This window comes from Zonotrichia leucophrys, chromosome 4, assembly GCF_028769735.1.
Source record: "Zonotrichia leucophrys gambelii isolate GWCS_2022_RI chromosome 4, RI_Zleu_2.0, whole genome shotgun sequence".
NCBI classification, from domain to species: domain Eukaryota; kingdom Metazoa; phylum Chordata; class Aves; order Passeriformes; family Passerellidae; genus Zonotrichia; species Zonotrichia leucophrys.
In genome coordinates, this window is record NC_088173.1 from 38,704,027 (window position 1) to 38,916,900 (window position 212,874).

General features: G+C 42.4%; 4 protein-coding genes and 1 long non-coding RNA gene across 14 annotated transcripts; 3 read left to right on the plus strand and 2 right to left on the minus strand.

The window, feature by feature from the left end:
• Positions 1 to 13,537: 13,537 nt before the first annotated feature.
• LOC135447500 (uncharacterized) lies at positions 13,538 to 16,635 on the plus strand. Its single transcript, XR_010440173.1, has 3 exons — positions 13,538 to 13,731; positions 13,983 to 14,060; positions 16,396 to 16,635. It is a non-coding gene; the product is annotated as an uncharacterized LOC135447500 (long non-coding RNA).
• Positions 16,636 to 17,426: 791 nt separating this feature from the next.
• ZNF827 (zinc finger protein 827) lies at positions 17,427 to 171,098 on the minus strand. 9 transcript variants are annotated; one of them, XM_064711227.1, is made up of 19 exons: positions 171,068 to 171,098; positions 165,899 to 165,993; positions 151,156 to 151,234; positions 138,157 to 138,251; positions 133,854 to 134,055; positions 132,102 to 132,203; positions 93,689 to 94,699; positions 89,645 to 89,817; positions 79,404 to 79,887; positions 67,783 to 68,016; positions 54,926 to 55,150; positions 54,185 to 54,242; positions 49,577 to 49,680; positions 31,078 to 31,215; positions 29,381 to 29,552; positions 27,736 to 27,902; positions 24,588 to 24,779; positions 24,316 to 24,493; positions 17,427 to 21,525 (listed from the first exon to the last, which is right to left on the minus strand). In XM_064711227.1, the coding sequence occupies exons 6-19, from the start codon at positions 132,157 to 132,159 to the stop codon at positions 20,718 to 20,720; spliced, it is 4,002 nt and encodes a 1,333-aa protein (XP_064567297.1). In that variant the 5' UTR covers positions 132,160 to 132,203; positions 133,854 to 134,055; positions 138,157 to 138,251; positions 151,156 to 151,234; positions 165,899 to 165,993; positions 171,068 to 171,098; the 3' UTR covers positions 17,427 to 20,717. The 9 variants fall into 9 exon arrangements, 7 of the variants coding, with proteins under 7 accessions (XP_064567297.1, XP_064567295.1, XP_064567294.1 ...); XM_064711225.1 differs by having other exon boundaries at positions 133,848 to 134,055; XM_064711224.1 differs by lacking the exon at positions 133,854 to 134,055.
• A 3,494-nt stretch (positions 171,099 to 174,592) lies between these two features.
• LSM6 (LSM6 homolog, U6 small nuclear RNA and mRNA degradation associated) lies at positions 174,593 to 180,373 on the plus strand. 2 transcript variants are annotated; one of them, XM_064712330.1, is made up of 4 exons: positions 174,593 to 174,652; positions 175,542 to 175,654; positions 178,500 to 178,613; positions 180,106 to 180,373. In XM_064712330.1, exons 2-4 carry the CDS (start codon positions 175,561 to 175,563, stop codon positions 180,138 to 180,140), a joined length of 243 nt encoding a protein of 80 aa, XP_064568400.1. In that variant the 5' UTR covers positions 174,593 to 174,652; positions 175,542 to 175,560; the 3' UTR covers positions 180,141 to 180,373. The 2 variants fall into 2 exon arrangements, with proteins under 2 accessions (XP_064568400.1, XP_064568399.1); XM_064712329.1 differs by having other exon boundaries at positions 174,598 to 174,698.
• A 6,899-nt stretch (positions 180,374 to 187,272) lies between these two features.
• On the plus strand, positions 187,273 to 195,924 carry REELD1 (reeler domain containing 1). Its single transcript, XM_064712308.1, has 7 exons — positions 187,273 to 187,294; positions 188,480 to 188,700; positions 189,473 to 189,695; positions 191,319 to 191,470; positions 192,255 to 192,528; positions 193,193 to 193,250; positions 195,273 to 195,924. The coding sequence occupies exons 2-7, from the start codon at positions 188,481 to 188,483 to the stop codon at positions 195,864 to 195,866; spliced, it is 1,521 nt and encodes a 506-aa protein (XP_064568378.1). The 5' UTR covers positions 187,273 to 187,294; position 188,480; the 3' UTR covers positions 195,867 to 195,924.
• A 6,287-nt stretch (positions 195,925 to 202,211) lies between these two features.
• Positions 202,212 to 204,732, minus strand: LOC135447398 (acrosin-like). Its single transcript, XM_064712331.1, has 4 exons — positions 204,532 to 204,732; positions 203,912 to 204,177; positions 203,533 to 203,678; positions 202,212 to 203,071 (listed from the first exon to the last, which is right to left on the minus strand). The coding sequence occupies exons 2-4, from the start codon at positions 204,162 to 204,164 to the stop codon at positions 202,406 to 202,408; spliced, it is 1,065 nt and encodes a 354-aa protein (XP_064568401.1). The 5' UTR covers positions 204,165 to 204,177; positions 204,532 to 204,732; the 3' UTR covers positions 202,212 to 202,405.
• Positions 204,733 to 212,874: the final 8,142 nt, after the last annotated feature.

A 212,874-nucleotide genomic window follows, 5' to 3' on the forward strand; every position in this document is an offset into this window, starting at 1 on the left:
TGTCAAGCTGCTCTCATGTTAACACTTAAACCTACAGCTATTGCAGAATAGTATGGGAAAATAATATAACTTCATGAGAAGCCAATAGCAAGAGGGAGTTTGTAGCTGGAGGTATGACAAACTGAGACAACTGAGAGACAAATGAATAGACAAATGAGTTAGAGAGGGAAGGAATAAACTGTTTACATACACAAAGTAATTTTCTACAAAGTCTTGCATTTGTCTGCAAGTGTGAAACTTTTCCCCAGGTGCCTGTGTAATAGATGTTGCTGGTGTTTCACAGCTGGCAAAAACAAGTGTGGTGAGATCAAGTGATTTACCCAGGACTCTGAAACAGGTCAGAGAGTGTAAGGGTTACAGTTCAATAGTCTTTACTCTGAGCCCCACGTAATATTTACAGCCACGTTACTTAAGGTTGAAAAAATGCTCTTAGCAAGTTCATGCTCTTAGTGTGACTTATTCCTTTCATATCTAATCTCTCTGTTTTCAGTGACAGGACCCAGTGACCCCTTCTTGACTACTCTTCTGTTGTAATGTCCTGCTTTAAGTAATAAAAAACTTTCCTTTGATATCTAATCTGCCCTTGCCTTCTGCAAATGCATTACTTCCTGTTGTGCATGCTGCTTCGGCCTTTGTGTTCTCCTCATATATATTGCTTATTTGTGAAATCTGCAGTGTGTTGGCTGTGTGAGATTTTGGGGCATGGGAGTTGAGTAAAGCTAAAGAATACAAAGGAACTTTTTTTTTTTAACTGTACGCAGTTCCCTTCCTAAAGTTTTCTTTTGTAATGTGGCAAGATTCAATTACTGATTAGCTCTGTACTGGTACAAACATTCTTATTTCCCTTTTATTTTCCTTTCTCAGAGGGCTCTGTTGCTCCCCCTTGGATGCACAGTCAATAAGTAACATAGTCCATGAGTTAAAATGAGAAAAACATTTTTACAGAGTTTAGTGCTTCTGTAACTATTCCTGCTGGACTGTTCTAAAACTTTTATAATTTGATGAAAGATTGAACAAATGTTGGTAAAGAATGTATTTAAGGAAACATTAGTGTGTTTCCCTGAAGAGTTGGACAGTCAGCAGTGCACAGACTGACTAGCAACAGGATTCCTCTTCCAAATACCAGTTCAGCTACTCCACAGTCATATTCTTACTGTTTATTTAAAAGTAGCCACCCCCCTCATAATGGAGCATTTGTAAATTGAGAATAAAAATTTCAAAATTAAAAACTCAGAAGCAATTAGAGTACATACTTAGAATGGAAGGATGACAGACATACTCTGTTCCCTCCTGTCATACTAAGGTATGGTTCAGCTGATGAACAAGGAAGGAGAAGAGGGCTGACATTCATGACATTGTATGGAGAAGGTACATTAGGGAGCAGCAAAAGGAATGTATCTTTTTCTCTATTTTTCCTCCCATGGGAGCATAAGAATTATCTTGGATAATTCACTGTGAAGCCACAGAAACTGATGTGACAGTGTTTGCTGTGTGAGGCTTACAAAAATTATAACTTCAATGCCTGTTCCTGTCTTTTGGATTTGTGTGTTGCATGGGACCGTGTGATGCTTGTCCTTTGACACTAGGTGGGTTTATTTGTAATTGTGCTCCAAGTGGGGAATAGTTAAAAGTTCTTGTAGTTTGAGTAAAAGATTGTTTACTTGTCACAACTTAAAAGCTTCACCTTTCAGAATGCATAAGATTGCTGTATTCTTCCTTAAAATACTGTGGCAAAGTGAGTTCCTGCTCTGTGTCACTATGTCATTTCCTCTTACATCTCTTCCACTGTTAGAGTAGCCTGTAAAAGCTTTAGTTATGCACCTTTTAACATGACTCAAATATTCCTGAAGTTAATCAGGGGCTGACAACACTTCTGCTTTGTTTCTTCAACTGGAAGTGCCCACTACAACCTGAAGATGACAGTTGTGAGGAGCCAAAGGCTGTTACAGCTTCAGAGGCCTGGGCTGACCTGCCCTGTGCAGGCTGCAATGGCTGGGGATGCTGGTGTGTGTCTAATGAGAAGTTGCTGCACGGGCTGTGTGGCTGGGAGCAGTGCACACTCACACTGCTAAAGGTTTTCTCCTGGCCCTGAATCTGTGATCCTGTTTGTAGTTCTCTAATTGCAACCAGCAGAAGACAAGGGTGATGTTGGTTTTTATGACTTGTTGCTTAGCAGCGTTGATCAACAGAAGTCCAACCTTTTCTTTTGCTGTGACCTCAGTGAACCCGGGCTTGGCCGGAGCTCACCAGCGGGGAACAAGGGTTTCTGAAGCTGTGTGAAACTCCTGTGCTGTGCCTTGTTAGCAGTGGCTGAGGGAAAGCATCTCTTCTTGACCTCCTGGTTACCTTTGCCCTTTACTCTCTTTCTCTCTCTCCTCACATCTTAGAAGAAAGCAGGCACCGTCCTAGGAAGAGTTGGAGGATGGGAAATACAGGGACAAGTCAACTATACTAAAGATGTATCCTGCCTCTTTTCAGGAAAAGGAGCTAAGCTGGTTCCCAGACTGTGATGTCAGACCCTCCTCTCATGGAAGGAGAAGGACTTCAGCCATCACAGTAAGGTCTATTCTTATTTAGAGAAGCTTTCCTAGTATTTCAAAGTAGACATAATAATCCATAGAGGAAAGGGAAATAAGGGTGCTAAGAATTTCTTGGTTTATGTCTTTTAGAAGGGATTTCACAAACTGAACCAGAAGTGGCATTGAAGTTGAAAATGATTGAAGGTCTGCCCTGAATGTGTGCCTTTATCTGATCACATCTGGCAAAGCCTGTAAAATAAGAGCAAGGAGTAAGTTGCTTGTTTCACCTTAATTCTAAACTGTAAATTGTTAGTCTGACTGGACAAAGGCTCTTTAGTGACACCAGAAGCTGCAACATTTAATGTGCCTTACCCCATCAGAAGATTTTACTGTTGCTCAGATGCTTGTCTTTTACACCTAGATCTGAGTAAGAGACAGCTGAGTATTTGTATACTTTTTCTGCCAGAAATGTTGTTATCCTGAGCCACCTTTATGCTCATGGACACTAGGTCACTGTACCTTGTCAGTGTGGTGGCTTTCTCCTTTCCACCCTGTCACCTCCAGCACTGGCTTCTCCCCTCTATCCATTGGTGCTTTTCAGAGCACTACAGGTGGATGTGTTAAAAGGTCAGCATGTGTTGCACAAGCCTGTTATGCTCTGGTGTCCCTCCTCTCCTGAAGTTTAAAGAGAAGCTCTGCTGTTCAGTTATCCCAATCTTGTAAAATTTGTGGAGAGGGCTAATATTGCTGTAACTGCAAAACTGAGATCAGATAGATCAGGTGTTCATGCCAGAACAGGCAGCTACATAAGAAACTGGCTTCTGCCCTACATGCCATGTCAAAAGCATGGTAAGTGCATGGTATCTGGCAGAGCTCAATCTAATAAAATAATCAGCAAATGGGAATTATGTTCCAAATATTCTTCTTTTTTTTAATATTGCATGAATCTTAACAAAGTTGTCTACTTGGAGATCCTGACTGCTAGCTGAGGCTGAGAGGAGTGACTTTTCATGCCCTTGCTTGATGAACAGAGCAAATTGTGTTCACCCAAACAGGATTTCTTTATTTTGAGCTGTGAATATGATTTGTCTGTCTTCACTGAACAACAGCTGCTAATATCTGATATCTGCAGGACTCAAAACGAGAGGGTGAAGTAATGTTCTTAACTTCTGATTACAGGAGAAGTGGGGAACTGTGGTTAAGATCAATAAGCTTTTAGAAACAGTTTCAGGAAAAGTAAAAAATCCCTTTTTTGTTGTTTATGAGTGGTACGATGTAGCACTTACAACCTGACTGGTTCTTTCTGTGTGCAGTGGCAATAGAAACTGATTAGATTTGAAAATTAATGTTTCAGCCTTCAAATGTTGTTGTCCTTCACTTTTCCTTTTCATTATCCATTAGAATGTGACATTCTCAGAAATGAAGGAGTCTTTAATGTGGGCCTCTTTAGTAATGTCATTTCCACAGCTGCTGCAATGGAGCAGAGCATGGCTGCTGTACAGCCCTAGTATGACTAAAAGCCACTGAATGCTTTATTTCTGCACTGACATTAAAGAGTTAGTTTGAATTATGATGTGTTGAAAGTCCCAGTTTTGTGTCTTGCACGTTGCATGTGGCTTTCAGTTTAGCTGAGACGCTGCTCCAGACACTCATTTTCACCGCTCACAATTCCTTCCATGTTAGAAATGCTGCTGCTCCTCCACACCCTGAGGTCGGGAGAGGTCAGCAGAGGAGCATGTGCCTACACGTGATGGAATAAGGTCCTGGAATAAAGGCTGCCTGAGGTCTGTCCTGCTAGACAGGTCACTTTTCCTTTTTTGGGGTGGTAAACTTCATGTGCAATGAGACAGGAAATTTCAGGGGGAAACTGGGATAATTAAAATAATCTTGTTTGGCCCATTGCCAATTCTTTCATCTCAGAAAACATAGTTGTGGAGACAGGCACAGATCTTGTAAACTAGTCCAGTCTGAATAGCTCTCACTGAACATTTTTGAACACTGAACCTTAGTGAACACCTAACATGCAAAGGCATTTCTGTGGGACAGTTTGAGTACTTTTACTTTCATAGGGCTTTTTTTTCTTTATTGGGTGTTCCTTGAGATTAGGGCTGGACTAAGTGGATCTTCAGGTTAGTGTGGTATTTCCTTATGTAGATTGCATCACAAACCACTCCAGAAGAAGATATTTTTATGAGCAAGACTTGTATAAATTATAAAGAAAAAAAGATTGCCTGGAAATAGAAATTAGCTGAAATGGAGATTTAAATACTGCACAAGCTGGATAGAATTAAAGCTACTCTTGTTTTTCAGTTTCTAAATCTTGAAGCCATATTATTTTCTCCTCCTGTGCTTAATCTAGAGTGTTTGTAACAAACCACCTTGTCTGCATGCCAAGAGATTGCCACAGAGAGAAGCAAACTGCTGCTGATGACAGAGGCAAATCTTGTTATTCTGAAAATTATTCTTTGGGCAGCTTCTCGGTAACTTCCTTTTCCCAATGATTCCTGATGAATCAGAGAGGAAGCAGTTGCTCAGAGAGTTGTGCTGTGTTGCCACTGGTGCGTGCTGGGAGCCTGGCAGCTGGCTGGGAGCACCCAGGAGCCGATCCATAGGTGGCATTTCATACATCCCCTCCGCAGTACTTATGGAGAGCCCTTAGATGGTGCTGTACGGCTGGGAGCACCCAGGAGCCCATCCATAGGTGGCATTCCATACATCCCCTCCGCAGTACTGATGGAGAGCCCTTAGATGGTGCTGTACGGCAGCGCTCGGCACCGCTGCTGCCTTAGGGATGCCCGTGCCCACCTCAGGGCTGACATTTGGCCACAGCCCAGTCTGAGGAAGGTGAAACAGCAGTCTGTGGGCACTGTTAATTAGGATGAGTAAATGAAATCTGTCAGTAGAGACGTATTAAATATTAAATTCAAGCATGGATTTCAATAGCTGCTGTAATTTAATCCTTATAAACTTGAATCATGTCGTGCTTAAACTTCCATGCCAAATGTATTGCTCTCTGTCTGTAAAACAAAGGGCTTTTAAATAATAGTTAAGGAGTTTTTAAAGGGCATTTGAGGATCATCCTGATGGAAGAGTAGTGCTCACCCTGGGAACTTCCTAATGTAAATATGGGTGTGGTGGTGTGGCTTTCAGGTTAAATCTTCCAGGCTGTGAAAGTCTCTTCATTTCTGAAGAACTAGGGATGCAGATTTAGGAATTTGAGTTGTGATGTCAATTACAATGGAATTGAAATGGAATTTCCTCTAGCAGGATGGGTTTCAAGCCACAAAGTAAATTTTATTTGGAAACTCTTGGTTAAATTATTAAAAAGAGTTATTAGACAGCTCTAAAATACTGATGGTATCTTTTGTAACAACACAGGAGAGAAGTGAGGGGTGGAAAATGAATTGATCTCTGCCCCTTGGAAAGGAATAATGTGACTGGTTTTTTTCCAAATTGGGAATGTAGCCTTCCTATAGTTTCCCTGCATGCTTAGGCATGTTCCATTATTTTGGTAGTGCTTTCCACCTGTTCCTGCAGCTTGAGGGGGTTAAGCCTGGGAATATTCTGCCAAAGCAAATGAAATATGAAATAATTTATGTTTTCAGAATGACTTCATTTAGTCATGACTTTTATTTATTTAGAGTGAGAGAGAAAGAGCTGGTGTTGTTACAGTCTCCACTCTCTCTCTGCTCTATTTTTTCAATCTCTGGAACTTCCTATAACCCAGCTTTTTTTTTTTTTTTTGACATTTGAAATGTCCCAGGCTGCATAAACTGAGTATCTGCTGTGTGTTCCTCTCATCCCAGTAATCCCAGTAATTCTCATCCTGTGGTCCCTGTGTGCTGTTGTTTTAGGTGTATCCTTTACCATCATGTGGGTTGTTAACATTACCCTGAACCTGCTGCCATGTAGGCAGGACCAAGCATTGAGATTTTCTTTCCTGTGAGTTGAGAAAGAAACTCTGGCTTGAGAACACTGACAAGTTACTGGGTGGTGATTTGTAGCCTAAAGCTGGTGGCTATAAATTCTCACCTGTGAAAAGAGAACCTTGTAGCTCTGCACAATATGTTCTTCCAGCTGCAGCTGAATTTCTGCACTGTTAATATCCTTAAGCAGCTGCAGCAATGTGTCACACTGATCTGGCATTTTGCATCCCCAAAGCTCTGCTCAAATATTTGAACTTAGTAAGGCACTCCACTGAGCTGAGAGGGAGGCCAGTGTCACTGCAGCTTTAGAGAAAAAGAAACAGCACCTGGGAGGTTAAAGCAGCTTTCCCTCACCATGCAGCAAGTCAATGGTAGAGCTGGAATTACAGCTCAGGAGGTTCCTGGCTCGTGCTACACCAGGCTGTGGAGAAAGGTCATTTCCCAAAATAGTGCAGGAGGTTTGTTATTGATAATAGGGCAACAAAGGGCTCTAGATGTATTAATAGGTGACTGTGTGCCACTCTTGGTAATACATAATTTAACAACCTTGCAAAATGGGCTACATCATGTTCTTCTGCAGCAGTATCACTTTCACAGTTAGTTTTTTCTGCTTTACTCTGGACAGGTATTTTTGTTTTGACTCTTCTAACACAGTTTTATTTAAAATAAATAGGGACATTTACTAAGTAGGCATAGAAACCCTCCTGATTAGCAGCCACATTAAACTGCAATACCCAGCTCACCTTTCAGGTCAGCTCAGCTCCTCTGCCCTTGGGAGCCATGAGCACAGCTCTGTCTGCCTGAGGAGGGCAGAGGTGACAGAGGATTTAGTGGCAGTCATTCCTGGCCCTGCAGGAGCTGGGCTACAAGGATGGGAGCCCACAGGGCTGCCACGTTTGGGGATGGCCTTAGGGAGGCAGGCAAAGCCCATCCCCACCCAGTGGGACAGGGTAGAGGGTGCTGATCCTTGTGAAGGGGTTTTCATTGAGATTTGGTCCCAGCTGTTCCTCAAAAGACCTTGGGGATGGGATATTTGGTAGCTGTTGTTGGTTCTTGTAGATTTTTATTTCAATTTGCCTTTTCTAAAATGCTGTTGATCCCCTTTGAACTCTTCTACTTCAGCAGTGTACTTACTGAAGGATTTTGTTTCTTCTCAAAATGAATTATTTGACCTGCTAGGTTATTCAGCAAATTCAAAAGTACTATGTAGGAAACAAGTTTATTTTTTCACCAAGCACCTGGATCTGTGCATCTGCAATTGAAAGAATAAGAAAATGGTATTTTGCCTTAGCCAAGTCTGAGGAATTGCAGTGAATAATGGTGGGAGGAATGACAAAGCAAATAGGTATTGAATCAATTTATTCAGTCTCATTATGGTTTGAGTTTGGGTGAAGAGTCTCCAAACAGGGAAACACCAGGGAAAGGAATGGGGAAGGCAAAATGTGTAAGGAAAGTTAAGCAGAGCACAGCAGCATCCAGAGATGGCAAGGGTGCTGTTCTCTCCTCTTTGTGTCTGTGGATCCATGTATTGGAATTACCAGAGCAATGTGAGCTGCATGTGCTGCATGTGCCTTTTAATGCTTGTTGGTTGGAGTAATTGGATCCATTGTTGTGGGCATTGGGAATGCCAGCCTGGCTCTAAGGTCACTGATTTGGGAACATGACCTGCTGGAGGCCAAAGCCCTGGAGAGTTTGCTCTGTTTCATCCTCAGAGGTACCAGCCATGATAGTCCCTGCTTTGATAAAGCAGTGCCAGTGTTCCCTGCCCTCATCTAGTTTGCTGTTTGTGCTGAATTGTGGTGTGTTTTGTTTTGCTCTTGTTTTAGTAATTCATCTCTTAAACTATCTTCTGGTGCATTCAGAGTTTTTGAAGTTTGGTTGACTTTTTATTTTTCCCCTGTGTGTGTTTTGGTTTGGTTTTTTGGAACTACAATTGAGTTTTCACAACTGAAACTGGTTGATCAGAGATTGAATTGTAAATGTTAGTGGTTTTGTTTGGTACTTGATTGGGCATCCTGCTTTCATTCTTGCAGATGATGAAGTCAGCCAGATGTAGCCAAGCAGTGCCACACAGGAAAACCAGTGCACTTTCTGGGAGAGACAAAAAACTCTTCTTGTGATAGAGCCAAATGATTCATGGCAAATGCTAAAGGATACATAGTTTCAGCCTTGACTACATCTGCCTTCCCTACTAGGGAACTCAGAGAGGCCCAGTAAAACCTCCTGTACAAAAAGAGACAAATGATCTCTCTGGAGTGTCTCAGTTCAGGCTCCTGGTCTGGAGCATGCCTGAGCTCTTGTGGCAGAAAGGGAGGCTTCAGGGTCTGTGTGGTTTGTATTTTCTGGCATCAAAAGGTATTGTGGTTCTTCACAGTGTGAGTCCTTTCCAGGAGCTCGGGGAGTTGCTGTCAGTCCTCAGCTTTCCCTGTACAAACCTGTCACAACATCCAGGCTTGAAGCACCAAGCATGGCATGGAACAACCCATGGATTTTCTGGCCCATCTGGATTGGCTGGACTTGGAGCAAAGCAATCATGCTGCTGGTGATTAGATTGCCCACCATAAATTCCTGGATGGTTCTCATGGGGACATTTGTGCTTCCTCAGAGCCTCTTTAATTCTCCCTAAAACCTCACCAGGATATAACTATCATGTTGCCCCTATCAAAAACTCTGTTTTAGCTGATTTGAATATGTTTTTTCCTACTGCTCCTTAAAAATGCTCACATACCCAGCTGAAATTTGCATCTGCTGTAGGAATTCTCTTTGGGACTGTGGGTGGGCCTACTCTGTCTAGGTAGTGCTGTGGTTTTTCTGGAGTTAAGAGAGTTCAGACCTCCTTAAAACTGAACTCCAGCTTACAATGGATTTGAGTATTTTTATGTCTTGCTAGAGAGCCTTAATTTCTTTGTGCTGCTCTGTGGCGCGATCAGGGCAAGCAGCACGTTGTATATCTGCCTGCACTTGTTTGGAATTGATGCTGTGCCCTGGGTGTTGTGCACAGATTTACAGCTGAGGTAAAAAGCACAACCACTTGTTACCATCTTTTCTTTTCCCCCTCCTCAATGTGTCAAACTGCTCCATGGTCCTTTGGAAGCCTATTGGGCTACCCAGAACCAGGGGAAAAAATGGTGAGCAGAGTCCTGAATCAGTTGTCTCAGGTCTCATTTCCTTCGGGGTTCTGCATTTCTGACTCTTTTTGGCAAGGGTTTTTCACTGCTTTGAAATGGGCAGGAGCTACTGAGGATATAAAATGTTTTGATGCTGGAGCAGAAGCAGGGCTGGGAAAGTTAGGAGTCACAACTGTTGTGTAAATAGCTTTAAGGGCATAACTTCTTTGAAGAGGCCTGTTTTTGGTTAAGTAGTTCAAGGCATTCTCTTAGTCAGGAAACCTGTTTTCTGTAGCCCAAACAGAATAAAATCCACTTGGATCATCTCACAAACACCTTTTTTTTTTTTTTTCCTTTTTTTTTTTTTTCTGGATATCTTTGTTTATGTGGTATGGCCTTGCTAAAACTATCCATATCTCAAAGCATCCTTCTGCTCATACTTTTAGATTCCTATGAAGGTGTATTGTATAATTTAGACAATACGTTGTATTGTGTATTGTTCTCCTTTTCCTTGTTTCTCCCTGTAGATGGAAAGCTACTAGAGCTGGGGTGAAATCCATGCTACCTTTAATTACTAAGGGCAAAGTCCCACTTTTGCAAAGCACTTCTCTTTCATTTCTTTCCAATCCGTATCTTTGCATCTCTGTCTTGTGAGTTGTTTGGCATTTCTAGCCTGACAGGGCAATGCTGGCAGGGCACCTCACAGGTGCAGCCCTCTTCACCACTGTTAGATGAGGGAAAATGCATTTTTCATCTGGAGTTAGAAAATGACACTATAGTCCCCTGCTCAAAATCCAGGCTGTTTCTCTTCAAGAGATGCTGAAGTTATATCATGCATCTGACTGGCTGCTGCCACAGTATGGAGCCTTTATTTATAGATGTGTATAAATAAAATCAATCTTCCTCTACAAACTGTCAAATTGTATTGCCCAAAAGCTGAGGAATCTGCAGTTCATTAAATCTGGCGATAATGAATGACCCCAACTCTCTAGAAAGAGCACCTTCTGTTCAGAAAGACTGGTTTGTTTTAATCTGGCTGCTGGCATGAGTTGTCTACAGTTTTTTCCTGCAAAAAATGAAAATATTATTTTTGATGTGTTAATAAAGTTACTGCACGATGGTATTTAGCGTAATTATGTTAATTCATGTTATGAATTAAAGAGATCCTGAACAGTTGAAGATGTGTGTGTGATATGAGCACAGACAAACCAAGATGTGCAGGCTGGGGGTGAGGAAGGGGGATTACTTAAAGGTGTTCATCTTCTGACATTATTTGTTCAAGCAGAGGGCAGATCATTGGCAGCAGGTGCCCTGAGCACACGGTATGGCTGGCTGCTGTTCACCTTTTTGGGATGTGGGTTTGAATTACAGTGTTCTGTTTCATCATTATCAGGAAAAAAGAGCCACATTTTGAACTGAAGTACCTCAAGGTTAACTCCCATGCCTTATAAATTAAGAAAAAAACCAATTGCTTGTCTTCATGGCCAGCCTATGAGACATGGAGGATGTGTTACCCATTTCCTAGTTAAGCTGCATTAATCTGTTTTCTGACTCCTCTCACACCCAAAACAAGCTGCAGGCCCTGTCAGGGCACAGCCATAGTGAGGTGGCTGGTGAGAAAGGGTTGGTTTCAGGCCCCTCCAACAGGTCTTTAATTAGAGGCTGCAATTCCTGCCTCTCCATTCCTGGAGAGTGTTATTGCCCGTGTCAGATCCTCCCTGTAAGGAGCTGAAATTGGATGGGCTTTGGCACATGCTTGATTGTCCATTAGCAGCAGAACCTGTGCTAATTGCCAAGAACCCCCCAAGATCCACAGGGCTGGGCAGATGGATGGTGAGGACAGGCTGCTGTCTCCTCTTGCCTCTGCCCAGGCTCCCAGATTGCCTGCTGGGCTCAAAGAGGGTGAGACTTTGCCTGCCCTTAGCTGCAGTCTCTGTGGCTGGGAGGTTCCCTGTGCTCTCTCACCTTGCTGGGAGACCTGCCAAAGATCTTTGCAAGAGGTGGGAGGGTATCTTTCCTTGAGGGTGGCTTTCTTTGCTGGCTGTCCTCTTTATAGCCAGGAGGGAAAGGGTAAACAAGGATACATGAGAATTCAAGCTGAGTACATCCTTGGGATGGTGTAAGATGTCAGATTTCACTTGGCTTGACTGACAATATTAGTTGTGTTCTTATTAAGTGCTTTTTCCTTTTTTGCTTACAGGAAAAGTCTTCAGAAAGTCCCTTTCAGAAAGCTTGTGATGAGATGATGAGTCTTACATTGGAAGCAAGATAATTGATTTGAGTTTTTTCTGCCACTGCAGCTGGTTACAACAAGCAGCCTGCCCTCTGCCAGAGCAGAGCAAGAGGAGGGCAGGTCTGAGCGCTTCTGCTGGGGTGAAGTTCTCTGGCTTTCAGTGTTTGCACAGTGAATTCAATGTCAACATGCACACAGACAGCAGATCTCAGAGGAGTCAGAGGTAAATAGCCTGGCTTTTTGAGCTTTCTAGAAAGAGCTGCAGAGCTGAGGGATTTCTTCTGAGCTTTTGGCCTGTCATGAACTGGCAGACGACATGGGAGGAGGAAGTCCCTGGTCATTTGGCAGTGCCAAGAGCAAGCTTTGAACCATGCAAGCTTCTGGCGGGTTAGGAGACATTCCCACTGGACATTTCAGAGTCCTGGCCTCTTGGCTGCCAGTGACAGTTTTGGGTGATCTTTTTATTTATAAATGGTTGCTACTATTGAGTTGGCTCAGTTCCTCTCTTAGACTAGCCCAAGAAGCTGGAAAAGTTCAATGGGAAGCAGGTTTTCTGAACAGTGCAAAACCACACTCCATGCATTTTCTTGTGGCTCTCTAAATGTGGAGGATTCTAGAAGTCTCTACCACCAAATAAGAGCCTGGATCTTGACAAACTATTGATTAGGTGACAGGAAAAACTAATGACAACACTCATGTGACTTGGGCTGAATGGCAAATACAAAAGTTGAGTGCAGTTATTAGTTTTAATAGACTAGCCAGAGGAGAGTAACAGTGTGAAGATGGGGAAGAAGACTGGCCTGGCTGAACAGGGATCTTTTGGTGAACTCGGGGAAGGAAAATAATTTCTGACCTTTAGAAGAAGAGGCAGACAACTCAGGAAAAGTACAAGGATGTCGTTAGGTCATGTAGAGAGAAAATCAGAAAGGTGAAAGCTCAGCTGCAACTCAATCTGGCCTTCCCTGTGAACGCTAATAAAGAAGTGTCTTAATAAATTCATTAATAACAAAAGGAGGCCCTTGGAGGTCTTTTCCCACCTTAATGATTATAGGACTCTGTGAAATGCATTTATCCTTGAAAGATGATACCCTACTTGTTGTGAAGTACTTAAATTCATCCTCAGTTATATTTTCCTGGTTGGAGTTGCTGGAGGACTGAATTTCCTGGCTCTGACTTTGAGAAATCTGTCACTTTGAGTAGGAATGAAACTTGACTGATGCAATCTTATCAAAGTATCACCATATAAATGGATCTTATTTATTTTTAATTGAAATGTCAACTGAAAAGATGCAGTGCATATATTTAAATCACACTGACATTATTTTTAGATATTTTCATTAAGTTCTGGGTATGCAGTCCCATTAAAAATAGGGAGCTAAGTATAAAAACATGAAGTCTTAATGCTTGCTTACTAAATATTCAAGTGCAAGTGGGCATTGCTCTGGTAACACCTGTGAATAGAGCTATTCTGGTAGATTTAAAAAGTGTCACTGCCATGAGTGACAGCACCAATGTATTCATAGTACCTCAGAACCCTGCTGATGGAAGGAGCTTTCCTGCAGCCATTTATCTTCACTTACATTCCCATCCCATTTTAAATCTTTTTCTCTGTTTCAGGAAAGAAAGCTCCAGTGATTTTTTATTGTTGAAACAAGCACTGCTTCTAACTCTGCTGGAATGCAGCTGCACACTGTGTACTGGAAGCCTGGATGCCAGGGAAGTGTTAATCCCTGCAGTCAAGGAATACCAGACATGGATACTTTAGTTTGTCTTCATTTGTTCAGCTGGTCCTTGCCCCAGGCGGGGCCTAGACCAGGCTCATGTGCTCATTTGTGGCAACTTGAGGCAGTGAGAGCAAACTGGGAGAAAATCCCTACTCCTGTTCATGGATGCAGCCCAGCACCTGTGGCTCCAAAGTCCTGCTCACCCATGTGTGAGCACCTCAGGTAGGGCTTTGACCCTCCCACCTGGCTTCCTGGTAAATCTCTTAAAAAGCAAATTCTTCAGCCTGGTGTGTGAATGAACATTCCAGGCTTAAATAGCAGGGAAAGGATCAAGAAAGTATTTGATGCTTTGTTGACCAGCCAGGAAGCAAGGCCTATTTTTGGGTTTGGTCACTTTAGGCTGTGCTGCAAGCATTGGCATGAAGGTCTAGGGGCTCAGGGAGAGAACATTTTTCTCTTCTTTATTTAAACAGGCACATTCCCAGAAGAGTAACAATCCAAAGTTTACACTTCCAGTGAAATGTTGTCTGAGAAGTGCTGGAAAAAGAAAGGTATGTGATAGAAAGTAGAGGTCTGAAAAGTAAAGTGGAGCAGAGCTAAATGCAAACAGAAGAGGAACTTATACTACAGAAACTTGAAGTTTTTTTTTTAAATTAACTATAGCCTAAACTGGAAAAAAATGGGGTGGGGTAAAGCTTTTTTTAGAGTTGTGCCATATGTTGATTTTAATCATGATTAAGGTGGCAGGAAATGAAACAATTACAAAGAAAACCAAAACAAAGCAAAGCCAAGCAGGGAAAGCCCTTCCCCATTTTAAATAGGGAAATTGGCTGCCACAGGCTGCAAAAATAGTGCCATGCTATCCCTTGATTCTCTGCTCTTCTCCTGTACAGTTGTTGGGATTTTTTGGGGTGATGCTTTCTTTTTCTCTTTTTCTTTTTCTTTTTCTTTTTCTTTTTCTTTTTCTTTTTCTTTTTCTTTTTCTTTTTCTTTCTTTTTCTTTCTCTTTTTCTTTTCTTTCTTTTTCTTTTTCTTTTTCTTTTTCTTTTTCTTTTTCTTTTTCTTTTTCTTTTTCTTTTTCTTTCTTTTTCTTTCTCTTTTTCTTTCTTTTTCTTTCTTTCTCTTTTTCTTTTTCTTTTTTCTTTCTTTCTTTTTCTTTCTTTTTCTTTTCTTTTTTTGACTTAATGAAACATTTCCAGTCAGTGTGTTCCCCTATCCCTGCTACTGCTCAGTTCCAGCCCTAAGTTTCCTTCCTTTCCCTTTCCCATATGTGTAAATCAAGCCAGGTTGGTCAAAGGCAGATGTTGTGGAAGCCCAACAGCTGCATTCCTTATGTAATGCCTGGCATCCACCTGGATGGCTTTCTAGGATATGTTCCCAAGAGCTCTGCAAGGAGCTCAGCAGCCAGGAAAAATCCCAGTATTTGGTCAAATGGAACCTGTGAATTAAGTCAAGGTGTGTCCCCGTCCCTTTTCCAAGGGCTGTGCTGGACACTGAGGCATTGGCTGCCCCACGGTCAAGGTTAGCTGTTGGTTCAGGGATTTTTTAATTGCATCCCAGGGAGTTTTTCAAAGTTGGGTGCAGGAGAAGATGCCTTTTCCCTTTGCAGCTCCTGGAGTGCTCTGCACTGGGGAGATGATGTTCCATTTGCTGCAGCTCCACAGAGCCCGTGGTGGCTGGCAGACTCCAGGCAGGAGTGATTTCCCTGGTGTTTTATTAGCTCCCAGAAAATATATAGCAGGGAAAAAGGCCACGCAGGCTCCAGCACAGTCTGCCTGAGCTCTGACCCCTCGGGCAAGAGGCTACATTCCTTTTACAGCCAGCACTTAACCTTGCTGCTAAGACTTGTCAACAAGGAGGCCAATTAGCAGCCGATAAGATGGTGGATGATATAATGCAGATGTCTGTCTGGTAGGAGCATAACTGATGTATTTTTAACACAACAAGGATCTTAAAACGTGGCTCTGCATAAATGATGCCATCCCCTCCACTGTAGAGAAGCCCTCTCAACAGTGGAGAGCTACAGAAAATTGCAGATTTGTTGTTTTAGTTTGGTTTGGCTTGTTTTCCCTTCCCACAAATTCTCTCTTAAAGCCTTGTTCTGCTAGGCTCATGATGACTATGGCATGTGTAGGATTGTAAGAAATAACTATGAAAAGATGGCAATTTTAAGCCATTTTTTAAAAACATAGATTAAAAATGTACATAGATTCAGAATGAAAACAAGGCACTTCTTGTTTTCCTGAAAGAGTCAGTACACAACTGGAGCTGTTTTCTGTAATCACACATGGATATTGGAATATTATCAGAAAATACAGACTAGGGGAATCTGAGCTCATTGATTAAAATCATGCAGGTCTACAAGGCTGTTCCAGCCCCTGCTGCAAAGGGCAGGGGCTCCTTATCCCATCTCAGCGTGTCCCACTGACACCCCTGTTTGGGTGAACACAGGGGTTTCCTGGCAGACTAAAACTGCAGGGGCTGATTGCAGGCAGGTTATGTTTTGGTTGAGACTGGCAGCCAGGATAATTCAGTGAGATAATTCAGGCCCCTCCCAGCTTATTTTAAGGAATTCTTCAGTCTGGTTTTAGTGGTTTAGAACTTATTTAAACAATTAAGCCACTTCTTCATAGAACCACAGAATGGTTTGCACTGGAAGGGACCTTAAAGCCACCCAGTCCCAACCCTCCTGCCATGGACAGGGACACCTTCTGCTGGACCAGATTGCTCAGAGTCCCCTCCAGGCTGGCCTGGAACATTTATAGGGATGGGGCATCCACAGCTGCTCTAGGCATGATTTGCATGATTGCCTTTTCATTGCTAGGATAACTATTTATGTCTAGTGCAAAAACTCCACAGAGTCTCACTGTATATTTTCCATTGCAGTGTGGGCAGGAAGAGAGGGAGACACCACATCTTCTTGAGGGACACCATGGCTTACCAACTTTGTGTCAGAGCTTTTCTTTCAGCTAAGGAGTCAGAAGAGGAGCAGTGAATTCCAACACCCAGCAACATGTACAAGGTACTGATAAAGGCCCTGAAAATCAGTATTCACACCTCAGGAGAGTAGAAATAACTGAAAGGAGTTTTTTCAGTTGAGTAGACATTAACACTGCCCTAAGTGCAGGAAACAGGCAATCCAGATATATTTAATGTTAACATTAATATATCTGAGGGTGATTCTTATCTAATGAACACCCAGATCATTTTCTTTCCTTGGTCAGTGTTTAAGTAGTTCTAACTTCCTTTTAGGATGTTGGGTATCTTTTCTTGTTCAGCGGAGTCAATTGTGTACCTTTGCTTCTTGGAAATTTGTCTGCTCTTAGGGTTTCCTTCTTTAGTGTGCTCTGTGCATTTTAATTGTTCCAATAATCTCTGCTAAAAAAACCCAGTTTTTCTAAAATGCTGATGAAATGAGTACACAATATTTTTATAATTAAAAAGAAATTATTTTCGTGACAATGTTTTATTGCACTGTGTTCTTTCATTCACTGCTTAGTTCATCTTCAAGGAAATTTCCTTGACATAATTTGGTTTACTTCCAAGCAAGAGCAAGTGCACCAAACTACTGCTTAAGGATCTGATTTGTTTGAAATGCTTGACTGAGCAGAGTGTGCAGAAGAGTAATTATCCCCCTTGCAGAACTGACCTGGAAGGTTGCTACAAGCACAGAGCCCACAGAGTGAAGAAGTCCTGGAGCTGTCCTCAGATTATTTGCTGTATTTTCTCATCAGGAGTGAGAGACAGAGCTTTCCTTTTCAATTTCAAAATTGAAGATTAATGTCATTGATAAGAAGAAAAAAAGTGAAGACATTATCTTCTTGTCTTGTAGGAGAATCCTTTACCCCTTCCTCCAAATCAACTCTAAATATATTTAAGGTGAAAAAAAAAAGAGAGAAAGGAAAACCAAAAGAAACCAGAATATAGCCAACCTTTTTAATTAGAGTATATTGTACTTCCAAACTGGATACACTAGAAATTGGCAATGCAACATAAGATGCAAAGAAATATACCAGTTACTGTCAAAATGACCCTGTACAGCCTTATAATGCAAAAAGCTTTATACAATACAAATTTTTATTAATGTACACAAACCTTGACAGAATGATATTTGAACATAATACAACAAGTAAAAAAAAAAAAAAAGAAGAAAGAAAAAAGTGCTGAGAACTTTAACTGAATTACTGAATGGAAAAACACGCCAGCTTTCATTAAAGAATGCATAGTGAAAACCAGTATGAAATTACCTTTATGGTGGGGGGAATTTCTCAGAACTGTTGGTCATTAATCAGTAGGGGGGACCTCTGGAGAACATTCCTGTCTTTAGTCTTGAACTGCAAACAAATTATTTTAATATGCAAGAGCTCTGATAAATAGGGTATTTTTTTTTTCTTAAAAAAATAAAAACCTCCTAACACACTTTTCCTTACAGAGAAAACTTCTATAACTTGCCAGAAAGGATGAATTTATCCTTTCCAAAGTGCTAAACAAATTTCCCAGGTACACTAAACATTGCCAGATCAGATACTGGTGCAGTGGAACGTGGTCAAAACACGTGGCGGTCGCATGCGGGCAGCTCGTTCTTGGAAGCTCCAGCCCCATTTAAACTGCCATTTGGATTAGGTACAGCGGCCTATAATTATAAAATTCCTCTTTCTTCTCCTTCCTGGACAGCTGTACCTTACCTGGAGTTGGTGTGAGAAACAAGCGTTTTGATTTGGGAGTGTTTGGTTTTCTGTGGTGTGGTCAGAGATGCGCGTGTGGAGCGTGTTTTACAGAACTGGTAGAGCTGCTGGATACAGATTGCAGATTTCATGCTGTCAAGATAGCAACTATTTTATGCTCTGAGTACTTCCCAAGACAGTATTTTGTATCTAGTCTGTGCTCCCAGGGAGGTGTGGTAGGAGCTCTGATGGAGTAAAGCATGGTGAGCAGGGCCCTGAGTTTGGTACGTTGTTTACAGAGGTTTACTCGCAGTTTGGAGCAGCTGGGTTCTCTGCACTGCATAGACAGACCTGCCAAGTGCTCATCAGAACCAGAACTGTCTGCTGGAATGTAAACAAATGGTGAGACTTCTCTGTCCTGTAAAAAAAAAATGCCAAAGGATAACCTGCTATGGTTTTGGATATTTCCCCCTTGTAACTAGCTTCCAGTATGGTAACAGGAGCGCGCAGATTAGGATGGGATGTCCTCCATATACAGGAAGAATTTGGTCATGACAGTGGAGAATGTTTGGCCATCTCAGTACAAAACAAATGTAGGAATCTTGCAAATAGGTTAAAGTGATGCAAGTTTTGCATCCAGAAAGTCTTTCTACACAAGCTTCATTTGAGAACTAATGAAGACTGAGTTACATTTCTACTTGTCCATATGGCCAAGAGCCCTTGTGGACAAGAAATGCCTTCCTGCACCGGGTCGTTGCTTTCCTGCTGGGGTGGTTGGATCCCCCCATCCCACAACAACCTGTAGAGGAAGTTTCTTCAGGACAGCACAGGGGTGGGCAGATAGCATGTGAAAGATGTGACTCAGGGCACCTCCTACAGTGGCTTGGCCAAGGGACAGGGAGGGGACTGTGGCAAAAGCTAGGTCAGACACTTCTAATAGCTGTAAAAGACAGCCAGATCCAAATCCAAGAGACACCATGGAAAACAGTAATTCAGTATGAAGGCATTCCTGTACATCACATGATCATTTTGAAAGGCTTCACATTTTATACTTCCAATTGTAAAACAGAGTGCTTTTAATCCCAGTCTTTCTTCCCACATATTAAGTTGTCTAAGGAACAGAAATCAATTAACGATCAGTTAGTTTCTCTTGCATTAAGATCGCTCTTGGCATTTTGAGATTAACAAAGGTTATACAACCAATCTGCATTTGCTTCTTCCTGCAATAAAGTGCTACATATAACATGTCATTTTAATGACCACAAGTAGGAGCATTAAATAAGTACAAAGTTAGCTTCCTAGCAGGACACACACTATCGGCCATCAACAGAAAGGAATAAAGTATTACTGATGACATGGAGGGGAGCGAGAGGACTGTCAAATTTGCAAGTACAATTGAAATACTGAGGGTATAAAAGAGAACTTTATGGTTCCAAAAGCATCTTTTTATAGCTTTATATTTCAAAGAAGTTACTGGTACCTTTTCAAATAAACAGTCTTATTAACTTCAGCCCACAATTTGTTTTTTTTCTTTTTTTTTTTTTTGCAAGTGAGAAACAAACTAGTGCAAGACTAAAGCACTGTGCAAAACTGCCTTTTTTTTTTTAGTCTGAGTATTTATACCCAGAATTTATCCATACCCTTTTTTAAATCCCCTTGTTGGATTTTTTTTTTCCACCATAGAATTCTAGTTATACAAGTTGTTCCTGCAAAGTAAAAGGTAACCACTGCATAATACAGTATATATATAATATTTATATGCCCTTTTAAAACAAAAGATGTATGCTGTGGCCCAGAGGCAGGTGTTTGACACACCTGTGTAAGAGCTGAGAGTTGGGCCTGCTGTGTGGGTGTGTAGGCTGCACACACTGCATGTGTGTGGACATACACACTCTTTTCATTGTCATGCTCTCATCCTGCAGTGCTGAAAGCAACTTTTTTCCTCACCAGTTCTACCCCAAATCCTCAAACTTTGACGACTGAATACAAGGCATCAAACAACTGAAGGAAGCTGCAACAGCACAGAAATAATACACCAGTTCTCCCCTGCCCCGCCCCAAACATTGCTCCTGAGCAGCTCCACGGTTCGGGGGGAGGCAGGGAGCGAGTGTGGAAAGGGGAAAAGAAGGATGATTGAAGAAGCCAATCCAAGGGATGTGCAAAAGCAATGTCATGGCACACTACAGGCAGCCTCTCTTCCACGCACCCGCACGCACACAAAGCCCAAAAATAAAATGCATCAATATGTCATCTTACAAGTGCTGATTGCCAATAAGGACACTCTTTTTTTTTTTTTTCAGCTTAACAAGACAAAATAGTTTCTTAGATAAAGAGTACTGGGAACATGCCTCTGAAGGTAGAAGTATGCAGTAGGTCACCTCTTGGAGATTTAATAAAGCAGCTTTCATGTCAATGCAATAAGTATACACACAGAGCCATTTGCTAAACCTTACTAATGATATAGTACAAGTGTTCGTTACCTTTGCAGCAATGTATAACCTGCTGGGTTCCTTGGGGGATTTTTGGTACAGAATGCAACTGCCCTCAGACAGTTTCTGCCCTTTCTGTTAGTCCAAGGTAGGCAAGGAAAGAGTGTTTAGGTGAAGAGGCACCTCCTGGCGCAGTCTGAGGTCTGGGTGGATGGAATGTGAGATCGTAGTGGTTTTTGGGGAAAAACATTGTTAAAGGGATAAGGTGGGCAAACTCTGAGTTCCAGTATTTATCAAAGCACAGGGAAGTGCCATTGATGGCCAAGGCTTTCACTGCCAGGTTTGGCTCTGCCCCGCTGCCATGTGCAGCCGACATCGCTACTGTTTGCAGAGCCTGGGAGGCAGACATGACTGAGAGGGGTGACAGAAGGTTCCTGGAGCCGATCGCTGGTAGGAGCGGACTGGCTTCCTTGGAGGTTGAATACTGGCCCTTCTTCTCCTCTTCAGAGCAGTCCCCGTTCTGGTGCTTCTTCACGTGGCGGCTGAAGACAAAAGGGTGGGTAGTCTTGAACAGGCACTCGTCACAGCTGAAGGTCTGGCGTGGAGCGTGCTTCAGTTTCTTGTGCAAGTTGAGATTGTCTTTGCGTTTGCAGCTGTAGCTGCACTGGTCACAGTGAAAAGGGCGCTCGCCGGTGTGGACACGCACGTGCTCGATCAGCTTGTTGGCCGTCTTGGACAGGTAGCCACACTGGTCACACTTGTAATGGTTGCCAAGGCGGTGCTCTCGGATGTGCATCTCCAGCTCCAGCTGGTTGGCTTTCACTGTCTGGCAGATCCGGCACTTGTACTCCATCTTGTAGTGAGTCTTCAGGTGGCACTCCATGGCTGCGGGGCGGTTCGTGGAGTAGATGCAGAACGGGCACCTGGCAACACAGCAAGCAAGGGCGGGGACAAAGAAAAGAGGAGTCACTCAGCTGGCAGACCTGCCTTCCTTCCTGCTTCAGCCCTGGCACTCAGCCCCTTTCTGACCTACTAAGGAGGAGAAAAAGGCACTCAGTTCTCCCTGTGAAGCCTCTTTCCGATATCTGGTTCACCTTGACATATCTCTACTTAAAGGAGGTTTGCCCATTTAATGGCATTCCTAGGAAAGCATTGATTCACTCTGAAGGAGCATCCCTTTAACCTTCTGGCTTACCTTGATGGGGTCTTCCCCCAAAGCAGGCCGGGGAGTGCAGGGTGGGTGACTGATGCACGGGTACTTTGTGTAACCATTCCTAGTGTTTGCACGGAGTCACTTGGGCCATTTTTTTCCATTAAGAAGTGGTTTAAAGTGAGTGTTTACAGATGAGTATGAAAACAGCTGTTTAAGTAAAGATGGAATAAACTTGTAATACCACACGTACAGCAAAAGCTTAGGATTTCCCTTTTATGTGACCATGAACAATAAGCTTGCTGGGTATCCTGCTAGGAGCAGCTGAAAGCCAGGCTGTTGGGATGATTTGTAGGGACTCCCATTTCTGGGAGATGAGCTAGCCATGCTGAAAGGGGTGTGTGCTTGGCAGTGTGTGCCTACAGCCGCCTCTGCCATGGTGGAAATTGCTCCTGTGTGGGAACAGGATGTGGCTTCTTACTCACAGCAGCAAGCGTCCGGCCTGGGGTGGACATGGCAAAGGGCCTCACCCCAGTTCCTGAGCCAGGAGAGGCCAAGAAGGGTAGAGGAGGGAATCATGGAAGTTTGGAAAGAAGCCTGAGCTGCATGCTGAACAAGCCTGGACACCCACCAAACCCCAAACAAACCCAAAACAGTTGCTTGGAGCAGCTGGGAGGAAGTTGGTGGGGACAGCTCCCTGCCAGGGGTCTCTGCTGTAGTGAACCAAGCACGCACCTTCCACATGGAGCTGGTGAGCTCAGAGAGCCAGGCTGGGTAAAAACTTACAGCTAAGGCAGCTGGCTCCTGTCTTCCAGCATCCCTAGCTGCCACACATCTGCATTCACTGTCTAGCAGGTCTGCTAATTGTGTTCTGGCATTTTGGATAATTTCTAAGCTGAGATTCTCTCTCTTTCCCTATGTGTGTTTTCCTTGCTACATCTGGTTGCACATACAGGTATAATAATGATCTACAAGTTAATCAGGAGATTTTTGAGGAAGGTGAGTAATAACAGGAGGACAAAGAGATACAAAAACACCTGGACTCATTTCCTGATGCACATCAAGTACTCTGATCCAGAGAGGGACCTGTCACTGAGGCTTCTAATGTGATTATCTCTTTCACCAGAGGACTTGGCTGTCAATGCACACATACCTCTCCTGGGCTGGGTGCTCTCTGGATCAGAATCTCAGATTTTGACCTGGAGCTGGAAGAATCATGTTTTTTTTCTCTTCCCCCACAGCAAACAGGAGACAGAAAAATACAATTTACTTAGATCTCTTCAGGCTCTTCTGGATGCCTTAAAAAAAAATAAATCAGAGCTTTTTCTTAGATGCAGCTTTCAAGGTACCTAATTATTACTCGAACTGGGCAGGAATATAGACTGAGAAACCCATTCTGTTGGGAAGACTTGAGTCATATTATGGTCATGGTTTTTCCTTGGTAAATAGAACAGATTTTACGCAGCTTAAACCAAATGTGCATTAGACAACTGGTCTGTATTCCAAGGCAGACATCCCGTCGTTCTGACACAGTGCTTGTTTCTCAATCTGGTCTTCTTTCCACATTCAGTCATCTCATCTCAAGTGACCACAGATCCCAGTCTGTGGAACTATTGAGCTGCAGACCAGAGGCTGCCTGGCAAACAGGACCAGTTTTCCAAAGCTGCACGCGGTAACGTTGGACACGGTGTGCTCCTCATGTCCCAGCCACAGCACACGGACACCAGCCTGAGCAGCAGGAGCTGGGAGCCCTGTGCTGAACCCCAGCTGGGCTCCCAGTGCTTCCAGCCTTTTTTCCTGCAGCAGCTGGACCAGACAGAGGCCAGGGATGTGCCTCTTCCATAACATCACACTGCCTGCCCAGAGACAAGCGTTTAGCCCCAGCAGCCCCTCCTTCCCTCACGGCTCAGACTTTGACATAAGGGCACACTCATTCTCTAGAAACACTGCTCTGCACCAAAACACCCTAAAGATACCACCACAGCCAAAACCAAAGGGCTTTTCTCTTAAAATACTCTATTACTTGTTACATGTTAATTTATACAATAGTGATTGTTGTGGGGCATGCAAACAAAGCAGGAAGCATCCAAGTTATTCATTCTTGGAGAGAAAAATGAATTTGGATTTGAGTATACAAAGGCTATAACCTTTAAGGTTGTAACTTCATACCTAGAGGCTGTACAGGATTTGGTTTCTTTGAGCCAGGTGCAGAATAGAGCCTGTGCTGGGAGCTTCTTTTTGCTCTGATGCCTTGGAAAAAACTCTTATTTTGCCAAAAGCTCTTTGCAGTACTGCCTCATTCTCTGCAGGACCATCACATACTGTCACCTCTTTGACTTGAATGGGGAAAGAGCACAGTTTGTTAGAGCTCCTCTGCTGCTAGGTTACCAATCTGCTGTAATGATGCAAGCCTGAAGGACAGGCCTGGGGTCATCTAAACACAAGGAAGCCCCAAATCTGGATTATTAGTTAACCAACCCCTTTCTGACTGACTTCTTTTGTCCTATCCCCACAGTATTAAAGTGCTTAACACAGTAAAAGTTTGTGTACTTGCTTTCCTTACTTGAGCCCACCGGTGGGGACAGTGTGGCATTTCTTGTGCTCCAGTAATTGCTCAGGTGTCTTCATGAACTTGTGGCACACGTCACACTCGAACATCCGTGTGATCAGGTGGATTTGCAGGTGACGCTCAAACATGTTTTTTGTTTTGCAGACAAAGTTACAGAAAACACATTCAAAGCCTGAAAAATAGAACAGCAGAACTTAGTCCTTACCCTGTGGCCAGATTGACTGCATGGAGAGTGGGAGTTTGTATTTGTTAAACAAATTTTTTACCTTTCTCTGACTTCTCTTCAGTGTTCACTGAGGTCTGACTACCAGGCACTACAGAAATGACCAGTAGGTTGTTTGACCCCTTGGATTTTGGGGCTATATCTGCATCTTCTTTGCTGTTGGCAGAGTCACTCAGCGCTGACAGCGAAGATGAAGATGGACTGTTAGACTCACTGGGTGTCTTCCTCTCTTCAGCTGAAAAACAAAAAACAATAACTAGTTCAGCAGATTAGATGGAGTCTCTACAATTCTGTTTTAAACTTCAGGAAGTACTTATATTCAGAGTTAATTCAAAACAAGTCTGAAATTAATTGAGCTGATTAAAAAAATCATTTTTGGGCCTCTTTCCTTTTTATTAGTGTTTAACCACAGTACATCTCTCAGGTTATCCTGCAACTGAGTGCTTCTGTGATGGTAGAGGGAAGGGATCATACAATTCTACCTCATTACTGGACTGAAAAGAATCCCAAGAAAACACTGTGATTACTCTGAGTTCAAAAGCTTGTCACTCAGAAAGGGAACAGAATTTCTGTGGGTTTGAGAGGCAGAAACCAAAAGTACTTACTGGTCCAAGCTAAACCTCCCCCACCTTTCCATTTATGTGGGTCCAGTGAGTAAATTTGGGATGAAGGGCAAACAAGAATAATCTCCCTCACTGTACTGAAGAGCATCCTCAGTAATCATTGCAGAGGTAACAGTGTCGTCTCAAGATTTATATGTTTTTATTAGAATCTCCTTCAAAGATAATTGAAAAGCATGTTATTTCACTGGACCTAGAGATAGAGCTTCTTTATGGAAGAAAGAAAGAAAGCATCAGAACTTCCTTATGTGTGCAATAAATGTATGAAGTCCAAATCCCAAGTCCTATCACACACTAGAACTGAATAAGAGAGAGAGTTCCCATATGAGAACTGCCATGAGCCAATGAGGGAAGGATGGGCAAATTATTCCCTCCCACCCATGTCCTGGTGGGAGGGAATTATTTGCCCATCCATGAGAGCTGTGTTAAGAGGAGACTTCACTAAAACTTAAATTCTCCATGTGATACAATCCCCTGATCAAGGCCTCTGCAAACAGCAGCACCTGTGTACTTAACTTTAAACTGAGTGGCACCTTTAAGATAAAAACATAGGAATGCACTAATGAAATCTGATGACCTGAGCTGCCAAAAGGGAGGATGACTGGATATCATACAGAAAGATTCACTGACCTTGGGGACAAGAGTAATACAAATGGAATGAAATTTAATAGCACAGAGAACAAGGTTATGACCTGAAAGGCCAGTAACAAGAATTTTTGCTACAAATGAGAAGTGCTTAGGTTGGAAACAGTCAAGGAAAACAAAAGCAGAACTGGAGCAGAACAAGGGATGAATATGAGCAATCAGTGTTGGGGAGCCTTCAAGGAAGGTAAATGTGATCACAGAATGTTATTGTGTCACCTATTCCCAGTAGCTGCTGCTGGTTTGTACTGCCACCACTGCTTATTTCATTTCAGCATGTACAGCTGTGATTGCATATGTCCAGAACAGGGGTTCCAACAAAAACACGTGCAGTGAGGGATTGGTACAGCAGGAAAACTGTGTTCCATATAGGAAAAGGCTCAGTGTACATTTAGAGGGCAGAGTGTTGTTCTCCAGAAATGTACTAAGGGAATAAATACTGTGGAAGGAGGGATGAAAGGTAGAGGGACAAAAAGGAGGACCCTGTTTCAGATTGAGGGCAGTTCTGGACAAGAACAATGTATGTGTACTCTGATTATCACTATTACACACACTGGAAATTTTGAAAAGGTCCCTAATCTTTAATGCAAGAAGCTGCCTGTCTCTCAAAATAGTTCATTTAAAACAATGCTACTTCTTTGAAGGCATATGCCATATCCTCACAAACAGCCCCTTTATGACCTGGCAACATCACAGGATAAGGAACTGGAGTCAAGTGACCCAGAAAATCCATTCTATTTTTTACTCTGTATTTGCCATATGTGTGAACATTTGGCTGAATCACCAGCTGAGGGGCTCACTTGGGCAGGGTGAAGGAAGAACAAGGCGGTTTTGCCTATCATCAAAAAACAAGTGGCAGTTTCAATCTTTTAGCCACAATAGGAAAATACAGCAGAGCACAGCTCACTTTTGAGCTCTGAGGCTTTTCACATAGCTATGGGTGGTGCTTCTCATTTGCCTTGAACTCCTCTTTATGAAGTGAAGTAGTGCTGAGAGCTATGCTGGCATAAAATCCCTTGAGAGCTTTCCAGTAGTTCATATTTCTGTGGTTCCATTTAACTTATGTATCTGTGAACACAACCAATTGTATTCCTCTCTCCCCTCTTCTTCACCCCTCCTGTTTTCCCAATTTTATTCCTGGTAGGACAAGAAAAGCAATTTAGTGATGGAAAAGTTGTGCTGGATGCAATCAAGTTCCGTATTGTAAATACAACTGTGAGTAGTTCGTGGCAGCAAAAATGCTTCTGCCTGGTCTTATAAAAGAAATTAATTAAGAAGATTCCAATTTTCTTCTCCTTAAATTATGCCAGACTTCATTAGCTGGACTAAGCATATGGAGCTTGTTTGAAAACTGCTATTGCTCTTATCCTTGGCTATTAAGTGAGCAGGACCAGAGAGCGAGCACAACTAGTTCTGCTACTCAATATAAAGTACATTTATGGTATTGCTGAATCACAGTGTCAACTAAACATCAGCATCATATTCCAAACTGATGGACTGGGGGGGGGGCAAACACAGAGAGGAGCAAAGCTCAACAAAATGTTTATTTCAGACTTAGAACCAGGTATGCACAATTAGCCCTCAAAGTCACCTTATCATCGCTGAAGTCAAAGCAGGATTTTGATGAAATAGTAAACCAGAAAAACAAATGAAATATTTGACTGACTCCAGCAGGAGAGGGGATTTGGGGGATAAGGGGAATAGGAAGAAGGGCTAAGTAGTCCTTCATTTATTTCACTAAGCTTGAAAATTGATTTGTACTACCAGATTATTTGCCTGGCTGGAGTCCAATTCACTTCAACTTTGAGAGATCAGGCCTTAATTAGCAAGCATTTCAGTGAAAGCAGAGTGCTAATGGGAGGTGTGAAGGTTGCACCTAAAAAGCAAGGAAGAGAGAGATCACTGCAGCTGGGAGAGAGGGATCATCACCTGTGTGCTTGCTGTTGACATGAGCCTTCATATCTGCCTCTTCCATAGTGACAAAATCGCATGCTGTGCAGCAAATGGAGAACATCCACTGCTCCTTATCCACGTGGAGGGACATATGACTGACAAACTGGACATTCATCTCTGTCTCAAACCCACACACATGGCAGCTGCAGGCAGAAGAGAGTTCAAGAGTAAAAGAAACATTAAAAACCAAATCACAAACAGAAGCCTATTGCCTTTCCCCAAATTTGTAAGAGGAAACTCACACCACCGTTTTCTGCTCTTCCTCGCTGCTCAGTGTTCACTGCAACACTCTTTTGTCTGCTGAACTGCCTTTGAACTGATGGCCATGCCAATGTGATTAAGGGCAGGCACAATGCAACAATCCTGTACATGCTATAATGATGCTAAATAATCATAAAGTTAATTAAAAACTACAGATTCCAGATGCTGTGCATCACCTAACCGATTCCTTTGGGCAATAAGAGGCACTGCAGCTTTGCCAAGATGTTTAGTACAGCTGATACACTGACAAACAGAGAGCTTGCTGCACACTCCAGGAGTGATTTTCAAGCCCTGGAATGGTTCCCATGCCAAACTGGGATCTTGTGCAAAACTGCCTGGCAGTTTCAGTGCAAGCAAGTAAAAATGGGTTCAAACATTTCTTATGCTTGACTGGAAAACAGCAGTCTTCAGCTATGCAAATAATTAGCAGGGATACAGATTTTGCAGCCAGCACATAAACAGGGTGATACTGAGAGGCTGTGCAAAGGACCCTTTAATTTAACTTTCTTTGCAGAGTCCTCCTCTAGCTTTGATTAGGCCATTAACATTTAAAACAAGCCAGAAAGATTGGAAAAGGCATATACTCCAGGGCACTATTTTGCTTTCCCAAGGGGAAGCACTAGATAATCTAATCCAGCAGGTTTCATTTATTTCTTACTTCTATGATTTTGTAATTAAATCTGCTCTTGGCACTTTGACTAAAAGTAAGAGTGATTTGGTAATCTGCTTGGCCACTAGAGTGCACATCACAGTTTGCAGAGTGCACAACAGTGCATATAATAAGAAGAATGTCTAAATATCCATTTTATCTGGGCAGTTCCTTTCAATTTTTCAGGCAAATTCTCCTGAAGGTTTTCTTTCTTTCACCATGTTGGTCACAGAATGTATATACCTCTAGCAAACAGAGGAAATGTGTAGATTGATAAACAATTCTTGATAACACTTTAAAGCTATTTGATTTCATGGATTTGGCTGAAGACAAGGGAACAATCAGAGGTGACTGGAAGCACCGGGCTTTAGATTCTCTGTGCATCCATGTACACAATGGGATGTTTCCAAACACAAAAATTAAAGGAACACTGCTTAAAAAGTTAGAGGGGCTTCTAAGAGCCCAGCTCCCTCACAAAGCCACTTAAAAAACCAACTCCACAGCAAACCCCCGAGCCCTTCCCAACAGCCAGCCAAGTCCAACAGCACGAAGCAGCCAGCCGGGGTTCCCTGCTCATCCCAAGCCAGATCCGGGCAGGACCAATGCTGCAGCCACGGCTCCAAGCCCGCAGCCCCGGAAGGGTGGCCCTGTCCCAGCCCTCAGCAGGCACACAGGGCAGTGCCTGGTGCCCAGCCCTGGCTGGGGGCTCACCTGTAGTAGTAGGGGTGCTTCTTTCCATCGCTGCCCTCGGCCGTGACGGCGCTGACGATGTCCTCGGTGTCGGTGCTCACCAGCTTCACCGAGTGCACTGTCAGGTGCTGGTTCAGGTTAGCACGGCACTTTGCAGCATAGGGGCACAAGTGGCATTTGTATTTTCTCTCCTCTGAAAAAAGGAGCAGAGAGATGTGAGTGTCTACCTCAGCCTGAAGGCAGCTGCTTTGAAAGCTGCCAGTAACCAAGCGTGCATTCCTTTGGGTTTCTCCAAGCGGCTTTCAGGATGAGGCACTTTGGAAGCTCAATTTTTAGAAGTTTATAGGAGTCCACAGCAATTACTCAGAAAAAAACCTCAACTAATTTGAAAGTAGTTTAGGGCAAGCTTTTTTAATTTGCTCTACCATTTGTAGTCGGATAATATAAAACTTTATAAACTGGAAAACTGGGGCAACTGCTGTTCTGGGAGCTGCAGCAAAGCCAGTGGAGAAACAGGTCAATAGTCTACAACCACTTCCTTTACCCAGCATCTTTTATTTGATTTTTGGACTTATTGTGGAGGTTGCCCATGCAATTGCTTGCAGAAAGCTGATAGTTGATGATTTTTTATTAAAATCCGATGGTAGGAGGAAGGGGAACACTGTATATCATCAGTCCAGCTCTAAAAATGAGCTAATGAAAAAGCTCACTCAAAGAACAGTGGAAAAAATAATTCATCGTGAGTTTCTGATGCTTCACAATTTTAAATATTCCTCTTTCTTATTTTTAATTAATAATTTCTAGATCCTGGCAGTACAGGTTTCGTGCATGCGCCAGGCTGCATTGTGTGAAGGGTTGATTAAAATTACCAAACATTATGGTTATGTCTGCTTTTACAACCTTTTCCTTTGAGGGTTTGCTCCTCTAAAACTGAAATATAATGCTAGAAGTGTGAGGGGAAAGGCATTCCATAAAGCAGCTTAGGACTAAGGAAACCCCACTAGACCATGGAGCTTCTGAGCCTTTTCAGGATGGATCTGCTGGATGGCTCAACATACACTGGCATTACACCAACAAGATTTCTCAGCACTACATGGGAAATTGCTTCCAAGTGTTATTTTATGCAGTGCACCTCAGCAGGCTGGCAGAGTGCATCTTCCTTATAAAAACTCTGTTTGTCTCAGCTGATTTGAAGCAGATGCTTCAAGAAAGTTGATTTGGGGTAGAACAGCCCCTGTTCCTCTCAGAACTGTATGATGACAGCATAGATGAATGAGTTATTAAATTCTTTCAGTTTCACAGATCTAAAACACCAAAGCCAAATCTTTTGTTGTTCAGTGACACTTGAAAAGTTCATCAGGTGAATGATATTTCTGTCAAAAAAAAAACCCCAAATCCATCCCAAAAAAAAAAAAAGACTGTGCCTTCTCTTTAGAACTCCACTACCAAGCTTGGTTATCAGTTGGTGTCTAGAGTCTGATCTGCTGGAACCTGGACAAACTTGAATCAACAGGAGAAATTTCATGTAGGCTGCAAAGAAATAAAATGTTCACTCCCTCAGCCCGCTCCGACATTGTGTCCTGCTCCTGTGCTTGGCTCTGCCCCAGATGAGCCGAGGATGGCTCACACACTCCTCTCCTTACCATCTTTCTCCTCCCTAAAACAAACCCCAGGGAATTCCCAAGTGCTGTGACCAGCACAGGCAAGCCCTGCCTTACCTGTGTGCAGCGAGAGGTGCCGGGACAGAGTCTGCTGGCGCCCAAACACTTTTCCACACACGTCACAGGGAAACAGCTGGTCGTTAAATTTCCAAGATGGCAATCCATTTCCCACCTCCAGCCCCAGCTTTTCTGTTTCTGTGCCAAAAAACACAAAGGCATCTTCAGAACTCTGAAGACTTGCAGATTTCATTCAGTAGAGCCCTGTAGGCGTCATATAAAACGCAGCCCTTTGGTGGCGTGCTGTGTGATCTGGCACATGAGTTCATTTAGAAAGGAAACTCCCATTGCTGGAAAGGAAATGAATCTTTCGTACAGCAGCTTTCATACACACTCCAAAGCAGAATGCTGAGCCAAAGTGTTCTGAACATAGGCACAGGCAAGGAGTTGAACCAGGTAATGTACAGAGAGAAAGTCAAGATTGAGCAGGGCAAGCATTAACCCCTAATTATGGTTTTGTGGAACAGCCACTCCTTTGGCTTTTTCAGTCACCCACCTTTGCCTGGTGCATGAAGAAGCCTGGTCTGAGATGGTTTCTCTTACACTGGATTATTATTCAAAGCTGAATAAAGATTTTCAGATAATTTCATTTCTCCTGAGGCAGGAATTCTTGCTACACAGAATGACAGAATCATTTAGGTAGGAAAAGACCTCTAAGATCAAGTCCACCCATTAACCTAGCACTGCCAGGTTCATCACTAAAGCCATGCTCTAAAGTGCCACATCACACACACACGAGCAGTGTGACTCTGAAGAGCAGAGGATTGCCCAGACAAACATTAAAACAAAAGGACACAGCACCCCAGTAAATGGCTGACATCCAGGGTAAGCTCTACCCAGCACCGCTGTCCTCTGGCACCAAAATCCCCAGCAGTTTGGAGGGCCATTGAAAAACTGTGACCTAGAGTGAGCTATTATCTTTTAATAAGTGGTTTTAATTGTTTCAGGAACAGACAGAGTCTGCAATACAGAAAAAAAGAAACCCCACAGAGCATAGAGCATAGATATGAAATCACTTTGTAAGGAAGTCGAGAGAAAGGGACTGGGAATGAAGAAGAGGGAAAAAGGTTAAACAATGCTTCAAGAAGTTGAAAGCATGGCCAGTTGTGATTTGGACAGAATGGAGCAAAAAGCAGGTAGAGGCTGGGGAAAGCAGTGTACTACTTGAAACAATAAGAGAAAGAGCATCAGCAAGTCTTGAGTGAAAAAACACCCTGTGCAAGGATCCTGTTCCCTGAGGAGAAGGGACTCTGTAAGGGGTGCACCGACCTACAAGGGCACTTTTTGAACACAGCAGCCAGTAGTGAGGAGCTTGCTGTAATTGTTCTAGTTCCACTGGAAGGAAGGATGGCACTGGCAGAGCACCTTTCCCCAAACCAGCACCACCTCTGGGATCACTGCCCAGAACAAGCTCCACCAGCACGTGTGAACATGAGCACGCCCTGATGGAGGAAAACCACTTGGCTGGCATTTCCAGCTAAATGGGGGGAGAGGAGCTGGGGACAGGGTTCAAAAACATTATAGTGGGCATAAGTGAACATGGTGGAGTTTGGCACAAACAGCAAAATCTCCACCCCATGAAACACTGAGGAATAAACACCCCCCTGCACTGGCAGCCCCTCACTGACAGTCAGCTACCATGCAGATGTGACTACCATGGCTGAGAGAGTCTGTCCTTCAGAGAGAGATTTTCACACAACTCCATTGTGGTTTAGGCAAAGAGCTGTCAAATACTGTATTTAATTTAAGCAGTAATAAAAACAATGCCTCATTTGGGGCAGAGAGTCCACACAGCAATCTCAGCAAATTTAGGGATGGCCATACTTGCCAGCCCCTTCTCCACTGCTGTTTCATTCTCATGTGACCCTGTAATATGTACAATATTCACAGCAGAGGAATTCTGAGCCACCTCTGAGTGCTGCATCCAACAAAACATTTTTCTTAAAAACATTTCCAGTTAGAAAACAAGTTCTGCCTATTCAAAATACCCCTTTTGTGAAATTAAAAAGGAAGACATCCCCCCTCCCCTAAGGGCTGTAAGTGACCCATAACCTCTAAGAACTTCAATAAAGAAGGATTCTTTTTCTTGCTACCCTTGAGTTCCAAACAATGGAAAAATCTGACTCTGTGGTAGCACTACAGATGTTTCAGCAGAGCTTTTGGAGTACATAATCAAAACAGTGCTTCAAATGAGGAAAATAGTAATAATTATAAGAGAAGGTCACAAGGGTGTAGGTTGCTTTAATATGGTCACAACAAAAAATGAATTAATTGGGACATGTACCAAACAAGCAGGCTCAATTAAGTAAATAAGTCTCTTAACAATTCATTTCAGTATTAGTCATCAGCCCTCTTTTATCTCTTAAGGAAAAGAAATATATCTTCTTCCCTATGAGAGATTGTCCTGAGAAGCTCATGGGAAGCCGGGAAAATAGCAGCTTTCTGATTATGTCAAACTGGTGACAGCCAGTCCCTTGCAAAGCAGCTGCATAGTTTTCATTGATGCAAAGGAGGACACTGAGGTGTTTTTAAAGTCCTTCTGTTTACTTAAAGATGCATCTGTGGAGTCACAACTACAGTGCTTCTTCCTTCTGACTGAATCTTCTCTCTGCAGCAAAGTGCTTTATCTATTCAGCAGCTTCTTAGCTTTCTCATGGCAAACCAGAGCTGGTCTCTTGCAACAGGAGCCTCAGCACTTTGTGAAAGATTTCCCAGCTCCAAGGAAAACCACCCATTTCCACCCATCCTACCCTCTGGGCAAGCTTTGACTGCATACTGGAAACTGGAGCTCTGTGTCCATGCACTGGTCCAGAAATCTTCCCAGAACATGCCTGGCACCTGGCCTCACCAGGGAGGTCAGGTGAATCAACTTCTACATTCATTCCTTGGGCTGTGGCTCTAATTAATTAATTAACTAATGCCAGGGAATGGTGTTTTCTGGGGAGTGAGCACAGGCCCAGTGACTGCAGGACCACAACACTGGGCTGTGCTCTCTGTGCATGCCCTGCTCCCAGGCAGTCACTATTGTCAGCCCTAAAGAACACCTTACACAGGGCCAGGAAGAAGATGGACTGAGACCAGCTAATGTTAAATAATAAATCACCATTGTGAAAGGTGTCTCACAGAAATCCATTGTTCACCATGACATCCCCTATACTAAAATGAAAACCTAAACAAAAAGAGAGGAAAAAAAAAGGGCTTGATACAAGATTTCTGCTTTAAATATCCAGAGCAAATTCCAAAACTCTATGTTAGAAAGTCACACAAGACAAAGTTATATTGAAATTATTAAGCAATAGATTGCATTTCTGCTTGAGTTTTGGGGTTTAAAACAAAATATGTTCAGTAAAATGAAAGGCCTCCTACTTCTCCAGTACAACATTAAAAAGAAACAGAAGGATTAAAGCTCAAGATATAACAAGGCTAGTGATAAAATTATTTTGAAATAACTTTGCATAGAACACTTAAGAGCTAAGAATCTTATGTAAAGGTAAGACTTAATAAATATAGTGAAATACATCTGTGTGGACACCTTTCCTGCCCTCCTGCATGACCTGGCATCACTCCCCTTTAGCCACAAGTCAGCTTCATGATGAGTAGCTGTGCAGAGCTGATCATCCAAGGAGGTTAGGAACTGCCACCATTTGTATTTGCTCTGAGATGAGGACATCAACTGCAGAAACATTGATCTGTGCCTCCTCTTCCCTTTCCAAACAGATTTAATTTCTGGCAAACAAAGCATTGCAGCTTAAAAGTCACCATTTACCCCTTTCCTGAGGTGTTGGGCATACTTCTGAACACATGTGTATTTTCAGTTCTCACATTTAGTAAGTAACCTTTTCCTCTCCAACCAGTGATATCAATACAGAGGGTGTGTTAACCACCCCTGCTAAGAAATCTTTATCCTGCTTTCTGTCAGGATATGCTTGGAGAGAGGACACCACAGCTGGTGGAAGCTGTAACTGAAGAAGAGGACAAGGCATGACCTGAGTAGAAAAGTGACTGTCTGGAGTCACGCAATCAGCCTTGTGACTGCTGGTGGCTGTCAGGCTCAAGAACTCCCCAGGGACTGCCTTTGGGCTCTCATGTTTTGATTATTTATTTTCTTTTACTTTGATGTACTTGTCAATTACTTGTGTTTTATGCTACATTATGTTTTAATATGCTGCCCAGTGCCCTGCCCAACTTCATCTCTTTATTCAAACAATGGAAAAAATGAAACCACTATTTGGGAGAGAAAGACAAGCCTAAGAAGACAAACAAAAAGTGTGGTGAGCTATCATTCAAAGATAAATTCATGTTTATAGTCTTTGCTGGTTACTGTCTGCTCTCACATCCTGTAACTCACTTAGAACAGCTGCTTCTCTGTTTTATCCTCACACCTCCACAGACCTTGGGAGCAACCAAATCCACAAGGGTAGATCCTTATGGTCAGATGCATGGATCCCATGGATACAAATGGAATAGATTGTTCTCTGCAGTACGTACTCCATGTAGAGATGGGATTGAGAGGTGCTGATAAGCCTCAACATGGAAGGTCAAAATTCCTTTTCTGTCCATTCTTCTGGAAATGTATGTCAGGGTTATTTTGGGTAATTCAGACAGTTTGACACCACACAAATGGTCAAGGAGAAATCAGGCCAGTAATTTTGAAAATTAAATGAGCAGAAATCCTGTGAAAATAGAGTGGTTAGAGTGTGTTCAATAAATGCTGTTTGCAGGCCACCAAACCAAAATTAATAAACTGACTAAGAAACAGTGGACAAAGTAATCAGGGATCTGTGAGCTCATGGCAAGAGGATGAACACTGCTGTGCAATGTCCAACAGCAAGGCATCTTCCTTTGCTCAGAAGGGTTTGGGACACCAAACAATCATCTGGTGACTTTTGGCTGCTCCCAGCCCAAGGTGAATTTCTGCTTTTTCCTTTGGGATCTGACAAGTACCCCACATTTACCCAAGAGGTAAATCCACTGCATGCAGCTCTACAGGAATGTCAGCCAAGCTTGCTCCATTAGTAAGGTTATTTCTGTTTGGTTATGTCTAAAAGACACAAGCTTCAAGAAATTATTTATTCAGAAACAAGGTATTAAGGTCAGATAATCGTGCAAACATTGCTTTAAAAACATTTATTTGCTCAAAGAAATTTTCTTTCCTTCTTCTGTCTGCATTTATCTATCTTATTATAGAGTCTTCCTATTTCTGCAGTGTTCCCATCATCAAAGATGCATTTTATTGCTTTGGAGTCTTCCCCTAACATGTTCATCCATCACCTCTGGCAAGTACACTGTATTTAAAAATTGAGAACTCCTTTTATGAAATATGTAATTATGGCTCTGTTGCAAGCTTGTTTGCCAAAAGCCTGTGAAAGGTTCCCAAGCTCAAAAATATATTGACTATCCAGAATTGCAGTGCTCCAAATATTATATATCTTACTCCCTTTCCAACTTGCTTCCACAAAGGTTTTATTTGTAGGGCCAGAATCCTTATTTCTAGTAAGTCAGTTAAAATAAACAGTGGAATCCTTCCAGGTACTGCAGTTCCCAAGTAAGATATCTCTCAATTTATCTAAGGTATCAGAGATCCTGATTGGCCCTGCAGTCTTAATTTGTCCTCCCCTGCATCATTGCATCCTGTCTGCTCTTGGCTCAGGGTTATCTTTTACTGTGAGCAGACTCATCCACTATTACCTGAGAGAAGCAGCTGCTTTCTAGGCATAGCATTTTCCTATATTCCCCACAAAAATACAAAGAAGACAGAAAACTCTAGTTCTACATGAGGGAGTCATGTCCTTTTTGTTTCATAAGCCCCAAAAATCTGCACATGATCAATGTGAGTGACAGAACAAATGCACAGAAGAAGCAGAACAAGTCTACTTCCTAATACAAAAACTTTACCAATTAATGCTCTTATTATTTTCCCCTCAAAAGCTTTGCAAATGTGTAATGTTACTATGGAGCTTGATAAAAAGCAGGAATGTTATGATAATTTAAAATCCTTGATATAGAAGAAAGTAGAACCCAAGTGATTTTATCTATCAGTAGCACAGTGCTTAAGCTGCTCTTTCTGAAAACAGCAACCATCAAAGTTGGAAATACTTCAGTGAAGTGCTTGCACAGCCCACCAAAAGAAACATTAATATTGTGCACAGAAGTAGTCCAAGTGCACAACAGACAGCAGCACTTGAAAAGGCTGCTGAGAAACAATAAAAATGCCAGGGTTTGGGAAAAGAATAAAAACAGGTAAAAGATGAACTTTAAAGACGACTCCATAGAGAAACTTGGAAAAAAAAGTGAAGCCCTTTCACTGCTAAGACTGAGCCCATTGCTCAAACATGGACAATCAGAAGCAGAGGAGAAAGTCATGGCAAAGAAAAGATTGGGATGATATCTGATTTTAAAACACAAAGCCACTCCCACATTCTACCTTTGCATCAAATCTCACACCTATTTTCACTTCTCTTTTACTTCTGAGCAAACCATGAGACACCTTGTGATAACCTTCATCTGCATTACAAAGCTCTGGGATTTGCTTTTATTTCCCGCAATAAACTCAAAACCTAACAACCAAGAAGAGAGAAAAAAATCCAGTAAATTCTGTGCAAGGTGGCTGAAGTTGCAGATTTTTAAGGAACCTTAAAGCTACAATAATGTTGCAGTCATTACTTGAAAACTACTTTTACAACATGCACATCATGGCATCAATTTGAGGATAATGCTGGGCAACAACCTCTGTTTCCCCCAGCATGTATCACCACTGCCTTGCTGTAGCATGAAGCACAAACAGGACTGGCTTGTGGTGATTGCATCCCTCACACAACAAGTCAGAATAGAACAATGTAAAATCCACAACAGGTGCAAAGCCAGGCCCTCCCCAAGCTGTGAATTTGCTGGTGAGAAGCAGCAGTCCTGGGAGAACCCCTTTATCTCCCTGCATGGCTCCAAGGGCTCCTCCATCGTTCTGTCACAGGGAACATCAGCTGGGTTTTGTGGCTGCAGATGAAGTAATGCAATATGGCCCAGAGGAAAAATGAAAAATGGCATATTTTTTTCACCGAGGGTGCTGAGACATTCCAAGAAAGGCAAAGGAAGCACCAACAAATCTGCTCCCCAAAAATTGTTTTTCAAAGCTTTACCTGATCATTGTTGGCCAAGAACAACTGAGTCTTCAAGTAGCAAAAGGCTCTATCACCATTACTATTCTTTTTTTCTTGTTTAGAAATAACAGCTGAAGTTAAATTCTGCATCTATTGTCAGAGAAAATGTGGTAGTATGCTCTCTTATCTTTGCATAATACATTTAATTTCATATCCTCCCAAAAATATATTCATGACAACAGTTAGATGTACATAATAAACTTACATTCCTCTAACTCACTCCCAAGCACGTGGCCCTCACATCCATCTCAAGCATTTACACTGCTTGCAACACTTCTTGTGGATGCTCCAACACTGAGTTCCTATGGACTTGTGAAAGTATAATTTGCTCCTATTGCTATTTTTAAATCAAAATTAATTCATTTCCATAATGCCAACAGGTTTCTACCTTTTTAATTTTTTCCTTGCAATTCTGCTTAAGACACACTTCCAAGAAGCACTTTTAAAAATCACTCAAACATTTGTGCACATTAGGACCATTAATGAGCAAATTTTCCTTTTTTGCTTTTGTTTTTGTCAATGTGACAATTTCTGCTTGCAAGCCCACAGGAAATATGGGTGTTTCTTTTCTATAGAGAAGATAATGGACACACCTAGGGCACTTTGCAGAGCCTAACACTAGCAGTTCCCCATCCAGCATTCAGATACAAATAAAGACAAATTGGTCTTTAGATTGTATTTTTCTTTTCAGCTTTCTGCCTCTTTTGGGGTGAAGCAAAATATTCTGTACTTGGAAGGAGCTGATAAGCAGAAACCTCAGTGGGGGATAAAAATAAAATAAATAAAAAAATAAAGCCAAATGCAGGTTGAGTTCCTGAGCTGAGTGAATTAACACAAAATAACCAACACTGGAAGAACAAGTAACTACAAACATTTGGCCAGAGCCACCTTTCCCAAGGTGCTTGTGATTGCTGCTGTGAAAGAAAACGTTTCTGCTGCTTTTATTGCAGATTTCCCAAGTGATAAACACTGAATCATTTTGCCATCACACTGCCATTTCCTTGAGGCCTTTAAGTCACTCTTTTTAAGATACTAACATCTCTCCTTGCTCTCTCTCCCATCACCAGCTCATACCTGTAAACCATCTCCTCCTTCTGCATAATTCTCCCATCTGCCCTCTGCTTTTGCAGGGCACCAGTGAACACCACAACTGCCCCAAACTCAATTAAACACACAGTAAAAAATTAGAGTAAATTTGTACTCAGATGGAAATCATGTTGTAGAAGAAAAAAACTCCAAACCTGTCTTCAGCTTTGCTTAGATTACTTTTAAACAATACTCCTAATGCCTATCTACCCATCTGTCCAAACAGCTGATGAATTTTGCATTTAATTTACTCTTAGCAGACAAATGGTATAGAAGACAAACTTGTACAAGGTAAGATAGGTGAGGACTGAAGAGTCTCAAGCTAACTCTAAAAAGAAATGTCAGGAATGATGTGTTCCAATTCCTTTTGCAGAGCTGAAAAGTAATTTTAAAATCTGTCTTTCTATTTCAAGTTGAGCTCGTATTTGGAAAAGTTTCATCTTTGGGAAACAATTTGACTCAGTGCTGATGCTCACATTTACAAAAGATTCTGATATTAGGAAAGACAAAAGAGGATATGAAACCAGAGATAGGTTTGAATGAGATGCAAATTCTAAACCACAGCATGCTGAGTATCAAATGCCTCATCTATCAAATCTTTTTCAGGCTGTTGTTCAATCACCACTGCAGCTTTGTTACTGAATTTATATCCCAGAATTAGAGCAGGAAGGGACTCCCAGAGGCCAGCTTGTCTCTCCCACACCCAGAGGCACATCAGTCACTCACCAAACTTACCCATCAGTCCCAACAGATGCTTTTCTCACTAATTTTTTAAAAAACCCTCCTGTGACAGGGGCTCCAGAGGCTCCTCTGACAGTTGTGCCAGTGCAAAAACACCCTGCTGCTAGGAAGTTTCACTTGGTGTTTTGTTGCAATCTCCTCTGCTGTCATTTAAGCTGGTTATTCCTTATTTTCCTCACATGAACACAGGCAAGGTTTATTATTTTCCTCTCAGAGCTGTCATTTTACATATCTGAATGCCATTATCATATCTCCCCTCTTTCTTCTCCAGACTAAATAAATTGGTAAAATTCTTCAACCTTCATGCACAGCTCATGTGTTATAAACCTCTGACCACTGCTGTCTCCTCCACATTGTTCTTGGATTAGAGCCCAAAATGGAACTCTGGGCTCCAGCTGCAGAGCAGAATTACCACATGTGCCTTACAGACAACATTCCCAACACCTCAGCCAGATGTTTGCCCTTTCTGCAATGCCACCTCTAAACACAGTGTCTGACCAACACTCATCCCTGCCTTGAGCTGCACTGCCTGGCATTCATCCACCCCTTCCTTCACAGCACTCACCATTCCCCCAGGCACAGAACTCTGATCTCACTGCACTGGCTGCTGTTTTCCATGGTTTCTTCAGTTCCTCAAGGTAAGTTTGAACTCTAGTTCTGCCCTCTGAAGTGCCTATAACATCTCCTTGCAAGGTGTGCTGCAGACATTCAATAAACATCCTTTCTCCTCCATCATCCACAGCATTAATGAAATTAATGAATGCCAGAGCAAGCAGAGCCTCCTGCAGACCCCATGTGCTCCCTGGGCTGTGACAGCCACACCTCAGCCTTAATCAGAGCTGCACCTACCCTGGCTTTCCCTGCTCACCATGGAAATTTTGTGGGAGGGCACAGCAGAAGCTTCACTCAAGCCCAGAGGTCATGAACTATTGTTAGGCTTTTTCCATATGCATCTCCAAGTTGGTTCCAGTTGTCCTTCCTGAAGCCAACAGGCTTTATTTTGCTGGTTTCCCTTCTTCCTTTCTCAAAACCAATTCTACAACTTTGTGTCATTCTTTCTCAAGCTGTCTTCTATCACCTGCATCAGAAGACAGCTCCCAAGAACTTGCTGTCTCAAATTCACTTCCTAGAATAATACATGGTAGACAAAGTCCCACATTCCTCACTAAATACTTCCAATGATTTTAGCTGCTCAAAAAAGCCTTCTCAGATTCGACCTCCACTTGTGTTACCTGGTTAAGAATATTTATGGCAACAATGGTTTTACTTTTTCAGAAATCACTTGCTATTGAGTAACTATTACTCAGCAAACTTATTATGGTAAGTTAAATAACAGGAGTTGCCAAAATAATAAGATTATATTCATGTCAAATACTCATGTCAATAAGTATTTTTGCCTGTATGAGAACATGGTACAGTATTGGAAAACAAATGTACCCTGCATAAAGGCAGCCCATAGTAAAACAAGAAACACAAGTTTTCAGATAGATGTCAAGTGCCTTTCAAGACAGCCATTAGACATGAACTCTCCTGCTTGTTTTAATTTACACCTTTCATCTTGTAGGTCCTGTAAACAACTGGCAAAGTAATCAGTGCAATGACTTCACAGGGGAAAAAAGTGGAATCTATGTGGCCACATCAATTTGTGCAGAGCCCTGCTGTTTAGCCTGAGAGCTGGCCAATCCACCAGGAGTTTCATGGGATGCTCAGAAGGATATGATCACATTCCCTGTCCAGTAAATACTGATGGTTAAGAAAAACTAAGACATGTACAACAATGCATGTGCTGCAAATTTTACTTGTCCTGCTTTAGCCAGAAAACACACCATACACATGCTTGAGCATGTTTTTTTTTTTCAGATTTGCTGATTTGAAACTTGTTTGCTCTGCATAATAAATGATATTTTCAGCTCTGAAAGGGACTCTGCTACTAATGAAAGCCATGCGGCTGCTCAGGAGACAGCCTCTACTGCTGCACCACAGATCTGCACCACACGTGCAGGAGATGCAAACCTGCCTGGGAGCAGATCCAGAAAACTGCAATCAGTTGAAGCCACCCTGGCTACAATCCCATGGAAGGAACCAGAAATGTGGAAGGCTCTGCTCAATGGCTGGGTGCAAAGTGGTTGTCAAGGCAGCTGAGAGCACAGGGAGAAGGCTGCAGGGGGATCTAAGGCAGGATGCGATGGATGGAAAACGTGCCAGAGCCGCTATCAGGCACTTTAGCACTGAATGATGGAGAACAAATTCTGCAAAACCTGTCTTGCTTTGGAAAACTATGCGAAGTGCAGCCCACTGCTATAGCAGTCCAGCTACCACACCTTCCTAGAATGACTTCCACAAGTGGCCAGCTATCTGTCTCCTGCTACCAGAGTGCAGGGAGCCACCCCAGTGGCTGACAGTCCCTGGCCTTCCAGAGAGCTCACACCAGGCACTTGTACCCACAAGACACTCTTTGGGGAAGAATTAGCATGTTGGTGATAAGGAACTCAAACCAGTTACTAAAATCAATCTGTCACTCTGTCCCTAAAAAAAACTTTCCTACCATCTATGAAGCTGTCACACAGGTTGGATTTGTCAGAGGGACATCTCTCCTGGATCCTTGTGCATGCACCTGCATGGATTTTTGCACAGCCATACACATGCACAGCCCTGTGTACACACACACACATACACAGAAGAGTATTTGGTTGAATCTTACTCCCAGACAAGTACCAGAAGAAAAATCAAATTAAAAGGGTGCTTTTGAGGACTGAGAGAGGCAGACTTTGCACGGCTTAGGGAGTACCTACAATTGTGCCCTGCAGGCAGCAATGACTGTGGGGCATCTGCTTCCAGCACCACTTTCCCCAAGCACATTTCACAGAAATTCTAAGACAGAAATGAACAGCAGGACCAAGTGCCTGATGGAACATGCCTTGGTAGTGAATTAAGTGCCACTCTCACTTTTCTACCCTGACAGAAGCCAACAGGGGTCAGGGACTCCCATCATCAGGAAACTGAAGGAGGTATCCAATGTCTTGGATGGGCAGAGCTCATAACTCAGACCAAAACTGAAAGCAGATAAAATGATGATAAGCACTGATAATGGGATAAAGCAAGGTGGGGAAAAGGCACTGTGGAAGTTAATTCACATGCACGTGCACTCCCCCCCTGCAATTACAATGGCCATAAAAATTGCTGTTCCGTCACGGGGACAGACACAGCTGCCAGGGGCTTGAAATATTCCTTTAGGCTTTCAAAAGAGTCTGAAGTCCAGCAAACATGATTAAGGGAATGGAGCAGCTGTCATACAAGGAGAGCCTGAGAGAACTAGGGCTGCTCAGTGTGGAAAAAAGGTGATTTGGTGGGATCTTTCCAACCTGGATAAATACCTGATGGGGTGAAATAAGATGAAGTCAGGCTCTTCTTAGTGATGCCAGTGGAGAGGAGGCAAAGGCACAAATTGAAACACAGGAAAATTCATTTAAACATAAGAAAACAATTTTTCTTATGGTGAGCAAGGGCAAACATTGGCACAGCTGGCTCAGAGATTGTCCTGAGTCTCCATTCCTGGAGATATTCAGAACCTGATTGGACATAGCCTTGAGAGCAAGATGACTCTGCTCTGAGAAAGGGACTGCAACTAGACTTCATACATCAGTCATTCTGTGATTCTCTCAAAAATAATAATCCATGGGTTCTGCTGTCCTGAGTAAATTCAAATCAATTGCTTGTAATCATGCTCTTAAGCCCCGGCTTTCATTTACAAATTCTAAAATTTGAACATTTGAAGACAGTCTTCCTTCAGTAAATAGGATTACCCACAATGTGGAGTTAGAGGCTTTTTGGCAGATGTAAGCAAACAACAGTAAGAAGGTGTGAATCATTCTAATTAACTCCATGGGTACATAGCAGGGAAGCTACACAAGGGCAATTTAAATGCCAACATTTCACTGCTGGTCACTTCAGTGGAAATTCATAGGGTTTGTGTATTTCACAGTCCCCTAAGGCCATTTTCCAGGGTGACAGAAGCAGCAGTGATCCCACACAAAGAAATCAAAACTTCAAGGTGTCCCTTCATTTCTCAGCGTGCTTACAATGGTCTCATGGTGATGACCCAAAATTCAGAGATGGTTGCTGTAGAAGGTTGCAGTAGTTTGGTTTCCTGCAGAGCACAGGAAATCAGAGCAGAGCACAAATACTGCCAGAAAATAGTGGATATGAGCACCTCTGCTGGTCGGACCAAAAGAGCTCTTGCTGTCTACTTTCTAGATCCTTGGAGTCAGAAAATCACAACATCAAGAGCTATATTGGCCTTCAAGCATCTTTAAAAAGGAATTAGGCAGGAAGATACATGCAAACTCATACTAAAGAATGTGGTATCTGCACAACACCACCACCATGATTATTTCTCATATTCAAGCTAAAATTCTAAACCCTCAGGAGGTATTTTCCAGCTACAGTAACAGAAGAAAATAAACAAGATGAAGCTGGGCGTGCCAGTCTCACCCAAATGCTGAAATTTCACATGGTGCAGGATACAGTTCCCTTCCCCCTGCTCACGTCCCACCATTCCCACAAACTACCAGTGAGAAAAGGAGATTAGCTCACTGCTTGCCCGGCTGTGGCCACACAGGGGTTGGTTAGTGCTGTTGTGGGCAGAGTGTGCAGAGGTGAGGCACACTCAGGTGTGGGAGCAGGCTGGTTTTCACCTTTCCATTTCACTGAAGTTACAGTGGAATTACTGCTCTAGAGAACAGGCCAGAGTGAGTATGAACAGGAACAGGAGAAACCTGTACATTTGCAGAATAGCCCTGCAGTTCCAAACATACTGGAATCTTTGTTCCACATACTTCCTTAGATCCATAAACATAAAAATGGGCTGATCCCATTAATTACATTATCAATAAAAGAACAACTGACACTGCCAAAACGCAAAATTTTTGCACTATGATTCCAAATTTATACCATGCTACTGATTCTGGACAATCCTGAAGAGGAAGCACATCCTGTCTGTCATCCTACAGGTCAGTGCAGAGTGTGGACACACATGGCAGAGGAGGCTCTGATGCATTTCAAAAGGGGACTGGAGCTTTACTGCCTTTATCTCACTGAAACAAACCAACAACCAGTAAATTAAACTGTGGCAAAATTTAAAAACAGAGGACTATTCCTGGACTACAACTCTCTAAGACCTACATCCTCCAGTTCCAAAAGTTTATTTTAGCCATGTGATTTACCACCATCAAAATTACAGTGTTGCAAGTAGTACTAAATTCTCACCAAAAAAAAGGGAATAATAAAAAAATTAATCCACTACAGATGGGATTATTTCAACGTCAATGGAAATTAAGGAGAATACCAGGTCCTTGATAAACAGGAGAGAAAATAATGAAATATTACTACACTATACACAGATAGATATACATGGAGAAAAAAAATCCCAAAAAGTCATGGCTGAGGTTTTCACCAATATTAATGAACCATCCAGAAAAGGAATAATGAATATCACTCATCTGGCTTCCATGAAGGCAGGTTTGATTTACAGAATGAGTCAATGAGATGGTGAAAAACTATTAAAGTACATTAAAGACTGACTAAGGGTCAGGAAAAGCAGCATAAGATCAAGTTTTTAATTTATCCAGTGATCTGAACTGAACTCTATAGTCTGACATAAAGCTATTCTGTCAAAAGAAGAATCTTATAAAACAGAAGATGAAAATGTCCTTTTTTAAAGTGACTGTTTGACATAAAAATTTTAATTTCTTATCCCTACCTTTTGCTAGATTAAAAGAGGCCACATTCTTATAGGGAGCAGCTGAAATTATTGAACTGGTTTGGATATGACTTTGTAATAGATATTACTTTGATACATGGTAACTTTTGAGCAAAGCACGTTTGGTTGATGTAGATATCAAACAACTATTTTATTTCCATTTTTGAGTAAAAATGAAGTCATTTGGACAGTAAAACTAATACAGAAAAGTGCAATGTAATAATATGGTTATTAACATAGAAAATACCTTAAAAAGTGAGAGAATCAATTCCCCAAATCTAACCAGTAAATTTGAACTATATACCCTAGAAAACTCTGTCTTCCCTTCTCACAGTATTAGGAATTCACCATTGATTATCAGGGAGATACCATGACTTCTGTGAGTCTGATGAGTCCCCTTCTGACAGCTGGTGGAGATTTCATTGTTGGTTCCTTGAATATCTGAATTAAAATCAACTCTCATGCCTGTGATACTGCTGCTGATTAGGAATCCTCCACCCTTTTTCAGGCCAAATTCATCACAATATCATTATTTATTTAGGATTTTTTCCCCTCCACTAAATGCCCTGATCAGTGCATTGCATTCACACATCTTTTAATATTCTTTCCTAATTATTTCCTACTCCTTGGGGGATCTTATCTACTCAATGCCCTACAAAGAGTGCTCTGCCACTTAAAGACCCGAATTTGCAATTTTCTTATAAACTGGCAATAAAGTGAAGTGGTTTGTGCTGAGGGGGCCACTAAGCTTAAGTCTCAAGGACTGAACTTTGGACCCATTGTACTTAAAAATCCTCTTTAATAGCTTCAACACACACACTTACACAAAACCCCCAAACAAACCAGAACTGCATTAATGGAAGCAATATCAATATGCAGAAATTTCAGAGTACTAAAGAAATCATCTTGAGAGCTAGAATAACAAGTGAAACAATTCAAATTACAAGGTCATACACCTAAGAGTGTAGGAACAAGAATTTCTGTTGCATGCTGAAATCATCAGCTGAAATTATAAAGGGAAAGAAAAACATGTTACTATTTGACCAGCAAGAGAGACACCAGCATGTTCTAGTTACAAAGCTGTGATTAATCAAGAGAGGCATTTCCAATATGCACTCAGAAGATTGCAGGCTGCTGAAAAAGTCAGGGATAAAACCTCCTATGAAAGAGCACATATAGCTCTGACTACTCATATTTGCAGAAATTAATGCCCCTAAACAGAGGCAGAAATAGGCTAGGAAATGGAAACCCTGTCGTTTCTAAAACCCAAAAGACTGGCTGGCTCACTTTCCCAAAATGAAGGCAGGATTAGAGGAATATAAGGAATGGCACATCAGATGGTGAACATCTCAAGGAGCAAGAATTATCAAAGTTGAAGGATAGCACTGGTGAGATAACAAAAGTAGCACTTGCTGTGAATAAATTCAGGCTGGAAAGAGAGTGGTCCCAGTTCTTCAAAGGGGTGAGCTTCTGAAACAGCATCCTCATAAAAATAATAAGGATGATGGGGTTTAAGATGGAGCTTGGTAATGAATAAGACTGCATAATGTTACCTAGTAGAGAAAAGAATTGAATTTGACACATGAAATATCTTAGTGTCCTATGTTCCTGTCACTTTTCCCAATTCCTCTGCAGCCAGGGTGCCACAAAGGCTTCAGACAGAAAGTTGGCAGGAGTCTGGGGACACGGGGACCATTTGGGTGCTCACCTGAGCAGCAGCAACCACGTACGGGGGTCCCACCAGGGCCCCTGGCCTGGGAATTGCCTATCACTTTATTGTGCTGCTCTTTCCTACTTCTCACTGTCCTGTTTCAGGGATGGAGTAACCACAAAGCAAATCTCAAGCAAAAGCATTTTTATGTGGGAGACCACATACACACTTCCACAGCATTTTCTGTAACGCTTTCTGTATGCCTTGCACAATGGTTTGTTTCTGTTCCTTAATGCTGCTCTTTGAAGGGATAAAATGTTTCCAGAGCTATCCATAGCAGTACAGAGGCTATTTCTTCTTGCAAGACTGAAACTAGATAGGAAATTTACCTGTGGGTATTCTGCTGCTCTTTTACATGAATAAAATATTTGTAATTGATCACAAATTTAAATCACATTCTTGGTGCTACTGTGAAGTTGTACTTCAGGCCCAAGAATTTGTTGGGAAGCTGAGAAAAAGACCCATAATTGGAATTATAAGAGTTGTTAAAAAAAAAAGGTAGCAGAAACTGGCATCTAAAATTTTTCAGTATACTTGCTACTATTATATATCAATCTTATAACCACAGAGCAGTATGTATTATAATAAACAGGCCTACCAAGGTTCCACAAAACAGATTATGGAGCAGCACAAACATATGGAAATCCAGTTCCTCAGAAGCCTTTCGAACACTCCAGGATGATCTAACCAACAAGATACTTTACATCATTTAAGCAGAAGATCAAACATGTCACCAAAACCCACTCATACTTCTGTGGCCTCACTGAAAGTGAAGTCTTAGAGAGAATTGAAATTCTTCTGCATTTATCTGGGTATGATGTCAGACTCTTGCTGCTAGAGGCTGTGTCCTCTGAGGTATTGAGCCCTGCCTGAGGAGTCTGTGAATTCTCATCTTTCATCTGGGCATATGAATATTCCATGTTATGCCAAGGTCAAAAGCCAGGATTGAAAGTGCTAACCTGGTTTACATTTTAATACTTAAAAGCACCACACCTGATCTGGTTCTCCTCATCTGGAGGTACAGAATCCACTTCTTCCTTGCAGAAGTATGTCTGTGCACAGCCTGGAGACTCTTGTCCTTATCCTACAATTTTTGTCTTCTTGCTTTGCATATTTACCCTTAGACTGCATCTAGCTCTTACCCTCATCTGCCACTTTGCAAGCTGTCAAATGACTATTCAAGCATTAAAAAAAATGAAGGGTCTGTTAAGTTGTAAATTAAATGACAGTCTATAGCTGAAAATTAGCAGTAACGTGCCCAAAAGTTTATTGATTGCTAAGAAAAGGTGAATAACCCCCCCTACAGCTGACTGTGTAATTACTGACCTTTAGAACCCCAGAGCTATTAATTTAAGAACAGATAGCAGTGAACTAGCAAACGAGTTATTTTGTAGCAGGATAGTGAAGGCACATATCAAGTTGTTGCATGTGTTCAGTGCGACCTTGAATAGTATTATTACATGCCTGTATTTTCCATTTTAATGCAGAATATAACCCAAGCTGTATCTGGGCATAAAATGCCTGTCAACTAGTCCAGAAAATCAGTGGGAAGGCACCCACAGACACTGTGGCCTTTCAGTACATTTGAAGAACTCCACATCCTTCCAGAAAGGTTCTAAATTACTGCTAAAGGCAGGAAAATTGTATTGCCAAGCTCAGTACATGTCCTGCAAATGTTTCACCTGTACTCCAGAGATGGAGATGGAAATGGCCAGGAACAGGAGAACAGCACACAGTAATTCAGCATCAGTACAGCAGCAGACACACACAAAAAACCCTCAACTCTCTTGATATTGCCAAATTTAATCTGCTATAGACTATTGCATGATTCATAGAAACAGCAGCCTAAAGACTATTAACACAAATGCTCCAGCAATATTTAACCTTCCTCTTTTTCTTCTAAATAATCAGCACTTATAATGGAGAAATAGCTACGTTTTGACAAAGCAAACCATATTTTAAGAGCATTGGTCAGGTGGTGGAGTTCACAGTAAGAAAACGTAAAAAATATCTGTTAACTGGAAGCAAGGAAAGGAAAAGGTATCTGACCTGGTGCAGATGTCCTTCCATGAAGAGCAGTCTCGTTGGGCAGGAGATCTTTTGAGTTGGAAGTGAATGGTGATTGTCTAAATGTGTCTTCAGAAAAGAAAGGGCTATAGGAAAAAACAAGATGCCTTTTTAAAAAGAAAACAGCAGTTAACAGAAGAAGAAGTAAACATGAAGTTTGACCTTAACATCTAAATATTTTAAGAAATACCATCTTGTTAAAGAAACAGTTTTACTTACAGAATTCACACTGAAAAATAGGCAGACAATGAGGCAACATGCTTTGGTAAAATTGCATTTCAGAGTGAAAAGTGAAGACCTCACAAAAGGCTTTTAGCTACATTTCAACATCTCACATTTGCTATAGCACAATACAACATGGATCATTAAAATTAACAATTCAAAAATTTGCATTCCATTGTCATATCCGGAGAAGGCAATCAGAAAAGGTAAAAAATATTATTATTTAATAATCTGAAGCATAAAGTAGTCATCTTTAAAACAAAACTTTTCAAATATTAGGTTAAGATGCTGAATAGTTCTATTCTGACATGGCCTTCCATTAATGAAACTGCCTCCATGAACTTAATTTTTAAAGCAGGAAACAATTCATAAATTGAACAGGTGTATCCCAAAGAGCACAAAGCACAAAAATTACCAGCTACATGATTCCAAAAAGAATATTTTGCTTTTGTTTTAATTAACAGGCAAAGTCAAAAAGCTAATTTCAACAGTGAAATGATATCTCTCTCAAAGTATTTGATTTCTGCTCAATTAAAGGTCATAACAGAAATAAGAATTCCTTGTCTGCAGTACAGATAGACATCAGCAAGAGGTACATAAAAACATTCAAAATTGAAAACTGCAGTCTTTCATGGAAAAATGCTTTCTACGGGAATGTATTCCACCTGCATGCAAACTATCAATTTCTTCCAAGCAAAGAGGGAATCACTTTAAATCTCATCTCTCCCAGACTGAGAATCCTTAACAGGCTGGAGTACAGCGGGTATTTTAAAGGTGCAGAACAGGAGGCCAGGCCATTTCTGCAGCTTTTTCTTACTCAGGAATAAAATCCAAGAATCTTTTCAGGATAAAGGACCTACTATGAGGCCTTACAAGGTGTTGCACAGCAGGTAGTCCAGACTCAAAGTACGTGCCAGCTGCACCAAGCTGACCTCACCAGTCCAGGTACCCAAAGTTTCTGTCCAAAAGGCATCACCTGCCTGCTGTGCTTTCCCTCATGCAGTTTTTCTGCAGAGAGTGAACAAGGTGTCTCCACCAAGTCACTTGTATTCTTCGTCAGATCTCTTCTGCCTCAGGGAAACTTGGTAATTAGTTGACTTGATTGTGAAACACTTTTGGCAACCACATTGTTTTACTTTCCTATTAAGTTTTTTGGACACTGTTCATTTTGTGCTGTTCCATATTTGACAGTTAATGGGATATTTTGGTATTTCTACAAAAATCTGAACACATCCATAAGCAGTCAGCATTAGGCTGTACTGAAGGGGAAGGAGTGAAGTTGCCCCGAACCTGAAGAGTTTGGTGAATGCCAATATCTGAACAATGCAGGATACTCCAGAAAACAAGTGACCAGGATAAACCAAAACAGCTCCAACACACATGTGGCAAAACTTAACTTCTTCCAAGACTCACACTCCCACTCAGTTGTGACATAATACAAAACAGACTGACACTGTATAAAAATACACCATGATTTATTACAACATTCCTCTCACTGGTTTAATAATGATCTCAAAGAAAAACAGCGATAAAAAAATGTTTTATTACTATTGTAACTCTTCAAAATCTTGTAATCCACTTGGGTTTCCATGTTGGCCTTCCTGGTTGTGTCTTAGATTCAGTCACTGGGACACTGCTCCCTGCTGGCTCCAAGCAAAATGGATGGTGCAGGGTTTATCTATTTCAGGTCAGGCCATAGATCGTGAGTAGGTGCTGTTGAAGGCCACATCATGTCATATCCCAAGGATTTCCCTCTCCTTCACTGGACTCTGGTGAATTACAGAACCATTCTTGGATACCTCTTCTCTGCCTTCCTCTAGAATGGCAGCAGTCTCTTCAGAGGAGGCCCTATTGTTATTTCCATTCCAGCAGATCTGTCCTCAGATTCCCAGTGCAAAGTGTGGAGGGAGGAGCTCCTGCTTCTTAGCAAGAAATTACACATTGTCCTCAATCACTGGGCAAAGTCCTTTCTGATGAAGGTTAAACTTTAGGATATTTTTTATTTTTCCTCTGGCTGCACTTTTCCAGTTTCATGGCTACACAGTTCTCTAGATGAAAGAAACTTATCTTGGCATCTTATGCTGGCGTACTCGCTTCCAGATCACTTGCTTCTCCACTTTCTGTCTTCTCATCACAGATGGCAGGCTCTACCATCTCACTCAGCCACTGAACTGTGAGGAATCCTTGCCAGTTCCAGTTGCTTAAGCAAAGTCATATGGAAGTATAAGCTGGCAAAGTCCAGGAATACTCACAGGAGGAACAGCAACAGATAGGGGACAGTTAGAAATGCTAATAAGGAATAAGGCAGCAAGAAGTGCTTGTGTACCCATCTTGCTGGGGTTTGCTGATTTAAGCCTCAGCAGTGACACAGCTAAATCTTTGTGCTTCCCAGCTACTCACAGGTGGACAAGACTGACCTCACCTTGGCTCTCTGCAGCTATCAGCACATTTCACACAGCAATTGTGATCCAAATGCCTTTCTGTCATTACTCCAGATGTGGGCTGGTGAGCCAAACTGCAACGCCACATGTTTTCTTAGTGCAGTCCAAGTGCCTCTATCCTCCACTGGCTGCTCCATCACATTCTATTTTTGAGAAGGCGTCATACCCTCACCAGTAAAGACTTGCAGCTGTTTATTTGGTTTGGGGTGGGTTGGTTTGGTTTTTTTTGGCAAGGTCTTTCAAGTCAATCTGTTTGAACTCACAGGATTTAGTAGACTGACTCACTTCCCCTCTTTAAGAAGATCTCCTCATTCATGTCTTCTTCTGCTGATAAATAGGCAAGATAAGAAAAGCACCCAGAGAAACTGAACCAGGCACTCAGCATTTCATGCCCTGATGGGTAGCAGGCACTGTAAGGACGTCTCTGTAAAGCTCAACACAAGTCTGACAACAGCCAACTGTGCTATCCTCTTAAAAGTTGGCAGCCAAAAGAAGGGCTAGTTATCTTTGAACTGTCCTCAACCTTTCCAATTGGGATTATCTTTGATAGATCCAAAAGTAGCTCTGGATTCTCACACCAGTCCTGCTGGTAACATCATGAGACACTGAAATCTATTTTCAACTATTTGTCAGCCCGTCCCTGCAGTGCACCCTGGATGGTTAACGAGTAGTTGGACAATATGTGCATTTCTCTCTGTTGGTGTCTCAGGCTTCTGCTTTTTAAGCAGCACAGAAAGGCTGAGCAGGCTGCATACCTGACAAATTCCCACACTAGCAAATATGGGAACCATTCACTGTAACTAGAAGCCAAAAGCTCAATTGAATTATCTTTCAACTTGTCGCATCAAAAAGTCCCTAATGTACATTTACTGAGCTGGTCAGTTTATTAAAAACAACTTATTTATTGCAGCTACCATGAATGAATTGGATAGGCGTAGAAATTTAAGTACAATATATTTCAGAGACCTTTTCTTTGCAACTGAAATGCTTTTCCATTCTGTCTGGGCAAAGTTGTTATATGTTAGCACTGAGAAGTTCTGTAAAGGGGCTGCAGAGGCAAGAAGTTCTTACTCCATCTTTGAATGAACTCATCACTTCAGTGTGCTCAGTCTCCAACTCATCCACAACAATCAGGGAACTTTCAGGTAGGAAATATATCCTTGTCAATTCCTGCCTACTCCTCCTACCCTACCAAGGGCTCCTAAGTCTTTACCAATTGCAGATACCACTTACTGCACAAGAGCTTTAAATCTTCCCACAGGGACACTTCACCTTGCTGCTCCATGGACACATAAACACCTTGTGGGCTTGTTCCCAGCCACAGTGCTGTAAAATGCACATTTCTTTAACAGCACAGGCCACAACAGGATCATGTATTTAACTCCTGCTTAATTTAAATTAATGTAATACTGTAACTGTATTCTTTAACACATCTTGTTAGCACTGTCTTACAGTCTAACTTTTAAAAATTCATCTCTAGAATGTATTGAGATTACAGAAATACTAAATTGAATTTTTTCTAAAGAAATCTAGCTAAAACAATCTAGATAAAACAATCACAATCACCTTTTCTTACATTGGTCCATGTCTTAAAATCCAGTTGCCAGCCTGGTCTTCCCTCCAAGCACTGCATATACCATGCAGTTTCTTGTAAGTTTCAGTTTTTGTTGAAAAAAATAGAATAAATAATTCTTAAAATGATGTGTTGATCAGAGGAGAACAGACAAAAGTCCCTGGGTCTTTTTGACTTATAAGCCCTAAGCAATCAGATCTATAGTTGTAGCTTTTCAGATAGGGGTTCCATTACTCATGGAAATATCTTACATTTGTACTATCAGGTCATGTTTGCAGGAGACAGGCTTGAGTTCACAAGGCAAAAGGAGGCAATGCTATTTACAGTGCAGCTGTAACCATGGGCTGTACTCACCTGGCTGTAGTTCTGATGGTGTTATCTTTATTGTGGTTGTGCTCTTTGCTCACCTTTTCTGCAGAGGAACACACATGAGTTTTGTGATTAGCATATGCCATATGTTCTCTATCAAATTTTATTAAGCAGAACTATTTTAATGCTTTCACGTAACAGCATAACCCACAGTAATTTAGGGTAAATGGTTCCAGCAATATTAGAGAATGGGCATGACTTTATTTAAATTAACACCCAACAAGTTTTTTCGGCTCCCCATGTCAGTGTTAGAGCTCCATGCAGAGAGTGCAATGCAAGTGTTCATTGGTCCCACTGCCTTTGTGTGACAGATGAGCTTCACCTTCTTTGCCAAGGGAAGTGGGCAGTGCAGCCCCAGGAGTGCTGAATCCTGCAGCCATGGCCACTTAGGCCAGAACTGCCATCTGCAGATTCCCCTCTACAGGGATCAAAGCAGTCGTCACAAATTATTTAATTAGCTTTCAAAAATACAGGAGCTGAACTCTGGCTTTTCCAACTCAGCTGAAATACTGTGAGCCTGACCTGGCTGCCACAGTGCTTTAAAGCATATGCAGACTATGGGGGACATTTGGCAAGGCCTCTGTGCTTCAAGTGTGAGGGTTGGAAGGTTCCTATTAGCTTTCAGCCCTGGTGATCTCACAGTTTCATAGAACTTTGGGGTCACACAAAAAAAATCTGATTTTGCTCTTTTAACTCCGGCTACGGAGCAGTTTGCACTGGGTTTACCTGAGAGCTGGAAGAGCAGCTCAGATGCCATCTTCACCGATATGTCCTGGCTGAAGAGGTTTCTGTCTGGCAGCACACGGCCCTCGGGCGCCTTCTGGTCGCGCCCCAGCAAAGCGCTGTAGCCACCGCTCTGCCCGGGCGACACCGAAGCCTGCGAGTCCTGGATGTCAACTTCCATCGGCTCCTCCTTTATCTTCACCATCTGGGCTTCCTTGAAACTCTCAGCTGCAAATATGCATTCAAAAAAAAAAAAAAAGAAAAAAGAATAAGCAACCGCCATAATTATTTAATTAGGCTGTAATTTTTCAGAGTGCTCCAAGCAGAAATCACAATTACCGAGTTATAATTTGTGCACCGCATCCCTGCAAATGGGAAGGGAAGCAAACAGCTGACAGCCTCAGTATTCTTCTGGCTGTTATAAATAGAAGCAAGCTCTTGAAAATAATTTTTCAAACTAGAAAGCAGAAAACAGTTGCATATTTGCAAATACGAGAGTTACATCACTTTCTATGAATACTGCTTGTGTGATGACACACGAGTTAGTGAAGCTTTGTTTCTATTTATTAAATGAAGTTGCAGCTCCACCCCAGCTCTCCTGAGGTGGGCACTGAAGGCCTCTTAGAAACCCCAAATTACCCTATTTCAGCAAAAGTACCAGCACCTACAGTCAGAAGTACCACTATGGGAATAGGGGCAGAGAAGGGAACCTCATCTTCTCCTCTCTTTTTCTCTTTTATGGAAAATTCCAGAAAACCATGTGAAGAACCTGTTCATTACACCTGCACAAGCTTTCTAGACTAGAGGAATATTCTGGGGCTCATGTTTTTTTCAAGGCTGACAGATATTTCCTCATGCATTACAAGGTCCATTAACTTTAGTAAACAGTTTTCTTAAGTCTACATCATCCTCTCCTTGCCTTCCTCTCCAGTGTCCCAGGGCTAGCAAACAAAACTATAGTCTAGAAACCAAAATCTAGAAACTCCAGAGACAGGATAAAAAAGGCAATATGTCTGGAGAACCAAGAACATAAATAAATGCATGAACAGAGTTAAATACCAGAAGGAACATCCAGATAAGAAACCATTCCAACAAAATTTGTTTGTTCTGGTTTTCCTATCCTCACTAACTCACATGTGAGTGTGTCAGCTTCACAGATTTTATTCCAAGTGTGAAAGATTCAGGCCTTTCATTTTCAATTTCCCAATATTCCAATGGATCTCAGAGGCACCAAAACATGGTTTGGTTATCCCCAAAAATGTTTTCAGCTTCCACAGCTGGTTGGTGTCATGTTGTTGCCTCCAGCAAAAGATGGACAGAATGCCTTTATCATGAATGCATCAGCATTCTACCTAAAATTAAACTAACATGTATCACCAAGTCCTTTCACACTACCTTGGGTTTTGCCTCTCTCCACATTTCTGGTGTAGAGAAAAAGTAGCTCTACTTCCTTCAGCTCTTAAAAAAAAAAAAAAAAATTGAAGCCAGGAGATAAACGCCACTTGGATATGTTCCAGGAACAATTTACATGAAGTGCTTTCAATCTTTTCTTATGACATTTCTTGACCTTTAAAAGACACATCTAAACATTGACAAAAATCTTTACCCTCTCCTATCCACAGATAAATCTCAGACTTCAGAAGTTTTTATAGTGAATTCTCAGCTGAAGACCAGTTAGAAATATCATAATGCCTTTTTTTTTGCCCTGTTAAGAAGATTTTTCTCTTTTAAAAATTTTGTTTAAAGCTTCTATTACTCTCTTATTATAAAACCACAGAACCCTGCATCTGTGTTAAAAAGTATAAAAATAGCATGCTGTGCATTGAAAGTGAGCACAGAGCAGCAAAGGAACGCATCAGGTAACAGTGTCAATCAAGAGCTCAGGTAACTCCACAAACAAATGAGTTCTTCAGATGTCTGACAGACTGAGCTCTGCACCCAGCTGCCAAATTTAGGTGCAGAGTCAAGCTGACCTTTGCTGCTCTCTCTGCTTTTAAAATATTCTTTCTATTTCTGTTCCTGCTCCACACAGTTTAATTCCCTGTCCTGCAAGTGCTTTTGTATCAGACAAACTGACAGGACCCCAACTAAGGCAAGAGTCAAGCAATACCAGTGACCTTCTCTCCCTCACCATCAGTGAGCACTGCAATTGCCTTAACTACATCTACATATTTGATCATTTCCTTTGACCTTTATCCTTCCAGCTGCACCCTTTTGATCTGACAGAATGTCCCTGCCAAATGTGAATTCTGTCATACTCTAAATTCCCAAAGCAAACACACAAAGAGAAGACTGAAGGAGGATTTCTGATAATTTTACAAGAGCTAATGAAAGGGAAACACAGTCAGTGTATCCCACAAAAAGCAATCATAGGCATAAAACCCTGCTGTGCCAGATCTTGTGCTGGCAAAATACTGTAATTAAGGTTATGCCCATACCTGTCTCACCAATAGGCAGTCCAACTCCAGCTTCTTGAGGATTATTTTCCCTTCTGTGCTGTTCATTGTGGAGTAAGGTGAAAGCCCTTATTTCTTTACATAGGTATCTCACATGGTTATAGCACAGTTAAAGTTTTTCAAGTCAAGTACAGGCACAAAAAAAGGTCTCCTGCTTTAAATAACGAAATCATTTTATCTTTGACTTTTATAGGAGACCTAGTAGGTGAGCTGGTTAAATAATCTGCAATGTATCAGAATAGGAAGTTAGTATATGAGAGTCAGGTTTTATTCTTCAGGTCAGATTTCTATAATAGTACAGCAAAATCTATGGGCTTAAAGAGACTCAAACAGCTCAGAAGTATCCAGACCATGATCTCCAAAACACAGTCTGCTATTCTATCAAAACTAACCTGGGTGAGGCTCAGAATAACAGCACAGCAGTGCTGAGACACTTCATAGGGCAAAAGATGAACTAAATCACCCAGTATGTCTTTATCTCCTATTAACTGTGTGATACAGAAACACCTTAACAAAATAAGAGGGAACTATTTCATACATGGATATACTTTATCAAGCCACAGAGATGCTGTTTCTTTATAGAGCAGTGTAACTTTAAATCATCTTATCTACAAAAGCCTTAATGAATGTCATCCTATTCACATTGAGTGAGACAATTTTCCACATCAGATATGAAAAATAGAGCACTGGACAGGCTTGTTCCAGGAGGAGGCAATTTCTTCCACAGTTTTCAGGTTCCACAGATGTAAGGAATCACAAAGTAGTGATACTTACTAAAAAACCCTCCGAACCTAGAACAGCGGATACATAGAACAATACTTGTGCTGAGTAAGGCCTAAAGGCCCTAAAAGCTCAGAATACAACATTTACCCCTGGAAAGCCTGACAGTGTCATCTCTCTATAAGGTGCAGCAGTAAGAACACTTCTGGAATTTAGTCTCAGACAACACCACTCTACAGCCTAGAACAGAGGCTGGCAAGTTCTAGAAAGACCTTATTCAATGTCTCTGAAAGTTGGGACTATCACAATCCAGCTCCAATTGAGCACAAGTCAGCCAAGTGCCCTTGTGGCACCCAAGGCCAGCCCTATTTCGGACCCCATTATCAGATCTGCAGCCATCAGGCAGAGGGAGGGGGTTCTTACCCTCTGCTCTGCACCTGTGAGGCTGCATTTAGGGTTTTGTGCCCCATCTGGGGCTCCCCAGTACAGGACAGACTCTGACATCCCCAGAGCATGTTCAGTGGAAGGCAACCAAGGTTGTCAGAGGGCTGCTGCAAGACAGAAGACGAGATCAGCTGTGAGAGCTGGGTTTGTTCAGCCTCAAGAAAACAACACGAAGGGGACACTTTATTGCTGTCAACAGCTCTCTAAGGAATAAAGGGAGGGTGCAGAGAAGCTCAAGACAGATTTCTCTCATAAATGCACAGAGATTGTATGAGTCAACAGACAAGATGGTACATGGGGAATTCTGTTTATATATACAGGAAAAAGAATTCCCATCAGGATAGGGAAATGCTGACACACATTGCTGAGAGAAGTTGGGTTCTCCATCCCTGAACAAACCTAAACTTGGTGAGACCCTCAGCAGCCTGCCTGGCTTGACCTGCTCTGAGCAAAGGTCTGGAATAGATGACCCTGGAGGTCCCCTCCAAACAAAATTATTTAATGAGCCTTCAGCACGGGGCCAGCTGCAGGTTCATCCTGCAGAACTTCCAAAAAGAAGATAAGACTTGTTCTAACACACACTAGAAACTTTTCTTAATGTCCACTCTGAACTTCCCAAACTGCAGCTGGCAGCTGTTACCCCTTCTTTTACCTTCTGCCAGGAGGGAGAAAAGTTTAATTATCTCTTTTCCAAGTTTCCTTCAAGCAGGTGCAGGCTGCAATTAGACTGGCCTTTAGTTCCCCTGTGCCAGACTGAACGGGCTCAGCTCCCCCAGCGCCTCCCAGCACAGGGAAGCCATGACCTGATGGACCTGATCACAAGGTTGGAACACTTTCCCTGTGGAGACAGGTTGAGAGAGCTGGGCTTGGTCAGCCTGGAGAAGGAAAGGCTTCAGGAGACCTTACAGCAGCCTTTCAGTGCTTAAAGCAGGCTTGAGAGAGAGCTGAGTTCAGACTGTTTAGCCTGTTGTGACATGAGAGACAGTGGTTTTACCCAAAAGAAGGTAAATTCAGACTACATATAAGGGAAGAACTTTTTACAATCTGAGTGCTGAAACATGGGAACAGGTTGCCCAGAGAGGTGGTAAATGGCCCATTCCTGGAAACGTTCAAGGTCAGGCAGGACGGGCTCTGAGCAACCTGATCTTGATGAAGATGCCCCTCCTCGTTGCTAAGGGGGTGGACTGGATGACCTTTAAAGGTCCCTTCTATCCCAGACCATTCTGTGATTCCATGCAGCACTCACATGCTCTGGAAGGGACACTGACCCTTCCTAATGCAGCACACTCAGCTCTTCCCATTATTTGAGACAGAAGTCAAAAATAAGGGATAGATTTCATAAAGAACACAAGTCATGCAGTGAATATTGCTTTGGCTGACACAACAGCTGTCCAATAACCTTGCATTGCCAGAATCAAATGAATACTTGTTAAATCACTCCTGTTTCTTCCCACCATTTTACTTAAAACTTCACCCTGTGACTAAAATTCAAAGTTGTTTGTATTTGCTGAAATGCCCATCAGCTTTACAAATCAACTTTATGAATCAACTTAGAGAAGAAAGCCTTTCCCATATGTCTCATAAATTGGACTCATGTACCAGTCTCCACAATGAAGCAGACAGGGGTAAATAGTGGGTCAACTTGTATCGACTTCAAAAGATTTCAGCACGGAGAATCAGGCGTTTTGTTATGCTAATTGTTCTGATTTGCTAGAAATAAACATGCCCTAAAACAGCTTAAATAAAACCTCAGAGGTAGGGAACAGTTGGCAAGCCCTGAAGGTTCTGCTACGGAGACACAACAAGGAACATCTGACGTTCCCTAGGGCGCTGTGCTTGATGCTTTATTTTGTTAGTATTTTTTTCAAACTGCTGTTTTATATAAGACAATGTCAATGAATCAATGTAACAGGATCCTGCATTAAAAAAAAAATAAAAACATGAAATGGCTTATATTTATTAAAGTGGAACCTCTGAACTCCCATGTTACAGAATTTTGCAACTACAAGCTGCTTCACAGAAACACAATCCAAGGAAAAAAAATGGAGCAAATTAAAGCCATAAACTAATTAGAGTTGTGATAGACATCTGCTGCCCCTTCCATTTAAATGGTAGGATGATGGTGGCACCTGCAAGACCCTACTTGAACTACCTGGTTAAAATAAAAAATCAAAACCGGAAAAAGCCCCAACAAAACCCACTTGGCTAGTAGCAGGGTTTAATGTGGCAATCTGACTTGCCATGGTTTGCCATTTCTCTACTTCCCATGAAGAAAAAGTCTTATTTTGGACCATACACTTCCCCACTTATGTTCTGGGCTCCTACACGAGCCCCAAGGAACAAAAGACTTCCCTGTATTTTCCTTTTTCTGCCTGTTATCGAGGCTTTCCAAGCAGGGATGAAAGCCTTGACAGCTCTCCTGAATCAATCCAGGAGCAGGGACTCTCACGAGGCACCAGCAACAGGGATCTCCAGAGACAGCAGCCTAATTCCACATGGGCACTTCCCAGAGCAGTCCACAATGTTGTGGAAAAGAAATATGCAGCAAGATTAATTCTGACCTTCACCTTATGCTAGAATTGTACTATCATTCTCTTCTCCTTGTTCCACTCTTTTTAAATAGTTGCTGTAATCTATGTGATTTCAATTAAATGTCTGATACAGTGTCAAAAAATTAATGACAAGGCATGAAATACAAAATTACCATACACATTTTTAAATGGATATAGGCTTAATCAAAAAAAAAAAAAAAAAACCAAAAAAAAAAAACAAACAAAACCCCATCACACCCCTCCCCTGTAATAACCAGTTGTTCCAAAAGAGGAAGTATCATATAATTAGCTGTAATAAATGGAGTTGATCAGGAATGCTTTTGGACTCAGTTGTAGGCAGCACCTCGCTTTGGGTGCTGAGGTCATGAAGTGTAATAAGTCTGCACTAATTGCATGTGCTGATAACCCAAAATTAAGACACTTTGCTGGTACTGGTGTATTACAAGAAAACACTGTGTGACCTGAGGGTTGAAGAACAAAAAATTCAAAGGAACCAAAGGGCACAAATGTTATGCACTTGCTTGGGCTAACAAGGAGATGTGCAATACACGGGGAACTGACCCACAGAAAAAAGAGAGGAGGAAAACAACCTGAGTTACATGCAAAATGAACACATTTCAAAAGTAGGATACATCTGAAATAAAGGTAAATGTGATTCAGACATTTCTGGGAAAGACAAGGACATACTCATATCCCTGGGCAAAACATTACTCAAAAGTGCTACTACCTGGGATAGATTTTATACTCTTCTACCTATACACTCATTTCTGGACAAGAAGACAAAACATTGTATGCTTCTAAAAGCTAATACATGCTCCAAACATATCATCAGCATGACTATTTCAGCAGAAAATGAGTTTTTCAGCTCTAACAACGGCATGTAAATGCAAATATTTATTTTTAATTTCAGTCTCCTCTGAAATGTACTTTTCAATTTACAAGACTGAGTGTATAAAACTGACCAAGAATCATTGAGGGTGCCACTTAATTAAATTAGATTTTCCATGAAAGAGAACTGGTAAAAATGTAAAAACCAGGTGTATTTGAAACACGTTACTCCCATTTCTTCTAACTGATTTTGTACAATATTTGATGGGAATTAAAAATCTTGCAGGGATGGCACCTTTCCAAACAGAGATGAGAGCAATTTGCTCCACTCCACTATCTCCTCAAATCTGTTTGCTTACCACTGAACTTAGTCTAAGAATCAGCAATGGACAGAATTCCCAGCTCACTTTTGTGCACTCATACATATCACAGTGGTAATTTTATTTTCTTCTGTAGAATGGAGGTTGAAAATCTGCTCAAACTTTTCCCACTAACTTCCAAACACCATTTCTTTCAAATGGGTGTTTGATTTATTCTGAAATGGCAGCTTGGTTGTTAGGAAGTTTTGTCCTGGCTGTTTGGGTGGAAGTGGGTTCCGCCCAGACATGCCCAAGAGACAGGAGCCCCCTGAGCCTGGATAATCCTTTGGAAGAGGTGTGAGCAGGAATCAAGTCTGTGAACACAAACCACGAACACAAACCACGGCCCCCGAACACAAACCACGGCCCTTTTCCCTGGAAGTAAAACTGACCTGCCTGTCATCTGGCTGGCAAATTGCAGGAGCCACTTGCCTCTATCAATCCAGCCCGACTCGGCACTGGTGCCACCTTTCATCTGGGAACCATCCTGCGTATCGTGGATTTTCAGGAGCCAGCCGGCCACTCCCAGCCACAGGCCCCCGCACACAAACCACGGCCCTTTTCCCTGGCAAACAAAACTTAACCTCCCCGCTTCTGGCTGGCAGATTGCAGGAGCCACTTGCCTCTATCAATCCAGCCCGACTTGGCACTGGTGCCACCTTTCATCTGGGAGCCATCCTGCGTATCGTGGATTTTCAGGAGCCAGCCGGCCACTCCCAGCCACAAGTCCCCAAAAACAATCTACGGACCTTTACCCAGGAAGTAAAACTGACCTGCCCATCATCTAGCTGGCACATTGCAGCAGCCACTTGGTAATATCAAACCTGCCCAACTTGGCACTGGTGCCACCTTTCATCTGGGAACCATCCTGCGTATCGTGGATTTTCAGGAGCCAGCCAGCCACTCCCAGCCACAGGCCCCCGAACACAAACCACGGCCCTTTTCCCTGGAAGTAAATCTGACCTGCCCGTCATCTGGCTGGCAGATTGCAGGAGCCACTTGCCTCTATCAATCCAGCCTGACTCGGCACTGGTGCCACCTTTCATCTGGGAACCATCCTGCGTATCGTGGATTTTCAGGAGCCAGCCGACCACTCCCAGCCACAGGCCCCCAAACACAAACTACGGCCCTTTTCCCTGGAAGTAAAACTGACCTGCCCGTCATCTGGCTGGCAGATTGCAGGAGCCACTTGCCTCTATCAATCCAGCCACACTTGGCACTGGTGCCACCTTTCATCTGGGAACCATCCTGCGTATCGTGGATTTTCAGGAACCAGCCGGCCACTCCCAGCCACAGGCCCCCGAACACAAACCACGGCCCTTTTCCCTGGCAAAGAAAACTCACCCGCCCCGCTTCTGGCTGGCAGATTGCAGGAGCCACTTGCCTCTATCAATCCAGCCCGACTCGGCACTGGTGCCACCTTTCATCTGGGAACCATCCTGCGTATCGTGGATTTTCAGGAGCCAGCCGGCCACTCCCAGCCACAGGCCCCTGAACACAAACCACGGCCCATTTCCCTGGCAGACAAAACTCACCCGCCCCGCTTCTGGCTGGCAGATTGCAGGAGCCACTTGCCTCTATCAATCCAGCCCGACTCGGCACTGGTGCCACCTTTCACAGGAGACCTGAATCCCAGGGGAACATGGGAGAGAAAGAACTGGTGTAAAAGGTCAAACTCCACCACAGTCATGTATGGGGCAAGGGCTTGATTCCAAACTCAGGCCATGCTGCTAGAAGCAAGTGTCCAAAGAGCCCTTCAGCTTGAAAGAGAGAATCTTGTCTTGTAGAACTAAAATAGCTGTGTGTGATTTTCTCTTGTTGCTTTCCACCTGCTTCTACAATGGCAGCTAACAAATGTTCTGCTAATGCTCTAGTACAGGAAAAGATGTTTATTCTTGTAACTTTTCCTAGCTCTGGAGTAATTTCTGAGTAGCTGAGAAATGGGGGCTGACAAAGGGCTGATGATTTGGAGTAAACCTACCCTACAGTATGCACCAGAACAAACCAGGCTCCAGAGATGGAAAGGCCTTCCACTACCCTGTACAGCTAAGAGCTGCCAACACAGCACCCCTGTTTGGGAAAAGAGATTTCCCATTGAAAAATATAAACCAGTTTATCCCTTGCATGGAAGGAAGTAACAAGGCCTATGCCCAAATCCCAGTTGGCTCCCACCCATGAGGCTGAAACAATCAGCAGTACTCTTGCTCAGAGGATAACAGGAGCATGTATGTCAGGAATGCAGGAAGCACAACACTGTTATGTTGGAAATTCCTTCCTGAATTTGTATGTGATGCAGGTTTTGGTGATTAGTATTACACAGAAGAAAGGGAAACGAACGAAGCAAGAACACAATCCATTCAGTCCTTACCACGCATATAGAGAATCTGAAGGGACTTGACTTAAACCCAATTATAAAATATATCAAATCTAACAAGGGCACTTGACTGAGGATTTCCCACAGAGAGTAAAACATCAAGACAGACTTGTTCCTTTTTTTTTTTTTTTTTTCTCTCCAGTACCATGAAAAAGGAAGAAGTTTGTTCTTGCTTTCCTTTTAATCTCAAGAGGTGGCTCAGGAAGAAATGTGGATCCCTCATCCCTAGAAGTGTTCAAGGCCACATTGGATGAGACTCTGAGCAATACCTTCTAGTGGTAGGTATTGCCCATGGCAGGGGGTATGGAACCAGATGACTGTTCTCTACAGCTCCCTGAAAGGAGGTTATAGCTGGGGAGGTCTCTTCTCCCAGACAACCAGCAACAGGACAAGAGAAAATGGCCTCAAGCTGCACCAGGGAAGGTTCAGACTGGACATCAGGAATAATTGTTTCACAGAAGGGGCTGCCAAGCATTGGAACAAGCTGCCCAGGGAGATGGTGAAGCCACCATCCCTGGAGGTGTTCAAGAAATGACTGGATGTGGCATTCAGTGTAGTGGCCCAGGACAAGGTGGTGATCAGTCAATGGATGGAGTGAATGACCTGGGTGGTCTTTTCCAGCATAAATGATTTTGCCATCTTTAAGGTCCCTTGATGCCTTGAGAGCAGAGTCTAGACAGTGTTAAAGGAATAAAGTAAGTATTTATGAAAAGGCCTTCAAAGGATACACCTTGGGCAGCACAAGAGCCTGGCTGAGGCTACACCCAAGATGGATGACAGGTCACAACTTTTCATGCTTTTATAAATTTTGGTCCATTTACTTACTGGGGTTAATTGTTCAAATACAGCTTCAGGTTATGAAGTCCCATCCTCCCAGACTGCTCTCCAATTTGCTGTTTGTACTTTTTGGGCTGCAAGATAGCAGCACTTTGGCTGCACTGAAGCTGCAATGGTGCCCTTGGTTCTCAGGCTGGGAAAGGATTATTTAGTTGAACTAAACTGTGAGGAGAACTTGCTAACACCTTATATGAAGTTCAGAGTTAGATACTAATGCAGTACAGAATCTGGATAATATGAAAGCTAAAACTTAAGGCATCACCTTCTGTGATTCTATGAAGTGGTTTAATTAAATAAGTTCTAAGTCACCAAAACCAGGCTACAAAATTGCTAACAGTAGGCTCTGAAGTCAACAGTGATATGGGAGTATTCTGCCAGGTAAGGCAAAGATTCAAAAAAACCACTAAAGAGGCTAATCATCTTAAGATTTTCCTCTTGTATTTGTCCTACATTAAACTGTATCTCAGTGTTTTCCTCTCCAGTTTCTGCCTTAGATGGTAATTGAGGGAAGTGCAGGTTGCAAACTGTCTGTGACAAACTGGGTGTAACCCCACCATCCCCTGGCTGATGCGGGAACACCGACAGCAGCAACACCGGCTCCATAAATCCCAGTCACTCTTCACATCCTAATCTATGCATTAGCCAAAAACACCACTGTCAGCACAAACTGCTCAGTCCCTAAGAGCTTGTAAGAGAAATGTTACACTGGTGTATTTCTTATTTGTTGTGTTGGGATCTCCCTTTAGAGCCTGGGAGACCCCAACATGAGCTGAAGACTTGACCAAGATTTAATACACACTGGATTTCTCTCATCGAAGCAGGTATTTAAGGTACAAGTATTCTAACATAACAAGCAGCTATAGAACTATTTAAACACAGCCTGCCAGTGCTGAACTCCAGACTGACAATCCAGAACCCTTGTGTCTCTGAAGTACTTCACAAAACGTTAAATTAGAGAGCTCCTTCTTTATAAAAACAGTTACATGAATTTATATGCATCAAGAAAAATAGTCACAGCTTAGCATCCATTAGGCTGCAAAATTTTGTTACCAAAACACCTCACTCAAACCAGTTACCAGCAGCAACTGTGCATTACACCAATAACCAAGTGTTTTGTATTTGGGAGTCTGAGGAAAAAAAATCTGGAAATTGGTGCTCTGGTCAGCTTTTGTACTTGGGAAACACTTTTTGCACCATTAACATGGAAGGCTTTATTCAAATTCTTCTGCAAATTAAAATGTGGAGGCATGAACAGGAGTGAATTAATTACATGTTTTATGGGGGAGATCTAGTCAGCTCAAATCTTTCAGTTTGAGCTCAAATTCACAGCTGACAGTGTCCAATAATGACAACCCAATTCAGGTAGGTTTGACAGGGATCTCAGAAGTTACTAAACTTGTAAGCATTCCCACCAGCACTTTTGCATGACTTTGGCACAAATAAAAAAATAAGTCTTGTCCAGTTTTGGAGAAGACTTAAAATGTATCAGATCCAGTTCAGGTGCAGAAGCACAAAACCCAGCCTGCCAGACTGACTTTCACGTCTTGGTCCTAGAAATTGGTCTGTTAGAAGTTCAAAGTCTTTTCATCCTTCACTTAACCTGATGGAGTGGGAAGAATTCAACCCTTTTATTTTCTCTTCAATCTTGATTTTGAAAGGTAGACAAATCATAATTAGCAGAACATGCATTTTATTTGACTCCCTCCAGCTTTAACACTGCCTATGTGTGTACACTGCCTACTTGTCTGGCAGAAGAATCTATCACTGAGGCAGTGTAAGCAAGTTCAAGTGGTCTTGCTAAATGCAGAAATCCAGCTCAGTTTACACAAATTTTTTAACAGTGTATCTTATAATTTTGAGTACAATGTATTGCCAGAAAAAAAAAAAAAGCTTTAAAAGTCATATTGTATAATGCCATGTCAGGTACAGTAAAGTACAGAAATGTTCTTCAGATGTTAATGAAGAGACACCTGTGAATAAATTGGTATTAACATGGTTAAATTTACATGGTACATTTAAAAAATTATAGAACTTAAAAGCTTTAAGGCATCATTTCTTATGACTTATTCCATAGTCATTAATTTGAAAATCAGAGCAGAGATAATTAGATAGTGTGGCTACAGACCAAACTGAGATATTTCACATACATGACACTTTTGTAGACAGGCCTTTTCAATTGTTCCTTGGCTTGCTATTAAGCTCAACCTACCGTCTTGCAAGGTAACCCTGCTAGCATACACAAAAAAGAAAAAAAATTTAAAAATTCAGTATTATGAAATGAAATATCTACCTGAGAGCTTCATGAGGAGCTCGGATGCTGCCTTGACTGACATGTCCTGCCTGATCACATTTGCCTGTGCTTCCTGTGGCTTGAGTTTCTCTTCAGGGACGTTTGAAGCTGAGGCTTCAGACTCTTGGCTGAACACATAGCTGGGCTGAGACACGGCTGAACTTCCAGCTTCTTCATCCTTAGGCTCCTCTTTCACTTTAAAATTAGGAGTCAAGGGCTCCTTTTGATTTGCAGCTGTCAAGAGAAGGAAAGAAGTGAGACTTAGTGTAATACATATTCCTGGAGCAGGTAGTAACAGGAAGAAACCTGAGAAATGCTAGAGCAGGTACAGGCAGCAGACACATCCAACTGTGCTCAAAGATGCTTCAAGGGACAAACAAACTTCTGCACCTTTTCTGCAAAGGGACAGTTTTGAAACACAACAACTGCATGTACCAAAGCTCAGAAGAACATTCTCTCACTTGTTTCCCCCTGCTCCTTCTAATAGCTCCTCCCTTGTCATTGGTTTGTAGGTTTCCTACAGGCTTGGTGCAAGTTTAAAACTTTTCACTTAAGGGCAAATTTGGTAAAGCCCACAGGTATGATATACTAAGGTTTTAATGCATGGAAGAGAGGCAAGATATGGAGAGTAGGAAGACAGAAAACCTAAGAGGAGAGTAAAAGGGAAAAGATATCAAGTTCTTAGGTCCTAAAAGTTGCTGTATTAAGAAGAGAACTAAGAGATTTTCAGAAGAGAGCTCTGCACTGTTCCAAGCTCTATATCCATGAAAAGAAAGAGAGTAAATTTAAAATATTCCTTTTGAATACTCCTCCTAAGCAGCTGTACAGCCTCAGAGGAGGGCAAGGAGACTTTGGGGAGCTCCTTAAGATCTGCACACTGAGCAATGCTTGGAGGGCCTTTCTGATACCTCTTGACAGCAGCAGAACCTCTGCACGGCGTTAGAAGGATAAAACCAGAACAGCTCTTAAACAATACTTCCAAGCCCAGCCAACATAAATTCATGGGCAGAGGCATGACAAGCCTCTGCACAAGTTGCTCTATTCTTCAAGTAAATCTTCTAATAATTTTTTTTATTTAACCATGAAGAGATACTTCTTTCCCTGTCTCTTCGTGACCTTTTCTTGGCCAAAATGTCACTTTAAATTCCCAGTAACACACAGCAGATGACTTGTTGAGTGCCTTTAACTTTAGCAAGTTTACATTTTTCCCACCTCTCTAAACTTCTGTCTCCACAAACACAAAAGACAAAATCTGGCAACATTTACCTGCTTAAACCCTTGGTCTACTTTCTCCTCCATTTCAGCTTCTTACCTACTCACAGTCTCCTCACTTTTTTGGCTTGTTTCCCCAGACACTCTCCTTCTCTGCAACTCCCCCAAAACTCCTAGAGAACCCAAATTCCTGCATCCTACCATAAAGTGCTCACCATCTCCCAGACACCTGAACTCTAAAATATGAGGTACAATTGCTATTGTTACCAGAATTAAACACTGACATTTGCTACTTTGAGCCTTTGTTCATTTCCACACAGGTCAAATATTTCATGTTTGTCTTTGGGGGTGTGCTAATGATTTTTAAAGCTACTGCATTACCCTGTAACACAACACATCTTCCCAATCTATATTTCAGAGTTGTTTGATTTTCCTCCTTGTTGCTGGGCAAGCCATTACCAAAGAACAGGATTCAGGCAATTGGTATTAAGAGTGCACACATAAGCAATATGCTCATACACATGAGTTCTAGTCACTTCAGGAACTACATTACCTTATATCTGGAATTTTTAACATAACCTATAGGAGCTTTTACCAGCATTAGGAATTGCTTCTGCATTTTTTATTTTATAAAGAAGAGCGAAAGCAGAAATACGAAACATTAAAACATGCTTTAAACCACAAAAATACAAGTTAGATCTCTCAAAGCCCATCTTAACTTTACTAAGGTACTAACAAAAAAATTCCATCTATCTTCTTTATCCTGGCTTCAGTCTATTCTGGGGTTTGACCTGGGGTGATGAATGGTCACAAAAACAAAGAGACCCAAATCTTCTCTGCTGGATTACCTTCTGCTGTCCTTTGCTTCTAAAACATGCCAGTCTAGCTGCTATGCTGATAGGAAGAATACCTCCACCAGGATCTGAGTGCAACTGAGAGAGAGCAGTCTGCCTGAACTTTCAGAGAACACTGGGGAAAGAAAAGGTCTTTTGAATTTATTCATTTCAAAAAGGTTCTAATTCAAATTTGTCCCAGAAAGTAAAGGAAGCATGAGTCTGAGTGAAGAGGTAAAGAGGACCCACTGAGAACAACCATTAACCTGCGGACCCAGCCTTGTCTCTGCCATGAACCAGGGCAGAAAATGAGCCAGGTAGAGCAAGCACTACAGGCTGGGTGAGCCTACTCTTCCACCACTTAAAATAGAGGTGATATTAAACTGGCATAGGTCAGTGTAAGTTTGCAAGCATATGCCACGGCAAAAACATCTTTAAACAAACAGAATGGAACAGAATTCAGATAATATCACAGACTTTAGCAAGGTACTTATTACAAGAGTTAAGTGCTATAGTATGCAGAGACAGATGCTTATTGCATTACCTTACCACAAGAAAAAGGATCAAAAGGAATGCTTTTGGAACAAATTAGCATTTTTTAAACCCCCTTATCACCAAGTCAAAAGTCAGCAGCCAATGTGACCCAGTCTAAGGTGGTGCCTCAGTGCTCTTCATCCCAGGGTATCTCAAACCCTACTAAGATGAAGACAAGTTCTAATAGCTCAGAGGACCAAAATTTCCAGATAGATCATGCCAGAGTTTAAAGAGTTTAGTGATAGTCCAGTTCTTGGCCCTTCAGTTCAGGAAGAACATTGAGGTGCTGGAGTGAGTCTAGAGAAGGGCAACAGAGCTGGTGTAGGGTCTGGAGCACAAGTTTTATGAGAAGTGGCTGAGGAAACTGGGGGTGTTTATCCTGGAGAAAGAAAGCTCAGGGGCAACTATCACTCCACAATTCCCTGAAAGGAGGCTGTAGCCATGTGGAGGTCAGACTCTTGTCTCAGACAGACAGGGTAAGAGGAAATAGCTCCAAGCTGCACCAAGAGAAGTTTAAGTTGGACATCAGGAAGAATTTCTTCCTGAAAGGTTGATGAGACCTTGGAATGGGCTGCCCAGGAAGGTGGTGGAGTCACTTCCCTGGAGGTGTTTCAGGGAAGACTGGATGTGGCACTCAGTGCTGTGGCCTGGCTGACAAGGGGGTGTTTGGTCATGCGTTGGACTCGATGATCTCAGAGGTCTTTGCCAACCTGACTGATCGCATGAAGTGAGAGATCCAGAATGAATCAAGTCTCCCTCCCTTCCCTGGCACACCTTTCTCTTTCTGTCCCTGCCCCACACGTGATCCCTCCTGCAGTGTCAGCCTGTGCTGCTAGGAGCCACTGCCTCCTCACACTTCTGAGCCTTCAGCCAGGGTAACAATGATAAACAAAACCACATTGATAACAAATCCACCAGCACAGCATCAGACATAATCTAAATGAGCTCTTCAGGAGATATTAATACTCTGTGTGTTTACAGTACTTCACCAATGAGAAAAATAAAACATAGGGTGCCCCAATCCAGAGGAAGCCCTGAAGGCTTGCCTTTGGCAGAATTACACGAAGGAAAGGAATCCCAGACTGTTGTTCTTACCCATGTCACTGATTCTGCCTACTCTACCTGCTTTGTTTTGGACAGAAGAGGGAATTAATAAATTAGGAAAGAAGTAGAGTCTTATTTCTTTAATTAACTGGCAGCATATTCCTTGAAGTGATGATGTTTTCTAAAAACCAAATATTTAAATTGTAGATAAATTACAAAAATAGAAGAGTTATTTGCCTCATTTTTCTCACCCCAGAAAATAAAAACAAAATCAGACAACAACTACTGGGTCAGTTTCAAGCCATTTGCTATAATTAATAGGGTTTTTACTCATTCTTGAAATATACTAAAGCAGATTCTAAAGTAAATGAAGCCTAACACAAAAGGACATAAAAAAGGGCAGGTTGTCTCTTTTATCAGATCCATACATAAAAGCTAGAGGGGGGAAAAAACCCACAACACAAAAAAGACCCCCTAAACAACAAAAGTCCCCACCACTCTTGTCTCTGTCCCATCTTGGATCCACAACTCTGGACAAAATTGCTAACACATGGGGAATAGCAGGCGTGATGCATCCACCAGTCATTTTAGGGAAAACAATAAACAGATATAAGAAAAAAAATATTGCAAGTAAGGGAAATAAAATTTTACTATGACCAGTTTTTAAAAATCCCATGACTGAGGAATCCTTAAAAAAATTAGAACTAGACAAGAATTAAAAAGAATAAGTTGAATGTTATTAAAGTATATTTGAATGACAAAATTATTACTCCCCAGAAGGAAGAGTATCTTCTATCTACATACAAAAATAGATACACACACATATCCCAATTTGTATTTAATTTACATTCATTCTGAACAGCAGAATGAAGGATGTGTTGTCTGCACACTGAATAAAAAAACCCCAGCAATTTAATTTTGAAATACACAGCGAGGAAACAAAACAAACCCACAGAGCAAATGAAACCAACAGGCAGGAATCTCTCAAGCACAGTGGATAATGCTCCATTTGTTCTATTCCATATCCAGAAAAAACACAGATCAAAGAATATTCCAGACTGCTGATTTTTATCTTCCTGGCAACTGGAACCATTTGAGCCATTTGGCAAAAGTAGATGATGAAAGTTATAACACTTTCCTGAAACTGCCAAATGCCACAAGAAAAGCTTTGGGCATCTGCCACTAATCTGAAACACTCTGGTAGAAGCTGCTAACTCCATCAGTCCACTTAAGAGGATTTCTAAATGCTCAAAATGTTTATAACTGAAAGAGGGAAAATGGGCTGATTACTTCCAAGCCAAGCTCAATGTTAAAGTCACAATCAGAAGAAGCTGGTCACTGCTCCATCTGTCTCAGAGAAAAACATTAAGAAAAAACCAGAATCCACAACAAAAATTCTGCCACCAAAAAAGGCCATGAGAAACAGCATCCATAGAGTCTGGGTTGAAAGGAACTAAGATGAAACTTCCATCCCAGACATTAAGCTCTGAGCTGTGGTGTTTAAAATGAACCAAGAGCCTGTGACAGATCAGTTTTGGTGTATTTGGAGGACACAGTTCCATGACAGTGGGCACCACATCACCCTGAAGGCAGCTGTGGTCAATAAAGGGTGTGACTTGAGTCATCTACTGTTTTATTCTCAAGCGGCTGAAATGTCCAGGTAGGAACTGGCATTCTGCATGGAGACCATGGCTTATATTTGATGGCATTCAAGAACTGGGAAAGAGGCGCAAACACTGCAGAAGCAGCCCCCAGTGAGCTAACTGCTTTGCAAGAAAAATCTATGGTATTGGAACCTGTTGGAGAACCTCCAGACTAAAATCCAGTTGGGCTGATAAATTATGTTCATCTGATTAAACACAGAGGCTGCATACACAGTAAGTGGCCCAAAAGGAGAAATACTGTTCTTTTGGCAGGACATTCTAGCTGGTCTAGCATTTCCTTTAGTGCCTCTTGCCCTGGAGTATTAATATGTCCCAGAGCACTTCATGCTACCTAACCCTTCTAGGAATTCTCAGTCAATTACACCTGAATTTTAAAGATCTCTTCTCTGCTCTAACTAACCCATAGGGCCTTAAGGGACAGAATGGGCATTACCAGTGAAAAAGCTACTCATGACTCAAGGGTGCTCAGCATGACAACATTTCTTTTTATCAAAGCAGTGCAAAGGCAGCATAGACAACCACAAATATGATGATGCCACAACCTAGCACCCCTGGGCTTATGGAGATCCCTTAAAATATGAGGTCTTCCAAACCATATTGCTTAAGTACATTAAAAACTGCAAGCCTAGGTTAAGAAAGGCCAGCTAAGTAAACTGACCTTCTTTAAAGCTGCTCTGTGTTTGCAAAGCTGGAGTCAAGCACAATGAGACATAGCAAAGGAGAATGGCCAGTCCTGCTAATGCCCCCTCAAAATATCCCCATGTTCTAGTCCAAGTGGAATGAAGGAATCAGGCAAATTGCTGAGGCAGGAGCAGAACCACACATTCCTCCTGACACCCCAAGATGTCTGCTGCTCAGCCAGAGTCCCACAGGGTAAACAAGGCTGTATCATCTGCTAAGAACATTTCCTCCTTTCCAGGCGAAAACCAACACAGCAGCAGAACAGGTAAGATTGTGAGGACACTGGAGAAAAGAGAACCAGCAGTGAAAAGAGCAAGAAGGAATTTATTGCTGATAAGAAAGAATTACTTGCAATATTGGAACGTCTTCTCTCTACAAAGGAGCAAAAACAGGGGAGAGAAATATCACCAGACTGGCCTTTATATTTGTTTAACAAAACAAAAAACAAAACAAACAATCAGAGATGATTGAACTAACAGTGTTTTCAAATCCCATTTTGGGTAGATGAGAGAGAAAGGCTCATGAGCTCGGACTTCTGCCCAGAGTAATGGTGTATTCAGGGAAACAAAAGAGCCATTAGTCTAGTCCAGTCCTATACTCCTAATGTAAGAGTTTGTGTAGACATTAAAATGAAATTGTAAGCACAGACCTGGTCTAGAATTATATTGCTGGCTTCTTTTAAGTTGTATTGGACTGAGTACACACAAAGAAAAGGTGTTTGCTATTCTGCATTTTAAATTGCTGGATTAGAACAGAGACTACACTGCCTTACTTGCTAAATTCTACATGTTCCTTCAAGATGTAAAACACGACGGTGTGATTTTAAGGATGTTGGGAAATTGTGGATGCAAGACTAGAACTTGCTGAAAAGAGATTATAAGGGTGATGATATATCAGTAGCAAAGATTAGAACAAGATTTTATTTGCCCAAGTTTTAAGTAGATGTGCTATTGCATATCAGAATTTTACTTCAAACTAAAGGTCTGTATGGAAACTAGGAAAATGTGAATCTGGAGAGACTTCAAAGAGAGAACTTGATGACATCAGGGGTATTTACACTGACAGCAGCATTATGGAATTCACAGTATTTTTAAATTAAGGACATGGCTCACTAATTGCCAGTCCTGTGAGCTTACATATTCTAATTTAAATTTTACATTCTGACATAAACTATGAATCCCAAATATAGACAGCCTGGTCTTTTCTTTGGAACTTGCTACTCAAATACATAAATTACGGCAATTAAATTTGATATGATTTTATTTTATTAAAAATAACTGTTTGAAGAGTTCAAGCCAGCCAGTTCAGCACAGTCAATGGCAAATGATAAAACATTTCAAATTACTTGTATTACCTTTAAGGAACACAGTAATTTTCAAGAGCCAAGCAGAACAAATGATTAGTTAGCTTTTCTACTAATATGCTGTATGTAGCTGTCTGATGATTTACTCTCTCATTATGCCATTAATGGAATCAGCTAATAAAACACAAATGAAAAGCCCAAATATTTTGGACAGTCACCAAAGTCCCATGGTGGCTTTATTTCCCAAAATAAAGACTTGACTCCTCGCATGACAGTGACAGAAGACATGACAACTGAGAGAAAGCAGTTTCTAATTGGTTTAACGTGGCCAGCCCCAAACCCTCAGCATTTTAGCTCCTTCCTCCTGTCTTCTTTTAAGGTTTTCCATGGAAGTAACTTGGGGAACATAAAAAGAACAGCAGAGGCAGGGCACACTTGATACCACTCCAGAAGATGAAGAGACCTGCTGCTGGAGCAGTGCACTTGTTTAAGCCCAGGGAGGTGGGGAGAGAGGCCAGCAATGAAGGATGGGTACCAATTACTGCTTCCACACAGAACCCCATGGGGAGCAATAGTGCAAGGATCCCATTCATTTTGTTGGGATTCATTTATTTCCAAATGTTAAAAGTTACTGCAGCACATAACGTAGGCACAGTAATAACATCACTAGGGTACACTGGCCATTGTAGTTTGGATCATTGTGAAAGAAATTTTTATTGGGGAAAAAAAAAAGCTAAAGCCTGAAAAGTGGGTGGAAGGACACCAGTATTTAAAGAGATGCGTTGTATAATGTCTGCCACTGAAACCTTTGAAACAGGAAAATCAAATACTCTTTAAATTAAGATATGAATGCTGTTATAAAGTTTCAACGTGGAATTTAATGGACTGGGGGAGGAAAGCATTCTGACAAAGCACTGCTACAGCAAAATACTGGAAAAATTTAAAGTGTACAAGCAGACCTGCTGAAGTCAGAGGGGCAAGATTTGAAGATAAAAACATGCCCATGCTTAAATATTCTTCTTTTTATGCGTTGAGTATCTGCTAATCATCTTTATAAAAAACTCTGAATAAAGTTTCAGAGAACCCTTTTAAATCTCTTGTCAATTTAAAATCCTCTCCCACCTTAACTAGGACTTAGAGAATTGAATCTAGGAAAAAAAAATCAAGATTTGTTCTAAGTTTTAGATTTACATTTGGAGATTTGTGTTATGCTTTATTTCATAAAACACATAACTAAAGATCTTTCTGGCAAGCAATGGCACAGAATTGGGCATGAAGTGGTCTTGAAAAGGTCACCCACACCAGTATTTCTCAATCTCTTTAAATATAAAGCTCCCCTGAGCCTTTCAAAAAAAAAAAAAACTGAATGGCTGTTTTGGGCAGTGTCACCATAATTCATCTCTGGCCCACTCCTAACCAGGTCTAAACTTCAAACATCTGTAAATTTCCCCCCAGTTTGCATCTCTGCATCTTGCTGCTTGTTTTTATTCAGATAACATTTCTTGCCACTGCTTATGACATCCAATGATCCACTGATAGAGGCACACAGGTTTAGTCCATCTTACTGCTTCATATGAGACCAGCCATATCTGACAGGCAGCTGTTTGTACATTGCCCCAGTGGCAGAGATGCCACAATCTCTCCAGCCAACCTATCCTAGAGGTATAAATACCTCAGCTGGGGAAAGATTTTCCTAATGCTAACTTAAACTTTATAGCAATACAATCCTTTTACTCTTTGTCCTAATGACAATGAGTTTATGATTATTTACTCTAATCTCCACTCTCCAGGAAACTGTGCTAAGGCACATGGAAAACAAAGAGGTGGCTGGTGACAGCCAATGTGGCTTCACCAGGGGCAAGTCTTGCCTGACAGATTTGGTGGCTTTTCATGGTGGAACTAAAGCACTGGTGGACAGGGGCAAGCAGACTTGTGCCAAGCATTTGACACTGTCACATGCGACACCCTTGTCCCTAAACTGGAGGGATGTGGATATGATGGATGGACTTCAGCAGGTTTCCCATGAAACTGGAGGTATACAGATTGACACCAAGCAAGAAGAGGAACAATAAACATTGGCGAGCAAAAATAAATGTTCATTTAGAAGATCAATATTCAATAAGAATAAATGCCAAATTCTAAAAGTCTATATATCTATCTACTGCTTCTTTCCTAGCCACAAGGCCTGTCAGAGAAGAAAACTAGATTGTTTTGACATAATTTGGTCTCGAAAAATCTGTGTTGGCTGTTAAAATTGGCATATACAATTTGAGATGTCAAAAGATTTAGATCACTGGAAAGGTAGGGCAAATAATTGAAGCTCTGATGGGCCTAACAAGACTGTTGTAATAAAGAAATCACTCAAAGGAACTTCATTCAGCAGAGCTGAACCATCAGAACTGCAACTAATACTCAGCCAACTTGCTAAAAGAGAATTACTTCTACTCTAAATTTATGCACTCTGTATAGAGGAAAGCATGAACCAAATGTATGTAACACAACATAAATCTCAGAAGAAAAGAAATTCCCTTCCTTCTGACACTGCTCTTGCTGCATAGCAAACTTGGTGACTGGCAGTACATTTTAATTCAAATATGCACACATACGAAATTACAGATACATCTTGCTCCCCCAGCGACTTTATAACATGTTGCTAGGTAACAGTGCATACAAGTCAGGTTTCAAGACCTTTAGTAAGTCACCATAAAATAACTGCATAGTCCTTTTGCATGAATAATGTACATTTGTATCCTTTCTCTGATGCCAATAGAGCAGACACTGAAAACATGACCGTCTGCCAAACTGTGAACAGCTACATGAAAAGCCACACGCTAAATTGTTGCATGTTCTCTCAGCTTTCAGGCTTCACCCCCTCTCCTGCACTCTGCTCTCATTCCTGCTCCATGCAGCCATCAGGAGCAGCACCCTCCCCTCACATCACCCTCTTCGTGCACAGCAACCCGGATTCAGGATCCACATCGGCACAACAACATGTGTGGGACAGCTGTTGGACAGTGTCAGATGGATTGCATATCAAGCCCAAATCTGAAACTCAGCTAAAGAAATGAACAAGCAAATCCAAACAGACTCACCCTGCCCGCTCTTTGTCAGAACAATCATTTATATTAACAGATTATTTCATATTTTTTTCAGGGGGAGGTCCTGTGGCTTCTTCCAACCAACACAGCAGGCCATTTGTGCCAGCCCAATTCACCTCTGCTTGCCCTCAGCTGTTTTCTCTTTTCCTGGCTGGCTCCATGAAGCCTCAGTCTTGATATCTTGTATTAACCCATTCTACTCAATTTCTGACAGAACTGTGATCCCAGAGGTATAAAGATCTGGGAAGATGAGGAAAGAAAGATTTTCCTAACGAATGGCTGGTGAAACTAAGACAGAACTAATTCCTTCGTTTATCTGACAATAAAATTTGCTCAAATATAACTTACTTTCCATTTAAAGGAGAAAGCTAACTAATTATTTTCTGTTGTAAAGGTTTTCTTCTCTCTCCAAAGTGTAAAATGTCCCATGGGGACTGAGATCTCCTTGTGAACCAGAAGTCCCTTGAGTGACATTTTTCCTCACTTCTTTCTTTTCAAAAAAATTCAAGGCCAATTTCAAAAACATTTGGCATAGACCACCTCCCCAGCATATCAACTGTTCTGATGTATTCAGTCAAATCAATAAAAGAAAATTATAAAATATAACAGACTCACCCTAAACACATCCTACGCTTCAGTCTAACACATGAATATCATTCTTACAGCAATATTCTGACAGTGAAAAAGCATGAAACACATGTATAAAACAACAATAATAATAATTTTTAAATTAATCTCGAGGACTACTCTTCTTTTAAAAGTGGTAGCAACAATACCCAAAAGCAGTAACGTTCACACTTCTCATGCATTTACTACATAGGCCTCCAATACCACTTGGAAAAGAAGGTGACCAATACTTTACTGGTCCTTTTTAACAGGAGGGTAAAGGCAGAAAACTTAAAAACTGAAATTTTGAACATGCTGGGCACTTGGGTGACCCTCAGTGATTTCAAACTGGAACTCAGCATGCCTGGAAAATGCATCACAAGAGATTTGCCAAGGTAAATGCAAATGAACATGAAAGCCTGGCTAAACAGTTCTCACTCCTAATCCCAGCAATTAAACAGTAAAACTCTTTCTTCTCACTGTTTCCCCTCTGCCCTTCACCATACACCTCTGCTACCAAAAGAAACAAGAAATTTTAAGTCAAGAAGCTACAATGTTTTGCTCCTAGCAATTCCTTGACTTAATAAAACCAAGACAAAGTGTCTCCTAGCCCATGAAAGAGCAGGCAATGCTGCTGCTCAATTACCTGACAGCTTCATTAGAAAATCTGATGCCATCTTGACTGAGATGTCTTGGCTGAATAGTGCTGATGCTGTATTGGCCACGAAGTCAGAGGAGTCTTTCAGCTTTGTGTTGTTTGGGGCTCTGTCAACCGTGCTAAGAGCAAAAGGTGCAGCTGGGGCGCCCGTGTCATCCTTGGGCTCTTCTTTCACCAGCAAAGGTGGAACGCCCCCAGCAGGCTGCCCAGCCACATCGGGGGTTTTGGAGACAGATGCTGATCCCGGGAGCTCGGGCCCCGCTCCTTCCCTCTGCGCTGCCGGGCAGGAGTCACTGTTCAGCTGTGGAGACCCCTTCACCTCAGTGTCTGGCATTTCCTCCTTCACTTTAGACTCTGTCCTGAGGAAATGCTGGTGGCAGCGCATGTGCAGCTTCAGGCTGAAGTGGCGGGAGGAGGTAAAAGGGCACAGCTGGCATTGGAAGGTCTCACCCCTGTCTTGGTGCTGGTGAACCTGAGTCAAGAGGGGAAAGACAACAGCTTGTATTAAGCCAGGCAGATTAATAGAATTGCAGAAATCTCGACTCTGTTTCTCACACTGTTTGAAAAAAAAAAAGGATAAAATATTAACTAATGAGTGAACTCTTCATTCTGAGCACTGGGAAAGTGGTCAGACCCCAAGAACAGTAGGATTCTTTCACACAAGGCAAAGAACTTAAGCATCGGACTCAAGTGAAAACAACAAAAAAAAAAATCAGGAACATCTGTTTCTGCAGCTTGGAAATGATGATGTCTGCTTTGGATCAAACAGTCCTTACAATCAGATCCTGATGACCTGTCAGTGCATAAAGACTTCCAAGCTATAACTAATAGCTTTCTTGATTAAAAAACAAACATCACTCTGTGCAACCTAACTAATAAAAATTGTTTAGAACAACTCAGCTAAAAAAAACTCCAACCAACACAGCAATGTCCATCATTGATTTATGTACCATTAGAGTAAAAACACAGCACCTGGCAATACCAAGGAGCTATTGAAACAGTTTGCTGCAAATTAATTCTACCAGAAAATAAACAGCTCTTTTATGATACAATAGAAACATAAGAGATGGTGTCTGCCATTTATTGTAGTTTATCAGTCAATTAAGGATCACAGTTAATCTTACTGGCCTCATATTTGGACTGCAGGCTCTTTGTCATGGAGCCTGCATGCTCCAGTGTGTGTGCAATGCCTGCCATCCCCAGGCTCCATCCCGATTACCTTTAGAGGGAACTCCATCCATCCATGCACAATGGCTCACATATTATAGGAACAGACACACTCATTAAACTATATAAGCTACAGACATATAATTATACAATTTCTTGCTTCATACAGTACTCATTAAAGAGAAGGAGCAACTGAGCCCAACATAATAGCAGCAAGGCTGTTGAAAAATCTTTTTGCTATGGCTTCACAAATAGATTTTAAATCCTGACAGCAGCACTTCTGCAGGCTACTCCCTGCAAAAAGGCTGGCAAATACATATATTTGTTCCTTACTAATGGATGAACATGTGATCAGGACACACTGGCACCAGCTGAGCTCCACACATTCGCTTCCACTTGTGACTCAAGTTGGTTGGAAACATTTCAGTGAGACAGATTTCTGTTGGAAAATGGCAATTTGTTGAATGCAAAATATTTCACCTGAAACATGGAGAGGTTTGATGAACTCTTGGCAAACAAGGTGTGATTCCCTTTCTACTGAGTAGGCAGTCTTCCTTTCCCTGCTCCCTAGGCTTGGCTCAGAGGAAACCAGCTGTGCCAGGGAGCTAAGGTTTGCTGCTACAGCTTGGGAGTCCAAAAGCCCTGAGGGCTGCAGATCTACTCAAGGGAGCTTGGAAAACCTAGCTTTAGCTAAGGCTTTCAGCACTTTCCAGTCTCCTGCAGAGCTGAGATCCAGATCCTGAGGGTCCTGGTGCAGACACCTGGTGCTCCAGGGTAACAGCAGCATTTCCCAAACAAGGCTCTGTCAGAATTCAGGCTGGAGCTTCACATAGTGCTAGACTTGGCCTGATTAATTTCCTATATTGTAAGAGGAATTCAGTCACAAACTTAGATTCAGGATTTACAGTTCTACACAAGCCCTCAACTCAGGTCTTTTGAAATGTGAAGCTGGGGAATGTATCTCTTTTCTTTAAAAAACAAGTACTTTTTGCATTCAGTGAAGACACATTTCACCAGTGCTGCCTAACTTTTCATTCAGTGGTTCTTTGGTGGCTCTGGAGGTGCTAGACAGATAGCAAGAGAGAATTTCTCTTGGCCAGAATGACATTCTCAGCACTGTCTAAGCATGACATTTACAGACAAAGCAATTCTGCAATCCTATAATTGCACCTGATAAAGACAAAAAGAAAAGAAAAAAGAAAGAAGCTGGTTCTAACCTAACACATATTTAAAGCAACCTTGCAGAAGAATAGCAGCACAATAAATGCTAAATATTAGCAGGTTACAATGAAAATGCCAGCCAGATTGCCTGTGTACACTGGTGGAAACAGGATGGTCTGTGAGCACAGCAGTGTGTGAGCATTCTCCACAGAGAACACCGAGATGTGCTCAGGGCAGCAAGCACCCTCACCATGGCAACTTTATCTCTTACACCCACAGATTCTGTGTGCCAGGGCTTCTCTCCAGGGTCCCCTTCAATCAGCATTTCCCTGCCTATGTGTTTAACCACATCTTCCAGAGTTCCTTATCACAAGCATCGATCCCATGCCTTCAGAAGGCTGTCCCTGCAGCAGGCAGGTGACAGAGCCTGGGTGGGAGCCCACCTCCTCTCCCCAGGACTAGGGCATGCCAGCTCTGCAATATCTTTTGAGAATGGGTGAAAATAAGAACCATTGATTCATTTGAATTTTTTTTTTCTCCTGCCCGAAAACAGTGACTTCATCACCAATGGATTTCTCATAAAATAAAGAGCATTTCTAACTCACAGCCAAGGAATGACAGAGTTCAAACCCAAGTATTTTGAGTATTGAAAGGAAAAATTTTAGACCAAGAAAAAAAATAAGCCAAAGATATAGCCCCCCAATATCCAGAGTCCATTCCCACCAGAAGATTTTAACTTTTATTTTCAAAATTAAATAAAATTAATTTAAAATTTTGAACACTAAAGCTAAGGTAAAATCCCTCTAAAGGAAAATCTATCCCTTATTTTCTCATTCAGCAGCAGCTAAAAGAGCCAAGAATTGCCATTCTTTGCCATTTGGGGGAAAGAGTCAAGGCAGCAACTACTTGCTGCAGAAAGAAAAACAAGAAACCCCATAGAGCTACACAGAAAGCCACAGGGGAGATTCAGGCCATGCAATATTACAGTCCAAAAAGCTGCCTGCTCCCTCCATGAGGCAGAGAATGGCTGTGCTAATGCTACCCAAACCATCAGATGTCTTCTTTAGACTCCAACAGGCTCTCCCTGCAAGAACCACAGGCAGGAGGAGACAAGAGTGCAGCTGGCAGGTTTTCCCCAAAGTGCCAGCCTGAGCCCAGCTGCTGCCAGATTTGGATCTCTCTGAATTACACTGCAACAAACCACAGTGCACAACCTGCTCATACACAATGCTTCTTTCAAAATCCCATAAAACTGCTGTTTGACTTATGCCAGAACCACTTAAGGGCTTCTGGCTTCAGAGTTTATTTCCTTTAACCAGGGATGTTCTCCTTGACTGGGCAAAGGACTTGTATCCTTTTGATTCTGAGCCTGCAGCCTGCCCAGTCTCAAATGATATTTTGTGGTTCTGCAGTTTGTTCAGTGTGTGCTTGCTATGACACTTGCAGTAATTTTCAACAGAATTACAGTGTCCTTACAAGCTTTAGGCTGTGTTTGAGGACTTGGGTACAAATTTTCTCTTGGTCAAAATTTTAAATTTTTGTTTCTCTCAGTTTCTTTTGCTGCCTCCTCATTCTCAGATTACAAGAAAGAAAAAAAGAGGCCATTCAATTCATCTTCTCCATCAAGTATTGTTCTGATCACACCTCTCTCACCCTCCTGCCAGTCCCATTCTTTTCAGCTCCTTTCTTCAAAGGCAGTCCTTTCTTGCCATCCCACTAATAATTTTCACTACCAGCTTTTAAAATCCCTTCTATTTCTCATGTCTTTTCTAATACAGTGACCAGAAGTGGCAGCATACCATATGCTAATAGTAACATTGTTACATTTTCAGTGTTATTTCTGTTTTATTCTCCAGACACTCAAATATCTAATGTGCTTTTTAACCACTGCTGTGCATGCCAAGAAAAGGTTTTCATTGAACTGTCTATAACAATATCCAGATATTTTTCCTGAGCAGTTACAGTTCATTATATCCAACAGGCAGGTGCATTATTAGACTCTGGTTTCCAAGGTACAGTACCTTCTATTTGTCAACAATAACTTCATTTGCCCCCTTGTTTATCAGGCAGCCAGCCTCCTTTTGTTCCCTTTCAAGCTTTGCCTTTTTAAATCTCAATTCATGCACATAAGGTTGCACCATCTATAATTCTCTTACTGACACTCTGTGTAGATCATATCTGCTAAAATATGCACAATTTCACTTTTAGTAATGGAACACCCCTCTGTTAGCCTTTTGTCATGCTTAAAATTGCTAATTCCTTCCTACTCTTTGTTTTACTGTCTCTTGGTGAATTTCTAATTTGCCATAGTACATCACATTGCTTAATTTATTTGGCAGCTTCTCTGTGAGAAGCTTTGCCAAAGGCTTTTTTTATAGACCAAATAAATTTCAACTGATTTTAAAGTCCATGATTTTCCTGACATGCTCAAAACATCTTAGTAGAGGAACACATTATTTTCTTTTACAGAAACCACATGTCCCCATCGTATCACATCATTTGTATCAATGTGCTGCTTTTTCTGTTACTTTTCTTGTTTTGTTTTGGTTTTTTGATTTTTTTTTTTTGACATTGTAACTTTCCTGGTATCAAAAGCCACTTCTTAAGTCATCTGTTCATACTTATAAGCAACATCCCTGCTGATTTACCAGCCATAGAGATGTACCACAGTTACCAATACATCTGATCCCACCCAACAGGGTAAAACAGGAGTAGGGGTGAGGAAAAGGATGACACATCCTGCAATTTTGTGGTGCTGCTGAGGTTGATCTTTTCCCTTCCCCTTCCCTAAAGCCAGGTAATGCTTTGCAGAGACTGCACTTTCTGGTTATGAGACACAGGCATTCGTGTTTCTTTTGTGGGATTATTTTTAAAATTGAGTGCACTTTCCATTTTAACATCTAGCATGTGCCCTCTGCATTTTCATTTCATGCTCTTTTCCAACAATTCCCTCACTTTTAAAATATTGCATTTTCAAAAGTTTAGTGCTGTGTTGCTAGTTTTGATCTGATCCTTCCCCTCAAGACATATGTTATTTATATAGTATTTTCTTTTTTAAAGTATTTCCTTGCTTTGCTTGAAAACAAGGGGGGGAAGGGCCTCTCTGCAGTGCTGGACTGGATTAGGTATTAAAAAAATTATTTTTTGAAAAGATTTAAGGTCCTGTCTTATCCTTGTTTCATATGCAAAAAGAGAGATTAAAAGGGAGATACTTGAAGTCATTTGTGGTGCCTGTCTGAGACTCTGGGCACACATTTTATGTGTTGAAAAGCTGTGCAAGTTTTCATTAGCTCCCCTCAGCTGCTGGGGAGGTCACAGAATCACAGGTGCCTCTCATGGCTCTTCTTTAACTTAAAAATAAAAAAAACCCTCTCCCATAAGGCACATTCAATGTCCCTCTCCCAAGAGGTGAAGATGCTTTGAAAAGAACCAGTCCTATACTTCACCAAAATGGATTAGGAAAGCGTTTACAGTTATCTGGCACAAGCTGAGGAAGAAAGAAGAAAAAGCAAATCGGCAAGGGGAACTGAACACCTGGTCCCATTCCTCTGGACCTTTCCTGATTCCTGCTGTGATATCATTAATAGGCTCCCTAACTGCAAGGCTGACTATAACCCTCTTTGTATCAGACAAGAACATCAGTCTGGACCTCACTGTAGAGGTGGCTGCTCTACACAAGCAGGAAAATCCTGTGGTTGAGCATCACATGACCTGCCTACCACTGCACTGAACCTTCCTGCTAAGCTTCACCTTCCCTTCCCTCATTTTCTATCAAACCCTCACGTTTCACCACACGTTCACAATGCCAAACTTCTTTTCCACTGCCACGACAGATAGCTCACCCATTCCTGCCTTATGCCTATATAGCAGCACAAGGAACATTTATAGATATTGTTTTTGGCCATATGCTCCTCTTCCTCGCTCCCCCTTCCAAGTGCTCAGCTAATATCCTGTTGTTTTCTTGGAACATATCTGCATGATCTCACAGCCTATCTGTCCACCAATTGCTGAGGAAGATATGTGCATGATCCAAAGGCACCAATTGGCCAAAGTCTGACTGATGCTTGTGGTATTGCTCTGAGGAAAATGTAATCCCCACCAGCAAAAGCAGAAAAGCCTGACTACATCTTGCTGAATTGCACCACAACTTTCCATTGCTTTCTGCAGAAGAAGTACATAGGGTACTGTCTCAAGAAGAAAACCTATTCCAACTGAACATATATTTTGAAAAACAGAGAAAAGGACTCAAGAATAATATTTGCTGCCTGTTTGGACAAGACACCTCTCTCAGTTACCCATTCATTTTGTCCAGCCTAATCTTCAGTTCAGTGCTCTCAGCATCCCTGGAAATCATGCTGTGATACCAGAATCAGCTCCCCCCAGATTACTGGGAACAAGAGCCCAAACTTGTGGTTATGCATGCACTACAATTTACCTCCAAAAAAAACCTAATAAAATTCTGCACTGCATCTATTTTTGGATTTTTATAAGGTGCCTGTCACTGTGGAGTCTAAACACAATATACCAATTATAGTTAACACTCTGTGCCTTAAAAGGCAGGCTACTCAGCCCCCCTTGCTTGTTGTGTGTCTGTGTGGAAACTTTCCTTCTGTTTCCCTTCTTGCTCCTTTCACTTCCTCGCCTCCAGTTGTGAGCTGGCCCTGGCAGAGTGCCCTTAGAGGGAGAAAGCTTCATCCATGTGGTGGGTAGCACATGCAGATCTGAATATGGGTCAGGGCTCCAACCATTCCAGCTCTCTATTAAGATTTTCTCCATAGCAGGGGACAGGACACCAAAAATGTTGGCAATGTTGAGTTCTGGGTCAGTCACTTAAACATGTTACAATTATCATAAAATTACATAGTGTATATATATTGTATAGTTATGGGTAATTAGTCGTGTATATATATTATATAGTTATGGGTAATTAGCCTAAAGACACAGTAAGGAAGGTCCATATGGACACACACAGACCACTCATGGAAATGAAATCTCCAAATAACCAGTTTCAGTGGAGAATGCCTACAAGAACCTAGAAAAAAAAATAAGGTGGTTCAAGCTCATGGCTGTGTTGCCTAGGAGGACACAAAAGAAAAAAATAAAAGATTTTGAGGACTGCAGTTGAACAAAACACATTTTGCCTCTTATCCTTATCAACAGAGAAAAAACCTATGAAAACCAAAGAACAGCATAAACAAAGATTTTAAGGTGATGTACCTGCCCCTGGAAAAAAGCTTGGTTTGTTACAGCCAATCCTGGAATAAAAGTTGCCTTGTAATGAATGACAAATACCAGCCCAGTACCTTAGCTCTGAGTGGTCTTTTTGGGTTTGAAAAATCTGCCTTCACCTGTAGGCACAGCTGACACATGGGGAGAAATGGCTGGAGAAGCAGAAGCAGCTCTACCCTCATGGGCTGCCTGCCAGAAAGGAGGCAAGGCCAGGTAGCTCCCAAAGGACACTAAGGCAAACAGAAAACCAACACACCCAGCTGGTATAACCAGAACACTGCACCCTAAGTAGCTCCCAGCTGTACTGTACCATTTCTGGCGTGCATTCAGTCCATTTTGAATGCTGTTGGCTTATATATGTTCCAGTTTTTATAATATCATATACATATAGATTTAAAGGCATCACTGTTTATAATGAGAAAAGAAATCTCATTTTTTAAAACCTTTAATCTTGTTATCAATTTATACTTCCACCGAAAGGAATTCAAATTATGTCTGACAAGACTAACATGCCCATTCCTTATTCACCTGCTTCATTTTTGATGTCATAGAAAATAATTTTATTAATGGCTTAGTCAGTTAAGAAAAGTGTATGAAATCATTTCAAACTAAGGCAAAATATTATTTTTCACATTGTTGTGCTTGTGATTCTTTGCATCTGTCTGAAGACCAAAAAACAAAGGCAAATCATCTGGTTTTGTAAGACAATTGCTTTCACCTCAAATAAGGACAGCTCTGCCAGCAAAGATGCCCAGTCCATCATGACTTTCATGACTGGACTGCAGTGATGGAGGAGACTTCAGATCAGGCCTCCACAGTGAGGCTGAAGGTGGCTGTAACGTCTTGCATTGAGTCAAACAGGCCTGACTCTGACCTCAGGGGTTTCTAACCAAGCATTACCCAGTCACAGTCACAATATCACCAAATAATTAACACTACATGCTACATGATTGTACAAGGAAGTATGTTTTAAGCAGATGCAGGCTCCGTTAATGAAAGAAATAATGCTGGGAGGGGAGCAGAAAAAGGCACAAGGGCCTCAGGAAGCCATCAGTTTGAGAATACACAAAGACAGTGAAAAAGTCCCTGATTTTGTCCAACATCTTACCTGTGACCACCTGCAGAAATCACCTTGCCAAAAAGGAAGGGATAGATCCTCAACCTTCAAACAACATTTTGTGCCAGTAAGGCAGAAAAATGCAGAGAACAATTATTTCTGCAGGGAACAAATAGGGATGTCCTTTAGAAAGCAGGGGACAACAACAGGTCTCTGCCAGGGAATAGTGAGCTCCTAGGTGATGCACACCTTCTGTGCAGGCTGTCAACAGCTGACAACAAACAAACAAAAACCCCCACATTTTCTTTCCATGCTGTGTTTCCATCCTATCTATTCATCCTCTGCTTAGGTTGGCCATCTGTGCCCTCTAGTCAACATGGAACAGCAAGTCCTAAAAGAGAGAGCCATAAGCACTGAGCTGACTTGATAAGGATTAGCATGATACACTGAGGATGCCTGGGAATAGTGCACTGATCTACAGCAGAAGTGCTAAGGAATGAGCCTTCAGACTATAGGGGGATGATTTAAGACCTAGCAACAACTTAAACCATAGTAAGATCTAATGTTGTGACAAGAGGAATCAGAATAATTTACACAGAAGGGAACAGATTCTTGAGTGTAAGCGAGGCCATACTCTTGTCCAGTAAGCTCAGATTCTGCAATAGCACATAGGAAACCTGAACAGGCATTTCTGTCCCCCCTCACACCAGTCTGATCCCCTGTTACACACATTCATCTAAAACAGACAAAATGGTAACTATAATAAAACACTTCACTATTATTATAAAACTCAACTGCATTAACAAGGGAAATGTTTTCACTTCAGCTTATCAATCAAAGGGCTAAGAGGACAGGTTCCATTTCAACTTCCTCAAGAATATTCTACAGCTTGCAACACTCAGCACTTTGTGTTGCACCCATGTAGTACTTCAGCTAAGCAGACAATCAGTTTCTTCTTTTTTCTATATTTTTCTGTATCAACACAGATGTTGCTTCCTTCAGAAGGTCATTTTCAGCTTAAGCCCAAAACTCAGGCTGAGTTAAAAACACATTTTAAACTTGAAAACAAAATATTACAGTATGATCTGTCATTCATTTTGGTTTGGATGATTCACTTCTGAAATGCCCACAGTTAAAAGCTACAGCAAGAAAAAAGTTAAAACTGCAGGCCTGCCTGTAGAAAGTGATGGAGAGATCCCTGCTAGAGCTGGCCAAGTTGGTTTGCCCACTTACAGTGAGCCACTGGCATGCAGGGTTATTATCATGCACTGGAATCCTGGGAGTAGCACTGACAGGATTGTGTGGTGTCACATCCCAACCAGCATCCCTGCTCCTGGTGCTTCCAGCTCTGGAACTGAATCAGCCACACACAGCTTGTACTGTACCCAACTGACATAACCCAAGGCAGTTTCCCCATTGCATAAAATGGAAAGGCAAGCAATGGAATGAAAGTTATTTCTTTCTTTTTATGGCCTCTTTAGTTAAGTACAGGCATCATTTGTAGTACAACTAGGGAAATTTTGTTCTTGCAAATGCAAATGAAATAGCTTTGTTATACTCTCAGTTTTTGACTGATGATTTGGGTATTTTGATTGTCAGTAAAGGTTTCCCTTACCTTCATGTGTGATTTGAGATTGTCCTTGCGTGCACAGCGGAAAGGACAGAGAGGGCACTGGTGGCTCTTCAAACCTGTGTGAATCACCATGTGCCGTTTCCAGTAACTCTTCCTCTTGATTACCAAACCACAGATGGGACACTGGAAAGGTTTTCCCCCTTCTTCTTCTGAGGCTTAGCAGGAAGAAAAAGAGAGGATCCTTTACAGCCACTTGCCAAATACTTTCCCCTTGTAAACATACTCAAGATATCATTTCTCAATGATTTCTCAAGTTTCATCTGTAAAGAGACATTGGTTAAAAAACAACAGGTACCAGAAGTTTCCATTCCCCCCTGCATATACCTCTTCCCCTGGTTCTAGTTATTATCCCTCTGAGAAAGGTCACCATAATTTATAAAGGTTAATGCTCCAAACTTCCTTTCACTAATCAGTAGAGGATGCTCCTCTCTCTCACCTGGGTCCTAATGTTCCTTATAATTGAACTGCACCAAGATGAATGCCTCTCATAATCATCACTTTTCAGCTTCATTTCCTATCAAAGGCTGGTTGTAGCAGAGTATGGGAAATATGCATAACTGTTAAAAAAATGATCCATTTCCACATGTGATGGTTAGCCAGCAGAAAAGCAGGATATAAAGCATGGAAGAACCCACAATTTAACTGAAAAGCATGCTGGTATTGCATGGCTGATATATTTAACACCAGAACTGAAAGACTTTGGAAGTCCTGTTGCTGAAATTGTTGAGTTATGGCTCAAGCAGATACTGCTGCAGCACCAGCCATCAAAGGTCTTCAGGTCATAGGTTTCCTTCTGCTCCTCTAATCGCCAGGGCTTTAAATCTACTGCCTTCCTAAATGTCTGCACTTTGCTTTACTGCCCAATTCACCTAAAAAAAGGATTTGGTGGCTTTGATCAGGAAAATATGGTTAGACTTCCAAGTGCAGAACCATCATAAGGTTGAAGGAGAGAGAAATTCCTTGCTGCTGACTTTGCACAACTAATCCTCCATCCATCCATCCTCTCACAACAATTTCCTCTCATTATTATAAAGGAAGGCCTACTATTACAGTGGAACTGGATGTCCTTTTCCTTATTGTAAAAGACAAAACTGTTTTCAAATATCCAGAGCTCAGCAATGTGCATCTGGCTATTCAAAAATTCTCTCAGACTATTTAATCTCATTACTATCACTGATAAGAATCTAGCAAACATCAAATTCCCTTGATGAGGAACTAAGTGACAAAAACCTCCAGAAAGATCTGTCTCATCCCAAAGCACAATTCTTGCAATTAAATAGGAAACAAACCCACTATAATTCAACTGATTAGGCAGTCATTATGTAAGTACAGAAAGGGACACAATGTCAAAGCATGTACTATTGCAAGTTCAGAAATTCTCCTTGTAAAATATTCTATCACACTTAAAATATCAAATTGTTCCCCTCTCTGCCTCTCTAAAGAGTAGGCCAAAACCAATGTCATAACTGCTTATGTTTGTTTTAAAATATTTCTACTTTTTTCTTGACAACAGGCAGAAGAGAGACAAACCACAGAAAAAAAAAATACATGGGTGGCTTTTTTACCTATCATGTCTTTTCCTTCTATCACATCTTTTCTTCAGCCTCTGGCTGCCACCCAGAAGAGAAAAGTGTAACAAGATATTACCTGATTTTGACTCCCTCAAAAATAAATCAGCAATCAAGATGAATCAAGGGTGATCTAGCACATTAAAAAATATGCAAACAAGTGGGATGAATGCATGTGACCTCACCAATAACAGAGACAATTAGTGTTACTCAGGAATTGTGCCAGTGTGCTCCAGAGCTGAACCATGTATACTGTATGAAGCTCAGACTAAAAAGAAAATCAGGGGTTTCAGCTTTCCTTCATTTATATTGATGTCTATCTTACATCACAATGATACTCCAGTGAGGAGAGAATCAGCCAATGCTTCCCAAAGAAGTTTTGGGAACCAAATTCCAAGCATCACAGGCATTAAGTTACACCAAAAAAGTATTCAGTCAGTAAAAGAAAGGTCTGTCACCCACATTCTTTCAAAACAACAGAACTTAACAGATATTTCAGGCTTCCTTTTCAACTTCATCCCAAATGTGTAAGCAGTTTATAATACTGGCAATAGTAACAGATTGATAGAAAAGTTCATCTCCTCTGTACCAATTTACTGTAATAAACATGCAGGTCCCGATTAGGTTGACCAAACCTGATGTGCCATTTCAGAGGCAACCACACTCTGATAAGCCATGGCTCCAGCTTCTTGCCTGAAATAATTCTGAGCAAATAGCTCAAAGTGGTGGACAAAAGAGCAGCAGGCATGCTCTTGTTATTAACTTACTCCTCTTTAAATAGCCTCCATCCTTGCTGCTCCTTACTTACATCTAATTAATCTCACTGAGTATTGATCTCATAACCAAAGCTACACGTTGCTGGTGGGGAAGTGAATCAGATTTGTAACAGCAAAGCAAACCCATCAGTGTAAAAGTTCAATGTGTGAGTGTGGGGGAAAAGACCTCTCAAGCTATACCTACTAGGAAAAGATACTTCTCTCTGGGAACAAGACAAAAAAAGACTCAAGGAACAACCAGACAGACACAACAAGATAAAGCATTATATACCTTTTTTTTTTTTTTTTAATATTTTAGTGCCATAAGGTTTTCTGAGCAAAAGGAATCAGGAATATGTAACATTTATTTTCATGGCAAATGTACACATTCAGCTGTTAGCTTATATTACTCCAAGAAGGCTTAATCTAAACTAATGAAAACCTTAGGCCAGGCCATGCCAAGAATAGTCTGCCACTTTAATTACCTTGGCAAAACACAGCAGTTAAGCATTTATAGAACACATGTATAACACAGAGCAAAAACTGGTACTGGCTGTTACTCATTGCATCCCTCTTCCTCCTCCTCCAAGGGAGGGATGAGCACTGCTGTCCATCCAATAGCTTCCAAGCTAAGAGTGCTGACCAAGAGCTGCACAGGACAGACTGGGCCTCAGGATACCCCTAAGCAAAGAGGTTAGGGCAGAAAACCAGCAGGGCAATTACACAACATGCATGTCAGGCTCCATGTCTGTACACTGGCTTGCTACACCTGTGCAGCCAGGCTAGTACTCCTGATAAAACTCAGCCTGATAAAGCTGGAATATGCTAAACCCCTTTGTGCATCTCATGAAGATACCTGCCACGCTTCCTTTTCCTTTGCAGCACAACACTGACGACACCTGAAGCCATATGTTCCACCAGAAATTTGAATCTGTGATGTGAACTTTTTATAGAAAGAGATGAAAGAAATTATTTTTCCTTATTTTGAAGATGGATCATTTAAATTCCCCAGCATGGCTTGCCAGCTCTTTAAAGCTTTTGTTACCCAGACAGTTTCTTCTTCTTCCCTATAACCCTGATTCCTTGACTGTCAACAGCTGGAACTGATGGAGGAAAGTCAGATATGTAAAATGCTTCTTGTTGAGCAAATTAGAGAAATGCAGTTTAGTTGGATTTTTTTTTGTTAACAACAAAGGATTGTAAAAAAAATTTAATGAAAAGTGGCAACACAATAATACACTCTGGTAAATTAGGGCAGAATAGTAAGCGATTACACAAAAGTCCATTTGTGACAAAGACAGCAGGAGGGAGAATTCTCCCTTGTCCAATATTTCAAAAGCACTAGTTTTGTACATGCTCACTGATACTGTGAGCTCCCTCACAGGAATTCTTTGATCTTCTCCATTAAATATTTTTGTGGACACATTCTAAACTTGGTAAGAGAGCAAAATACTATTGTATGGAATAAAAGGGGAAAAAATGTACCTAACTGTACACTCACACCTTTAAAATAGGGAAACATTTGTGACAGCTTGGTCTCAAAGTGGTACTTCAAAAAGCTTTTCTATTGTTCACCTAAAGTATCTATTTCTTATTTTCATAAGACATGGAATCAAACCAAATCCAGACCCACTGAAGAGATGTTATATAAGCCTATAGCAAAACAAATATATTCTATTTAGTGGTTCAAATTGTATCCATACCTGTACTGGTGGGTTTGGATGCTCTTCCCTTGGGGACTGGTAGTAGCAGTAATTCCAAAGACTGCGGTGGAGTTGCTTTCTCTTGTTTCATCTCTGAAAGCTGCAGAGGATCCTCAGGAACCAGTGATTTCTTCTTCTCAGCCAGGAGGGTGCCTGCAGCCCTTGCAGCAACCTCCTTGAGAAGGGCAGCTGAAGAGGTCATGGAAGCCAGGGAAAGGAAAGAGCTGGCTGGAGGCGGGTGCTCCTGCCCAGGAGTCATGCTTCTCTCGCTCACTTTCTTAGATAAAGCTGCTAACGTGGAGCTGGCTGACTGAGAGCTAAAGGGTGAGGAAAAGGACTCGAATCGTATCGTGTCCTCAGTCCTGGAAAAAGATTTGTCCTGCAGAACAGCATTGGCTGCGGCTTTCAGCTTCAGGATAGCTGAATCAGGGGACAAACCACAGGTGGTGCTCGAGTTTGGCAACCACTTACCTTGATTCCATATGAAGTGACTGCCTGCATTGTATTGGTCACTTTGTTCCTGTTTCTCAGCAAGCTTTCTGGCAAGCACACTTAGCTGCTGGGCATGGTGAGCAGGTGGAGAGAAGGAGAAGTTGGAGCCAAGATTGGCAGGGGACTCGACTCTGCCATTGACTGTAACGGCAGCATCCAGCTTGAGGGAGCCAGCCTCCAGGAGCCGCCGCAGGTTACTGCTCAGTGGCTTGTTTGGACCAGGAGGTTCCTCCTCACCCAGAGAGGACACATCTGGAGAAAGGTGCTCCTTGCTCTGCAGCGTGTCTCTCAGTGCCTCATTTTCAATGGACCCCAGCTCCGCTGCGTTGCTGCTCGGCGTTGCACTTCCCAAAGAGGTGTCGGGGGAGGTGGACTGCTCTTGAATCCTGTCCTCAAGGGACAACTTAAAGTTCTCCTGGACTTCTCCATATGATGCTTCCGAAGGAGTTTCTGAAGAATTCCCAAACCAGCGTTCTTCCTCACTGAGCTCACCTTCCACTTCTTCCTGTCTGGTACCATCTGTGTGTGACCATGAACAACAGCATTATTCCCAAATCTGTGTGAAGCAGTTTCTTAGCATGAAGCATGCCTGACTTCTGCATGACCCTCCTAAACAGTCCCCCAGCACACCCCCCTAAAATGCACAGGCTTGGAATCAGCCTGGATTCAGTGACCAGAAAAAAGACCTTTCCAAAATGAATAAATCTTTCTTAGAAGACTTAATGATGACAAACCTGTCATCTTTCAGTCTGCATAACTAAAGTGGCTAAAACTGCAACAATACATATAAACATAATATATATGCATATATTGCAAACAATTCTTTATTGGCATAGTCTGTACATCCTGCCAAATATTATGAACTCACTGGTATAAGGCAGGGATTCAACAGATCAGAAATTACTGGATACTTCTGTATTTGTACAGCCAGCACAGGTGTGCCTTCAAAGGCAGATCAGGTGTGCAGCTACTCAAATCTCAGACCAATCCTGCAGTGACCCCTATCTAAAATAAAATAAAATAAATTTGTACTAATAATTCGCAATCCATTCCTGAATAGCTGCAATGACTAATACATGAATGCAGACTAAAGCTCCCATCTCTCCAACTACTTGGGAAAGGAGCATCATACACACAGTGTTGTCATATACAGACTCTAATTGCTCTTATTCATTTGTCACTGTTTAATGAAGTTTTAAAGATCATTCTAAACTGAACTTAGTTTAGCTGAAAAGAAAAAAAAGGAAAAGTCTTGGTTCCACTGCAGTTAAGTTACATTTTCTCCTTTCTGGTAACTGCAAAACACCCGAGTGTCTCCTGAGATCTGGCAGTGTTTAAAGCACTGTGACCCTGGATTGCTCCTCTTCCTGACAGGTATCCAAAGTCATACAGATGTGACCAAGACTTTTTTTTTTGGCAGACCTTCCTGCCCAATCAGAACACAGTAAAGAACAACACCAACGCTAGAATTAAATTCATATTATCTTCTCTTGCCAGATACATCTCACATTTCTTGCTTTTGGACAAAATGTCCCAAGCTGCACAAGCATCTTTGTAATCACACTACAGCAAGACAAAAGTATTTAATATAACCCTCTAGTGACATTCTGGAAATAAGCCTGCATGATGTGCATTGTGTCTATGATCATGTATTATTCCCAGATTCCCAATTTAATTCCAGCAAATTACAAAACTTGGAGAGAAGTTAATGAATAAAACTTAGATTTCTATTATTGCTTTGATCCAAAGAATTTAAGGAGCAAAACCTCAAATGTATCATGAGTATAGAGACAAAAATGCACACTCTGAAAGCAAAGTCTTCGGAGTTTTTTATGTTATATAGAATATGAGGCACAGTCTCTCACAAAAAGTTTCTTTTATTCAAAACCCTGTGGAAAAAAGTCACCAATATTTTAGAAGCTGGCAATAAACTCAGCTACCTTAGGTTTGTAATTCAAGCAGAAGAGGGTTAGCATATTCCCTTTTCAAAACAAGCAGAAGCCAAACAAACATCCAAGCTCTTAGCTAGAATTATTTTGGTATTGACCAAGTTAACAACACAGGCTCAGCAATAACATGTGCATAAAGGCCAAGTACCATGCACATTCAAATAAAGGAGAGAGATGCTAATCAGTTGAACCAGCACTTATGTAGGTTAAAGGAGAACTGAATGTATTCCCTCTTCACCCCATGAACATTAAAAAAGTAACTTGAGCATGTCTGTACAGCTGGGTGCACTCACATGAGAGATCCATTCACTCATCGCAGATGCAAACAAGTTTGGAAGCCAAAAAAGCATCTTACTGGCACTTTGTCTGAACTCACACACCAAGTGCAGGGCACATCCTCTGGGACACAGCCTGGAGCTCACCCCACTACACAGCTCTGGAGCCAGAGCCAGCCTGCTCCCTACACTCATCTGTCTGGTGAAACAATCTCTCCCACCCCTGCAAACCCCGCTCTCTCTGGCTCTGTACTTCCCATCCATTCATAGCAAGGGAGAATTGCATTTCCCTTCACCCAGAAAGCCACTCAAACATTACAGTCTGAGGCATATTTAGGTGTAAATGGATCTAAGAAGAAGTGGACTTTTATTTTAGGGAAATCTACAGCTTACTAACCCCCCAAAGTTCTCTGTTCCTTGCTGTGTACCTCAACTTCTTTCTTTTTCCAGACATGCAAATTCCCCATTGGTCTTGCCTACACAAAAGGGCAGCCACCACCATGTTATTGACAGGGAGCAGCAGGAGAGCAGAATTCTTCATTTAAAGGCTTGCTCCCAAGCTCAGGATTTCCCTCCTCTTTAGGTAACACACTGAGAGCTCCCTCTCCTGTTGCTAATCTACCTGTGACCACTCAAGGCCTCTCAAAGCTCCATGCAGTTTCTATAATAAAGGGCAAATTTTCCCTCCAGTCTCACTATCCAAAAGCCAGCATGATACTTTTTTTTTCCACCAGTGCAGTTTCTTTTTGTAGCCAGAAATCAGACCTCTAACTGCTGACACTGTTCTAATTTTCCTCTTCTCAGTAATTCCCAGTTGCTGCAGCATCAAGCCCACTGTATTTGAGGGCTGTAAGGTTAATGCTGAAAAAGCCAGCATCAGTGTCTTATCACGAGCTCAGTCAAGCCTCCTTTTAAACACCAGTGAATTGGTTTAGGAGCAGAACAGTGAAGCCTGGCAATTTCATTGCTAAGCAAAGCTGCCTTTCAAGGCCTTCAGGGCAGAATTTTAATTCACATTAACTTGTGAGCCTGTGAGTTTGAACAAGCTTGAGCACTCCAGGAGAAATCAACCCAATGACTTCTTTATGATTTCAAATTATATAAAAGCTTCCCTCAGAACCCAGGGGGTTCATGGGTCACCCAGATCAGGTTTGTCTGAAGCAGGACCCAACCTCCACATGTCTGTCAAAAAATTTCAGCTCTATTTCACATCTGTGGCAGAAATCTGCATGATATGTTTTTCCTTTCTCTCACAACATAGTTATGGAGCTGTTCTCATCATGATTCAAGAGTCAAGACCTGTCATTACTGCTTCTTCCTGATTTCCAGAGCAATTCTGAAACTGCTTCCCAAGCCCTTTGCCACTGGCAGAGGCCAGTTGGGAATTACAGACAGCCTGCATGTTTCAGGACTATCACATTGCACACCACCCAGGAGCCTCTAAAAAATATTTTTCCAGTCTTGTCAGCAATGACAAAAGGCACCAAAGTACTGCTGGGTGACTGCTGCCACTGCTGTAGCCCATGTATCCATCTCTGGCAAAGCCACAAATGTGTGCAGAAAGCACTGTTTGAAGAAGTGCCAGTTTCCCTCGCTCGCCAACTCATCTGCTTGCTTTCAAATACAGAGAAGTTCATTTTCCTCTTCAAGAGATCAGTTTGACAGACAAATCTTATTGATCCCGAAGTGTGTTATTTCACTTTGTGACCATCTGCCCTTTTATTTAGAGTGCTGATTAGAATCTGACCCTGGTACCAATAGAAATGTAAATATTAACTTGCTCAAACTACTTATATCTGAAAACTGAAAAAGACAAACATGTTTGTTGATTTATACGCTGAGTCACTCAGCTCAAATGCTGGAAACTTTAACTGTACCCACTGCAATGTACACATGCCATTCCAGAAAGTGGCAAGTGTGAGATGATCCACAGCTTTGCTTTGTAGGACTTGGAGGGGAGAAATATCAATGTAGTGAGTTGGATCTCCAGGAAAGGGAAGAGTCTCCAAGTTGTGTTACTGAGCAACAGACATGGGCAGCAAAAACATGATGGAAAGAACACCATTCCAAAAACACTGGAAATTATCTGAGAAGAGGCTACAGCTAAGGAACTCACCCCAGAGAATGATTTTTCATGCTAAGCAGGACAAAATTCTACTTCACTGAAATGAGTGAATTACAGAACTTCAATATAGAAATCCATATGGTGCAGTGATAGGAAACATACAGAAATTGTAATGATGGGATTACAGAATGAAAATTAAAGCAAACACTAAAGTAGGTAGAAGTAAAATAATTTCAAATAAATGCATACACGAAAATTGCTCATGAGATAAATTAATCAAAATTGCCCTTTTTCAGCTCTTACATTTCAAGGAAAAACTGGGAAGATTTAAAGATATAGGAGAGTCAAACCTCATCTTTATTATCTTGATATCAATTACCCTGATTTGCATAAGGATTTCAGATATGATCATTCAAGTTTGCATCAATCTAATAAAGTTACAATTACATTTGTTGTCCATTTGACACCCAGATCATCTTCCTAATTTGCTACCCCAACAACTCTCTATCCTTTCATCTCTAGCACCGACCATAAACCATCCTTTTGATTATTTTACACTGAACCCTGTACCTGGGCCTACTGAAAGAGCTGGGATTAAGTGATAGCTTTACACCAGGGAACTGAGGAGCTCTGCAAAGATACCTAAAGAATTTAAAAGAACACATTAAACTTAAATGAAGCAGGAAGCCATCCAAGAGGAGTGCTGCGGTAACACTGACTGGCTCGGTTGAGCAATCAGTTTAAGGCCAAGTAAATAGGCAGATGCATCAAAAATAAGGCAGAGACAATACCTGAGCAAGCTAGGATTTAGCCTTGGGTGACTTTTACCAGTGACAGCAAGAAAAGTAGAATGAGTGAAGAGAAGAAACAGCTGACAACTAAGAAGGCAAGGATAACTGTAAGGATTTAACCAGTCATGGACAAGGCAGCGAACTGGAAGGCTCATATCCAGCCTCCAGGATGGGTTCTTCTGTTCTAGTCCTTCCTGATTGTTTTCTTAGAACCCTTAAATGAGGACTAGGGAATCAGGCCACAGGGCAGAATTTGCTGTCCTGGCAGTCCAGTTCAGGATACCCTTTCCTGCTGTAACCCAGGTTCCATCATGACTTGTCATCACCATCATATCCAAACAAGACATGTTTGCCCATCACATGGTGGCTGTTAATTCAAGATGAGTACAGGCTCCCCTTGTCCCCATCTTACCTCTGCAGACAGATAACATGGAGGAGAAAAGATTGAAGGAGCTAAAGACCAAATACAATGGATACCTTTAGGTGAACTAGGTAAACTGTGTAGGTGCATCACTTTAGCAAGGAGAAAGAATAATTGCAAGAGACCACTTGCTAATACCACATCACTTTCTAATTCACATTTTCTCTGAGTGTCAGCTTCACATAAGCCCTTGCTTATTTCACGGTCAGGTACTACTGAAATCACAAGGCACAGACCTAAAAATGACAGTCATACAGTCATATCTGGAAAGTCTATTCTGTGGTATCCTACATAAATTGCTCAGTCTAGCTGCCTACCTACAAACTACCCTTTTGGCATTCAGGCTGATTTTGAAGCATTTCAAATTAAATTTAAAAAAAAAAGGGTGAATGTAATATCTTTGGGCTGAACAACTTTTAAGGGTTCCCACACTCACCAAACCATGCAGATGTGTGTGCTGTAAAACTACCTCCAAGAAGTGGGGCACACCTCACAGTTTCTTTCTTTTTTTACCTCTAAAAAGCATTTACAGCCACATCTGATGAGGTTGTATGTCCAGAGCAGCAGCTATGTTGATTTTCCCATAGGGATGCTTGCTAGAAAATAATTATTTTAATAAAACCACAAAGGCCTGCCTTAACTCCTTTTAATATATCTACAGCAGCAAATAAGACTTAAAAGTCACAGTTGCATCAATAGTCATGTGCTGGAGTGGCCTTGGTCCCCCATTTTCCCTTCATAATTTCTGTGACCTATAATAGGTAAGCAGCACAGGAAGTCACCTCCTCTTTCAGTGGAATTTCTGGCTCTCTCCTTATCAACGGGATGATTATTCAACTCTTGACCTCCTCACAAAATGGTTTAGTAGCGTTGCCGGTGCTTGAACCAAATTTCTGTACTGCAGGCTGACCTAAAGAGAGCAGCACAGCTGCAAGAAGGATCTGCCAAAAAGCCACAGCTCTTCTGTTCTGTCCTTCTCCCCTGTGTTTAGGTTATGTGAAAATACTCACACAATTAGACAGGGAAAGAAGCCCTAGGTAGGGCTCTCTATTTCATCTCCACATCTTCCAAGATAATGATTTTCCTAACTGGAGGGAAGGAGGAAAGGGGAAAAGAAAGGCACAGCTTTTAAAGACAGGGCATACATTCCCTACTTTTATCCCTAACTTAAAGTGACTTTTTAAAAATCAACATACAAGGAAACCCCAGAATATTCACCTAACAATTTCTCTAGTACTGCTTTTCTGAAAAAAGGACTCAGAGCCAAAAAAGATTAGAGAATGTTAGTTATTTTGCAGTAACTAGAACTCTTCAAGATGCTTTGCCTATACACACAAACAACTGAATGTGCCCAAATATTGTAATATTGAGCACATTCAGGTTTCCAAACTGCTAGACAGCCATGGATTATCAAAATGCATGTACAATATCTCAGTTTCCTCTCAAAGGCAGAATCCAGGTGTGATGGACTCTCCCAAGGAAAAAGGGAATCAGGACAAATTACTGAAAAAACTTGTCATAGACAACATAAAACTGCCTTTATTTCCCGTCCCTCAGAGGAGAGAGAAATTGTGGTAGATGGGAAACAGAGACAGCAGCCTTCTATTTTCAGCCACAAGCCCCAGAAAAACTGTGCCAAGTGTGTTTCACCAACTGCCAAAAAGATCCATCTTTTACTAGCTAGCACCCATGAACAGGGAAACACATGGATCTTCTCCTGAGAAGAGCTGTCACTACTTGTTGAAGGTTCTATGGGATGGTTGACAGACCACAAGACAGGACCTTACAAAGACAAGTCTGATCTCCCCCAAAAGCAAGTTCAAAAGAGAACTCCTAGAATGATGGATGTTTGACCTCTTGCCTCCAAGAAAGATTAGCTATTCTCCTGTTCTAGGCAGGAGGTTATAGTGAGTGGCTGTGGGATTAGTGTGTAAGGAGGGTCACTTCCACTGGGACACAGATATTTAAAGCCACAAAGAAACAGGCATCACCTTACAGTGCAGTGAGGTGATAAAAGCTCAAGGCCAACAGAAGTGGTGATCCTGTGCCCTCCCTTAGACTTGCTCTGTTCTTTGACTGCTTCATGAGCCAATTTCAACTCACCAGTTTGGCAGAAAACCACTCATTCTGTCAAGAAATCAACAAAAAAAAATGATGCAAAGGGGACAGGAATGAGAAAACAGGCAGAATCAACAATCTGAGGCACCTATCTCCTCTAGTCTTGTGGGGTACAAAGTACATCATGACCTGTTGGTGAAAAACCACCTGAGGATTCTCTGTCCCATCCCAAACCTGCACAACACACCACACCTCTCAGGGAAGAGCTGGCCTGTGCAGTCAGGGTGGCCACAGCAGCCAGTATCATGTAGCCTTCTCCAGAAGCCTAATCTGGGACATCTGTAGCTGGCTTGGCCCCCATACACTCTGATCCTAATTAAAAAACCCTCTTCTCTAAACCTGGTAGGCAGCATCTTTCTGAGAGAAGAACAGTTCTAAAGACCCAGAAATAATATCTTAACAGTCAGGCTCAGGGCTCAGTAATCAGCAACCATGAAAGTAGGAGGGTAGAGCAGTATGTCTTATAAAGCAATCAATAACAACATATTACATATTATACAATATGTACATTCCATGTTACATATAAATAGCACACATGTATAATAATGCATGATGATATTTGATATTTGCTTACTATAATTTAAAATTAGTTGATTCTAGCTGGATTTTGCCAGTATTTCAGGCCCAGTGAACTGAAGAACTTGAGGTGTGCATGTGAAACAGAACAAAATACACACAGCCCTAGAGAGGGGAATGTTTTTGAAGATCATCTCTCAAGAGGTGTGCCACTAAAGAACAGCCTGCAGAAAAAGCTGCCGTCAGCTGACTTAATCCAGCTTGATCACCAGGGAGGTGATCCTGACTTCTCTGCTCAGCCCTGGTGAGGCACATCTGGAAGGCTGTGTCCAGTTCTGGGCTCCTCAGCACACGAGAGACGTGGGGCTCTGGCCAAGCTACATTGACATTAAAGGGACAGGAGCATTCCTCTTACAGGAACTGGCTGAGAAACTTGGGCCCATTCAGCCTTGAGTAGAGACAACTGAGAAGGGACCATCAGTGTATAAAAGTATCCAAAGGAGGTAGGGGTCAAGAGGATGGACCAGGCTCTGCTCAGTGAGGCTGGGCAATAGGACAAGAGGCAACAGCAGAAACTGATGCCCAGGAGTTCCACCTGAATATGAGGAAGAACTTCTCTACTGTGCAGTGACCACTCAGAGGAACAGATAGCCCAGAGAGGCCGTGGAGTCTCCCCTGCTGGAGATATTCAAGAACCATCTGAACACAATCCAGTGCCATGTGCTCTGGGATGACCCTGCTTGGGCAGTGAGGTTGGAACAGATGACCCACTGTGGTCCCCTCCAACCTGACCCATTCTGTGGTTCTGTGATCAACACAAAGAATAACTGGAGAGAAGGTATACAAAGACAGTTGATTTTTATGATGGAGGTTTTCAGAAGAAACAAATATTTCTGAGGTCATCTTATGCTGCAAAGGCTGCCTACTAGCCCCAAGACAGGTTCATAAAACACATGAAGTGTCAGTAAAACAATAGAAAATCATGTTCCTTGCAAAACCTATTTTATGTTACCAATGTGCTTGCAACAGTTTTATGAAGGCTGAACAAAATACCACAGCCAGACTTACTGAAAGTTTCTTCCACAGGCCCTTACAAGCATCCTATAATAACCTGTAGTTGAGGCTGGGCACACATTTCATAGAGCACAAGATTCTGATCAGACTTTCTAAGACACTACAGGAATATGGCCACCTAAAACCTGGAGTTGGTACATTAACATATCAAAGGAATATACCTCTTCTTCCTGATGTAAACAGAGAAGATGATAAACCATTTCCTATAAAACCAAACAACTTTTAGCCAGCAGCTTCTGAGCCAGATTAAAGTTCCTTATCAGGAATTTCAGGCTTCCCTGTGTCTTTTAAAACCAGCTATGATATCAGTTTTTGACTCTGATAGATTATTATAAAGTAGAGGAAAAACTGTATGAACTGTTCCATGGTTATTCCCACAGCCCTGCTGGAAATGGGAAGCAGTAATAACAATCTGTGGTGGTTCAAATGGTTCATGTGCAAGTCTATCCAGAGAGATTCCTGCACCTGGAATGCAGTGTATCCTTGACATCAGTGAACACTTGCCACCTACACATAGTTCAGCACAGCAATTAAAAATTCTACCTTTTGTTAGTTATAAAGAAGCCTCAAAACTCCTTAAAATTGTTTCTAGTTTTCCAAAATTTACTTTGATTGCTCATTTGTTTAGCTCTAGAAAGATGTCTAACTCAATAGGCTGCTGCAGTGAGAAAATATCAACTACCATATGATAATAGGGATGCTGGCACCTCCAAAATAAGAAGAGCTAAAGATTATTCTCAAGACTTCTCTTATCTTTAGCATACAGAGACAAGACCTGTCATGTCAGCCTACCTCACAAAGGAGGGGAAATATTCCAAAATTTCATAACATGGACCTTCTATGAAAATGAAACCTCAAAGAATTCTAGCAAACAATTTGCAAAAGCTGGCTACAACCAGAAAAGTCCCTAAAGGAGGAATTTTAGTTTCCACTCTGGGTCAAATTATTGTGGGAGAATCACATGAATGTCAAACATTAAGTATAGTAATCCATAATATTTTAAAGCCATTCTTCAACAGCATCTAACTCCATGAATAAGTTTTTCTATCCTTTGGCAGGTCATTAATGAAACCTTCTTTAAGAAGTTGCTTGTGAAACACAGAACTGGTGTCTCTATTAGGAAATTCTAAGCAGAAACACAAAACTACCTTATCTTAAACATAGTCTAGCTGCAAAGCAAAGGCTCAGTTACTCATTTCCAAATGGCTACGTGCTTTCTGGTAGTTCAGTCCTGGGTCACAGGAGCCTCCATACCAAAACTGAAGTAATTATGAATTCTACTGTTTCTTAGGTCACATTTTGTATCCTTTGGGTGCCAAAAAACAAACCAAAACCAAACCCCCCAAAAAACACAGGAAAACTTTGCTTTCTAATCTTCATTTAACCTGGTAACAAATAAAATTGGTGGTCTGCTATATTTTGCATACTTGTGTTCTCTGGTCTTGAGCTACATCTGTAAACTGCCTGCTCTTACTGAGTGCTCTTACTCATCAGCCAACAATTCATCTTCATTAAGGCCTGCCCCTGACCTGCCACCTCCCCAGACCTGGGTGCAGTGACAGCTGTCTCAACTCTTTACTGTGACAAAATGCATCTTCATTGCCTCAAATGCACTGCAAACTTCAGCACTCACAACCCCAACAGTAAAAAGAGGAGGCACGGGAATTCTCAAATGTTCCTCGCAATTTCCAGCAGCCAAGAACAAAGTGATGCATTTGTGCTACAGATTATTGCACTGCTGATTAACCATCAATAGCTGTGACCCATTCTAGTGTGGCCTGTCATCTAAAACTGACAGGGTCACCACAGCAATATGATTTTTGTCACCCTTACAGGTGCAAAGGAAGAAGAGGAGAAGTTGCAAGCATCAATGCAGCTGGAAAAAGAAGTCAAAAAAGTGTTCAAACATATCACTTTCTTGCATACAGACAATTTACAATGAAAATAAATAATTCCCTGATCACAACTGCAACTTAGCATCATGGCCTGGGAATGGCCATAAGTTTAAAAAAGTTCTCAAGTTACCTGAAAGCCTAAAATTGATCTAAAATCTGCACAAAAAAACCCTGTAAATCACCTATGTTCTGAGCTGTGCATAGCAATTCCCAACTCTCCTAGGAGACAAGCCATTGACCAAAAGGCTAATTGAGGCACCAAAACCAGGCTGGCTGATTACCTGCTCCTTCACCCATTCATTCCAAGGAGTTGCCCTCATGTGTTGTACACACCATGTAGGATCGTGCCCTTAAGCAATCCAGAGTAAATTTACCATAGCCATCACCATGTCTCAGAAAAAATTGTCTGCTAAGGTTGATAAATCAGTCAATTACCTGCTTCCTTGGCTTTTATTCCTGTGTAAATGTTTTCAACCTGACATTAGCAATACCTATAAGAAGATGACCCACACATTGCCAAAACCAACTATTTAAATTACTAGCAAATCCTTAATTACTATAAACAAGATTACAACAGGCTTGTTTAAAAAAGGTTTCTAAATACCAAAGTGATAGCTCCAGAAAATGAAGCTCCCTTGCTGTCATTATTTGAGGCTGCTGGTTCCACATTAACTCTGGCTCTGTGTAGAACCCTCAGAGCTGCCTCAGCACACCTGAACACCACAGAGCAGCTGCTGCTTCTCCATCACCACTCCTTGCCTGGCTGAGCACAAACACAGGGCAGGAGGTTCCCAATCCCTCATCTCCTCCTATGAGGTCTAAATCACCTTCCTCCCCAGGCCATGCACTCCCCTCATGTCTATAAAACAGGGAGAAATCTTGAACGTGCAGAGGAAGGTAAAGACAAACAAACACTACTGAAACACTGCAATTATTGATTTCCTCTTCAAGGCAGAGCTGCTTCAATGCCCCTGGTGGGAATCTACAGAACAGTCCAATTCTCCCAGGTGGCAGAAGAGTGTTGAAAATCTACAGGCCATGGTCCTTGCCAGCGAGCTAATTTGGGCTAAAAATGGAATGTTAAACTTATGGCAAGGTAGATGCACAGGATCTCAGGTAAAATTTCCCTTTCCATACCTCCTCTCTCACTGGCAATAGCAAGAGATTCCTAGAACAGGAGAACAGAAAATAGCTAATGCACAGATGCTGAAACCAAAAGAATGATTATAAGTATCATCCTTCTTCCTCTACACACAGAAGTTATTAAACACAACAGACTGTGCAATAGAACTGGTTTCCTGTATCTCTTTAGAGGCATAGTCAAGTTTGGAAATTGAGAGGTGACAAACTGTGACCAGGGTTTGTACAAGGACAGACTGATGTAAGCCTAGCACAGCTCTGACACTCGAGGAAAGCTCTGTTAGAAGTTTTCAGCAGTGCTGCAAAACACACAGCAGCATCCAGAACACATCAAGTCATTTAAAGAAGAATATTTTCCAACTTTTCCCCACTGACCTCTGCTCCTCTGAGGGACTACTACTCTGAGGGACTCTGTAGATGCAGAACCTCAATGGCCTAGCTCAGCTTACCCAAGAAACTACTAAGTATCTTTCCTACAGGACCTAACTAGAAAACAGGCTGTCATTTAGGCTGAAATTAATTTTTTGTTTGGTCAGATCTGCCTATGACAGCAGGTTAGCAGGTTAACTCCCTGGCTTGTACTCCTATGCACTGTACACAACCAACAAAGGTGGAGGAAACAGAATTTCCTTGTCTCTCATGCACAAGGTAATCTTTGAGAGCACTTTCTGAAGTCTTACAGCTACCACAGAAAATAGAAATTCAGGAGACATTTGTCTGAAAGAGCAATCAGAAGCCCTACAGAAGAACATGGTACTTCTGATCTGCCTTCTCCACAACTACAGTCTCTAATTTCCTAAGGCAGGCCAAAAATGTCAGGGATGATACAAATGGCAACCTTTACTTCTCTCCAATGCTTAAAGGCATGTTGTATCTTCTCTTGAACCAGTTCCAAATAACTTCTCTTTCTATTAACTTCTGAAACCACCAATAGCACTCAGGGTGTGACACTGATAAAGTACTGCTATTGCCAAAATGAAAAATGGCTATTTCTTCCTCTACTTTCCTACCTTTTCCTGACCAATCTTCTTCAGATGGCATAGAAAGCTTATCATAAATACTGACTGGCAAAGGGTGAAAAAGAGAAGAATTATCAGCAATAAAAAAAGTGATTACACCACAAGTGTTTTTGAAGAAAGAGAAAAAGAAGATAGATCTCATCAGTGCACTATTGCTATACAAGGATTAAAGCTGAAAAAAGCCATGTGTGAAGCTCTGCCCGTAGGTGTGAAGATTCTCTAAAGAAAACTTCCTGTTGAGCCACAAGTTTAAAAAAAAAAAAAACAAACCTACCCAAACAAGCACTCAAAAAGAGAGATCTGATGTCTGTATACTGTCCTGCTGAGCCTCCAAACATCCCCACAATGATCACATACCCCAACAGCTCTGTCATTGCAATCTAGAACTCCTGGACCCAAAGCTGTTTAAGGAACACAGTTACAGCTCACAGCACCAGAAAAATAGCAAGAGAAAAAAATTTTGCTTGTGAAGGGTGGTTTTAATCTCCCAGGCACAAGGTTAACCCAGGTTAACCCCTTCTGTCTGGGGAAGGCAGAAGAACACACTCTCTCTATCTGTCTCTCTATTGCTGCAGGTGTCTGGCTGGCTGCTCTTCACAGAAAGGACATACTGGAGTTTGAAAAACTGTCAAAGAACTGGTTGTGTTTGCCTATCGTGATAAGATGATATGCTGTTGTACATCCTGACTATGCCTACTTGACTTTTTTGGCTAGCTCATAATTTCCTTCTCTGAGCATGAATAAGACATCTCAATTTCCCAGCAATCCCTGTGCCATCCTGGCAAAAGCAGCTCATTCCACTAAATTCAGAAGAACAGTTACCACCACACATTCAATAATGCCAACACTTCTGTCTGATTCCCAGGTTCTCTCCTGTGACAGACGTGGGTATGTGGCAAAGGAGGAACGCAGCAGGAGCTCAGATTGTCCCTTGTGGTTTCTAACCCAGCCTCAGCCTGGAGATCAGCTTAGCAGCAGCAGCTGGAAATGGCTCTTAACAAGCAGTAAGTAGATCAGAATGCATTCCAGCTGTGGTTTCATCTCTAACCCTTCCCATCTCTGATGCACAGCCTATTCCAAGCTGCAGTGATATGAAGATGTATGAAATAATAGGATTATTCCTCTCCTAGAAACATCCCAGTGCAATAAGAATTCCCATCTGAGGGACCAATGCAACTTCCATAGCATTTGCATCACCCTAGCACTACAAGGGAGATAGGAAGAAGGCTGCAAAGATGGCCCATTCCTGATAATAGGCATTTAGTACAATTAAAAAAATAATGTTAAGGGAATTCACTGAAGTCATCTTAAATTATTCTATTTATGGAAGTCAGAAAGGTAGCAACAACAAACACTATGAACTTTCTTTCCCTTTTACTAACATGCAGAAAGAGAAAAAGCCACATTAAGCACTCCAAACATTGACTCTTGGAAAAGGACTTTTAAAACACATGAAATTGTTGCTTTAGAACACATTTATTAAAGATGTTCCAGGGATCAACAAAGTAAAAGAAACAACAAAGCCAACTAGAAATCCCTGTCATCTTAATATGCAGGTGGCAATAAGCAGAGCATGGGGAGCCTCAGATCAAGGTGCTACAGTGCCTGTAATTATCCCTACTGTGCTCACAACCCCTATCAAGGGGTCACAAAGCAAAGGGAGGAGCTCACAAACTGTGTGGATGGCAATATTCAACCACAGCAGGGGACAACAATCACAGCACCTGCTTTAACAAAAATCCCTTTTTGTTTTAACTAGTTTCTGTTTATTTTTGCTATAAGCAACTTCTCCTGCTCTATTTCTGGTAAATAATGGGCTCTTCATTTACCGTTTTACTCTGCCCCATTATTCACCCAAGGTGTTTTGTTCTCATTAACCTTCCAACTGGTTCAGAAACAAAAAGTTTAGATTTCAGATACAGAAATTATTCCCTCCTGTGCTTATCACAGGAATCTAGTTGCCTATAATTTCATCTTTTCCTCTCTCCCAAAGTCAGATTAAAACATGGCAAATTATATTCCTGAGTTTCTAATTCCTCCCACAAGGATGACATTATGGTAAGGTACCTAAGAGAAGTTTCAAGAAGTGTTTGTTTTGTCATGCTGTGTTTGCTACCAAAGACAGCTGCTTTCTCTGTCCCTGGGAGGATTGCTTGGGGTTAACAAGCAAAGCCAAATAGGAGAGGATTAGGAAGCTACTCATAGTGGTAGGAGAGCACACAGCAGCAGCAGACCACATGGAACAGGCACTGCCCACTCCCAGACACATGGTTTTACACACTACACCTCAGCTTTCAGCCTTAACTCAGGTCACATAATTAATGTGCAAGCACTCAATTAGAAGTGGACATTCCTCAAACCTTATCTTATTTTAAAGAAAGTTAGGATTCTGTGCCAAGCTCCCAGGACAAGAAACTACTACTATGGCTACTTAGGGCACAGGCACAGCAGAAATGACAGCAACATTGTTTTGACATTCTGTGTAAAATCCACCTAAAATTTCAATAAAGGGGAATAGTAGAAGTGAAGAGGAAGTTTCATGTTCATGTCCAATCCATTCCTGGCTTTTTCTGCTGAACAAACAAACAGGTGTGACAGCGGTAGTAGAATTTGATTTTACTTTTCCAAAGTGCATTTCTTGGCTGAAAACTCTGTGGGCTTTACCAAGAACTTTTATGAAGGCCAGTAAAAGCCTTCCAAGACAACAACTTTGATTCTCCTGAGTGTGTGTCCATACTAAATAACACAGTGCCATGTGGTGACATCTGAGCCAACTGGAATATACCCACAAGTAGTAGAGCTGAATTAACCTGGGCACACTGCTGTGATAACAGCTTCCTGTACACAAGGCAGCTTATTTAGAGCTTGCTTTGTTATCTCAGTGTGGCACAGCACTGTGCAGGAAGACAATATAAACAATTATGATGAAGCATATTTAAGTCTTATGGGCAATGTTCAAGTACCTCAAGGTGGGCAGAAGAGCTCCCTTCAGAGTTATTCACTGTGCAAAGAACTCCCTTTGGCAATGCAGAATTGACAAAAGGATTATGTCAGCCTTTCCTTTCCAGAACGAGGAGCAGGGTGAGAGCCTGGGGGCAGCAGAAATTGGAGCAGCTCTAGGCTGTTATGCTTACTCTGGTGCCTGAGAAGGGCTCCTCATCAGCTCAAAGTGCCAGAAACAGAGAGGTAGGTAGGAGGAAGTTCTGCTCCAAACACATAAAGAAATGGGTCCTCAGTCATTAGTTGCCAGGTCTAGATTTGGCACAGAGGTTTATAAAGGGAGAGACTCTGGCTGGGCTTCAAGACAGCACACAAGCACAGCTACACCACCAGCTGCTGTCTAAATGCACTTGTCTGCCACCCTCTCTGTTCCTTACTTTGCACTCCAGATAATGATCATCTAGTTGAGGAAGATCTGTTCGTATTTTAATTTTTGAGATGAGTAATTATTTGTCCTACTACACAAATCAAAGTGAAGTCTAGAAGCTTGCAAAGAATTTGTGTTCATTAAAGTCACACATGGAGATTTTTCATTAAGCTAAAAACACACTTAGTAAAACCAGCAGCTCTTTTAATGCATTTTTCTAAAAGTTACTTGCCCTGATACACAATGTAACAAGCACCAAGATTCAAGACATGTTCAAAATGAGAAGTTGTAACTTTAAAGCAAGTTTGTGCCAAATCTTCTCCCTTCCAGAAACTTTCAGATAAAACTTGAGACCATGCAGGAAAGAATTATCTGCACCTGCATAGAAAGCCCTGCAACAGAGGAAAACCACATCCAAGCTGCAAACCCCAGATGAGGGCCAGCAGAGCTACAAACCCTTCTTGAGGAAGGGAGCTCTTAGAGTAGGGCCATGCAGAATTCAAAGAGATAAGGACACTAGCTCAGCTTTGAATTTCTCCAAAAATGTTATTTCTACCCTAGTGAGAGCACCCCAAAGAAAAGAAAAAAACTGCAGATGTTTGGAACCTAATTTCATTTGCTGGAACTGCTGATTATACCACTCATTAAAAGACTGCTAGCACTTGGTAACCCTTTAATTTTTAATGGGATTTATTCTAAACAAATTCTAAGCAACTAAATCATCAGTCTCACATGCAACCTTCCCTCTCCTGGTCTGCTGTGCTATCAGCACTAGTCACTCTTTCCCCTCTGCTCCCAGTCCTGTTGTCTAAATACTGAAAAGAATGAGGAAAAGGACTGTTTATGCAGCCCAGTTCTTCTCTCTTCACTAAATGTTTCTCAGAAGAAAACCCCAAACATGATTTTTGTGTTGTTCCAAACTACCCTAACTCAGACTCTGTGTGAATTCTTAACCTGCAAAAATGGAACAGCCTTATCTTAGTGTTAGGCTTAACTTGGAACTCCAATACTCAGTATAATTATGCCCCTAAAAAAGAAATCCCTTGAAAGGCAGAAGAAATTTCAAGGAATAGAGCGGACTCCTAAACTATCAGGTTTAGACAGGACATTCAAACTGGACATTCAAAATATTTGGTGTCTAGACCAAGAAGGATACCAAGCAAGGAAAAGAGAAACTGTCTTTGGGAGCATAACAGTACCATAAAGGTGACTAAGTCTGCAAAAAAAAGAAAACCTGAAAGACAAGCTTTCAAGTGAGCTTATGGGTACAAGTTGCTGAATCCTTCACTGCAGTAGCCACAATGCAGTTTATAAGTGCAGCATTGAGGCTGTCTGTACCCTAGAGCATGTATCCCTTCAAATGAAGTATGGGTCTGAGGTTTTTCATTCAATTACATTTAAAAAGGAAAATCCCTGGAGAAAGGGGTATCATCCACCTTTTTGAATGTTTGGGGTTTTTTTTCTTTACCCCAAAATAAATTAATTATTATTCTTCATGCCCATATCAATACATTGCACGTATTGTTCAGAGAAAACATTTAAGGTAGAACAAAAAAAAAAGTTTTACTTTGGGGGCAAAAAGAGAGAGGAAGAAAACTCCCCCCATCCCCATGAAAACTGGATTCTATTACATACTGCTGGCTACTTTGCAGTCCAGGTATTTTGTATATTATTATTATTTTTGAAAGGCATCTGGTACTTTAGCTTCCAAACATCCTGGAGGGATTTGTATACGTAAACCCAAATGATACAAATCATGTACCATGAACAGCAAATTGGGCAACAAAAAACTAGGGAAAAAACCCAAACTGTTATTTAGAAGATATACTCTTAAAGAACTCCAGAGTCATGCTTGAAAAGCTGCAATAGTAAAAGGATTCTGGACACAAGACATATCAGCTCTCCTTAACCATCTGAACTCTTGTCTATATTATGATTTCTTTGCAATGTGAAAGGGAAAAAAAAAGTCCTCTATACAGTGCTTCATGACAAATCACATGCCTTGTGAAGCTTCATGTTAGAAACCCTTTTAACTTCCAAAAAGTCCTCTTTTGTAGGTCATGCTCTCATTATCTTGCTCTGGGATCTGGTCTGATTAAATTATAGGAAATTACTAATACTTCACTTTGAACAGCCAGCTCCTCCTGGCTCCTCTTCTTCCTTCTTTTTTTTTCTAAACTTAATTCCTCCTACTCCTGCCTTCTTACATATGAGAAAGACAACAATCACTCTGCTAGAAAGATTAAGTCATACTCATTCTTCATCCATTTTAAAAGTAAAAATGTGTTCTGTCTGCATGCTCTTATGTTTCCCATTCCACCGCTCTCCCTGCTGGTTTGCTGTTTGGCCAACTCTAAGGTTTGTGGTTTTGTTCTAAATCTTTGGCACCCCTACCCCCTCTAAAATCTCACTCATAAGATCCTAAAGACTTAATTAACTTAATGAGCACAACACTGACTCTTTGGTAGCCCAATCTATGCTCCAGAGTGATTTATCCATATTTTGTACCATCAGACAACACTAAGACATAGACTACCATTGATGTGCTTTAGACATTTATCACTGAATGATCTTGTAAAAGTGACTTAGTTCATGTAACAAGCAAACAAACAAACAAATCAGCATACAAATTTAAAGAGACAGACTTTACATGTCAGAAAGGGTCCCCATAAAGGGAGAAGGTATTTTTGACAAATCTGTGATTCTCATTAGCACAAGATGGACAAAATAAGAGAAGTGTTTTCAGATGGTGTAATGGGGTCGTTACTCAATCCACCAAAAGGCTGATGTTTATTTGAGAGGTGCATTACAGCACCACCAGCACAACCACAATGAGAGCACTGAAATTATTAACCTCATCAAGAATAATAATTTTCCCTGTGTGGATTCTCTTGTGAACTATGTGCCATATCAAGATCCCTGTAGTGGTAAGAGGTCAAAAATAGTAAGCATGTTAGAAGAATAAATAAAACATGTTAGAAGAATAAATAAAAGGTTACACTTAGACATGCCGTGTGTGCTAGAAAAGTAAAAAATTCATCTGAAAGAGAAGGATTGCTGCTCCTGGCAGAAGTATTTTGTCTTGGAGGCAACTCTTAAATACCAAACAACAGCAAAAGCACTCCTGACATTGGCAAGTCTTTTGAAAAACCCATCCAATGCATCCTGTCTTGCTATCAGAAAGTATCAGATGAAGTGTGCTGCAGAAATAAAAAATGAAGGAAGCTCTAAATCACTGTTAATTTACTTGTTTGACAGCACTTTTTTCCTGTGATGATATAATCAAGCAATAAAGACACAATATAATAAAAAATTTCACAGAGTTCAAGTGTTTTTTACTGTATAGAAACAGCTGAACACTTCAACACAGTATCTGGAACATCTAACAGTGTACCTGACCATGAAAGGAAGAAGTTACACCTGCTCATAGTCAGATATCCAACTTTTGCTATGGAAACTAATACTGGATCAATCCTGCATCTCCTCCTTTAACAAAACAACTCCAGAAGAAACTGCCACTGCAGTTTGTCCTGCATTGAAAACATTCCTCAGAAACTAGCAGCAGTTCAAACTTCTCAATGTAGCATTTAATTCTGCCTGAGACTGTAATAAATGCAAGCTTTGAATAAATGGAATTGTGGCATTCATTCGCAAATTGCACTGCTGACAAGCCTCCGAGACAGAACCAACCCCAAGGAGTATCGATTGCTGCACTTAAGGCAGCATAGTGCTCTGGATCTTAAACATTTACTCGAGTGCCTGAAGACTTCCCAAAACTTTTACTTTTCAGGCTGAGCTCTTCCGAGTCACATGAGCAGTTCAGAGGTAGCAGACTTTCAGGAATCCTCGGTAAAGAAAACAACAGCCTGAGGTAGAATGGGAAGTGAGGCAACAAGGAGAAAGACAGGGATATGTTTATATATATATTTTTAAAGATTCTTATGCTGAGTAAGTGAGAAACAAATATGTAACTGCTAAAGTAGCTGAAAGGGAAAAAAACTCCTAATGCACAAACACACAGAAATGAGCAAAATTCCTTAAAACATTCCAGTGGAAGTGAATTGACTTGCCAAGGTAGCCACATCCAAATGTAATCATAAGACACACATGTACTGGGCAAAAAAATTAAGTTATAGACTTAATTCTGCCATTGTAAATCAAGTCCAGACAGCTGCAGTATTTTGTTTGGGTATGAACAAGCCATTGTCTGTCAAGGAACACCTAAAATCCTTTCCTCATTCATTTGTATCTTAAATTAAGAAGGATGCACTTTCTTTTGTGTTTCATAGAATGTGATTGAAGACATTCTGCTGGCATCTGTGGCTAAACAGTTCTCCAAACTTGACTTTTTTGGACACAAAAACTCCACTTTACAATACATGTAAATGCTGGAGCCTCACAGGGCCCATCCATCTGACTGAACCCTGAGGTTCATCCTGCTTTGAGCAGGGGGCTAGGCCAGACAACCTCCAAAGGACCCTTCCAAACTAAATTATGTTGCAAACAACTCCAGTGACTGAAAGCTCAACCTTAACTCTGCCATTTTAAGCAGATGCCACCCAAACACATTATTATTGTATCTAATAATATCAACCCCTCTCTTCCCTCAAACACTGAGATGTCAGTATCTAGCAGCTCCCTTGGAACTGAATTAAACTCTTGCAGCAGCCTGGTACATCTCCAGCAAAGCCTTGTACAGAGCACTTCTTCACCATCACATGTTTTTTGGCGGGGCAGTCTCCTCAAGTGAAACTACCTGCAGATGTAGGTGAGGGCTGTCCAGTGGAGTCAGTGGGCAGAAGTAAAAATCAGGGTGCCAGCCAGCAGTGACAGCAATCCTCAGGTGCTCTGCAGGGTACGTAACAGTGCATGAGGGATTAATGAAGGCCTAGAGACCCTGAGAACTGGGCTTGCTACCCAAGCTGCACTAGAGCCAGCAAGGACTTGCCAAGCTAAGTTACATTTGCTCAGTAACACTGTAACATTCACAAATCATTCTGTGTATCGACATGTGACTATTTATTCACAAACAATTGCAACAGAAGCCGAAATATCCCAGGGAGGTTTGGTAAGATGCTACATCATTTAGGTGTCCTGGAGAGCGTTCATGCACCAGCAGCAACCTGTACCATGACTGGGGAGTGAACCACAGCACGGCGCCCGCAGTGGGGCAGAGCCAAGGTTGAGCACAGAGGCCGACAGCTCCTTCTGGGAGGCGCATGGAGCACTTTATATTCTTCTGCCACCATTGATACTTCAACATGAAATACACCCTCTGTCCCGCTAACAAATGTATTGCTGAAACCAGCAAGAATTAGAGAATAAAAACGTATTTTACATTGAGTACCCATTAAAGCAACGTGTTGCTTAAAAAAACCCCAAAATACAACAAAAAAATAAAACAAAAAAACCCATCCAAACCAAATCACTATTTACACCATCTGCACACTGAATTCCAAGGTATTTTCCTAATCTAAAACACTATTACTCTGACTTAACCAAAGTATTATTACTATTGTCAGATAATAGCTCTTGATCCAGGGCAATCTAGTTGCAAAAGAAATTAAAATAAATAAATACACTGAAAGGTAGCATTCGTGTGGGATGAAGGTGGGTGCGCCTTTCACACACCAGGGAAAAAGAACCCCTCCTCCCATGAACTGAACTAAAAAAATAATCCGAAAGAAGTACAAATTAGGCCGAGTATTAAAAAAAAAAAAATCAAAATAATAACACACGCCGAAGTCTATGTGCACAATGAAGGCAATTGTTCGTCGGCCCAGAAAAAGCCGTGACTTCCCCCGGCGCGGCGGTCAGGAGGTCGGGGCCGCGGGCGGCCTCAGCCGCAACCCGGAGGCGGGGGCAGCGCAGGGCCGGGCCCGGCTGAGCCGAGCCCCCGCCGCCGCGCTCGGCAGCGCCCGGCCGAGCTAAGATGGAGCCCAGGTTTGATGTCAGCCCCAGGGGCGGGCGGAGGGCAGCGCCGGGGCGGGGGCGAGGGCAAGGTCAGCCGCCAGCCCGGCGCGGCCCCGCCGCCTCCGCCCGCCCCGGGAGCCCCGCGGGGCTCCTGCCGAGCCGGGCCCGCCGCTGCCGCCCCCCGGAACGCCCCGGAGCGCCCGGGCATGGCCCCTGCCCCCGCCCGCCGCGCCGGGGCCGGGGCGCTGCAGAGGCGGGCGCTGCTCTCCCGCCGAGCCGAGCCGAGCCCGGCCACGCTCTGCGGGAGGAACCGCGGCTGCTGGCTCAGCTCCTCCGGCGAGCGGACCCCAAAGGGCTGTGCGGGGGCAAACGGCAAGAGGAAGGGAGAAGGGGAGAGAAAACCCCCAAAACCAACCTCAAACATCAACCCCCCCGAAGCAAAGCCCACCACAACTCATGCCCTTGCCTCGAGGCGGCAGGAACGGAAAAGGGGAGACAAATCCTTGGGGGGCTGCGAGCGCTTCCCCCTCGCCCCCAGGCCGCCGCCCCCCGCGCCCCCATCTGCCATGCCGGCCCGTGTGCCGGTGCGGGAAGGGCGCGGGGAGCGCTGCCCCAGCCCCTGTGCCCGCAGAGCGGAGCGGGGGCCGGGCCGCGCTCCGCCCGCAGCGGCGCCCCGCGGGCAGGGGCAGGAGCCGCCCCGGTGAACTCCCGGTGACCGAGCCCGGCTCCGGCACCGGCGGCTCAGTCCTCGCCCTGCCCCGAGCTCGGCGCGGAGGGGCTGCAGGCACGCTCCGAGCAGATGTGTCGGGGACAGACAAATGACCCCTCCATCCACCCCACGCTCTCCTTAAAGCAGTCCTGGGGCCATGCAGGGGCAGGGTATTTTTAGGTCCCTTCCCCTCCTCTCCGCCTCCCTCTCAATAGCTGCCGAGCGCTGAATACAAGGAGAGGGGGGGAGAGGGAGCGGGAGAAAAGTTAACTGTTTTGCAAAGAGGGGAGAAACAGGCAGGGAGGGGGGAGGGAGCGATCGGGAGCAGGGCAGGGTGAGCCGTGTCAGGGGATGTGTGTGTGGATGCGTGTGTGCGTGTGAGCGCAGTGGGTGCCCGCGGGCGGAGGATCGGATGCACTTTAGCCCTGTGCTCTGCTGCTCTCGTCTGGGGCAGCGCCGCCGAAGCCTGAGTCTCGCCTGGCTCGCCTGACCCTTCATTTCACTGCGGCCAGGAGGAGCCCGGAGCCCGCCGCCGCCTCCTCTCCCTGCTCTGCAGGGACCTCGCCTGCCACGGTCTGCCTCCCCGCCGCCCCCTCCCACGCCGCCGGCGGCGGCCGCGGCCCCCTCCGGGTTGGCCCCGGGGTCGGTGTGGGGTGCCCCGCCGGTCCCCTCGGCTGCCGCTGCCCGCCTACCCCCCGCTCCCGGGCCGCCCAGCCCCTCCGCAACCTTTAGCCGGGGACAGACCTCTCGGCTGGTTCCGCACAAGACGCCAGCAGCCGCTTCCCCTCTCGCCGCCCTCCCCTCCCGTGCTTAGCCCCCCTCCCCACCCCAATAAAACAGACCCCCCTCCCTCCGGCCCCAAAGAGAAACCCACACCGCCCCCCCCTCCCCCCCCCCCCTCAGCACAAATGCACAATCACGGGCGAGGGGAGGGAGAGGGAGGAAAGGGCGAGAGACGCGAAGAAAGAAGGGGGGAAAGGAGAGAGAGGAAAAATTAAAAGGGCACAAGGCTGTTCATCACCAACATGGCTGCCTTAGCTCAGACCTAAAAGAGGAATAACCCAGGCTGTGTCTTTGTCAGTTTCACCTCTGTAACCCTAAACTAATGCACGAAACGACGGAGGCGGCTGCAGAGGGGAAGGAGACGGGGAGAGGAGGAAGGAGAAAATGGCAAAAAGAGGGGGCACTTACGTGAAGAGAGGCGCTTGGGCTGCTCCTGCTTCCTCCTGGGCATTTTCCCCCTTTTTTCACATTCTCCTCCTTGGTTTAACGGGAGATCAAATAAGACCGGGAGGGGGGGGCACGGACAGGCACAAAGCCGGGGCCCCCGGGGGAGCCGCTAACCGGGGCGGGTTTTCCCTCTTCGCCGGGGGAAAGGGGGCTTGAAGCCGGTTTTCTCGGAGCCACCGCGAAGGGCTCCGTCTCCCCCTCTCTCTTTCTTTTCCTCTCCCCCCCACCCCCCACCCCCCCACCCCCCCGCAACCCGGTCGTGCACCTGGCTTGTCCCCGGTCGCAGTATCCCTCAGCGGCCGGGGATGTGTTCCCGGCGGGCGGGCGGGCGCCGGGCGCCGTGCCGGGGCGAGGGCTGGCGCGGCGGTGCCGAGGGCTGCGCCCCGCGCTCCCGCCGGCCCCTAACTAACACTAACGCCGGGATCAAAGGGCAGCGGCGGCGCTCCCGGCGCGCCCGCGGGCGGGCAGGGACACCGCACACACCCCCGCACAGCCCCGGCGGGCGGGCACACGCACGGACACACGCACAGACACACGCGCGCCCCGCTGGAGCACAGGGGACGGTGCCCCCGCTCCGCTCCCCGCGGGCTCCGGGCGCGGCGCTGCGCGGCGGCGGAGGATGCGCTGCCCCGGTCCTGCACCCGCTGCCAATCCGCTCTTTAAAAAAAAAAAAAATTACAAAAAATTAAAATTAAAAAAAAAAAAAAAGGTGTGTGTGTGAATTTGTGGGTCTTGACCATTCGCACTGTAATCCCCTCGTTTGTGGTGAGAACGAAAATAATAGCATCAACCTTTTTTTTTTTTTTTTTAAATTACGGCGTTTTGTCTTCCTGTGTTAGGAAAGCAAAATTGTGGTGGTGCACAGCTAACCCCATAGAATTTTTTGGATGGGTTCAGCTATCCCTTCGCAAAGCACAGGGGCCGAAAGGGGTTTGTGCAGCCGAACTTCGGTGTGGGAGGGAGAGGCTGCTTTACACACAACTCCCTCCAGGCCAAAACAAGCACCCAAAATAAGCCAGAAAGAAAGGTGGGCAGGTCGGTATCCTGACAACTTCTAGGGCAGGTTTTAAAAAGTGGAAAGAATACAAGCAGCATGAAAATCACAACTCCTTGAGAGTGTGTGTGTGTGTGTGTGTGTGTGTGGAGGGGGGAGGAAATCTAGATTAGGTCACCCCTAATGGTTGATTTAACTGCTACATGATACGTCTACAGTGCACACAGCAATCTGGACTTCTGAAATTTACTTTTTTTTTCCTGCTATAATGCAGGTATATGAAGCTTGATCCTGAAGCAATTCCAGTGTGCATTATGAAGCCAGGATAGCAGCTTTCATTAACTGATACATACTCTCATTACTTCACAAATCACACATCTTTCTTCAAAGACAGACATGAAGGTGGAGATAAAAAATAGAAGAGGGATTGGGTCTCACTAAAGCACAAAAGGTACTCCGTGAAAGAGAAGTGCTCTCTTTGTGACTTGCAGTCATTTGGATAAAAGTTCACACAGAGGTTGTTAATGATTTAAACTCCAAAACCTGTTACAACAATTGAAGTAAAATTATTTGAAGCATAGTTGTTTCATATAGCTCTCTCTTTGTGTAAGAAAACTTTGAACTTAGCAGAATACATAATCAAGATTGTGAGTCAGATGTTGCAAAAATAAAAATACGCATTATTCTAGCGTATGTATACCTGTTAGAATTTTTTGGCTTTTGACAACCTGACTCATCATTTTATCATACTATTTTTCATCCTAACTTCAATTTCTTAAAAATAAACAGCCGCCTAGGAAAACACAAAGCACCAAATCTGCAACCTAAATATTTTTAAACAATAAATTTAAACTCTTAATCACCTCAATTTAGAATGGTTTCACATAATCTTATACTCATTTTACAGCCACACTGAGCCTTTCAGAAGGAAAAAGAAATCTAAATAGTATTTAAAAGATTACACATGTGACAATCTCAGGTTCACTACCATGCCTGTGCAATTCTGAGTTTCAAAACCACATGTACAGGGTACACATCTACTGAAACAAAACAAATTCCTCCTGGCTTCAGGTGGTTTATAATTTCACAACACAGCTAAAATACTCCATTTTCATGGAGAGATTAATTTATTTTTAATCCAGAAGTAAAACCAAAGTGTGTAACTCTCAGTACTGGAGATTTTGGGGGTAGGGATGAGTCCAAACAGCTACCTTACACTTACTCATGACCAAGACTACTAGAGACAGAATTCTCTCAGAAGATTTAGGTCTTGTCTTTTCCCTTAGTTCTCCAGTTTATACTGGGTTTGGCGATTTCCACTGTGTTAGTAGTGACAACCAAAAATATCAGAGGCATTTTCACTGTTGCTCACAAACCTCAATTTTGACATGCCTGGGACTAGCACCAGCACTTTCTTCACTGCAGGACTTGCAATGCCAGACCTCCTCACTTATTTTTTCAATCCATTCTAATAGCAACTGTGCTGAACTAAGCCAGCTTTGTGAGCAGCGATCCTGTCAGTGCAGGAGGCCACAAAGTGGCCATTTCAGAGAGGGAGAGTGCTGCCTCTGTGCTGCTGTGATCCACCACAGCCGTGGCAGCCCTTCCCCAGGTGCTCCAGGAGAACAGGACACAGGAAATACTGTGCTCTTCACCACCACTCTTTCCACCCTCTAGTCCTCATGCCTTTCTGGCATAAATTAATGTTGACATTGTCAGCATTAATTTACAATGTGCCGTGTGGGCTTTTTTTCCCCTCCATCATTTGAAACCCCCTTTAGGGGAGTTGAGGTGGCTGCAGCAAAAAGGCACCACGGGAACAGAGCTCTCTGAAGGGGCCATGGGGACTGGCACACAGCAGAGCAGCATTAAATCTCTCTGAGGGTGACCTTGGCTTCCATAGACATCCTAACAGTTTTCCTAGGAGTTTAGTGGGCCAAGCCTTAAGAGTGTTCTGCAGTGGAAGAAATCCCAATGCTTGAATGAATTATCAGGGAGAAACTTTATATACTCTAGCTTTGAAGAGTTTCTAGCCCCACACCTGGAAATACTCATTCAGGTAACAAACTTGGTTTTTCAACTCTATCCTGGCTAAGTGTATTACTCCAGGTCTTGTCCTGGTCAACAGATAGTATCCAGCCTTCCCATGGGAACCATAGGAACATCACTTCCCACTATTTTACACATTGATTTAAGGAAGGTGACCAAGGACAAAATGCCACTTTAAAAATAATCCCCAATAATGTATTTGGTGGTATAGCACAAAAAGAAAAAATTAAGTCAGCTGACCACACTTTTGAACATTTTTAGTCCAAACACAAGAAAATAGTTGCAAGTCTTCCACAGATAACATAATATAAATAATGCATTGCTTCTGCAGGTCCTGCTATTAATAAGTAATGATTGTATGGCACCTTCCAAACACCAAACCTAGTTACACATATGAATTAAGTTCAGCTCCAGAAACCACTTTCAAACAAAGTAAATATTTTCTTCACTTACACATGAGAAAAATGAAATAAATTGAGTAAATAAAGTTTTAAACAGTAATAAATGATGTAACATTCCTAAAACCTTTGCAGCATATCTAGCATCCAAACTGTCTTTATGCAACGTACCAAATCCTTGAAAATATTGCTAAACAGAAACTTAAAAATTAGCGGGCATCCTTGTTTTATTTTTTGAGACTTTAAAGAATTCTGCTCCCAGGGTCAGATTTTTTAAAAGAAGTGCACTGAGGGGAAAAATGAGACCATTTTAACCAGTTTCTGGGCCCTCTCAAACCAAACTATGGCCACCTCTGCTTTAAGTATCACCTACCAAAAAGGAGGCCAGGTCAGTTCTGTGTGTCCCTGAGCATGCAGCGGAGAGTTATTCAGGCTCTTTTTAAAGTTACTCCTATATTTGGATTAATTTTCTGTTGAGCATAGGCAAATACCTTCTACAGCCTCTGTATCTTCAACATGTACAACAAGGCCCACTAGTTTTAATTGAAATTACCATCTCTCTCACATATGTTGGCCATTACCCTTAACAGCATAAACTCCTCTGGTTTTAATTTATGCCAATATTTCCTTGCTCAGCAGTAACTACAAATCAGTCCTTCAAACACCATTTGATTACAAACTTCTCTTTGCTCTTAAGCACTTGAAAGGCAACAAAAGGGCTGAACAAGCCCATAGGACAACAGCTCATGGATACCATCATCCATGCTTGCAATTGCTCTGTAAATAAATAACATTAAGCAACAGGTTTGTAAGAATAATTAAAAATGACAAGTTAGTGACTGGCAAGGCCACCAACCAACCCCACAAAGGCCAATGAGCAATGATCAGAAGCCATTGCTGTCTGATGAGTATCATCCTAGGATAGATAACAAACAATTACCGAGTGGGAGATGCACTCACATAACCAGCAGATCCTAAATGACACACAGGCTTCAGCTTTTTTAAAAAGATTACCAAATTCTCCTTCCACAAAGTTTTTAACCTCTTCTTTCTTAAAATGAAAGGCCCACAGCCACTTCAAGGCAAGAACTCTTGCAGAGAGTATATTGAATCACAAATGTTCTTAAAGACCAAGAATTCCACTAGAGAATTCCACTAGTCTCAAAGCCTCCAAATGGAGAGGCATCAAAGAGGAAGAGTGAAATATGACCTGTGCCTCTTTGCTAAAACACAACCAGCTTTCTCAGAATCTTGTGTGAATCCTGGCAAACTAACTAGCCATCATCACTTTATAACAAACTTTAGCACAAGATGCTTTTAGTTGAGCTGCAAATTCAACACATTAAAACTTCTTCAGAAAAACCATGGTGTTCATAGTTTTCAGCTGCTAGAACAGCACACTACCTAGGAAAGATGATATAGCTTCTAATTTGTATTTTTTTAAAAAATCAACACTGGCTGGTGTTGATTTTTAAGGCTGGTGGCCTTAAACCCAAGCTGACATAAAATTCTAGATTTCACAGGCCAGAAATACACTGTCTATAGGCCTGAAGAAGGACCACATATTAGTGTCCACATGATTTTGTTGCTACTTAAATACTATAGGATGCTCCTTCAGCATTACCAAAGAGTTTCATTATTCTTATTTTACCATAACTGCAGTTGGCTTTTCAATTTCATAATTCCATAACTTATGTATAATATCATCCTATTGCATATAATTATATATATCACCCCTTCACATCCCTTTACTGTAAGCCTATTTTGCAAAAAACAAAAAACCCCAAACCAACCACTCACCTGACCCTAGGACTATTGGAGTTAGGCCTGCAGATACTTGAAATGCAGAATTTCTCCCCCAAGTCTGAGTGAGAAACCTCTTACCCAGTACAGATTAAATATAGAAAAAATAAATTAATATTTTACAACATGAAATACTAAGCAATTTCTGAACTGATGAAAAGAATTTGTTTAGTCAACTGAGGACTGGAACACTTAGCTCAGGGCTACTGCAGTTACAAATGTGGAAATAAAAAAAGATAATTATCTGCTGCAATCCTGATCTTTTAGCATAATTTTATATTCTACATTTAAGTGCATTGAAATCAATAACTTTACCCCATCCTAAGAATTGTCTAAGGTAAATCAGAGTAAGACCCAGAGAACTCCCTCTCTCATTTTGCTTCTGCTTAATAGTTTGCTAGTCACTGGTTAACTGAAGATTTAGGCACAGCTCTATTAGCAAACACCAGCCATGGTTTAAGGCATTACCTCCTCCTGGAAAAAACACCCCCCAGACTGGCCAAACAGAATGCATTCATCCTCCTGTCTGCTTCAGTGAGAAGTCTTGCAGCTTCGTTAAGTAGCAAGGCAGCAGCACTTTAAGCCACAGCTGTTTGCTAAATGGAAGTGTGTCCAAGTTTTTAAACACCTTGTTACATTTACGTTGAAAGGCAGAGCCTCTGCTGCACCAGCAAGGTGGCAAATTCCTCAGGGAAATCAATTCTGGTTTCTCAATTAACTAGCTAGTTTTCTATTGTTAAAACACCAGAATAACAGCGAGACTGCGCTGGACCATGAGAGCTGACAAGGCCCCAAGGAGCTCAGCTGCCATCCAGGACTGTGCATTCCCATCTCCCTCTGACACAGGGGCCGGAAGGCAGGCACAGAGGGGCATGGCAGTGGCACTGATGCCAGCCTGATGAGTATTCCTCTTTGGAATACCTAAAGAAGGGTGAGATAGAAGGGCACTTGGGAGACAATAAAATACAGTAGTGCTGAGACTTTATGTTCCCAAGGGAAAGAAACCCAGTGGGATAAGGGAGGGAAGGACCATGCAAAGATCAAGCTTCTAGCAGAGTTCCTCTGCCTGGTGTGATGAATTCACAGGGAATTCAGCTATGCTTCACCATGCTTCATGTTCTCAGTGATCAGCCATCACCTACTGGCAGGCAGAAGGGTTTGGGCTGCAAGTCAGCCTGCTGAGCATGAAGGCATGCAGCCTGGAGGAAATCTCTCCTTGCACTGGCACTTCCCCATCGGGCTGTACAACACACAGGAAAAGGTTATTTGTCTTTTGAGATACTAGAAATACAGACTGGCTTCCTCAATCCCTGCTAACACTGATGGAAATACTGTTTCTAGTCCCTACTTTTCAGCAGGTCTAAGGCCACTCATCCTCTTTCAAGTCTTTAGTTTACAGTAAGATGCAAATTATTTGTCCAAAAGAAATAGACTAATAATAGTGAAAAACCCCATAGAGAAGCACTAAACTTCATGAGTAGGAAAAAAGGAGATAGTAGTAATACCTGGAGAGAAGCAGCTTTCATTTCCATACCAAAAAAGCTGAGGATTGCATCCTCAACAAGTTTGCAAATGATTTAAAATTGGAATGAGTGGCTGATAACACCAGATGGTTGTGTCACCTTTCAGAAACACTGCCTCAACAGAAGTGGGCAGAGAAATGTCCTGAAGTTCAAAAGGGGAAATGCAAAGTAACAAGGAACAGTCCTGGGCACCAGCATATCCTAGGCATCTACCAGCTGAAAAGCAGCTTTTCCAAGAAGGACCTTGGGATCCTGGTAACAAGAAGGCAACACAAGCCAAAAATACACCTTTGTAGCCAAGAAGGCCACCAGGAGGAAGACAGCTGTCAGCAGGTGAAGGGAAGCTATCCTGAATCTATGCTCAGTGCTGGTGAGGCTGCCTCTGGAATGCTGCATCTCATTCAGGGCTTCCTGGCACAAGAAAGACCTGGACTTACTGGAGAGAGTCCAGTACAAGGCCACAAAGATGGTTAAGGGACTGGAGCACACACTGCATGAGGAGAGGCTGAAAAACTGATGCTGTTTGGCCTGGAGAAGGGAAGGCTCAGAGGCACCTCATCCATCTGTACAAATGCCTGATGGGTGGGAAGGAGCTTGAGGAAGTCAGACACTTCTCAGCAGTGTCCATGGATGGAAAAAAGGTAAGGGGCACAACATGGAGAAAGACCAACCAAAACCAGAGCAACACCCCAAAACCAAACCAAACAACACAATACTAGTTTGTACCATCTGAACGCAAGAACACAATTTTTATTTTTTTTACCATTAGAAGAGTCAAACAGTGGCACAGGTTGACCAGGGAGGTTGCCTGAACAACTTAGCTTACCTGTTTGAGCACTGAGGCTGGACTAGATGATCTCAAAAGGACTCTCCCAATCTAAGAGAAAGTGTTGTAATATAAGCATTGACTGTTTCCTAAACATACTATTCATGTCTGGTTTTATGGGAGTAGTTTACCAAACACAAATATTCCACCAGGCTTTATTAGCTGCTAGGACTCTTCACCAAAAATACCCTTATGATATTCAGAACTCTTTAATGTCCAAATACATATTCTTAGAATTACTACTGCTTTGTGAGCTACTTAATAGAAAACATTAATTAATCATTCCAAACTCATGGTTGGTGTTTTACTTCCTCACTCTTCTTCTCTCAGTATCCTGATTATACAAACTAAATGAACTTGAAACTGCAGAGCAGGTAGAAGGCTGACTGTATTTTTAATCCCTCTAAAATGCAAGCATTGGAAGTTGGCTGCCTTTTTTCTTAGACATTTGCAAAGCATCATTACCTCCACCTTTCAGCTGGGGACATGCTCTCCTGCCTGTGGTAGTTCACCAACAAAGCTAGATAAAGAATTTTAAGGCTGCTGTTGCCAGCAAACCATTATCATCAACACATCCCTGACATGTAGGTGCTGTGGGCACAGGATTTAATTGCTTTTCTCACTAACCTGCAGCCATACTTCCTTAGTGCTATTTTCTCCTTTCACCAGTAAGCACACAAATTTCCTCATATACCTTGGCTGCTTGCACTGAAAGTGCCCAGGTAACAGAAGTAAAATGCATGAGGTACTCATATAATTTGACTTCTTATTACTCTTGCTCTCATTTAGGTTTTGGGAGGGACAGAGACACTGCTGTGCACTGAGAATCACCGGGGGATTTCAGCAGTGTCACCCAAGACCTAAGGGGCTTGATGCTGCACGGAGGTGGTGGTGGCTCTGGGTAGAGAGTGGCGTGCTCCTGCCTGCAGATGGAGTCGCGGTCCCAGGGATCACGCTCTCACGCACTTCTTTTCCCCCAACTCCAGCAACAAACAATTGAAGGAGTTGTGGGGCAGGGGGGTTGCTCCTTTGCATGCTTCCCTCCTCAAAAAGCAGCTGTGTGAATGAAGAATTGAGGGTCTGAAAATGGAAGAATAGACAGATTCACTCAAATACGTTCTAGTCTCTCTCTTTGTACATTTCTCCCTACTGAAAAAAAATTCCACATTTTTTGTATTAAAGAAGAAAGAGAGGAAGAAAGAAGACAAAGTGTTCTTAAAGGGAGGAATACTTTTTCCATATTTCCTACATGGAGGGTTTTGCATGAGCCAGAGTCACTGAAGCAGGTGGAAACCTGAAGTATTCCCTACCTAGCTAGAGAGGGTGTGGATCTCCCACTTAGTCTTGCAAAGGTCATCAAATAGAGGATAAAAGGGAAAAATCAAGGTGACTTTTAGAGAAGAGATCCAGCAAGGCCATAGACTTGTGTAAGATTCAAGATGTTATTGTTGGGTTTTCTTGCAAATCTTTATTGAAGTTTGGAGGTTTTATTCATTCTAATATATTGAATGGCAGCTTATAAGAACATGAGTAAGCCTTCTTGATTTCAATAACCATTAAGTTAGGTGGCCTCTCCCCCAGTGTGCCAAGAACAGTGTCAATCAGAAACAAAACATTTTGGTTGTCTTATGGACCCTACAGGAGCTTTATCATTTCAGCTCAGAAGGAAGACACTTTCATTTACATGGGGGAAAAAGTAAAATCAGGGGCCTTAAAATCATCTGAGTTGGAAAGCAATTGGGAAGTGGGCCAAGAAGATACTCAAGAGCAGGTTTCCAAGGGAAAACAGCATTGGAGAGGATACCACAATGGAGCCAAGATTAGGGAGAAACAGTGTGGAACATCTTTCTGGACTTCTAGTGTAAAAAAAAGAAAAAGTCTGCACAGTGGAGTAGAGAAACTCTCCTATTCAGGGTTTGTCAGGCTTCTGTGATTCATACCAGCCTCCAGTCCCCACAGCTGTGATACCATGTCAGACATAATTACTTCTGCTGTCCAGCTGGGTATGCTAATCAAGGAAGCTGGGTCAAGTCTGACACCACACCTACTTCTCTCTCTTCCATAGCATTTCACCAACTTATTAAAAATGTTGAGAACTCATAACACTCTTCATTGGAGAGTATAAAAATGTGAAGACTGTCATTCTTCATTGCTGACATGGTTGGAGACCTTCACAACACATGGGCTTTTACCAAAGGCCCTGGTTTTTATGCACTCAGTGCCTCTGAGTTAGCATAAAGTAATTGAATCCAACAAGTTACTGGGAGCTAGATGCTCCAGGTTCCAAAATAGGAAACAAAAAAACCCCCACAAAACTAAAACATCACCCAAGCCCCACCCAAATGAAGCTAAAAAAGATGAAGATATTTTAGGTTTTAAGGAAAGTCTGAAGAATTCCAGCTTGACAGTTCAAATGTTTTAGCTGGCTGAAATTGTCACGCCATCATGCAATAAGAGAGAATATCTAATTTATACACATTTTAAGTTTAGGGTCCCTCTCTCTTCCCCAAGTTACCTCTGAACTATTGCCTCATCCAGTTCTTTACATCTCCCTGTTTCTTCTATTTTATCTTTACAACTGAGGTACATCCATCCCCAGAATATTCTTCTAACCTACCTGAATATCTAAGCTTTATATTCTTCCTCTGATTGACCATCCTATCTAATTCAAAGCCTCTAGCTTAATTTGTTACTAAAACTCAATCATCCTTACCAAAATCTTTCCCACCTTCAAACTGCCAGGCCTTCAGCAACTTCCTGCAGTATGAAGACTTTTCTGACCAGTGTCTTTCAAAACAGGCTGACTGTCCTTTCCAAACTGTCCTTCTCTGGCAAATTGCTCCTCTCCAGGCCCTGTTAAAGCCTCCTTATTACCTCGGTGACACTGTCTACAGCAAGGCTTCCCATACTACTTAGTGTCATATTCTTTGTAACTGCTCCCTGTAAAACTGAGCCTTGGATTTTTACTGTAAAGCCTTCTCAGAGACAAAATACTAACACATGATTTTGCCATAGCATTAGGAAAGAAAAAAATATATTAAAGAAACTTCTAGAGCCTTTAGAGTTCTGTATTAAGGGACTGCACCGGCTCAGACTCCAGGCTGAGGCACCAGTGCCAGCATGCACTTGGAAGGAAGGTACTTCTTTCATGGCTCACATCTCAAAGCCAGGCAACTTTTCAGGCCTTGCTCCCCAGCACTTTAAGACAGGACCTCTACTCAAAATCCTGTTCCCAAAAGGGAGAAAGTCTGCTGAGGGAAAAGCCTGTGCCAATACACAGAGGATGGCAAAGTCACCAGGGCAGAAAGGTTAGGTTACAGGCCAGTACTTGTTTCCTAGAGATAAGGTTAACAGTACTGAAGATAAAAGTGACTTATTTATGGGTGCAGGAATAAAAAATCCTGCACGAATTAAGTGACTTTTGCATCTCCCTAAGCAAGGACATGCTTGCCATTCCATTGGGCCAAGACACCGATGGAATGGCAAGCTAGTGGCCTGCTGAAACCTCTGTGATGAGCCTGAGTAGGAGAAGACAGGGCACCCAGAGCAGTGCCGCCCTCCCAAGGCGCTCCCCCGGCTCCACAGATCCTTTTCCTGAGGTTTAGGAGGAGCTCCCGTCTTTGCCGTGCAGAGCAGGGGGGTACCCGTCCCTCCCCGCGGGCAGCGGCGCTCCAGGGGCTCCCGGAGCGCATCCCCAGCCCGGCCCTGCGAGCTGCCCTGGGCGGGCACCGGGCCCCTCTGCATCGGGACGGGGATGGAGGAAGGGGCTGAGACCACCTAGCTGCCACACACAACACGCAGTGAATTTAAGGATGTGTTTGCCCTGCTCTGTTGCCATATTGGAGTCTACTGAGATGATTCCGGTTTTAACTGAAGCTTTCCTTGCTTCTGTCCTAATCGCTGATTCTTACAGGCTCCTAGCATGCTTTGGATGGAGCCACACCGTGGCTCCTAGCATGCTTTGGATGGAGCCACACCGTGGCTCCTAGCATGCTTTGGATGGAGCCACACCGTGGCTCCTAGCATGCTTTGGACGGAGCCACACCATGGCTCCTAGCGTGCTTTGGACGGAGCCACTCTGTGGCTCCTAGCGTGCTTTGGACGGAGCCTCCCTCAGCTCAAAGGAAATGCTTTGTTTCCTTTGTGTTTAGAAGTACCATAAAAAAACTGCCCCCAAACCTGCCAAGTCCCCCAGAAACATGCACAGCAGTCTGTGGCACTACTGTTTCTACTCCTCAAGGTTAAATATGCCAAATCACTAAAAATTAGATGATTAAAGCAAAATTTCAGGCAGGCCTTCAGTTACCACATAGCAACGCCAGCTTTTGAGTAAACTAACAAGAGAATTAGTTGGGGGAAAAACAAAAAAAAACCAACAAGCCAGAAGATTTCATCAATGCCACTTCACAACTAACCAAGTTGGTTGGATGTGTATTTGCATGGCTCAATTTGTGCTTGAGCACTGGCCCAAAGGTATTATGTTCTGCAGCCAACTTTTCCCTTTTGCTTAATTAGAACGACAACGTGTACAGCAATGTTTTAAAGAAAATTACACAGTGGAACAGCACATCCACCTGCACTTCTAAAGTCTCTCCACATACTCTGCTAGATCATTGGTAAGCCAAAGCTGCTGTCTGTCCCTTGACAGCTCCCCATTTCAGAAGCTTCCCCAGTTCAATATCCCACAAGATCTGCTACTTGAGCAGTGGCTTTCACTTGGGCCATTTTCCTGGGGCTTTAGCTGTGGAACTGTCTGCTATTAATGCAGAAGATGTGAATGAGACTCTGGAGGACTTATGAATTTCACCTATTAATCTCAAACCAGTCAAATGTGTAAATGCTGGTGTTGTTAACCATTCAAACTGCCAAAACAAGTTTTCTGATACTGCAATTTCTATCCCAGACCTTCTTCACAAAGTATTTGTGAATGTTCCTCCCCACCAGGAAAGCACAGAGAACAACTGCTGCAAAAATGCACACATTCCATAGTGGTGTCAGAGAAAGAGTTGGACATAAAAATCAGGATAAAGATGACCCCACATGGTATGCAATTGTGGCTTAATTGTGGCTGAGCTTCCCTAACTGCTCTTGCACACCCTCTTCAACTGCTGTAATGGCAAATACAATGTGTTAGACTAAAATACTTTTCTTTCACTTCAAATGTGCCAGAGAGGAGAAAAACACACAGTTAGCTACCTCATTATGCCACTGTAACTCAATAGCCTGTGATAGTCTGTACAACCCTAAACCAGTGAGTTTTCAAAGTTCTGAATTGGAGAACATAGACTGGAAATAAAGGAGTCACTCTGTCAATTCATTCTGTATTTAGAAGCTGAGTTTTCAATTGTTACTACTCACCTGTTTTAGTTCTACCACACTTATGTTTTTGATGGCCATATGCTGAGCACCTAGAAAATTGGTACTTTTACCACTGACCTCAGGTCTGCACTTTCTCCTTTTTAATTTGATTTAAAGTTGGTCATAGCAGTAGCATTGCTGATGCAGTCACATTTGGATGTGACAGAAAGCATCACACAAGGCACAAATACCGAATAAATTGGTTTAAAAATGGATCTTTTTGTCGTCTCACCTTTAGGGCAGAATCCAGAATTGTGTTAGGCTACTGAGGCCCCCACATAGCTCATGACTGCAGGTCCCTCAGAACCATATCTGTGGATCTGTGACCCAACCACTCACTGAGAAGCTGCCTCGGGCTAGCAGAAAAGGGATATTACTTTTACTAGTTGTTTATGCATTTTCCTCAACAAGTTTCCCCCTCTGACATAGCCTAATATCAGGCAATACCTGCACATTTTCCTTCAAGAAAGAAATTTGGCTTAGCTTACCTGTATCCTGGGGCTCACCATACAGCAGTGGTCTGCAGTGTGAAGTTCTGTGTGTCATCAACCTCTCTTTTATCTTCTTCCCTTCTCCTCTGCTCCTTTGATCTGGAAGAAAGGAGCAGCAACATTCACTGGTCAAACTGTGTGCTATGTGGTTCAGTCACAGGTGGAATTCAGAGAACCTTTAACAATGTAAGTTAAGTGTACGTGCTTCCAGAGCTAAACTGCAGCTGAGGCTTTTTACCCTTAATTGCAGTCATAGATGTAGGTAAGGTTTAGGCTGGGTAGGTTTGGCTTTTTTTTTTTTTTTTTTTTTTTTTTTTTTTTTTTTTAATAGTCCTGTTGAACACTAACCCTTTAACACAGTTTGGGCCAGCAGAAGCTTGAGGCATCTTCCCATCACCACACTCAACAGCCCAGTTTATTTTTGTAGAAGAGAAATAGAAATAACCCTTCCTGGGTCTTTGATGGAAACAGACTGTAAAGGTATAGGACAAGTGTCAAGGAGCTAAAATAATAAAATTTTGCTGTTAGCCTTCAGCCACCTTCCTGGCAGTCTGTTTTTGTCTGCATCCACATTCAGGGAAGTTCTCCTGGTCACCAAACTCTCTGCCTCACTATGCATAAGAATTTCCTTCAGAGCGAAGCCAGGATTCATTCCAACACAGACTCAGGTGGCAGCCAGGCTGCTGATTTCCAGAACTGCAGGTGCAGCTGATCAAAGGATTGTTTTTACCTCCCTTTGGTGGAACACCCCAACTGGTTTTATTTTTTTATTCCCCTCTCTCCCAGTCCCCCTTCAGTACCGGGTGCTGGGAAAAACAGAGGATCAAACCCTGATGTTGAAATCCTACCAAGTACCTTTCTGTTCTACAGATTTTTTTTTTTTTCAAATGAAAACCAACTTTTTCTCAGACTTCTTAATAGGCATAAATTTACAATTTGAGTTTCTTTTCAACAGTCCTATAAAGCCACCAGTTCTGTCAGCCTGTTTTCTAGGCTCATACCTCTTTCACTATCACAGCTCTCTAACAATCAGCTAGACCGGAGACAGAAGAGATCTATTCTGAAACACTGAATCTCCTCAAGAAGTATCTATAAACAGAAGCGGCTATCACATCAACATGAGATGAGAATGCTTGTATTTACCACTGAAATGATGCCAACATTTTCCAGAAAAATCCTTTTTTACTATATGTTCTTTTTTTAATCGGCTTTTTCTGCCATACTGAGTACACACCTACAAATATTTTATTTAGTACACTTAGGTCAGCAAGCACTGTCTGAGAGCCTGAAGAGGAAAGACCTCACCTTTCATTGACTTGAATGGTCCTTCCATGAATCCATTTTCACCAGCCAAATCCTACTTTTTTGTGAGTAGCACAGGGATTTATGAGCCCTGCTTCCCATGCTGAAACACCAAAAACCCCCAACCCTGAAGTAAACAGTTCAGCTCCAGGCAGCAGCACAACTGTTGCACGTTTGCCATATTTAGTAATTACTTACTGTGATTACCAATTAGCCATGAGTTAGTGAAATCCTGGTCCCAATTCAATCAATGACAAAATTCTCACTGATCTGCTCATAGTTAGGGTCTTGCTCATAGAGGCTGATGATTCCAGCTCTCATGTATAAAAGCATAAAAATTGTTCCAAGGTTTGAGCCACTTTACTGCCCCCAACTGCTCTTTCCTCCCCTTTGCCAGAAATCAATTTTCCCATAACAGAGTCAGCAGAATTAATCATATACCTTCACCTTAGCCACTGTGTTTTTCAGTCCAGGTGTTAAGACACTGCCAGGCAAACTGAGTTGCTCCTGATCCAGATGAAATGGCTGCTGGCCCATTTCTGATGCCCTGGCACCACCCTCTTCCTCCTGCTCTCTTGATTTCACATTCTGCATTACCATTTTCCACTTCAGGTTTGAAATCTTGCTGTTTTAAGGTTGGGGTTTTTTCCTGCTTTAAGAACATAAAACTTAGGGTGATACACTGAGCTTCTGGTGGGGACTGTGCCAGAGAAACACAGGTAACCTGCCAGAGCTTGAGTGCCACTTCACAATTCTCCCCTCCCAAACCAATTCCACTTAATTGAGCCACTTTGCTGTTGACAGAGTTTCAGACATGCAGCAGTGTTGGGTTTTGTTCCAAAACTCTGAAATTGGTGGAAGGTACCAGGCTTGGGGAGTTTTAAGCCATAGACAACAAATGCAAATTCTGCTTATCTCCAGTAAGATAGAGAGAGAGAGAGAATCATTTAATTTAACCTAGATTTCTGGGTTACCTGCTGTCAAAAAAGAGAGTTAAGCAATTGCTCCCCATCCTGTGGAAGTTAGGATGAATTTCTCTGGGGAAGCCTTGCTGTCTCTGTGGAAGGCAGAAGGAACTGAAAGACTGATTCAGCTCAAAACAACAAATTTGTAGGTTCCTAAACCTAGTTTAAGGGCAAAGTCCAACTTTTAAAAATCAATTTTTATTTATTAAACTAAAAGGAATGCCATTTGGCTAAAATGGATGGTATTAACTAACAGGAATGCTGTGTCCACACATAATCTGACACAGCTCAGTAACATGGTATGGTTTGACATTCAGTGGCAGTACAGAGAGAGCAAATCTAAGCAATTGCCACCCACTTTGTCATCATTCCTCCTTTTCTGCACCACAGTAGCAAAAGCATTTGTGTAGCACACATTGAACAAGACTGGAAAACAGATGCTGCTAAAATTAACTCAGGAAAACAAAAACTTGGAGTCACCATTCAGATAGGTTCCAAAAGACCCTACAAACTGCTCCTCCAAAGCAGAAAACAAGGGCTGCCTATGACTGAATGGCCATTAGGGCCATGCTGGCTGAGACCACACATTTTGCCTGCACTCCCCTAGGCTGTTGTACACTGTCAAGCATTTCACTCTATTCTCTTTCTCCATGCAGATGCCCATCTCTTAAGAAAAGACTCACACACCCCCTACCTTACTGACTGTTTTGACCCTGAAAATATGACCTGTCACGAGCTGTTAATGTGTATGGTATCACAGAAGCTCATTTAGGATGTACAGGGGCAGAGCAACAGTGTCAGAAGCCCACCTGCTAAGTCTCTCTCTCTCCATCCCAAACCTGCCCCTTCCAATGCTCAGCACACAAGGCAAGTTACACAAAGGTCGATTTGCTCACCCGCAGTTTATCAGAATTAGCTGCTACTGTGTTTGCTAATCACCCTCTGGAAGGCTTTTGTCACAGATCAGACTCCACAAAAAGCACACTTAGGCCCACCACGATCCAGCACTGCAGGAACTACAAATTTTCATTTGTAAAATATACTTTTTTTTGATAAATCCTACTAAAGACTCATTGAAGCAACCAGTTTCCTCTGAGTAGTGCAGGGAAGTTTTCAGATATCCTCCTACAGTGACTTGAGCAATTATACTTTCAGGTAAAATATTGAATAGCCTGGCCCTGGGGTCAGTCCTACTGGGGTTTATGGTTTCTCAGGCCAGATAAAGAGGATGCCTTTCCCTCTCCACCCTGCCAAGATACAAGTGGGCAACTTGCAGGTTTTCTGATCTGGATAAATCTATCACAGATTCCTGTTGAAGGAGCTTCACTGCAGCCATACTTCTGCACTGCCATCCCAGCAGGCTGCTTCCACCTCTGGCAGAGATCAGGTAGCACAGCCCCACACATCAGCTCCTAGATTGTATCACCCTCCCATGGGGCAGGAGAAAGATCTGGGTCAGCCGTTTCTGAACTGCAAGGTCACACGTCAGCTGAGTGACCTTGGAGGATTAGGAATGGAACAGGAAGGATGTCCTGCATCCATCCCCCTGCATCCCCATTATGGCTCCTGTGAATTCAGGATTAAATACATTCCTGAAAGTTGCTTTAGCAACCCTCCCTGCAAATTAAAATGATACTTGTCACTAGAAGTGAAGCTGAACGTAACAGAAGAGAATGTGAGGAAAGAAAAATCCCAGTATTTACATTCTGTAAATACTTTGCCTGTCCTTTCTCCCTCATTTGTGTTACTGATTGTTTTGCGCTGGACTATTTGGCAAAAAACTCTCAAGTTACCTACACACCTTTCCCTCCTCTGATAACTGAAACAAGTTGGAACCTTTACTTTCTCCTCTGCAACATTCTTCACACCTTGGTGTAAAGCATATTTAGAGGAAATGTAAATAAGCTAATCAATACTTTATGCCTCAGTTAAATTACCACAAGGAAAATGTGGTTCTGATTGTCTTTCTCTTTGGAAACCCAATTAGTGAGGAAGCTTGGACCCAATTAGTGAGTGAGTTAAGGCAGAGGCAAAAAAGATCTGAGTTTTGAGGGTTTTTTATATTATTGGCTCACGGTTTTCTCCCCTTCTTTACAGTAAATGCTAGAAAAATAGAAAATAGAACTTGGGTGTTTTTGCCACAATCTCTGGATGATGCTTTGAAATGTTTAATTAAGATACTACATAAAACAATGTAATTGAGTCTGACTTCACCTGTTTTTCAGAGGCTAAAGTAATGAAAATAAATGAAATGGTAAAGAAAATGAAGGTTGAGATTAAAGAGGACTACAGTTAATGGCAGGCTGAAGTAGTTCAACTGTCATGTAATCGAAAATATTTGAGAATAGACAATAATTAAAGTCAGGCAAAGGATGAAGCCCAGATTATTATAATGAGATATGGTGTGTTCTTCAGGCTATTTGGAGGTTAATGTTACTTGGTTTCATGTGGTTACGGGTAAGTAAGTACTGTACTACCATACAGTAAAAATAATGTAACTGGATACATTCTGCTTCACTGTGACCCAAGGTTAATGGTAGTTGCTCTTAGTATGTTTAAAAGGTTTAAAAGAGATGTAACAACCTCAGCATTACAAATCCAGTGCAATGGCACTAAGAAATGGCACCAAACAGGCTGGCATAGCATTGGTGCTCTTGGTTCCATGGAAGCAGCTTCCAGTGTAATCCATGTCAGCTTTATCTGTATAATTACACTGACTGTGTCCATGAATTCTTTCATTCCTGAATGGCACCACCTTTTGAGCAATAGATCATTGGTATGCATCACTCTGATAAGGTATTACACTAATATATCATTAAAGCAACAGATGTATTAGTGTAATACATCACTGGGACAAAGCACTCTGATGATGATGTATTCCTGAAAGGATGGCACCATGCAGAGGAGATGAGGCCCAGGAGAAGACTTTTGCTCAGTTTAATAGAATAAAAGGCATGCCTTCCTGGCACAAAAAATGTGATGCTCCCTATAAAGATATGGCACTGCTATTAATAGTATTCCCATTTGTATTGGTAATTTGAGGATCATATGGCTTGGAAAAAATTTACTGTGGATGAGGAAAAGATGTAATTTAAAAACATAACCTATCAGACTATTTCACAGTCTTTTCCCATAATGTCTGATTTCCTCAGCTCTCCAAACACCTCATCAGAATCCTCCCTGTGTTAAAAGCCTCAAGACACCGATCCTGTTCTGCAGCAATGAGGATGTGGGAATGGTTCAGGACAGCTGGTGATGAACTGGCCTTGCAGATTTTGCCTGAGGAATGGGGCTCTGCTAGGTAAACAGGCAGAGGCCGAGGAAATCCCTAAAATTGGCCTTGGAAGCTCTTGCTGAGTCACTGCTTCTGGAGGCAGGGATTATCCCCAGCCCCACCCCACCAGCCAGCACAGGGCTTGTATTTAAATACTTAGAGAGCCACATGCAGCCTGAGGCACAGACTGGCCAGCTCTGTCCCAGCCTCTGTGTATCAGCCTGCCTCAAGCCTCCCCACCTCTCTGGATTGTAGAAGTACCAGGTTATCTCACTTACCAGTTCAGGGATATGCTTCAAAGGAATCTCATCTATTTAATTACAAAAGGTGTGTGCTGATGTATGAAACAGAGGTGAGGGCTGTGAACAATCAGTCCTCTGAAAGCAGTCATCCTTTGTGGTCTATCCATTTTCAGCCCATGAAATTTCTCACACAAACTACAATTCAAATGATGAATTCATGTAAAAAAAAATAAAAAAATGCTTAAACACAAAGGTCCATATTACAATACCTTTGGTCATGCAGAGTAGGGCTGTATTCCTCAGTCTTTGTAGGGTAAGGGAGTGTTCAGGTTCAGTGGTGATCACACTCAGGCTCTAAATGAAACTGAGATACAAGACTGAGTATATTGTCAAGTTTCAAAATAACTCTGAACAACTGCAGTATTAAGTGGTAAGAGCAGAATGGCTGTGTAGAAAGAAATAGGGAGAGAAGAATAAGAACAGAGAATAAAAATAAAAGCCATGGAAAGAAAGTAAACAGAAGAGCTCAGAGAAGAATTGGAGTGGCAAGGACAGAAGAAAACAGGGCAGAATTCTTCTCCCCCCCCCGAGTTCACAATGTCCATTTCAGTATTCAAAAGTTCCAGGCACACACACACACTTTCCAATGTATAATAGAAACAAATAGGCCCCCTGGACCCCCTTTTACCATCTTCTCTCATCATAAACTAATATTTATACAAAGAAGGGATAACAATCTACCAGATTAATATAATAAAGTTTTGCAGGCCAAAATGACCACAGAGGGGATGAAGCAGATGGGAATCAGGATTGTGAAGATTTGGAAATCTTTATTTTAGCAGCGTGGTGTTGTTTCACTTAGAGGGTTTTATTTTCTAAATTATAAAGCCTTAAGACAGTGGTATAAACATGAAAAAACAGCCTAACCAGATCTCTCTTTCTTTGTCTCTTAATAGGACTGTTGGGACTCTGTTAGTACCTTCACAGTCAGACCTATGTGCTCCAGTCTGGGGAAAGTGGGTGATGTAAAATAATTAATGTGTGGCATGTCTTTATATAATTTAGTTTTACAGTCCAATTATTATCTAATTCCTCTCTTTACCAAATGCTCTCCAGCAGTCTTCTATTATTCTATTAAAACATATTTGCATAATTGTTGGATAGCAAAAGATACAGGATTGTTTTTTCCTTTAATTTCTTTTTTTCAAGTGCATTTTTTTCTCACATAAAAAGCACAGCACCAAATTCTCACTCACTGTAAATGAATTTGTCCTAGAGGACTTGTATTGATTTATTGTAGCTGAAGATCTGTTTCACAATTTGAATGGTATCACACACAGGAAAATAGATGGAGTCATTATTTCGTATTTTTTGTTTGGGTTTGTCACCCACTTTCACAAATTATGAAACCCAGTGCCTTGCAAGTCTGAGTTGAACAGATGCACTATGGGGGGAGATGATATGTAAGGTTTGGAGCCTTCTCCTTGCTTTTCTAAACAGATGAGCATCTGCCAAGAAACCTAAGCCCCAAAGTCAGCTATGCATTGCACAACTACTCAGCTCTACAAAAGAGCTAAAAGAAGTATAATACCAATTATAATTGGTATTATAATCTGGTCAGTGCCCATGCAGATGTGCCCTCACTTTGCAGAAGCCATCTAGAAATAGTTCATTTCCAAAATGGTGTATTTTCTATAATAGTTATCAACCTGTAGCCTGCAAAACTCAGAGAGAACTAAGGGGAATGCAAAGGGAAATTCAAAGAAGCAAATTTATTCTAAGTAGGTTAAATTTGCCACACACCTACACTGGAAATCAAAAAGGATTAAAACCCACTGATTTATGTGAGATACAGTTTTACATCTTATATCCATCCTAAATATCTCCCTTAGCAGTTTCTTCTGTGTCCTACTTGCCTTCTATCCAATACCCTATAGTTTTCTATTTCAGTTGGTAACTGAGACCATACTTTAAATTTTTTTTTAAACAGAGAAACAAATTATGCAGTAAGTCTCTGTACAACCTGTCACAATTCTTTCCATGAATTCCAGGATGGCCAAGACTGCCTCCAATAAAAGACCATTCAAACATAAGAAACATTCTCTGGAGTAAGACCAATGGATCCATTCAGAGTGGTATTTTGTCTATGACAGCAGGGAAAAAAATGGGGAGGAGGGGGTGTTCTGGCAATTCTTTTCATTTTTCCATCCCTGGAGGTCCATAGGGAGTAATAAGTACACCTGGGTGCTTTTTTTTTGCCTTGTGTTTCCCTCCACTTCTCTATCTATATATTATTGATATTCTGACCCTCATAACCCTTCACCCTTTTTTTAAGATATCACACTTGGAGCTGTTATTGAACCTCAAACAGTAGGGATTTTCCTCTTTTCTTTTTGAACTTGGACCTTTCTCCCTGGGAAGTCTGGGGGGGTGGGATGCTGGTGGTGGTGGCTAATGCCTGGCCCATCATAGAGAAGCCAGAGGGATGGGATAATAACAAAAAGAAAAGTTGTTTCAGGAGGACGTGTGACTTTGGCAACAATTGGCAATGTATTCCTCTTCTACTGCTCCAGTACCCACTGTTGCTGCAGAGGTTTTAGAGGTTACATTCCGGCATAATCATGCCAGCATCCCTTCATGCACATCCATGAAGTTGTCTAATTCCTTTCTGAGCATTCCGACACTAGGAAAATCTAGCTAATCCATTACATCTGTGATTTTGTAATCCTTTATCACATTTCCCCTCATCCTTCTCCCCAAAATGAAGAATATCAGTTTTCTTCCCTCCTCACAAGGCTGCAGCTACATCCTCACAAGCTTTTTGACTGGCCCTCTCTGTATCTCCTTTGCTTTTGCTGCCTCCTTCTTGGGAGGTGGAAAACAGAACAGAGAGCACTGAATAGAGGGTGCACCACAGCTTTGTATGGTGACAGATGCCACCTCTCATTTGTGCTCAATACTTCCCTTGTGTTTGTTTTTCATTTGGGTTGGGGTTTTGAGGTTTTCTTTGATGCCATAGCACCATGGGCTCATGATTTCAGAGAACTGAGAGAAATCACTCCAAGATCTCTTCCTGAATTCAAGAGTTCAGCACCTCTGCTCTGAGTTCCACATCATGTAGGTAGAGATTAGATTATTTTTCATAAGATCACACTTATCTACACTAAAACTTGTTATGCAAAATCTTGTGTTGCCTTCAAATCCAAAAATTCCACTGTTCATTCTCTTCTCCAGCTTTTTGATTAAATACTGAATGAAATTGGTCCCAGGACCAATTCCTAGGGGACCTTACTGCCTATTATTTCCCATCCTGAAAAACACCCACTAACCCCTACTCTTACCTTTGGCCAGTTTTCAGTCCATTCAAGGACCTTTCTTCAAGTCTAACTTTACTCTCTGGAATAACCTTAGACAGCTGGACTTAGATGGTGTAGGATTCTATTCTACTCTACTCTATTCTATTCCATTCCATTCCATTCCATTCCGCTCTACTCTATTCTTTGGAACCTTGGCAAAGGCATTTTGAAAACCCAAATAAATTATGTCCAATCAGTCCTCTTTGTCCATATTCTTACTTTGTCACCCTCAAAGAACTTTTGCTTAGTGGAGCTGTATTTCCCCTTACAGATGCCAACCTGATCCCTTCTCAACAAGTCAAATTTATCCATGTGGTCATTGATCTTATTTATTACCACTATTATTCCTACTACTACTGCTAGAGATGGTACTCCACCATTATGCTTGGAATGAGGTCTAAGGTTCACCTGTGTGTAGCTCTTGGGATCCATCCAGAGGCTTTTAGGTGGGTGGAAGTTGGCAATTTTGCAGATGGCTGTACACCCACCCTCCAATACAGTGGCTCTTTATTCTTGTGTTCCGCATCATGGCCAGGAGTTCTGCAATCTCATCTCTGAGTTCCTCCAGGACTGCTGAGTGGATGTTGTCTCATCATGATGACTTACTGACCTCTGACTTGTTTATTCTCTGACTTGTTTATTTGGATAAACACATCCCATGGATTTACTTCAAATTGATCTATTTTTCTGACTTGCCTGCTACACAGTTTGCATCAGAATTGGGAATGAGACAGTTTCTGCTGTAAAAAACAACTGACAGGGCTCCCACTGAAGTTTCTTCATCTGCTGTAGCCCTTTCTACACCTTGGTCATAGTGTAGTTCCACTAATCCTCATCTGGCTTCCTGCTTCTGGTGTATTTACAAATTTCTCTACTCTCAGCTACAGCATTCTTTGCAAGGCTCTTTTCACATTCTTTTTAGCTTTCTTAATTTATCATTTGAAATTGGCCTGCCATTTTTATGAGTTTTTCTGTTCTCATTTGAGCAAAATTTCCATTTCTTAAAAGCCGCCTTTTTTTTTTTTTAATGGATTCAGTCATTTTCATATTCAGTCATGAAGGAGATTTTTGGACTGCACAGTTTTTCTTTTTGAATTGTAGCACAATTTTTACCTATGCTTCTAAAACAACTTTTAACAGCTTTTATGTTTCTTTTAGATTTCTTGTTTTCCATTATTTTCAAGTGAGAGCTGTAAGAACTGAAATGCCTAAAATCTCAGAAAATTCTAACCTAGGACTGGACAGTTCATACTGTGGAGTACATACATGAGCACAGGACAGCCCCAACACCTTTGGCAGCTCAAAAAGACTTGCTTTATAATGGTCACTTTCAGCTTGCTGGACACCAGGAGTGAAAAAGGGTCCTGGATGAATCAGTGACTTGTAGGCATCCATGCAGCAGAGGAGAGAAATCAATCTAGTCAAAATACAGAGCAAAAACTGCATCCCAAGAAAGATGGGGAATGGATTGGGAGAAATGTGCCTATTTTGAAACATGAGTGAAGGTCACAGGGGCACACTCTGAAAGGAGGCCCAGAAGACAAAGTGCTGCATGCCACTACGAAAGCCAACAATCACATAATGGAAGATTATCATAAGGCAGACATTCTCCAAGGACTGAGGTAAGGGTGTGCTGCAGCACTGGCACTTCCCAGTCCTGAAGGCTGCACTCCATTCCCTGATGGAACATGCTGTCCATACAGCTCTGTGTGGAGGAGATGGGAGATTGTCCTGCTCTTCCCACTGAAAGGAGCCAGGCCAGGCAGCTGGGGAGGGACTGCTCTTGTTGGGCATCTGCCATTGGAAGAACTGGGCTGCACCTACTCTGGAAGTCTCATTCCCAGTTTGGAAAGGAAGTCAAAATTCAAAGAACAATTAGGCTTCCTAATTCATAGGAGCATAACCAGTGGACTTCAAGAAGTCCCTGCAATTGCACTGGTGCTCGCAATTTTGTTTGGGGCTCTTTTCCCTACCTGTCTTGAGTTGGTTGTCACCTTCATTTACTTATCTTTAATTATTGATATAATTTTAAAATTAAACTACATGATGAATATAAATTGCCACTATTTTTTTCTCTTTCTTTGGCATGGTAAGTGAGTATCTGTGTGGCTATGACATTTTTACAGAGATGTTAAGTAATTTGTTAGAGTTTTCTTTTTTCTTTTCATTTTTGTGTCAGAAATGAATTAAAGTGAGAAACCTTCAGAGGTTAGTTACATAATTTTGAGGATTCATACACAGGCACATACTAGACTTTGTAAGCTCTGCTATAAATTCAATGTATTCAAAAGTATGTAATGTTTCAGTGATGCATATTTTACTAATATGTATAAATCTAAGGCAATGCACATTAAAATGGGATGTCTCCTTGGCGAAGACTTGAGAGAAATAAAGTAGCAGCAATGGCTCCTTGACCTTTCTTTCTTATTTAAAGATTAAATAGGGACTATATTGCTCTTTTGAAAGCCTTTCTGCATCTTTCCCAGTGGCATAAGAGGTCAGTACAATCACCAGGACCTGACATCCTTTCCCCTGTTATGAAAAGTCCTTAATAATATGTATAGTTAATAAAGCCTAATTGCATAATTCAACTGTAATCTCAGTCATGGTACTTGTCAGTGTGTCAAACCCATCTTTCATCATAGGTACTTCTGTGACATAAGTCCCCCCAGCTCTATTTGACTTCCCTGTGAGTAAGAATGTGCACTTTTAAATATTCAGTAATTGTAGGTTCTTGTCTAAACCCAACCAAATTTGGCAGACTGTAATAAAGTGAAAGGTCATTTCTCATTGCTGCTTCTCTGAAGGTGACATTTCTTTGGTTGAGCTTCCTGACACTGTGTAATTCCTCTTCTGTTTGTTTTACCATGCTAGTACCTCATTAGCCATTGCAGAAAAGGGATTTCTTTGACTGTGGTTTGCACAGAGGACAGAACATATCAATATGCACTTAAAGAGTGTTAAAATGCAGACTATGTAAAAGCCAGTGCTTAGGGAGAACTTGTAAATGTAACTTAATGAACCAACAGACCATAGCAGCTTCAAAGCACTGCAAATATAAGAACAGAATCAATACTGAGACTCAGGATTCCTGGTAGGTTGCGTTCATTCTTCTGCAAGGAACACAGTTGATTTCATTATGTCTAAATTCTTCTTCCTAGAGACATTCCAAATCTCAGCTCAACCATACAAGGACAGCCATTTCTGCAGTCCTTGACAACCTCTCCTACAGAAATAAGGTGGGGCCAGAGTCAAGCTGTACCTGCCAGGTCTGCTGAGAACTGCTTTGCTCTCCCATGGATTCATAAGAAGGAAAACAAGGGAATTAGATTTTGCTGGCTAGGGACAACTTTGGGGTACCAGCACAAAAACTCCATGGCAGGAGTGCTGTTCTCCTCCTGCCCCCAGGCTGAACTCCCAGTGCCCTCCTTTGCTTGAACTGAAAGACAGAAGGTGACTGTTTGGCACCTGAAACCCTCACCCCAGCATCCAGCATTCCACTTGGTTTTCCCTGGCACAACCCTCAGATGGAGCCAGCTACATTTGAGTCTACAGCTTGGACTGTCCTTTTCTTTTTCATTGGCCAGTCTGAGTCCTCTTTTCTTTATAACATACTTTTTTAGTTATCTTTAAAAGCATCATGTGTCAGTTCAGCTTTGCTTTTTCTAGCTGAACCATGACAAAATTTCTTAGTCTCTCTTCAAAGCCAAATTTTTCAACTTTTTGGAATTTTTGTTGCTGTCAACTAAACTGTTCCCAACATACTGAGGTAATTTTCAAATCTGGGCCCCACAGCTGAGCACATCCTTGCAAATGAGGTTTGCATGGGACTGTCAAATAGAAAAAAAAATACCTTGGTTGTCTCTGCATATAATTTATTATCAAAACTTGTACAATATTAAGTTTTTAAGGACAATGCCTTGTTTTCAATTCGTGGTTGGAATGTGGTATGGTTTAGTGTTTATTTTCATTTAATTTTATCCTATTGTATTTTTTTTTTCAATTTTTTTCCAAGGTGTGTCTAATAGTAACAATTATTATATCTTTAGCTCTCTCCATCAAGGATTTTATTTTCTTCTAATTTTACTTTCAGCTGTTGTTGTCTCCCATTAGGTCTCCCACATGTCTAACACTTAATTTCTACATTAATTTTAGCTCCTAACAAAGTGCAATATCATAGATTGAGTCCTCAGTGAAAGACATTAAGAAGGAAAGGAAATTACAATGTATGCAGAGGAAGAAAAATCACAATTATTTCCCTTAAATTTTCTATAAAATGAAAACTTTTTCTACAGTTCCAAACTAAGCAGGAGAGACAATTGAAAGAAAAAGAAGTGATACTTTCTTTTACTTATACTTAGTTCTATTCAGAAAATCTGCCATTTTATACTTTTTATACTACTTTCTGGGGAGAAAAAGCTAAATAATGAAGCAAACCACAGAACCATGAGGTTAAAAAAACTCTCATGCTTTCATTAGAGAGAAATTAAAATCACAATTTTTAAAGCCAGACATTAATAACCTGTTATTTTTAAAGAATTTCAAACCATATTAAAAAGAAAATAAAATGTGTTCATCATGTACACCTTTTCTCTTCCAAAAGGGGCAAGGAAAAAAAAAACAAACAAAACAACAACCCCAAACAAAAACAAACAACCCCCCCCCCCAAAAAAAAACAAACCAAAACAACAACAAAAAACCCCACAAAACTAAACAAAACAAACCCAAAAAAACCCAAAAACCAGACAGGAGGTCTCTTTAATTTAAACCTAGGGAAATAAAATAAAGTTACGCAATTCCATCATTTCTTAAGAGAGATTCATTAGAGTTCTTGGGGTGATGAAAATAGAAAAATGTAAAAGAAAAAAAATCAACAAAAAAATCAAACCAAAGCAAAACCCCAAAATGTTTAGTTGCTAATATAAAGTCACCACTTGCCATCTTTTGTTATTTCACAGAGTAGCCTCCAGAGAAATGGAAGTACTGAAGAATGACTGGAGATTTATCTCATTCCAGCCTGATTCCTATATTACAGGTCAAATGAAGACTACTGCGTATTATTGCCTTTAAAATAAAAATGGGGACTGTAAATACATTTTAATTAGCAGGCTCAGCTCTCCACAACATGTCCATGACTGCAGACACCAGTGGAATGCTCAAACGAGATGTGTCACCTGAGGGGCTCCCCTATTGCTGCTTCCTGCGCTTGGTAATAAGGAAAGGTTAATTGTGATCCTTTGTATTTCCCAAGAGAGAGCCAGGAAATGCAGAAAGGTCCAGGTGTCTGTAAACACAGAGGAGTTTGGAAACCTGTGCCAAAGGTGGTTATTTTGCCAGCCTTGCCCCTTGTGTCCCGTAGCTCTCAGCACCATCCTTTTGACAACACCCCCTGAAGTATCCACAAAACGATTTCACAGGACACTGGAGTGTCAGCAAGGCTAATTGACTTGTGCTGCTGCAATGATCCGTGGCTGTACACATCCACACAGCCAGCATTGTTCCAAATGTACACATGCATCTGGGAGTGCAAACTGGGATTTGAATTCATAACCTTTAGCTCCCCAAATGCAGCTCTTTATGCAGAGAGTTAAAAGAGCAGCTGTAGTCGCACAAAAATACTGCTATTCATGAGGATGTTTACCCTGTTGAGGTAAGGAGCAGCAGTGTGTGCTCACTTTGGCCAGAGTGACAGGTTTCTCAGGGAAATCTGCTTCTGGAGACATGCCACAGTTTCCTTAAGGTATTTTGGGAATCTGTGCCTGGCTACTACTGAACAGCAGATACTGAAGTGAGACTGAACTGTCTCTGTGCCTCAGTTCCTGGTCTTTTCCTTGTACACCTCATTCTTACTTTCCCTCATGTTTTGTCTGACTTATACAGAAATACAGTTTACAAGTACATTAAAGCTGCTTAAATTTAAGTATGAGGTGCACTGCTCACAGCACAATTACTGATATTGAGTTACTATAGGGAACATGTCCATAATTGTTGTAATGTATCAGGTCTTAGTACAACTCATTGCTAAGCTCTCTATCTCATGTAATACTCCACTCTAAGGAGATCCTTCAGGATTTAAATATGTATTTAGAAGGATTTTCAGTGCTTATACTTTTTAATTATATAATTAGGGATGAGGAGGATGTGTTTGCAAAAACTTTCTGAAGGATTTATACTAGCACACTCCCTGCTGAGGCAAGATAACTTCACCTGCCCCACCACCTGAACTTGGAAACTCCTGTCATTAGAGAAGCAATGCTGGTTACCTTCAGGAGCTTCCTCAGAAACCAGGTGAGCTATTTGTAAGGGCAGAAAAAATATGCAAGAAATGTTTCAAGTATTCTTTAAAGAACTATTCGAAGCATTTGCTCTGGTTATTGCACATCTACTCTATTGTTTGGAGAAAAACAGGATTACCACAGAAACACCTCACAGGACTTTTTGGCTTATGCCTAAGCATCCAGATCCCCATCCCAAGAAAAAACAAGAGGCAACCTGCTTATACATTTGTTGTCATTATATTGCAAGGGTTCCATATTGCTAGAGTTTTGTACCTCCTTGATGATTCTTGTAGGCAGCTCCTCTAGGCACTGACTCTTCCTTGTCCTCACAGTCACCAACTGACTCCAGCTCCCCTCAACCAACCAATCCACTCTTTTATAACATTCTTCTTGTTGGCTACAGCTGCAGCCTGTTAAGATCAGTCCTGCTCCTAATCTCTAGCAATTGGCTCAGCTGCAACACTTTAGGGGGTAAGATTACATTCTATACTACTTTTATTTACTTATGTTCTATCCCTCTTACACACATTCACTCATTTCCACTTGTTTCCACCTCTGTGCACAGCCCAGGAATGGCACTTGGAAACAAGATGCCCCCATTTGCTCACAGGGAGGCACAGAGCCTCCTGCTTTCAATGACCTGAGTGGGGATCTGTGTCGGTGACACAACTCCAGGTACACCAAAACCCTACAGCCAGTGCCGGAGAGGTGGTGCCAACTCTTTCACACTGTGCTCAACGTGGCAGTTAGGGACTTAATGGGAAGGCAAAGGATTTAATGTGTCTTCCTAGTGGAGTACTGCATAGCCAAACCAGCAGACAGGTGATGTCACTGTAATGTGACACAGAGATGTCAGAAATGAAACGTGACTCCATATCTTACCAACAGCTACAGCCTGGCAAGACTAGTACTGAACAAAAGCAGGAGAGAAGAAAATGAGAAAGGTAATACTCAGCATAAATATAGACCTGTCCCACATAATCAAATGTCTTAAATATAAAAAATGGATTGTATACTGATTTTTATATTTTCCAAACGCCGAACAGCTACAGTTATTTTGAAACCATTCAAGGACATGAGTCAGATTCCTTCAGTGTTGTTATTCCTATTTTTAATCAAAATGCCACAGTGTGAAGTGCAGATGTCTTAGTTTTGCTTTCTCATAGTGTAAGTGCAGAATAACAATCATTAAATCAATTTGTGCTTACTAGCTTTTACAGCCTTTCACATCTAAATAACCCAAAACATTTTACACATCAGAAGGGTCAGTGAGACCAGGCACTCAGCAACTGTCAGTGTGAAGCTGCCTGTAGTGACATCAACCTGCTCAGGACAGGAAGCCAAGCAAAACTGAAATTTATGAAGATTGAATTTAATTACCTAAAAAGGTTTGAGAAAGGCTAGGACTGCTACTCCTACAAAGAACTTTATGTGCCCAAAATGACATCTCTCTAACAGCACAACTCATTTCAGAGCTAGGACTGCCAGGTATTTGTAAACGTCTTTTTTTTCCTGGTGCATTTGTGTGTGTTCTGATGATATGCCTTTCAAATAAAACCTCTTTCCAGCTTAATGAAATCCAGATTGGTTGCAGCATCAAGATGGCCAGCTTGTAAATGATAACTCTGGTACTTTTTTCTTCAAACATAGAGCAAAAAGCTGAACTTGTACCTAACACCAAATACTGTATCTGGTACTGGACCCATTATGCTACTGAGATATTTTCTGAATACAGTCCCTGTCCCCATTGCAGGGTGATTTTGACTCTTGCCTGTGTGTTGTCCACAAATAATGGTCCTAATGCATTGTATAGCTCTTCTATAAGCACTGAAGTATAGTTAAATACCAACATAAAGGATGTGACAAACGACATTAGAAATGGGAGAAGGAGAGGGGGGAAGAAATTGAAAAGAAGAAAAAAAAAATCAATTTTAATAATAGCTTGACAATTACAATTAAATAATCCAAAGCTCAAGCTGAGCATTTTTGTTACACACCGCATGAATGATGTTTGTACTTTGGAACCTTTAAAATATTTAAGCAGAGAAGAAATGAAATGAACTGCAACCAGTTAAGGTCATCCATTTAGGACAAAATTGATAAAATATTAAAATGAAAGAAATAAATTTTCAAACAGAGATACTGAGGCTTCATAGAGATGTATTATTCAAAGCAGAGGAACATGTGTGACCTCTAGGCTATTACATAATGGAGAAAGGATATGACAGTTCAAATGTGCAGGAACAGCAGAGGCAGAGAGGGAAGATGGATTAACCATTCCATGAGGCAGTGCCAGGCTTCCAGGGTACTTTAACTGGACCTCTGTATTAAAGCACTGCACCCTCAGAGCCAGTTCTTGGACCCTCTTACTGTATGGGCCTTAAAAAGCTGTGGAAAGATCACGGATTTTAACTAAAGATTGATTTTGTGTCTAAATGAGCTTGCTGGCTCCCAGATGCTGCCATAGGGGTGGTCCTAGGCTGCTGAGCTTCAGTGTCTCGTCTTCTGCAAAATCCTCACCCTGTCCTTAAACATCTTGCCACAGAACAGCCTGGAGTCAGGGCAGCAGGGGCTGGCTCAGGTTTAATCCTCACACTTCTCCCTTGTTGGGGTCAGCTTTGCTGGCTCACAGCCAGCCTTCTCCTCACCCATCTTTGTCCTAACAGGCCTTGAAGATGCCCAGCTTATGCATTGGACCTCTTCAAGGGGAACAGTCATATCTAGCAATAAATAATTCCATTTTAATTTAAGGCGAGAGTCAGTATTATTACACAGGGTTTATTATAAATTGGGTTTTGCAAAGATCTCAACTCTTTTATATCAGAGGTTTTGGCGATAAGTCTCCCCAAAATGAAGAAGTGGCTGCCTACAATGAGATGTATTTTTAAATGCCAGCAAAATCTGCCTAACAGCAAGGTCTTTGCTCCTCTGAAAAATTAATTTCCACCTAGCAAAGGGTTCTTGCCTTCAAGCTCAGTGTTCTGAGGCAACTCCATTGCTCTCCTATGTGTTCAATATTCACACAGCCAGAAATCCTGTGTCTAAGATAAGGTTTGGAACTGCACGTCAGGCGCCAGGCGTCAAAAAGTTAGGGCACATAATGCCAGAGCTTTTTCTTGGATGCATCTTAGACTCCCTAGAGGACACACAAAAGCACCTAAAACATTAGGAAAATTAGTGTCACTGACAGTCATTTGTGATCTTGAGTCTTCCAAATGTTTTTGATCCTCTTCCCATTTTTACTCAGTTGCAATCACTCCATGTAAAAAAATAAATCTTTGCATTTGCAGAGTAAGCATTTATTTCTAGCTCTCAAAGCTCCTTCCAAAACTAAGTATAAACATTATTAGCTTGATTTTATAGCTGTCCTAAGTGGAGAGAGAGGGACCATTTACAAATGAGCTTCCATGCAGGTTGTTGGCCTAACCAACCTTCTTCTCTGCTCCTGGCACTTCAGGCTCTTATTCTGACAAAGTGTTCCCTCAAATAATATAAAAGTCTCAGATCGCATTCTAGGTGTCCATATATTTTACCCCAGAATTTGAAAACATGACCGTGTTCCTTGTGCTTATAATTATCAAAAGTGATCATAGAATATAGCCTTTGAGTCAAAGTCAATTTTTTGTTCACATACCTCAGGCAGACCAGTGTGATCAAATCAAAGATCCAGGCCACCAGGAACCATTCCTCCAGCAGAAGCCAACAGCAAATGCCTAAGGAAGTGAATAAGAAGTGGCAAACATGCAGTGACACATCCTCAGTACAGTCCCATAGTTTCTAGTGATCTAAGATTTAGGGATAATTTTTATAAGTATTTTTTAAGAGTTACTATCTGCATATTTGAAAGTCCCTGATAGGTTTTACTCTCATTAAGTTGTCTGATTACATTTTCAATATATACAAAAAAGTGAGATTCCTAAAATCCTGTAGCAATGAGTGCCACAATTAATTACAAGTTGTGTGAAAAAACCCTTCCTGTCATGGTCTTTCTAGATTTCAGCTAGTATTCCTCTTTCTGCTTAATGCAGCAGGAAAACCCCCATTGATATTGGTGTGTGGGAAACTGGTCTCAGAATTACATAGAATAAAACAAAGAAATATGTTTAGATTAAGCCAATTAGTCTTCCTCAAAAATCTGGTAGAAGGGATTTAGATGGCAAGACTGAAAAAGAAGTGAGCTACCCCTTTCAGATAATAGAGGAACAAAATGACAATCAGATAAGTTGGGAAACTCAAACACCAACTTTTTTGAAACTTTGCCGAAACATTCTGCTATGCCTTCAGCACAGACAGGAATTTTGCAGCCAACAGAATTTTTAAAACTGAGATAAGTACATGTGTGGGGGGAGGGAATAATAGAGATTTCTATTAATGGAAAGCAGCCAGGCTGCAGCCTGAACTGTGGTGTCTTCCCTCCCCATAATCATGGCATTAATTACTTCATAGGTCAAACCATGTTTCTGTTTGAAAGAGTTTGGCCGTCTACATGAATCAGGGCATGCATATTTAGATCTACTGTATCCTCCAGCATGGGCTTTTATTCTTGTTTGATGCATGCAGGCTACTAATTTAGATTTTCATTGAAGATGGCTATTTTTTCCCCTCCTGCACAATGGCAGTCCAGTTCCAAAATATACAGAACAAGCACGCATTAAGTGAATCTGAGGGCAAGTATACTTCCTCTTTGACCATATGGACAGGATTTTTCCCTAAAAATAAAAGGGCCAAAAAGTGACTGGAACAATGCCCAAAGGGGAGAATAGAGACACATTTAAAGGTGAGCTCACTAGATTTATAATAGCAGGGGGCACTATCATCCTTTCCAGCCAGCTACCCAGTTAGCAGCAATGCTTATACCACAAGAAGGGCCCAGGAGATCCTTCTTGAGACAATAAAAGATACAGCTATTAATATATGGGGGAAGCGGTAGGAAACCACTTCAGATATTGATAATAAATTACATACTTCAGATATGAGATTACACACTCCAGGCAGGCAAACAGAAAAGCAGGGTTTTTGTGCCTATCAGTGTTATTTAGAAGAGCTGCACTGAAAAGTTTTAAGGAATTAGAGTGCTTCTGTCCAGAAAGAACAGCCAAGAGCTTTGGACAAAAATACTGCTCCTCATTTAAGCATATTAAGAGCCTGGATGAGACAGTAGCTCAGGGCTCACAGGGAAGGTGCTGCTTCTTATGTTAAGCTGATCCCACTATTTATGGGAACAACTTGTGAAATTACTTTGAATGTATCAGAAGACATAGAGAAAACATCAAAATATTGTAGCACATAGCAGGGTTTCTTCAGTCAATGAAAGCCCTTTCACCATAGCATTAGAATAATCTTTAGGAGGGCCAGTAATGGCCCATCAAGCCACCCACTAAAAACCAACACAAGCAATCCTGGTCTCAGAATTTTTTAGAGGATTAACTTGCTCCCATGTGCAAAGAGATGTAAGAATTTTGTTGTTCAACACTGAAAATAGGAAACACAATGGGGTAGCAGGAAAAAAGCCTGGAAATGCCAGGACTGATAACTCCAAACACATAAAAAAATACCATGAGCTTGTTTTAAGAATTACTGTACTTCAGAACCCTGTGATATTTCAGTCATCTGTCTGGTGTGCTGGTGTTGAGATAAATGGATTCAACATTTTTACATTTTTTGCAGCCACAAAGATTAGGCATTTGTTTATCTGTATAATGATAGCAAATATTCTCATGTTACCACAGCTATGGGAGCTGAAAGCTGAAGAAGCCTTTAAAAATAATGACCTTGTGGATAAGGTTGTGAGCATTGTCATGAACGAGCTCCAAAGACATTTCCGAACTCTGTTCAAGATCCCTCTCTTCCAATTTCTGAGCATACAGTACAAGAATTCCCACTGAAGCCAAAAGAAGTTAAAATCCCTTTTACCTAAGGTGTTACCAGTGCTTTGTAGCATCAGAGCATAAGCAAGGCTTACAAATGAATGCAATCAGAGATTGTTGAGGTTTTTTAAACTGTATTGCTGTCTGTAACACCACCTTTAAAAAAAGTCAGACTGTAAGAGGATAAGCATAATACAGCAAGTTTGAAAAATTCCCTGACTCCCTGGCACCATAGATTCAAGTCTTGGGGTCACTGAACCTTTCACCTTTCTCAGATAGATAAGATGACTACTGCAATATTTAATACAAGATAAGCCACACAAGCATTTGACTGGATTTGACCTTTCAGACAGCTTACAAACCCAAGAGCTTGTGTAACCTGAACCTCTGCAAGGAAATGGATATTTGTACATTCTCCCGTAGCTCCAAGAACTGGAGACTGTGGAAACATCCAATACCATAAGACATGCTGAAGGTGTTATCCAGAAATACTGCTGAATACTTCTTCAGCTGTATCTTCAAGTATCAATGGCCAAAGCTGCTACTCACCCAGGTATGAAGAGCAGGTTTAAGGGGTCTGTACACCTGCAAAGCTCCTTTCCAGAAGGAGCTGCACCTTGGGGACAAACAGTAGGCACATGAGAACACCAGACAGATCTACAGGTGAAATCCTGCTCCTAAGTGACAGCAGGCTGCTTAGATCAGCTCTTTGCATGGGAGACCTGGATGAGTATCTGTTGTCCCATGTATGTCACTCTACTGCTATGTAATTTGGAGGCATGGCAAATGCCTGTATGGTCAGATACACAAACACAAAGTATGTCCTTCACAACCAGAGAGGAAACCCAGATAGCCATGAACATCCACCCCACATGCTTTTGCTGTCCCAAGCATTGCTCTGGTGGTGTGAGCTCTGCTCCACCACAGAAGTGGGGCAGGAGAGCACAGAAGGCAGCAGGTGGGCAGCATGGACAGCCACAGCCCTGGCCACATCCCACTGACTCTCCCACTCTCCCTTAGCCAGCTGGCCAGGAATCCTTAAATTCTTAAATTCTGTACAAGTATTTCTACTCACATGAAGCACATGCACAGTTTCAGAGCACACCAACCCTGTGTTCCCCTGTGACAAGGCTTCTCCCAGTGGCTCCTGTCACAAAGGAAAACGGTGCCTGAGGGGAGGTACTCAGAGTTTGCCTGCCTGCTTCGCTCAAGCTTCTCATGCACAGCAGATGCTGCCATTCATATTGCTGGGGCATCTAAATCTGCTCTGAAAAAGTTATCTGTGGGTAAGGACACACATGGCTTGTCTACAGCTGAGGCTCTGCTAGAGCCACATGCAGACTAGCAGTAGTGAAAAATTCTGAAGCGCAGACAACCTCAGACACAGAAATAATCCACCTAATGTCAACAAACTTACGCAAAGCTTTCCCATTTCAGAAGCAGTAATTCCATATGAAAGTACTCCCATCATATACTTCATACTTCAGGGTACACGCCACATGCTTCTGAAAGTCCAGGATGAAAAATTCTTGTCTTAATTCAAATGTCCTCTAAATAGCAATGGAGTTTTGAATTTCCCTGTAAAATGTCAGAAATCTGGGAATTTTTTTCCCCCTTCTGTTGTGGCATGAGCAGAAAGGTAGATGACACAAATTCAAACTGCACAGGTGGAAATGAGGTCCCCCTCCTAGCTGAGTTTTAAACAGCAGAGATATATGTCCTGTTTAACAGGGTTTATGAAGGCTTCTAGGGAGCCAAGATCACTTCAAACCAGTTTGACTAAGAATAAATAAACTAAACCACTGCAAAAAAAATGTAGGAAAAAGTATTAAATTTAAATTAATGAAGAATTTTTATATATTCTTAATGCTGTGATTATTTGGTAAAAAAGGATTAGAAAATAATAATTCAAAAATCTATTATTTCATAATGTATTTGCATTTGTTTGTAAAAATATATTAATTCCTGTTCCACTTCCATCCTAACACAGCACTGTTTGTATTTGCAGGTGGCAAAAAAATACATGTTACTGTTTGTGATTGAAGCTATCTAATCAAGGACATATTTTTGGTACTGAAAACAAGTACAGTAATAGAATTTTATCTAGCCCATAATTTATTTTTTTTTAATAATGGAAAGTATGCTACACTATAGACCACATCTGGTTATGATGAACTGGAATAAACTCCTATTTGCATGCTTATTTTTCTCTTTACTAAAAAACTGTCAATGTGGTTTATTTTTCCTGATTCTGACTGATGTTGCAGGAACTCTTCCATGCATTATTGCAAGTCAATTCAAGTATTTTTGTCCAAACCATTTCACACTACACAACTGAACATTTAAAAGATGTGGAATCAATTAATCTATTGCTTCTGTAGTATTAAATTTGATGTTAGCCAGTACAGTCCCAAATCTGCAACACTTGCCTTAAGTTATGCAAATAGCCACAATTACTTCAGTAAGTTCACTGTCATACTTAAATATGTGTGGTTTCAGGCTCAGGAACCTGGTGAGGCTCCTACAGTTCTGTGCCTGTGCATCCTGCAGGTATCTATTGGCTGCAAAATGCTCCTGCAGGGGAAGAGATGAAATCCATCATCATCACAGGGAAATCCACTGGGCAACTGCTTGCAACAGGATAAATACAATCAGCTTGCCAGAGGTACTTCCTTTGTGTCAGATTGTTGCAGTCAGGAAGACTTGACAACCTGTGCCTTCAAAGGCAACAGTTCAAGGTGGCTAAAATCAGTTTCCTCAATCTCACATAAACAGATATTAGGGATTATCTCCCTGACAGAGACAATGAGCTGACCTAGATTCAGATGCAAAGGTTATTTATGTGTAAATATTACATGTATTACTAAAGTTATAGGATGCTTTTAAAATCAGAATTAATATTGCATGGTAATGGTTCTAACTATGTGTGCAGTGGTAGGTAGCCCATGAGATCTGAGATCTGCTGACCCTGATGGCAGTGGCAGTAAACTGCTGCTGAAATAGTCCAGGCTGACAAAGGGACAAATATGACATTGCTAGGAGCTAGTCACCTGCTCACTTTCTTCTTGTTACCTGTAAGTCAGCACTAACTGGTGTTACTGCCTAGTGTGGAAATGCCCTGCTTTTATTATAAACACATACACATCTATACCAATACATATATCACATAAAAAATACACATACACACACTTACATGAAAAAATAGTCTAAATGAGGATTCCTTGGCCTTCTAGAATTTGCAAAGACCTCTCATTGCCTTCTTCCAAAATGCATAGCTCTGAGTCAATTGGTTTCATTAATTTTACCCAAGTAAAGTTTTTCCCCCACTTCTGCTTGGATGATTTTTGAACTGAGCTTCTGGGTAAGCTCTGTTCCAGCCATGAACAAACCAGTAACTGTTAAATGGCACCCTTTCCATGAGCTGCTGTTGTATGGATTGTTCACCACATGGATTTGGTAGATGAAGTCCAGCATGGTGGCAGAGCTCCTATGACAGCAGAAGACAAGGCATCACTGAGTTAATTTCTACTGCACTCCCCTCTAGGGAGTGGTGAACTCCTGTTTGGGCTGATGGTGGGACAGACTCCAGCTCTTCTCCAGTATGACAAGAGACAATGGTTCCAAGCCTTTATTGCAAGGGGCTTCTTACACCAAGGTTTCATTCTGAATTCTTTCATGTTAACTCAGAGACTTCTTGCGAGGTGTTGGGACTTTATATCCTGTGGTGACCAACACTATCTTAACTTTTTTTCCCTTTTGACCAAGCTGGTTATGGCAATGTTAATGAGGTGATGACACCCCAGAGCTGCCCTTCTTATCCCCACATTACTTAATTTTCATGCAATAAATGGTATATATATTAAAAATAAGGAAGAAATTCACTTTTAAATATTGCCTTAGGATGTTCACCTCAAACAATGTTTCCTTCTAAAAAAGAGGGGATGCTACTGATTTTAATAAAATGGCAAGATCTGAGGAAGTTAACGATCATTTGATTTTACAGTGGCCAATAACAACTGAATATTTCAATGTAGACATGCTACATTTTAATGTAGACATTAAATAGACATGTTCTCTGTAATAAGATCATAAAACAGAGAAGGGAAAGATAACTATGAAAGAGATTCCAAAATTTCAGAGCGACATTTAGGTGAGCAGCTTTTGTGCATGTTGAATATTTTTGTACCTCTGGAAATTGTGCCCTTCATAAAATAATTGTGGTTTTTTTCAGATATCTTAATAATGGTGTGAATTCATTTTATTTGAGGTTTTCTTATTGAAGAATTAGCATATTTAGTTCTGATATAATTAATAATATGCTCTGGAGAGGAAAATTAAGGAGGCAAGAGTATGGGCAAATAGGGTCAAGCAGCATGAAAATTCTTTGTGACAACAGCATTCTGGTGGAACCAGCTCAAGAGTCAGGAGCACAGGAGAGACAACCTGATGGAACTTGGCCCCAGTAAGCAGAGTTCAAACATAATGAGAGTCAGCAAACAGAAGCTTCAAAATATTTACAGATATCCAGACAGAGAAGGAAAGTTCACATCCATAATGAATGGTCATTAGGGAAAAAAAAAAGGCAAAACAAAAGCAGATTTTTAGACAAAGCTGAATTTAAACCAGGGCTGATTACAGCTGCTTTAGTGGCTGAACCCAAAATTTGGCTCAACTCTAGTTAAACCATAATCTGACAGCCTCTTTTTATTACAATTCTCTGCTGAATCATTTCGTTTGTGGAAGAAGCGTGGTTCTGGCATCATAACTTAAATTATGATAACAATGAGATAACCCTTATGATGCAAAAGGGTAACATCAGGCTCATTTACTAATGTCCATAGTTTGCCAAGCATATTTTTTGTCCAGGAAACCCAAATGCTACAGAGTTTAGAAGCCTGTGAGACTTAAGTAGTGGTAGTCCTTCTCAAAAAAACGCTGCAGTGTATGTAACCTTCTTAAATTCCCTGGGGCTTTTTCCATTTTACAAACGGAGAGCCTGAGAAGGGTTTTGCCATAGACAATATTATGAAAGAAGTGTTCAAACTTTTGAGTGACACAAATAAGTGGTTTCTAAACAGAGGTGGACATACAAGAAGCTGTATATAGATAACTTCTGGGTGGTAGATGATGTAGAGTTGCCACTGCAAATGAATGGACTTTTTAAGATGATGGACTCCAAAGTGAGGTACACACATGACAGACCATTGGGATGAATGAAGATATTCTTTATGTGCGCCTCATCGATAAATAATTTAAAAAAAACATTAATCTATTTAATTTTCAACTCATCCTTTAAAAAAAAAATCTCTATTTTGTGCATGTTTTATAATATATAAATTATATATATAATTATATATGAGTTATATATATATGAGTTAGTCATATATATATGAGTTATTATATATAATGAGTTATATACATGTATATAACTCATAAATAAATAATTGATTGTACATAGAGTGGGGGTGTATTTTTTTGCTGATAGGTGTATATGATCCAAAACACTTGGAAACCAGCATTTAAGGATTAGCCCCTGACTGACCAAAGTGAGACTCCCATTATTTGAAAATTCTTCTCTAAAAGGCTGACAAATGACTCTTGGGATTTGTTGCAAAGATCAGTGAAACAAATGGAAGCTGCTTGTAAAAGCTTCCAGTGGATTTGGATCAGGCCTGTCAGAATTACAGCAGCAGAGGTAAGAGGAGGTATCTGTCATTCCTGAATCCTCTTCCTACAGTGCTGCTGACACTGCTCTCCACAAAGTATCATATAGATGCAGGAGCAAGAAAAAGTGCTTACGTGTAATTCTGCATAGCAAAGGAGTAGTTTTATGGTGAATGAAGTACTGATATGGGGCAAGACAAACACTTCTTGGATCACAGTAAAGGTTACAGTTAGCAAAATAAATTTAGCTGCCAGCTCTGTACTTTTTCTAGCATTATACAACATAATCATAACAACCATAACGCTCGACACTGCTGCAGTAGAATAACTGAATGCACAGCCCACTAGTTTTGACAAACAATTGCATTCTATCATCCTAGAAAGGGAAGCCATCTTTTTCCTCAGCCCCTGCCTTGTGCACTCAGGGCACAGCATTGCTGCTAACCAGGGGCACTTTGTGGGGTGAGGCACAGCCCCCTCCTGCCATGGGCTGCCTTCACTATTGGCAGATGTTTTTTTGAATATATATATTTAATATATATATATTTATATATATATAAAATATTTATTTCTATATATATAAAATATATATTTTTGAATATATATCTATTCAGGTGGCCACTGATCAGCACCAGCTCCTCACTGACCTCGGGCCCACAGCCTCGACAGGAGGTGTGCTCATCCTTGGGGCCAGTCATGCTGTCCCTCAGGCAGCTCAAAGGCATGCTCTTTCCTTGGGTCTGAATGATTAGGAAAGGCACCTGAAATACAGCTATTGCTGCTGCTGCACTCTAGAAATGTGGCCATGTGATGCAACAAGTTTATGCACCAGAAGTGATTCTATCACTAGAAAAAAAGGTAGGTGCATTTATTCAAATGTCTAAAATCAATCATCAGCCACCAGGAATAGATCATATCTGAAAACCTATTGCTTATCCTCCTCAGTTTCAGTAGTGACTTCACTGGAGGTCTGTCTCTAACATGCCTAAGTGGAATGGGAGGGTCAGAATGAAGGAGTTTACAGCATCAGCATCTTTTTCTTGCTGTGAACCTCCCTCCACTAACTGAAACTTTCCAGTTTTCTCAGCTGGCTTTTGGGCTCCATATGGATCTACTGCAGCCATTTTACTATATGCAAAAAGATGACTGACACTTCCCAGACATTTTTAATTCAATAAAACACATGATTATTAATGATACTTATTAACAGAGGATATAATTGAAACTCTAGAAAAATGCGCACATATAAAACCAGGCCAACATTTAACACTGACACAGTACTAGTCCATTTCTGCTAGTGTATCAATAGGACATTGACTGATGGGTCTGCACTGGCCTGCTCTCCAGGCACTGCCACACTTGTGCTGTGGCTGCTGCTCTAATTTCAATCCATACACAAGGGAGGGACTCCAATGATTTCAGAGGGTGCAGAGGGGCTCATTCATTAGTCTGGCCTCATAAAAACTTACTCTAGTGCAAACATCAAACTGGCTACACCTATTTTAATGCAATTAAAAGACTGCATAAATCAATGTCACAACAAGTATTCCCCTTTAGACACTCACTAATGATCTTAGCTCTTAGGAGAGAGCTCTGCTTTCCTTTCCTGAGTGTCAGGTCACTACAGCTGGTTGGCCTTTCAGGGGCAGCAGAAGCCAGATCCTGGATGGCCAAGTGGCCACAGGTACTCTCTGGCATCCCCAAGCCACTGCAGCCTTGGAAGCTGTTCAACAGAATTGCTTCTCCCCATGCTCCTGGCAGAGCAGGTGTGCTGGTGTTGGCTTGGAGAGCTCAGTTGTTTCCAAAGTTAGCTAATATGGTCCATGTTTTTGGTTTGTGCTGGAAACAATGCTGGTAACACAGGGATGTTTTTGTTATTGCTGACGGAGCCAAGGCCTTTTTTTGCCTCCCACCCCAGCATAAAGGGGTTGGGATGCACAAGCAGCTGGGAGGGGACACAGCCAGGACAGGTGATTCCAACTGACCCAAGAGATATGCCATAACATATGGAGCCATGCTCAGCATGTAAAATTAGGAAAGAACCAGAGGGGCATGGTCAGAGTGACGGAGTTTGTCTTCCCAAGTCCACATTACATGTGATGGAGCCTGGATTTCCAGGGCATGGCCAAACACCTGCCTGTCCTTGGGAAGTGGTCAACAAATTCCATGTTTGGCTTTGCTTGCACCTGTGGCTTTTGCTTTACCTATTAAACTGCTTTTATCTCAACTCATGAATTTTCTCACTCTTATCCTTCCAATTCTCTCCCCCATCACACCAGGGAGTGGGGCTGAGTTTCTGGCTGGGGTTACACAACAGCAAGCACTGCTGACAATTTCTGTATCTCACTGCTGTACTGCCTTAAAGATCACTGCTATTGTTAGCGTAGCAAAGAGGCCCGGCACTGCCTCCAAGCCCTCACAATTACAATATATGTCCCATTATGCACTTTCTATAGAAGGGGAGTCACAAAATGTTTAGGTGGCTTATCCAGGATACAAAGCTACATCAAAGTGGTAATTCTTATGTAACTCTTAGGGAAAGGAGCATATCTGACTGAATGATGATGCCTCCCAACCATAAATTACAATATTTGGATTCAGCACTTTCAATTTTTGAGCTGTTTGGTCTCTGACTGATGACTAATGAAATAAACTGCTTTTATCCTCCAAAACCCAAAGATGTGGTATATTTCAAGCCTATTTCAGGAGTGAGCCCATTGTGGAACAGACAAAAAGGTGGTGGTTCCCAGGAAACTTTTCATTATAAGCCTAACCAGGCAATTTTCTGGAGACATGATATTAAAAATAGAAACTGTAAGGAAACAGAGACTGGCAGAATCACACCATGCAGAAAAGGGCTAGGTTAAACTCATACATCCCCATGCACAAGCAAGAGCCCCCCACAAAGCCCCACACGATGCACATGAGGCAGGGCAAGGCTGCTGAGGTTTGGAAGGAAGTCTGTCACACAGACAGGTGGATCCCAAAGCACAGATCACTCCAGCTTCATCCCTTCCCTCTTCACCAGCAGCACCCCAATCTGCCATTCACAGAGGTGAACAAGGGAAGGGCACAAAGCCCACTGGACACCTTCATAAGGTTTATGTTTATCTGAATATGGTTTCTGTTATCTTATATATTGCAACAGTTCTATTATCATTATAGTGCAAAGATTGTATATCACCAGAGTTTGGTACCTCCTCGATGTTTCTCACAGGCAGCTCCTCTAAGCACTGACTGCTCCTGGTCCTTGCAGCAGCCATCTGACTCCAGATCCCACCAATCCACTCTTTTATAACACTGTTCTTATTGGCTACAGGTGTGGCCTGTTAACGTCAGGCCCGCTCCTAATCTTTAGTGATTGGTTCAGCTGAAACTTGTTGGGGGATAAGATTACATTCTGTACCACCTTCATTTACCCACACTGTATCCCCCTACAGTTTCTATCATTGTTTTATAGTCTGGAGCATGTCAACAGGAGATAAAGAGGAAAGATGACTGAGGAATTAAATTATCTGTAGTGCTGAGCAAGCCTTTTTCAGCCCACTGTGGTTTAAATTTGTCACCTGACATGATAAGGTAGAAGAGGTTATGTCACACTTCAGCTCAAGATGCAGCTGTCTGGGAAGGCCTAACATCCCTCATTAAAGGGGACAGTGCTTGACCCAGCACTGAGGTTAATACTGAAGTATTCCCCTGGAGCCAGCACTGTGGGCCCTCATTACCATCACACTCTGCTGCTCTAAACATGGGCACCCTAATTGATAAACAGAATCAGTCTGTTTCACACCTCAGAGACAAGCAGCTACAATTTGAGATGGCTATCCTTTGGTAGGCAAAGAGGGCAGTTTTTATTTTTTCTTGTGTGCATTAGGTGTCGGCAGAACTTTAATCAATCTTCAAGTGATGCCAATAGCTCACAGATAGAGCTGCAGTGCTTGAAGGAAATAGGTTATCTTTTCCCACTGTGAGCTGCTAGTTCTGAGGAGTGTTTGATGCAAGTCTAAAGAAACTGCACACACTGAATTTGAAAGGATCATTAACCAGGAAAAATTAACAAAATACTAAGAAATTACTGAGCTCGGCTGGCCAGTTTTCCAGCTATGACCTTTAGTTCTCCATAAAGAGAAGGATCTTTAAAAAAAATCAAACATTCTCACCAATCTGGTTAATTAAACAGAATGGCAAATGTTACCACATGTGGGGGAGGAATCCAAAACTATTTTGGGTAGAAAAAAAATTGCAGTTATAACCCAGTCTTTAATTTAAAGAAAATATAAATATTTAAGCATATGGTATAATATTTCATGAACCTGTGAGAGTAGTGTAAATATATAATTGCACTAAACATATATAAATATTGCACCAAATACTATAAATAAAAATAAACTGGGAATGAAATAATTTTTTTCCCTAAAATATGATATCAGAATACTCAGCATATACATATATATATTTAGGGAGAGAGTGTAAGCACTCTAGCCAAGTGTTGTAACTTGTAAGCCATATTAAGTTACTTTTATGAGACTCACACTGATTAGTGCAGCTTATCTAGGTACATCTGACTGTCCTGGTCTTGCAAGGATGTTGTCTGACTGCCCAGGCCAAGAGCAAATGAAACCACAGGCAGTGCCAAGACAAGATGCCAGCACTGGATTCTCTTGGTAGCTTGCTGTCTCTAGAGGTGAAACTCAGAAATAAAATGTTAAAAAAATTGAAGTTTTGGTACAGGCAAACCATGGAGTTTCTGTTGAAAATAAGTGGCTGCCAGCCTGTTGATCCTATGGATTAATTATAGGCTCAGGTATAAATTGAGTCCCCTTTCCCTTAATGCCTTCAGAAGGACAACAGGAATACAGTGAAAAAAGCAATTGAAACTTGCTTATTTACAGTCATTGCCCTTAAACCTGACAGAGTAAAAAGACAGGATCTGGAGGTCCTGTCACAAATCTGATATTTCCACATTAGTACATCTGTAGCAGCCCACCATGGCTAGTGTTTATAAATAAGAAGTTGCGTTTGTAGAATTTAATTTCTATTAAGATTATTTAAGAGATTTCATGATAACTTTCATAACTTCACATAGGACATGATCTACTGCTGGACTGTAAAAAATAAGTCCTGCTCCTAACTGTACCCTCACACTGCCATGGCATCCTGCTGCTAATACTGACAGTGCTAAATCTAAGTTTAGGCTTGAAGAATTAGATCATACTTCCTTTTCCCTTTCATCACACTAGAAGGTGTGTCCTCATTACCTGAGTACTTGGTTAAATATCTCCTGGTTGTTCTCTTTCATCAGCAGGAAATGATGAGCTCCTGGTACAATACACAATTATTTAAAAATTGTATTATCATAGCACCTAATGGTCCCTTGCACTTGGTACTGGACAAACACATTGCAGAGGCAAAGAAAATTGCCCAAATAATTTTCAAGTCAGTTATAAATAAAGATACAATAGAGGGATACATCATGGAAATCACAAACAAATGACACTGGTTAATGTAAAACAGAAGATAGAAAAATGTTGCTTTGATGTGGCTCTTCTTTCACACTTCAGTCTTCCAAGAAATATTAAAAATAGCTAAAATCCCTTAATTTCTTCCTTAATAATACTCTCCCAGGTGACCATATGCCACAGGGATGCTGCATGATCACAAATGGGAAAAATACCAAAGATCATGAGGGGAATGAGTCATGAAGCAGCAAGACATGTTCTAAAAATATTTACAAACCCTTAGTTAGAAGGAAGAAAAAAAAAGGCTGCTGCAAATAGCATTTCTTGGACAACAGGATTCTTTGTATGGACTAACAGCACATGTAACATAACAAATGGCAAGCTTTTCATGAGAGACCAGTTCTCAAAGAGCTTATGAATGTCTCTCTCCTGAATTTCTTCTTCAATTTCTGCTTAAACTACCCTGAGTCTTACATATGGAGAAGGAAGAGGCTTAATCGGGGCAACTGTAAGCCTTTCATCAATTCAATTATCCAGTAAAGGGCTCACTCGTTGAACTCAGCCATAAAATGTTAGAGTGGCAGTGCTGCTCCTGTCTATCAGCTTGTGTCCCTGAATTCTTTGTAGCCTTAGGGATGTTTTATCTTTTGAGAAATGTGACAGTCTGCCTTTGGAGACTGGCCTCAGCACAGCTCCATAACCAATATATTGACAGATAGAAGGCAGCGTGGAAAGCGAAGCAGTTCATGGCTTGTGTCTGTCAAGCTGCTTTCCTCTCCAGACACAGGACCTTTAAAAGTTATTACAGGGCCTTTCAAACCATTACCTTACATTAATACCATCAGATTTATTTTTATAGGGATCTATGGATCTACAGCAGTATCACATTGTATCTAATTTCCCAGTATTTTTACTTTTTGGAAAATATAGTTAAAGTATTATCATAACTCTAAGCATACACAGGGATTATCTTCAAAAGGTACCTCTGCTGTCAGAATAACAGGCTTCAAATGGGGTGAAGAATTCACTGATACTGCCAGTATTTCTGACATTTTCTACTGAAATGTGACTTGATTGTTTCTAAATGTAAACCTGAATTTGCAGTTTCTCTTTCCTCCATTTTGAAGAGGGAGGAAGGGAGACTGCTGTTTCAAAGTAAATGAAAACCAATCACATCACCCCTAAGAATATACTAATCTATAAAAATTAAATTCAAAAGAACACAGGACTAGCAGTGGGATATTACAAGAATCCTCATGAGGTCAATCATAATTTCTGATTCTGCAGGACACAGATACAAGCAGCTGTACTGACATAAGTGCATCATGTTGGGGATAACACTGTACTAATTGTTCAATACTGTGATTTCCTCCTTGTTTTACCTTACCTGACTGTCACTGTTGCTGTGCCCCAGCACCCTGGTTAGGAGAACATGATGGTTCAGAGGCTCCTGAAAACCATTTTCATTTAAAATCAGGATTTCTGCAAAGATAATAGAAAACAACATAATTACTTCTTATGCTGTTCTTTTCTTCCTTATTACAATCCTTTCAAGATCAAACTGCCAAAATACCAAAGGACATAATATCCAAAGTTGATTTTCTGAAATTTTAGTTTGGAGGAAGCAACTGTCTTGAGGAGATACTGTATCTATATATATGACAGCATATTTTAATTTCTTGTCTTTAACCAAAGTCACCAGCCCAATGCTAACACAATGTACTTATTGGACCTTGAGATTTCTTGCCATTTTATGGCCTTTTAATCTTATGTTCTTGTATATGATGTTTAAGAATGGTGCATCTTCAGAATGACATGATAAAAGCTTTCAGTCAGGAGCTGGGAGCACATTTAAGAAATGCACATTTTAAATAGGCCTTTAAAATCATTGGCAAATATTTCCTAGACAAAGTAGTAAATTCTCTGGTCTAATGTAGAATGAAATAGGTTTTTGGTACTGGGTTCCTGTCCTTTCTCTCAATGAAATAATCATGTGTCCAGGTAATGGCGGACTATATTGCTGTCAATATCACTTTCAAGTTATTAGGTCCAATCAATGCTGGATAAAAGGAAAAAGGGTGGTCAACAGGCAATCTGGCTCTCAGTTTAACACTCCCTTGAGGATTTTCATTATCCTTTCCTTTTCTGTTCTCAAGGTTAGCTCGAGCTAGACTATTTGTAGCTTCAGCTTCCTGGAGATAATGCACATCCACAATAGCCTTGCTCCTCCAACGTCAGAGTGCCCTTCCACCTGAGTAAGCAGAGTCCTGTCTTTTTTCTATTATTTGTGACCTTTTCCTGGGTTAAAAGGTGACTCCTGAAGCAGACAGGTTTCACTTCTTATGGTGATTGCAGTGCAAAAAGCACGCTTCTACCTTGTTAGAAGTGACATCACTGTACATTAAAGACATCATATCTCCTTTCATATTAAAATGCCTGTCAGTTCTGCTGCTCACAGGCTGTAAATCTGCCACTGGATCCTGTGCTTGGGAGCTTTCATTATGAAAATATGGAAGATAAGCACTCTGCTTTACTGTCAAAAGGAAGAAGTCTGGTTGTAATGAGGTTACTTTAAAAATAAATACACAATTCCTTAAACAGCGATTCCTTGATGTGGAGCAATTTTTGAAAGCAATATTTTTTATCTGAATTCCTAAAAAAATTCAAGCTTAAAATATAGTATGAGTAAAGCATGCACATACAGTCCGGTAGAATTTATTAATGCATAGATAATGCACAGCACTTGTTCATGCAGTAAATCAGTAGATTTTCCTTTGACTTTGGCCCTCCAGCCTTGAGAGAAATGACATACCAGAATTTAACCTGTTTTCCATCTTTATATAATATAGATACAAAAAGACTTGCATGTTCTGCAAGACAGTGACAACACTCAACTCTTGTACTCTTGACTGTAGAAAATACAGTCAGTAGAAAAATACCTCCTAAGCAGCAAAGGAAAATATAAATAATTATTGATCATTTTCTTCCATGGCATCATTAGGATCTTAATACTACCTTACTACTACATAAAGTTTTCATCCATTGATCTGAAAGCACTTTAGATGTATCATTCTTTTTGTTTTACGGAGGAGAAGGTGAGACAGAGAGGTGAGATGAGCTGCCTCAACATTTGAGAGCAGCTCAGCAGCAGAAGTGAGAACAGATTCTCCCTCTCTGGACTAACTTGTCCCACACTTGACTTGCTCATTTCCAAATTTCAAACTGGTAACTTGCACTGTTTGTTGGTGTAACCCTGAGGTGTTTACACAGCATGTGATTATTCATTGTTAGGGAAAAATTATTACAGATCTTTATTATTAAAAAAAATTTAAAATCTCCTTATGCATTTGTGCAAAACCACTAATTCATTGTTATTCCCCATTTCCACCCGAATTCCCTCCAGCTGAGGAAACTTCAGCATGTGAGCACAGCATGTGTATTTTCACATTTCATCATCCAAATTACATCCTCCATTGTTGATATTCTGTTTGAGGAACCAAAATGAGCAGTTTAAGAGTTATTTATGGGTGATGAAGCCTTTCACCTCCCAGGCATTGATTTTAATGTCCAAACCCTACATCCAGAGACAGGAATATATATTTAGGCAGTCCTGTGTGCATTATGTGAAATCAATTGGTAATGTCAGTCCTAAGTAGAGAAGCAGGTGAAAGCCATGGGGGAAAACAACCACCAGATAAATACAAAAATACATACATAATTACATAATAAAATACATAGGTAAAAAAAGAAAAGGGAAAAATGAAAGGAAATAATTTGGATGGGGAATGGGAATGAGTAGGAAAAATGTAGTAGCTGAGGAGGTGGCACAGTTGGGACATAGCCTGATGAGGACTGCACTAGTCATGGAGGAAACCAAGAACATGTCACTTAGTGGAGGTGGAAGCAAAATGAAACAAGAATCAAAGAAAAGCATGTGAATGCAGTGTGCTTCTTCACCTTCCACTTTCTCCTGGAAGCAGAGAGGATTTCCTTCCTCTTTGCAGCATGAAATCCTCTGCTATGAAGCAGAGCAGAGAGAGTAATGAGAGCTGTAGCTCTTTAATGATCCAAGTCATAAGGATTTATAACCCATTTTACAGCAATGTTGCCAACACCTTCCTGGCCACAAAGCCTGCAAGGACTGATCAGGCTTCTGTATCATCTGTCTGCTGCTCACAAGGGGCTTGTGAATCTTTGCAATTCTACTGTCACAAACCCTGCCTATGCTGAGAGCTTTCATAGCATTCTCCACCGTTTCCAACATCCAGGCAGGCCCAGCAGCAGCAAGAGTGCGATTTCTAATGCCAGGTGGTCTGGATGGCTACAGGCACTTTATGCTACTGCCCTCTCAATTTTCCAGGTAAGATCAGGTGAGTGAGAAAAGATGGGTGTTGTTTTTTGCCCTAAAGCTCCTGCAATTCCTGGGAGTGGTGGAGCTGCACTGATGGCACAGATGGCAGTTTTGCCTGAAAGGTGTGAACCAGACTGTGGAGCAGTGAGTCAGTTGCCCTGCATCATTCCCCTCTCCTAGAAGATAGCATTCCTCCCAACCTGTTATTGCAGATCTGCAAGAGTTAGTACCTAACCTTCAATATTGTTTTATGTAATTTTTACAGGAATATATTTTTTCTTGTAAAAGGAGACAAGACTAAAGTATAGAGGAATATTTTTTGGCATGTGTGAACACCAGGGAATCAGATCTGAACAGTGTGTTTGAGGTTACACTACCTCGTAAACTGCGGGCCCTGGGGACTGGGTCACAGGCAGTCACACCAGATTGACAGATCTCTATTTAGAGATAGAATCTTTATTTTCACTAGTGCACCCATTGAATTTATATTAGAGTTAAAAAGACAGTTGTAAAATGTATTCTGTGAAAAGCAAACTTTTGATTTAATATAGAACTTTATGCTATTGTTCTATGCCTAGCAAAACCGTTTTTTTCATATAGATACAGCCTTCTAGTCTTCCCTTTTGATTTGACCCATTTTTATTGTTATATTAAAAAATTAATGCAATCTCCTTCATTCCCTTCACAAAATAATGACTTTTTAGTCAAGAGCCAGAAATTTGGGTCTATTGGAAATTACCAGCCCACAAATGCTCTAGAAGTAGCCAAATATTGACATTAAATTGCATTTTATTTCTAAAGAAATTGAGCTCTCCTGTTAGTAAATGGTGATGGTAACATAATCCCCATTATTCTACATGCTTAATGTGGCTGAACACACTTTAATCTTCCTTTTTCACTGAAATTCAGGACAAGGTATAATATTGTTGTTACCACACTACAAATCTGACTCATGCTTACTTCATATCCCCAAGTCTGCATCAGAAGCATTTCTAGGGAGCTGGGAACCAATTTGCAGATGTTTCGCACCAGCAAGTCAGTTTAGCATGACCACTTCAACCCCTTTCTGTGCCTAATCTCAATACCAGAGTTTTCAGCCTGAAGTATTGAATCAGTTTCATCAAACTGAATGTGGGGAAGTTTACATTAAGATGTTGTCTCTTGATACTCCACAAGCAAAAAATATAGAATATGTCTTTACCCTGATATGAATATTCTATAGAGTCTAACTTTGCTCCAACGCTATCATATTTTAGAAAAAAATCTTGCTAAGTGGTGCAAAAAAAGGAACCAAGTGGGGCTTCTAGCCTTTGCTTAATAGAAAGCACAAACCTGACATGATCTGTCACACTATATTTTAACTGGACAGAAAGTAGGAGAGACACACATTTGACAAAAGGTCATTGTGTCACTTATGCCATACAGGAGGAGATGAACATCCCAAGGTGATGAGCACAGTGTGAGAAGTTAAAGATGACAATTTTTTTAGTCTCTTCTATCTAAAATCCGCAGCTCAAACTCAACATTTTTTTGAGTAAGGTTCCATTCAAAAATACATTAACTTTTTAGTTGAGAACATGGAAGGAAATCAGTTCAAGTCAGCTCTGATGATCCTAGCACAGCATGGGAGATAATGTGGATAACTAAGTCTCTGTTTAAGGAGAAAAACATCTCTGAAGTTTTACTATATAGGCACAGAAAATCATTCACTTGCTGAGAGGCTTGAACTCTCCCATCCAAATGGGAACATCAGACTTCTTAATGCTCATGAAAAAGCCCTTGGGAAGCCAAGCACTCCCAGGAACTCCAGGAGGGGGTTAAGTGAACTCTGAAAGCTTCTGAGGCTCTTCCTTCCCTTTTTATAGAACTGAAAGTGTAGGAAACAGACAGAAAGCTTTAGGCTGAGTTCTTACATTATCCTCCCCAGCTCCCTGGAAGAACTGCTGATAGTTCCTTGTCCACCAGGAAGTTTGCAGAGAAAGAAAAGGAAGAAGGTCCCAATACCTCCTTTCTTTCTCTTGCTTCTTCATGCACACTTCAACTCCTTAATGTCCTATTCCTCACACTCAAAACAACAGAAGAAGACAGTTCTGAGAAGCATAAATCACAGTGAAAGAATATAGCTCCAGAAGGAAGGCCTGGAGAAGTATTGTCTTATATATCAAGAGTTCTATGCACAGGTTCCATATCTCCAGAGTTTGGTACCTCCTCAATGTTTCTCACAGGCAACTCCTCTAAGCACTGACTAGTCCTGGTCCTTGCAGCAGCCATCTGACTCCAGACCCCACCAATCCACTCTTTTATAACACTGTTCTTATTGGCCACAGGTGTGGCCTGTTAACATCAGTAATTGGTATCATTAGTTATCATTAGTAATTGGTTCAGCTGCAACTTGTTGGGGGATAAGATTGCATTCCATACCACCTTCATTTACCCACACTGTATCCCCTACAGAGAAGCACCTGAGATCTCAGGTGTATTTTCAGTAACTTACAGAGGCATCCTAAGTAATTAGCAAAACTTCTGCTGGTTTCAGTGAGAGCAGAAATTTTGCCTTCCACCTCTTAAACCCCAGAAATGCACTACCATTCACTTCAAGGCCCTCAGGAAACCCTGCAACAGCAGTGCTAATCTTGAATTGCAGAGCTGCTGCACCTCAACACTATTTCATGGAGGCTGATACCTCCTTCTGCCTCCCCATTCTCAGAGGCTCTGAACAAGAAATGTTCCTATGGATTTGGAACTTGATCTTGGACTCTTTCTTCACTGCATAATTTTAAAAAATGCTTTTTTCCTTTTTTTTCTAACCTAAGAAGGCACCAAAGTTAATTGTTAAAATCATGTGATATGCTGTGATTTGGGCCAGAATGGATTTGTTCTCTCTGACATAAGTTTCAGGTGAGAACTGTTTAAAGATTGAGGCTTTTATTCATCTGCTGGGTGTAGTTGGGGATTGTTCAGGCTGAATTCAAAATGTGCCACAGACATTCTTTTGTCATCTGGATTGTTGTTGTATAACTTTAATATACACTTTACTTGTATAAACGATGTGCAATTCACAGGAAAGGAGATACTGGACACTCCTTCTGACCCATTCTGTGTTCTGTAGCCATCTCACTCTGGAAATGCTTTTATTTCAAGTAGCTGGGAGAGAAAAACCTTCCTAACTTTGAAGTGGGTTTTACTGCATTGATAGGAGAGAGAGAGAGAGTGAGTGAAAGTGAAATTCCATTTCATTTTTAAAGTTAACTGTAAAGTTTTAATTAGGTCCTCTGAACAAGGATTCTGTGATGCTTTGTGTTTAAGAGTTAGCAATAGCACGCCATCCACAGACTTCCATCCTAAAGTTCAGTTGACAAAGGCCAACACAACTCTTTACTTTGTAACTCTGTAACCATTTATGTTTGAGGTGAAGATGTTAATATGGAAATTTTGTGAGCTGGGAACGACTATGAACTCCATCATTGTAATTTATGACCTTTCATCTGAGGCCAAATGTAAAGGCAATTGCAATTGTTCTATATCTCAAGGCCAGCACACAGCAGATGTGTGAAATTTGGAGTGCTAGACATAAACTTTTATTACCAAATTATAAATAATTTCTATCACTTACAATGTTCACCTTTCAAGTTCATCTTGATTAAAACACAAGGGCAGCATCTCGCTGATTTCCATGAGTTGTGCAGCTGGAAAAGCTCTACCATGGCACACTAGGAAAAGATAAAGCAGAATTTAAAACAATCTACTGCGAGCCAGGTATGCAACATCTTAGATTAAAATACTTTTTCATCTAGAGGACAAACAAACAACAGATAATCATTAGCCAATGACATCTGAATTCTATTTTCACTCTTGGAGATTTTGAATCCTTAAGGAGTCCATTTAAGGTTAATTTACCTCTAGGAACAGCACATGAGACTGCTTTAAGACCTCTGGCAAACCAAGGAAAATTACCCAAGATTTGGGTTCCTGCTTGGTCTCAAAGTATGGAAGAAGGAAGCTAAGGATACAGAACTGTCCAATCTCAATGCCTATGATTTAAATCTGATGTGTCTGTGAGGTTCACAGGCTGTGAAGCAGGAAAGCACAAGGATTTTGGTGACTGACAGCAGACAATCCAAGTATCCACACACACAGAAACTGTAATTAAGTATAAGCCTCAGCTAGCTAGAAAGCAGCCTATTGAGCAGAAGGCAAACAGCTCATCAGTTGCTGATGGCTGGGAAAAAAAAAATACAAGCTCTGAAGGCAAATTTGTAAGAAATAAACCAAAGAAGAAGGCTCACAAAACAGTGTCCCTGGCTGGATTTGCAAAATTGCCATGCAAATTTACCAGCCCAGACATGAAAGTTTTGTTTGCCCAATCTTCATACTGGAGATTGATAACAATGAAAACAGGAATATTCCCTTATCAAAGCATTACTCACTGAAGCCAAGGAAGCCAAATAAAACTTTGCAAGTCTGCTCCCTGGAGTAACTATTTTATGTTCCTTTTCTGCTTCAAATACTAGATATAATCAAGCACAGTTGGATGCTCCTGATTAACATGATGGTTGCCTGGAAACACAGGCACAGTGTGGCCAAACTTCCCTGTCCCTGCCTGCGCCTGAACTCTGGGACAGGCAGGTGAATAAGGTCGGGTTTGCTGCTCTTGCCTCTTAAAAGCCTTTTAGTCTAAGCATTGGAGAAAAAAATTGTTACTGGACACATGTTCAAAAAGAGAAGATAAACAACTCTAGAAAGAAGCAAGAATACAAATCTGTGCTCTGAAAAGCCACGGTACATTTTCTCTGTACCATGAGAATTGAGAGGTTTGACAAGATACTAAATCAATACCGGACAGATAAAAAACCCCAACAAAACAAAACAGCCCAGAAGCTTTCACAGATGATTAACTCTTGTCACAGTACTAAATCCTAAAAAAATATTTAAAAAGAAATTAAAAAAAGCAAAAAGGAAGTATTTTCCAGACATCAGGAGATAGCTGGGGGAAAGGAGGAAAAAGGAAAAACAAGTCATATGATAGGGAGAAGTAGAAGACTAGAAGGTGAGTTCAGTTTCTTTTTGTGCCAAGCTATTCCCAGGTGACTTTAAAAAAAATAAATCTCTTATGTTTCTATGTTCACTGATTCGTCTGTGAAATGACCTTCAGCACTTCCCTGTCTAGTCCTGGACAGGGTGCCTGTGAGGTGCTCACTGTGTCTCTGATAGGGACAAGATCACTTGGGACTTAACAGGGTCTCATTGGAGTAAATACAATAGTGAGTACCGTATTGGACATTGGGAGGAATTCCATCACAGAAAGGGTGATTTGACACTGAATGGGCTGCTCAGGGCGGTGGTGGAGCCACCATCCCTGGAGGTGTTTAAGGAAAGCCAGGATGCGGCCCTCGGTGCACGGTCTGGCTGACAGTTCGGAAATAGGCTGGACTCGCTGATCTCTGAGGCCTTTCCCCTAACCGACCCTGTGGAGTTTGTTTCCCCACAAAACACCCTGTAAGATTTTTTCCACAAGACATCCTGTAAGATTTCTCTCCGATGGGGTGTTATTTTGTGCGGAATGCCAAACAAGCCACAAAAAACCCGCCCACCTCCGTGAAGGGCCGGGGGTCGTGAAGCGCCCAACCCCAGCGAGGTCCCGGGCAGCAGGGGGCGCGCCCTCAGCCGCGGGCCTGCCTGGCGTTCGGGCGCTGCGCGGGCTGACCCGCCCGGCCGCCGTAGCGGGGCGGGGCAGCTGCGGGCGGGGTGCGGCGGGCAGGGCGCGGGAAGCGCCGGGAGCGGCGGCGGGCGGTGAGTGCGGGGCCGGCCCGGGAAGCAGCGGGAGAAGCGGCGGGCGGTGAGTGCGGGGCTCCCCGGGCTGCTCTGTCACGGAGCTGCGCGGGTGTTTCATGGCTTCCCGTGTGTGCTCCGGGAAGGGGACGCAGCCCCGGGGCCCGAGCATCGCTGGCGGCGGCGGGTGTTGATGGGCAAACAGTGAGGGTCCCTGGATTCACGGCTGGAATCGCCCCTTGCGATTTGCCCCGGGAAGCAGCCGAACGCAGTCGGCAGCGTGCGGGGGTTTTCTGCCTTTGCTCACAACGCCGAAGAAAGCGATGTTGGAGCAGAGGTGAAGCGAGAACTGAGAGGGGTCTTGCTCCAAACTGGGTGCGCCTGCTGCCTTTTTAATCACAGCATCTTTCCTCTGTCATTTAATCACAAGCCTTAACTTAGTCTGTTTTATAATCTGAAGGCATGCTTTTACAATTATGCTTTTCTTCTGTTTGTGTCTGTTCTCGCACAGACTTCCGTGTATAGAGCATGGATGGGCTGCTCCCTCCACCCCTAGAGACACGAAACACCTATTTAGGCTTAGCCCTCTAAAAGAATTTTAGCAAAAGGTTTTAGGGATGATGAGGCCTTTGGCACTGTTTGAAATTTAAGAGATGCACAGTGTGGCAAACAAGGATTCTTAATGATGCTTTCAGAAGTAATAAAAATGCCAAAGGGAAAGTTGAATGCAATGGCTTTAGGAGCTCTGTCTCCCCACCTCAGCCCTTAAAGTTTTTCTTTCATCTCAGTATTTTTCATCTTCAGTATTTTCTCCTAATGAAAGTATTACAAATCAGCGCCTGCCTGTGTGTACAGAGTATTGAAAACAATGTGGAAGCACGTCTCTCATCCTAATGTTTTCACTTCTCAGCTTACTAGGGACGATCAAGATGAGTCTACGGAAGCAAACCCCCAGTGACTTCCTAAAACAAATCATTGGAAGGCCAGTTGTTGTAAAATTAAATTCTGGAGTTGATTATCGAGGTAAGTTCTCCATCTGTCTCTCACAGTGAGTAAAGTAATTCATTGAGGAGGCTGGAATAGATGCATGGAATAGAAAAGAAAAACAGTGTGATCCAGAATAATGGAGTGTGAGAACAGAGACAGTAAAAATAGAAAATCAACTCTGGAGAAAGTGATAAAGAAGGAGGGGTAACAGCAGGGGATTTAGAAATTAAAATTACTCATCTAAATCATTAGTGTCCTTGGTCACAGGTGATTAAACTGGATGATTCTGAGTTTCTAAACTGATGCTTGGAAAGATTGTCTGGAATTACAACTCCTGAAATGGCCAGAAACACCCCTTGTTGGAACTAGATTTTTCTTCAGCTTTTTGTTCTCTATTTAGGTAATACAGATCTTGATCCAGGAAAGCTTCAGACTAAACTCTGCTGTCATTCATAACAGAATTCTTACATGATGAAAAGCATTCTTTACATTCTTAGTTAAACAACTGCCTAGATCTGTGTTGGGTCAAGGCTCACAGAGATACAGGAAAAAGTTTAGTGTAGCTTTTGCCAAGTCTGTCAGCATACCTTCATGTATATAGGATTATAGATTTTTTTAAACCAGTAAATTAAACAACTCTGTGCAGTGAAATGTCTTGGTCCTGCTCCAATTAAGGTAACAGTATCAACCTGACCAGTTTTTGTAGCAGTATCCAAATTCAGTCAAAACTAATCTCTGCTGTGCTCAGTTAAGAAATTTTATTCTGTAATGGCTTAAACATTATGGTTCTGCAACAGACCCCTTCTTTAGAGAGGTTTACTTCAAGTGGTTTGAACCACATTATCTGAGCACTCAGGAGGGGTTGGGGGCTTAAGAGGTTTGCTGCCTCTCTGTAAATTCTTCAGTGCAGGAGAATGTAGAGAGAACTTATTAAGGTCAATTAAAGCAAGTCCTCATTTATCTGAGGGTACACACAAGGCAGGGCCAAACCAGATTTAGGTTCCTGTTCTCACTGAGACCATTGCTACCTCTCCCTTGGTAAGATCCATTTGTAAATGCTGTAGATGAACCGCTCAGCTTACCCCTCAGCAGAGCTAGTGTAACTTGCCTGCAGTCTGACACCACATTAATTGAACAAGAGTTCCCTGAACACCCTTATTTGTCACTGGATTTTCCCCCCTTCCCTTCCTTATTTCCCTGCACTCTTGTGACAGAAAAATCCTTGTAGTGTTTTTGTTTGAAAAATATGCACTTAGTTTGTTTTCTGCAGAAACGTGACCAACATTTGTAAAAGCCAAATATTTCCAAAACAGCATCTCAGGCTGTTGTTGCAGATCTGCCCAGATTCTCCCCCAGGCTGTGCTGCTGATGTTTTTGTTGCCTCCAACGTGGCCTCATGCAGGTGCTGATGTGTGACTGAGCTGTCTTCAACCCTTGCCAAGTGCTGCAGGTGTCCAAGTCAGGAAGCCCTGGGAAATGATCAGGGGGACATTAATGTATGGTTTCTGTGTGTAAATATGGATATATACATTAAAGCATCTCTACATACAGATAAAACAGAGAATTGCTAGCCAGGATGAGCAATGATAATATTTGATGGCATTGGTGGTGTAAGAGTAAGCACAAAGAAAAGTAGGAAGAGAATGAAACAACTGCACTCCTTGAATGCACTCTAGGAGCAAAAGAGTTTGAAAATACTGCATTTATGGCCTACTGAGTTGTATGTAGCTCAGGTAAATCCACATGGTCCAGTTTTAATTTTGTACAAACATTTTTGTTTTCTGTTCCTGTGTGGATACCTCAGGATTACTAGAGTGGAAAAGAATCCTGACTTTAGTTTGGGTCTTTTTGGGGCATTTAGTGGCACTTTGTGAGCAGTTTTTCTCATGTCTGTGGAAACAGAGGAGAGAAAAACAGGAAGGAAAATAATAACCTTTAAGCCATGACAAGTTGCAGAAGAAGTTGAATTCCTGATTATTAACTAGAAGATCCTGCAGTGACATTTCTGAAAAATGAGAATGTGTCCTGAGTTTTCTCCCTCTTCCTAATTACAGCTAATATATTATATTTCATGTCTTACTGCTAGGTAAATAGCTAGGTGTTTTTCAAACAGAGGAAAAGTTATTTAAGTAGTATTTTCTGTGCAAGGATAAAGTCAGGAAAACCCACATGCAAGAGGAAGATAAAACAACTTGTAAAAAGCTGCATTACCTCTGTGCTGTATTACACTAATATGTGTATATTCCTGATCCAAAAAAAACATCTAATATTGCAAATGACATTTTTTTTCTTCAATTGCATTATCAAAACAGTGTATTTTTATTTTTGTGGGAAGATTTCAGTGGCCTTTGTTGAAAAATGTGTAGAGCTTTGTTGATATCAAAACAGAGACTTGCAGGCAGTGTTCTCCTAGCTCTGTAAGCATGAAGGCAAATATGTGTAGGCTGTCCTGTATTAAAAGGGTTGTTTTTCAGCTGTATCCTTCACAAGTTTTGTGACAACTCAGTTTACATAGCATTGTCCTTAGGTTATCCAGTTGCACTTAATGCCCCACATGTTTTTTGGTGTGTGCTTAAAACACAAATGAGAAGGGACAGCTTAAACTTCCAATATGGAAATTGTCCATCTTTTGAAAAAATGCCTTAATAACTTCTTGTTTTTACTCCCACAACTCTTACACCAACTGATACCATTGCTACCAGAGTGGTTGGGATTCCTTTCTCCAGCTGAATTCTTTGAAGACATCTGTCCACACTTGGGTTTTTAGTTTGTTATAAGGATACAGGGTGGGCTTTTTTCCTGTACTATTCAAGCACAGTGCATTTTTGTTATTTTAAAATAAGTTCAAGCTGATTCTCTTTTAAACTGCCACTGTTTTCAGGTGTGCTGGCTTGCCTGGATGGATATATGAACATAGCTCTGGAGCAGACTGAGGAATATGTAAATGGACAGTTAAAGAACAAATATGGAGATGCATTTATCCGAGGAAATAATGGTAATTCCTGCTCCTTCTCTTACTGCACATTAGAAAACTGTGTTTTGATATTCTGAATTTGAGGGGTGGCTGAGGTGTCAGTAAGCTGCCTGTAAGCCTAAAACTAATATTCCTTTTTGGAAATCTTTACAATATTTGCTTTTTACAGTTTCACTTTCTAGGGTCTGTGCTTTTCTGCATTCCTGTGGTCCTTTTTTCCTCTGGACTTGAAGTTCATTTAGAGAAGCATGCTCTTTTCTAGCCTTATTGGAGCTTATTTTCTCCTGTTTGACAGGCTTACTCTTTTGCACTTACTGTTTGCTTAGATGGCCTCTGCACCATAAGAGTTTGTGTTTTTAGGCAAGCTACTGCATAAATTTATGCTACAGTGCAGATATTACAGTGACTCAAATATTTTCCGGTGAAGTAGTTTTCCAGGACTGAATGAATGCTTATCCTTAGTCCTGGAAGCTATTTTCATCTTTTGAGTAAAGATTTTACCACCAGCCAAAAAAATTACTCATGCTTTAATATTGAGCCTTTGAATATCCAAGTGCAGTAGGTGGATTTTAGTGCACTTCAAGGACAATCCCAGGCTCCTGAAATGACTCTCTGGTATCAGGCTGTAATAGCAGGACATGCCAGGGAGAAGAGTATCTAAAAATAGAAAAGGTTCACAAGCTGGAGGTGAATGAAGCAGAGTTTGACCAAGTTGCTTGTGAAGAAAATGGAGATCAGCAAGGAGGGATGGAATGAAAAGACACAAGGACCAAACCCCATGTTAGAAAAAGAGTCAAAGAGAATGTGGCAGCAGTGTAAAAGAGCATTTGGGTAGAGAAATAATCCTTGAAACAAGGCCAACCCTTGCTTTTTGCAAGGCATTTGGACTATTATGCTAAGGCCTGGAGTGACATTTCAGCTGGAGAATCAATTAAGGAAATATTCTGTTGGGAAAGTTAAAAAGGGGGATGAGAGGCACAAGGCTCAAGAACAGGCTGAACAGAGAACTAAAGACATGTGGCAGCTTTAGGAGCACAGTATCATTTTATGCTGTGACTGGATCTGTTCTGGGCATATCAGCCAAGCAGGAGGAAGATGTCTCTTCCTTCATAACTAATTATTAGCTTTGCCTTAAGTGCTTGGGATTTCCAGCTCTTATTGAAAGATCACAGCATTAGTGTCTGACACCTGTAATTCTGCTGCTGAGGAGCTCTCATGCTCCCCTCAGCAATACTGCAGGGCACTGCCTTTGTTCCTGCTCTGTTCAGCTACAGCTGCTGGAGCATAGTTGGGCTATGAATAAAATAAATACTGAACCAAAGTAATACATAATGTTTAGAGCTAATGGCATTTTTTGAAACTTGGACTTAAAGGTTGCCTGGCTTTGTTCATGCTGAATGGGATCTCTTATAGTGTCAATTTATATGCCATGGAAATCAGATGTTTTAAATAAAAAGGCTTCTGCATGTCATTTACCAGGGCCCTCTTCTGTGTGCCACTTTCTCTTTTTCAGTGTTGTACATAAGCACCCAGAAGAGGAGGATGTGAAGATGGCAGAAGGAGGCTGGTTTTTTGTACTTGTGAGCCTCTTTGAAGTGATGAGCCCTATTTGATTTGTAGTTCAAAATCCACAGGTGAAATACACAAGTGTTTAAGTATTTTTTTAAATAAATGTAAATGTGAGTGTAAACTGCCAGAATGGTTTTGTTTCAAAGTGTTGCTTTGTTCCATTGTACAAAAGAAAAATAAAAAGGAAGCTTGTAATAGTGCTGTAAGACTAATTTGAAGCAACAGCTCATTTAATTATGCTAACAGTTACAAAGGTACTGATTGAAAGGTAAGCAGGCATGGATTAATTACAAATCAGAGCTCTGTATTAATGGCAGAACAATAGTTTAACTGATGGTGGGAAGGGAAATGCTGATGGTTTGGTGACAATGACCTGTCCCTTTTGGAAAACACAGGGTCAGCTTTAAATGCCAGGCTAGTAAGAGTCATCAGCTAAAAAGTTCAGCTGTCCAAAAAATCTTGAATTGTGGATTGAATCAAGGGATGTAACAGTGACACTTCCACAGTTAGGGGTGGGGAAAGAATAGAATCAAATGGAAGAAAGCCTTAAGGGTGAAAAGGAAGCTCTGTGCCAGCTGAGGAAGTCAGTCAGAGGTGAAGAGCTCTCAGTTGTTATGTCAGTGCAGCCCAGTAGCTACTTCACCTCCTGCCTGGGGACCCCCCACCCTTTCTCTGCTTGGGGTGACCTTTTTCTTGTGCTCCTCTGCCAAACACAATGGACTTCTTCAGTAAAAAGCAATTTTAACCAATACCTAAATCTACTCCTGAAAATACACTGGGAATCTGAAAGCTTTTATAAACATGCCACATGTGTCCTCTCCAGCCAGTTCCTTCTCCCATCCATTCCCCCCACAACCTGGTACCATCTCTATATTCCCTTTGTCTGGCCAGGAATGAGAAGTGCATTAGAGTATGGGGTGGGCTTTAGGGAGGGGGAGCCTCTGAGCTGACAGCAGAGAGGGAACTTGTTTGTGTGTATTTTGCAACAATGCTCCCAGATAATCAAAGCATGGTGAATAAAACCAGCTCAATTTTACATGGATACTTATTCCAGTTTATAAATGTATCTTCTACATGCAGTCAGCCAAGAAGAAACTCAAACCAACTCTGAAAATTCAGATACTCCTTCACCTGAGTGTTCCTGCACTTAACATCACACACTCAGAATGTTTTCTTGTTCTTCATGATGAAGTTATAAGTTAGGGCAATGTACCTCATGGTGAGGCTATTGAGCCAATTTTTTACAGGAGCTTCCTGAAGCCTGGCTTTATTCTTGGGACCGTTTATAATGCCTCCAAGAACAAAAATACTTTAGTTGTGGATGGATTAACACAAGACAACTGTGTGAATATAGCATTGTCCCATTCTTCCCAAGTACCAGTAGCTGTGATGCAAGCAGGAAAAAGTCACATTCCAGTTATCAAAGGGAGAGAATGAGAACTGCAAATTTTAATTCTACTGGTTTTCAAGATGAAGAAATAATTCTAAATTATTTTGCTATAAGTAGTTAACCTTTCCACATTTAGCACTTCAGAAGCCATGATAGAACACACAAATAGAGTTGCTACTGTACAATATGCTTCAATAATTTATATTTTTCTGACAAGGGTTGAAAAAGGTCCAGGATGTAAGACAAATCACCAACTTGCTCTTCTGTAAGTGACTTTTTTTAAAAATGAAGATGTACCTTCAAATGGGGCATGCAATTTTTCATTTGCCTTGTCATCTCTATGTAGCTGGCAGGTAACTGCTTTCAGTCCTGGAGACTGTCTAGCTCTTGTTGTTTGGTTTTTTGTTTTAATATAGGACTAATTTTTTTCCCTCTCCACCTTTCTTTCCCCCTCCACACACCTACCCATGTATAGCAACACATTTTGCAGACTTTGATTTAATGTCAAGAGTTTGCATTGTTAACTTTTTGACTGTGATTCAGTTTCTACAAGTCTAGTTATGGAACATTTTTCAGTTGTAATCTGCTACTCCTGGTGGTCTAATCACATAGTAAACACTCTATATAAATATAAATACTATGTAGTTTACATGCCAAGGGGTTTTTTAATGTATTCTAGGTCATGAAATCATCATTACTATATGAGGTAGACAGGAAGATTTGCATTTAAGGTCAGCTGTTGTAATTCAAATTTAAATTTCAAAAGTAGCAAAAGAAATGAAGCATTTACTTCCTACAATCACTGACTTCCAGTTTATTTTACAAATTCTTAATGTGACACCACTTACCATGTCCTGATGCTCTTACCCCAATACCTATGTATAAAAAAGTTTCACTTGGGGATCAAGCTCATTGAGATCAGAACTGACCATGAAACATTAACTCCTGCAAGCATTTGTCCATTACTCTACTTAGAAAAATGTACCCAAAATTAAGTAATCCAAAACTAACAAAAATTACTGAATTTCAAAGGCTGAAGCTGCACTCATGTTGATAGTCAGAACTTTTACGCAATGAGATCACACTGTAAACCATGGCCATTCAACCACTGCCCCCACCCTCAGTGACACATTCAGTTCACAGACACTGTGAAGAGCAGTAACTATAAATTTGCTGTACACCCACATCCAGCACAAGTTTCTTGCACTGGAAAAGCCAAACTGAGCCACATCTCCTTAAACAACAGCCTGGCTGGGAGCAGCAGCACAGCATACCTCATGGAAACTAGAGAAAGCCTGGAAGAGGGAGAAGGAGGCAAGCCAGGTCCCTATCAAAGCCTGGAGTGCCCTGGAGTTGCCCTATATAAAGGGAGCAGAGCATGCTAGGAAGGTTTTGTTTTAAAGGTGTATACCTTGATGACCACTCACTTTTACAATTTGCTTCCACCTGGTTCCTAGTGTAAACTATGCTCAACATCATTCATTTCAGTTCTTACTATCTTTTTTGTGATGTTATGATGACAAAACAGCTACTGAGAGCCCTTCTGGGTATGACTTGGCTTTTTCACAGCTCTGAAAACCAGCTGTGCCCCACAGCTGTGTTGTTCCTGGGAGACAAGAAAGCATGAAAGTGTTTGCAAGTGACAGCCTTGCAATGTGTGACTGATGGTGCCAGAGCAATGCCTGATCTTTCATATCCCAGCTCACAGCCATGGCCGGCTCCAGCCCTGTGTTGGTTTTGGAAGCAAGCAAGCTTTGGAGTCAGCAGTTTCAAACACTCAGATTCCTGTGCCAAACTGGTCTCCAAGGTCTGAAATCAGATGGGAGGGGGCATTTCCTGGGCTGCTGTATTGATTCTGAACAAGGGACCCTCAGCCAGGTCACCCCCACTCAATACCATGATCACACCACCTGCTTGGCCCTAGCTTTGTCTAACAGAGGAGCAACAGGAGATGGAGATCATCCTTTAGACCAGAGGGTTGGTTTTGTGTGTGGAAATTATAAAATAGCTCAAGTGACAAAAAGGGAGAGCTGCTCTCCGTGGATAGTTTGCATCTGCTCTGTGCAGCACACTGTGGGGAAATCCATGTGGGCTCTGACTGATGCTGTGTGCATGTGAGGAGTCCAGCATCTGCATTTTACCTGCTGTCTGCATTCCTCATCTTACTCAGTCTTATTAAAGCAATCATTAAGCTATTCATTGCTAGGCCTTACTTCTCTTTCTCTCCCTTCCCTCCCCTCAACCCCTCCTCTAGAGCAGAACAGCTACCCAGGTTGCAGTAGTTACCAAATAAAATAAAGGGTTATTTTGATTTGAACTTGTAAGGGAAAAAGGCTGACAATGTATGTTGCATGCACACGCATGGGTCAGTTTGCTCCCAGAAGTGACATTTTATTATATATCAAGAGTTCTATTATCATTATAATGCAAGGATTCCATATTGCCAGAATTTTCTACCTTCTCAACATGTCTCACAGGCAGCTCCTCTAAGCACTGACTGTTCCTGGTCCTTGCAGCAACCATCTAACTCCAGATCCCACCAATCCACTCTTTTATAACACTGTTCTTATTGGCTACAGGTGTGGCCTGTTACCATCAGGCCTGCTCCTGATCTTTAGTGATTGGTTCAGCTGCAACTCATTAGGGGATAAGATTACATTCTATACCACCTTCATTTACCCACACTGTATCCCCTACAACATTTTAGTCACTGTCACACTTCGGTAAGTGACAGAAGAACAGCAAGAAGAGTCAACTGGATAAAAGTGGAAGGACCTACCCGTACTTTCGCCAATCCTAGTTTTGCCTAACTATCAGAAATATCAGAAAAACATCCTGGTCTCCCCAAACACAGAGGCACAGGCATGCATAGGTCAGCCCCTGAGATGCTGAGTTTGGAGATAGTTCTCCATTCTCCCTGTGGGACTACCATGGGTTTTTAACCACTCATCTCTCAGCTGGACACTGGTCTTTGTTTTAAAGATGACTTGAAATATTCTTAAATAAGGTGGTGCTGCCAGCTTTGCTGGTTTAATGATCTGAACTCTTGTGATCTGAACTCAGCTGTTGCTACCTTCAAGCTCTCTACTTGATCAACCTGCCCACTCTTCCCTAAGCCCCCTCAAACTTTGTTATAGGACTCAGGTAGCTGCCAGCTGACCAGGAGGAACTTCTAACTTGTTAAACCCCTTGTTATCTTGCAGCAGCAAAGTATTTCCCAACCTGTCAATGAAGCAACCAGCTTGATCTGGAGTGTCAGCTCTGAGTTTCTCATGTCCATGCCCATGTTACATCCTGATCTCCACTGCAGCTACTCCACATCTGCTGGCCCTCTTGTGCCCTGGTGTTGTGGAGATGTAGAAGCAGCCTGCAAGAAAGATAGACTTTCTGCAATGTCATGAGGTTTATAATCCTTCAGTGCACTTAGTGACATTTCAAGTTATATGCTTTATACTCAATCTTAATTACCAAGCCGTTACAGAGCACGCACAGTTGTCCTAGTGTTATTTCAAATTCCCAGCTGTGGTCTGTGAGGTTTTTTTTCTCCTAGAAATCCACTACACAAACGCTGCTGGGAAAACAGTGGGCAGGGTATAAGTTGTCTTATGTCCCCTTCTCCTGACAGCTTCCTGCTAAGGAAGAGGTTTATGACAAGAAGAAGCAAACCTCTCTCCAGGTCCAGCAGTGCCACGGGTTCTGTCTGGGCCCCATGGTCAGAGCTGAGCCCGGCTGAACTCAAGTGACTCCAGCAGGTCACAGCCCCGGCCAGAGGAGGCTGAGGCAATGCTGTCCTGGTGGGTGATGCAACCCAAGGCTCTGAGAGGGCTGTATTTCTGCCTGGAAACATCTGCCTGTCACTTGGCATTTGAATGAGCAGTTGGAAGCTGCTGGTAGGTGCTCCTGTCACGGTAATGACTGTGACAGGCTTTTTCCATCTCTGAGGAGGAGATGGTTGTGACATTTGCTTTGACTGTGGCTTTGAAGCCACAGAGTTCCTGTGTTTGAGAGCAGGCAGTGAGGGTAAATGCTGTGTAAGGCTGTATTTCAGATCAGCCCAGCAATTAACACTGTCCAGGCAGTGCCATCTGACTGCTGCTGCTGAGCCTGTGAACAGCAGCATGCCCTGCCCTGCCCTGCCCTGCCAGAGGCTGCTGCAGCCTTGGAAGTGAGCATGGACAGTTCAGTCCTGCCCTACATCCTCTGCTGTTACACATGGGTTGGATCTGTTTAAGCCTCTTCTCCCCACAGCTCTGCATTGTGCTCCAGGGAACACCAAGCACTGCTGTTTCAGGGTCTGCACTTGGCCACTTTTCCCTCTTTTCCAGGTGGGAGTCAGTGGAGAAATGGCCCTCACTGATTTTAGGAATAAGTTAGGAAGAGAAAACCATAAGAGACTAGCTGGTTTCAGGAAAGGATTAGTCATCAATACAGCATAAAGGTATTCTCTTTTGTGTATGAAGGATGGGCAATTATAAGCTGGAACAGAATCAAGAATGCGAACTTGTCCTTCCTCCCCCTGACCTGAACTCTGCTTCCCCTGAGTAAAGGAAAGAAAACTACAAGATTTACATTATATCTTGAAATTCAGTGATTTTAGGGCATCTTTCAAATGCAGAGGAGAGCAGGCTGATGAGAGCCCAGTGCCGCCAGTTTCCATACTTTCCAACCAGTTTACCTGCTGAGAGCCGGGCTGTCAGCAGCAGAACCTCAGTGCCAGTCTGGCATTTTGTGTCTCTTCCAAAAGACAGGCTGCAGAGCAGGGCAGGGTGGGAACGGTGCTAATAAGTGAAGCATCTGCAAACTTGCCCCCAGTTTTTGGGGGTTGGCCTAGGCAGAGGTGACCAGGATGCCCCCTCTGGACAGCCTCACACAATGGTCACTTCCCAAGCAGGATCACAGATAAGGCATAAATGGCAGGAATGAGCCACTGGCAGGGAGCAGGGTGAGCCTGGTGATGGAGACTAGGTCATCAGAGAGCCCTGATCCCCAGAGCATCTGCAGTGACAAGGGACAGGATCAGCTCTGCCACTGACTGCCAGCACAGCTGCAGCAAAGCTCGGGCAAGGAGCAGGGCTGACAGCCTGGACATGAATACAGTTCATGTGCTGGGGGACAGTCACACTTATCACTTGTTTGGTCCCCTGTGCCAGTTTCGGGGGATTTGTGGGGTGTTGATGGCTCCTTCTGGCAAGGCTGGCACATGGGATGAACCTTCCCAGCCTTTGTAGCAAAATTCTGCTTTTACTGCCAAAATTAATCCCATGTAAGCATGAGAGACAGGGCACACCATTGGGGGCACACGGAGGGGGCTGATGTGGCTTTGCTTTGCTTCAGCATGGAAGAGGGGATGTGTGTATGGAGAGGGTAGCAGGTGATAAAAAGTCCCATCATCCTTCACCTCTGCAGAGGAGTTTCAGGGTGTCCTACACAAACCCCATGATTTGCTGTGGGTCTCCCCCTCCCTTCCTTGCTAGTTGCCTTTGTTGTCATTGAAGAAACTTGGACATTTGAAAAAAAATAAAAAAAGAAAAAGAAAAAAAGAAAAAGGGGTAGGATGTGAAGAGAAACCCTGATCTGATTAAGCAGGATTTGGGCGCTGGCAGAGAGCTGCCGAGGGTATTAGCAGTAACAGCTGCTGCGCTTCCCATTCGAGGAGCAGGCGAGGAAGGTCCCTGAAAGGATGGTCCTGGGCAGGCTGGCAGGGCAGTGGTGGCAGCGAGCCCGGCAGCGAGTCTGTCCCAAGGTAAGCGCCGGCGGCAGCCGCAGCCTGAGCCCGGGCAGCCCCGGGAGCAGCGCTGCTCCCCCAGGGGATGGGCACAGCAGGGCGGGAGGGGAAACAGCACAGCCGGGGCAACACCCCAGGGAAAGAGCTCGGGGCTAATCCCGTGAGCTCCTGCGAGAAATCTTATCCAGCAAGGACTGTTTAGGGGTGCCCAGAAGGGAGGCCGGCTCCGTGAAGAGGAGACATCCTGCTGCTGGTCCAGCAGGGCTTGGGAGGGTTAGCAAAGGCTCCTGTGATTCTCACGAGCATCTTCTGGCACACAGCTGGTTGGAGGGCCAGGATGCTTGGCTGTGGAAGGCTAAACTGCATCCATCTGCTTGCTGCTTTAGGCTGGGCATGAATTGTTCCGCTTGCAGTGGTGCTTTGTTAGTCGGCTGGCAAGTTTCAGAAGTGCTTGAGAGGGAGGTGTAAACTAGACCTCCTCAGCCTCTGCTGCCTCTGATTTATTTGCATTTACTCATTGACTAAGTGTAATGACATCTAAGGCAGGCTTGTTGAAAAGAAGCTGGTAGAAAGTGCTACATTAAAATCAGAAGCACCTGCTTTGTGATATCCATTACAATAAATGCCACACACTTATCCTTCATCTTCACTTTGAAAAGTGCATTTTGAAAAAGCAGAATAGCACAATACTCCGTTCAGTCTGGAAATGTTTTGTGCTGTCACTGCAGGGATGAGGCTCTGTGATGGCAGGCAGGGACAGGCTCTGCCCTGGGCACCAGCCCCATATGTGATGGGGCCTGCAGCAGCTCTGCAGGTCCAAAGGGCAGATGTTTCCCCTATTGATCAGGCTGGGATTTGGGCTGGGAGTGGTGGAGGGTGCTGAGTGTGGCTGTACAGAGCCTGCTTCTCCTCCTCAAACCCACAAGACTTTTTAGAGCAAATCTTTTCTGACTGCACCCTCCATGGGCATCTTCACAAGAAATCCATCCTCTTGTGGTGGGCTCTTCCCTCTCCCAGGCTGAACAGTTCACTTCAGAATGTAAATGCTGTGGATTCCCAAAGTGGCCCCAGGTGCCACAGAGATCACTTATTCCCTTTTGTTTAAAGCCAGCAGGGAGGGTGGCTCTGGAGATCACATAAATCAATGGCACCATTTGGGAAGCCACTGCTGTGAAGTGAACTCCAGGTTATTCTCTGCTGTAGGATGGAGGGTGGTGGGAGAGCCCACAGTGCCATTGTTGGCTGGGCCTGCACGAGCCTGTGCTTGGTGTCCTGCGCGGCCGCCTTCTCGCAGGGCGCCAGCCTCTCCGCCTGCAGCGACATGATGCCCAGGCACCTGAGGGTGCAGCTGCACAGCTCCAACAGCAACTACGTCACCGTCCACACCAACATGTCCTTCTTCTTCCCGGGAGACAAGGTGCCAGGTAAGGAACAGCTTCTCACTCCTGCATCTGGAAAATGCATGGTAACTTATCTCAAGCGATGCAATTAATCTCTGTGAGGTCTGGGCAGGGGGATAACTGCTCTGAGTGAGCTACAACACCTCTCTTGCCATGATGACATATTTACAGAGGGATTCTGTTTGCAGCACGGGTGCTTTGGGTGGGATTCATTTGTCTCAGCTGTGTCTCAGCCATACCAGACAGACCTCACTACATGCAGTGGACCATGTGGGTAAAGTCACCTTCCCAGCCCCTCTGCACCACTCAAAGGGGTCTGGGTGACTCACCTGACTCTTGGGCATGGTTGGCAGCACTCCCCATCCCTGGCATTGCTGCTCCTCAGGCAGATGCAGACAGAGCTGAGGCACCATTCCCCAGCTTGGCCACTTGCCCGTTCATCCCTGTGCAAAACAAAACCCCTTTGAGAGCAGAACACGAGCTTTCACTCACATACAGAGTAGTGTCCAAACCTCCTTCTGTAAAAATGGCTGCATGCTGCCTGGTCCAATGGGGTTAACAGTTTATCATCAGGGAGGGATAGGGGGGAAGCCTCAGGCAAATCCTGTGGGCAATTACACATTACAAAACCAAAGGCCTTCTGTATCTAGCATGTCCAAGACAGACTGTGAGGACAAAGACAGTAAGATGTTTTCAGCAATGCCGCCCAAAGTTTTTCTGGGAACTCCATTGCAGGCAATTCACTACGTAACAGCAAGACAAATCCCTTTGTGTCCCGTGTTTTGTCTTCCAAAAGTGACAGTAAGAAGCACCCGGGATTACATGGGCTTTATGCTGCAAGCACGCAAAGTGTCCAACAACGAAATCGCTGGCACGTTCATCTTCCTGCCTCCTGGTTCCAAGCTGCTGAATTGTTTTGAAGATGGTGACACTGTCACACACTCGGACAAGTCACTGAAGAGAAACCTGTCCTTCGTATGGAAAGCACCAGACCAACCCATTGGAGACATCAAGTTTTTGTAAGGACATCCTGGTTCCTAATCAGAATTTGTGTTTAGTTACAGGCTGTCCAGCACAGTGGTTTATGTATCTTGAACCCAATATAGCTAAATACTTACCAAATGCTGCTACAGTGTCCCAGCTGGTACATAAATCACCATTAATATCTGCTGCATAGTGCTGCCTTTTATTTACATGGTCACTGTTTTCTCAGAATAGATACACTGGAAAATGACAGCTTAAGCATTTTAGGAAACAGAAATGTTAAGGCATAAAGAGAGAACCATGACCATGTTGCCTGTCTTTGTAAATAATACAGCCCATAGGACTTCCCTGCCTAAAGGATAATCTTGTATATCACTTCTTAAAAAAAAACAAAACAAAAAAGATCAAAAAAAAGAGAAAAAATACATAGTTAAAAAAAAAAAGTTAAATGCAAACAGAGTTACTCACAATAGAAAGAGAGTGAGCACTGTGTCAAAACTTGACATCTCTGTTTTGCACCAAAGTCCCAAACTGTCCAAGTGGCTTGGTTCTGATTTGGAATGAAATTAAACAACTTCTAACTGACTGCCTTAGAGGAAGCACAGTGGCTTTTCATTTCAAAAGATATTAAATTGTTATATTTCAACTTTACAAAGTCACTTAGAAACTGCTTGGCCAGATCCTTGGCTGCTTCCCAAAACCTAAGTGTCCTGTTGAATGTTGTGGCTTGAGCATCTCATCGTGATTCAAGAAAAATTCATTGAAACAGAAATATTGCTGCTTGGAATTTCAAATTTTGGCCATTGCTTTATATCAGAAAATACTATTACAGTTTAAAGAAATACTATTAAACTCACAAAAACCCCAAATAAACTCCAAAAAATCCCAACAAGACCTAGTCCTAGATACCCACTCTGATATTTCTTTCAAGTCTGGCCTTTTATGCTCTGAGCTGATATGTGATAGACTCTTCCTTTTTATCCTGTCACAGCATCAGAAAAAATGTCTTTTTTAGGCTTAAAAATGCTTTCTAAGTGTCATCTGGCACAGAAAAACCCAGGTTGGTTTCCCCTTAGATAATTCTCAGAAGCAGCTGAGCAATCTGAGCTGAAATTCTCCCAAAATCTCCAGCTTAAATAAGGCTCTTGGGGTGCAGTTAAAGGTTGGCCAACACAGTTTTGGCACCTGACAAAAAGCAGAGGATTAGGCAGGCTCAAATATCAGAGGGCTGAGAAGAGAGACTTTTTCTACCCCTTACCTATTCTGCTGTTTGTACAAGTTACATTGGCTTGTTTTAATTAATAAATACCACTGTTGTTTCCTTGCCTACAGAAGATTGTAAGCAGGACTAGTCCCAGTTTTACAAATGTACTTCTATCAACATGATGAATGTAATACAGCTTTTGAAATTTTTTTAGGTTCCCACACATTTTTTGGCTGAACTTAATTATTTATTGAGTGGTGATTCTTCACCCCAGATCTTTCTTTTTTCCTGGTACCTATTTATTTGTAATAGAAAACATACAACAGGCTAATCCTTTAAATACTTTTGCATTGTTTCTCTTCAGAGTAAAGCAGTCTTTGTGATTAGCAAAACAGTCAGATGTTTTATTAATGCTATAGAGCCAGTAAATTCTTGCCTGATTCTGTTCTAACAGCATCTCCATAGTCCAGTCATACTTTGTTTACTGGGCAAAGATTGAATCTGCTGTTGTGGCTCAGGGAGGGCAAAACAAGACTCTTGCTGACAAGAAGCCTGAGGCTGTAGCCCCCACGGCCCTGCAGGGACCAGCTGACCCTCACCCCACAGGTATGGCGAGCAAACTTTGTTCTTTCTTACCAACACCCCCTGCAGAGTAGTTTTACAGCTTAGTCTGGCCAAGTGTCCCACAAAAGTGGCCCAAACAAGCTGGGGGGACCCATTTAACTCCTGTGTCTGTCAAGGAGATCAGTGATGGCCATGGTGAGCTCCTTGAAGTGAAGGTGTGGGTCAGTATTTGAGGAGCCAGTTCCAAGGAGGGCACCAGGAAGCTAAATAGGGTTGCTAGATCTTATGATTTCAATGCAAATCTTAAAATACTTTACCTAAAATCTCAGCTCTTGAAGAGAAGGGAGTCCAGTTAGCAATGTTGCCCCACCAGAGGAACATATTTGTCTCTAAATGTGACTATTGCCCTCCAGGTATATATTTGGTTGTATTTATGCAGCCTCTGGTCAGTAAGATGCTCCAAGAATTTACTTATACCTAAATCAGACGTATTTCTCAGCAGGAGGAGAAATATGTCTGATTTAGGTATAAGTAAATTCTTGGCATGGCACCAAGGCTGAGTTTTAATTATTTTTTACTTGACTGTAAAATAAATTGGCTCACTAATTATTATTTTACTTGACCAGCACATAGAAAGCGAGCTTTGCTGCTTTAATTTCCATGTGTGTTCCCTCTTCAAAATAAGTGACATGAAAATAAAAGAGTCACTGTTACAAACCTTCCTGGCAAACCTTGGCACTGAGTGGGATTTGAAATAAACAAACCGAAGACAATAGACTTCTGCTCCTCTCTCCCTGATTTTTGTTTTGTCTCCCTGCTTGGCAAGGTCCCATCTCTCCTGCAGCTGCCACTGGCTCCCTGCTGCCTGCCAGCCCCACTGCCATAGTGGTAACCCCAGCACCAGAGCCGGGTTTTGGTGTGGGGTTGGAGACTGAGCCAAAGCAGCCGGGCCGGACTTTGCGGGCTGTGCCCAGCAGGAGTATCCGGTCCAGAGGCCGGGAGCTGGAGCCGTCCCTTCCCACCCAAGATGTTGGAATGGTGGATGCCTTGCAAGGTTCCCTCTCCCAGGACAATGCCTCCAGCTACAGCACCTCCAATGGGTAAATCTACGTGGTGGGAAAAGCTGTTTCTCCAGTCCTTGTGAGAAGGAAAATAGTAATAGCTTCCCTGCAGATGAACAAGAGAAATGTAGGAAGGTGCCTGCGTGTAGGAAGGTGTCTGGGGGAGGTGAGAGAGTGTTTGTTTGCTGAGATTTTGAGAAATAATCCTTTGGATATTGCACATGACAGGCAGTAACAGGGAGAAAATCCCAAACTCCTAAGAACCCAACACTGTGTTGCTCAGCACAGTGAGGGGCTGGCCAGGAGGTGGAAAGATGTGATAAAACTCATCGACTGCTGTAACATTTTTCTGAAAGTGCAGACAATAATTCAGTGAAACACTGAACTTAGCAGACCTATTTCTCCATCTGCAGAGAAAACGAAAAAAAAAAAAAGGATACAAAGCAAGTATGAAATTTGGGCTGGAGGATGTCTGTTCAGAAATTTTAGAAGGTTTGGGCTGCATGAGCTTTCACGCAACATTTCATATTGTGGGTGAAAATGATGGGGATAGGAATCAATGACCAGGCATAATTCAAAATGCAGGTTGTATGATCCACATTGACTGCATGCATCCAAAACTGCTCTAAGGAGCAGCACTTCTTGTTGGTGTGAGCCACAGGTGTCACTTGCTAACCCTGCCTTTCCTCTGTCCATATTTCAGAAGCATTGCCAGTGCTGCTACCCTACACTTGTGTTTGAGGTGTACAGGCAACAGGAAGGTAAGCACCTCTACTGGAGAGGGCACCCTAGCAGCCCATGTAGGTGTCATAAATGCCTAAAACTACACTGAGACTGTTGAAAGTTTTAGATCTTTTTCCTTAACTGGAATTTGAGGTTTATGTCTCTTTCTAGTTTGTTTTTTTTTTTTTTTCCTTTTGAGCCCGCTGGCTGGGTTTTTAAGAGACCCACTGTAAAAACAATTGCTTTCCCTTATGTAGATGTGACTACAGACCCACTCTAAAAACAACTGCTTTCCCTTATGTAGATGTGACTACAGGCTGCTGGAAATGTGTGTGCTTAGAGATACAGGACACAGAGTTAACAGAGTAAGTCAGCAAACAGGTGATGGAGAGAAGAAAAATACAAGGAGAAGAAAGAATAGACCTGGTTTCCAAAATGCTAAAGGAGAAAGAGAAATAATCTCACAGAAAATAAAAGAGAGAGGGGATGTACAGCACAGAGTGAGCCAGTAATATTTAGGAAGGAGCAGAGGACAGAGAACAAGTAAAGGAGAGATGTGTACCATGAGTACTTGGCATAGCCATGGAGAGAAGTGGAGAACTGGCAGTAGATGGAAACCAAAGGGAAGGATGAACTATTGCACAAGGTAAGATCAGAAGAGCATAATTAAACAAAAACTGAGAAATTAGGTAGAATAGGGAGGAGTATGAAAAGAAAGGAGAAATGAGTTGAGATAGGGCAAGGACTTAAGAGGCAGTTCCATTTTCTATCCCAAAGTCCAAGTCTGGCAGCAAATCCTTACAGTGTGGCGTTTGTGTTTTAAGGGCAAGTGATCCATACACATGCAGTCCTAACTTTGCCAGCCTGCTACTTTATGGTTTGCAGTTCAGCCACTGGAAGTCTTCTATTTCCTACTGTATTTTACTAGCACCTTCAGAAACCATCCCTTCCACAAAGGATGCTCTGACCCTCCACTGCTTTGCTTCACAGCTTGCCAGGGCTCCTACCTCAGCTTTGTGCTCCTGTCACACTGCCTTCCCAGGAAGCTTTAGAAATCACTAATGATGGTAGAGGGTGAGAGTTTCTCTGGTGTAATTAATGGATGTGTGAAAAAGCCTGCTGGGCTGGACAGGCTGGAGAGGTGCCAGCCACTGAGGGCCAGATCCAAATCTCAGTGGAGCCAAATTAAAAACTCCAGTACATTTTGCAGGTTTTGGATGGGGGCTCAGGTGCATAGTGGGAATGGAAAAATTCATTGGGGGCCTCCTAAATTGCATGCTTGTTCCCCAGTTAGTCTTGGATGATACCTGCAGCAAATTCTGAGTTGCAGAACTGGCGTGGAGCAGCTGGCATTTTGTAACAGTTAAAATAAGGTGCATGGAATCAGACAGTGCCCAGGCCCAGGCAGGATCCAACATTCCCACTAAAATGGGTGGTTAAGCAACACAGAGGAGCACGAGATTTCAGACTGGCTGTGTAAACTGAGAAAGCAAGACAGGCTTTGGGGAGAATTTATAGGTTGTATGTGCATGCCCCAGAACTGCTGATGGCAAAGGCCATCCCAAGTCTCCCATGTCCATCCACTCCATAGCCTCAGAAGGGGAATACTGAATCCCAGTGGGTCCATGTGAGCCTACACATGCAGCTTGGCTGGGAAAATCACACCTGCCCTTTCAGCATGACCCTGGTGCCACTCAGTGTGGGAATTGTTTATTAAGTGATATTCTTTTGTGATAATGATGCCTGTGAAAAATACCACCACCACAACAGGAACTGCAGACGTTTAGTTAGACAAAGCAGTGACCTTCCTCTCCACCTTTGCCCCTGGGACCAACTTGGGTGCCTAGTCCCTCCCATGGTAACTCCGGTATGGAGGGTTGCATCTGCTTCATTTTCTAAAAGCTACTGAGTAAACAGGGAACAGAGAAGAGTTAATCTAAAGCCAGGGGGACACAAGGGCATCAGAAACAGAGTTGAAGTGTTCCATGAGGTAGGCAGTGAGAACTTAATCAGCCCCCTTTTCCCTCGCTGCATGTTTTGGCATGTTTTTGCTTTCAAAGGGCAGCACTGAGAGTGGGACCATCTTGAAAGCCTCCCTTCGTGTGACAGCGTCTCCCTCTGCCCCACACGTACGCACGCACCTGGGCGGCATTGCTGCAAGCACAGCCTGGCCTGGTGATGCCAGCACTGCTGGAAATTTGTCCTCGGCCTCAAGGCAAATGGCAGGAAGAGAGTTGGCACCGCAGCCAGAGGGGGCAGGCACCAGGGCCGAGGAGGACAAGGATGAGCAGGAGGCAGCTGGGAATACCCTGCCATGGGTGACCAGGCCTGCTCCCGAATCTGCTGTTCCTGGAATAGGGGAAGGCCCTGGCAGAGGAAGGCGACTCCTTGCAGCCCAGCTTGGCCTCCTCCTGCTCTGCACGGCCGCGCTGGGGCTGGCGCTGGCGGCTGCCGTGCGCTGTGCGTGTGCCCAGCAGTGCCACAAGCGCGCCGAGGTGACCTTCAGCGAGCCCGAGCCCGACGTCATCACCATCACGGAGCACGGGGCGGTGATGCGCTTCCGAAGGACGCGGGACAACGGCCTCGTGCTGCTGCCAGCCCCGTGCAACTGGGTCAGCCCCTCGAGCAGCACGAGCAGGACCGTGCTGCTTTAGTCCCTCTTTGCGCTGCCATGCAGGCAAACAAACCCCAAGCAGCCAGGTCAGACAGAGGTGTTAGGCAAAAGTATCTAAACTACAGCTGCTGGGGAAATTGAAGCTGATAGATTGCTCAGTGTGTTACACTTACTGCAATTAATATTGTATATCTGCTCATTAGCTGTCACTGTGGCAGTGACATAGACTTCTACTGTTGCCTTAAGGGTGTAGCCAAAAATAGAAATTCTTTCTCTGCACTGTGGTACTGACTCCTGTTTAATCTCAGAAAAAAAGTTTCTAGTGTTGTATTTCTTTCTAGAAACTACAAACCCAACCATTCTCATTTAAGAGCTTACAGGTTTGACTCCGTGCACTTGGTATCCCTCAGATGACAAATATTTGCCACAAGATTTCAAGTTGCAATTTGAAAATAAAAAGCAATAACTCATTAGTGGAGAACATTGATCCCAAGAATGCTGAATTGATCCATGGAGTGAAACACAGGATGGCAGACACCAGCTTTTGGGGGAGAAACATGCCTCCTCATCAGGTGCAAATGGAAGAAAATCTTTCCTATCCATTTGCACCTGATGAAGAAGCTTGTTGAAGCCTGACAGCCAACATTTATTTAGTCTTTTACTTTGAGTCAGCTCAGTGACACTGTGCAGAAACACAGACTGAGAATACTCTTCCCAGGTCATTTTGGAGATGCCTTGCAAAGGATGCATGGAAAGTTAACAACATCCTTGTGTTCTCAGTTTGTGCAAACTTCTCTCTGACCCTGTGGTTTTCTGCAGGAGACCCCTAAAGCAACTCTTGGAAAACAGCATGATTCTGGACACCTCCTAAGAAGGAGAGGTGACAACAGCAAGGGTAAAGTTTTATTTTACTGCAGCTTTAAAAGAGCCAGAAATTGACCTGATAATGACACTCCTGAGACGTACATTTTAGAGCCTTTCAGAGAGCAGGAACTGACCCCTCTGGTGTCCTTTTCTAGAGTGGATCAGCTCAGAGCTGATCATTCCCAAGCCATGTAGTGGGGAACAAACTTACATTTTGGTGCTGCAGCCTAACTCTCAGCCCACAGCAATTCCCCTGAACAAAGCAGATACTGCCAGGACTCTGATGGTTCACCCAGCCTTGCTGGTGACAACTTCCCCTCTATCAGGAGGGCCCTGTGGCCGTCTCCAACTGCTGCCCATCTCCATGCTGGATAGTCAGTCAAAGCCCTGCTCCCACATCCTCCCTTGCCTCACCACTGACTGCAGAGGAGACAGGTGGGACATGAATTCTGCTCCAGCTCCAGCGTGATGCACAGAGTGCAGCTTTTGCTAACAGTGCTTCCATCAGCATTCAGAAGGAGCTGGTTTCTGACCATACTGCTGCACTATGATTTGTGCTGCACACATGGACAAGACTTTTTCAACTCCACTTCTAGGCCTGGGCAAAAGAAATGAGTAAGAAAAGAAGTGTACTCACAAATGCAGCTTGCAGAGATGAGCTTGATGCTCTTAACCAGGGCACTTTGAAGAGAAGGGCAACTGCACCATAGCCCTTTGCTGCAAAGAAAACAGGGGTAGGGCTGTAATTGAAAAGACAAATTTTGATTTAGGACTCAGAAGGATGCCAGGTAAATGGTTTTATATTCACTAATTGAGTTTATGCCCTACCTCCTAGTAAGTCTCCTGGTTTTTAAGCACACATGTAGACACTTACAATGGCATTCCTCTCCTGTGTCATGTGCCTTAGAAAGAAATCATGTTTCTGTAACCCAGTGCAGCTGAACTGTGTAGTGACTAAACCAGACTGCATTCAAGTCATTGTTAATGCAGCCAAAAAAAAAATCTTAATTAAATGAGAAAATAGGTCAACAAATTCTTAAATATTTAAAGAACTATCACATATTATTTAAAAAAGTTTCTTATGATGGCATAGCTGTTTATGAATAAATTACAAATACCTGTGGCCTCTTTCACTGTTTCTCTAGGATTAATGTTACCAGACTGCTCTGGCTACAAAACCAGAACCTTCCTCTCCTCAGCTCTTTCCCCACAGCCCAGCTCTGCTTCTTTCTAGGCTGACTAGAGCAAGAGAAGGCCTCATGGAGGTGTTTGATTGGGAGTGGCACTTCAACACCATTCTGCCTTCTGCCAAACTCTGCTTTCTGCTAAATTGATGTGCTCCAGTATTATTAGTAGTAAGACCAGTAATGGTGAGCTCTGAGGGACACAGCTCCTCTGAATTAGTAATGAGTTTTGCTACTTTGCAGCTCTCTTGGCTGAGCCTAAAGTGCCTGTGTCTTTTTCTTGACTTCTGAATGATGTTCTGTTTGTTGTAGTTGCCATGACAGGAGGAATGGAGGTCTTATCTCTTCTTAATGCTGTAAAAAACATGAGCACTGGTTCATTTATTAAAAGGCACACCATTCAAACATCCCCATTCTTACTGACTTGCCTTATATGGAAATTAGTCTGTGCTCATGCTTGTAACAGATTTCTGAGAAAAAATGTCAGAATTAGGAAAACAAAGGCACAAACCATTCTAATATTTACTGAAGAGACAAGTGAAAGGCTTGCCTTATTTCCCTGTCCAGGTGCATGACTGGGCAGGTCACAGAAGTTCTGCTGGAACTGGGGATTTCAGTTCCTCCAGGGCAGCTCAGCCTGCAGGCACCTGTGGGCCACGCCAGGCTGGCATCCCTCAGTGAAGTGACATGGGTTTGGGTCAGAAGTACTGAAAGCAGCCAATGTATCCTGAGCCTGTCTCCCTACCAGCTAAACAGGCATCAAACAGAGTTTTGGCAAAAAAAATGGCTGTTGCAATGCTTGAGCTATACTTACTCAAGAAAAAAAAAATTTAGAAATAACAAAATGTAATGTGGAGAGGTTGCACTAAGCAAAACAGCTGATCCAAAGCTTGGACATCACAGACATTTCCAGCATTGGTTGAGTTGTAAGCAAAGTAAACAAAAAAAGCCAGACATGCACCAATTTGGCCAGGTCCAAAAAGGGTGACAAGGCTCATAGGAGAAGCCCCAGGGCCCTCTGGGCCCAGCAATCACAGTCAGCAGGGATGTGCAAGCTCAGGCTCTCCCAGATCAGTGTGGGATGCAGCTCCAGGCCTTTCAGAGATCTTGGCCAGCCCTTTTGGCACAGTTTCTGCAAATAGTCAGGACCACAAAACTAAGGAAGGGCAAAGCAGCAAGGTCAGGAACCCAGAGAGTAAAACATTCAGCAATACATGTGTTATTTATTCACTCAGATTTAAATAATAATGACAAATGCCTGCAAAAAAGCAAAGGAGAAGCTCTAACAATTTCTGCAGCATTCAGCTCCAAAAAGACAGCTGCTTGGCAGCAAAAACAAATGACAGAGTATCAGCCTGACCTGCAAAGCTGGTGAACAGCAGAACAGACCTCTCACTCCTCCTGGCAAGCTGGATCTTTCCACTGCCCCTGCCAAGCCCTTAAGGCTCATTATGTCTGGACAGCTCTACAGGGCTCCATTCCTTCCTTTGCCTTCCCTTCTCTCTCCTGCCAGCTTGTCAAAGGCTAGGAGAGGGCAGAGAAGGGCTTGGGGAGTCACAACTTCCCCTGGACCAGGAGCTGCTCAGAGATCTCTCCCAGCCCCTTCCTCACACAGAACTGCTTCCCCTCCACAGGTCTTGTCTTGGCAGCCCTTTCCTCATTAGTGTGTGTGTGACTCTCTCAATAAAACATTTTGCTACATGATGTATGAAGGACCGTGTCTCAAACCACATTTTACTGTATATTTAAGTGCATGTTTTGCTGATTTACTACTGTTCTAGAGAATGTCTCCCTCCCCGAGCAGGGCAGGCCCGTAACGGATACATCAGCTCTGACTAATGATTATTAGTACATCCCAAGGTTATGTCCCACAATCAAATAATGTGTAGGAGGGAAGAGAGACTCCAGCCTGCTCGGCTGAGGACAAAGATCACAGATAGTCTCTTTCAATCTTCAGATTGCAATATCCATTACAGATTGCCACCTTCTAATGTCAAAGTATAATTTGTTGTTGAGAAAATGTGTTGCAGCTCTAAAGGTGAGTCAAAGATCAGCCTGGCTGTATATCAGCACATGTTGATGTACATTAAGAACTGACGGCCAGGTACCAAGGACATCGGGCATCTGGAGCAGAGGGAACGGCAGCAGACGTGACTCGCTGATCCTTCCTGTGCAAACACACGGCCCGGAGTGGGAAAATATTTAACCCAGTCGAAGTGAGGTGTCACCAGTAATTGCCAGTGTCTAAGGCAGCCCCGACGCAACGCGTCAGAGGCAGCGGCTGCCGGCAGCGGTGTCTGCCCGCGCGGCTCGGGGCAGGAATCGCGCATTCCCCGCGCTCCCGGGCGGATCCGTGCGGACCCCCGGGATCCATCCCCAGGCATTCCCCGCGCTCCCGCCGGCCGCCGCCAGGGGGCAGCGTTGTCGCGGCGATGGCGGCCCCGCGGCCCGGGCCGGTCCCGGCTGGCGGGGAGCGCTGGGGCGGGGGAGGGTTTGTGATCCTTCCCTGCGCTTATCACTGGTATTTCAACTTCAATGGTTTATACTCGATCTTAGTTATCAAGCCACTAAAGAGCATACGCCGTTGTCCCAGTGCTATTTGAAATTCCCAACTGCAGTTTGTGGGGATTTTTTCTTCTGGAAATCCACTACACAAACGCTGCTGGGAAAACAATGGGCAGGGTGTAAGTTGTCTCATGTCCCCTTCTCCTGACAGCTTCCTGCTAAGGAAGAGGTTTATGACAAGAAGAAGCAAACCTCTCTCCAGGTCCAGCAGTGCCACAGGGTCTGTCTGGGCCCCATGGTCAGAGCTGAGCCCGGCTGAGCTCAAGTGACTCCAGCAGGTCACAGCCCCGGCCAGAGGAGGCTGAGGCAATGCTGTCCTGGTGGGTGATGCAACCCAAGGCTCTGAGAGGGCTGTATTTCTGCCTGGAAACATCTGCCTGTCACTTGGCATTTGAATGAGCAGTTGGAAGCTGCTGGTAGGTGCTCCTGTCACGGTAATGACTGTGACAGGCTTTTTCCATCTCTGAGGAGGAGATGGTTGTGACATTTGCTTTGACTGTGGCTTTGAAGCCACAGAGTTCCTGTGTTTGAGAAGAATTTCTTCCTAATATCTATTCTAAACTTACCTTCACTTTAAAGCCATTCCTCCTTGTCCTATTACTACTTGCCCTTGTGAAAAAAGTCCCTCTCCAGCTTTATTTTAGCCCCTCTGTTTGCAGGGGCTCCCAGAACTTCCTGTTAACAGCTTGCAGGAAAACACCCTGCATGTCATCATGGTCTCTTTGGGGAGTTCACTGCCACCCTACTCTCTGCAGCTGCTTGCCAGAAGCTCCTTCCCAAAACCACCCCCCAGAGCACATGGCTCCTGCAGACAGCATGCACGTGTCCCATCTGGTTACAGTGCAGCACCAGTCACATGTGCCAGAGATACCCAGGCAGTGTCATCCTTCCTATGCAAAGCATGGATGTGGCACAGTCCATGCTGGCCACGTCAGCCACAGCGATGCCCTCTGGGAGGCTCCCTGGCCTTGATGTCTGTAAGGGCTGCTGCTGTTCTGGGCCCACACTGACAAGGGCAGTTGTGGCACCTGTGGCACTAGGATGCAGCTTGTGTCTGTGAGACTGGCTCCTTGATTCTCCCTTCTCCCTATCTGCCATGCTTACACATCCCCCTCATCTTCCTTGACTCCTCTCTTTCTCTGACCTTCTCTCCTCCCTGCTCTTTTCCCCCTGAATCCAAGGTGTGTCCCACCTGTGAATGGACTTGGTGTTGCAGGTGCTGTTAACTAGCTCACCTTGGCCTTCCATGGCAATGCAGATGCAGTTTCCTGGGTCCTTCTGCTCCTACCAGGTTCTCCTCCCCAGAATGACTCCAACTCTTTCTTCAAACATCTCTGAAGTGTGGCCACCTCACACACCAATGTCCCTTTGCTACCTCTGAAATCTTTCTCTTCCTTAGGGCACTGTAGCTCCTTTCAGCTTCTCCCTGCCTTTGTGACAGTCAGAAATTTTGCTTGTCATGCTCAAGAGCTTCCCAGGTCTGCTCCATCAGCTCAGGCTTTTGCCAGGCCCTAGTCACCAGCTTGTGTGCCTCAAAGTGTCCCTCCCCAAGGTGTCTGCATGTGGCATTGTCTCCTGTCCTGTCATAGCCTTGATGCACCAGTCTTCATCCTGTGGTGGCTCTGAGCACTCTTCTGTCTGACTAGACACAGTTCCAGCCCTTTAGAGTGACTCCCTGTGTGCCCAAGTGCTCTGAGGCAGCCTCCTTTTGCAGGTCCTGGACAAGGAAGTTCTTGCCTTGCCCAGGAGACCAAACTGGACTGAAAGCATGGTTAACCACAAACACAGACAACTTTATTTCAGCAACTAAGTCAACATTAGCACTTGCGTGCATGTAGAGGAGAAATATGGGCAGGACAGAGCAGGCCTTCAGCACTGAGGCAGCCTTTGGATCAGCAGGCATTGCCTCAGCAGGAAACAGTCACGGTCCCATGCAACCTGCACTGGATCCTGTCCATTCTCCTGCTCAAACTGGAATCCCCTGTAGGTTCTTCAGGAGCTTCTGTATCTCAGTGAAGAATTCGATCAGCTTCTTGAGTGGATATGGGCAGTTATTATTCTCTTCCACTGGTGTGGGTAACGAACTTGGCTTTGGAGTGGGCATGGTTGTTGGCCATGGCTTTGGAGTGGGCAGTGTTGTTGGCCATGGATTCGGAGCAGGTGGTGCTGTTGGCCATGGCTTTGAAGTGGGCAGTGTTGTTGGCCATGGCTTTGGAGTGGGCAGTGTTGTTGGCCATGGGTTATAAGTGGTAGGTGGTCTTGTCCATGGCATCTGCGTGGTAGGTGGTCTCGTCCATGGCAGCTGAGTGGTAGGTGGTCTCGTCCATGGCATCTGAGTGGTAGGTGGTCTTGTCCATGGCATCTGAGTGGTAGGTGGTCTCGTCCATGGCTTCTGAGTGGGCCATGGGGCATTTGTAGGATGAGTCCAGGGTGGTGAGGCGGTTGGATAAGGATTCCATGACTGTGGGACCATTTCCATCTGGAGCACAATCCAGTCATAGAAGTGCCGAACAGAAGTGTATATTCCAGGCCGTTTCGCCCTGGCGCAGCCTCTGCCCCAGCTGGTTATTCCGACAACCCAGAAGAAGTCAGCGTCCTTGTCTTTGCACATGAGTGGACCCCCACTGTCACCCTGCAGAGAACCAGAGAAGATTAAGGTGGTGTTGGGTGGTCAGCACTGGTGCTGCCTCCTTCTCTCTCACAGCCCCTGCCAGAGCTGTATTCTCAGCTGAGCAAGGCTCTGTTCAGGTGCTGGAACCTCCAGAAGCTTGGCTGGGAGTGGGTTGGGAGCCTATGAAGTCAGGCTCTCTCTCAGCTCTGCACAGTGATCCTGGATGTGCAGAGGACAGTTGTTCCAGCATTGGCATCTGGATATCTAGACTGCAAAGAGCACTAGCAGGGCTTTCTGGGCAGAGTGCCAGGCCTCAGGGACAAGGGAGATCCTGGACTAGGCCCTGTACATGGGCAATGGATGGGAAGGCCCAGCAAAGGTGGGGAGCCAGGGCTAAGAGAGTGACTGGCCAGGGAAAGCAAGGGATGGCCTGTGTCAGGGTGATGCTGCCTGTGCTGCTGGGTGCTGAGTGACGCTCCTACCTGGCAGGTGTCGATGCCACCCTCCGGGTAGCCAGCACACAAGTTGTGGGTATGGACGTCCCCCTGGTACCACTCACTGCTATTGCAGATCTGGACATTGATAAGGTGGACCTTGGCCTCCTGCAGGATATCGCTGGATTGTTGAGCTGTGAACACAGAAAGGAATGAGGATCCGGCAGCTTGCCGCCACTTTCCCCATCTGGAGGTGAACCCCTTCCCTAGGGTTTGGCTGTGCCCCTACAGAGGTGCTGGAGCTCTCGGGCCCTGTTGTCTGCTTTTAGGGAGTGGGAAGCCTTATTCTGGCCTTGGCCTCCACTGTCAGGAAGCCCAATCCATCTTCCCAGTGTATTGAGCTTGCCCTTCATTTTTGGAAACTCACATCTTGCAGTGGTAGCACCCCAGCCAGCGACATAGCAGGTATCCAGCTGTGCCACGTTCAGCGTGGCTTTGGGCACACACACCAGCTGGATGTGGGAGTTGCACTGGACAGGCTCGCTCATTTCCAGCAGTGCAATGTCGTTGCTCTGGTCAGCAGGATCGTATTCGTTGTGAATCAGCAGCCGCTTAATCAGGCGCACCTGGGCCTCAGGGCCCGGCTCTGTCAGCTGGGTGACGCCGATCAGCAGGCGCATGGCGCTGATGTTCCTGAAGGCACGTGGAGAGAGGGGTGAGAGGGAGCAGAGCCTGGAGCTGTGCCAGCCCAGCAGTGACCACCCTTCTGCCCAATATTGGCCCAGCGGTCACCAGCCTTCTGCTTCCCAAGGCAGAGGAAAGCAGCACTTAGGGAGGTGGTGACTGCTCTAGCACGCCTCAGGCTCTGGGAATGCCAGCTGGAGGCTGCTAGGAAGTAGTGGCATGTGCCCAGCCTTCTCCTGAGCAATTTCTCAGCTGGGCATTGCGTTGCCCAGGCACTGAGCACACTGCAGAGAAATGAGATGGGCGAAGCGTACAGCACCTGCTGATGTTGTGGGAATATCCCTGTTTCCCGCTCCTGCTTACCTGGACTCAGCAAAACAGTGAGCAGCCGTGAGGACCCACCGTGTACTGATGAGGGACCCTCCGCACAGATGCCCTGTGCCTGAAACCGAGGGATCCTGGATGCTGACAAGCCAGGGCCAGGCCCCAACCTCAGCATTTTTGCCACCCACGACGCGTGTCCTGCCTCGTTCCTCATCAGAAGTCAAGGGCCGGACTCCGCAGCTCCCTCTGCAAGTAAAAAGTCATTTCCATCCTGCTCCATGGCTTGCTGCTGCTCCAGCAGAAGCTCCCCACAAGGTGTGTGGGGCAGCACACCAGGGAAGGCCACGGGGTATGAGCCTGTCCACAAGGAACTGAGGCTTCCCTGTGGGGTTTGGGGAGCTGCGGCCTGGCCATGGAGGACGAGCAGGCCCTCTCCAGGGAGCCCTCAGTGCTGCCCAAGCTCCCTCCCCGGGCCTGGGGCCACTTACTCGCAGGTGTTCCACGTGGCCTGCACAGGCCTGCATGTGGCCAGCAGCGTGAGAAAGCACAGCAGCAGCAGCATGGCTGTGGCTGCACGAGGCTCGTGCCAGCTACGAGAGCAAGGCTCCGTGTGCCAGCACAGTCGCAGTGCTCAGAGCACCTCTGGTGATCTCAGCCCTGGGCTGATGTCACAGAGCAGCCGTTCCATGTTCCGGGCACGGCAGCCTCTGACAGGGGCACCAGGAGCAACATGGAACGGTTTGGGTTGAGATGGACCTTAGTGATCATCCAGTTCCAGTCCAGAGCAGGGACACCTCACACCAGCTGCTGCTCAAAGCCCCATCCAATTGGGCCTTGAACTTTTCCAGGGATGGGGCAGCCATAGCTTCTCTGGGCACCCTGTGTCCATGCCTCACCACCCTCACAGTCGAAAATTTCTTCCTAATATCTATTCTAAACCTGCTCTGTTTAGGCTTGAAACCATTCCCTCTTGTTCTATCACTATTTGTCCTTATATAAAATCCCTCTCCAGCCTTTTTGTAGGCACCTCTGCTTGCAGGATGAGGGTGTGCAGGCCCTGGGGCACAGGGAAGCACAGATCCCTCTGTCAGCAAGATGGACAATTTTGCTTTCATTCTTTAAAATATGACAATTTGACTGACTTTTCCTATCAAGTAGTACCTAAGTAAAAGTCAGTTTGGTTATGTATATGTGATATTTTGGCCTGTGTATCTAAAATGGAAAATACATGTGTCCCTGCTCTTCAGAATGGCTTCTCAGCCACAGTCAGCACTCTCTGAAGTACTAAGTGCTGCCTACAAAGAACAAGGCATAGAGAAAAAACTGATGAAAGCACATGGTGTTGAGAAGCATTGAGATATATCTGATAGAATCTAGCTTTGCTTTTCATGCCAGCCCATATATTCTGAAGATCCTCAACCAACCAACCAACCAACCAACCAACCAACCAACCAACCAACCAGTAATCAAAGTGGCATCTAAATATTAACCTGCTGATTGATACAGCTGTATACAATTAATATGTGTATATATACATATTATTCTAGTTACACCAGTGCTTGCTATTCCTTTTTTTGTTTGTTCAGACAGAGCAAGGAAAAGACACACACAAAGAGGAAAAAATGAGAAACTTGAAAAGGAGTCAAAATCTGTATTTGCAAACCAAATTAAATTTTTGGACACCTCAGTATTTAAGCACTTTCTTTTCAATCTTATTAAAAGTTCCCAGTTTTCAGAGAGTACCTGTCCTCCCAGAGTGATGGTTGCCTGATTTGTCAGTGCCAGCTGAGCATCTGCCACCATTTCTTATTTTGGGAAATATAGGCCCCATGTATTTATACTACTTCAGATTGTCAATCTCTTTTAAGGAGTTGGTGAAAGGTTTGCATTTGCATTGGTTTTACTTATCTGAGTTGTTTTCCCATTCTTATGATCACCCTTTTTCTCAGTGAGAGGTTGAATTTCTGGTGTAGTAATATCCATCCACATAAAAATGAGGGCTCAATACATTTTAAAAGGGTGAGTCATTTAATCATTGATGAAGGTACAACATTCTGAGTAAGTCTTAAAACCCCCAGAGGTCACACAGGGGTTTCTTCCTCCCCCTTTTCTTCTTCCAGCTTTTTAAAAAAATCTGTTTGTTTGTTTGCTAGTACAGCTGGATTTTTGATACAAGGTAGCTAAATTTTATGTATGGAAAATACTGAAAAATAACTGCATTCAATGCTTGAGCAGACCTAATGATTCTAAACACATATTTTCCTGTGAAAATTAATGGTGTCCCAGAATGTGAAATTGTGCTGGTTTGCAAGACTTGGCAAATTTATACTGCATTATTTTAGTGACAAACAGGAGAAATTAAAAGGATGTGGGTAGTTTTTTGTTGTTGTTTAGGGGAATTTTTTTGTTTGGTTGGTTTTGGGTTGTGGGGTGTTTTTTGGGGGTGTTTGGTGGTGGTTTGGGTTTTTTTTGGGTGTTTTTTTTTCTTTAAGATGGATAGGGCAGTCAACACATTTGGAGAAATCTCATACAATGTTAATTGAGTAATATCAGCTAGAACCACAACTTCTGCTGGCACAAGGGTCATCTAGAAAGTTCTCTTTTTGGTAAAGATGCTGAAAAAATAAATATTTGAATGGGATATATGCCTCATGCTGATTTGAAACTTGCTAGAGAAATACAGACTTTGGATAAACTACATTTTTCCTGTCTTCTAATTTCAGCCAGTAGCAGCATCCTCTGTATGTGGGTACAAACACTGGTAACTAGGACAGATGTTAAGTACATATTAGTATTTGTTAATTCATATTTTTGGGTATTATGTCTTGCAATTAGTTGAGACATGTTTCAACTCTAAATCAATTCCCATACAACAACAACAAAGAAATAATGAAGGGTACTTAAAAACTGGTTGGAAGTGGGTGATTAGGCTCTTCCATTAATAAGGAAAAAATCAGATGATGGAATGTGTGCTGCAGAAGCACCAGTGATTGCACCAAATGAGCTCAAATCAACAAAAAGCTAATTAAGTGAACATAATAATTACCTACAATGTATTCTTGAAAGATAGGAGGGCACAAAGTATCTACAACTCCCAGAACAGAGGGAACTGAAACAGGGGAAGATGATGGAATATTCCAGGACCTGGATAGGGCCCTGGGCCAGGACTGACACACAGACAGACGCACAGACACAAAGGGTGTCCAAGTTGAAGGTGATCAAGTCCACTGTCAGCTCTGGCTTCTCAGGAGACTTGTGGTGCTCCATAATGCTGGGGAGGGATAAATAACTGAGCCACTCATTAACACACCTCCAGTCTCCAGGTGTGCTTGAGTTCCCTAGAAACTAGGAATCCACACTTACCAAGAATCCATGCCAGCCCTCTCATTTTCCAAACTGCAAAAAACCAAGCAATAATAAGGCCCAGGACAACCATCAGTCCAAATTTTTCACTTCAAGTCAAAGCACTGATTCGACTTTTGATTTTTAAAGGACAACTATCATGGCTTTTAAGCAATAAACTGCAGAAGAGATGAATAGTACACTTAGGATCTGCATGATTTATTTGGCAAAGACTATTAGCTTCTTCTGGAGAAAATCAATAATCTCATCTGTTTGTCAGTGGGAATTTAATGTAGGCTAAAAAGTCACTGAGAGTTTTATTCAGATGGAATTCTGCTCAAAACAGAACAAAAAAGATGAGTTTGAGAAAAATGCTTAATAAAGTCTTCAAAACTTGCACGTTCATCAGAAGAACATAACTTACTCAGCATTGCTGTACCAAAATCTGGCAGCAAGTTTTAAAAAGGAACTTTTTTCTCTTTCTTTACAGTCATAATTTATAACAGCTGAATTACTGGCTATAAATACTCTTTTCTTTCAACTAATGTATTATGCTTCTGGGATTATTCAGAGCAATATTTTGTTACTAAGAAAATAAGCTCCTAAACTGAGGCTTCTGGAAAAATAAATAAAAACACATTCAAAGTAGCATCTATTCAAAGACTATCACTGTGCCATCTTAACATACTAAATCTTATTTTCACTAGTATTAAAAAATATTGAAATTCCTTACTAAATTTATTTTTTAAACATAGGAAGCTGCTGCTTGCCATATACTGGAGCATATTTATGTATATACCAAAATTCAAGGTTCTTATTCAATTGAAATATAAAAATTCAAATGGGATGAGTTAGCAGAGGGAGTTTGCTGTTGAAAGCAGAGAGTTAGATAAGCAAAATACATTCTTAAAAATATGTGATCAAATTATGGAACATAGAGGATAATTAATTAATATACATAATGATACACATGGAAGAGTTTTTCCTCACACACTATGCACCTTACTTTAAAACAAAACAAAAAAATCCCTACCAAAAAGACGTCTGAAAAATGATATGAGTAAGATTTGAATTTTGTTGATTTTTTTGATATTGCCCTGATAGATAACTACCATGAGGCTATTTGGGACACTGATATGTGATAGTGCAGGTCCGTACAGCTCTTTGTGCCTTTTCTAATCAGAGACATTACACATTTTGTGGCACAAACAGGCGCTACCTAATCGCAAACACAAGTTGGGCTCCGCTGACTGCGGCGCTTCTGTTCTGCTCCCTGACTCACACAAAATCTCACATATCACAATTCCCCTGGGTTTTTACACCTGCAGAGGCCAGAGGGAGGAAGTTTGTGAGCACAGGAGCACAGTTCTGTGGCGTTTGGCTCTGGCTCCGGGAGAGATCCATACGCAATGCTCACAGCCAGCCAGGCTGGAAAGATACAGAATTCTCACATTAACACTCCGTGAGCTGCAGCAAACACAGTTACCAGATTAGCTGGCTCCAATTGTGTCATACCCTTATTTTTAGCACCCTATTATGCCTCTGGGATATATTTTATTTATCAGGGAATTGGACCAAATGAACAGATGTTGTAGCTGTTTTCTAAAAAATGGCTTAATGCAACTTGCTGTGCGGTACCTGAAAGACTGTATGTTTTGGGGAAGGGGCACAGTGAATGTGTGAGGCAAATATAGCAGTCCTGAGCCACTTCTGGGAAATTACAGTTAATTTTTTCAGGTAAACAGAGACCTAAAATAAATCAAAAAGGGGGTTTTTGTAATTTTTAGGAAGAAAAATAGAGGTTCTCCCAACATTTCTCTAATTTGAAGCAATATTTGAAGCATTATTGCTTCTCAAATTTGAAGCAATAAACAGAACAAGCAAGAATTTGCAGGAGAACTTGGCAAAATATGCCAAATGCAGTTTGGGCTTGCCCAAAGGACTGACAGTGACTCTAATGGATGCAGCAGTGAGCTTCATGTGGGTGTTCCCTTCCAGGGGAGCTGCAAGTCCCAACAAAGAACACAAGAACTGTAATTTGCATGGGTTAAGTTGTTCAGTGTCAGCACAAAAAGCTGAGTTCTGCTTCCTCAAGCATCATCTTGGAAAGCTGCCCTGGTTTCTTGGCTACAGGACAGGGTCTCTAAGAGAGCTTGGAGAACAGATGAGAGCATCATCTTGATGATGACACCAGGTTCAGTTAGGGACAGCTAACTGGGAGAAGCTAAAATTTTTTAAAAAAGGGAAAAAGACATTTTATCACTTACTTCATCAAGCAGTGTTGACAAGAAGTGGCAAAACTACACAGGGAAGGCACTGGGAAATAAAACAATTTTGTGACATCTTGGGTATGGGCTGTGCAGCAGAGAAAGGATAGAAACAGGGAAAGACTGCGGTCACAATGCTAAAGAACAGAGGGAGCACAGAACTGCAAAAGCTTTTGTCAATAGAATTTCATACCCAATTATTGTCACAGGAATCTCAAATTTTATTTCCTGCATTTCTCCTGGCAGAATGCCAATTCTCACATGACCTCCACAATTTTTTTAATCCTATCAATGAAATTGTCTTTCCTTCAATTTCCTTTCAGTTTTATTCTTTCCTTCAATTACTTTTCCTTTCCAATTTCTTGCCTTTCCAGACAGCTGATTTCCCTTAGAAGTTGGAGTTGTTTAATAAGAAAACTGACCATGAATAGTAAGTTTTCTCTTACAGAGATGAACCAGCACCAGCATGTCAACATCTGCAAATCTTCAATTTTGTGACTATTATACTAGATGTAGCCCTCCCACACAGGATGCTACCCAGAGGCTTTTTCCCTTTTTCTTACCTGGGTGACAAGTGGTTGTGCCAGGTGGCGGTTTTGAACCCAGGCAAAGAGCACATGAGGTGTAAGAGTACGGGATCCTTAGGAGATGCACGGCCCCTTCCATGGGCTGCAGCTGCTGCCTGTGGGCTGTCCCTTGGAGCATGGATCCCAATCTGTTCCCAATCTCACACCTCTTCTGGCTGGGGCCAGTCAAAGTTCATCTGAACCTACCAGGCAGCCCAGGAATTCACAGGTTATTTTGTTACTTAACAAATCCAGGTGTTCCTACCAGCTCAGCAGGGTTCTTTTCTGCATAATAATTCCAAAAGCCTTTGATTTACCTGCCCTCCCTGCCCCTGACTATGATCAGAAGGGTAGGTGGCAGGGAGCAAAGCCTGATTCAGCAGCAGCTATTGCTCATTTTCTTGTCACTCTATAGGTCACTGGCTGGCAGAAATCTCTGTACAAATGCATCTAAAAATATTTTGAAAACTTGGCCTCCACTGATGAGCAAATTAAGTGGTGACTCACGCTCCCCTCAGCTCCAGACTCGATTACTGCAATTTGGGGGGCTGAGAAGCCGATGCTCCACCGAAACTGCAATTTGCTTAGGGGAGCAGCCGAGAGGCCTCATTGGCATTCATTGTCCCCAACACATCTCTCTTGTCCTTTTAATCACTAATAAATTTAATTCCACTTCTCACTGAAGATCTCACTCTCCACCTTTGTGGCAAGAGGAACAATCCAGAGGCTGCTTTCATGACCTCTGCTGCAGCTTTAGATGCCGGCACAAAGCAGACTTGCCTGGAGCAATGCCTCCAACCTGCATTTCCCAGCATTGCTTTTCTAGTCCTTCACAGCTTGTCCATGCAATTCCAGAAGATTCCTTACCGTCCTGCAGAGTGCTCTCTGTTGAATGAGAATTTTACAGGAACAGGACACATCAGCTTGGAGGAATTTAAGTCAAAATGCCTCCTCATAGAAGCCTCAGTCTAATGATCACGAGCAATAGCGTGGTTGTAGCAAGAAAATGGCAAAGAGGAGACCACATCCCTCATCCCTCTCCTGACATTGTTCTGACAGGATGCTCTAAGTTTTGGTCTGGGAGACTGGAGCTACCCCACGGAAATAGGAACAAAAGATATTTGGTTTGTAAGATGCTGGAAAGAGCAGGCCATCAAATCTAAAGTAAAATACTCTTCATTTAGTCTCATCATGTGCTACATTATCCCCGAGCTTTGTTAGAACGATGGCAGAGCTCTTCAAACAGCTTCCCTGGGGAGGCTGCTCTGCAGCTTAACAACCTTGTACTGGAGATGTGCAAGTGTAACCAAGGGCAGAATTTAGTCTCTTGTCTATTTAACGTGTTTGCTAGGGACTGCCTGTGTTCCTGGCACTTTATAATAATAGTAATATAAATGCATTTGGATTATTACCAAATGGAGAAACTATGATTTAGCCCTTTACTGTGTTGTAATTCCCAAATGCATCAACATCTATTTAAGTGCAAAACAGTCTACAGTTTACAAATACAAAGCTGCGATTGTCTGCTTTAAGGGTTCTGTATGAGATTATGATTCAATACAAAACACAATTCAGTGTCTGAAATTTCATTTTTAATGGCAGAATAACATCAAAAAAAAAGTAGCTCTTTCTCCATATGCAGTCTTGCAAAAAAATGTATCCCAGGGACTTGGCCCTTTCTAGTCATTTCTACATATATAACTGCTCATCTCTTATGCACGTATGCACTCGCACATAAATCAATGTGCTTGCAGACAGACCATATTTCATCTTGCCTTCTAACCTCCTGCTGTCAAGATATTTCCACAAAAAATGTAACAAATAAAACTAACAGCTCCTTTTTCCTTGACTGCCAGAACAATGTAGGGGACTACTTCTGTACAAGCAAGCTCCTTCTGCTGTGTGAACAAGCAGCTTCTGCTCAGACTGACTTTCTACCACACAGCCTGCTCACACTAACTAAAGGATCAACGAGAAAAAACACAACCACATTTTTGATTTTAACTACAGGGAAAATTGTTTATCTTGATAAGGTACTGGAGTTATCAAAAGCTGTTCAATTTAATGCACAAAGAGGGAAATAAAATGTTTCAGTAATTCAACACAAAGTGCTAACATTGCCCATGACCTCTGAAGTGCTGTTTTATTGTTTGGGTGGGTTTTTTTCCTCTGCTCTCACTGGATGGGATTATAGAGAAGCAGAAATA

Excerpts from the sequence above, each read along its gene's own strand:
- LOC135447398 (XM_064712331.1), bottom strand. The coding sequence starts at position 204,164 with ATGCGCCTGCTGATCGGCGTCACCCAGCTGACAGAGCCGGGCCCTGAG. Across the intron at positions 203,679-203,911 it reads GGGTGCTACCACTGCAAGAT|CTCAACAATCCAGCGATATC; the intron begins GTGAGTTTCCAA and ends CTGTGTTCACAG. Across the intron at positions 203,072-203,532 it reads GTGGCATCGACACCTGCCAG|GGTGACAGTGGGGGTCCACT; the intron begins GTAGGAGCGTCA and ends GGTTCTCTGCAG.
- ZNF827 (XM_064711222.1), bottom strand. The coding sequence starts at position 132,498 with ATGGGAAGATGCCTCAAGCTTCTGCTGGCCCAAACTGTGTTAAAGG. Across the intron at positions 55,151-67,782 it reads GCTCCTCATGAAGCTCTCAG|CTGAGAGTTTCAAGGAAGCC; the intron begins GTAGATATTTCA and ends GCATATTTGCAG. Across the intron at positions 49,681-54,184 it reads ACCATCAGAACTACAGCCAG|CCCTTTCTTTTCTGAAGACA; the intron begins GTGAGTACAGCC and ends TTTTTCCTATAG.
- LSM6 (XM_064712330.1), top strand. The coding sequence starts at position 175,561 with ATGAGTCTACGGAAGCAAACCCCCAGTGACTTCCTAAAACAAATCATT. Across the intron at positions 175,655-178,499 it reads TTCTGGAGTTGATTATCGAG|GTGTGCTGGCTTGCCTGGAT; the intron begins GTAAGTTCTCCA and ends CACTGTTTTCAG. Across the intron at positions 178,614-180,105 it reads ATTTATCCGAGGAAATAATG|TGTTGTACATAAGCACCCAG; the intron begins GTAATTCCTGCT and ends TCTCTTTTTCAG.
- REELD1 (XM_064712308.1), top strand. The coding sequence starts at position 188,481 with ATGGAGGGTGGTGGGAGAGCCCACAGTGCCATTGTTGGCTGGGCCTGC. Across the intron at positions 189,696-191,318 it reads ATTGGAGACATCAAGTTTTT|CATCTCCATAGTCCAGTCAT; the intron begins GTAAGGACATCC and ends CTGTTCTAACAG. Across the intron at positions 193,251-195,272 it reads GGTGTACAGGCAACAGGAAG|GGCAGCACTGAGAGTGGGAC; the intron begins GTAAGCACCTCT and ends TTGCTTTCAAAG.